This window comes from Callospermophilus lateralis, chromosome 2, assembly GCF_048772815.1.
Source record: "Callospermophilus lateralis isolate mCalLat2 chromosome 2, mCalLat2.hap1, whole genome shotgun sequence".
NCBI classification, from domain to species: Eukaryota; Metazoa; Chordata; class Mammalia; order Rodentia; family Sciuridae; genus Callospermophilus; species Callospermophilus lateralis.
This window is the reverse complement of record NC_135306.1, coordinates 205906321-206190200: the sequence shown is the minus strand read 5'-3', so window position 1 is coordinate 206190200 and position 283880 is coordinate 205906321. Positions and strand designations below refer to the sequence as shown.

Genomic DNA, 283880 nt, shown 5'->3' with positions numbered 1-283880 from the left:
TTCAAGGCCAGCCTCAGCCAGTTAGTGAACATTTAAGCAATTTAGCGAGACCCTGTTTTGAAATAAAAAGGGCTGGGGATGAAGCTCAGAGGTAAAGTGTCCCTGGGTTCCATCACCAGAACCAAAAAAATTACAGTAAAATAGAAAGGGCTGGGATATAGCTCAGTGGTAAAACACCCTTAACTTCAATTCCCAGTACCAGAAAACAAAAGCAACACAAAAACCCCAAATAAAACTATAAACAAACAAACAAACACTTTCTCCTACTTTACTGATTCCTGAACTTCCTTTAACTTGTTTTTTCTTTCTTTCTCTCTCTCTCTCTCTCTTTTTTTTTTTTTTTTTGGTACCGGGAATTGAACCAAGGGCATTTTACCACAGAGCTACATCCCCAATTATTTTTACTTTTTATTTTGAGGGTCTCCTAAGTTGCTTAGGGCCTCACTAAATTTTTTTTTATTTTTATTTTTTAGTTTTCAGCGGACACAACATCTTTGTTTGTATGTGGTGCTGAGGATCGAACCTGGGCCACCCGCAGGCGAGCACGCTACCGCTTGAGCCACATCCCCAGCCCCATGCCTCACTAAATTGATGAGGTTGGCTTTGTATTTGCGATCCTTCTGCCTCCACCTCCCAAGTCACAGGGATTATAGGTGTGCACCATAGCACTTTGTTTCCCTTTAACAATTCTAAGTAAACCCTGAACAGGGTTTCAGTTTAAAGACTGTCACTTCAGTAAGACCTCTGGAGCACGAAGCACTGAGTCCATGTCCCTGCTCTGTTCCTGCCCATCACATGACCTCAAACCAGTTTTCTTTCTCTCTCTCTCTCTCTTTCTTTCTTTCTTTTTTTTTTTTTTTTTTGATACCTACTGCGGATTGATCTCAGGGGCCACTGAGCCATATCCCCAGCCTATTTTGTATTTTATTTGGAGACAGGGTCTCACTGAGTTGCTTAACACTTCACTGCTGCTGAGTCTGGCTTTGAACTTGTGATCCTCCTGTCTCAGCCTCGGGAGCCATTGCATTACAGACATGCGCCACTGTTCCCGCTCAAGACAGTTTTCTTAACCTCTGCTTTCTTATCTGCAAATTGTGTGTGTGTGTGTGTGTGTGTGAGAGAGAGAGAGAGAGAGAGAGAGAGACAGAGAGAGAGAGAGAGAGAGGATGTACATAGTAGGGATAAATGGTAAATATATACTGCTGATTAGCAGTATTACTATTTAAAAAACATTTATTGTTTTTGGATAACTTTAATAGTAGAAAAACTAGACATAATGCAAATCAATGTATAATAGCCAACAGATTAAAAAAGCATTAGTCATGAGATAAAATACTATGCATCCACTAAAGACAATATTCATATAAATGCGGGCATTCTGGATTGGATCTTGGGACAGAAATCAGACATTATTAAAAAAAAACAGTGAAAGCCAAATAAAGTCTGGAGTTTAATAGTATTAATTTCTTAGTTTTGATAAGTAGATGTTAACATTAGGGGAAGTCTGGTGAAAGTAAGCGGAAACTGTTGAGTGTGGATTTTGCAATTCTTATTTAAATTTTTTTTTTTTTTTTTTTTTTTTTTTTTTTTTTTTTGGTGCTGTGGATTAAACTCAGGGCCTGAAGCATACAAGGCAAGGCAAGTACTATACCACGGAGCTACATTCCTGGCCCTTTTCATTTGAGTCAGGGTCTTGCTAAGTTGTCCAACTGGCCTTGACTTTGTGATCCTCTCTTCTCAGTGTCCTGCATGGCTAGGATTACAGGAGTGGCCTCCAGGACCTGCAGGGCTCAGGGGAGGAGGTGGGGTGGGGAAGTGAAGAGAGAGTAAGAGGCCAGGGCTGTGGGGCCTGTCTGGGCTGAGGCACATGGAGGCCCCTGAGAGGTACCATTTCTTGGCAGGGTGCAGGTAGTCTTTGCTATGTCTGGTAGGAGAAGAGCATTCCAAGGAGCTTTTTTCCCTGCGCCCTGCACTCTGCCTGGGTTTGTTCTCCAGGAAGTTCCTCAGGTCATCCAGCCTGTCCTCACCTCCAGCTTCTCCTCCCTCCTCCTGCCAGCCCCCAGTATTGTTCTGGCCAAATGGGGATGGTCCCTGGGGTGCCTGCCCACAGTGCCCCCAGATACCTTGCTTTCTTAGAACTGCCCTTGGGGTTCCTTTGATCAACTCCCCCAAACTGTGTTATAAATTCTTTTCTTTTTTCTTTTTCTTTTTTTTGTACCGGAGATTGTACCGGGGTACTTGGCCACTGAGCCACATCCCCAGCCCTATTTTGTATTTTATTTAGAGGCAGGGTCTCACTGAGTTGCTTAGCGTCTCAATTTTGCTGAGTCTGGCTTTGAATTCCTGATCCTCCTGCCTCAGCCTCCCAAACCGCTGGGATGACAGGTGTGCCCCACTGTGCTGTAAATTCTGGAAAAGGTCAGGAGATAGCTGGGCTGGCATCCCTCAGTCACAACCTGCCTCCCCTAGTGTCGCAGACAATAAATCACAGCAGTGTGGTTACTTGGGCTCGGGGCCTCTTGGCCTGTGGGAAGTGCTTCCACACAGTGTGTTCTTTGATCTCACTCTAGGGTCTGGATTCAAACCCAGATCTCTGCTTTTAGAACCACTGCAGATTTAGGACAGCATGATTCTTATTCTGATTTTGCAGGTCAAGTCACTCCTCCACTCTGGGCCTCAGGTTTTGTTCAGTAAATGGTGGGGTAGACACTTGGAGGGTGGAGGCATGGGAGTGGTGTGAGGTTGAACAGCCCCAGGCAGGAACTGGGAAAGGCCCCTCTTCCTGGGTCCTGCTGCCCTCTGCTGGTTGAGCATTCAGATGAGACCAGGGCCTGGGCTGGGACTCCCTCTCCATGTCCAAGTGCCTGCTCTGCCACTCACTGCTTTTGGTCCCTTTCTTGGTCTCTCTGAACCTTGGTCTCCTCATCTGTAAAGTGAGGGGATAGTGGGTATCAAATTAGGCAGGAAGGCAAGACAGCACCTACATAGCCTGGCTGGACTCAACTGTGATGCTCCTGGGGCAAACAGGCACAAAGGGTTCTGGAGCAACAGTGTTTCAGATGTAGGGTGGGAGTGGATGGCCTTAGTGTCTTTCATTCAATGACAACTGCCCCCAACCCCTCTTTGTAGATCTCACAGGCTCCACCCTGATCTGGAAGAGAGGACCTCTCTTACATGCATGCTCCTGGTTTGCAGACCCTGCAACAATCCTGCCATGTAGGTCATTTATCCTCATGGCATAGGTGAGCACGGACTGCATAAGCACAGTTCACATTTATTCATTTAATTTTCCCAACCAGTCCAGGAGGGCTGTCCTACTCTCACAATCTCATTTTATAGATAAGGAAACTGACAGATAAGAGAGTACTAGTGACTCATAAGATTGCTCAGCTGGTAATTTGCGGAGCCAGGATCTGAACCCAAGAAAATACTCTTCTTCCCATAATTCGATGTATTTAGTTTGGAGATCAAGTCCTCAATGTAGGGCTGGGATGGTGGCTATTTCTCTGTCCTGGATCTCACTGCTCCCCAGCCTGTTCCCTAGCAAGGAGGCTGGAGACAGCAAAGAGGGTGGCCCACCTTCTCCCAGCACCCAGGCGGGGCCTAGGCAGGTGCTTCCCGGACAGAAGGGAGAGGGAAGCTTCATGACTCACAGTGTGGGCTCCACCCTCTCTGTCCTGAGGATGCCAGGGAGTGGCCTGACCTGGAGGAGATGGCTTGGAGTTCCCACCCCTGCCCCCTGACTTCCCAATAGACAAACCCAAGGCTGGGTGGAGGAACTGTGGTTTGTGGCTTTTGGCCCCAGCTGGCCTCTGGGCTGGACCTTCTTGGCTCCCACTTGTCTGGCCCCGCCCACCCAGTGGGTGGAACTGAAAAGGGGGGATTGTTGGGTGGGAAGAGGTGCTTCCACTGCCCCCACCTCTGCCCTCCTCTGACACCAAGGATGGCTGTGTGGGCAGGCTGCACAGGATGGGGGATGGCCAGGGAATGGGAAACAGCCACCTGACTGGATCCTCTTCCACATTTCTCACCCCCTGGGGATAGGCCAAGTTCTTATGTATTTTTTAAAATTGGTGCTGGGGATTTAACTCAGGGGTGCTTTATCACTGACCCATATTCCCAGTCCTTTTTATTTTTATTTTTGAGACAGGGTCTCACTAAGTTGTTTAGGGCCTCACTAAGTTGCTGAGGCTGGCCTAGAAATTGCAATCCTCCTGCCTCAGCCTTCCATTTGTTGGGATCACAGGTGTGTGACACTGTGCCAACTCTAAGTTCTTCCCTCACTTGGGGTGTCCCCACCTTTCCTGCAGTCCCCCTATTTGTTCAAGGCTTCCCAGCCCAGAAGCCACCAAGTCTTGACTTATGGTGTCTTGTTCTTTGGGTTTGAGCATCTGCAGCTGGCTCCTGCCTCCATACCCCGGGACACCCTGCATCTCAGGGAGTCTAGTCAGGCCCAGGCCCTTTCGCCTGGCGGCATGGGTGGCAAAGCCCAGCCTGGTAGAGGATGTCTGCTTTGGTGTGTGAACAAGTGCCTCTGGGCTCAGTGACAAGGAAGCGGCAGGTCCCCTGGCTTCTTGGGGAAGATGGTGCCTGAGCTGGACCCTAAAGGCTCCCTAAAGGAGGGAAGTTTGCACAGGCTGGGACTGGGAGGAAGGGCTCACTGAGGTGGCCTAGACAAAGCCTTGGAAATCAGTGCCCACTGGACGGGATGGGGACAGGCTATGTTGAGATGGCCTGCAGAAAAGACCCGGAGGGAAGTGGGTTGGAGTCAGGCACATGAGAGCCCAAGTCCCCAGCTGGAGACTTAGGACTCTTTCTCAGGTAGAGCTTTTATGCAGGACAGCCTTGTGACTGGATTTGTGCTTTGGCAGATGGCTTTGTGGGTAGTGAGGAGGGTGGAGGAGGCCGAGAGCCTGGAGCCCAGCAGACACAGGTGGTGGTCCTAGCAAGGCAGGGGTGGGCCTAGGTGCCGCCCTGGTCCGCAGCTCTTGTTCATACATTCCTTCGTTGATCACATGTATTTTTTTAATTATTTATTTTTTAGTTGTAGTTGGGCACTGTAATGCCAGATTTGTGGGATCCCAATAGACCTCCAGGAGCCGAATCTGATGCAATCACACAAGAGTCTTTATAGCAAACTCGAGCCTGGACTCACAACCGTTCCCAACACAGTGGTCCCAGGGAGTGAGTCCTAGTCCTTTCTCCAGTGAGATTTTATAAGTTTTGGGGGGATACTCTATGCGTCACAACATCACACAGCAAATCAATACATACCGCGGGAAAATCAAACAACAACTCTTAACATTGATTAGCACATTCACTGGTGGGAACAAGTTGGGTGGGGGTGATTGGTTAGTACAAGAGAGGGGATTCCTTTGATCTGATTGGTTTAGGCCACAAGGGGAGTATGTGCTGAACTACATGATTTCCCAACATGTTATCAACTACCATAAACAACTGGGGGGTCATCTGGCATCCCAGGTATTTTCCCTGTCCCATGCTGATTGGTGGTTGCTAGGGGGTTGCCATGGGTCTTCATCTAGCCTAACTGAGTCAGGGACACCTGGCGCAGCAGATCTCTCCTGTTATTTGCAGACAAACAACTCAGCAGGGTGAGTATGGGCTTAGGAGTGCTCTGTGGGTTTTGCCAAGGACAAGGGTCACTCCCCCTTCCTTGGATAGGCTTTACTCTGAGGTAGAGGCTGGTTTCTCAAAAATGGAGTCACAGCAGTTTCTCAGGCACAATATCTTTATCTTCTGTTGGGAGACAGAAGAACCGTTTCAAATGAAAGGAAGCATTTCAAGTGAAAGGCAGCTCACTTCCCTCCCAGCCTGTGAAGTGGCCCTGCCTCTGCATGCCTTTGGATCCTCTGGCTCTCTGAGGCCTGCCTGCTTCCCCTTTGTCCATGGAGAACTAGAGAGCCACCCCACCCTGAGCTTGACCTCTTGGCATGTGTCCTCAGTGAGGTGCAGCAGAGCCTCAGTAGCGCACAGCCTTATTTCTACCCACAAGACCCTTCATGGGTCACTCTCCCTTGTTCTTGTGGTCTTCTGCTCTGAACTGGGCTAAACAAGGCACCTCATCAGTCACAGGCCTGGCATTTGGTGGGGACCCAATAAATTCCAGTCCCTGTCCCTTCTTCTGGGCTCCTGTGACCCGGCTAGCTGACTTTGCAAACTGGTTAGTATCTGGGGCAGACAACCCAGTCTTCGTAGCTGGTGACCACAGTGTCCAGAGTGGCTGTGGTGGTGACAGAGTTTGGGGGTGGGGGTGAGCCAGGCTGGGCTCTCCCACCCCTGGAGGACAGTCCTGGGCTTTCTTGTCTTCCCAAACTGTGAGCTCCTTGGCATCAGGAAGCATCATCTGTACATGGTGGGATCTAGGGCTGGGGGGGTCCAGGGTAGGAGTACACAGTCTGGATTCCGTGTTGGATAGTCCTTGGCTTAAATCCCAGGGCTGACGTCAGGAGCAGGTTATCATGTTCTCTGAGCTGCTTTGCCCTTGGTATTATATATGATCTAGCTCACTGGGCCCATGGGCATTAAATGAGATCCTCCATGGACAGTGTCCAAGCATAGCACCTGGCACTTGGTTAGGTATTAAGTAAATGTGAACTCATAAAACTGATTCTGAGCTGAGCGCATGCCTGTAATCCCAGCAATTTGGGATTGAGGCAGGAGGACTGCAAATTTGAAGATAGCCTCGGCAGTTTGGTGAGGACGTGTCTCTAAATAAAACATAAAAAGGGCTGGGGCGGTAGCTCGGTGGTAGAGTGCTTCAGGGTTCAATTCCTAACACCACACACACACACACACACACACACACAACCAATTCTGTAAGAAGGTCCAGCCCATGAACTGCTCTCCTGTATAACACTTAGAATCCATAGAGGCTTGTGGGAGGAGTCAGAGTTGAAGAGAAACCCAGGGGTGCTCCGACTGGAATATGATCTGAGCTATCCCCATAATGTCCATTCATCTGCCTGAGCCTCAAGGTGAGTGGCACAGCTTCATTTCTGGCCTGAATGAATGAGTCTCATGCTTGAGGGATTCATCCTAACCACACCAGGAAATAATAGCCAGGGTTACATGAATCCATTCTATCCCCAGGTGCTCTGGATGGAAATATGAATTTTTTAAAACTGTAATGTGAACCTAATCTGATTTTTTTGAACTAGGGATTGAACATAGGGGTGCTTAACCACTGAGCCACATCCCCAGCCCTTTTTATTTTTCATTTTGAGACAGGACCTTGCTAAGTTGCTGAGGCTGGCTTTGAACTTGTGATCCTCCTGCTTTAGTTTCCAAAGTTGCTGGGATTACAGGTGTGAGTCACATGCCTGGCTAATCAGAGCTCGTGGTAAAACCTAGCTGACCAAAACCAAATGTGGATTCTCTAACATTACTGAGCCCTAAGCTGGGGTAAACCTGGAACATCACATTATTCCCCGAACTTGAACTGGACCATTTTATTCCCATCCCCTGCCCCAGTACTAGGAATCAAACCCAAGGTCTCATGCATGTTTAGTGTTCTACTACTGAGCTACATCCCTAGGCCTTTTTATTTTTTTGAGATAGGGTCTTGCTAAATTGCTGAGACTGGTCTTGAACTTGCAATCCTCCTGCTTTGGCCTTCCCAGTGGTTGGGATTACAGGCATGCACCACCAAGTCTGGTTAAACTAGACCATTTTGTTTGAGACAATACACAGGTTACTTAATGACAGGCAGCCACTAACATCCCGCTTCAGATGAAGAACCACTTGCACCACAGCTCAGGTTACTGGGCAGGCTTGCAGCAAATGAATGGCATTGGGGTCTACATGGAAACTCCTCCTGAATGACATAGTCCACTTTGGGTTTTTAGTCTAGGCCATTAAGGAATAGAAAGCAATTATTTCTGGCCTCTATTTTCAACTTCATGCTCTCTCCCATGTATGACTACACCAGAATGTTGTTCTGTGTTCTCTATCAACCTAGGGAACTCAGCCTAGCTCAGGAGGTTCTTTAATTTCCTAAAATGTGGGTTCCTGGAGCCCTTGATCGATATTTTCCTATTATTATTTTTTACTTTTGTGGTGCTAAGGATGGAGCTCAAGGTCTCGTGTAAACAAGGCAAGCTCTCTACCAGCGTGCCTACAGCTCTGGCTATCATGGGTTTTTTTTTTTTTTTTTTGGGTACTGGGGATTGAACTCAGGGGTGCTGAACTACATCCCCAGACCTTTTTTATATTTTTGAGACAGGGTAAAGTTGCTTAGGGCCTCACTAAGTTGCTGAGGCTGGCCTTGAACATGCAATCTTCCTGCCTCAACCTCCTGTATAGCTTGGACTACGGACATATACCACCATACATGGCAATATTTTTTAGATGTGATTTACATTTAAATCAAAGACTTTAACTAAAGCAGATGACCCTCCATAGTGTGAGTGGGCCTTGTCCAAATCATTTGAAGACCTTTAGATAAAAGGTTTCCTGGAAAGAATTCTGCCACAAGTCAGCAACTCAGAAACCCTGCCTAAGTGTCCAGCCTGCTGCTCTGCAGAATTCACAATCAAGACTGTAGCCCTTGGGCTGGGGATGTGGCTCAAGTGGTAGCGCGCTCGCCTGGCATGCGTGCGGCCCGGGTTCGATTCTCAGCACCACGTACAAGCAAAGATGTTGTGTCTGCCGATAACTAAAAAATAAATATTAAAAAAATTAAAAAAAAAAAAAAGACTGTAGCCCCAGTGGGCACAGTGGCACTCGCCTGGAATCAGCAACTTGGAAGGCTGCAGCAGGAGGGTGGCAAGTTCTAGGCCAGCCTCAGCAATTTAGTGAGATGCTGTCTCAAAATAAGATTTGGTGGTATGGCTCAGTGGTAGAGCATCCCTGGGCTCAATCCCCAGTATTGAGGGGGGGAAAAAAAAAAGACTGCAACATCGACTCACCTGAATTTCCAGCCTGCCCTAAAGTTATCAGACTTTCCAGTCCCCACAATCACATCAGCATTAGCCAATTCTTTAAAGTAGATCCCTTTGTGTGTGTGTTCTATTGGTTCTCTCTGGAGGAGTCTGAGACACGAGATAAACAAAGTAAGAATGTGTATGCTTTTTTTTTTTTTTTTTTTTTGATGGTATTGAGGATCGAACCCAGGAATGTTCTACCACTGAACTGCATTCTCAGCCCTTTTTAGTTTTTATTTTTAAACAGGGTCTTGCTAAGTTGTCCCTGTTGGTCTCAAACTTGCGATCCTTCTGCCTTAGTTTCTCGAGTTGCTGGGATTACAGGTGGGCACTATTGCACCCAGTTCCCTTTTTATATATGTTGGTCTCTGATTGTTCCCACTTTAAAGATAGGGAGACTGAGACCCAGAAGAACTTTCCCCAAGGTCCTGAAAGTGATAAAGCCAGGTTTGAATCCAAGAGGTCTAATCATGGTGTCTACATGGGGTGAGCTCTTACCCACCGTGGTCCACGTGTAAAGGTGCTTTGCAACAAGAGGCAGGACACAAATGACAAGTGATGTCATTTTAATTGTTACACTTACCACTGGAACTAGTCGGGGGGAAGGGGAGGGGGTAGGGGCAGGGGCAGAGTGTGGGTTCTGGCTTCATGGGCCTAAGAATGCCAGGTCCTGCAGGTTACAGCCTCAGGAGCAGCCACAAGAGGTGGCACCAGGCCAGGCTGCAGGGGCCACGCCAGATGTCAGGCTAGGATTGGGCCCTTCCTGGGAACCCTGCTTCCTCAGTTCAGTGTCCCCAGGCTCTAGGGTGGTGTCCATCCGTGGAGGTGCAGTTCAGCAGGCCCAGCCTGGGGACGGGTCCAGACCAACCAATTCTGCAGGTTAGCACACAATTCCTTCCCGAGCTGGTGTGACAGTCAGGGGGCAGTGAGAGTCCCATGCTGGTCAGATCACCACGCAAAAACTCTGGGTAATCCGCCGCCAGAAGTTGCGACTTGGGCTGCTGAGAGCCACCTCAGCTGCCTCCTGGAAGACCGCGTGGACGTTGTCATCCAGCCGAGCAGAGCACTCAAGGTACACCACTGCACCCACGGACCTCGCCATCTCCAGGCCCTGAGAGGGAGAGGTGGGCAGGGCTGCCTTAAGCTGGGGGCGCTGGTTGGGCCTTGACTCCCGCCTCCCGCCTCCCTGCAGCCCTCCCAGCCATCCTGGTGGGGTTTTCTAGGGCTCCCTTGGCTCCCGCACCCTGGCTTGACCAAATTCTGTTCTGCACTTCATTGTGCCCCTATCTGGGTCTCTTCCTCTCAGGATGGCAACCAATTAACTTCTGGCTCAGCCAGGCATGCAGCAGAGAGCAGACTTCCTCTGTGGGCCTCTGTGCAGTGGGCGGGAGGGGTAACTCTGGTTTGCTCTTTCCCGCCTTCTTCCTTCTCCTGGAGCCTCTTGGAAGCTGTCTAGGTAGCATTTCCACGTCCTGCAGTTCCTGACTCCTGGCAGCCTGCAAGACCCCTAAGTGTGCTCCACACCAGGCATTGGGGAGAGGTGCCCAGAGGTGTCCTGTCCCAGTCCCCTTAGACCCAGGCTGGGCTTCCTACCCTGTGGTAGGTCACAGGCTCTGACCCCGTTTTCCGCAGCTTATTCACCAGAGCCTTGTCCTTGCGCAGGTCAGTCTTGCAGCCCACCACGATGATAGGCACTCCTTTGCAGAAGTGAGTCACCTCCGGGTACCACTGCAGCAGGGTAGGGGGGAGTTTGAGTCAACAGGAGTTCTGCCCTCTCAGTGGGCCATGCTCTTGCTGCCCTGGCTGAACTCCAACAACCATGAGCAGAATGGTCAGTATGCAGGGAGCAAACTCTCAGGACCAGGCTGATCTAAGAACTTATATGTCTGAATGCATTAACCCCAGGGCCCTAGCAGCATATTCTGTAATAAGCCCATTGCATAGATGTGGTCATGGAGGCAGGGAGGGGCTATGTAACTTGGCCTAGGTCATACAACTGGAAATGGTAGGATTTGAGCCTCAGGGGGTGGGGCCCACAGCCCTGTTTTCCCCTCCCTCAATCCTATCTCTCTGAAAAACAAGGGAGCTCATGACCACCTCCCAAACTGGGCCAAGTATGTATTTGCTTAAAAATAAATCATTTCAGCTGGGCATGGTGGTGCATACCTGTAACACCAGTGCCTCCTGAGGCTGAGGCAGGAGAATTGCAAATTTGAGGCCAGCCTGGGCAATTTAGCAAGACCCTCAGCAACTTGGTGAGACCAAATAAATGTCTCAAATAAAAAGGGCTGGGAGCCAGGTGTGGTGGCACACACCTGCAATCCCAGCGGCTCTAGAGGCTGAAGCAGGAGGATTGGGAGTTCAAAGCCAGCCTCAGCAAAAGTGAGGTGCTAAGCAACTCAGTGAGACCCTGTCTCTAAATAAAAATACAAAATAGGGCTGGGGATGTGGCTCAGTGGTCAGGTGCCCCTGGATTCAATCCCCAGCACCAAAACCCAAAAACAACGAACAAAATTAAATAAGATAAATCAGCTTACAAAATGGTTACAGCACCTGTCTGTCTCAACTGTCACCCCTTGGAGACAGCTCCTATCTCTGTCACTGCTCTGTGGAATGGGAGGCCATGACGACTGAATTATTTTAGCCTGGGCTGCAGCTGGGGCACCGGTGTCACGGGAGGGGCCTTCCATCTCCAGGAGTGCCCAGCAGCTGAGTGTGCCTCTTCAGGAAAAAGTGGCACAAACTGTTCCGCTTCTGGGGTCAAATGGGCCTCAGTAGGGTCCTAGGTAGATGCTGCACAATGCGACACCTCTAAATCCAACAGGGAATTCTCCCAGGTCTGTGCCCAGGTCCTATCTCCTGGTTCCCAGGGGCTCTCCTCCTCCTCCTCCTCCTCCTCCTCCTCCTTGGGAGCTTCTCTGGCTCCCAGGTCCTCCCCGGTCCCTGGCAGCTCCTAAGTGCCCAGCCTGCCCTCCAGAGGAACTGCAGGCTCCCGCCTCTGCAGACCTACGCTGACGCCTGCAGTGGGGGTGCAGGACTCTGGGCACCCCCACCACCCCAGCCTGCTCTTTCTCATGCTGGGAAATGACAGTTGCCACATTCCTGTTGCTCTGGTCCTAACTTCCCCCTCACACCATGACCAGTTCATCAGCCGATTCCATGGTCTGCCTCCAGCAGCTTCAGTCCACCCTCCTCTCTCCTCCCTTTCCCAGACACCCCTGTACCCCTGCCACCAGAGCCCAGAATGGCACCTAGCACAGAGACGTGCTCAATAAATGGCTCTGAATGAATGAAGGTGAAGAGCTGCCTGAGTTCCAATCCTAGAGGTGACACTTTAATAGATGGGTATCTTTGGATAAGTGACTTGCCTGGGAACAATAATAGTAGCTACTCTGAAATATTGTTAGGGGGATTAGATAATAGACACATATGAGCACCCAGGACAGTGCCTGGTATATAGTAAGTTCTAGTAAATGTTGCTGCCCCCATCCTTGTTATCACTCATGCTGTCACTGGCTGTGCCCGAGGAATCTTGGGATAAGCCACTGCACAGAGGCCCTGGCAGTGGTGGGTGAGGGACTGTGCCAAGGCTGGGGTAGAGGATCTCAAGGGACTGCATCCCAGACATCTAAGGGCAGCCTCGGGAATGTTACATGAGTTGGGGCATCCTGGGAGGCCTGGCAGCCAGAGGTCGAGACATTGGGGAGGAGCTGCTGAGACTGGCTGGAATCGGACTTCACGGTTCATGCCACCTTGGGCAGGCACAGCTGGGGAGATAGTTCCTCTGTGTGCCCCAGCATTCTCACGTACAGTCACGGTGGAAAGAGCCAGCTTCTGAGTCTGCAGTGGGGACAGGCAACAAGCGCTGGGCTGGGAGTCAGAGCAGATTCTGCCTCTACATCCCTGGAAGACACTGGGCGAGTTCCTGCCCACTTCTGGGCCTCAGTGTCCTCACATATATACCCAGGGCACCAGACTCAGTATCAACTAGGGTCTGCCAATCCTGCTGGTCAGCTGGGTCAAGGGTGGGGACGCAGTGGCCTGGGCTATGGTTATTATGGAGCCTCCCCACTACCCAGTACCTACCCGGTTAAAGACATTGTCAAAGCTGTTTGGGCTGGTGACATCAAAGCAGAGCAGTAGGACACTGGCATCAGGGTAGAAGAGGGGCCGTAGGCGGTCATAGTCATCTTGTCCTGGACAGAATTGGTGGGGGGTCACTCCTTCCAGGTCTCTTGCCTGCTGTTGACACCTCCTGGATAGGGAGGCCATCCCAGCAGGTAGGGGCTCTGGGGGGCCTAGTTTTGTGCCTTATGTGAGTATCCCCCTGGGGTGGTGCTTACCTGGCCTGCCTTAGGATGTGCCAGCCCTGGCCTGGGAAGAGCATTTGCCAGGTGGCCCTGCAGCAGGGGCAGAGGTTAGATAGAGCCAGCCTGTGGGAGCCTGAGCAGCTGAGGCCCACTACCATTCGGGAGCCTGCTTTGCCTGGGCTTGGGGGCTGAGGAGGAAGGGACAGGTGGGACCCCACAAAGACACCTTAGCTCATCCAAGGCAAGAGGAAAATTCGGATACCTTCAGTTTAGCTTTGAGTTCACCCCTGTATGGGTGAGGCCAGAGGCCAAGATCAGGATCAGGTGGGTCTCAGGGAAGCTAAAGCCAGGGTGGAAAGCCTAGGAGGCCAGGACCAGTCCACACCTTGAGAGCCCAGAGCTCTGGACTCCTATTTGTCTTCTCCAGGACTCAGGGGCTTCCCTGGGATGGAGGTCGCAGACAGGTGCAGAAACCAGGAGGGATCAAGTTCCTGGGGGCCCCCAATCCTAGCCAACACCTGTTCCTTGGAGGCTGGCTGGCTTCCCAGGATTAGAAGAAAGGGACAGGGCTTTGTCCCAGGCATCTGGGCCCACAGAAGTCCCTCTTGCACCCTGCCCCCACCAAGCCCCAAACACCCACCTGCTGTATCCCAGATTTGGAGGCGAACAGGTTTGCCCTTCACTTGCAGACTGACGGAATACCGCTCAAACACTGTGGGGGTGTAGCTCTAAGGAAGGAGGAAGGGGGAAGGGGGAAGGGGAGGTGAGGAATCTTCAAGGAGGGGTGGGGGCCGGCCAGCACCCAGGAATGCAGCACTGTCCCCTCCCCAGACAGTGTTCTTGTTTCTGGGAAGGCTCCCAGGTGGCCTGCCTGGAGGGGAGGCCTAGAGCCCTGTGGGTAAGACCTCCTTCGTCCCCAGCCCTGTTTACCTCCTTTATAAAAGATTCAAATCCCTGCCAAGGAGCATTGCTCTCAGGAGTCAACAAGATACTGGGGGTACAGCCCCTTGCAGCCCCTTGCACAGAATTGGCACCCTGTACATGCCAGTTACTGGCATTTTCTTTGTCCTCATGGACAGGGTCCTCCCATTTCTGAGCCTTCATTCATGCTGTCCCCTCCTCCTGGAATGACATCTACATCTGTTCCTTGTTCCTTCACGGATTCGTTCAGCAAACACGAGGACCTTCTCAAGGCCCAGTTATAGACACAAAGGAGCACGCCACAAACAAGACTCAGTCTGCCCAGGGGTCCCTCCTTTGCCTCTCAAGCTCTTGAAATTCAAACAAGACCCATGTCAAATGCCCCTTCCCGGGGTTGCCTTTCCTGATCCCCTCCCTGGGGCATCTCTAGAGCCTGTCATCCAGGACAGAGGCCCCTCCATGCCCTGCCCTGCGTGAGCTCGCTGCTTCTCCACAGAGGTCACACACACGTGAAAGAGGACAGGTTCTGTCCACAGAATGAAAATGCAGGAGTGAAGAGGGAGGTCTTGCTAGATGGGCCTTGGGGTTGGGGGGGGGTCTGGGCAACGGGGGGGGGGGGGCGGGGGGCTGGGGACTCCACGGTGTCACTATTAGGCCCTCCTGCCCTGGGGGCATTCTACACTATCTGCATCTTGGGCCTCGATGGCTTGCTCAGGTTGGTTGATAGGGCCACAGTGTGTGTTCTCTGTTCTCTTCCCATCCCATTCCAGGTGGGGCCCCCACCTGCCTGTGACTCAGGAGGACTTTTGTGACCCACTTACTGGCTAGCCCACTTGCTGGCCATCTGAGACAGACAGGCCTTGGACCTTTGGGAGGAGCAGCACCATAGTGGCAGGACAGTACTGACCTCCAGGACACCTGGGAGGCCACAGAGGATGGCGGGGGTCACTCAAGACTGGGCAGCTGGGGAAGAAGGCCTTGGATCTGCCAGTCTTGTCATTCTCTCTACCAACTGAGAGTAATAGGGGCCCAGTCATCTGCCCATCCCCCACCTGCCTCACGTCCTTTGCCTGTTGAGAGACAGTGTGATCTGGTAATGTAGGTAGGATCATTGGTGCTGGGATCAGCTAGGCTTGGCTTAGGGTCTGGCTCTGGCACCTACCATTTGTGGCCTTAGGCCAGCTCTGTCAGGGATTAAAGGGGAAGAGTGTCAACTTATGATGTGGTAGGGGGATGGACTGGCAGGAAGAGCCCCAGCATAAAAGCTTACTACTTAGCTGATCGCCAGAGGCAGTGTCTACCCTATCCCCTGTCCATCTCTCCAGGTGACACCACCTCTCTCATTCCTCCTCAGCCTCTATATTGAGGTGTCTTCTGACCCAAAATGCAGGCTGCGTGACACAGAGCTCCTGGGAGACACTCGGTGTCTTGCAGAGATGTGAGTGGTGAAGATCTGGAAGCTCACCTTTCACTGAGGCCCTTGAACACGCGCGGCCTTTCCTGGTACCATCCTTGATCCTCGTGACCTTGGAGAGCAGTACAATCTTTGCTCTCCCATTCTCCAGAGAGGCTCCAGGAGGGTAGTGATTTGGCCCAGGTGATATGCTAGACAGCTCGGCAGTTACAGAGCCAAGTCCCCCTGGCTCTAGAGGCCAGATTCTGTCCCCAGCACCTGCCTCTCCTGAAATCACTAACTCCAACTCCTGATGCTCCGAGTGTGCAGGAAAGTGATCAGGCCGCCCCTATGACTTGAATTGTCATTGCCCTTCCCCTTACTCTGGAATGTGGCCCCTGAGACACTCTATACTTTTTATTGTGTTCTTTGACCCCCAGGGAGGGTCACCCTCTGTCCATGGGACAAATAAGTACCTAATCTTATCTGTTGAGCTATACTCAGTCAGGAAGGCAGGGCTAGGCCTGTATTGGGCCAGGACAGAGATGACTCAGCCCGGGGCCTGCCCTCATGGGGCTCACACACCAACAGTGGATCATTACAGAATCGGGGACACAGCTCAAGAGAGGGTGTCAGAGTCTCCCCAGGAAGGATGCCTATGGGGGCTAGACCAGAAGGGCTCAGTGAACTGAGCAAGCAGAACTGGGTCCTGCTGCCTCTTGTTGACATTTTGGGGCCTTTGGGCATTGGCCCTGTGGAAATGGTTGTGTTCCCAAATTCCAGCCAGAACTGGGCAGAGGCTGTCACCCAGTCCTGGATCCCTCCCTGCCCCAGGAGCTCTGTCCACCTTGCTTTCTTCTGCCCTGTACCTGAGGTTGGGCCCTAGCTGATGAGTCATTGTGGAGTCTTCAAACCCCCAGCCTACTCTCCAGCCTTTGTTTAGGGCAGGAAGCCTGGGAGATGGGACCCCATCCTTCCTAGCTGCTGGCTCCCTAGGCTTCCAGGGTTGCCTGAAAGAGGAGGCCGAGTCTAGTGGGGAGGGCATTGGGGCTGGGTAGCCCGGGCTGGACCAGCACCACCACCACCACAGCAGGGCTGTGGCCTCTAGGCAAGGCTGCCTCTCTGGCCTATTTTCCCATCTATAAAAGACCTTCTGGCTCTTGAATCTTGTGGTTCTTTAAAAGAAGGTGCTTTTAAAGTGCCAGGGAAACCAGACAAAGAGAGTCCATCCCTTGGTGATGAGCATGCCCACCTCTCCCCTGGCTGCCCCAGCATGTCCTCCAAAACGGTCCATGGAATGTAAAGTGTGCATTGTAAAGCTCAGAAATTACCACGATCTCACCATCTAGGATGACTGATCCAGGACATCAGTGGAGAGGGGTCGCCCTTCCACACCCCAGTCTTGTAGACGCTCTCCCCTGGGCCCCCTGTGACATCTCTCCAGCATGCCACCATAATGGTTGGGTTCCCATGGGCATTATCTGGGGGCCTAGAAACCCACCCCCAACCTAAAAAATCTGCAACTAGCCAAAGAAAGTGATGTCACTCAGCTCCGCAAACCACAAAATGAATGGCTGGATGTTACCACAGTGGAAAGAAAGGCCCGATGCTGTTTGCAGGCCCGGCCTCTCCTGCTTCCACCATCAGAGGCCTGCACAACCCAGAAGAAGGCTCACTGGAAGAGAAAGTGGGGAAGCTGGACACCACCCATGGGCTCCTTGGGCTCTCACTCCTTCCTGGGCCCAACCCCTGCCCCTGGCCTGGCCCTTGGTGCCTGGGGAGTCCATCTGGACAGCCAGTCAATAAGAAAGTCAGAAAAGGACTAACAGTCAACAGGCCCAGGGCAGCCAGGATGCGCCAGGTGTCACGTTGAGATGTCCAGGCCTTACCTTCCTCTACCTCAAGACCTACCAGGTCGCTGTGGCCCATGGGGCAAAACTGAGGCTCAGAAAGGCTAAGCAAGTTACTCAGGGGCACTGGGGCTTGTTAGAGGAGAGTCCAGGTGCCAACCCAGCTGTCTGACTCCAGAGTTTGCCTGCTCTTCTCCTCTGAGGTGTAGCCAGGGGATGAGCACTGCATGGACAAGGGCCAGAGTAGAGATGATGTTTCCCAAGAAGGACATTTGCCAGTTTTCAGAGAGTCCTTCTTGTGCACAGGCTCAGAGCTAAGCACTTGACCTCTGGTAACAGGCTCCTCTATTAACTCAGGTGGTCACTTTCATTATTCCTATTATGCAGTTAAGGAATCAGGCACAGAGAAGGGGAAGGGCACACAGCTGTAAGTGGCAAAGACATGATTTGAATCCTGCCAAAGACCTCAGTCTCTCAGCCTAGATGTGCCAAAGGGCTCCCTTGGGAGCTGCCATGTACTCAGGGGGTCCAACTCAGTCTCTGGGTCACGCCTCCCGGGTAGGTGCCATTTGCCCGACGTTATATATGACATCTCTGGGAACCCCACTCCCCAGGGCAGATTGAGAAGAACTCTGCCCTTGACCCCACACCCTGCCCGAGCCGCGTGCACCCCTGCACAGACAGGGCGCGCTGGGTCGCGGAGCGCGGGCACTCACCTCCGGGAAGGCCCCATCGGCAAAGACCATCAGCAGCGACGTCTTTCCGCAGCCGCCGTCGCCCACCAGGACCACCTTGACCGACGGCGCGCCGGGCGGCGGGTCTTCGCCCGCGGCTTGGGCCGCCCTCATCCCCGGGCGGGCGGCGGGCGCGGGCTGCGGCGGCGGGCGCGGGGCAGGCCCGGCGGGGCAGGAATGTGGAAGGGGCGGGGCGGCAGGAGGAAGTGCGGCCGGGCGGCCCGGGGGCGGCGGCCCGAGCGGGCGGCCAGGCCCAGGTGAGACGCCCCCGACGCCCCCGCCAGGATGCGGGGCGGGCTCCGGCGCCCCGGCCCAGTCCCTTTCAACCGCTCGGGAAGCACGGATTGAGCATCTGCTGTGTGCGGGCTCTGGGGCCACAGGAGCCCTGGGTCCTCGGGAGGGCACCCTGGTCTTGAAGGGGAGGAGACGAGTAGCTGGGCCCCATAGAGGGGGCTGGGGTGCGGACAGGGAACGAGGCGCCTGGCTGGCTTCACCTGGGAGGGAAGTGGCTCTGCGCGAGAGCGGTGACCTTTGCCGCATGAACGAATGAATGACACCGAGCACAGCACGGTCCTCCCTCCAGGTGTTTCAGGCCAGGTGGGAAGGGGGTGACCTACCCTGCCCCCTCGTTCAGTACCCGGAAGCCTGCTGTAGGCTGACCACTTGTTTCACCTTGGCTGGCACGTGATCTAGGGAAAGCCATGGAACCTTCCATTCATACGGTGCTTAAAGCATGGTCTGACTTGAGGGGTTCTTAGGGTTTAACCAGCAAAGATAGTCCCAGTTTCCAAGGGCCTGGGACCTGGGAACTGCTCAGGACAAGGTCCCTGCTTTGAGAAGCCCTCAGCCTAGAATGGGAGATAGGCAAGACCTTAGTGTGATAAGACCCACACCAGGGAGGGACAGGCAGTGGGACAGGAGTAGGGGAAAGGGGCTCCTCACCCAGGATGGCTCCTCTTCTTACAGGAGAGGCCAGAGTCTTAAGGAATGATTAAAACACGGTGGAATGAGAGAAAAATAGGGTGTTCCAAATGAGGAGGCGGCATGTGCCATGATATGGAGGCAGAGTAAGGGGAGCTCTGCCCCAATCCTTCCCAGGGAGGGCGGTCAGCACCCTTTGGTTGGGAGCTGGTGCTTGGAACACTTTGGATGCCAGGAATAAATCCAATATCAAACTGGAAACTTACTGTCACCTGACCTCCCCACCCCTGTTAGTGACCAGAGTTTAACCTTTAAAAAATGAACACAAGCTGTCTCCTCAGATCTTGGACTGGATGTTGAAGTGAAGCTTAAGGGAACAGGGCAGAGGCCTGTGCGTGAGGAGGCAGAGCCCCACGCCCCTCATTCCTGTCCCAGCTCACCCTCAAGGCTGGCTCAGCAGGCTGAATGGAGCTTCACCTGGATGGAGGGAGCCTCCCCAGGATGGCTCCACCTTTCAGGTGTCCCTACCTCCCCGAAACTACCACAGGGCTGGGCAGTGACTGGCTGGGCGTGTAGCTACTGAGCAGGGCTCCCTGCCCAAGGAGTGGTGAGGAGGGGCCCAGTCCCCCACGATCACCTGTCAGCCTCGTCATCACCTGTGCTCCAGGCTGCTGTCATCAGGCAAGCTGGAAGGCAGGTGGGGCCAGACTGAGGGTGGAGGGAGCTGAGAGTCAGGCCTCTGTTGCTATAGGAATAATCATCCTAATGACATGCTTGATGGCTGTCATGCTTTACAGTTTCTCTGAACTTTGCCTAATAGTCACAGTGCCCATTAATGGAATGCAAACCATATGCAGGAGGTGGGAGTTTTTAGTCCCATTTTGTAGATGAGGAACCTGAGGCTCAGAGAGGTTAGTCCTTGTCTGAGCTCCGCAGCTAGTAAGAGGCCAAACTAGAATTTGGACCCAGGTGTGACCTCAAAATCAGACCCCCAACATCACCCCTTACGTGTGTTACTGCATTCAGCTCTCAAACTGCAAGGAGGGCAGGGCCAGGGAGCTGCTTTCCCCATTTTATGGATTTGGGAACTGAGTCTTAGAGAGTGGCCACAGATTGTCTTAGGCCAGCAGGACCAGAGGCAAGATTTGATCTCCTGATGTCCAACCCAGCCTCACCCCACCTTATGCTTGTGCTCCTGCAAGAGGCAGATTAGTCATTGGGCCATGGCCATCTGCCCAGTTGGTGAATTTCCCCCCAATCTTCTGGACCACATTGTTTTCCTGGAGTTTACTTTTGGATGGGATGGTGCCCAGGTCACACAGTCAGCCTGGCCAGGGCACTGTTTACTATTTTGCTGTTTACTGTGGCCACTGTTGATTTTCAGCCTGTGGGTGACTCAGCCCCTCCAGGCCCTACCAATCCTGAGCTGGGAGTCCTTTCTGAATCCAGCAGAGTGAATGACTGCCCCAAAGAAAACACGGGAGGAGCAGAGAGGCTGGACCAGCCCTGAGTCTTGCAATGCAAGGGACCAGATAGTATGGTTTAGCCCCAGCCAGGGCATGGCCACTTCAAGGGCGGGGACCATGGTAGATTCATTGCTGTGCTCCAGTGTGTGTCAGGTGGGCACAAGCTGTGGCTCAGGATGTTGTGTCCAAGGGAAGGCCTGGCTCTGAGCAAGGGGTGGGGAGGAAAAGGATGGAGGGAAGAGGAAGAAGGCGGCAGGCAGGTGTGCTGGCGGAAAAGAACCAAAGCTTGCTGGGATGAGTGTGTGACCCCAGGGCACTGTTTACAGACTGCTCCTCAGCCCCTTCCTGCTCCCCAGCTTCTGCCCCATTCCTGACACCCTGTCCGCACCTTCCAGAGTCTGATTCCCAGGAGTCTCTGCCTGTCCCAGTCAATTCTCTGCTGCCCCCGTGTGGTCTCTGCGCTGCCATCACTGCAGTTGCCTGCTGGGCCTGGGGTTTCCCGCTTGGGGTATGGGGTGTTCCTAGTGGCCTGAATGAGGAAGGAAATGCAGGCCAGGGAAGCAGAGCCTCAGAGATGCCTGGGTCCTGCCCCTGGGTTACCTGGAGTGTAGCTTACAAAGCACTGGCTCCATACACCTCCTCTGGACCCCCCCCCCTCATCCCAAACTTCAGATCCTGGTGCTCAGCCTGAACTTCTTCACCCCAAACCTTGACCTCACATTTGCCACATACCTACTGCGTGCCAGGCACTTGGCCTGTGTCATCCTATTCCACCTGATGAAGCATGTACCATTCTTACACTTCTTTGACAAGTGGGGAAACTGAGACCCAAAGAGGGCAGATTATTTGCTCAGAGTCCCATGGCTGGTACATGGAAGAGCTGGGCCTTGAACCCAGGCAGCTGAGTTCCAGAGCCCATCCACACAGAACCCCCCAAAATCAGAGGTGTGGGGGCCTGATTTTTTTAAATATATGTTTTGATTTTTAGTTGTAGTTGGACACGATACCTTTATTTTATTTATTTATTTTTACGTGGTGGTGAGGATCGAACCCAGTGCCTTGCATATGCCAGGCGAGCACTCTATCGCTTAGCCACAACCCCATCCCTTGATGAGCTGTCTTGTTCCATATCCTCATTCTTCAAGTGGAGAGACTGAGGCCCCAAGAGGGGATGAAACTTGTCACACAGAAAGTAAGCAGCAGACCAGACCCAGGCTGATGGCAGACAGAACCTGGAGGGCCTCTTCTTCCAAGCCCCCTTCATCTGGCCTCCTCCAGGCCAGTCCCAACAGCCATCCCTGCCTCCTCTCCCTGCCTTATTGGTGTTGGACTTTCTGGGGGATAGTGGGTCAGTAATGGGGTGGAGAGGCGGGGAGTCCTGTGATCCAGCTCAGTGCCACTTAGCCTTTTAGCTGGTTGTCCCTGTGGACGCATATAGCAAGGGGGTAGAAGAGAAGTGGGAGCCAAGGTCAACCATGGCTGTGACAGTGGCTCAACCCACGCAGGCCTGGCCCAGGCCACACTGCTGGTCAGGTCAGTGACCCCCACACCTGTCTCCTTTTGTCCCAGACAAAAGGGGCCTGGGACCCTGCAGGCCTGTGGCCGGGGGCTGGAGGATTAGGGGAGAGGAAGGGACAGGAGGAGAGGGGAGCCTGGGGAGGGGGTCGGAGAAGAGCTGGAAACCAGTGGAGAAGATCATGAGACAAGATGGGGAGAAGCAGCTTTCCCCAACCTGGGGGGACGCCTCAGTTTGTGTCCTGCTAAATGAACACCAAACCTAAAGGAAGCCCAAAAGCCTCCTGCCTGCCCCTCACTGATCAGGAGCATTGTCACCATTAAAGCTCCTTAGTGACTCCCACTCTCCCTCAGCGCTGCTTCCAATGAGGATGCCTCCCCGGCTCCGCACTGCCAGTATGACAAGGACCTTCTGCCTGCCTAGGAAGCCTCAGTCCCCAGAGTCCATCCCCAGGGGTTCTCGGGCCTCGGTTCTGGCGTGTCCCTAGATGCGTGCAATACCTTGGTTCAGGCAGTTTGGGGCCCCCTCCCTCCTCCATGTACAATGCTGCCCTGTAAGGCCAGGGCTGCTGCTCCCACCTGCTCCAGGAAGCCCTCCCTGGTCTCGGCCCTTTCGTGTCCCTGGAATAGCCTGTCTTCAGTCACCTCTGTCTGCCCAGTTGACATGGGGCTTCCACAGAGCCTCCTGGTGGGACAGGCCTTCTGGGGGGTTCTGGGGATCCTTACCCAGCTCATCCTTTCCCATGCTTGGTCTCCCAGGGAGGGAGGGAAGGGGGAAGCCAGAGCATCCTGGAATCCAGAGGAACATATCTGCTGCCTCTCAGTCCCATCTCTGGGAGGTGAGAGAAAGGGGCAGTGCTGCCTAGTGGTCAAGGGCATGGGTCCTGGGCCAGAGAGCCTGAACTGGAATCCTGGCTCTGGGACTTTCTGACTGTGCCATCTTAGGCTGGCTACCTAGCTTTTCTTGAGTTCTCATCTATGGAAAGGGGATGCCAACAGCACCTCCTGCTAAGCGTTGTGGGCTGTAGGCCAGGCACCAGCCCTCACTGAAGCGCAAGGCTCTCCCCATCTCTGGGCCTCTCCCCATCTCCAGCTCTGCTCTACAAGGGTGGGGAAGTTGGCCCAGGTTGGCCCACTCCTGCCCTAGGCATCTGCTATTCTCTCTGCCGGGAATGCTCCTGCCTGATCCACCTGACATGCTTTTGCCCTGAGGGCTCAGCTGAGTGCCACCACCAAGGAGTCTTCTTAGATTTCCCATCACCACCCTCCCCTGCGAGGGTAGGTTCGGGGGCTCCTCTTCAGAGCTTCCCAAGCAGCTTGATGGCATTGGTCCTATCGGTGACCCCTCAGCCAGGCAGAGGCCTCATGCCCTGCGTACCCAGCAGCAGGGGAAGCAGGGCGTGCTGTGACCCCACGAAGCCTGAGAGCCTGGTTCCTGCAGAAGAGACGAAGGTGATTTGGGGCCAGGCAGGGCTCCCTGGATGCCCTGCTTCCTGCCCCAGCTTTATTTTGGTTTTAGAATCATTCCAGTCAGCATTCTCCATCGCCACCATGGCCACCTGGGTACACAGTCCACATGTCATGCAGTTAGAGGGAGGGAGAGGGGGAAGGAGCAGGTGGGAAGACATGGCCTGCACTGCAAAGCCAGGGGGTGTGTCCCCTGGCCCTGTGGTGCTGGCCAAGGGCGGACAGCCTGGCCTCAGGCTGGGTCCTGGTTGTGTTAAGTGGGTCCTACCTCCAGCCCATGACCCTTCTGGGCACCTGTTCTAGCCACTCCTACCTCCATGTCATCAGCAGTAGCTGGTTGGACCTGGGTCTCCACAGCTCACCAGAGCTGAGGAAGAGGCAGTGCCCCTGTCATCTGTGGGTGGCTTCAGAGATGGCACTGCAGCTGTGTACCCTGACCACCCTGCCCCCAGTCATCCCTTTAAAGCTGCAGAGCTGCCTCCTCATCCTGTGACACCTGGAGGGGCAGGACACCCTCACTGCACCTGGGGATATAGCAGCCCAGTCCCTTTGCTTCTGGACAGGACCCCGGGTTGGGGGTGCCACTCCTCCCTCCAGAGCTTCCCCAGCCAACAGGCTGCAACTGGACGATTCCTGAAGCCACAGGGTTGTGGAGCTTGAGCCGGGATGCCCAGTAGTCTGGGCGTGGGAACCAGGCTACCTAAAGCATCTCTCTTCCCCACAGGGCCCACGCTGAGGGACGCCAGCAAACATCTGGATCCAATGGCTGATTTGCATGGGAGCAGCGCAGGACCTGGGTCCGGGTCTCTGTGGACCTCTGGCTCCTGCAGTGGATGAGGATAAAGGGAAGGAGATTTCACAGAGAATAATCCTGGAGCCTCCATTTGGCCCATAGACTTCGGTTTGGACCTGGTCTCTGGGTCTCTTCTACAGTCCCCAGAGAGGCCCCTGTTGCCCGGTAGGGGGCTGAGAACCAAGTTTGTGATGGGAACTTCATGTCCTTGCCAGTGCCTTGCTGTGCCCCTTGCCTGAGACACTCAGGCTGCTCCCACCCCTAAGTGCAGCTCCTTCCTTGTCTAAGGGGCCCTCCAAGTTCCCCCAGCCCCCGGAACCTCTCCCCAAGAGTCTACTGTCATTTGGCACTGGGCAGATTACCTGGGGCAGGGGGATTTTGACTTCCTGACGGCCCAGGGACCTGTGTCTTATTCGTGTTTCCCCTGCCAGTTCCAAGCACAGTGTCTGGCCCCCAAGACTCGCAGGGGGGACCCAGTGCACGGCTTGTCACTGGCCTCCCAGGAGGTGGGGGTGGGGCTTGCCAGCTCTGAGAGGCCAAGTCCCTGCACACCAAGGACAGGCCTCATGAGGATCTGGAGGTGGTGCATAATTGGCCAGTGTCAGCTGCCCCCTCTGGGCCCCGGCCCAGCCATAGCTGGTCCGCAGCAGAAGACCCTGGGTTCCCAGACAGAGGGTCCAAGTTGGCTGATGGGGACTCCCCCGGGATACCCCAGTGTCTGCAGCTCCAGCTGGTCAATGGAGAGGGCATTGGATAGAGCAAGTGGGCACCAGGCTCTAGAGACTCCGCCTCCCGCCTGGCCTGCCCTGGCTGCTAGTTTCGCCGGACAGGGTGCCACATGGACACAGGCCTGCGCAGTGTGGCCAGCATCTGGTTCCAGTGTGTGGTGCCCATGCCACTGGCTGATGGCCCGATGATAACGTGGCCCACGTTGTCCCCACGGCTGTCACTGCTGCTCTCAGCCACCGTCACACGGAGAGATAGGTCCTAGGGAGGAGATGACATGGGTGCTGGGGATCAGGAGCAGCCAGAGTTCCTCCTTGGCTCTTGGGTCCAGCCAAAGAATGCCAGACCCCATGAGGTGCCAGTGCAGCTCCCCAGTACTCACCCCTGATCTGGGGGCGAGGGGACGTGTCCCAGGTCGCCTGGCAAATACATGAGAGGCAAGGATTTGACCTACATCTACCTAATTTCCACACAGTGGCAGAACCAGACCAGGGGGTTTGAAGGCAGCCCCTGACTTCCCTGCTGTGCGAGCTTGGGCAGTGACTTGAGCTCTTCTACCTGTTCCTCCATCCATACAATGTGACAGTCGTCCCTAGGGCTGTTCCAGGGATGAAATGAGTTATAATGCATGGAAAGGGGCTGCAGCCAGAACCTTGCAGGGGTCTCTTGTTTTCAGGAGAGTAATCATCCCCTTGGTCTGGCCATGGGGGAAGGGCCAGATGCTCCAGGTGAAGGCAGGAAGCCGAACCTGGAACCCAGCTGCCTGGCCCTCCTCCCCCAGGGGCCCTACAAAAGTCTCTTGCCCTTGGAGGCTATGAGTAGTGGCTCTGTGATAGCCAGGGGATAGCAAGGGCAATCTGTCCCAGGAGGGTAGCAGGGCTGTGATGGCCAGGACCGGCTGGAGATGCCACTGGAAAGACCCACAGTGGGGCAGAGTTCTGAGTTTTCAAATTCAGATGGAGCACCCTGGGTAGGGGAGATGAGGTAGCCTCTGCACAGCCCCAGAGCTATGGGGACAGGCTTTGACCCAAGGCACAGAGGACCTTTTCACTATCACAAGTGCCTAAGGATGGAAGGAGAAAGTGAGGGGAGAGGGTGGAGCCCCCATCCTCTGAGGCTTGTAAGCAGAGCCACCCATGGGCGCAGCCTCCCCAACTGTGGTCTGTGACGGCCCTACTGGGAGAGGTCTCCCTACAGCATGTCATTCTCTGGAAGCTATGGGGGTGTGGGGTGCACAGCAGGGCCTCTGCTGTAGAATTCCAAGAGAGCTAGGGCTAGAACTCTGGGCCCTGGGGGACCCCTACCTGTCTCTGGGCCTCCAAAACTGCCTGCACTGGGATCTGTCTTCCCCCAGGCCTGGCTGAGCGATGCTGAAGTCCAGGATGCATTTAATGATTAACGTTGTCTGCGGACTTTCCTGTCTTTTGTGAGCACCAAGAAAACAGTGCCCCTGTCCCCAGAAAGCAGTGCCCATGTCCCCAAACATCCCATGCAGGGCTGGCCCCCAGTGGGAGCTCAACGTGAGCTTCTCAACTAGAAAGACGAAGACTTGAGACTTTTCCACCTCCAGGATCCCTGAGAAGCTGACCCCGAGGGCCATTGTGGCCCCACACCCTCACCTGGAGCACAATGGCTGGCACCGAGAAGATCATGGCTTCGTTGAACACTGGGTTGGGGTCATCCCTCTTCACGGCTGTCTTCTTCTTGCTCATCTTCCTCCCATCCTGCAGCAGGTACACCTTCACAAAGGGGTCTGCAGGCAGGTTGGGTGGAGGGTGAGTGCTGGTGCCACACTCGCTGGCACAGCCCTGCCCACTCTGGCTCAGCCCACTGACCCCAACACCCAACCCTCTGCTGTCAAACTTGTCTCCACCAGCCCTGCCACTGGGGTTCACTTGTTCATTCATTTATAAGAGATAGGGTCTCCTTGTGTTGCCCAGGTTGGTCTCTAGCTCCTGGGCTCAAGGGAGCTCCTGCCTCAGCCCCTACCCCAAGCAGCTGGGACTACAGATGTGCACCATGGCATCTGGCTCTATTATTTTGAAGCACTGATCTTTTTTTTTTTTTTTTTTTTTGTGGGGCAGGTGCTGGGGATTGAACTCAGGGCACTTGGCCACTGAGCCACATCCCCAGCCCTATTTTTTATTTAGAGACAGGGTCTCCCTGAGTTGCTTATTACTTTGCTTTTGCTGATGCTGGCTTTGAACTTGTGATCCTTCTGCCTCTGCCTCGAGCTGCTGGGATTACAGTGTGCACCACCATGCCCGGCTGGCTCTATTATTTTGAATCTCATCTTCCAGGTGACGGCATTGAGGCTCACGTGGCAGGTCAGGAGAGGGCTGGGCCCTGGACTCTGGTGGCTGGCCTCGCAGCCCACATATTCATATAGGAGCCTGACAGACTCACCACTTTCCATTCTATAAATGGCCTGAGAGCAGACGTCAGCCCTGAGTCACCGGGTGCCGGCGCAGCAGAGCCTAACAGTGTGCTGCTCTGAAATACCAAGTCACTGACTGCCATAAACCTCGCCCACCAGGCAGTCTTGCTGCACCTGCCTGGACCTGGGCACCCCCAGGCTGGAAACTCCCAATAGCCAGGAGCCCCCAGCCTTCTGTTCTTTGGCTATTCATTGTAGCTGCCTCCACAGGTTCCTGAGTTGAGAGGGGCTCGAAGCTTCTGTAGAGCTGGGACATTGGGTCCTGCCTGGCAATCACCTGGAGCTTCCATCATGAACTCTGGTTCTGAGAGCAGGAGCAGACCTTGGTCCCAAGTGCTGGCCCCTAGCCGGATTCATCTTCCCACTGTGCCCAGATCCTGGGCTCAGCAGAATCCAGGGTGCTTTGGCCCTGTCCCCACCCCTGCTGATGCTGCCAGGTGCCCACAGCACAGAGGCTGGGCCACGGCTTCCTCTGAGCCCCCAGGAAGCCAGTAGGGACTTACCTGCTGTGGTCTTGTCGTTGGTCCAGATAAGATTCTTGGCCTTTACCACCACCACGGTGAGGCGCTCAGCTGTGGGCAGGTAGCTGAGGGATAGCAGGATCTCTCCCACTGCATCAGCAGCCTGGGGGACAGGGGTGGCTCAGAAGGCTTCTGACCCTAGGACCTGAGGGGCCCAGGGAAAGACAGAAGCTTCCTTCTCCATTGAAAACTTGTTGCTTTTGGGGGCCCTTTATGGCTGGGCATCAGGTTGGCAGGGTCAACTATGGGACAGCCCCGCCCCCCAACACCATGGAGCATGCTCCACTCCTCCTCCCGTGGAAGGAGGTTCAGAAGTTGCCTATCAAAAATGTCCATCAAATGCAGTTTTGTCCCCTCATTCCAGGCCAAGGAAAGCATTCTGTGACAGTAGTGCATAGGGATCCTAGTAGAAAGGAAGTAAATCATTTGCTTTACAACAATAATGTTCCACTGGTAGTCTTACATTTATAAAAGTAAGGTTCAGCTTGGCCTCTGTCCGAAATAATCCACTTTAGGGCCAGAGGTGTGCATCCCTAACGAAGGCTTGCAGGAGGAGAGCCTCTGAAGGCTTGATGGTAAGAGCAGAAAGAGCTGTAAACAGTGGTGAGAGTGTAAACAGGATGCAGAAAGCAGAGTTTCCCCAAATGTAACTCAGGTCTCTTCCTCTGCTCTCCTAATGATGTTGGGGTTCAGGGTGTGAAGAAAAGACAGTAGAATCCTTCATTGGAAGTGTATGTGTGTGCGCTGTCTCCAGGAGGGAACAGGCAGGACGAGGCAAGTGAGAATTACCTTGTTCTGGTCCTGTAAGTAGAGCCAGCCGCTGAAGGGCTGCAGGGGCAGGTCAAGTACGGAGAGCTTCAGCTCTACCACCCCGGTGCTGATGTTCCTCTCATCCTCGTCAATGCCAAACACGGAAAACCGCAGGCTCTTCTCCTCCAGGGCTGTGGGATCCAGCGGGATGGAGAACTTCTCATCGAAGAAGATGGAGTAGGCATTCCTCTGGATCTGCAGAGAGGGAGGCCGTGGCTGAGGAAGAGGGTGGCAGCCAGGGGCCTGAGGGGCCACAGTAGCGAGAGAGCATTGGACAGGGAGGCCAGAGACCTGGGGCTCTCTTGTCCCCACAATCTCAGCATCACTGTTCCTTTGGTGGCTCAGCCCTGAAGGTTTATGAGCCACACATCCTTCCTCAGTGGTGTGGCCTGCCCTGGCATCTGTAGCCTCCACAGTCTGATCCCAAACCATCCCCGTTCTCAGTGTGTGTAGCCCCACAGAGCCCCTCATGATGCTTTGACTGAACTGGTTGCCATCTTTCTTGCATATGCTTGGGCCCAGCCCTGGGCCAGGCATGCAATGGCAGGGTGGTGGGGATGTCTGTGGAGTCGGGAGCCACAGACTCCAGCCCCCTACAGAGACTGGCCCTGCTGCCCGAGCCCCGCAGGATGGATGGAGGATGGATGAGGATGACGGACGGGCAGATGGATGGAGTGACTAAGCAAGGCTAGGCAGGCTCCTAGCTCAGTCCTGTCTAGTGGGTGCTGTTGGCCTTCTCCCAGGAAGCCGCGGGCAGGCCCCCTGGGAAGGTGTTCTCCCTTCTGTGGGGGCTGCCTTAGTCACTGCCTGGCAATATTTAAAAGAAGAGTTCTTATTCCTGGCATCCTCTTGGCAGCCGGGGGCTGCCCAGCCTGGAGGCGGAAACCTCGCGGGATTGGCTGGGCTGCGAGGCTCTGCCTCGCGCCTTCCTAGGAACAAATCCTCCACCGCCTCCAGCACTGTGACCACACTCTCCTGCCGCTGCCTGGTGCTCCCCGGGAGCCCCGTTGCCCACACAATCCCCTACTCAAGCCTCTAAGCATTCAGTCAGCCTCTTAGCTGACCCCTGCCCGTAGGGATTTGGGTTCCCAACTATTCACTCCCAGAGCAGTGTGTGGAGGGCCCCATGGTAGAGGCTAAGAACCCTGGGTTCTAGTCCCCAGTCTCCAGCTTAGTAGCTGGGGTTGGTTGTCCTGGGCAAACACTTTCCAAGCCTGGGCTCCTTCTCTGTATGATGCCCTGATAGTTGGCCCCGTTGGCCCAGAGGGCTCACGAGAGAACCAGGAAGGAGCTGGGCTCTGGAAGCAGGTTCTCAACACCCACCAGTCTGCCTTGGAGACCAGGCACAGGTGGGTCAGAAGGTACTTGGTCCTGAAAGTCCTCAGGCTCCTCTCACTCTGGTGAGAGGCCACTGTGGGTGGCCCTCATCCATCTCCTGGCATTGGTGTCTAAATGGATGTCCTCCAAGGTACTCTTGGAGGGCAGGCTGAGGCCTCCCCTGGCCACTCCCTGTTGACTCTTTTTTTCTTTTAAAATTTTTTTTTTTTAATATTTATTTTCTAGTTTTTGGCAGACACAACATCTTTGTTTGTATGTGGTGCTGAGGATCGAACCCCGGCCGCACGCATGCCAGGCCAGCGCGTTATCGCTTTAGGCACATCCCCAGCCCCACTATTGACTCTTTCTGCTTCTTTAATCTACTCTCAGTCCAGGAGCTGATCTCCATGGATTCCCTTGGCCTTTGGCTTCCTGTCAGGTCAGTGCCTGGGGACAACAGAGGAAGACTGGAGGTCAGAGGAAGGTCAGAGTGCTTGTTCCCTGAAGTCCTTCTCTGTAGTATCCCTAGGCTGACCATGTTGGCCCTCTCCTCTGGTCCCCCCTCTTCCCTTCAGACCTAGGGTACCATACCCTCCCCAAGGCTGCCCCCTCCCTACCCACACCACTGCAAATAGTCTTGTCACTAAGCCTTCCCCAAATTAGCCACGTGAGCATGTCACTCTTCTGCTGCCAGGCCCGTGTTGACGGACAGACTTGGAGGTGCACGGGGCCTGCACACTGTATGGGCCTCACATACTCCCCTTCTGCCTGCAGGACCCCTGCATCTTTGGCCCTGGATCAGCACCAGACCCACTCTCTAGCGCCCTCCAGGGACCCTGCCTGGCCCTGCAGTGTGGCCTCGCCCCCCCCACCCCCCAGCCCCACTTACCCTGGAAATGCCCACGATCTGCTCGTCGGGCAGCAGGCTCACGCGCATGAAGCAGGACTCAAAGCTGGCTTCCTCGCGCTCCAAGAGGTCCTTGCCCTGCAGCACGGCCACGTGGAGGGTGTGGGAGGCTGGGTCGTAGTCCATGCTCACCTCCACCTGGCCCAGCGTGAAGTCCTGCCCAAAGGTGTTGCTCACGGAGGAGATGGAGTTCAGGGAGTCAGCCGACTGGGATTTCCGGAGGGTCCCATAGGGGGCCAGGTCCAGCTCGCGGCCCATCAGCTCCAACGGCCCCAGCTCACTGATGGCCTCAAAGTTGTCCTCGATGCTGAGGCTGCCCTTGCGACTGGGTGGTCCCCGAGTCCTGGCCCGCTGGGTGTTCCAGGCAGGCATTGTCTGGAGGTAAGAAAAAGGGACATAGGAACTTCACAAGGGCCACAGCCGTGGTCTCTAGGAGGCAGCAAAGAGATGTGGTGGGTGAGCACCGTTCAGGGTACTTTCTTTCTTGTTCCCTTTCACAAAACCAGTGCATCCCCAGCCAGGAAGGTCCTTTTTTTAGTGCTATTTATGTCACTTGGAATTTTTTTCTTTTACCATAATATCAGGAGCTTTTCCTTAATATGCTTATTATAGGGACAGAATTCTATATATAAAGATGTTAAAACTGGGAACAGTAGTGCACGCCTGTAATCCCAGCGACTCAGGAGGCTGAAGCAGGAGGATCACAAGTTCTGGCCTGGGCAACTTAGTGAGACCCTGTCTCAAAAAGGAAAAAAAAAGGGACTGAGGATGCAGCTCGGTGGCTGAGTACCCCTGGGTTCAATCCCCAGTATCCCCTAACCGTGTTCAAGATGTCAACTACAATGATTTTGTTTGTTTGGAGTACTGGGGTTGGAACTCAAGGGCACTCGACCACTGAGCCACATCCCCAGCTCTATTTTGTATTTTATTTTGAGACAGGTTCTCACTGAGTTGCTTAGTGCCTTGCTTTTGCTGAGGTTGGCTTTGAACTTGTGATCCTCCTGCCTCATCCTCCCAAGCTGCTGGGATTACAGGCTTGCATGCCATGCCTGGTTTACCATGGTATTTATAAAAGAGAAGGGCAGTCAGTAATCTAACTGTCCAGCAGAGGAGAATGGGTAGGGACAGTAGGGTGTAGCCACTTAACAGATGATTGGATAGCCTCAAAAGGTTACAAAAAGTTCACAGCACCAAGGAGATTTCATGCTGGGTGACACCTAAACATTTGAAATCTTCTTTTCTCTAAATTAACCTCAGGATTTGAGGAAGCAAAAGCCTGTATATCATGTCTTTGTTAACATAATTTTTTATGGCTCCCAAATTTTTCATTGAGCAGATAGGCATAATTTATTTCACTAACCCCCTATTGTTGAAAGTTTTGTTGTTTCTGATTTTCACAAATGCAAATAACATATTATCATACAGCTGTCTTAAAATCCTGGCCCAGAGGACAGTCCTTTTTGAAGGTTTTTTTTTTTTTTTTTTTTTTTGTGTGTGTGTGTGTGTGTGTGTGTGCGCGCGCACGCACACGTGCACATGTGTATATGCTGGGACTAAACCCAAAAGCATCCTACCACTGAGCCATATCCCCAGCCCTTTTTATTTTATATTTTGAGACAGGGTCCACCTAAGTTGCTTAGGGCCTTTCCAAGTTGCTAAGGCTGGCCTGGGACTTTTTTTATTTGTTTTTTAGTTGTAGTTGGACACAATACCTTTATTATTTATTTATATGTGGTGCTGAGGATTGAACCCAGGGCCTTGTACGTGCTAGGTGAGTGCTCTTCCTCTGAGCCACAACCCCAGCTCCTGGCCTGGGACTTTTAACCTCCCGACCTTAGCCTCCCGAGTCACTAGGATTACAGGTATGGGTCACTGGGCCTGGCTGAAGGCTTTTGACATGTTTCAAAATGCTCTTTGGAAAAGTTGTCCCAATTTATAGTCCTCCCAACAGAAAATGAGGTGGTCCTCCTGGGCACCCCAAAGGAGAAACTCCAATCTGGTAATAGATTCATGATATGTTGTCTGGAACTCCACATGACATTTGAACAATTGTCTGCCAAATGTTAAGTGACGAAACATTCAGCAATATGTACTGATAGCCTTAAAAATGTTATACCTCTTCAAAACAGAAATGTAAAAAAAAAAAAAAAATGTTATACCTCTTGATAAAGTAATTTCATATCTGGGCATCTATCCAAAGTCCATTATCCCAAATGAAGATAAAGTTTTACATACAAAACATCCACTGCATTATTTATGAAGGCATTTAGTAAACCATGGCACAAGCACAAAAAGAGGAATCATATGCAGCCATTAAAATGATGCTTACAATGACTGTTCAACCAGGGGGAAAACACTGCAGCTGCAAGTGAGGTGGAAAGAACAGGGCGTAAAAACCCAGGGAGATACGATGTACTTTGTATAGAAAGCTTACATGGAAAATGACTAAGGGAGTCAAACCCAGTGCTGCACACCTATAATCCCAGAAACTCAGGAGGCTGAGGCAGGAGGACTGCAAGTTGGAGACCAGCCTCAGCACCTTAGTAAGACCCTGTCTCAAAAAATAAAAAGGGTTGGAGCATCCCTAGGTTCAAAATAATAGTATAATAAAAAAAAAAAAAAAAAAAAAAAAGGAGAAGAAGAAGGAAGAGGAGAGGGAGAAGGAAAGAGAAAGAAGAGAAGGAGAGAACTAAGGGGGATAGATTAAAAACATTGAAAAAATACATCAAAATGTTAGTTTAAAATAGTTAACAGTAGGGTGTGTCGTTTGAAGAGATGTTTTCCTTATTATTATATTTTTGTATTTTTCTCAGCATGGTTTTTAAAATCAAAAGCATTCATTCATTCAAGCATCTGTTGACTCCCTGGCACTGGGCGGGGAGTTGAAGAGCTTCTCCATCCAGGAGAAGAGTAGACCAAGAGGGGGCAAGAGAGGGGAGGCACTGGAGGCCGGTCCTGAGAGTGGACCTTGGGGGAATGTACCTGCAGGAGCAGAAACCTCACCTTTGGCCTGGCCTCCACGGAGGTCTCGCCATACTTCTGCTGAAGGTACCTGTAGTCATAATTTGGGAATGGGGAGGGGCTGGGGAAGCTGCCCGATGTCCAGAGCTTCCACAGGCTCACAGCTGCGATTCCCAGCAGGGCCAGGGCCCCTGCAGCGTAGACTCCCACCTCCCAGCCAGGGGGGCTCTTGATGACTGTAAGGCAAGGGCAGCCTCTCATTAGTGGGGTGCAGTGGTCTAGACCCCCACCCAGGAAGCAGGTTGCTCAGTATTGATTTATTCATTGAGTGAATTGTTATTGAGGGCCTACTGTGTGCAAGGCTCAGTACTCGGTGCTAGGATACAGTGCTGAACAGGACACACACTTTCTTGAGGTATCTGTTTCTACCTCCTTTGAACACAAAAACATGTGTTTCTACTGCGGAGACACTTGGTCAGAGCAGATGAAGAGCTGTGAACGACGATCACATATTCCTTAGGCTCTAACAACCGTTCTCGGGTCTCACGGCCTTCATAGGACCTCTTGCTTCCAGAGTCAAAGCAGCATTTAGGGGTCTGAGGGAAGAGGAAGGAGATTTGGGGGAGAAAAAGATGATCCTGTTTTTGCCTGAAGCCTCAGCCAGAATAACCCATCAACTGATGATGGAAAAACAAAGTCTAGTGCATCCCGACCACTAGGATGCTGTTTGGCAATACGAAGGGAAGAAGCGTGGATACCACAACATCCTAACGCGAATGAACCTTGAAAACATCATGCGGAGCGAAAGCAGCCAGTTGCAAAGACCACGTGGGGAGTGATTCCGTTCACCGCCAGCCTTCTGGTCTGTGGGTTCCACATCTGTGGACTCAACCGATCCCAGATGGTGTGCTGAGTGGTAGGCCTGCGACGGTACCAAACAGGCACAGACTTTTTTTCTTCTTGTTCCCTAAACCACACATCATAACAACTATTTACACAGCATTGACATTGTAATCTCAAGATAATTTGGAGGATGTGTGCAGGTTATGTGCAAATTCTACGTGGTTCTATACTAGGCACTCAGCATCCGTGGATTTGGTACATGAGTCCTGAAGGAATGCCCTGAGATGGCAGGGCACATGGGTATAAGGAAATATCTACAGGAAGCTGGGCAAAGAGGGGAACTTGGGGGAAATAGAGTTTCTTTTTGAGGCGTTATAAAATATTCTAAAAATTGATCTTGCTGCTGGTGGTACAATATACTAAAAGCCACTGATAGTACACATTGAGATGGGTGAATTAGGCTGTATGTAAATCTTATCTCAATAAATCTCTTGCCCCAAACCAACAAATCAAGAAACCAACTCAGCCAATGTGAAAGGATCCCAGAGCTGTGGAGGGCTTAGAGACAAATCCAGATGTCCAGAAACTTTCCTCCATTGATGAGTTCATAACTTTCCCTGTCTGCACTTCACTGTCTCCAGTGCTCCCTCAACCATTGTGCTGGGTCCTGCCCAGCGCCCTGCATGGCCTCCGATGCCCAAACAGAGGCTGAAAGGTGAGGCCTCACTTGCTTGGCGACCCGGCTTTGCTTTCCAAAGAAAGCAGACCAGATACTGGAATTCACTGGGCAGAAGCTCACACTATTGTCAAACACAATTCTCCAGACTGTTCTCAGTTCTGCCTCCGCACCCAGCTCAAATAGGGAAACTGAGGCATGGGAAGACTAAAGAAGCTGTCCAGGTCACAGAGCCAGGAAGGGGGTGGTGCTGGGATTCCCCCTCTCGTAGACAGATTCCAGGGCAAGCGAGGTAACCACTGCCCCGCCCAGCCTCCACCTATCCTAGCTCTCTAGAAGCAAGCTGAAGAGACGGGGCAGGGCATTTCAGAGGCAGAAATGGATGACTGAACATTCACTGAGCACCTACTGTGTGCCAGCACCCTGTGGACGGGGAGAACCAGGGCTGACGAATCAACCCCAGGCCCTATCCCTGTACTTAAGTGGCTCACAGTTAGGGCATGGGTGGGACAGGGAAATAAGAAAACAAAACGGGGTGCCTGCTGTCATGCCCGCGGCAGCCCAGGAAGGTTTCCTGGAGGAGAAGCAAGAAGGGGCCAAGTCAAAATGCCAGGGCAGGAAAGATGGAGGAGGTATGAAGAACCCAGAGTGAGCAGAGGGCCCAGTGGGAGGAAGGGGGGCCCTGGGGACTGGGGGAAGCCTCTTACCCTTGCTGCCCCAAAGCCAGCTGCACAGGAAGGAATCAGGCAGGGCCACTTCTAGCAGAATCTGCCCTCTCTGGAGAGGGTCAGGGCCCAGCCCAGACCCCACATTCACCAGCACTGAGCACTCTATCAGGTCCTTACCTCCACTTGCAGAGGAGAACTGAGGCACAGAGCCCCCCCCCCCCCGCATGTCTACCCTGCTGCTCAAGGCCACAGACCACCCAGGCCAGTCACCCAGCCTCTCTGGCTTCAGTATCCTCATCTAGAAACTGGAGATGGTGATAAAAACACCCCCTATCTAATGGTCCCACCCTGGCGTGTGAATTCTAAGGGGAAAAAAATCCCCAACAAGTTTTATGTGTGGTGTGAGTCATGAGGCTGTATTTATAACAGCATAAATCTGGAAAGAGCCTGCAGGGCCCACCAAGGAGGCTGGTGGGGGCTGTGGTACTGTCGCGGGAGGTAATGTCACTGGCCTTCGAGAAGGACAAGTGAGGTCATTAGGATGGCCTGTGGCAATGCAGAGAGACATTGGCAGCCTTGTTAAGAGAGAAAAAAAATCAATCCCAGCATGATATAATCATGGGAGATTTTGATGTAAAAACTCAGCTGGTGGGCTGGGGATGTGGCTCAAGCGGTAGCGCGCTCGCCTGGTGTGCGTGTGGCCCGGGTTCGATCCTCAGCACCACATACAGACAAAGATGTTGTATCCGCCAAAAACTAAAAAAAAATATATATTTAAAAAAAAAAAAAACTCAGCTGGTAATGCACAAGGCCGTGCAGTCCGGGGGGAACAGAGAGACCAGGTAGTAAGGTTGAGGGCACAGTGAGCAGACCTGTTTCCTCCTGACTGCTGTTGATACAATCTTTAGTTTTCAAACCACAAGCAAGAGCTCTATGGAGGGTCCCAGGCCCAGCTGTGACCTGTGACAAGGTTCTGGAGTGTTCTTGGAGTCTGGTGAACAGGGGACGGGGCAAGAAAGTGCCTGGGAGACTGGAGAGGGATGTACACCTGTCTCAGCTGGGCCACAGCAGGGCTGAAAGCAGCAGGGGACTGGAACAGAGGTGGGAAGAGAGGCCCAGGGACGTGCAGGCTGTGGGCAGGACCAGGGCAAAGCAGAGTCCGCTTCCCTGATTGGAGGAGCTAGGTGCTGAGGGACTGAAGCCCCAGCCCTGGTTGGCAGAATAGTGGAGCAGGGTGGGGCAGAAAGGAAAAAGTCCAGGAAGGTGACATGGAATGACAATGAATTCTCATTCATTGGTTGATTTCATGGAGTGCCAGCCTCAAGCGCAACATGGGAAGGCTTCCCACAGGAAAGGAGGTCTAAGCTAAGACCAGAAACAGGGAGGGAGAAGAGGAAGAATCACAATAATACCTCCCCATGAAGCTCTTGCTACTTATTATCTGCCAGGCCCCGTTAAAGCCCTTCTCTATATTGACCCATTGAGTCCTCAGTCCTCCTGTGAGGCAGGTTCTATTATTACACCCATTTTATGGATGAGTAAGTGGGGGGCTCAGAGAGGTTTCCTCTCTCACTCAAGGCCACCCAGGGGTGAAGGCCTCTGAGCCTGCAGGTGAACAGCGAGCAGCACTGGTTGGAGGGTGGGAGTGGAGGGCCTGACATGCCCTGAAGCTCATCCCTAGTCTTGTGGGGGTCTATGTAGGGCAGGTGTCTGGGTAATGGGAAGCACTGAGGCTCACATCTCCCACTGGTAGGGGAGCTGAGGGAGAAAAGATGGCAGATCCACCACTGGCATGGGAGAGGAAAGCTGAGTCCTACACACTGGCCAGCCCAGCCAGGCCATCTGAGCCTCATGTTCCCTGAATCTCACGTAGACCTTCCTGGGTCCCCTCTCACTTGGCTACTTGACAGGCTCCAGGAAGAGTCATGGGGTGAATGGGTTCCCTGTCACAGGCCATCCTCAGGGAGCAGCTGGATAAGGGTCACCCAGGGTCCCTCAAGTCAGAGGGAATGGAAGATGAGGAGCCTTCTGGTGGGTCCCAGCACAGTGACCCCAGACTGTTGGCTTGAGCAAGTCACCAACTGCTCTAACCACCTGGGCCTGCTGTGAGGGTCTCATGGGATGGCCTGCAAGGGTTTGCTGAGGACTCACCGCTCAGGTGGTATTCTGCCACGTCTGCCACATCCACGGCCATGATGCCCCTGCAGTGGCTGGGACTGGAAGGGAAGAAAGAGTCAGTGCTGAGGGCTGCAGAAGGTCACCAGCCCTATGTCCTGCCTCGGTGGCACCGGTTGCCGGTCACTCAGAGTTGAGCTTGGCTAAAGGTGTTTTGTTTTGTTTTTTACTGATATTTGAAAAAAAAAAAAAAAAGGTGCTTAGTTCTCTTTGCAAGTGCGCTAAGACCTCATTTCAGAGTTGCCAGATGAAGCACAGGATGCCAGCAGATTTGAATTCAAATGAACTTTTAATATAAGTATGTCCCAAATATCACATGGTCATACTTATGCTAAACAATTACAGTTGTTCATCCTGTATTTCTGTTTGCTAAACCTGGCAGCCCTACCTCATCTTCCTCTTAACACCAGCAGGCTGTTGAGCAGAGACTCCAGGCTGCTCACTTGGGGGGCTCCTCAGAGCGTTCACAAGCCTCACCTCCGATGCTTCTGTCAAATTTCGAAAGAGAAAGTCTGCATTTCCTCCATATTCTGTTCAGTCCTTCCCCTGCATGGGATGGCTTCTTCCCCGCCCCACCCTCCACCTCCAGGTCTTATGAACTACCACTGAGGTCTAAGTCATTCTAGAAAGGCCTGAGAGCTCAGACCAGCCATTACCTGAGCCCGGACCACTGCTCACTCATTTATTAATATTGTTGCTAAGTAGTACATCTGGCTCCCAGATTTAAGTGGGTGGGTGGGGAGAGCTCTGGAAAAGGGACACTAGGATGGGCTGTACTGATCTCAACTCAAGGGCACAGAAGGCCTGAACAACCCACCTCCAAACTCTGGGTTCCCTTGCAGCCCAGAGGTGTCTACACCTCAGGAAGCCTCAGGCAAGTAAGGGGGCATGAGTGAGAACTGCAGAGGGCCTGCCTGGCTCCTGGGCAGCAACCCTCCCAAATAGTGGGACTGCCTCACCATCACGGCTGGGTCTCCTGGCTCTTGAAAGAAAAGCCAGATGTTTGGATTTTTTTTTTTTTTTTTTAGTGTGTGTGTGTGTGTGTGTGTGTGTGTGTGTGTGTGTGTGTATAGTTCCAGGTTTTTATTTTATGTATGTATTTTTAAAAATTATTTATTGATTTTCTGAGACAGGGTCTCACTGTGTTGCCCAGGCTAGTCTGGAACCTCTGGGCTCAAGTGATCCTTCTGCTTCAGGCTCTCAAGTAGCTGTAAAAATGGGTGCTCACCACCGCACCTAGCTTCCTTATTTTGAAATGTTGCAACCCTCTCACAAAAATCATCCAGGCACAGTGTAAAAGGCTCTCGGACCATGGCTCACCAGCTCCCAACCATGCCAAGCATTCTGTAGGCTCCATTTGGAACCAGACAGAGGGTGAAGCTTAGACACTGGGGTTTTTTTATTATTTATTATTATTATTATTATTTTCGATGTTGATGGGCCTTTATTTTATTCATTTATTTTATGTGGTGCTGAGAATCAAACCCAGTGCCTCACACATGCTAGGTAAGCACTCTACCACTGAGCCCTAGCCACGGCCCAAGACACTAGGTATTTTTAGGAATCCTGGGGGCCTCCCTATTCTGTGGCTTTGGAGCCAAGAAGCTGGGGTGCCTTGGTCTAATTGGGGTTCTCCAGCCCGTATGCAGGTGCCACAAGCCCTTAGCAGAGGACCTCACCACGCAGGGCAGATGAGGGCGCACAAAGGACTCCTGGCTCTCCTGCTCTCCTGATGCTGCCCCCTCTCCTGGTGAGATGAGGGTTGTCATGGTGATGGGAGGCAGTGCTTAACCAGGAAGGCTTCACCCACCCTGCCTTGAGACGCAGTGCATCCCTGGGTCCTGGCCTTGAGATAGCGCTCAGAGCTGATCTCAGTAAGCGCTTCTCACAAGCACAGTCCTGAGCATTCTGCATACGCTGACCTCACTTAACCCCACAATAACCCCGAGAGGTAGGCACTGTTGTCACATCTGGTTTGTAGAGGAGATTGTCAGTGGGACTTCAGGCCAATTCATTCTGGCTCCAAGTTCCTAACCACTGTGTCTCTCCACAGGGGGACACATGGTTACAAAAAAGTTGCCTAAAACCTGCAGGTCAAATGGATACATGTGAACAAGCCAAGCCCAAGGCGGCCTGGCTGCTGGTGGAAAGAGGTCTAGACACACTGAAACACAACGAAGCACACACATCCCAGCCTGCCGCTGCCTTGCTGGGAATCCAATAATGCCATGGGCGAGCTTTCCTGCTCATTGGGCACAAGCTGGCTTGGCAAGAGGGCGGCCAGGCTGGTGCCAGTCAACGCCAGCAGCACAGTGGTGAGGTACATGTGGCAAAGATACATCCACGGCACAGTATGAATGGCACAAGGTAGAACCTGAGGCTGTAACTGGCCTCTGGCTGTTGGGGGCTCCCTGCCCAGCCAGACCCTAGAATCCTGAAAGCCCACCTTCCCACTTCCCCTCATCATAACAGCTTGCCTGGGAGCTGTGACTTTGGGGAGGGCATGAATGCTCACTGGGCACAACCCAGATCCCAGCTCCTGTGGTCTGCTGTGGAGGGTTAGAGGCCTGGCCTGCTCCAGGACTCCTACTCAGCTGCTCCCAGCTTACTCCAGATCTGCCCCCTTGCTGGCTCAAGCGGCCTTGGACACTTTTCTTAGACTCCCTCTAAGCCTCAGTTGTCCCATCTGTGAAAAAGATTCATGACTGCCCTGTGTGTGTAACTGGGGGTGGGGAAGTGTGGTAAGGCTTAGCAAGTATTTGCTGCTGGGGTTACTGGCCTGGCTACCGTCCCACAGGCCCCAACCCCCTGTCTGCGCAGTAGAATCACATGGGGGGCACTGTCAGCCTGTGGCTGTTTAATTTGTTGAAATTCAGCTGAGTTGTATTTAAATTGGGAAATTTCTAATTAAAATAAATTTAAAGGGAAGGGGGTGGCCTGGGGGTGCAGCTCAGTGGCAGAGCACCTGCCCAGCATGTGGGAGGCTGTGCTCAGGCCTCTGCACTGCAAACAAATAAACAAAAACAAAAACAGAACAAGGATTTCCAGGCAATGGGTCTGCACCTCACCCCCCACCCCCAACAACAGCAGCATTCCAACAGGGACAATGGAGCTGGCATCTGCTCTTGGACTCAGACCTGGCTCCTCGGCCCCTCCCCCCATTCACTTCCAGATCCTGCTGGGCCCTGGAAGCACCTCTCTTCATGAGCCTGGTAAACTGGATTTAAGATGAGCTTGGAGACTCTGTTCAGTGAGGTCAAGTGACTTGTGTGAAGCCTGTAGGGGTGGGCCCTGCCCCCTGTTTCAGCACCTGTTCCACTAGCAGTGACAGCACCCATGCCAAGGACTTCATATGCATCTTCCCCACCACCAGACCCCTCTTCAGAAAATCCTGTTATCATCCCTACTTTATAGAGGAGGAAAAGGAGGCTCAGAGAAGGACAGTGAATTGGCCCAAGGTCACCCAAGCATTGAGTGGGAAAAAGGAGGCTGGGCCAGGTCTGGCCCTTCTTTTTTATTTACTTAGTTTTAATTTTGCAGTGCTGGGGATGGAACCCAAGGGCCCTCTACCTCTGAGCTACATCACTAGCCCTTTCTATTTTTTATTCTGAGACAGGGTTGCCCTGGCTGGCTTTGAATTCACAACCCTCCTGTCTTATCATCCTGAGTATCTGGACAGGGATACAGTACCAACGCCCCCTCCACGGCAAGTGCCCTTCTTAATGGCTTTACTCACTACCCCTGACACTCCTTGGGTCCATCTGACCTCAGGGAGATCTGGCAGCCTGGAGGTCGGCCAGGGAGAGGGGTGCAGCTTGGGCTAGGACTAGGATGCTGACAAGACATATCAAAGGCCAAGGCAGCCAGGAACCAGCGGTTCTGGTTTCCCCACGTCTGGCACACGGCAATGAGCACAGCAGGGAGCTACTCCAGACCCATGCCTGAACTCCTAAGACTGCAGTCTCCTTCAGCACCTCTCCGCCCCTAACCGACCTTCAATCCCACCATCTACATTGTGGAGTTTGCTCTTTGAAAACAGCTCCAGGTTCAATTTCTAGCTCAATGGCACCTACCAGCAATACCTCCTTATTGCTGTGTTCATGTAGGCATGTGTGCTAAGTGTTTAAGGGATCTGCTGTAGACCTGGGGATTGAATGGACTCTGGATCCCATTTTACAGATGCGGAAGCTGGGGCCCCAGGGCCTTCAGCATGAGTGGCAACACTGGGCTCCATGACAGGGAGCTATGGATCTGGGCCTGGGCTCTGAGCCACCATACTGACTCCTGACCAGGTCTTCTGGGGGTGGGGTGGGTGGGACAAGTGACTACCTGGGCTTTGCTGGAGTTTGACCTTACTGGAGGCCCCCTCCTGGGCTTCTAAGAGAGATGGCTTTCCAGGAATGTTTTGCCTTGGCAGAGGAGGGGAGCCTTGTGTCCCTGCTCCCCACTCCACCCATCTCCTTGCTCAGTAACCTCAAGGTACCTCTCTGGTCAGCAAGGTGTGCCCCTCCCCCAGCCGCAGGAAACGGAGGATGAGGGTGAGGGGTATGGTGTGGGGGGCTCAACCTTCCAGGCTGTGAACTTCTTCAGGATCTTCAGGTTTGAAAACCTTTTCAAGTGCTTTTCAACACTATCTGAGATGACCACATCCTGGTGCTGTCCCTCAAATGGGCCACAAAAACCACAGTACAGATTGGCTGGGGCAGGGTGGGGGTGGATGCTGGCTGACATTGGGCACCTACTATGTGCCGGGCACGCTACCAAACACTTGCCTCCTGTTATCTCAGCAGTTCCTCCCTGAGCCCTCTGAGGAGTAAGAAAACCAAGGTGCAGGAAATCACTTGCCTACAGTCAGGAGGGCTGTTAGGTCCAGGTTTGGACCCCAGGCTAGGAGTCCCACTCTTCCAAGCTGCTTGGGAAAGCTTTCAGGATTCAGAGTGGGAAGGCTGGGCCTTGGATACTTTCTTGATCCTTCTTTGGACTGGCTGCATTAACGTGGGTGTGTCTCCTGTGTTTTTCTGAGCCTCGGTTTCCCCATTTCTAATAGAAAGTACTATTTCTACCACTCTCCAACTCGCCGAAGTGGACAGAGGGGCTGAATTTGAGTGTGCAGGTTTTCCATGTTCTTCCGGATGGAGGTGGGGGCACAGAGTCCCTCTGCAGCACCAGATCACCAGTCTTGGGCTTAGGGGTCTTCCATCCATAGGCCTGGTTCACCGACCCCATGCCTGGCCCAAATTTACAACCTCAAGCAGGCCAAGGGTCCCCTCTGGCTCTTGACGCAGTCTAGGGCCTTTTGGGGACGGGGTGCAACATGCCCCTCAGAATGGGAACAGTTCCTGCAGACCCAGCGTTCTGGCCTGAGGAATCGCCCAGGGAAAACAGGGACAGTACTGTGGGGGGCTGACCTGGAGCCCTGAGGGGTTGTGCAGCCAGGGCAGGGGCAGGGTGTACAGTCAGGGCGCTGAGTGTGAAAGTGAGGGCCGTGGTGCCGCGCGGGCGCAGGGGAGGTGTGTAAATAGCGGGGTGAGCCGCGTGTGTGCACACGCGTGCGGGCGTGCGGGCGCAAGGCGGTGCGCAGTGCACGAAGTGGCTGGGCCGGGTAAGGGCGCCGTCGTGCTCTGTGCCTGGCGTTGGTGTGCAAGTGCTGCGCTGGGGTGCAAGCGCGCGGAGTGTGCGGGGCCCTGGGTCCCGGGCGCGGGGAGAGGGACTGCGTGCGTCCGCGCGCTGGGCGCGGATCCCTGCGGCGCGCTGGGGTCGGCCCGGTGCGTACTCACCCGAGGGGCCGCCGCTCTGCCTGGGGCTGACTCCGGCTCCCGGGTCCCGGCTCGCGGCTCCCGGCCGGCCTCCTGCAGCGCGCACGCACCGGCGCCAAGCCCGGCAGCCCGCGGCAACGCCACCCCTGCAGTGTCTCCTGGCGCCCGCCTCGGAGCAGCGCGGTGCGGGCCGGGGGCTCTGCCGGGCCGGGGCGGCGGACGGGAGCTGCGCCGCAGTCCGGGCACGCTCCCAGGAGCCCGCCGCGCGCTCCCTCGCGCTCACCCGCCCGCCCGCTCCCTCTTTAATTTAAAGTGACAACCCCGAGCGCTCTCTCCACTCCCGAGAGCGGCGCTGCTGGGGTCTGAGCCGGAGATGCCCAAGCGCGGCCGGGGGTCCCGGGTGAGGAGCGCCCAAGCCCAAGCTCAACCTCTCTCTCAGACCCCTGGATGGCGAGGGGTGGGTCTTCACAGGCTCACCAGAGCCTCTGAGAGGGTGGTAGAGCACTGGACGCAGACGCGGCAGGCCTGCGTTCTAGCTCCAGCCTGCCGCGCCCCGGGTTATCCTGCTCCCTTTCTAGACCTCAGTTTCTCCATCTGTAAAACGGACCCGCTGTTGCCAACCTCCCGGAACCCAAAGGAAACAGCCCGACAGGCAGCGCAGCGGGAAGGTTCCCCTTCTTTGAATGGATAAGTGGATAATCCACGCCCCCTCCATGATTGAGCTGTTATCATCGTAGGCCAGATCCGCGCTGGTGGCTCACAACACCATCTCTTAACCCCATGATGACCTAATCAAATCCTAGTCACGCCATTGTCATTAACAGGACTCAAGCGATCAAGGTCACGGTGCCAAAGGTCAGGGACACAGCATGAACCCAGGTTTGTGTGACTTTAATACCCTCCCTCTTAAACTCTTAAGGGTCGTGCTTTCTCTCCCAAAGGAATGAATGAATCATTCAGGAGATACTTAAGACGCCCCCGCTGGCCGCTTGGCATTGTGCCAGGTGTAGGCGATCTTCCATCTTCCGGGAACAGGGGGACAGGTCCCTCTCTGCCCGCGCAGTCTGGCAGGAGACACGGCACGCATCAGGAGGGGCTGGGTGTGCGGGGGAAGGCGCCACGTGTTGTGAGAGGAGAGCAGGCTGGGTGGGCACCTGGAGAAGCCCCTGGGAGGATCTGGGGTCTGGTGGGGAAGGCGGGTGAGGATCCCAGACAGAGCTAGTGTTCGAGGGCGATCGCGCTTCTAAGCTCTGGCCTCTGGATCTGGGAGCAGCCTGTGGGCAGAGCCTTCTCAGTAGAGGCCGAACCTGTGCTGGTTGTGGAGAGTGAGCATCCTGGGTCTGGAAGGCAAGACCTTGGGGATCTAGGACAAAGAAAGGACTGCAGGTTCACCCTCACCGATAGGGGGCGCCCTGGTTTTCATGACATTTCTTGAACCTGGAGGAGAATGGACAGAGTGCTTTAGGTATGTCCTGGAGCTGGGGAGGGGCTGGGTGCCAGACCAAGGGCCTTCACAGTTTCCATTTAATATCCACATCCACCAGCAGCTTCGGTAGACTGTGCCCATTTTCTAGAGGACAGAGGACACCTGAGTCCTGCAGAATGCCTGGGTTTTCTTTTGGGAGGGAGTGGGGTGTTACACATACCATCCGCATAAAAGGGCAGACTTGATAAGGGCTTCTGTAGGGTCAAAAAGTGGTAAAGTTGAGGCCGGTCCAATTCTGATGTGCCCCTGGGGAACTGGAATGAGTGTGAGATGAAATCTTATCCATTTCACGTTTAAAATCCTCCAGTGACCAGAAAAGCAAATGCATGTGCACTTAAGACAGACCTAGAGTGTTCACAGCAGCCTCCAACTGGAGACCACAAACGCCCACCAACAGTTGAAAGTGCAGATGTCCTCTGGTACCTACAGCCACACCCTGGAATACCTTGCAGCAAAGAGGAGAAGCAGAACCGTAGCTGCTGATGAGCGCAGGTGAACCTCACAACCATGACACTGAGTGAGAGAAGGCAGATACCAAAGGACACATGCTGCTCAATTCCATTTTTAGGAGATTCAAAAACAAGCAAAACTACTCTGTTCTGTTAGAAGTCAGGATAATGGTTCTCATGGGATTGGGTCATAAAGGGGCCCGAAGAGGGTGCTAGGGTTGAGTATGGTTCCAGTGGTCCCCTAAGAGTTCGTATGTTGGAGGTATGGTCTTCAGTGTGGTGATGTAAGGGTGGTGGGACTTTTACCAAATGGGACCTGGTGGAAGGTCGTTGCCCTTGGAAGGGATAAAGGGGTTGTATGAGACACTGGTGAGTTTTCTTGAAAAGGTTGTTATGGAGGAGCAAGACTGTGGTCTCCCAGGTCTCTTTAATTTCCTGTCTTGCCATGCAATCTCTCTGTCTCCCACCATGATGCCATCTGCCATGATGTGACATAGTCAAGAAGAGGCCAAATCAGTGGGGCCACCCAATCTTGATCTTTCAGTCTCTAAAACCATGAGCGAAATAAGCCTCTTTCCTTTATGCACTATCCAGCCTCTGGTATTTCATTAGAGCAACAGAAAATGTACTAAGACAGGGGAATTCTGGGGTGCTGCTCATATCCTGGCTGGGATCTCAGTGCAGGTCTCCCAGGAGATTTTTTAAGGAGATTCAGAAACAAGCAAAACTGTGTTTGTCGTGTGAAAATTCATGGCATTGAACACTTCTGACTTGTACACTTCTCTTCATGTGTGATATGATTCAACACAATTTATAAAAATACCTCGTGTGTCTGCAGGCTGCACTGGAAATATAAGCCAAAAGCCCTCTGTGGTCCATGAGGCCTGTGTGATCTGGCCCTCCTGGCCTTGCTCGGCTGTCGCAGCACTGCCCCCCACCCACCAGGCTCCCGCTGCCTGCTCCTTCTGGCACTTCTGACACTTGCCAAGCTATTTTCCACCTCAGGGACTCTCACTTGCTGGTCCCTCTGCCTGGAAAGCATCTTCCTTGCTGTGGCCATGACTGCATCTTCTGTCTTCCATGCTTCACTCTAAAGAGGTCACTTTTCCAGAGAGGCCCTCCTGACTACCCACCTTGAGGAGCCTCTCCAGCCCCACTAACGCTTCCCACCGATCACGGTTTAGTTAAAACACAAGCTCTTCTGGGTGCAGTGGCACGTGCCTACGACCCAGCACTCATGAGACAGGCTGGGGGTCATAAGTATGAGGCCAGCCTGGGCAACTTAGCCATTTGCTGTCCTAAAATAAAACAAAAAGGGCTGGGATATAGCTCAGTGGGAGAGTACTTGCTAGCATGTGCAAGGACTGGTTTCAATTCAAAGCACCTAAAAAACAAAAATAAGAACTTCCAGCTATAGTCTGCAACGATCTTATTATGTCTTTGTTTACAGTTCATTTTCTGTAACACCCACAAGACTAATAATTGAAAACAACATGGCATCCTTACTATTAGATTAGGGCCAATGGCTTTTTAAAACCAATTTAAGGCATTGATTCCTCACCCCAAAACTTTGGGGAAACACTATTCTTAGCTCCATTTTAAAGTTCAGGCACACAGGGCTCAGAGATGTTATGTAACTTGCTCATGGTCACACAGCTGGGAAGCAGTGGAGCCAGGATTTGAACATGCAGCAGCTTGGCTCCAGAGTACCTGCTGTTAAATTTACACTTGGACAGACTTTGTCAATCTTGTCTGTTGTTGTATAGCTGGGGCTGTTTGGGGCATCTGGGACCTGCTGGGATGCAGTTGGAATGCAATGGGAGGACATGTGAATGAGTGAGAATGATGAGAAGTGGGGTGGGGGTAGCTCGAACCCAAGTGAGTGAGAGGAGAAAAGCCGTGGTATCTGGAGTCTCACCAGCAGCTAACAACAGGTGGAAGTCCCGAGACAAGTGGAATTAACCACAAATCCTGGTCAGGGGCAAGGCCTGGCATGGGCCTGACAGCACTTGGCCTCCCCTGCCAGGCACAGAGACTGTTTCCAGAGGGGCCTCTGCCTGGGGTCCCTGCAGTGTGTAAGCTGCTGGTAGGTGATGCTACCCTTCAGGTACCCAGGCTGCAGGGACCCCAGAGAGGTGATATGAATTACCTGCCTCTGGCCAGAGGCTCTCAGACCTTTGGAACCTCCCTAGGATTAGGAAGGTCCCAAGTGACTTAGAATCCAGGCTGTGGCTGTGGGACCAGTCAGCAAAGACCACAGCGCTGGTGAGTCATCCTTCTTGAGCTGCCTTTCTGTCCTCAAGCCCCAGGAGCCGGGGCCAGCTGCATCGCTACTTCCTGGCTGTCCTGGTGGCGATGTCCATGGCTGTCCATTGACCTGGAGTGAACCCATATGTACCGCCTCCCAGTGGGTATCCTCCTCATTCTCCATTGGCCTCCAGGACAACTGAGACAGGTTCCTGAGGACTGAGGACACCCCAGGTGTGGCACTGCACTGAGGTCTGGCCCCCTGGGGGTGCTTTGTGCAGTCAGCCTTAGGTAAAGATAAACAAAGGCATAGAGAAGGGCACGCCAGGCCAGTCATGACCACAGGCTGCAGCGTTCCGAGACAGGACTGCTGGATCGTGGGCCCCAGGGACACGGCTCTGGCAAGCAGCTGGCTATTTTCCAGGGCCTGGCTTAGCTCATGGGGCTCTGGTCACTTGTCTGCCCTGCATCCCCTGCAGGCTGGACTATTTAACTTTTTTTTTTTTTTTTTTTTAATTGGAGATTGAACTCAGGGGCACTCAACCACTGAGCCACATCCTCAGCCCTTTTATATATTTAATTTAGAGACAGGGTCTCACTGAGTTGCTTAGGGCCTTGCTAAATTGCTCAGGCTGGCTTTGAACTCAGGATCCTCATGCATCAGCCTCCTGAGCTGTAGGATGACGGGCCACAGTGCCCAGCTTAATTTTTAGAGAGGCTCAGCCCAGTACTCTGAGGTCAGGCAAATGTGTACTTGAATTCTCACACCAGACAAGTGGCTCTGACTGGGTGCTGTCATCTATAAGGGAGGATAAAGCTGTCCCCACTCCCCAGGTTGGAGAAGTATTACCTCCCCCAACATTCCCTCTGAAGTAATAACAACAGAGGAGTTTACACAGCACTTGACACAGTGGGAGCACTTTCTCTCCCGACTCTTACAACACTTGGTGATAATCCCAGTTTGTGGAAAGGACAATGGAGGCTGGACACAGAGAACTTTCCAGAGCTCGCGGGTGGAGCGGAAGGTTCCTCTGGGGCAGTGTGGGGTACTGGGTGGGGAGTCCTCAGAGCTGTGGGCTCCCTGGGGATGGCTGAATAGGAGTGAGCAGACCCAGGATCCCATGGCTGAGACTCACAGTGCTGGAGCCCAGCCTCCCGTCCTGTCATCAAGCAGGCTCAGGAATAGGGACTGTGGCTCCAAAACAGGCCTGTCCTGCAGACTTTATGTGCCCCTCTCGGTGGATAAAATACACTCCTCTGAGACTCTCCTGATGTTTTTACAGAAACGCCAGGCTAGTATCTATTATTTATGTGTTTATTTATTTTGGTATCAGGGATTGAACCCAAGAACACTTAACCATTTGAGCCGCATCCCCAGACCTTTTGATATTTTATTTAGAAGCAGGTTCTCGGTAAATTGCTTAGGACATTGCTAAGTGGCTGAGGCTGGCTTTGAACCTGCAATCCTCCTGCCTCAGCCTCTGGAGCCACTGGGATTACAGGCATGTGCCATCGCTCCCAAGCTAGGATCTAAAGGACTGAAGTTATTTCTCTTCCAGGAGCCTCTCTGGAAGACTCCAAGTCCTCTCACACGCGGTGGGTGTGGGGTGGGTGGCGGGGAGCCCTTCCCACCTTCCCACACAGCTGCTCCGCCCAGAAGAAGCCGCTCCAGCCCCTCCCAGCTGTCTGCCAGTCCTTCACAGACCCTGTCCTCCTGATAGCCTGTTTCTTTATGATATTTTTCTCTAGCCACGAGTTCTTGGGCTTTCCATGCAAATCCAGCCAGGCCTCTGGCTTCTCTAACCCCCTCTCATCAGTCTCCCGAGGTCCCGAGCCCACTAGGCCCAGTGAGGAAGGACGCACAGGCCATGGGCCCTCCTAAGTCCCAGTGACCCCGGCCACACTCCTGGGGAGCTCCACAGGCAGGGCCGCTGGCCAGGCCCTTGCAGAGCCTCTCTGTGTTCACCATCTCCCCCGGTCCTGGGAGGGGAAGGCCGTTCCTGGTCCAGGAGGAATGGATCACCAGGCCTGGCTGGGTGCAGCCACAAGGCCTGACTCTGGATCCTGAGCCCTTCTGTCCTGAGATGTCCTTTAACTCACAGGGAAATGTGTGGAAATGGTGGCAGGTGTCACCAGCCTGGGCTGGGCAGCCAATGAGCCTGGAGCCGGCACAGGCCTGGTGAGATGGAGGGGCAGGAGCCCGGGATTGGGGGTGGAACCCAGGGAGGGGCTGGGGGATCTGAGGGCCCAGGGGGTTCAGCGCTGCCCCCTCCAGCTACAGCCCAACGCCCACTGTCTGGACCCTCGTGTCCCTCAGGGCCAGAACATCAGCCTTGGAGCCCAGCCTCAGGCAGGGTCCCCAGAGGCCATCCCGCCACCCCCTGCCCACGAGGGAGCTTGGGCTGGAGTGAGCACAGATGTTTCTGGGGCGGAGGAAAAAGTGAGTAAGGTTCCTCTGCTGGGTAAGCCCTAAGGATGTTCTTTCTTCTTCTAGCCTAGGAGGGAGCAAAACATTTTCCCTGGTCTCGGTGAGCCAGAAATCACTGGTGGACCAGTCTCATGGCATTTTCCCACCTGTCACTCAGCCTCTCATCCAGCTGCCACATCCCTCAGGCCATATGCTTGAAGCTTCAGGCATTTCCCTACTCATCATCCCCAGACACAACCCTTCCTTTCTTCCCTTCCTTCTCCCTCTTTTTTGGAACTGGTATTAAACCCAGGGGTGCTTAACCCCGAGCTACCTCAGCCCACCCCCCCACACACTTTTTTTCTTTTTTCTTTTTTTTTTTTTGAGCTAAGTTCTCAGTAAATAGCTTAGAGCCTTGCAAAGTTGCTGAGGCTGGCCTCTAACTTGCAAGCCTCCTGTCTCAGCCTCACGAATTGCTGGGATTACAGGCGTGTGCTGCCCCACCAAGCATGAAATATTTTCTTGTCTCTAACTTTTGCTCAGTGCAGTTCCTTTTGCCTCTGCCTGCTTCTTTCCAAATGATATAAACTCATCTTTATCTTTCAAAACCCCATTCATAACTGCTCCAGCAAGCCAGTCTCAGCCATCTCCCATGTACCTGGCATATTCGCATGGTGTCTTCTCTAGAATTACTCACTCTGTGCCTGCCCCTAGTGGATGCCAGGCATTTGAAGAGCAGATGTCATATCTTTTTTTTTTTTTTTCCCTTTTGGTGTTGGGGATTGAGCCCAGGGACACTCAACCACTGAGCCACATCCCAGCCCTTTTTATATTTCATTTAGAGACAGGTTCTTGCTAAGTTGCTTAGGGCCTCACTAAGTGGCTGAGACTGGCTTTGAACTCAAGATCCTCCTGCCTCAGCCTCCTGAGTCACTGGGATCACAGACGTGCACCACCGTGCTGGGTGGATGTCATTTCTTATTCATCTTTCAATCCTTCAGGACTACCACATAGTAGGTGCTTTGCCAATTAAAAAAAAAAAATCACCAAGCTCGGTGGTGCACACCTGTAATCCCAGTGGCTCAGGAGGCGGAGACAGGAGGATGGTGAGTTCAAAGCCAGCCTCAGCAAAGGCAAGGCACTAAGCAACTCAGTGAGACCCTGTCTCTGAATAAAATATAATATAGGGCTAGGATCTGGCCAAGTGCCCCTGAGTTCAACCCCTGGCACCAAAATAAATAAATAAATAAATAAATAAATAAATAAATAAATCAAGAACCCCCATGTGTCAAGTCCGTGCAGTTCTGTGTATTGACTCTCAATTCTCCCAGTTGCCCCTTTGATGAGGTTTCAATACCAACCCCCAATTCACACATTTGGAATTGGGGGCACCTAGAGGTTACATAATGTGGCCAAGAATAAAGTAAACACTAAGGGGTGGCAGAGGTGGGATTCAAGCCCACAGTGAGGAGTGGTCACAACCCGTTACTACTCGTGGGTGAACAAACAGACCAGGAAGGGAAAGACAGGAGGAGAAAATCAGGTGAAGAGGGACTTCCTCAGACGGGAGGAAGTGCTCCCCCTCAGAATGAGGAGAAAAATCCCTCCACCTAAATCCAGCCTTTTAATAAAGAATCCATTCTCCGCCCCCACGCTCTCATTACTGCCTCCCACTCAGGAGCTGAGAATTCTGTGTAAAAATAGCAAAGCTGAAGGAGTTTGCAGGAAGCGCTTGCACAGCGCCCCACAGGGCTGTGACCTCTGATGCGGGTGGCTCCAGGGTCCTGCAGAAGCTGAGTGGGAGGGCCCTGAGCGAGGGTGGGGGACAGGGCCCCGGCCAGTCCCTGGGAAGGCTCTCGGTGGTTGACCCTTGCAGATGAGGCGCAGTGTCTCCTGGCCGCCTCGCCCAGCCCTGGTCGGCCAGGAGCGCTCACCCTGCTGTGGTCCTCTCTGACCCACGGGCCTTCCTGCTCCTCCATGAGCCAGGTCTGGACCCCAGCCCGCCTCTGGACGCGGTGCTCCCTCGAGATCTTTCCACCACCACGTTGCCCACTTCCTATTTCTAGAACTTCAATCTGTGCCCGGCTCAGGAGAGAGCTCTGATTGGCTGCTTTGGGTCAGCGATCAGCCCTGCTCCAGTCCCCAGTGGCCAGGAGAACAGGGTCATGAGGTTACACGTGGCTGCCCTTGAGAAGTAAGGGTGTTGCCCGCTGAAAATACTTGCAAAGGTTGGTGCAGGGGTGTGTGATCGCCTCACCTTCACTCCCCTGGGCAGTAACGTCCACCTGGGCGCTCTGCCGTTGTTGTGAACCCCACTCAGGCTGTTTGATCTTGTCGCTGGCCATTTGAACTGGTTGTCTCCTGTCCCTGTGCACAGCACACGCTGGGACCCCAGTATGCCCGGCACACCGACGTGACCCCGTCCCTAGTTCAGGGCCTTCACCCTGTACCTCTCTTCAGGGCCATGCACAACCTGAGTTTACACACGTGATTTAATGCACACTTTGCTGTCTTGAAATTCAACAAGACAGTGTCTTCCTTTTGCACTCGGCCCCCCGCAAGCTCTGTCGCTGGCCTTGTTTCTTTCCTTGACCCGCCTTGGGTCTATGTTAGTTGATGGGGTTACTGTAACAAAATTCCCCACACTGCAGCTTACACAGCAGCAGTGGATTTTCTCACAGTTGTGGAGGCTAAAGTCCAGGGTCAAGATGCCACCAGGGTTGGTTTCTGGTGAGGCCTCTTTTCCTGGCTTGTAGACAGCTCCCTGTTGTGTCCTCACATGGCCTTTTTGGATCACTGGTGTCTTTTCCTCTCTAAAGCCCCGCTCTTGAGACCTCACTTAATCTTAATCACCTCCCTAGAAACCCTATTTCCAGGTACAGTTATCCCTCGGTGTTTGTGGGAGATTCCTCCAACACACCCACTCGGGTATCAGAACTTGTTGGTGCTCAAGACCCCTGTACAAAATGGCTTTATATTTGCAATAACTAGCACGCATCCTCCTGAGGTAGCATAAAATAAATAAATGAGTGGAAAGGAGACACAAAGAAAGAACAAGTAGAAAGATTTTAATCTGGAAGTTCTGCATACTTTTCCAGGCCACTCAGCCCTAAAGCAAGTCTCTCTTCCTGGCCCTTTACTCCTAAATTCCTGAAAAATCTGTAATTCAGGAGGCTGGAGGCAGGAGGATCACAAGTTCAAAGCCAGCCTCAGCAATTTAGTAAGGCTTGGTGCAACTTAGTGAGATCCTGTCTCAAAATAAAAAATATAAAGGGCTGGGGATGGGGTCAGTGGTTAAGCGCCCCAGGGCTCAAACAAACAAACAAAAAACTATAAACTTACCCATACTGTTAATTAATCCCCCAATAAATCAATCAAGCAAAGAAAGATGCAAATATTTTGAGGAACTTATAATCTAGTGTTATCATTGATCAGATGATGGAGACCACATCAGCCTGAGGATCCCGAGACTGACCAGATGGTCAGAGCCCATCTTGAGATCACCAGACTGATGCCATTCCTATACACCTTCCCACACCCAACCCTCTCCAAGTTTCCCTTAAAAGAGAAACAAGGAACCCCAAAACCATGTGTCTCCTCTTGAGAAGGCCCCATTCTCCCTTGAATTGTTTATTTCTTGCTTTACCCCCAAAAGGTATCTCTGTCCTGAGGTGGTCCACAGTCTCCCTTAAATATAGATCTACTTCCTGGCTGGGGTTGTAGCTCAGTGGTAGAGCACTTGCCTAGTCCGTGTGAGCCCTGGGTTCGATACTCAGCACCACATAGAGATAAATAAATAAAATAAAGGTATTGTATCCATCTAAAACTACAAAAATATATATATAGAGAGATCTACGTCCCAAAATAAACTTCTTCTGTGCCTCCACTGGAGCTTGCTGAAGTTCTTTTCTGTCACATAAATGCAAGATCCCATTGGTCCTGAGTGGAGTCCCCCTTCTCTCCAGGAACGTCTTGGACCTTTCCCTGAAGACACCTCTTCTCCCGTGACGCTCCTGTGTGTGTGTATATGTGTGTATGTGTGTGTGTGTGTATGTGTGTGTGTGTGTGTTTTGGTACCAAGGATTGAACTCAGGGGCACTCCACCATTGAGCCACATCCCCGCCCTATTCTGTATTTTATCTAGAGACAGAGTCTTTACTGAGTTGCTCAGAGCCTCACTGTTGCTGAGGCTGGCTTTGAACTCACAATTCTCCTGCCTTGGCCTCCCGAGCTGTTGGGATTACAGGCATGCGCCACCACGCCTGGCTTCCTGTGTTCTTTAAATCCTATCCACGTTACTTATACTACCTAATGCAATACGAATGTATGTGAAGAGCTATTTTCCTGTATTCTTGGGGGTAATGGCAGGAAACAGAAGCCCATGCGTGCACGGTACAGCAAACCACCCCCCATATCGTTGATTGAATCCACAGATGAACACACAGAAATGGAGGATGGATTTATGGTCATGTTGAGACACAGTTTGGACATATGAATTTGCTGGTGGAGGAGAGAACACCATTCAGTCCCAACGCTGACCTTGCTCCTTGTGCCCACGCCTTGGATCTGCCAGGTGGCAGTGCCATGGGTCTGACCTCAGGTTGCCTGGCTTTGGCTTCCTCACCCTGTCTTCCCAGGCTGTGGTGGCCCTTGTCTGACAGTCCTCCAGGGCCAGTGCTTTCCACTGGACAGGAGCTCTCATGTCCTCAGGGACTCTGCTTGACTCATACTCAACTCTCAGGACTTGCCCAAGAGCCCTCTCCCTCCCTATGCCCCATGGCTGGGAGAGCTCCCTCCTGTCCCGTTACCACTCCTGCCCACCCTGTCACAGTGGCTAATTTTGTGCCTGTTGGATCCTCTGGTTCCCTTATGATGATAGCAACATTCATTTAAAAATCTTAAGTTACCTTCGCCCCTGGTCATCTGTGGGGAATTATTCTAGAACAAACCTTGGGGGCTCAAATCCCTGCTGCACCATGCTGTAGTACCTGACTGCAGCCCCCGCGTGTCCTCCTGTAAGCCCTAAGCGTCTCTAGATTACTTGTAACATGCAGATGCTATGGAAATAGTTGTCACACTGGAAATAGTTGTTACACAGTATTGTTTAGGGAACAATAACAAGAAGAAAAGAAATCTGTATGTGCTCCATACTGACACGATTTTTTTCCCCAAATATCCTTTTGACCTGTAGTTGGTTGAATCTGCAGACGCAGAAGCTGCAGATATGGAGGGCTGACTGTCTCATTGTGCCCCAAATCAAACAAATGACTTACTACGTTTAAGATTTTTAAGCACAAAAATTGGTGTGAAAAGTATAACTCTTCTAATTTTCTAATAACTGAACGTAGCCTGCTAGCCTGAAATTCTGCCTAATGGAAGCAAAATTTCTAATAACGACCATTTAATGTCACTTTCTTTTTACACTTAGACTAGCATCTTTGAGAAAAACTTTCTTGTATTTTTGACTTGTGCTAATAAATCTACTGCACTTTGAAACCCAGCACAACATCTGATCCATAATTATGTAGCAAAAACTTAAAAAAAAAAATGTGATGCACTTTAACATTTTCCCCTCCCTCCCTTCCTTCTTTCCTTCCTTCCTTCCTTCCGTACTGGAGATTGAGCCTAGGAGGACTTTACCACTGAGCCACATTCTCGGGCCTTTTAATTTGTTATTTTAAGACAGGGTCTCACTAAGTTGCTGAGGGTCTCACTAAGTTGCTGAGGCTGGCCCTGAACTTGTGATCTTCCTGACTCAGCCTCTTGAGAGGCTGGAATTAAAGGCAGTGCCTCGGGCGGAGTCGGAGCAATGCTGCTCTTCTGTCCGGGATGCGGCAACGGGTTGATTGTGGAGGAGGGCCAGCGCTGCCACCGCTTCGCCTGCAACACTTGCCCCTACGTGCATAACGTCACCCGCAAGGTAACCAACAGGAAGTATCCAAAGCTGAAAGAAGTGGATGATGTGCTTGGGGGAGCAGCTGCCTGGGAGAATGTTGACTCTACGGCAGAGCCATGTCCCAAATGAGAACATCCTCGAGCTTACTTCATGCAACTCCAGACCCGCTCTGCAGACGAGCCCATGACCACCTTCTACAAGTGCTGCAATGCTCAGTGCGGACACCGCTGGAGGGACTAGGCCCAGCTATACAGTGGACGCCCAGTGGGATGCGAATCATGTGTTCTGAGGGTCTTCGCTGGTGTAGTGGGAAGTTCGCCCCTTGGGATGGAAGACCAGGGTGTCAGGAAATGGAGCCCGCCTGCCAATCAAGGGAGTTGCTGTGTGTGGGGAGGAGACCCATAGAGAAGTGTGCTGGGTTTAAAGTCCTGCTCATTCGCCTTCTACATTCACTAGGAAGATGACATTTTCTCACCACCAATGAATACTCCACTGTTTGCACAACTTAGTACTTTAAATTTTCCTAAATATTTAACTGTAACCAAAACTTGTTTTGAATGTCTCATAAAAATGAAGTTTAATACAAAATAAATAAATAAATAAAGGCAGTGCCTCGGTGTCTGGCCGCTCAGTTCTATTTCTCATTTCTTTCTTATTCTGTGCTGTTTTGTTGGATTTTATTCTATTCTGTCAACCCACTGAATCGGAAGCCTCTGATGGGTCCTGAACCCAGTTTCTCCCTCTGTCCGTGGCTTATCTCGGGGCAGATGGGAGCAGTGGACTGTGAGTCCGGCATCAGGAAGGGGCACCCGGTTCCCACACCCCTTTCTGTCCTGCCCTGAGGGGTCTTGCGCCTCAACTCTGGGCAGGGGCCTCAATCCCTACTGTGTCCACTCTTGCTGACCAGGGCCTGACCAGGCCTTGTCAGCAGGCCACATTAAGGCGGGCAGCTCCCTCCTTTCCTGGCACCAGGTCCTCTCTTGGCCTGAGGCCCTGTCCTTGGGAGGTTCTTCCATTTTCTTGGGATGCAGAGATGGTGGTGGGGAGCCCCCTGAGGCCCAGGGTCCAGACCTGTCTGGGTTTACCCCATGCCCTGCTAAGTTTCCCCCCTGGAGACTCGCAGGTGCTAATGTTCCTGGGGCACGGACTGGGGAGGGGGGCCTGGGAAATGTGGGGTGGGGACTAGCATCAGGTCACCCAGCAGCTGGATGCAGGGAAAAGTAGCCATCTCCCCAACACCTTCTTGTCTCCTGGGTGGCTGCTGAGTCCTCCATGAGTCCTCCATGGCCCACAGACTTTCATCACTCTCCCTGGGAGAGCCCCATGGTGGAGGCTTCTCCAGCGGGAAGCTTGTTCTCAATGCCAGCGTTTCTGTTCGGGGCTCTAGAAAAGTCTCATTTGAAACCCAAAGTTGAATGAAGACTTCTAATTCTCCTATGTCCACCCTCCTGGGGTCAGTGCTGGGGAAGCTAGGCGGACCAGGAGGAGGGTGCAGGTGTCAGGGGCGGGGCCAGCTGCAGGGAAGAGTTAAATGAAAGGGAAACCAGAACTAGCCAGGGCATCAGAGGCAGCTCTCCTACCAGCTGGGTGAAGCCCCGCCCACTCCCTCACCGCCCTCTGCACACAACCCAGGTCACTGCGCTGTGCAATTATTTGCATTTATGTCCATGCATGCAGATTTGTGTGGCTCCAGCCCTCTGTGCTTGCAGTTCCACATCCAAGGGTCCAGCCAAGCACGGATCAGAACTGTCACCTTGCCACTGACATGCATCTCTTGGGTACAGATTTTTTTCTTGTCATTATTCCCTAAACAGTATAGGAGAACAACTGTTTCCATTGTGTTAAGTATACAGCAATCCAGAGGTGACTTAAAGTACCTGGGAGGAGGTGTGTAAATTGCTGCCATTGCTAAGCCATTTTATATAAGGAACTTCCGTCTGGATGTTGTTATCCGCTGGGGATCCTGAGGCCACTGAACAAGGGAGGACCGTACAGTTGATTTTTGTATATGATATTGTGTCCTGATGAACTCCTTAGTTCTAATAGATGTTGGCATCTTCAGAGGAGCCTAGACGCGATCACCCTTGGATACCAACTGTGTATGCGTGTAGAGATCTCTCTCTGAGAGTTCAAACCCTCACTTGGTCGTTTACTAACTATGCAATCTCAGGAAAGTTACTTAACCTCTCTGTGCCTCAGTTTTTTCAATTGTAAAAACGAGGATAATAGATTAACTCAGAGAGTGGTGAAAGGTCCATTTCAGGAGGCGCTGCTCTTGGCCCTGCAGGCCACCTGGGTATCTTTACTCTAGTCTCCTGTTGATGCACCAAGGTTGCTTCTGATTTCTGTTATTACAAATAACGCTGTAACCAACACCCTGGGCACGTGCAATTTTATCTTGAAAATTATGGCCAAATTTTCACCTCCAAAGTTATGCCCATCGCCACTCCTGCCTACACTCTCCGTTTCCCTAAGCACCTGGACACCAGCAATATGCTCCAATTTTGCCAATCAGATAGGTTAAAAAATGATGCTTTGATGTTGATTGGGTTGTTTCTTTGGTTACAGAGCTTGCCCATCTCTTCAGGGGTGCTTTATGTTCTTCTTCTGTTCATTTTCCTAATGGGCTTTTTTTTTTTTTAATTGAGTTATAGGAGTGCTCATTCTTTTCTTTGTTCTTTTTTTAAATATGTAAATTTCTTTATTGCTCACATGGAAAATATTGGTTAACTGAGTTACCAATATAGTTTTAAAGTTGGAAAATTAGATTATCCCATATATACTAGATCAAGAAACATCAGATTTGTTAATATCATCATCAAATTCATCAGAGAAGTCTTCATGTGTTAGGAGAGTTCAGACACATGATGGGAGACACAAGTTTTCCAAAACTCTCATTTCACTTAAAAGTTGAATTTTTATCATGGGCATGTGTACTGTCAGCTATTTTCTTTTTCTTTTTTAATTGCTTTATTATTTTTTTAAATTTCTTCTGTATTTTTTAAAAAACATTTTCTAGTTATTCATGGATGCAGTGTCTTTTTATGTGGTGCTGAGGATGGAACCCAGTGCCCCCTACATGGGAGGCAAGCACTTTACCACTGAGCCACACCCCAGCCCTCCAGTCCTTTCTTGTGTTTTATTGAGAGACAGGGTCTCACTGAGTTGCTTAGTGTCTGCTAAGTTGCTGAGCCTAGCTTTGAAGTCATAATCCTCCTTCCTCAGCCTCCAGAGCCACTGGGATTACAGGCATGTGCCACTGAGCCTGGCTGTTTTCTTTTTAAATACTCTTTAAGTTAAAATAGCTCGAGATTTACAGAAAAGTTGGGAAGACAGTGCATAGTTCCATACCCTGCCCTGTTCCTGTTAACCCCTCCCACGCGAGGGTGGTGCACTTGTCACAACTAATGAGCAAGCATGGAGATGTGACTGCTGCAGCCCGCACTTTATTCTGATGTCCTCGGTTTTAACCTAAGGTCCTTCTTCTGTCCTAGGACATTACATCACAAAGTTGTCATGTCTCTGAGGCTCCTCTTCATTGTGACAGTTTCTCAGATATCTCTTTTTAAAATTTGTTTATGAACTTGACAGTTTTTAATGTCTTTAAATAGTCAGCTTTTTTTTTTTTTTTTTTTTTTGGTGTGTGTGTGTGGTGGTTGAGGGCACTTAATCACTGAGCCACATCCCCAGCCATTTTTGTATTGTATTTGGAGACAGGGTCTTGCTGAGTTGCTTAGGGCCTCGCTAAGTTGCTGAGGCTGGCTTTAAACTCATGATCCTCCTGCCTCGGCCTCTCAAGAGGTTAGGATTATAGACATGTGCCACCACACCTGGCTAGTCAGCTGTTTTGTAGAATGTCCCTCAGCTGGGGTCTGATGTCTTTCTCATGATTAAGAAAAGGAGTGCCATTAACTGTTGATATTGACCTTGATCACCTGATAGAATTTATCAGGCTTTTCCATTACAAGGGTTTTTTGTTTTTTGGTTTTTTTTGGTACTGCACATTGAACCCAGGGTGCTTCATCACTGAGCTACGTCCCCAGCTCTCTTAATTTTTTATTTTGAGACAGAATCTAAGTTGCCGAGGCTGGTCTCAAACTTGTGATCCTCCTGCCTCAGCCTCCCAAGTTGTGGCTGTGTGTGCCACGTGCCCAGTTCTGTTTTATCTTTTAACTGTGTTATGGTGTCATTGGTACAGCAGTCTGATGTGTTCAGTCTCTTTGGATTTGGATCTCTGTCACCTAAGGAACAGCAAGTGACAGCAGTGGCAGACCCTCTATAGTGAGAGCTCCTAGAACACGGAGCCCTGTGCCGAGAGCCTCCGTGCATCTGCTCCCAGCTCCTCAGGATGACCCCTGACCTTGGTCCTGTTATTGCCTCCATTCATAGATGAGAAAGGAGAGTCTTCCAGCCATTAGACACACCAGACCTGGCAAGAGACAGACTCAGATTCACAGCCCCGTGTGTGGGACCCTGGCCATAACTGCTTATGCACAGAGCTGCAGTCCAGAGACGCTGGCCAAGTCCACTCAGCAAGGCGGTGGCTCTGCTGCGCCCTCCCTCTGGCCAGGCCACTGAGTCTGTGGTTGTTGCTCGCCTACCCTGTCCCCACCTCAAGCTGCCCACGCCTGATCCTCCTCTAGCCAGTGTCCTTTGGCCACCATGGCTTCTAGCACCCACAGGGGAAGTGACCCAGACTTCCCAGTAAATAAACACCACCCACAGACTTCCAAATATACAGGCTCACTGTTTCCTCCCACCACGGCTGGGACTGGCCGGAACCCCAGACATCCCCGCTGGCTCCTGTGGCCATGAGTTCCGGGAACTGAGTTCTTACTGGGACAGCATGTGCTCTCCGTGTACAACGGAGGGGAAATCTGAACTAGGACATGATCATCAACAACAGCAAATTAGTAATCTGCAATCCCTGTTTGGAGACTGGGAGATATTTAATTTTTTCCTGCAGTGCTGGGGATGGAACCCAGGGCCTTGCACGTGCTATACAAGTGCTCTGCCACTGACGCATTTTATAAAATGGTTGTTAGCAAGGTCTTTGTCAGACAGAGCCCTTTGGGAGTTGTCTAACAAGGTTGTTGCCAGCACCCTGTACCCCAAGCCTCGTATCCAGGGAGGCAAATTGGGCAACAGAACTCTCTGTATGTATGGTGGGTGTGGCAGCCATTTCCACATGGTCAGGATCCATGGGGCACTGCCTTTCAAAACTCTCCATTATGGCTGGGTGCGGTGGTGCATACTTGTAATTCCAGTGGCTTGGGAGGCTGAGGCAGGAGGATCATGAGTTCAAAGCCAGCCTCAGCAACTTAGCGAGGCCCAAAGCAATTCAGTGAGACCCTGTTTCTAAATAATATATATATATATATATATATATATATATATATATATATATATATATATATATATATGGCTGGGGATATGGCTCAGTGTTTAAGCACCCCTGGTTCAATTCCTGGTGCCAAAATTAGGCACCTTGGGTCTACCCAGTACTGTCCCCCGGCTTCAGCAGCGTTAGCTCAGGGTTGGTCCTGCTTGTCTATATTCTCATCCATTTCCTTCACCTCCCAAGCAAATCCCAGACACTGTATCATGCCATCCACAAAATGCAAAAGGAACCTAAAAGACAAGGAAAGTTTTATTAATGTAACTATTACAGTCGCCCCTCAGTGTCCTTGGGGGATTTGTTCCAGAACCCCCAGCAGAGAGCTAAGTCTGAGGATGCCCAGTCCCTTATGTAACATGGCCTAGTATCTACGTAGAACCCAAGAACCTCCTCCTGTATCCTTCAGTTCTAGATCATGTACAGTGCCTAATGCAATACAAATGCTAGGGGAATTGCTGTTATACTGCCCTGTTTAGGGAATAGTGATTAGAAAGAAAAGTCTAGATGCAATTTTATGGTGCTGCTGTTGGAACCCAGGGCATCATGCATTCTAGGCGCTCCACCACTGAGCCACACCCACAGTCCTCCCCAATATGTTAACTCCCCAGTTGTTGAATCTATAGGTGCAAAAATCCATGGACACAGGGCTGGATTTTCACCCCTAAGAAAGAATACTCATATGATATCAAATATCTGATAAGTGTTCAAAGTCCCAAGTGTTTCATGATTCAGAAGTATTTTCTCTTTCTTTGTTTCCTTCCTTCCCTCTCATTTTCTTTGATTAGTGTCCAAATAAAGTTAATACATTGTGACTGGTTAATTTTTCACATTTCTTAGAATTTCCCAGTCCATCTTTTTTTTTTTTTTTCTTGGCAATTTATTTGTTGATAAACACTGGGGGGCTCATGCTCTAGGGATGGCCCCCACCACCTGCATCTGGCTGACTGCCACCTCCTGGTGTAGTTGAACATGCTCTCTGTCCCCAGGGTCCTTGTAAATTGGGAGCTGGATCTGAAAGCTTGATAAAATACAGCTGTGAATTTGGGGGACAAGAGTATGTCACGGTGGAGCTGTTTCTCCATTGGGAGGTGCACACTCTCTGCTCGCCTCTCCTTAGTGATGTGATCAGATTGCTTTTACTTTTCTTTTCTTTTCTTTTTTTTAAACTTATTTTGAAGTCAGGTGCAGTGGTGCAGGCTGTAATCCAGGTGGCTCCGGAGGCTGAGGCAGGAGGATCACAAGTTCAAGGCCAGCCTCAGCAATTTAGCAAGGTTCTAAGCAACTCAGTGAGATCCTGTCTCGATATAAAATATAAAATGGGTTGGGGATGTGGCTCAGTGGTTAAGCATCCCTGGGTTCAATCTCTCACACCAAAAAACATAAACAAAAATCCTATTTTGAAAAATGTTCAACCTATAAAAAGTTGTGAGGACAGTACAATGAACTCTGGCATAGTCTTCACCTTGAGTCACTGACTGTTCCCACATGTGCTTTCCAGTGTGCATGCTTTTACATATATATATATATATATATGTGTGTGTGTGTGTGTGTGTGTGTGTGTAATTAAATACATGCCTATGTGCAAAACTTTTTCCTATATCATTTGAGAACAGATTGGAAATACCATAATACCGCATCCTTCCACCCTGAGCTACTTTGTTCACATGCATCCGAGAGGTCTCCTCCATGACCCTCGGGTTCAGGAAGAACTGCAGTGACATACTCCATTATGAATATCTACATCACCTTCCAAGTCTGCCAATCAATCTGTGTTGCTTTAAAAAAAAAAAAAAAAAAAAATATATATATATATATATATATATATATATATATATATATATAAACACACACACACACACATATATATATATATATATTTAGTTGTCAATGGGTCTTTATATATATTTATTTATTCATATGCAGTGCTGAGAATCGAACCCAGTGCCCCACACATGCTAGGCAAGTGCTCTACCACTGAGCTCCAGCCCCATCCCCTGGGTTACTTTTTGAAATGATTTTAGAAGACTTATTTCCAAAACATCTATTCCTAGTAGTCCTGAGGTCATAACCTCATAAGTAATTTATAAATCTATTCCATTTATTTTTCATTTCATTTTTATTTTTATCAAAGCTTAGTTTTAAAAATCAAATGGCCTAAGATCTGTGGCCCTTGGCCTTATCCCACTGCACCCCCCCGGGGAGGCCTTGTACCACCTATTTCCTTGGGATTTACCTCCACAATCCTAGATCACATGCCTGCCTTGTGAGTCCTTGGGTCTGCATATTAGAACTTCACCTGAGACTTCCAACTCTGAGAGGTGAAGATTTAGCTCTCCTGTTTCCACACTGCCCCCAACATATGGATCTTCTGTCTCTGCCCTCTTAATAGTTACGACATGATTTGGGGGATAATAAAGTCATTAATTATATTATTTTGACCTTGCAAATATTGCTTGTAACCAAGTTGCTCAGTGCTCTGATGTCCAAGTCCTTTCTTGGGCATCTTTTCTTTGGTTTGCAACAGTACAGGGCTGAGGCTTGCTTGCTCAGGGCTCCCAGGTCCCTCCAGAGCAGGAGTTGGCACTCATTTGCTGAGCGGATGAATGATGCTTGTTTAGGGTCAGGGTCGGGAGGAAGACACAGGCTGGGAAATTCAAAAGACTGCAGAGGGAAGCCCAGTTCTCAGGTTCTCCCTGCCTAGTGCAGGGCCATGAGCTCTGAGTCTGGATGCATTTGAAGAGGGGTGGACAGGTCAGCTGGCGGGGGGCAGGGGGGTATGTAGTGGGCAAGAAGAGTCTGACACGGAGGTGCCCGGCTCTGCTGGACTGGGACTGGAGTTGCCATAATGAGGTGGGGATCATTGGGCCAGAAGAACAGAGAAGAGCTTGGGACATTTGGGATCCAAAGTTCCTCTTAGACATTCAGGTGGGGTGATGCATAAGAGGAGTGTGGAAGGGTGGGGACTGTGACCTCAGGCCTTTTACTCTATGTCCTGTAACAGCTTCTCCTTTTCTGTGTAGAATCCACTCTGCCGCCAAGGGACTCAACTCGGACCTGACCACTGAGAGCCTCCTGTTGTCTCTGTCAGAAACAGGCACAAGACCTCTTCTGAACTGGTGTCTGTGCTCCAGGAGGTGACAATGTGGAGCAAAGGAGAGGTGGGGTTGGCTCCAGGGGGAGTGAGAACAGAAGTGGGGGGGGCAAGGCGGTGAGGCAAACCCCGTGCTGCCATCGTAGGGGCAGGGGCCCCCGAGGCCCGCAGCCGGCTGCCCTGCCCACCATCACTGACCCGTCCTCCTCCTTCATCAGGCCTCAGTGCTCCTCGGCCCCGGGAGCCCCAGGGGAGGTGGAAACGGGGCAGCAGGAAGGAAGGCGGCGGAGGCACATCGGGGTGTGTGGGTTCCAGGAGGGCTCGGGTACGGGCGCCCAGCCCGGGTCACCTCACTGTGCGTGGCCCAGCCAAGCCCACCTCCCTCTGGGTCTTGAGACCCTGTCTGTAAAACAGTCTGTGGTCCCTCCCACTGGGCCTCTGCCTGTCCTCCTCTTCTGGAGTGGCCCCCATCCTGCCCAGCTCCCTGGAGTTTCCCAGGTGAAGCTCAGGCTCTCCTGATCCCGGAAGTCACACCCCTTGTCTTCCCTGTTATCCCCCAGTGAGAGTTGTGCTACTCCTGTTCTTCCACGGTCCTGCTGTCTCTGGCCGGCTCTGTGCACCTCCTTGGTCACACCCTGCCCAACTCCTCCACTGGGTGAGCCCCACTCCCTCTGCTGCCCCCTCCTCAGGCAGCCTCCTTGGGTTTCCCACCTCCTAATGCCAACTGTGCCCTCCTCAGGCACCTCTGCACCCTGAGCAGCGGCAGGGTGGGCTTCCTTCTCAGGGCTGTCACCTTGCTGGGCTTTGGGGAGAGGATTGTGCCTCATCCTTTCTGAAGCTCTCTGAGTGACACTTGCCCAAAGATGCTTGGATCTACTGCTTGTGCCTGGGATTCAGAGAAGGGAGACTTGGCCAGGCTGGGAGGGGCCTGGAGGGCCAGCGGCAGCCGCAGGGGGAAGGAGGCAAGGTGAGGAATCGGTGGGTGACTTCCTCCTGCTCCCGTTCCCACTTGGGCACTGAGTGAGACCACCTCCTGGGAGGCCCCAGGGCCACCATCTGGTCTGAGGCTGAGCCCACTTTCCTGGATCCCGATGGCCCCTCCCTGCCGCCCACAGCCCTGCCAAGGCCAGGCGCAGCCAAGGTGAGCTGAGGACACGCGGGGCTCCCGGTGCCAGGCCTCCCCAGGCTCTCATTGAGCCTGCTCTTGCCTGAGCTAGCTCCGAGCTCAGCACGGTGTGTGCCTTGGCCTGTCTCATCCCCCAGACTCCTCGAGCCAGGGGCTGTTATTAACACCCCCATTTTCCAGAGGAGGCCACTGAGGTTCAGAGAGCAGACCTGCTCAAGATCACATGGGGAAAACTCCCTAGAACTGGCTACTGAGAGCGAAAGGCTGACTAACTACCCTAATATTTTACATGTGTTAACTTGGGGAATACAAAACCCTGTGAAGAGGGATTGCTACTTTTATTGAACGAGGAAATCAAATCACAGAGAGGTTAAGCAGTTTGCCTGATGTCACCCAGCTAGTAATCCATAGAACCAGGATTTGAACTCAGGCAATTTGGCCTCAGTCTGCAGTTTTCCCTCCAGCTTGTTGATGAGGGAGGAGATGAGGTATTCTCTCAGGATAAGGCTTTAGCACATTTGGCATCTATCTAACCTTCAGCCCAAAGGAGAGCACCATCCCGCTTTGCAGAGAGAGAATTAAGACCAGAGAAGGGCGGAGGTTCACACAAGGTCACTCAGAGAGTCAGCTGGACTCAGGTTGGACACCCAGGCCTGAGCCCCCCTGGCTTCCCTCACAGGCTGCACACCCAGCTGGACTCCTGAGTCCCTCAGGGGAAGCCCTGGGGGAGCTGCAGCTCTGCCTCTGTCCTGCTGTGGGAGCCTCCATTTCCTCATCTGTGAAGTAAATGGACTGAATCTGCTGGGCTCCAGGGGCCTCTCCAGCCCGAGTCCGCAGCCCTGGCTCTGGAGAGGCAGGACGCGGTGTTTTCGGCCTGCCTCGTTGCTTCCCCGTTAGCGCAGCCGAGTGGCCCCATTTACCCTCCTGCTCATGGCTTCTCCCCCGCAGAAGCTCTCAGGAACCTGGGGAAGATGTGCAGCTGAGCCAGGCGGTCACGCCAGTTCAGGAGACAGGGCCTACGCTGCCCAGCGAGCATCCACTTCATTCTGCTTCGGAGCAGGGCAGTGGCCATCTGTCCGTCTGTCTGCCCTGCAGCCAGGCTGGGAGCTCCTGGAGGTCAGAGGTCACATGTGAAGAGGGTGCTTGATCAGGAGCGAGCTCCCCAGTCCTGGAAACTCGTGAGCCTTAGTGTGTCAGATCGGAAGGGCACTTCTTCTCCGTTCAGGACGGTTCTAGGCAACGTGCGTTCATGGGCTCCTCACAATGACCTTAGGAGCCAACTGCTGCTATTAGCTGCATTTTACAAATGAGGAAACTGAGGCAGAGATAGTAAGTGGCTTGCCCAGGATCACAAACCACCAACTGGTAGAGTCAGGATTCAAACCCTGGCAGTCTGGCTCCATGGCGGTGGCTAACCACTGAACCACACTGTCTGCCCCCACCCACCGCAGCCCTGGCAGAGGGCCTGTTGTAAAGGTCACACCCTGCGGTGGCAGCCAGGCTGTTGGTTAGTTGCTGTGCACCTCCAACTACCCCCCCCAAGTTGAACTTGTCCCTCTCAAAGTTCATGCCCACCTAGAATCTTGAGTGTGACCTTTTTGGATACAGGGTGTCTGTAAAGGGAATCAAGTTAGGATGGGGTCAGACAGGATGAGGGTGGACCCTAAATCCCGTAGGACTGGTGTCCTTAAAAGAAGAGGGAAACATGGACATAGACACACTGGGAAAATGCCCTGAGAGGTGGAGCCTGGAACATCAGGGATTGGGGGAAGCCACTAGGAGCTGAAGGGCAGGAAGAATTCTGCCTTCCTAGAACCTTCAGGGAGAGCACAGCCCGACCACGCCTTCATTTGGGACGTGGCCTCCAGAACTGTGAGGGAATACAGTTCTGTTGCTTTAATAACAGCTTGTGGTCATTTGTCATAGGGGCCCTAGGACTCTAATATGACCCCAGACTTAGAGATGCAAAGCCAGAAGGGTTTCTTACATCTCGACACTGAAGGTTGGCAGCGCCCGGCTGACGATTCGTCTGTTCTATGGTCAGCGGGAACAACTCAGGCTGTCGTCAGTTGGGATCGGGCTGGGGTCTCACAGGACTGGTGTTGGTGCTGGTTGTGGGGCTGCCTTAGGCCTGCTCCCTGTGGCCCCTGACCTCCACATGGTCTCTCTAGCAGGACAGCCTGCCCTTCTCAACAGGCACCTGGCTTCCCAAGGAAGGAAGAGCAGGAGGTAGTATCAGGATCAGGAGGTAGGACCTGCAAAACCTATCAAGGCCTAGAGTTTGAAGCCCTGGACATTTTCACCACAGTGTGTTGGTTCAGGTAGGTCACACAGCTCATCCAGATTCAAGGAGAGGGAAAATAGACTGTGCTCTTGATGGGAAATGTGTTTGTCAGCTTTTCTGTTACTATCACAAAACACCTGAGATAATAACCTCATAGAGAGACTGTTTTTTGCCTCGCAGTTTTGGAAGTTCTAGTCCATGATGGATTGGCCCTGTTGCTTTGGTTGTGTGGTGAGGCAGTGCATCATGATAGGACACGGCAAACTGTGGCCAGCAAGCAAAGAGAAAGTGAAAGAGAGTGGAGTCCACAGTCCACTTCAGGGGCACAACCTCAATGACCTAAGAATGTCCGGTGAGGCCCCACCTCTCAAAGTTCTTATCATCTCCCAAGAATGCCACCCTGGGGACCAAATCTTTCACACATAGGCCTTTGAGAGTCTCTAAACGTGTGACAGACAAGGCCAAAAGGCAGTGGAGATGGGAGGGATGATTGGGGCCACCTTAAGCTACAACCCACCTGTGTGCAGATGGGTGGGTGGGGCTATCCCAAGGGCCCCAGAAATGAGCTTCCTCTGGATGGCTTGCTGGTGAGACTGAGGAAGGGAGTACTCTGCCTGAGAGGGAGAGTCCAGACCCCAGAGCCAGAGGTCCAGCTCAGCCATCCGCTCACCAGTGACCTTGAGCCACTCCTTCATTCACTCGACAATCATTTACTGAGCATTACTAAGTGCCAGGCCTAAGCTAGGCACTGCGCCATGAACAGGCCCACCACCGTGGAAACTGAACTGGACAGGAGGTCGCAGGACATGCTGAGCAGGAGAACGTCGGGGCTTGTCTCTGAGGAACGTGAGGCCGAGACGGGCCTCCAGGGCAGAGACCAGAGGTCGAGAAGTCCTGCTCCATTCTGGCCTGCTCCTCCTCCAGGCACTGACCGGGCTGCTCAGAGCTGTGGACTCAGCTGCCTCCTGGAGTCTTGGGGTTTCCCGGAGGCACCCCCAGTGCTCCTGAGGAAGGCCCCAAGCAGGGGCACCTGGAGTTTACTACAGCTGTGCTCAGTGGCTCCACAGTCTGGCTTCGGAGCCAGGCTCCCACTGGCTGTCTGGGACAACATTTTCCTGGAACCTCTCTTCTTCCTGAATGACCCTGCCAGGGTTCAGGGCTCTGAGGAGCCCACTTCTCTGGGGGACCTCATCAACCCCTAAATGGGCCCTGGGCCAGGATGCCTGGTTGCTCCCTTACCTTTGACTCTAGACCTGCTCGGTCCTGGAGAGCCCCAGGGGCCCCACAGGGAATGCAGTCTCAAAGAACTCAGGCTCTTGGAGTCACAGTGTCCCCCTCTGTGTGGTCCTGGCAGGGCTCCTCACCTCTCTGAGCCTCTGTGAGCCGTGCCTAGGCTCTGGGCCCGGCCTGCTTCATGAGGCTGGGAGAGGCTCTGAACTTGTGTGAGTCAGCTGGCCAAACCTTCACTTCAGCTCAGCATCTTTATTACAACCCCAAAGTTGGGCACCGGGTGGGGGTGCAGTGTGGGGCTAGGTACCCCCAAACAGTGAATCCCCCTGCCTCAGTTTCCCTCTGTCCCACGGGAAGGAAGGCCTCCCTGCTTCCTTCATCAGGATACCGTGAGGCCGGAATGTGGCAACACGTGGTCACAGGCCTCTCTGTCACAGAGTGCCCAACAATGAGGATCCTCCAGACACGGTCCTTGCGCTCCAGGGCCCGACATCTGTGAGGGACACCAGTGCCCTGGCCCAGCACCACTGACCGGAAGGGCAGGTGGAGCTCGTCCCTGAGACTGGGTGGTGTCCAAGAGCCTCTCAGCCATGGGTCTGGCTTCACCAAGCTCTGTCTTGAAGTGGGCACAGGTCTTGTGTGGGGCTGGGGCCCGACGCCCCCAACTCCCAGCAGGTTCCCCAACCTTCACAGCTTCCTCCTCCAAGGGCAGAGCCCAGCCTTCTCCTTAGCCCCACCGGGTCTCTGCTGGGATTGGGGTGGGAGGGACAGAGCCAAGGTGGACAGCAACACGGGGGCTCCCCAGAGCCGGTGACAGAGGCCGACAGTCCAGAGAGCCATGAAGAGCAAGTCCTGTGGAGCGCAGCAAGGTCCACCCTATTTCCAGCACCTCTAGCTGCTGTCCAGTGGAAGCTTTGGGGAAGCTGGCCGACTCAAGGTCACGTTGGGGATGCTGGTGACAAAGCTGTCCCACTTCCTCCTCACCTGCTGGAACACCAAGGTAGGGGAGATGAGCGGCCAGGGCCCACGGCCAAGCTGGGGGCTTCTGGTGCTGTTCCAGCCACAGCCGCGAGGTGGCGGTAGACCCCAGAGAGAGAAGCGCCGCCGCCGGCGACCCTTCCGCAGCAGGAGGAGGCGCCCCCCGCCCCAGGGTCCGGTTCTCTCCTTCTTCAAGGGGCAGGAGGCGGCCGATCTCCTGCTCCACTCACCCACCCACGACAGTGTCGCGCTGATCATCTTAAAACAGCTCTGACCATGACCCCACCCCGCCCCATCCTAAAACTTTCAGCGACTGCCCAGTGCCCAGGGGACTAAGCCAGGACCCTCTGAACCTCCATTCCCGGGGAGCTCGCTCCCGCCTCACTCCTGGGCAGCTGTGCGTCTTCCCGGTCCGCTGCCTGCTGTGCGCCCACCTGGGAGCCTGGGCCGCCCCCGCTGCCCGCTCCATGACCGGTCCTTCAGCCCTGGCCCGTACCTGTTGGCATCGCCTCAGCCACCACCGGCAGCCTCTTGGCGGAGTTTGGATCAGCTGCTCGGTGAGCTGCTCCGAGAGCTGCTCTGTGTCCTCCACGCTCCCCGCAGGCTGGCTCTTCTGAGCAGGGACTTTCAGCACGTCTGTCCCTCCACCAAGGCCTTGAGACCTGGATTTCTCACGCCCTTGTCTGAGGCTCACTGCCCGGCGGAGCTGGCCCTTGAGGGGTCTTCCCCAGGGCTCCTGGAGCTTCCCATAGGAGTGCCGAGGTCCTCGCAAGGACTGGCTGCGCAGCCCTGTTCCCATGGTTCTGGACACTTCAGCCTCTCGGCAAGCCACTGGCCCTCTAGGATGGCCTGGTGCCTCCACCCATCTGACAGGAGCTCACCTAGGGGCAAAGGTTGTTGCTGCTGAGGTGGCTGTCATAAACCAAAGGGCAGGTCACAGGGGCCGAGCATCCCTGAGTCACACTCCCCACCACCTCCTCATCTTCTTAAACAAGAAGTGTAAACCCGAGGCCTGGATCTTCCTGCTCTTTCTCCTCCTCCTCCTCCAGGCAACCCTCCCTGACCACCCATCCTGGAAAAGCTTGGCCTCCTCTAAGCTGGGCTCTGGCTGTCCAGGTCCCTGCATCTCAGAGACACTGATTCTAGATGACTCAAGAGCAAAGCAGAGACAGGCTTTTATGAATTAGGGCAGCTCCAACCTAGAAGAGCCATATTCATAGAGACACATAGTAGAATGGCAGCGGCCTGCAACCAGAGGCAGAGGGAATGGAGAGTTCATTGTTTAGTGGTTATACATTTTCAGTTTTAGGAGATGAGAAGGGTCCTGGAGGTTGGTTGCACAACATTGTGGATGAATGCAATACTACTTAGCCATCCACTTCAAATACAGCCGGCCGAGATGGAGCCGGGCATGGAGGCGCATGGAGGCGCACACCTGTAATCTCAGCAACTCGGGACAATGAGGCAGGAGGATCACAAGTTTGAGGCCAGCCTCAGCAATTTGGGGAGACCCTTACAAAGAATGAAAAGGGCTGGAGATGTGACTCAGTAGTAAAGCAACCCTAAGCTCAATCCCCAGAACTGAAAAAAATAAAGAATAAAAAGGCTGAGATGGTAAATCTTTTAACATGGGTATTTTACCACATTAGGGAAAAAAAAAAAAAAAAAAAGATAAAGAATAAGAGAAAGTGAAACAGCTCTAGGCCAGGCATCAGGAGGCCTGGTTTTCTTCCAAGCCTAACTCTGCCCCAATATTCCAGCACAGTGTAGAGGTTAAGAGCTGGGCTGCCAGGACGGAGGACCAAGTGCCTGTGGGTCAACTGCAGCTTCAGCGCTTAAAGCTCTGTGACCCATGAGCCCCCACTTCAGTAACAGAGCTACTCGGGCAATTGTTCTGTGGCTTAAATATGTCCCACAGGGTCTGGTGCACAGCAAGTGCTCAATAAAAATGAGTTGGCGGTATTGATCATTGGGGGCAATTCCCCTTCTGGACTGTCTCCCCTCTGTAAAATGGGTTCTTTGAAAAACTGAGACGAAATCATGAATGTGGACATCTCTGCAAGTGAGACTACCAGTAGCAGCTCTTTCTCACGAGACAGGGGAGAGAGAGAGTGGTCCCAAGTTAGGCCAGCAGGTTCCCGAGAATTATAGAATTTGAGGGCTGGAGGGACCTCCCACGTCGGGCCATGCTCCTTTTAGTTTTGTCCACTGTTTTGAGTATTTTGAGCATTTACACTGGTTCAAGAGCTCCATGGATTTCATTTAAACACCATGCTAGCCCTATGAGGTGGGCATTATTATCCTTTGCTGTTGTTAGTTTGAGACAGGGTCTTCCTTAAACTCCTACACCCAAGTGATCCTCCTGCCTCGGTCTCCCCAGTAGCTGGAACTACAGGAGTATGCCAGCATGCTTAGCTTATCATCCCATTTTACAGACCAGGAAATTGCGACTCACAGAGATCAAGCACTGTCCAGAGAGCATGCCCAGTAAATGGTAGAGCTGGACTCCCAGTGGATCAGCCTGGCTTTAAAGCACAAGCTTCTATGGTCTGTCCCTACCCTGGCCCTGCCATGCCCCTGCCTCCTCCATGCTTAGGCTGCTGTAAGAGCTGCCCGATTTGGGTCAGGGAAGTGCTGGTTGTGACCCTTGGCTCTGCTCTACAGTCCCCCCCCCCGCCCAGGGCCTGGCCTGGCCTTCTTTCCTCCCTCTGAGTTTCTGGGCCATCCTTGGGAAAAGCCTGTCTTAGTCTGACAGACTCAACTCTGACCGAGGAGCTAAGACAAGGAACTTATAAAGAGAATGGACCCTGTGCCCCAGTCTGTCCTAAATGCTGATTCTGACAGGATCCCAGGCATCTTTATCCTAGCCCCGCCCATACTCCTAGTGTTTAACCCACAGGCCACCCTGACCCTGGTCCCAAGGCAACAAAGCCATCACAGAATCTCTGTGGCCCTGGCCTCGGCGGTGCTGTTCTTGCACGTCCTGCTCTCTCTGAAGCCTGAGCCAGGAAGAGCTTGCTGACCCACAGGCTGGGAGAAGCATAGGGCTGGATGGCTCCCATCAAGCCCTCTTGCTAAATGCGTAGTCTTAAAATAATCTCCCCCATCCCCTGAGGACAAGGAGAAAATAGGTGTTCCTGTGCTTCTCTTCCCATCCTCCGGCCTTCTTCACCTGGCCAGCTCTCGCTCACCTTTCAACACCTGGTTCTGTGAGTGACACCTGCCAGAAGGCTTTGCTGACTCCTCTGGGCTGTGTCAGGTAGGTGGTCCTCTCTGCAACCCACCAGAGCCCAATCACACCCACGCCTTGTCCCACCGGACTGGGCATCCTTCAAAGGTAAAATCTTTTCCCTCTCTAGTGGCCCTGGTACCCAACACAGTGAATATTTGTTGTTAAATATCGGAATTGATCAATTGTCCATGACTATGTGACAAACGACTCCTGGGGCAAAGAGTGCAGGCCAAGGGACTAAAATGTATTGCTTCCTTCTCCTCTTCCTTTGGTTTTATTTATTTATTTTTATGTGGTGCTGCGGATCGAACCCAGGGCCTCGCATGTACTAGGCAAGTGCTCTATCACTAAGCCACAACCCCAACCCCTCTTTTTTTTTTTTAAATATTTATTTATTTTAGTTGTACACAGTACCTTTGTTTTATTTATATATATATATATATATATATATATATATATATATATATATATATATATTTTTTTTTTTTTTTTTTTTTTTTTGTGGTGCTGAGGATCCAACCCAGGGTCTCACACGTGCTAGGCAAGCGCTCTACGCTGAGCCACAACCCCAGCCCCTCCTTGGGTTTTAAGCACTACGTTTTGAGTATTTTTGCTAGTTCTGGAGCTAATCCCTCCATGGATTTAATTTAAACCTGATAGCTTAAATGACATTTAGAGGCTTACAACACACTGAGTGACTTCAGGCAGGACACATTATGTCACAGTTTCTGTGGGTCAGGAACTGGCCGTGGCTCAGTGGGACTACTCTCAGGGGTTCCACAGGATGGATGACCTTATGGGCTCACTCCTGCCATGACACAGAATTCTATCTTCACAGGTCATTGTTGGCTGTTGGCTGCCTACCCCTGGGTCTCCAAAACCAGTTCACAATGTGACAGCTGGCTTCAATCAAAGCAAGCAAGGGACAGCCAGAGATGGGGAGCAAGACTGGAGCCAGAGTCTCCCTGGGCTGTCTCAGAGGGGACGTCCATCACTTCTGTTCCGCAGGAGCAAGTCATCATGGCTTCGGGGGAGGGGGTCACACAAGGATGTGAACACCAGCAGGCTGGAGTGGCCGGGCTCTTGGAGAGCATGCCTACCCCGCAGAACAAGGATTCATTCCCAGCCCATGACGTGCCCGAGTCTAGAGCCTTGCCCTGTCAGGAACTAGCTACAGGCCTGGGCAAGTGGCTTACCTTCATGTCCCTACAATTTCTCAGCTGTCAAATGGGGATTAGATGGCACCAACGGAAAGGCGGCGTTGTTTTACACCCATTAAGAAAGAATACCTGTCGCCCACTCATGGGAACACGCAGACCTACTTCAGAGAGAGTTAAATGTGGAGAGAAGTGTGACATTAATGACACATGCTAGTATCAACTTCCTGAATGTTGGATGCCATTTAAGGTTGTGGTGATGGGAGAAGGCTGCAGACAGGGGCAGGCTCCCCAGACAGTTCTCATAAGGCAGCACCAGAGGTGTTAATCTGTGTCTGTGTGTAAGACCTTGGGTGAGGCCCAAGAGTGAGGTGGGTAGAATCTCTGCCCTGGAAAAGGAGGGATTCTCAGACACATAAGGAAATGCCTTGGGAGATGCTAAGTATAGGAGGATGCATCCTTGAGGAGAATCTGAAAAACCAGCCTCTAACTCAGAGCAAAGCCTTTCCAAGGAAGGGGGCATGACCCTTGTCCTTGGAAAGACCCACAGAGCACTCCTAGGCACATATCCACCCTGCTGAGTTCTTTATCTGCAAATAACTGGAGAGATCTGCTGCGCCGATGTCCCTGACTCAATCAGGCTAGGTGGGGACCCATAGCAACCCCTAGCAGCCACCAATCAGCATGGGACAGGGAAAATACCTGGGATGCCAGATGACCCTCCCAGTAGTTTATGGTGGTTGATAACATGTTGGGAAACCATGTATTTCAGCAAGTACTCCCCTCGTGGCTTAAACCAATCAGTTCAACGAATCCCCCTCTTGTACTAACCAAACACCCCTACCCAACTTGTTCCCGCCATTGAATGTGCTAATCATGTTTTAGAGTTGTTGTTTGATTTTCCCGCGGTGGGTGATGATTTGCTAAGAGATGCTATGATGTATGTGAAGACCCTGCCTTCCCCAAAGAGTGTATAAAACTGCTGTAAACCCTGGGCTCCGGGCCTCTCAGTGTCACCAGTTGCTGTGTGCACGCGCAGAGGACCGAGCTAGCTTGCAATAAGCATCTCTTTGTCTCTGGTGGTCTCTAGTGGTCTTTTGGGGGTCCCGAATTGAATTCAAGCATAACAAATCCAGGTGGGCTTCTTCAAGGAGCTGGTGGTGGTGGTGGTTCAGCCTCACAGGCACGAAGGAGGTGGAGGTGAGAGTGGAGCAGATGGCCAGAGCCTGGGGACATGCCAGGTTCGCCCTGGGGAAGTCAGACATGAAGCTCATCTCCAGGCCTTTGAGAATCTGACCTGGGAATCTGATAGGCCTTGGTGGGCAGCAGGAAAGCAGCATGCCCTCTACTCAGAAGCCTTACCCCATTGTTCAGATGAAGTAACAGAGGCACAGTTGGGATGGACTTGGGGTGCAGCCCTATTGAGTCTGGCCAGCACTGGGAGTCTTCAGCAAATGAACTGTACTCCACCCTCTGGGGGTGAAGTCTGGGTATTCACAGAACTATGTGTTGGTAAAGATGGCGCCCAGACTGCTTCTCTTCCGGGAGCTCAGGTCCATGACGCACTGAATTGCCCGCGAACCGAACAGTCACCTCCAATCCTTGTGAATGGCGCGAACTTTGAATGGCACACCTCCCATCCCTGAAGTGGCTGGAACTCTCAGCCAACGAAGAAGTAACAGCCCACTCCTTGCTCCTCCTCATCCTGTGTTAAGCCCATAAATATCAATACCCTGTTCGTGTTCACTCTCTTACCCTTACTCTCTCTCCTCTCTCCCCCCTCCCCTCTCTCTATCCCCCTCTCTTACTCTACCTCTCTTACTCTCTCCCTCCCCCTCTCCCCCTCTCTTTCCCCCTCTCCCCTTCTCTCTCTCTCTCTCTCTCTCCTCCCTTCTCCTCTGCGACTGGTCACTATGGTCCTGCTAATAAATGGTTGTTCTGGCTTGTTGAGTTTACGGAGCTTCTCCATGGATCTTTACACTATGAGCCCAGTGGTTAATGCCACTAGATTTTCTCCTTGAAAATATGACCAGTGCTTGCAGACATACATGTTTAATTTAAAATTGTTTGTGTATGTTCAAGCAATAATGAATCTTTGCTCTTTGCCTGAGCGACTCCTACTATGCTGTAATTTGGTGCCCTCTTTCTTTTAGTTCAGAACAATGGTACCAAACGTGTCCAGTTTTTCAGTTTTCATGTCTCCACAGGAAGCTGGAATACCAGGCTGTTAATTTCAATGCCAGAACCTGGCCACCTTATCACTTGGAGAAATCAAAGTGAATGGTAAATAACACTATTACTTAAACACTGTTATAAAAGCTCCCAGGTGCTGGGCACTTGTCCGTGCCAGGCACTGCACCGAGGGCCTCCTGAATGTGGCTGTGCTTAATTGCGACAGCATTCCAAAGAATTAGGGAAGGATTATTTTGAGTGGCAGAGAACCTGAGCTCAATAGGTGCAGGGAGGCAGAGCCAGTAACTCAGGTGCTCTTGAACTTTTCCAAATAGCTTGATTCCTCATCTGTAGAATGGAGCTGGGCAGGTCTCCTGGGAGCCCCAGACTTGCCTTGCTAAGAAGCACCAACCACCAGGCCCCATGGCAAGTCCACCGCAAAGTCAGGTCTGAGCAGGGTCCAGAGAAGCTGGCTGTACAATCAGGTTCCAGTGTTCCCGCTGTGTACCGGTGACGAGTCCTTGCTTCCCGGAGGCAGAAGTATAACGCCAGAGAGGCACGCAGAGGCAAGGGTAGAGTGGAAAGTTGACTATTAAAAGACAGCAAAAGACCTCCCGGGAGAAGGGGACCCAAGAGGTGGAATCCATGGAAGGGCGATGTCTTCCCTCTTTTATAGCTAAGGTCTAATTTCAGCTTTCCCGATTCCTGTCTTTTGTTCTGTTATCTTGCAGTGATAGAATGCAGGTGGGAAGGCCCAAAGGGTGGGGCACAGGTGGGCCAAAGGAGTAATCTGGGCAGGGATTGCTTTTGGATTAGCATCCCCTTGTTTGCTGGGGGCTGTTTCATTAACATTTCCTAGGGATGGGCTCTATCTTCATGAGACCCCATTTACCCAACCTACACTAACCACCTTTCTGTAAATCTGGCTTCACCAGGTACTATCTTCACAGAGATCTCAGAAACACAACGTCAAAAACAAAGCTCTTTCTTTGATTCCACACTTTCTGTTTTCTCTTTTCCTGGGTGGTCTAAGGTGGCGAGTGGAGCAGAAAATGTGCTGCTTGGGGGTCCCTGACTGGGTCCCTGGCTTTGCAATCAGGAAAGAGGCTGTATCTGTTCTTGGAGCCTCAACATCCCTCCCTACTTTAGAGCATTGCTGGGAGAATCCAAAGAGTTACCGCTCAGACTGTAAGGAGGTTCGTCCCCTTCCTCTGTCCCATCCTGGGGACCAGTGACTTTGAATGGACCTGGCACCCTGGTAAAGGGCTGGACCCATGGTGGGGAGTCTCCCACGGGCTTTGAGGACTTGGGATTCGGGCTCGTGGGCAAAGCAGGAGAGATGTCATAAATGGCAATGTTAACTGCAGCTGAGAGTCTGGGCAGGGGGCAAGTGACAGGGACTGTTTTGGCTGGCGTTGCCCCAATAAAACTTGGGACGGGGTTTGGGAGGAGCTAACCCATTCCTTTGCTTCTTGGGGCTGGCACGTTCAGAGGGGTGGAAACAGAAGAGCGATCTCAGAACTGGCAGAGACTTCTGGCAGCCCAAGAGCACAGGGGAGATGAAGGCTGTGCTCCACCTTGGCCGGCGACGGTCTGAGTATCTTGTGGGGATCCCTTGATGGGCTCCGTGGGCTAGTGGGACTGTCCAGACTGAAAGGACAGGTCCCTATGGGTGGGAGGCAACAAGGTTAAAGGAACAGAGACCACAGGGACAAAGTGTGGGGAGTTAGGCTCAGTACCCCAAAACTGCACCTGGGCAAGGGCACAGGACCACCTTTCATCGCTGTGTAGTTCCCACACTGCCCATGTGCTCCATGCTGATGGGTGAATGGGACTGTGACCCAAGCCATGCTTTGCCTGCCCGGTCATGTGCTGGTAGAGAGAGGCCTTATCACCAAAGTGCCACCTTTTCCTTATCATCAACCAGGCACCCCATGGTTTAGTGTAGCTGTGCATGGGAATCAGGCTAAGAGACCCAGTGGAGCAGCCTGGTCCCCCCAAGGACCTGAGGCAGGAAAACTTATGAAAAATAAATAAATAAAAGGCAGATCAAACTACCCTTGGGCTGCCTCTGCCCTGTCACCTGGAGGCTTCTGTGCTGCAGAATAGAAGACACAGTTCCAGCCTGTGCAGGGTGTTTGTCCATCCCAGGAGAAGCAGTGGGTCTTCCTGAGGGCCTGGTGGCCTTGCCCTGTCTTTTCACTGAGGGTTAACCCAGCAGCCAGGCCCTCTGAGGCTCCAGCCGCCAGAAATTGGACAGCCCTCATTCATCATCTGAGGAGGGAAGATCCCCCTCATCTGGGTTGTCCTGGTCAGAGTGAAGGCCGGCTTCTGAGCTGGAAATGGAAACTCAGAGGGTGGTCTGCACTGGGGGGGCTCATGGTGTCTGCTATGTTCTGAGGGGTCCATGGCTTTGTCTGGGAGCTCCCTTTCCACCTGGATGCTTCCATTTTCTTTGTTCCTAACTGTTCCTGGCCTCCCCCACTGTGCTTCCTGAACTTGCTGGGGAGCTGTCCTCCCCGGGCCCCAGCAGTATGCAGTGCACCATCCCCCTCCCCCACCTCATCTTCCTGTCTTAGTTTGGGCCTCTTCTCAGCATGGGGCCTTGTTTATCAATATCTTCACCTGATAAACTCTCTTTTTTTCAGGACTTGGCCCAGTCATCACCTCCTCCAGGAAGCCCTCTAAGGCCCCTCTTTTAGGGTCAGGGGCCCCTCCTTGGAGTTCCATAACCCCCGGCCATCTTCTCCAGCACAGAGCCACACCGCTTTGAAGTCAAGTATTTCAGGCTCTGTTCCTGCTGGTCGGGGAGCAGGGTGGGGCTGGGGAAACTGCTCATTATTCATGACATCTTTCCTGAGAAAGCTGTGGAGTGAAGGAATCTTCTTTCCCTCCTTTCTGGCCCAGGGACACTCTTGAAGTCTCCCTCCTCCCAATTTGCCCCTTGGCAATCACACTCCCCGACCCCACCTGGCCTGTTCCAGGTCGTTGTCTCTTTAACTTTCCCTCCTCTGGACTCCTCAACCTCCTGCTGGACTCTTGGCCTCTGGGGCTGGTCTCTGGGGCAGTCCCCTTTACTCCAGTCCTTTTAACTGTGGGCTGATGTCTCCCCTGCTTTCATTACCCACTATTTATTAAGCACCTATTCTGTGGCTAAACTCAACTGTTGGAGAGGTAATGTTCAAATGTGAGGAGGGGAACAGAAGACCGACCAACCAATCAACCAAGAACCTTCCAGAAAGTGGAAGACACTAAGAAGCAGAAGGCAGAGCTGCACTTCCAGCCTCACAGGAGCCTCTGAGCTGCTGGATGTCATACTTCTTTCCTGAGAGATCCTGCTGCCTGTGCCTGAGCACCACAGCTGAACTTCTGGCCAGCCCTCCTCTGCCACCCCCTCTTAGGAATTTAGCCAAGTCCCCAAGCTTCCCAGATCTCCAGAATTAGTGGGGGTTAAAAAAAAAATCAATAAAAGATTCCTGGGCCCCACCCCAGCTCCATGGGTGTGGGTCCAGGAATCTGTTTGTTTAAAAAAAAAACAAGGAGATTCTTATCATTGGGAAGTCTGGCTAATACTTCTCTAGGCCTCTCTGCGGGTCTCAACACTGATTCACTTCAGAACCATTTGGAAAGTTCCTAAAACTAGCAATGCAAAGGGGGAGGGGGGTCTCATTTCCCAACGTTGGGTCTCAGTGACCTAGGTGACTCTGTTAGTCCCTCTGGTTAATTTGAATAAGACCATGGGGGTGGGGCTCAGGAATTTGGGTCTCCAGTCAGCATTCTGTAACAAAGAGATTCTGCCGGTAGAGATCTGAAGCTCACCCTGAGAAATGCTCTCTCCAGCCATGGCAGACTCCTCACCCAGGCTGTTGGCTCGAAAGTTTTCTTGGCTTGGAATGGAATAGTTTCCCAACCCTGTCCTCCTGGGGAATTCATCTTGGGGAAGGAGAAAGCCTGGATGGCAAGGTGTCTTGTTTCTCAATCTAACTAGATAATGTATATACTGTGGCTAACTGTTCAGACCCCATACTGCTTTGTTCACAGCAGTTTATCTGGTTCCACTCAGTTAGGTCCTTTGTTCAGATCTGCCTCAGTTGGTGTTGATGTAGGAGTCACCTGAACCTGGGTGGAGGAAGCCACCTGCTTTATGTTCCAGATCCATTCACAGACCCTGTTGATTGGCCAGCCCTAGAACAAGGTCTTGCCTTTTCTGAAAGACACAGGGATTCAAGTCTTACATCTGTGCAGAAGGGTAGATAAAATAGACAGGAAGTAATGAGGTCACAAAGTATGCATGTGCTAGAAATGTAACACACAAGAAAGGACAGACTCAAGTGTCTATGAAGTCCAGCCCCTTTTATGTGGAAATCCAGTCCAGAGAGGGATGGGACCTCACAAGGTTACAAGGCTTTAACTCTTTTCCTGTATTAAAAAAAAAAAAAAAAAAAAAAAAAAAAAAATTATGCCGAGTCTTTGGGCTTGGACATGCGATAGAAGGTGAGCTCCATGAAATGATGGGCCTGGGTTTTGCCCACGAATCCCCCGCATAGCACCAGGCACATAGTAAGTAGCTGCTTAAGAGATGCGTATTGATTGAGTGAAAGCATGAATTTGGAAGATTGGACTTTAAATTCTTATTCTGCTTCTAAAATAGCTGTGGTGGATGGACCCAGGGTTGGAGTCCTGCGGGACAGGTGGAAGGAAGGACAAGGAAGTTGTAGTGATAAACTTTTTATGCAATGAAGTTCGAGAAGGGGATCTTAATCCCTCTCCTTGTTCAATAAACACTTTCTAGTCATCGGTGTTCTCAGAGTCCTTGATCCTCTTGTCTGGAAGCAGGTTATTTTTTCTCCTTGCCCTAATTACATCTGATGTACTATATATTTTATGTTTATTTGTCTAGTTTCCCCTCACCGGAAGGCAGGAATTTTGGGTTGTTTGGGTCACTTCCCTACCCTCTGGTTGGCACAGAGCCCAATTAAGCAGCTTTCCTTTCATATCTCAACCAAGCTTTATAAACCCCTAGGTCCTGAGCGACCCGGCTTTGCAAATTAGGAAAACTGAAGCTCAGAGAGGTGAAGTGGAAATGTCCAAGGTCACACAGAGACTGACTTCTAACCCCCATGACCACCCACACAGACGCCACAGGACGCAGTCACATAAACCCTGGAGGCACCAGCATCTTCTCCTTCCTCCTACCCTCCGCTAACGCTCTGAGACCTCTTCTCCGACCGCTAATGCGTATCTGCGTCGGGCCGGGGTGCCTGAACCGGGGCGCATCTGTTATGCTTGCGGTTTGGGGAGACACGTGCTACCCGGGTGAATGAATTGCACGTCCCCACCCCCGCCGGTAGCCAATCACGACGTGTCGGAGCCAGGCCACTTCCGCCTATTGCGGGCGGGGGCGGGGCCGAGCTGCCCACGTGAGGTTCCGGAGACAAGAGAGTAGGCGGTGGTGCGCCTGGGGCGGGCTCTCCTGGCCTTGCCACCAATCCGGGGACCCTCCGGAGACGCGAAGGGCGGGGCTGACGTGGCGCGCCAAGGCTTAAACGTGCCGGTAGGTGGGCGTAGGGAGGAGTCCTAAGCGGAGGAGTGGTGAGTGACGGAGAATATTACCCAATTCCAGGAGGGGTTGGGCTGCCGGGACCAATAGGAAGTCCGTGAGGCGGGGCCTGGGACTGCAGCAAGTTCGGTTGCACGGAGACCGCAGCTGTTCCCTGTCAGCGGAGGCAGCGGCCGTAGAGGCGGCGGCGACGACTTGCAGCGCCTGGGAGGAGGTGAGTGTCCGCGGCGTTCTGCACCTTCCTCTTCCTGCGGCAGGTCGGAGCTGGTGGGCGTGCGCCGACGCCAGGGACGCTTATGTAAGGGTCGCGCGCGCAAAGGAGGCGCGGGCTTTGCGAGTGACGGCTGGAGGGGACGACTGCGGGCGGCGTGCAGCGCGACGCGACACAACACGACACGACACGACGTGCGCCGTCTCTCCTCCTCCAGCCGGGACCGGGCCGGCGCGGACCCGCCCCCTCCCTTATACACACCCGGACCCCGCAGCGAGGCGTCCAGGGCTAGATGCCGCGTGAGCATCCCTCCCGGGCGGGTGCCACCTCATCCCGCCCCTCTGGCTGCCACCTCATCCCGCCCCTCTGGCTGCCACAGGCGCCCTTAGTCCTGCTCTCGGGCCCATTTTGCAGATGGAGAAACTGACGCACTGGGCCCTAAAATGCCTCGCGCCAGGTCCCTGAGGGTTCAAACCAAGCCCAAGCTGACCCCATCTTACTGACTGTATGGAAGCTGTGGCAATGTAAGGCTGGCATTTTCCTTGTTCCAAGTGGCTGCGCTCCGTCTCCCATAGGATGCGTTTGGTTCAGATGTAGAAGTGAACTTGAGGTGCTTAGACACAATGATTCAAGACCCTTCAGTTAGGAGGTGCGGCTGGGTTCAGCCCATGATTTCTACAGCTTTTAGTGGTTTACAAAGTGCGTTTGGAAAGTGCCCTCCTGCGTCCGATTGGAAGCCTGAACCTTGAGGCCCTGCCTTGCGGGTTCCTCCCAGGGTGACTTGCCCTGTGTACTTTTAGCGAGTTGTTTTACCTTTGGAGAACTCTTTCCTCATCTCACAGATGATGGAACTAGGCCAAGTCCCAAGGTCCCTGGCAGCTTTGAAATTCTTAAAAATCCGATTGCCTTTTTATTTTGTGAAAGGAGGAGCCCAGGGCTCATTATCCTCATTCTGCAGCTGAGAAAACTGAGGCTCTGATAAGTGCCAACACTTGCTAGATCGCAACTAGAGCCCTCAGACTCTGCCATGAGCCTTCCCCATGCTCCCTTACCCACTACCACCAGCAGCTCTGGCTGGCCTCCCGCCTGTCAATCTTTCCTTGTATGTGATGCAAATAATTATGTAGGGGGTGGATGTGCTCAGCCTTCCTATTTACTTGCAGCTACAGCTTTCTGATTTTCTTTTTATCTTAATGCTTCAACTTTTAAACTCATCACGTGCAGAGCCCTAGGCTAGGTGTTGAGGGGTTACGTAGGTGATGAGGTTAATCCTTGTTTTAGAACTGCTGACAAACTGGTTGGAGGAGAGAAAAATTAAACCCAAGAAGAAGTCAGCATGCTACCGATGTTTGTAGAGAGCAGGTGAGAACAAGGTATGGCCCAGAAGAGGAAGTGTGGTAGAGGCCTGCAAACCAGGGCAGACCTCATGCTAAAGCGGGAGAGAAAGGGACTGGCCCCTGGGCTAAAAGGGCAGCCTTTGTGGGAGAGGTGAGTGGTGAACCTACTTTTGTGCCGCTGGCAGTGTAGCAGCAGTGATTGGATTTGAGCAACAAAGGTCTTATGGAAGAGGAGCAAGTTTTAAGCAATGAGAGCCTGCAAGTGGAAGGCTGAGGAAAAAGAATGGGGAAAATAGTACTTCTCAGGGGGTATGAGAAACTTGGTCATGGGAAGCTGCTGCTACAGGTGAGGGCACTAGGATTTACTAATGTGCAGGTAAATCGGGGAGGATTGGATCCAGGGGCAGCTGGGCGTTTGTTTGGGAACCAGCAGACCTGAGCCCCGGTTGTGTTAATTTGTGTTCTGCTAAGTTCTTTGAGAGCAGCAGTCCTTTTTTTGTCTTTCTTTCTTTCTTTTTTTTGCATGCTGGGGATTGAACCCAGGGTCCTGAGCATGGTAAACACTATACTCTGCCATTGAGTTACACCCTAAGCCAGCTCATCCTTCCATCCCCCACCCCTTTGTTTTTTGTGGAACTGGGAATTGAACCCAGGGTCCTGTCACTGAGCTCTTTTCCCAGCCCTTCAATCTCTCTCTCTACCTATATATCTATCTATACTTTATTTTATTTTGAGGCAGGGTCTCATTAAGTTGCTGAGGCAGGCCTGCAGTCCCCCGGCCTCAGCTTCAGAGTAGCTGGAATTACAGGTGTGTGCCACCATGCCCTACTTACTCTTTCTTTCTTTTATTTTTTTATTTTTTGGGTATCAGAGATTGAACTCAGTGGCACTCAACCACTGAGCCACATCCTCAGTCCTTTTTTGTATTTTATTTAGAGACAGGGTCTCACTGAGTTGTTTAGAGCCTCACCTTGCTGAGGCTGGCTTTGAACACATGATCCCCTGCCTTAGTCTCCTGAGTCACTGGGATTATAGGCGCATGCCATCCTGCCTATGACATACTGCCGGCTCACCCTTTGTTTCTTTTTAATTTTTTTTTTTTAGTTGTAGATAGATAGCATGCCTTTTTTTATTTGTTAATTTTTATGTGGTGCTAAGGATTGAATCCAGTGCCTCACACATGCCAGGCAAGCGCTCTTGTCACTCAGCTATGGCCCCAGCCCAACCCTTTGTTTCTTAGTGGCTGCTCTGTCCCCTGCCCTTGGGGACAGCCACTAAGAAACAAAGGGTTTCACTGTGGTTGGTCAATGTCTGTTGACACCTGCCATCCAGGTGTCTCCAGTTTACCCCAGCGCCCCCTTCTGCACCTTCCGTCCTCTTCTGTCCCTGTTGAAGCCTGCTGCATCTTGGCTCACCCGTCTCTGTGCCACTGCTCCCCTCCAGGGTCTCACTCCAGGAGGGTTCCCCTGTAGCCCTCAGTGGGTCCTCTGCCTCTGACAACCTCCATGTCCTATTCCTCCATTTCTCCGTATCACTCCCAGTACCCCATGTGCCGTGCTGCCTGGCTGTCCTCCCAACCCTGTGCATGGAGGCTCTGGGACCAATGGCAGGGCTGGATCTCAGGTTCATGTCTCATTCTGTGTCACAGCTGTCTGTGTCTTCTTTGTATCCTCACAGTCTCTAACACAGGGCTGGGAACAATAGGGGTGCTTAGTAAAAGTTTTGGATAAATTAGTAGAAAATGTCTTAAGCTGATCATGAGTGAGGAGAGCAAGGTAGAAATTGGGGCACCTAGAAAGTAGTCATTAGGGATGACTACAATGACTACACTACAATGACCAGCACCACGTGCAGAGACCAGTGAATCTGGGAGGGAGTCCCCTCCCTGGCCCTTTCCGGGTCCTCACCCTGGACTGTGTTTTTGTTGGAGGTGAGTGTGGACTTCTCTGGCTGCCTCCCAGTGGCAGCGTACTCTTTTTGGATGGGGTCCTGTTCTGCACATCCCAGGCCTGCTCTGGGGCTAGTTTCTCCTCCAGATGCGTCCTTTGAGAAGGGGGGGCATTTTGCCTGCTCCCTTGCTGAAACCACCTCTGGGCCTGACTGATTGGATTCTCTCACTTAATTGCCTTCTGGTATTTGCTGTGGACGCTTTGCCAGAGAACAAGGGCTTGATAGTAAAAGATGGAAAATAACCAAAGGAACAAGCCCCTTCCTCTTACTTACTGAATGGGGAGCTTGCCTCATCTTGGCGTTCAGGACTAACCAATGTGGTCCTTCTGTTGGGCTTTTTTATCCATTGACCCCATTGGTAACCTCTTCTGCCTTGGCCCCACCGTCAGACTATTCACTGAGCCTCCAAATTCACTTCTTGGTGTCCCTCTTGTTCCCAGTGACTTGATTTTCTTCAGGGCCTTTTACTCAGTACTCAGGGCTTTCCTATATTAAGCTTGGCTAGATCTGTTCAGCTGGATGTGGATTCTCTCTTTTAATAACAAATCATTATTTGTAATCATAAGTAATGATTTATTATCATAGAGGCAAACTGTACGTGCTCTCACTATGTAGTGACAGGGGCCTTACTAAGCCCCACATGTACAGAGGTTAACTATCTTGCTCCAAGTCTCATGGCTGGGAAATGGCATGGCTGGGGTTGGCCTTGGACTTGGGGACCTGAGTCTTCTGCTTTTGCCTTCTAAAGTTAGCCCCTAATAATGTGCGTTTGGGCACTTTTTGGCAGAGCTGGTATCTTCTGGCATAATTCCTTGTGAATGCATGCACTCCATAAATATTTTATTGAATTGAATGCCCCAAACATTAAATTTCAGCTTTGACATAATCTACCAAGGCAGCTGGTTTTCTGTGAACATATTCGATTCCTTGCTGGTGTGTGTCTCCAATTTGCTATTTATTGACCAGTGGCTTGAGCTGTCTGATGGATGTGGCCTTTGGAAAATAAGCAGTCTGTAAGCTCCAGAAAGTGGCCATGCACCACCTCTGGGCTCCCACTGCGTGAATGCATGGTGTACTCTTCTTATGCAGGGCAGGGAGGGGCCTCTGCAGGAAAGGCTCTGAGGGAACAGTCTGGAAATAGGAGACACATCTCAGATCACGTAAGACAGTTCTTCATTAGTGTCAAGTTGCATCGTGAGATAGGAACCAGAGCCCAAGAGTCAGGAGACAGGTAGCTCCTGAGGTTAGAGGCAGCTGCACAGAGAATGTGGTTGGGGGACTGAGCGGAGGTGGGTGGGAAGAGGAAGCCCCTCAGATGAAACAGTAACAGTTTCTGGAACTTCTTATTCTTGTGTAGTGGGGACCACACAAGGGTTTTTCTTAAATCCTGCTAGCGGTCCAGCCAGCATCTGAGCGTGGCCACCGTGTGTATTACCGCATTGGGTACTCCTGTGAGCCCGTGAGGTAGGTATTGTTATTGTCCCTATTTTACGGAGGAGGAATCAGGCTCCTGGGTCACTGGAGTGGGTGGCAAGAAGCAAAGGGTGGGGACAGCTGGTCAATACCTGGTGTGCCCTCAGCCCTGTGCTGCTCTGGTGGCACCCATGGAGCCCCCAAGAGGAAGCAAGCTAGCAGATCTTCTCTCGGTTCTGAGTCACTATGTCCTGGCCACTCCTAGGTTCTCCCAGGCGTGCCTGAAGAAGTGACAATAATACTTTTTCTTTTTCTTTAGAAAGTGCCTGCCTCCTCGAGGGCTGACGGAACGCCGAGGGTAAGTCCTGTGCCTGAACCCAGGCCTGTGGGACATGGCGGTGACTTCATTGGGAGCAGCTGGGGATGAGTCTTGTCATGTCACGTCTCAAGTTCAGTCAAGAAAAAAGACCACACTTTGATTTTTGAAAATCTCTGTTTAAGCTTGGTCTTTCTGGGTTTCATTGGTTTTCATAGGAAAGTGACATCTGTTTCCCTGCTGGCCCCAGTTGGCAGCTGGCCAGCCACAGCAGGAGGCCCCATTGCTGGAAGGGTGTGGTTTGGGAAGCTGGCAGGGGGAGGATGATGAGGCGCCTGATGACCCACAGGAAGCATCCCCAGGCAGGGCTGCCTCTGAGAAGAGCCGTTCTTCAGGGGTCACAGAGGGTGGGCAGCTGGGCACCGAGGGGCTCTGAGAAGCATGCAGCTGAGGCTTGAGAAGTGGCTCTGCCAGCTAGTTATAAAGATACTTGACACGTGTTCCCCAGCCTCTGCCAACTACAGTGGCAAGGAGATGAAGTTGGACTTGTCCCTCTACTTAGTGCCAAGGCAGCCACTGCCCTCTGTCACCTGCCCTTTTAGGGTTTCCCCTAATGCTGATTTCCCTCTGATTGCAGGTGGCTGGGAGATCCAGTTGCATGTCCTCAGCCTAAATGCTAAGGCTGCCTGGCAGGGCTCCACTGAAACTCCAGACCTGTCTCCTGCTGGTCTGCAACAACAGTCCAGCTGGGCAGCCTGCTGGGCATTCTCCCTATGATCAGGACACTATGGTCAGGCAGCCTTCCCTTCCTCCCAAGGCAGGCTAGCTGCTCTTCCTGTGTTACAGCTAGGTGCCCTGGAGACTCTGTGGCTCTTCTTCCCCAGAGCTCATGCTCAGTGTGGAGTGGGGATTCCTTTGTACAGGAACTGGTCTTGGTTTCCACCCTTTGTATTTTAGGGATTTTTCTCTGGGGGCCCTTCATGACCTAGGAGTCTGTCTCCTTTGAGATTTTCCACAGTCCTCTTGCCTTAGGCTTTGGGCTCGCACCAGCTGTTTTCCTCCCTACTATTGAGTTTGCTTAGAAAGTTGATGGAGAAAAGGCTGATGGGAATGCGATGGAAACCCTCCACCAGGTACCCACCACCTGTTCTCTCTGCTTGCTCTGTCCACTCGTTCTCAGTTGGTAGAGTTGGGTGTCATCTTCCTTGCTTGCATCCCGCAAGGAGAGGTGGGGGCGCTGAGTGAAGTACCTCTAAACCACCTATCTTAAGGAGCTGAAGAAACTGAAGTCCAGAGAAGGCTGATGAGCAGAATCCAAGATGCTAACACTTTTGTTTTTAAGATTGTCATTTTTTATTGATGTTTCTTTCAAATCCATCAGTTGGAAGGGAAAATTAGTCACCAAGAAGGGCCTTCTTCTCCCAGGTCATCTGATTTGTCAAAGCTCTTTGGGCTCATCAGTCCCCCAGGCCCAGCTGATTCCCTGGAGCTTTTCTTAGTTACTGTAACCAAGGCTCTGTCATCTCAGCTGGGGCCTCCCCGTCGCAACTTTCTCCCTGGTGATCCTGGGGGGAGGTGGGTGCCTGCTGTTGCTGCTGCTGCTGTTGTTGAATACCATGTTGGGAGACCTCCCCAGGTCCTCCCAGCACCACCGCAGCCTGCAGTGCTTCTGATACTTGCTTGTCCTGATTCTCTGCTGCCCAAGGAGGGGCGGGCCTGGGGCATCACTAGTAGGCTGCTCCTTCTGGGGCAGCTTCTCTCCTGACCAACTTGAGACGATGTGACATCCACACCAGCTGAGGCTGCGGAAAATTCTGTGACCTGGCTGTGCTGAGTCATGCTCAGTCTCTGAGGATATGTGTGTCACCTTTCTCCTGTCTGCCATTGGTCAGCCAGGATCTGGCCGGGCTGCAGTTACTAGCCATGGTATTGTGCTACTCATTTCTTTATGCCAATGTGTTGGCCAGTGTGCTATTTATCAGTATAAAATTTATTAATAAATCATTAATAGCAAATATATTGTTTATTCTGGGAAACATTTCTCTCTTACAGATGAGAAAACTGAGATTCAGAAACTAAATGACTGGGTGAGGTTTTTTAATTTTATTTTTAAAAAATTTTTTAGTTTTAGGTGGACACAGTATCTTTATTTTATTTTTATGAGGTCTGAGAATTGAACCCAGTGCCTCACGCATGCTAGGCGAGTGCGCTACCACTTGAGCCACATCCCCAGCCCCGACTGGGTGAGTTTTGGGTGACCGTGAGTGGCATGTTTGGGTGAGATTCTGGATGCCATACCTCATCTCTACCCCTAGATGTTTGAGTACTGCAAAGTTTTTTTTTTTTTTTTTTTTTTTTTGAAGTTACTCAGATAGGAAAAAAAATGTATTTTCAATTTGTTAAAGTTACAATTCAGAAATCTATCCAGCTTAGTGGTGGAGCACCTGCTGGGGGCCTGGGTTCCATCCCCAGCAAGGCAAAGAAATAAAACCTCAAAATTGAATTCTTTCTTTTAAGGTCTACACTTTTTAAAGTTTAGCTCTTAAATACAACAAAGTACAAATCTTTCTATTCTGTTTACAATTCTAGAAAGTTTTAACAATCACTCTGAAAGTGATTGATTAATGCTGGTCCCATTTGAAGACTTAATTAGATTCATTTGAAAATTTTAAATTGAATTTATAAATTATTCGTCTTATTTTAATTATTTTAATACTTCTTTCAATTATAGTTATAAATTATAGCTGGCCGTGAGGGATGCATGATTAAAAAATTCCCCAATATTTAAATAGCACTTGTAAATCTAATACATTAAGCCGATTCTTAAAGTTTTCATAAACGTACCTATTCCATTTTTAAAAATATTCTTTTTAGTTGTAGATGGACACAACATGTTTATTTTGTTTACTTATTTTTATATGTTGCTGAGGATTGAACCAAGTGTCTCACATGTGCGAGGCAAGTGCTCAGCCACTGAGTACAACCTCAGCCCCCATTTTATATTTTATTTTTAAAATAGCTTTACTGAGGTTTTATTGACATATAACTAGTAGCTCATATTTAAATCTTATGATTTCACAAGTTTTGACAAATTGTCCCTGTGAAACCATCAATACAGTCCAGACAAGCTGACACACCTGTCGTCTTTGGAATCTACCCCCCCACCTCCCTCAGGTAACCACTAATTACTTTCTGTTACTAAAGATGAGTTTGCATTTTCTGAGATTTTCCATAAAACCACTCCTACAGTTTGTGTTCTATTTTGTCTGCCTTCTTTCACTCCACATAATTATTTAAATTATGTCTAGTTGTTGCACATATCAAGAGTTCATTCTTTATATATTGCTGAGTAATTATTCTATGACATGGATATTATATAGTTTATCCATTCACTTGACATTGGTCATTTCACTGGCTTCCAGTTTTTTGACAATTGCAAATAAAACTGTTGTGAAGGTTTTTGCATTTCATTTTGTCTTGGGCAAATGCCTAGGAGGGGCGTGGTTGGACACACAGTAGTTGCGTGTGTAACTTTCCATGTTGAACCCTTCCTAGGTGGTTGTACTATTTAATATTCCCACCAGCAGTGAATGAGAGTTCTAATCCCTCCCATCCTCCCCAGCACTGGGGGTAGTCAGACTTTATAATTTTAGCCATTTAAAAAGGCATAGGTCTTGGCATGGTGGCACATGCCTATAATCCCAGTGATTTGAGAGGCTAAAGCAAGAGGATCACAAGTTCAAAGTCAGCTTCTGTACCAGAGCGAGTTAAGGTTGCTTTGAGCAATCTGGTGAGATCCTGTCTCAATTAAAAAATTAGAAAAGACTGGGAATGTTGTTCAGTGGTTAGATGCCCCTGAGTTCAGTCCCTGGTACCAAAAATAAAAAATAAAAAGGTCTATAGTGGTATCTCATTGTGGTTTGAATTCCCCTAATGACGCTGAGCATCTTTTCATGTGCTTGTCCTCTGCCAATACTGATTTTAAACCTAGTAAATTCCTACCTAAAATCATAAGGTCTAAACAAATTACTTCGTTTATTTTAATTGGAGCCTTGAGACTGACTTGTTACTTGAAACAGACCAAATTAAATGTTAACGTACATAAAGTAATGGATAGCACAGATTCTCTCTTTCCAGTACTTGGGATTGAACTCAGGGCCTCAGGCTGAGCATGTGCCCTGTCACTGAGCTGCACCCCTAGCCTAACTCCCAGATTTCTTAACACAAAATTTATAAATAATTATAAATACATGTTTTTTAAAAATTTTGTTTAGCATATCTACAGTTAATCTTACATCTTCCTGGAATTAAAGAAGCTTACTTAATAAGGAAATTATTGCATGATTTCGAACTGTAGTACACTACTTTCCTAAGATTTTTGGGATTTCTTTCTCAACTGGATGACATTTGCATTATAATCCAAGAGAACCATTGGCCTTGGAATCTGCCTGCCAGGCAGAGCCCTGATTCATTGCCATTTAACCTCTAAATGGGCTTGGCTCACAGCGCAGGAGCCCTACATAGAGGAGTCCACATTGCCCAATCTCTTCTCATGTAGCTGCAGTTCTCTGCCTGGGGAGCTACGCCAGGAGACTGGATTCAGACAAACTGTTTAAGGCTTCATTTCTTATGCACTATGATCACAAAATAGGTAGAGTTTGAATACATTATAAGAAGAACTTGGATTCTGAACATTGTGATTGGTCTGACCAGGGACTTGTGACCCTGCAGCACTAGAATTCAAGTTTCAGTTTTCAGGGTTAGTTCTGGCATTTCCCCCTGTTCAAGTCAAGAGAAAGGGAGTCTGGAAATGAAGATTTCTTGTTATTTGGTTAGGCTTGGTTACCAGGAAATCCTGGCAGCTGGACCCAGCGCCTTCTTTTTCCTGTTCTCCCTGTCATCCTTCTGCAAATGGTGAGGCCTCTGGCCTGTCCCGGACTTCCCCGTGGAGAGCCACCAGTCTCCCTCGCAGAGGCTAGTGCCACTAAGTTGTTTTTGGAGATTGGGTCTGGATGATAAAGAGATGTGGAATTGCATTCCTGTCCTGGCCACTGGCTTGGCCCCAGGAAGCGGTGGGCGATGAGTGCATCATGACGTCTCATCTCTCCCTTGATGTCTGATGCCTACGTGGCCCCATGTGAGTGGGAGAGGAGGCCTGTGCAGCTTCAGGAAAAGGACATTGGAGTGGAGGAGGCATTGAAAGGATGCTGTGTGAAATTCTTACTCTGCAGGAGTCTCCCCCTTCAGATTTTTAAAAAATTGTGATCATATACACTGTCCATTTTGGTGGTATAAGAAAAATTCTTAGGCTAGGGAATTTATAGACAGAAATTTATTTCTCACGTTTCTAGAGGCCGGGAAGGTGAAGGCATCACTAGACTGGGTGTCTTGTGAGGACCATTCTTTCTAGATGGTGACTTCTTGCAGCTCTTCACATGGTGGAAGGGACAAGGCAGATCCCTTCAACCTTCTTTTGTTATCAATGCCATTCTCTGTGGGTGGGCCCATGACTTAATCTCCTCCTCAGGACTTGGCCTCTTAATACTGCTGCACTGGGAGTAGGTTTCAGTGGGAATTTTGGGAGGTCGCCAGCATTCAGACCATACCATACACACAGCATAAAATTTACTGTCTTATCCATTTTAAGGGCAGTTTTCAGTGGTATTAAACACATTCTTCTGTACAACCGTCTCCACCCTTCCTCTCTCCAGAACTCTCTTGGTCTTGTGAAACTGAAACTCTCCAGCCACTAAACAGCAAGTCCCCCTTCCCCACCCACCTTATCTGCAGGCAACCATGGTTCTGCCTCTAGATTTTGACTCCTCTAGGTACCACCTCATATAAGTGAGACATACAGTGTTGTTTTAGTTAGCTTTTTTGTTAGTGTAACCAAATCACCTGATGAGAACCACTCAAAAGGGGGAAAGCTTATTTGGGGCTCAGGGTTTCAGAAGTCTCTGTCCGTCCCTAGTTGACTGACTCCATCGCTCTGAGCCAAGGTGAGGCAGCACCTCATGGGGGAAGGGCTTGGCAGAGGGAAGCTGCTCCCCTCCTGGCAGCCAAGAAGCAGAGAGTGGGGGTGTGCAGGGAAGATGCACCCTTCCAGGGCACGCCCTCAGTGACCACCCAGTCAATCCATTCAAACTAGGGTGGACCGATTAGGTTATCGCTCTCATGATCATTTCACCTCTGAGTTCCTGAATTAACAGGAGCTTTTGGGAAATATCTCATATCTAAACTGTAACAAGTATTTCTCTTTTTATGATTGGCTTATTTCACTTAGAATAATGTGCTCAGAGTCCATTCATGCTGAAGCCTGTATCAGCATCTCCTTCCTTTTAAAGGCTGAGTAATATTCCAATTGTATGAATTGGACATATCTGCTCATCTATTGATGGACACTTGGGGTCCTTCCACATTTAGTGATTACAAATAATGCCACTATGAACATGATTGCTCAAATATCTCTTTGAATCCTGTTTTCCTTTCCTTTGGGTCTAGATACCCAGAGGTGGAATTGCTATCATGTGACAATTTTATTTTTAATATTTTTGAGGAACCCCCATGCTGTTTTCCGTGGTCGCTTTATCATGGCATTCCCACCAGCGGTGCACAAGGGCCCGTTTCTCCTCATGCTCACTGACATTTGTTATTGTCTGCTTTTTTTTGACAGCAGCCATCCCCATGGGAGTGAGGTGTTGTCAGTATACTTTTGGTTTGCTTTTCCTTAATGATTAGTGATTGGGAGAATGGCAAGTCCGGTGGTCCATTTTCAGAATACCAAATTTAGCCTTAAATGTAAAATTACTGGGGATGAAAGCATAGCATCTAGAGGGGAAATAGAGCAGAGTAGAAAGTTTACAAGCAGTTAACTCACAATAGCACTATAGTCTGTGGATGTGGCAGATCCTGTCTGGGCACCTGAGCTGCCCTTGACACACAGGAAGTGGGGGAGGGGCCTCCTGACCCACAGGTAAACTACGAATATGCCAAGATGCTCTCACCCCAAGAAGGCCTTCTGCCACAAGAGAACAAAGGGAGTGAGGACAACTGAAGGTGCTTTCCTTCAAATTCCCAACAGGAGACAGCAAAGCTCCCATAGTACTCATCCAGTAGAAACCAGGGGTTACCTTGCACACCAGGGACAGAATGCTGCTTGCTCCCTCAGGCACCCGATTCTTGCAAGACCATCATTAAAATCCTCATTTTCTATGTACCTGGTCTTTGTCTCTCATGTCCATTCTTTGAGTTTGGGCAGGTGAGCATGTTTCTCACAGTGATTTTAAGCATCTTTTTATGTGTTTATTGGCTATTTATATGGAAAAATATTCATTCAGATCTTTTGCCCATTTGGAATCGGGTATTTGTGTTGTCTGAGTTTTAGCAGTCATCCATATATTCTGCATGGTGATCGCTTGTCTGATGGATGATTTATGAAGTTTTTTCCTATTCTGTGGATTGCCTTTTTACCCACTTAATGGAGCTGCCCGCCCGCTGGTCTTCCAGGGCTGGGGTGGAATCTGATTTGTCTGTCTTTGCTCTGGTTGCCTCTTTGCCTTTGGTGTCATGTCTGTGAAATCATTATCAAATCCAATGTCATATAGCTTTTCACCTGTACAGTCATTCCCCTTATCCAAGGTTTTGTTGCTCCTTCATAATAATGGGAAAACTGGCAACATCATCAAAACCAGATTTTTCAGAGCTCTGGAAATTAACCAAAGGCTGACAACAATCCAAGACACATTTCACAGGAAAAGGGACTGAAAAAATTCTCATGTTTTAAGCCAAAAATTATGAAGCACACAAAGAAACAAGAAAAGTATGAATCACATGTAGGAAAAGAAGCCATAAAACTGTCCCTGAGGAAGCCCAGATGTTGGACTTTATAGGCAGAGACTTACATCATCTATTTCAGATATGTCTACAGAACTAAAAGAAAATGTGACCACAAAGCCTGACCAAATAGTGATTATCAATAAGTAATAGATGTGGCAAAGGATGAAGCAGATATCCTGGAGCTGAAAAGTGTAATAACTAAAGTGAAAAATTCAATAGAGGTGGTAAGTAGCAGAAAGATGAATCAACAAAGTCGAAGATAGGCAGATTGAGATGATTCAATCAGAGGATCAGAAAGAAAAAAGAATGAAGGAAAATGAACAGAGTCTCAGAGACCTGTGGAGTACTATCAAGTGAATCAGCACCTGCGAGATGGGAATTGTAGAAGGAGATGAGAGAAAGGGCCAGAAAGAATACTTGAAGAAATAATAGCCAGAAACTTCTCAAACTTTTTTTTTTTTATATTTTAATATTTATTTTTTAGTTTTTGGCGGACACAACATCTTTGTTTGTATGTGGTGCTGAGGATCGAACCCGGGCCTCACACATGCAAGGCGAGCGCGCTACCGCTTGAGCCACATCCCCAGCCCCAAAACTTCTCAAACTTGTTGCAAAATAAGAATTGGTACATCCACGAAGCTCAATGAACTCCATCTGGGATAAATTAAAAGAGATCCATAGTTAGATCCATCACTGTTAGACTGGAAAGGCAGAGAACTTTGAAACAATAAGAGATAAGCAACTCATTGTGTACAGGGATCTTCAATAAATTTAATAGCTCATTTCTTCTCAAAGCATGGGGGCCTGAGGGCAGGGGAGGAGCACAAATGCCAGGTGAGGCAAACCTTTGACTGGAGTTATTTAACCTTGAGTCTTGGATGAACCTGATCTCTTCCATCTTCAGGGATAATTTATCAGTTTTATCTCTCTCTCTCTCTCTCTCTCTTTTGTTTGTTTTGTTTTGCAATACTAGGGATTGAACTCAGGGCACATTACTGCTGAGCTACATCTGAAGTTCTTTTTTATTTTTATTTTGAGACAGGATCTTGCTAAGTTGCTGAGGGTCTCACTAAGTTGCAGAGGCTGGTCTTGGACTTGTGATCCTCTTGTCTCAGCCTCCTGCCTCCTGAGTTGCTAGGATTATTATAGGAATGAGCCAACTGTGCCCAGCAGTTTAATCTCTAAAAAACAATTAGTCAAATTCCTTTTATTCTTGACCTGTAGAAAGTCTGCCTTTTACCAAGTTCCCCTCCAGGTATCTCAGAAATACCCAATGGATGTTTATGTGTTCCACCAAACATGGAACACAGTAAGAAGTGTCTCTATATTTGTGTGTATAGGCATCTATACATACACATAAATTGAACCCAGGGCCTCACACATTCTGGGCAAGCACTCTACCATTAAGTGCTGTTATCCTGCCCCCATATCCCAACATCTTTGTTAAGTGAATGAAATCTATCTGTGGCTTGTTTCCTTAGCCACGTGTCTAATCTCTGTGACAGACCTGAGATTCAGAGAGATCAGTAACTCACTCTGCTTCACTAGGAAGAGACTCTCAAAACAAAATTACAAAAGTTAGTTTAAAAATCTTAATTGGTTATATTTTCGATTAATAAACTGGGCAACACTGTGAGTGAGGCACAGGAGGTTGGTTTTATAGACAGAAAAGGGCTGAAGAAAATAGAATCAAAAACCAAAAAGCAGCTTGTTCGGGGCTGGAGCAGCAGCTCAGAGTGCTTGCCTTGCACGTATGAGGCACTGGGTTTGATCCTTAGCACCGTATAAAAAAATAAAATGAAAGCATGATGTCCATCTACAACTACAAATTTTTTTTTTTTTTTCAAAAAGCAGTGTGGGGGCTGGGGTTGTGGCTCAGCAGTACAGTGCTCGCCTAGCATGTGTGAGGCTCTGGGTTCCATCCGCAGCACCACATATAAATAAATAAATAAAATAAAGTTTTATATATATATGTGGAATACAGCATTCATTAAAAAAAAAAAAAGCAGCGTGGTAATTTCAGTTTCCCTTGTAAGGTGGGGACAGGAGACAGAACAATAGAAAAATAACTGGTTAACATCAGGTTACTAAAGATGAGGCAAAGGGAGCTTCATTTTCATACCTGTTGAAAGTGTCCTGTTGGGAAATTTGGCTTTTGTGCTTCTAATTCTGACTTTTCATTGGATCAGATAAGCGGCTGAGTTTCAGGTTGATGAAACTTCAATGTGATTGATTCCATTTTGATTTTAGTCTGGTCTGTTGGGCCCAGTTCAGAAACTTAGTCCAGAACAATGTCCTGTAAGTTTTACTAACAAGTCAGAGCCAAGGTTGGAGAGAAGCAATCCTGATTTCTGTCCTGGGGTTCTTAGAATACGCTTCTGTTCCACAGGGTGTTAGACCGTGTCACAGAATATCCTGGTCCCCAGGGCTGCAAAGCCAGCCTGAAACTCCTTTCCTTCTTGATTGACTGATGGGTGTTGGCCTCTTCTGGGAGCCTCCGCAGTCACTTGGGAGTTGCCTCCTCTCAGCCGCGCAGCTCTCCCTGCTGTTACCCAGGCTGTTTCCTTGAAGATTTAGGTTTTCTTTGGCCTCCCTGGTTTCTCACTGCCCTGGTCAGCTGGTTGCACAATAGCTATTTGTATTTCTGCTAACCTGAGCTGTCTTTCCATCCGTTCATTTGTGATCTTTTTCTTTTTTGTTTCTGCAGGGCTGGGGAGGAACCAAGGGCCTTGCCCTACATCCCTATCCCTTTTGAAATTTAATTTGAGACAGGGCCTTGATAAATTGCTGAGGCTGGCTTCGAACTTGCCATCCTCCTGCCTTAGCCTACTGAATAGCTGGGATTATAGGATTGCACCACTGAGGCTGGCCCCATTTGGATATTCTCAAATGCCAATTACAATATCTGGCAGAATAAATTCCCCATGATCCAATCTGAGTCTTGTCAGTGAGCTGAGTGGTTTTCAAGGAGGGCAGCAGGCATTTCTGTCTAGTATTCCAGGAAATTGTTCTTTCCTCAAGTATCTGCTGTGCCCTTGTGGTGAACCCAGCTCTCCACTGGATGCTGTAAGGCCACTAGGACCTGGTACCAGCTTTTGCCCTTGGTCACTTTCCTGTGACTGGGGCAAAATACAAGCTTGTTCAAGTAGCGACTAGTTAATATGCCACAGTAGTCCTAACTGTCAATTGAGTGCAGTGTCTGGGCAGGTGAGATGCTAAGTGCACAAACACTGGATTAGCAGGGAAGGGCATAGTGGTAGTTGAGGTCAGGGGCACTGGAGCCAGGTGGACAGGATGGAGTTCAGGTTTAGCCATTACTAGCCTGTCACCTCTGACAGGTTCCTTAGTCTCTTTGATCCTTTTTTTTTTTTTTTTCATCTTTAAAAGAGGGACAATGAGATATTCTCTATGGGGCTGTTGGGGAGATCAAATGAGATAACTCACAGGAGTGGCAGAATGTCATGCTGGCACCTCGTGGGCATATCCTGCTGGTGGTCTTGTTCACAGCACTACTGGAGGACAGTCACGGAGGAACTCTTGTGAGAGTAAAATAGCAATCCAAAGACCTGCAGGATGAGGGGCTGTATCTTCATCAGGATGATTCAGGAGAGACCTCTTGGAAGCACCTGCCCTTGAATGGTCTCCTCTGGGCCAGTGGGAGGAGGGGCAGATGCTTTGTACACTGGGCAGAGTCATGTGATGAGAAAAGCCAGGCATGGGAAGTGTGGTGCCCAGCATTGCTGGCCTGGGAGGGTGTTGGAGCCCCCAGTGGGAGGAGATCTGCCCCTGCTTTGCCCGCTGATGCACACAGGGACTGGCCCTCTGGAGGCCCTGGTAGGTGTGAATGCTGCTGGGGATCGGGTACCTGGTCAGAGCTGTGTGGGGACTAGAGATGATAAGAAGCCCCTGAAGGGCTGGAGCTGGGGACCACCCAGAAGCGAATGGGGTTTTGGAAACCTTCTGGCAGCAGCGTGCAGGCTGACCAGGGGTGGGGGGAGTCAGGAGGTAGGGCGGGGACCAGCGCATTGTGGAGTGACCACACTGGTGTGGAGTGGCAAGTGGTTGCAGCAGAAGGGAGAAGCAAAGACAAATGTCACAGAGGAAAGTTGTCGTGTGGGAGTGGAGGAGGAATTGAGAAGCTCTGTTTGATCGTCTTCATCTTGAAGTGCAGTGCTGGAAAAGGGGCCCCTGTGAGGCTAAAGGAAGCTGACCCCAGGGCTGTGGTCTGGGGGAAGATGGAGGGGCAAGTAAAAAGAGGAAATGAGGACGGGTGGAAGATGGGCTACTAAAGCACATTCTGTCAGAAAACCGAGTCCGCAATCAGCCCTGAGCACCGACTTGGGGGGAAAAAAAATATTACCCCGAGAGAGAACCCCTGGCAGAATGCACAGACTCTGGGGCTGAGTGCCTTCAGTTCTTGCCTTGTTTCTGGTGAGACAACGTGGTCAGTGTGAGCCTCCCGCTGCCCAGGGAGGCTGGGCTGGCAGGGCTGATCATGGGGAAATGCCTTTCTTCTGGTTGCATGGAGCCCTTGCTGTGCGTGCCTTGGCAAATGGACTGAGCAAAAGAGCAAGCGTGTGGTGTGGACTTGAGAGGGGCAGGGGTCCTGTGCGGTTTTTCCATGTGTGGTGGGGGAGCCTCCTCCTAGCATAAACGTGAACTCAACAACCCTCACTTCTACTTTTCTCCCAAATGCTTCTTGATTTTCATGGCTCCTGTGCTGGAACTTCAGAATGGGGTTTGAACACCACACCAGTGTGGTCACTTCAGCAGAAAAGACAGGTAGGGCATCTGCTGCCAAGGGAAGCACTTTGAGACTAAAGTCATAAGACAGGGATGGTATGCTTTGTCCTCAGGAAAAGCTGTGTCAGCGGGGTGCAGTGGTGCTTATAATTCCAGTAACTGGGGAGGCTGAGGCAGGAGGATGGCAAGTTCGAAGCCAGCCTTAGCAACTTAGCTAGATCTTGTTTCAAAATTGGAAAAAAGAAAAAGTGGGGAGGGGGTGTAGGAGTGTAGCCCAGTGGTAAAGCCCCCTGGGTTCGATCCCCAGTAAGGGGCATGTGTGCATGTGCGTGGGGTTGGTGGGCTTGTGTTCTATATCTGCTTTTGTTCAGCTTGGAGCCATTTTTCCTTTCCTGTCTCCCTTCTCCAGCTTAAGGAGGCTTTGTCCCCTCCAGGGAACCAGACTAAGGGCATTTTTGGGGAAAGGGCAAATGTAACCATTCCTAGCAGATTTATGGCCCTGAAGGAACATTTCAGCTGACTCAGATTTTTGTTCCAGATCAGCCAGCCTAGCAGAGCCTAAATCCGGTCATTGTTGAAGTCCATCCTCAGGGCCTTTGAGGGACCCCGGGCTTGGGTGGGCTGGAGTGCTGCCTGCCAATGCTGTCGCCTGGCACACTGAACACAGGCCTGGGGAGGCAAAGGGACCTCGGGGAGACCCAGGCCACTGCTTCAGAGGTGCTACCTTTGAACCTAGGAGAGTCTGGTAGTGGGTTATTAAGTGGCAACCCAAAGGGTTAGTGTTTAACTTTCCTTTTTTTAAAAAAAAGTTACTTGTGTTGCCCAGTAACACTTGCTAGTATCTGGTACAGACATGGAAATGGATGAGGCCCCTTTCCTCCCCTCACTGCAGGGGGCCAGCTCCCTTCCCCAGGTGCTGCCTCTGGTTAAATGAGCTTGAGCTTGTTTATCCTTCTGGAGACAGTGGGTCCCTTTAAATAGAAATAGAGGGGTGTCCTCTTTCCTTCCTGCACCCTCTTTGTCTTCCTGTCCTCTCTGGACTGCCCTTTGCACCTGGAACTTGGTGAGTTCAGTCCTGCTGCAATTTTTAGCAGCTATGTGGCATTCCACAGGGTTGTTTTTTTTTTCCCTTTTTCCTATTTTGCAAAATACATCTCACAGAAAACATTGAAAACATGAATACATTAGAACCATCTAACAAAGAGGAAATTTATGTTCCCCATGTCCCCTCCCCAGTGGAAGATCACTCACTCCACAGCTATTCTGACTTGATTAATTGATTTCTCCTGATGTGCTTCATGGTTTTCCATCTATGATCCATCTCAAATAATTTATTAGTTATTTTTGCTCCTTTTTTTAATATTTATTTTTTAGTTTTCGGTGGACACAACATCTTTGTTTGTATGTGGTGCTGAGGATTGAACCCAGCACCCAGGCATGTCAGGCGAGCGTGCTACTGCTTGAGCCACATCCCCAGCCCTTAATTTTGCACTTTTTGCATTTCCTAGACATGGGACCACCTGCTGACTTCTGTGACTTCACATTCCAGTGGAGACTCGAGGGCACCCGTAGCCCCGTTCGTTTTCACTGCCGTGGAGCACACCTGCGTGCCCGGTGTGTTTAGCCTTCCTCTTGCTGAGAAGCCTGCGGGCTTTCATCTTGACTCTTGGGAAGGAATGACTGGGAACATTCTTGTCCATGGCTCCTGGCGCACATGAGCATGCGTTTCTCCAAGGTGTGAGCCGAGTGTGGAATCGCTGGCACTTCTGGCTCCTCCAGGTTCTGCCAGACTCTCTTCCCGCGTGGCCGTACTCTTCTTGCACTGGCAATACAAGCACTGAGTGTTTTCGGGTCACTCGGGTGGGAATTTGGACTGAAAGTCTGTAGTAGGGCAGTCTTGTGATCACGACTTCTTGGGGTGAGTTTTTTCTTTGTTTACCCATCTGCTCAGTGATAAAGATCAATTCAGTTGATTTTTCTTACAGGTAGTTTTCTGGGATGGGAGGAGACAGATCAGGTTTCTTCCTGGTTCACTTACCAGAGGTCTCAGATTCCACTGGTGTAAGATCTCCTTAGATTTTTACCTTGGGCTATGGACTGGGCCCCTGTGCCCTTTAAGGCTTTATTTATTTATTTATTTATTTATTTTTAAAGAGAGAGTGAGAGAGGAGAGAGAGAGAGAGAGAGAGAGAGAGAGAGAGAGAGAGAGAGAGAGAGAATTTTAATATTTATTTTTTAGTTATCGGCGGACACAACATCTTTGTTTGTACGCGGTGCTGAGAATCGAACCCGGGCCGCACGCATGCCTGGCGAGCACGCTACCACTTGAGCCACATCCCCAGCCCCCCCTTTATGGCTTTGAAAGCTGATTCAGTCTTGCCTGGTTCTGTAAATTCCCTCAGAATAAAAAATTATTTTTTTATGCTTCCTTACCTCTCTGGGGGTGTTGGTTAGCTTTTCAACACTGATAAAATACCAGAGAAAAACAGAGGAGGAGAGATTTCTTTTGTCTCACTGTTTCAGAGGCTTCAGTCCATGTTGGGCTGGATCCCTGGCTTCTGGGCCTATGGTGGGGCTGCACATCATGGTGCACATCATGGTGGAAGGGTCTGGGAAGCAGAGGTTGTGGTGGGGAGCCAGGGAGCAGGGCCTCTAAGGTTCCCGCCAGCTTCCGATTGTCCATTGCACCATGAATCCTTCAGTGGATTCATCCACCTGTCAAAGCCCTTGTCTTCCCAGCAGCCCTGCCTTCGAACACTGCTGCGAGGGCACCAGGCCTTCAGCACGTGAGCCTCTGGGGGACATCCCAGGTCCAAACTATAATATTGGGTTTCTGCTTCCTCTTAGGTTTTGGCCTGAGTGTTCCTTAAGTTTTGCCAACTCGTGTGTGTGTGTGTGTGTGTGTGTGTGTGTGTGTACACATTGTTTATTTATTTATGCATACACATGGTTTATCCAGTATTTTTAGATATTTTCAGTGGGAGGGATGGGTGGTCATGTGTATTTTGCCCAGTTGGAAAACTCACTTCCCTTCCACATAGTGCTCTGAGGTATCCCTAGGTTTGGTTCCCATTCTCGGGTGGTCTTTGGTTTCACAGTGGTGCCTGGCCCACTGCAGTGATGGATGCACTTTTGCCCCCTCCCCCACTCCTGCCAACTGAACTGCTGTAACGTGGGGCCTGGAGGTCTGGTCACTCTTTCAAACTCAGGTGACACTGGTTTGTCCCAGAAGACCACTTCAGAGTCCCTGGGCCTTGTCCCTGGTTTTGAAGAGCTGAGGTCAACTCTAAGTCGAGCATGTGGGTTTGCCTGGGGGCCTGTGGGGAGGGGGTGCTTAGGTAGCAGGAATGGCGTGCGGAGACGCTGAGCCCGTGTCTTGAGTGTTTTCAGGTCCTGCTCCTCTTCGGCCCTGGTTGCAGATTCCTACTAGTGCTTTTTCCAAATACTTTGCTGTTTTAGCCTTTTGATTTCTGAAATTCCATAATGATGCTCGTGTTTTTCATCCTGGGTAGACTGTGTGAAACCTAATGTTACTCTGCCGTGCCACCTCCATCTTGGTAGTGCTCATCTCAGGCTGGCCTGATTCTTGGTTTTGAAAAGCCTTTGTGCTTTACTTCTTCTGTGAGGACGCTGCGAAGGCTGCCTTTTTTTTTTTTTTTTTTCCTTAACCTACTTCCAGATTGTCTTTTTGTCGTGCTTTTTACTGCCTCAGGTCTTGAGTGTGAGGTCTCTTTTGGGCACAGTGGCCACAGTTCAGAGGACCCGCCCATGGCACAGGTGCAGCCCCCAAGGTGCCTGAGCTCCCCTTGGCCACAAGCTCAGTTCCAGGAGTGGCTGGCCGTTGCTTCCCCAGGCTCCCCTGAGGAGGGAGGCCAGGTGACCGCAGGCAAGAATTCTTCCCGTCAACGTGCACGTCTTGTAGAGCTCCACCTTGTCCACGATTACTTTAAAAAGGTTTCTTCCAAAAAGCTGTTTCTTTTTCCTGTAATCCTTTTCTCTACCCTCTACTTTCTCCATATGGATTTGGGGAAACTTTTTATTTATGTTTTGCAGTGCCCGGATGGAACCCTGAGCCGCCCAGGCACGATGCAAGAGCCCGACTGCGGAGCTCGTCCCCAGCCCAGATTTTAAATTTTTAATCGCTTGTTCTGAGAGTTGCCTTCTAGCTCAGCAGCTGCAGCCGTCCCTTTCTGGCCTGTCCTGTCTGCTGGGGCGCTTGGCCTCGCGCAGGCTTCCTCCGTTGCTCAGCGCCCGTTGGTCTGCAGGGGCTCCTCTCCCTCTCCCCATTTTCACTCTGTCCAGGGGCACCCCGAGGCCTTCCTGGGTCTCCAGAGGCCCCGCCCTCTGCTCTAAGGGGGTCTTTGTTCTCTTCTGTGCCTTTCATGTGGGTCCCCCGTGCTGTGCTTGTCGTGTAACACTGGGCCATTTTAGACAGATTCATTTTTACAATTATTTTTTTTCCCTTAATAAAAAAAAAAAAAGGACCTTTATTCCTTTATTGCCAACTGACTGTTGGGATCCTGAAGCTGAACTGGACGCCCTGCAGCCCTGGGTCTAGACAGAGGTCCTTCCTGCACCCGCCCAAGTCGCAGTGTGCGGGTTTTAGGGGCCTCACTGAGGCTCCGGGGTGCGCAGTCAGCCTGGCCCTCTGCTATGCGCCTCGCTTTCTCTTGCACTTGGGGGTGGCCACATTGGCCGCAGGTCACCTTCTGAAGCTGGTGGGCCTTAGGCTGTAAGAGCAGCACAGCAGAGGCCGCCGACTGACCCTTTCCAGAGGCCGCGGCTCCCGTCATCTCGCTTCTGCGGGGAGATGGAGGGGCAGCTGCGCTCCCTCAGGTTTGCTTTCTTGCGGTCTTGGCTGTTTCCCTTTTGTCTTCAGAACACGCGCCTCTTCTTTCTCTTCGTCCTTCTTTCTTGCTTTCCTGGGTCCGGTCTCCTCCTTCCCGCCACCCTCTGTCCTTGTGTTTTTTGCGGGAACAGGGAGCCTTCACTGGAGGCCCTCTGGGGGTGAGCAGGTGTCCTCCCTGACTTTGCCGTCTGGAGCCTCGCAGCGGCCGGGCCTCACTCAGTACTGCTGCTAACTGAAGGACCACCCGGGCAGCCTGTGCGCTTCCTGGATATCAGCCTCAGGGACCTGAGAGAGTACAAACGGTCAGGTCGTTTTCTGTCCCTGCAGCTGGTGCTTCATTCGTGGGGATTTTTAACCATGACCCTGCCATTCAGCATTGCTGGCTGCTGTGCACCTTCCAGGCCACAGGAAGACAAAGTGTGTGTGTTAGGTCGCTTTCCCTTACTGAAACAAATACCGGAGGCAAATCAACTTATACAGAGAAAAGATTTATTTTGCTCACAGTGTTAGAGCTTTCCATTCACTACTGGTTGGCCCGAATGCTTTTGGCCTGTGGCAAGGCAGCACATCCTACCTGGAGGGCGTGGTGAAGGAAGTCTACTCACCTCCTGGCCTGGGGCAAGAGAGACAGGAGGAAAAAGGGCTGGGGTTGTACAGTGCCCTTCAGGGGCATGCCCCCCGGGACCTAAAACCTTTCATCAGGCCTTACTCCCTAAAAGTTCCACCACCTCTCATTGTTCCTTGGCACTGGGGACCAGTCCTAATACATAGGCCTTTGGGGGTCATCTAGATCTAAATGACAGCAGCATGAATGGGAGTTACGCCATAGAGTCAATCTGTTGGATTTGAATCCTTGACTCTTCAAACTTAACTCGTAAATTAATCTGGATGGTCAAGCATCATGCACAAGGGGGCATGCACAAGGCCTGGGTTCAATTCCCAAAACTTCCCTAAAGGAATAAAATATAATATATTCATAAATGTTCATGGCAGTGTTATTCGTAATAGCCCAAAAATGGAAATAGCACAATGTTCATCAACAGATGAATGGGCCAGCCTGGTGTGCAGGCCTGTAATCCCAGCATTTGGGAGGCTGAGGCAGGAGGATTGCAAGTTTGAGGCCAGCCTCTGTAATTTAGCGAGGCCCTAAGCAACTTAGTGAGAACCTGTCTCAAAATAAAAGATAAAAAGGGATGAAGCTCAGTGGTAAAGTACCCCAGGTTCAAACCTAGTATAAAAAAACAAAAACAAACAAATAAAATATTATTCAGCTATAAAAAGGAATGAAGCCTTTGTTGTAGGGACAAACGAGGCAAAACAGTTTTATTTGGCTGCAGCCAGGTTCAGAGGGTACAGCCTTTGCTATAATCAATCAATCCCCTGAACTCCGAGTTCAGGGAGTTTCAGAGTTTTATACCAAGCGTGTAAGAGGAGGGGCTCAGAAGTTCACAGTCTGCAGAAGTTCACATAAAAGCAGCTTTTTCTGTCACTGTTCTGGGCAAGTTAACCCTTCAAGGACAACACCTGAGAAGGGGAGAGGTTCTTCTCCCCTTTCTTTCCTCCCCCTGCCAGCTGTTACCATGGAGCCCATTTGTAACTTATCTTAAAAAATGTAGACATCTCTGTGAAGCCCAGCTCAAGGCCAGAGGCCTTGTTTGCACATTTCTTCAAAGTACTATACTGGATACTTTTGTGAAAAACTAGTAAGGGGGTGTCCAGCACCTGGAGTGCTGGTATCTTCTCCGTCAGTGGCCAAGTAAACGAGGTGACACAAAAATAGGAAGTTTATCTACATTAGACTCTTTTTCTGACAGAAAAATCAGCCATGGTGAAAAGGGCTTTTCTGTGGAGAAAGGGGGTGCCACTTCACCTTGTCAGGTGATAGACATAGATGAACGGTGAAAGCGTGCTGAGAGAAGCCAGGCACAGAAGACACGTGCTGTTATGAGGTCCTGCGAACTGTCCAGAATAGGTGGATCCAGAGAGGTGGAGAGCAGATCAGTGGTCACAGTAGACCACCAGGGGCCACTGACGTGGTGAGTTTGTTGTGGGTGTGAAAATGTCCTGGAATCAGTAGTGATGGTTGCACAAAGTCACAAATAGACCAACACTCACTGAACTGTCTGTGTTAAAATGGTTACAATGGCAAAAAAAGAAAAAAAAGAAAAAGAAATAAAACATTTAATAAAAGTAACCAGGATTGACCTCAGCTTGCTGTGCCTTCCTGCTCTTTGTATGTGGACCTGTGCGTTTTGGAACTAGAATATGAACATTTTCAGACTCATGTGCCAAACGGCTTTCATTGTCCCCTGCCCCTGGTCATACTGACTGACTGAGGTTGTTTGAGTGCTTGGTTATGTTACTGTTTGAGCCTGGAATGTACCCAGAGCCTCTTGTGTTGAAGTCCTCTTTGTCCCCAGCTGGTGGTGCTACTGGTGGGAGCTAGGAGTTGGGGTCATTGGAGGCATGCCTTGGAAGGGTGTGCTTCATGCCTGGACACCTTCCCGCCCACTGCTCCTGGCCATGATGTGAGCAGCTCTGGTCTGCCTTACTGCCTCCCCCATGATGCTCTGCCTCACCATAGCCTGTGGTAACAGAGACAAAGAACCATGGAATGAAACATCTGAAACTGTGAGCCAAAAGAAACCTTTCGTCCTTTAAGTTGATTTTCTCAGGTATTTTGTCACGGTGATAGAAAACTGACTAGCACCCTTACAAATGTAAAATGGACGGCTCTTACCAAAAAGCAGATAATTCAAGGAATATTATCTTTTGAAACAATCTGAAACAATACATAATTATAGTTAACCTGCAATTTGTTCACATTAATGGAATTCCAGGATTTTGTATCATCATAATGGGAAGCCTTTGTGTCAGATTTCTGTTGCTGTGACAAATTCCTGACAAAGTCAGATTGAAGGAGGAAAGGTGTATTTTGGCTCTTGTGTCAGAGGTTTCAGTTAATGGTTGCTTGGGGCCTGAGGCAGCACAGAACATCCTGGCAGGGAGGAGAGAGAGAGAGAGATAGAGATAGATAGATATGGAGGGCTGGGGCTGGAGACTCAATATCCCCTCCCAGGACATATCCCCAAAGGTTCCTTCACCCCCAGCAAGGCCTAAGGGTGACAACCAAGTCGTCAGCACATGAGCCTTTGGGGAATGTTCAAGATCCAGGCCACAGCAACCTTGCTTTCCAAGTTTAACACAGTTTTAAAGAAATTCTGCTTCCTACGCTATGCCAGGCATTTCAGAAGTTCTCTTTAAATGTATTTATTGAATTATCTATGCTTGCTGTTCCCATTTTATTAATGTGGACAAACTGCAGGTTAACTATAATTACGTATTGTTCCAGATTGTTTCAAAAGATAATATTCCTTAAATTATCTGCTTTTTAGTAAGAGCTGTCCATTTTACATTTGTAAGCTGTTGTACAGTTTTTCTAGTTAGAAAATAGCTGGCTTATCTTTTATGATCACAAAGGCAATATCTGCTAACTGGGAAAAGATTCAGATACTAGGCTGCTAGATGGGGGTCTTTATTTTTCAGAGGTCTCCCAGTAATTCTAGGTCTGCAAAGGGAGAAACCTGCTTCCTATTTATCTGCTGCATCATTTATCTTCTCTGTGCCTTGAGTTTGCTTAACTTTCATCATTTCTGCCAAATGGCTTCCTAGATGCTTTCTCCAAGATAGGAGCCCAGGATGCCATTGTCCTTCTGTTCAAAGATTGTGTCTATCCTGTTTGCAAATAAAGAGGAGGAATAGAGTGCTTGTTATTTGTTCTGCCAAGTCCACTCTAATTCCCTTTTTTTTTTTTTTCCTCAAATTTTTGTCTCAAGATTTTCTGACATCGCGGAGCTCTGTGCTTTTCCGTGACCCATTTAAAACTCTCGCTTATTACGTAGCTCTTTTGCAGAAAGGAAGGGGTCGACTCCGGGGACTCTTCCTCCACCTGGTTGTGCACCACAGCTCCCTTTCCCTGCAGAGTCACTGCCCAGTGCACCTCCAGGTGGGACGTGGGGGCAAAGGTGGGCCACTCTCTTCAAATGAAGATGACGTTACTCCTGCCTCCCTTTCCTCTCTGGAGTGGTTTTTTCCAGGAGTAAAGGTGGTCTCAGACCCTCTGTGTCCTTATCAGAAAGCCCCTTGGTAGCTAAGAGCAAACTGGGCCGAGACAGTTCTTTGGAGTCAGGGTTAAAGCCAGGTATGACGTTTTCTTCATGACGGCCTCCTGGGGATGGCGAAGCTCCTGGAGGGCTGGGCCTCCTCCTGGGTGATGAACCACTCGTGTCCGTGTCTACAGCGGCCGAGAGGCAGGAAGTGAAAGGACCGAGCTGGGAAAGACCAGGCGCTTGCTTCATGCTGAAGTTGGGCTTGCGCTTCTGTGAGGCCGGGCTCGCTGCTCTTCCTGCCCTGCTGACACTGGGTGGCTCCGTCGTCATGGGCGGTCATCTGTGGAACGGAAGTACGTCTGTCTGCAGCTTTGTCTCCATTCTTGTCATGATTCTGTTGGTTTAGATTTCAAGTTCCAAACCTCTTTCCCACTTCTCCCTCTGATTGAGACTGAGACTGTTCAGAAGCCCTCGACTTCTTCAGAAAGTCTGTTCTGAAGTAGGAGATGCTTGGTGGGCTTCATGCAGAGGGATCCGAGCTCACTCACAGAACAGGGAATTGCTTTTAGGAAGTTGATGGCCTTGTTTTCCCTGTTTCACAAGCAAAGGGCTGGGGAAGGAGCCCCTTGTGAACGAGTAGGGCAGCTGTGTTGGCTTGCCATCACTGTGACAAAATGAGATAACCGGCTTGTTTTGGCTGATGATCTTGGGGTCTCTCTCCAGGGGTGGTGCACCGCACTGCTTTTGGCCCTGTGGTGGCACGGAACATCATGGCGGGAGCACTCGACAGTGGAGCTGCTCACCTTGTGGTAGCTGGGCAGCTGGGAGTAGAGGAGGGCTGATTCCTATGTCGCCTTCAAGGGCATGCCCCAGTGTCCTGACTTCCCTCCACTACCCCAACTCCTTACGGTCCCACCACCTCCCAATAGCTTTCTCTGTCCACCCTTGTCACTCTGAAATTCTGGAATAGTCCCAGAGTGTGGGGGGAATGAGATCAGAGTTCTTGGGTAGGTTTCTACCCGCTGGTCGGTTTTTCCACATTTAGAACTAAATATATGTAAAAGAATACAACAGAAAAATAATTATGACAGCGAGAAATACTGACAGCAGCTAAGTTTGTTCTGGTCCCCTGGGGTCTCTTTACATGTCATCTCTATTTTGTTATAATCATCCTGAAAGTAAAAGGTGTCACCTCGAGGAAACTGAGACTTCAAGCAGGGAGCTACTTGCCCGAGGTCGCCTAGACTCTGCCCCTGCGCCCACACCCAGGTCCTCCGCCTTCCCGCCACTGCCCCAGAAGAACACCTCCCAGCTCGCCTGCTGGAGTTCTCTTTTCTCTGAGTGGTGCCAGGTTTTCTTGCTGTCATCTCTGAGCTTGTGTCCTTTGCGAATCCTGCAGCTCCCTTTCATTTTTCCCGCCACAGTAGCGTCTGGTGCGATGCCTGGGGTCCAGGGGCAGGTTCTTTGCTCAGACATCTTGGTTCTCATCTATTTTACAAATGATCCTTGGCCTCTGTCCTCCCTTTGCTGTTATTCCCTCTCTGGATGCTGCTTCTTAAGGCTCTAGTGAAGATCAAGATAGTCCTGCTCGAGGGTTTGTAGAAACCTAAGGAGAAGGTTGTTTTCGGCAGGCAGCTGGGTTTTGAGGGTTGTTTGCACACTCCTCGCTGCTTGAGTGGGAGCGGACTGCCTTCCTCAGTGCAGAGGAGACGAGTGTGTGCACAGGGCCAGTCCTGGGCAGCCGACTGGGGACAGGGAGGCTTCTTGTCCTTGGCCACATGTGCACTGCACTCACCTGTGTTTCTATGCATTGAACAAATTAAAATTGGATCCAGTCCCAGCTCTGTTCCCGGAGGAGGTCGGGGCTCTGACCCCATGGAAGGAGGGAGGCGAAGGGGTGAGGCTGCCCAGGGGAGGATGCGAGTCTTGGGTTGATGGGAGCCGTGGTCAGGGTGGGTCCTTTGCCTCCTCTGGGAAGCTCCACATAGGTCCCCAGGAGGCGGGCCGTCCGCGGGCAGCCCCTCTATCTGGGTTTAGGCTCAGGCTGAAAATTCTCCTGCCCCCTGTGCTTTCCCCAGTCCCCTATTGTGAGATCTGGGCTTCCTTCCAAAATTGAGTCTGTGCTTGAGGCCTCCTTCCTCTCCAGCTGTTAGGCAGGGGCTAGTGGCAGAAAAAAGAAGATGGACACTTCTGTTGCCCGGGGGAGGCTGCCGGCGCTGTGGGAACTCTCCTGGTTCTGAGGAGGGGCGGAGGCCCGGGCCCCCTTGCAGGCTCCCCTAGGCCAGCCAGGCTTTGGATTGTTGGGGCGTGGGGTCTGAGAACACACTCTCCCTCCTCCTCTCCCTCCTCCTCCCGTCCCCTTCCTCTGTATCCAGCAAGAGGCGTGGGACATTCTGGGTCACCCTCGTCCCTTACTCACAGTCTTCTGTTGCTGCTGATTTGATTACTTCAGCCGGAGCCAGCCTCACTGAGTGGTTCCTTCTGGTGTTCGGTCAGCGGGCACTTTGTGCCGGGACTGTGCAAACCTACATTGTCAAGCTTCTGTCATCTGTGACCGAGATCTGTCATTTGCCACGGATGTGCCTCTGACTGGGTGCCATTTCAGAGCCCTGGTCGCCCTCATAGGCCTACGGCGTCTCTTCCCAAAGAGCTAAGGCCTGATGAAGTTCTGAATTGTGCAGACTTTTGTCAGCGTTGTCCCCTCCCTTGCTGTGCATTTGGTATTCCTGGCAATACACTTGGTCCATTTGCTGCCTCTGGCTTGGGGCCCACTCCACTGTTGTCATTACTCTGTCCCCACCAGCCAAGGCTTCCCATTCTTGCTTGGCTTGTGGTGCCCGGAGGTCAGCACACAGTGCCACCCTGGGCCCCACAGAGCCCTCTTTAGGATGCAAGTGAAGGGACAGTTTGCAAATAGGAAACATTTTCTCTATTTGTTTCACCTTCTGAGACCAACCCAGACAGCCCGCTGTCCACTTTGTGGTCCACTTTGGCCCAAGGTGCCACAATGGTGCAAGACTCTTTTCAGAGACCTCCTGGCACCCTGCTGTTTATTGGGTGAAGGGAGGCTCAAGGGCTTGGTCTAACAGAAGTGTCCATCTTCTTTTTTCTGCCACTTGGTCTCTTTTTGAGCAGAAGGGCGCTTCCTCCCAGGAAGAGGCTCTGGGTGCCACTGACCACTCCCGGGGTGCCACTGCTCTGAGGCCAGTTTGATGAGGACATCTGGAGGTCGTGTGGGTTAGGGACTGGGGAAGTCTCTTGTTTATTCTTCTGCCCTCACCTCCACAGCCACACCCCAAAAAGAGAACATTAGAAGCAGAGTTGGTCTGAGGTGTGGTTTACCTTCCTCCCTGGGAGCCGCAGGTGGAGGGAAGAATGCCGCTTGCTGTCTCATTAACAGACTTCTCAGAGAGGACAAAGGGGGATTCCACTTGTGGTTTTGTCCCTCCTGTCCCCTATCCTGGAGAGCCCACAGCCTGCTGTGAGTGAACGGACTTGGGCATGCGACTCGTGCTTACCTAGTGGAGAACTGACCACCTGCAGTTTGTCCCCTTCAAGGACCAACCCAGACTTGAGGCAGCCCTGGGAGGACCCTCTGCTCAGCACCGCCTGGGCTGTGAGTGCTGCTATCCTGGAAGGCCGAGGCTGGGCAGAGTTTTGTCTCTTGCTCCAGGTCACCCGAGAGCAGGCCAATCAAAGCTCTCCCTTAGTGTACAGAGTGCCAACACTGTTTCTAGACTGTTCCCTCTTGTCATAACTCTCGTGTCCTGCAGGCCAGTAGCCATGTGTTGATTTGCGTGTTTGACGTTCTGAAGCTGAAATCTAGCTTGGCAAGGCCCCAGACAAACCTGAGGGCAACGTACAAGCCACTGACACATGGGCTTCGGGAACAGGGTCAGTCCGCCTGGGCCTGCTTCCAGTTTCTCTTGGAACTTAGTCCTGGAATTGCAGGCTTGACCTCTTTTCTTGGCCTATCAACTCTATACCCTTGAACTCCTTTGTCCCACGTAGCAAAAGGTAAGGATCGACTCTGGAGACGTATACCAGTCTGTGGGGGACCTCTGGGTAAGCAGAGACTGCCTGCGTGCACGCCTGAGGGAGGATGGGGTCTTGTGTTATAGATGATTTGCCAGAGGTCACAAAGGACCAGGGAGGGAATCCAGGTATTTTGCCTGTGCGTTGCCCGTGATGCCATATTTTTCCCCCTTTAGGCTTTATTGGTTCCATAACTATTTACCCAGTTGGAATTGACAGAAGAGCAGGGAGGAGATCAGTCTCTGCACAAAGGTCATTTGCTCTTGCCAAGCCCCGCCAGTGGTAGGGTGAGTTCCAGCAAAATCAGTGGCTCAGAGAAATGCAGATTGGTGTGCTTATTTTGGGGGCCGAGGAAGAGGAAGGTCAAAGCCAAGGGGGTGGAGGGTATGGAGAGCATCGAGGGAGACAATGGTGCCAGGAGCACTTAGCTTGAAATGCTGAAAGATGTGAGCACAGACGGCACCTGGAAGGGTTGAGAAAGAGGAAGGGAGACACCAAGTCTGGACGCTCAGAGGCCTGGAACCAGGCTGTCCCTGCCATTGTGTGCTTGTTGGGCTAGAACTTCTGTCCTGTTACCCCCTCTATTCCTTAGCACAAGACTTTAGGTTTGCAGTGGGAGCCTTCAAGCCTGGCCTGCTGCCTCCGAGGAGGACTTGTCCCTGCCAGGCCTGCTGAGGCCCATGGCCCCTCTCCCTGTTGTTTCCCCTGAGAGTGGGCATTGGCTCATCCCTCCACGGTCAGAGCCCTTAGTCTCAGTGTGGTCACTGTGTACGGAATGGTTGCAGTTGGCCCTCAGCTTCAGGCCTTTGCTCTAGGCCAGTTCCAGGCCCCCGGCTACCTGCTGGCGACACAGCAAGGAAGTGATGGCCCAGTGATCTCTGTCATCAGAGGAGACAGTGGAGGCCAGGTCCTGGTCAGCTACGGCTGTGATCAGTGCTGGGGAGGAGGCGGCCGGTCATGAGAGGGCCTTGGCCCAGCAGGAGACTGATGAGCCTCCCCCCACTGCAGTTATCTGCGTGGCGCAGTGGCAGCGGCTGGGTGTGGATCTTGGCAGGACACAGCAACCTTAGGCACATTTCAGAGACTCACAAGCTCACCCTCTGTGGGGGGAGTGGGGGTGGGAGGAGCCCAAGGCAGCCTCCTGCCCTCCAGATGGGGTTTGTTGCTGGCACTCTTTACCTGCTGAGCCCCATCCCAGTGGTGCCACCCAGAACCCTGGATGGCACCTCCTTTAGCCTTGGTAGTGTCATTGGAGCTAATGGCAGAATGTCCCCCGGGGACAGGGCCTGTTTAAAGTTGAGTTAAAGGCTTTTGCTGCCTGCGGCTTGCTTTTGCCTCCTGTTTGCTGAGTGCTTTCTGCAGGCCTGGTCCCTTCCGTCCTCCTGGTCAAGCCTGTGTGCTTTCCCCCGGCTTCTCTTCGAGACATTGGCTGGAATCAGGTGTGAAACTCCAACCTCCCTAAGATCCAGTGGGAGCCCAGCAGGCAGAGGCCATAGGGGAAGAGCCATAAAGACCTGGGGCTCCCTGAGATTTTGGGTTACCCAGGTGGCTTGAAAACTCCAAGGTGCGGGCCTTGAGTTCCTAGCTTCCATTCTTGAGGGCAGTCCTCTAACCCTTCAATCCCATGATGGTGGCTGTGTTCGCAGGGCCAGGGACACCTTTAGGCCCAGGCGCGAGTAGCCCCTCCCCAGGCTGTACTTTGGGAGCAAAAGTCCCCCACCAGTGCGTCTTTGGGTGCTCTCATCCCTGTATCCTGTGTAGGGATGACAGATGTCGTGGAGTTACCTGGGGCTCCAAGTGCCGGGCCCGTTCCCAGCGACACTGTGGTTTCTTAAGTGGGACCCAGTGAGATGGGCTGCCAGAATCGGTGCTGGGGAGCTAATTTTGAGTGACTCAAGTTTTTTGTATAAATGGATCCCCTCAAAAAGTTTGCCTGGGGTCCCACAGACTCTAGGGGCAGCCCTGCCTGGGGGCTACCCGTGGAGCCCTCCATTGCTGGCAGCTTTGCGCCTGGATCAGAAAGGAGGATAAGGGCCTATTGTCTGTCCCTGGGGCCTGAATAGCACTTTGTTCTCCTCTCTGGTTTCGCCGGCCAAGCAGCTTCACTGCGCTGCAATTGTAGCAGTCTATGAGAAATCCGTTCCCACCAGACCTCGAATTGTTTATTGGATATTCTGGGGGGACAGGATTCTGAGCCAACCAGGGGCCTTGTGCTGGTGGCTTCTCGGTGGGGCTCCTAACTGCAGCACAGGGAGAAGGGGTCTTCCTGACCAAGAGGCCTTAACTGTGAGGGAGGTCGGGGAGACCCTTTGTTAACGTTGAACTCGGGGGCTGGATGGCAGGAATGCGGGCCAAATCTGAATCTGCAGGCAGGGCATGTGGTGGGCCCAGTGAGTGGACTGAGGCTGGGGGCAGGTGGGCCAGGGCAGGAGATGCTGGGCTCTGCCACCCTCTCCCTGCCTGCTGCCTTTAGGCTGCTTACAGTCTCCCGGCCTTCTCCAGTGTGGGAGCAGAAAGCCCACCGGAGAGCTGGGAGTCCGCTGGGAGTCCGCTGGGGGCCGAGGTCAGCGGAATGGGAGGTGGTGTGGACAGAGAGCACTGTTAGGCTTGGAAACTGCCTGGCCCTTTGAGGCCATCAGCCCTGCCCCACTCAGAGGTGGGTGGGGCACCTGAGAGCACCAGGTCACACCACTCAGCGCACCCCCAGCTCACAGGGTCAGCTCTGTAGACCCCAGGCTAGCCGGGTCTTAACGCAGACGCCCCAGGGCCCTGCTGGCCCTCAGGCCAGTTTGGGGGGGTGGGGTGGGGGTCTGTGAGTCACGGACTTTCCTGACAGTGCTGACTGCTCCCTTCCTTTCCGCTGTGCTGGCATTCCCAGCATGGGACAAAGGCCGTGGTGGCAGACCTGTTGATGCCTTTACCGGGATCGGGGCAGTGGCACCGACTGCCTGGTGGCCTTAACGAAGCAGTAAAACTAATTTATTGTATTAATTCACCTGCTTAGTTCTTGATTGAGCCTCTGTGTGATGAAACAGGAAGTGAGTGTCCAGTTTAGCCAGATACTGGCCCGGAGAAGCACCTGTGGGTCATGTGAGTTGCGCACTGAACTGGCTGGGTTTTCAGGGACCACAGTTTCTACTTGAAAGAGCAACTGACAAGAATCTGCTTTTACTCAGCCTTGGGTATCTGACCAGATTTTTCTTGAAAATGAGTCTTCTGAGCCTGTTTTTTCAAAGAAAACAGCTAGTGATACTGTAGCCAATGGCAAAAGCAGAGCTTCTGGGCACAGCTTAGAATTTGGGAAACGTGATCTATTGTCCTGAGCTGGGCAGCTTCCTGGCACTTCAGGCTCTTCTGATGACATGGGTGGCCATAGCCCAGGTGATATTTTGCTACAGTGTTACCTAACGCGCCAGCATCTTCAAGATCAGCTGGGTCAGGGAGCCCTTGTGATCCGGAGGACCAGCACAGGAGGTTACGAAATCATGCAGGAAATAAGGCCCATTAACAGCTCGAGAAAGGCCATTGGGTTTTAATGTCACGTAGCAGGAAAAGTTTGAGGCTTCCAGGTTCCACAGTACCATGAATTCCTTGCTATTTGTTGAGTTTGGGGGCGCATTGAAGAGCAGTGGCCGAGGTTGTCTGAAGAGGTTATTGAAATGTCTTTCCCTTTCTCAAGTACATGTCTGGGCAGGTCCAGGTTTTATTCATAAACAATGTAACATCATGGTAGAGCACAGAGCCAAAGCAGAAATGCAAACAGGAGTGGATTTTTTCCCCCCCATGACACTGGGGTTGGCGCCCAGGGCCTCACGTATGCACAGCAAATGCTCTGCCACTGATCACGACCCAGCTTTGTTGCTATTTTTAAATAAATACATATGAAGGAGGGCACTGCATCCCAGAATACCCAGCCCTGTGCTTCTCTGTCTGCAGAGACCTCCCTCTCTACCAGAATGCCCCCTGAGGTCATGGGGCAAAGAGGCTGCTTGGATGGTTAAAAAGCAAAACTAAAACCCTTTTTTTTTTTCTCAAGTATTCCAACTTTTCAATAAGCTCTGGCATGTATTACTTTAAAAATTTTTTTTTATAACTTCATTGAGATACAATTCATATACGATAAATTGAAATTCACGTACTGTAATTGAAATGCAGTCTCACTGTGTTGCCCAGTCTGGTCTCCAGCTCCTGGGGTCAAGTGGTGCTCCTGCCTCAGCCTCCTGAGTAGCTGGCAGCTCAGGCAGGTGCCATCACACCTGGCTAAAATTCACTCTTTTTCAAAGTGTATAATTCAGCCAGGCACAGTGATCCACATGTATCCTCCCAGTAACCTAGACGGCTGAGGCAGGAGGATGGCAAGTTCTAGGCAGGCCTCAGCAACTATGAACCTTGTCTCAAAATAAAAAGGATTGTAGCTCAGTGGTAAAGTGCCCCTTTGTTCAATCCCCAGCACCCCCACCCTTAAAAAACAAACAAACATACAATTCAGTGGTTTTTAGCATATTCACAATGTTGTATAACCATCTTCTCTAATTCCAGAATATTTTTTTCACCCACAAAGGAAACTCTGCCCATCAGCAACCACTCCTTATTTCCCCTTTCCCCAGCCTTTGGCAACCACTAATCAATTGTCTCTGAATCTGCCCGTTCTGGACATTTCATAGAAATGAAATCATACAAACTCATGGCCTTTTGTGTCCATCCTCTTTCACAGAGGATGTTTTCAAGGTTCAGCCACTTCGTAGCAAGTAACAGCACTTAGTTTTTAACAACTGAATAATATTCCATTGAATGGATATACCCCATTCTGTTAATCCATTCATCAGTTGATGGGCATTTAGTTTGTCTCCACTTTTGTCTATTATGAGAAATATTGCTTTGAACATTTGTGTACAAGTTTTTGGGTGACAGGTATGTTCAGTTACCTTGTGTATATACATCTTGGAATAAGACTGTGGGTTGTTTGGTAACTTTGTTTGGGGACCTGAAGGACTATCTCCGAAGTGGCTGCCTTTTGTGTTCCCATCAGCAGTGCTTGAGGCTGCAGTCTCCATGTGCTCACAGCACTTCCTGACCTTGTGGTTGTAAGGTGGGATCTCACTGGGGCTTGATTCATGTTTCCCTTGGCTAATGGTGTCGAGCATCTTTTCCTGTGCTTATCGCCATTGGCACATCTTCTCAAAGAAATTTCTATTAAGATTTTTTGCCTATTTTTAAATTGGGTTGTCTTTTCATTGAGCTGTAAGTGTTCTTAATATAGTCTGGGTACTAGACCTTTATCAGACTGAAATATTTAGAACTTTTTTCTCATATAAGGATTGTCTTTCACCTTTTTTTTGGATTGAACCCAGGAGTGCTCTAGTCCCCATCCCTAGTCCTTTTCATTTTTATTTCTTAAAAGGGGTTCAACTTCTTTTGCTTGTGGAAATCTGGTTGGTCTAGCACTGTTTGTTGAGTTGTCGTGGCCCCTTGTTGAGGACAGTGGACTGTAAATGGGAAGGTTATGCCAATCGGTGTGTCACCTGTATGCCAGTTCCTCCTCATCTTGGTTCCCGGGGCTTTGTAGTGAATTTTAAAATTGGGAAGTACTAGTCTTGCAACTTTGTTCTTTTTCAATATTCTTTTTTTTTTTTTTTTTTTTGAGAGAGAGAGAATTTTTTAATGTTTATTTTTTTTTTTTAGTTTTCGGCGGATACAACATCTTTGTTTGTATGTGGTGCTGAGGATCGAACCTGGGCCGCACGCATGCCAGGCGAGTGTGCTACCACTTGAGCCACATCCCCAGCCCTTCAAGATTCTTTTGGCTCTTCTGGTTCCCTTGTATTTTCCATGTGAATTTTCGGATCATCTTGTTGATTTCCCCTGATAATGGGGATTGAACCCAGGGATGCTCTACTCCTGAGTTACATCCCTGGCCCTTTTAAAATTTTTTATTTTGGGACAGGGTCTCTCCAAGTTGCTAAGGCTGGCCTTGTGATCCTCCTGCCTCAGCCTCCTGAGTTGCTGGAATTACAAACCCACACCCAGTGGGAACTGTGATTTTTTTTTTTTTTTTTTGGTACTAGAAATTGAACTCAGGGGCACTCAACCACTGAGCCACATACCCAGCCCTATTTTGTATTTTTTAATTAGAGACAGGGTCTCACTGAGTTGCTTAGTGGCTTGCCATTGCTGAGACTGGCTTTGAACTCGAGATCCCCCTTCAGCTTCCCGAGCTGCTGGGATTGCAGGCGTGCGCCACTGTGCCCGGCTCTCAAGCTGTGATTTTTGAATCCACTGAATCTGTGGATCCATTTAGGTATTGCCATCTTAACGGTATTAAGGCTCCAATCCATGAACATAGAGTGTCTTTCTTTTCTTCAGGTCTTTAATTTCTTCCAGTGATGTTGTGTAGCTTTCAGAGGCTCCATTTCTGTTGATGGCTGATCCTCAGTGTCGTGCTCTGGTTGGTGTTCGAGTTACTCTCTGTTGGTCTGGCTTTCCGCTCTTTTACGGCCTGCTCTGCTCCTTCCTTCCCAGCTAGACCGAGGGCCTGGTGTCTTGTGGTACTTGCATCGTAGTTAACATTTTATGGCAAATTTTTTGTCTACAGTGTTTGCATGAAGAAGGCACAGCAGTTGTTATCCCTTGTCTGATGGGGACAGAAGCTGCAGCCCAGGTGGGGAAGTGACTTGCCTCAGGGCACAGCTCTGGTTAGTGGCAGCAGAGGCAGGGCCAGGATATTCTGATTCTCAGCCCCTGCTCCTGCTCAGGATCGTGTGTGGGGCAGACTCTGCTTTGAACCTTCCAGGACTGTGTCTTGGTCTCTGCCTTTCGATGTTGTATCCCCAGGGTGTGACAAAAGAGAGAAGGATTAAGGCTGATGCCACAAAGCTGGCCATTGGTCGCCGTGCCAGCCATCTCTAATGGGCCACTGTCCTAGGAACTGTAAAGTGCAGCCCTTCCTGAGTTCTCATCGCGACTCCTCAAGATGATTTGGCTCAATCTGCTTTTGTAGATCAGGAAGCAGATTCAGAAGTCGATAGAAATCTCCAGTTGGACACCGTAAGCCTTGCAGCTGCAGCTCATAGTTCCACAGCTCAGGTGGCAGTGCTGGGGAGGGACCTGTGGAGACAGGAACCATGTGGAGAGGCAGGGACTGTGAATCGAGAGCTCCGTCCACACTAGTGTCTGGTTGGATTGGTTCTGAAGTGCGTGTTCACTGGTATTTCACTGTGGGTGGCCTGTGGCACCTTTCTGGGGGTGTGGAAGACAGCAGAGGCCTGGGAGCCTCAGCCCAGTGCCCGTGGTATGGCATTACCCTGTGGTTGACAGGGTGGCATCCAGCGTGCCACACACAAGTCGTGCCTCCGCCAATCCATATGGTCCCCAAGTGTGGGGACTCTCCCCTGAGTCCCCCCTGGAGTCTCCCCTGGAGTCTCCCCGTGACAGCTGCAGTAGTAACTCGAAGGTCCCCAAGTGTGGTCCCTCTGCCGATCCATATGGTCCCCAAGTGTGGGGACCGTCACCCTCTGCCTTTGTTTCCCATGCCACCTGCATCGTTTCCTTCACACGCTGGGCCTCCCTTACAAGGCGTGAACAAGTGACAGGAGTTCTCTTGCCTCCTTCCTCCACTGCCATCACCCAGCCTCCGTGCCTCCAGCTGGCTTCAAGGCGATGAAGAAGGGGAGACCAAGGCCAGTAGGGGGTCCAGCCCTGGTGGCATGAGCAGCTTGTTCAGGATGGACTGTGAGCCCAGAGAAGAGGGCTAGGACAGGCACAAGAGCTGCCTCTTGTCAGTGTGTCCCCACCCCCAGAGCTGAGCCCGATGGCCTCCTTCTCCACTTGGAATCATCTGCTGGCTGGTTGTGCCTGTCACACCAGGGTTACCAGTGCCATTTAACATCTGAGCACCCGTCACCAGCTATGTGGATAATGTCGCCACCCGCCTACCTGAGCCAGACACTTCTTCCCTGCATCTTCTGTTTGTCTGAGGTGAAGAAAACAACTATGAAAACAGACTTTGCTCTGTACCCAGGGCTTTCACACCCACAGATTCAGCCAACTGTGGACCAGAACTCCTCAGACAGCCGGGTGCGATGGCGCACACCTGCTATCCCAGCAGCTCAGGAGGCTGAGGCAGGAGGATGGCAAGTTCAGGACCAACTTGAGCAATTTAGCAAAGTAAAACATAAAAAGAGCTGGGCCATAGGCGGGTGGCCCAGAGTGCTCACGTTCAGTCTCCAGCCCTGTAAGACACTGGACAGTGAAAAACAGGTATTCTGGAAAAAAATGTTGTGTGGCTGCTGATGGTGGTGCGGACTGGGGCCAGTACTGATGGTCACTGTGCTGAGCAAGCACGGGCTTTTCTGTCATTTCCTAGACACTACTGCACAGCAGCTCCGCCTTGACGACAGAGGGAGACATGCGTTCTAGGTTATATGCAAATGCTGTGCCATTTTACAGGGTCTTGGGCCTCTGTGATGTCGGTGTCTGCAGCGGTCCTGGAGTCTCCCCTGAGTCCCCCCTGGAGTCTCCCCGTGACGGCTGCAGTAGTAACTGGAAGGTATTTCAACCTGCACAGAGGGCTGGTGTTGCATGTTTCTGGCGTGTGTTAGATTTTCTGTTGAAACTGAGCAGCAGCAGGACGCACCCTGTTCCTCTAGTGAGTGGGACCTGGGCCGTTGCCCTCCTTCCCAGCCTGCTGCTCGCAAACGCTGCTCCAGCCACACAAACTTGATGTGGCTTGTGACCCCCTCAGTGGCTCGACATTGCCCTGCCATGCTGCTCCCTCCCTGCCTGCAGTTCCCTGCCGGTCACCTCCTCACCCCTGAGTCTCCTCTCTGCCCACCCCATTTCCCCCCAGCCTCCCGTTGCTGTTTGCCTCCGGCCCTCGCCCTCTCTGTTCTATCTCTGTATAGTAGCTCCCCCGGGCTTGACTCGCCTCTTTGTTTACAACTGTGGTCCTTTCCCTGACCACAAGCTCCTAGAGGGCAGCCACCAAACATGCCTTGGGCAGCTGTGGGCCCCATGCTGAGAGCCAGGCAGCTGGGCTGGACTGGACAGAATGTGTGGCCATGGTGATCTTTTTGGTCTGATCCAGTAAAAGCCCAGCAATGCCCACTTCATTATGATCGTGATTATGGTTATGAGCCGCCCATTTCTACTTCCTGTGGAAACAGTGCCTCCTGGTCTTTGCTTCAGAGGGGACCTTCCTCATGCGGTGTGGGCAGAGCCGAGCAAGCCCTGGGCCAGCGCTCCAGCAACTTCTAGTCAGGGCAGGTGGGCACCCATTCCAAAGGTTCTTCTGCATGGTCTACGTGTACCAGGAATAAGGTGTGACCTGTGCCACTGGCCATTGTCCCCCGGTCTCCTCTGTCAGTAGGCAGGCCCAAGCAAAGACCTGAGTCCCTCTAGGACCTCTCTCAGGCTTTGCTGCACTCCCAGCACTGCATCAGGATTCTCTGCTGGGCGCCACAGGGACACCACAGCACCCTGGGCTGCTAGGGTTCCCAGGAGAAGGTTGGGGAGGGGTGGTCATGGCCAGCAAGCCCTCAACCCTGACTGACTGCCAGGCTCTCCCCTTACCTGGCCCTCCTTCACTAAGGTCTTCAGTGTCTGGAGATTCTCCAAAGTTGTTAGGAACACAATGTTAGGAGGTGTTTTTCCTTCCCTTCCATCCATTCCTCTCAGAAAGAAGGTCCTTTTTTTTTTTTTGTACTGGGCATTGAACTCAGGGTTGCTTTAAAACTGAGCTGCAACCACAACCCTTTCAGTTTTTGAGACAGGGTCTTGCTAAGTTGCTGAGGGCTTCCCTAAATTGTTGAGACTGGCCTCAAATTTGAGGTCTTCCTGCCTCAGCCTCCTGATAGTTGGGATTACAGGCATGCACCACCTGTGCCTGGAAGGAAGGTTTTTTTGTGAAAAAACGGAGGTAGAGGGCTGGGGATGTGGCTCAAGCGGTAGTGCGCTTGCGTGAAATGCGTGCGGCCCAGGTTTGATCCTCAGCACCACATACAAAAAAAGATGTTGTGTCTGCCAAAAACTAAAAAATAAATAAATATTAAAAATAAAAAAAAAAAAAAAACGGAGGTAGAAACTGACTGGGATCATATCTGTTGGCTGCTAATGAGCAGCCCCGAGAGGAATGTGCTGTTAGCCCCCAGTTTAAAAATGGGGAAATTGAGAAATGGGGGTGCAGTGATGTCTCAGACCACACACAGCAGCAGAGTTAAGGTCCCAGCCCAGGAGCTGGGGTTTTAGTTCAGTGGTAGAGCACTTGCCTAGCATGTGTGAGGCACTGGGTTCGATTCTCAGCACCACATATAAACAAACAAAAAAAACAAAGGTCCATCGACAACTGAAAAAGAAAAGATCCCACCCCAGGTCTGTGTGACTCTTCTCTGTGCCGGCTTCTCTTCCATGAGAACCCATCCTGGTCTGGAACCCAGGGTGGCCAGCACAGCCCTTTCTGGCCCCTGGAAAGGGATCCTCCTTCCTTCCTAAGTTTGGTTCTTAACCCGGGAGAGTCACCCCAGAACGGTACTTTTTCCCAAGTAGATTCAAACCCTCTGTAGACCTGGACTTCAGGTTCTGCAAAGCTCTTGTCTGAGGGTCTCACCGCTCTCTTTTAGAGTAGGGGTAAATGTCCCCACCCTGCCTTCTGCCTGGTGGCATAGGGAGATTCAAGTAACGCACAGGAATAAATCTCACTGAAGAAGTGTCTACTTGGCCTTGCTCCTCGTCTGGCCTTGCTGCTGGGCGGCCTGCAGGCCCAAAGTGGCCATTTCCCTCCAGCTCTGCACCCACTCAGCTGCTCACAACCGGATGGCAAGTGGCAAGGTGGGTGTGAAGCCGCTGGCACCCCTTTGCCTCCAGCAGGGAAAGAACACTCACTCCTCCCTCCTGCCCGGGAGGCCAAGCCCCGTCAAGGCCAAGCCTCGTCACGGCCAGCGGCTGGGAGCGAGGGATTACTGCGGCGTCTCCCCCCCACATGCCGCCTGGTCCTCTCTCCTCGTGGTATTCCTGGGCAGAGCTCTGGCCTGAGTGTCCAGGGCTTACTTCCCAGCATCTCCGCCTGCCAGTTTCTGCCAGGGCTTCTTAAAGGGTAGCTTCCCTCGGCGGGGGCTGGCAGGGAAGCAGAAACCTGTTGTCAGCTTTGAGAAAGATGGAGAGAGCTTAGTGCTGTCTGGGATCCCGGACTGAAGGGCTGCACCAGTCCCCTCGCTGAGCTCTCCAGGAGATGCGCGTCTGCTCTGCCGACCTAGGCCTGGTCTGGCTCAGGCGCACCTGCATCTCATTAGCCTCTCTGGACGTGGGCCACTGTGCAGTGTGTGCCCTGACCCCGCAAGGCCTCCTTTTAGTAATTACCTCGAGTTCAGGAGACCACACAAGATAGGACAGTGAGCCATTGACTGTGCTTCCTCCAGGGATCTGGTCAGAGCTCAGCCTGGGGTTTTGTTTCTGTGATGGCGGGTCATGCTGGCGGGGGACGACTCTCTTCTTGTTCTTGCTGGGTGGTCTTTGGGCTAGGACCACATCAAGTGCAGCGATCAAGGTATGCTTAATAGTATGTTCAAGCATTAAAAAATCTAATTGCTGGGGCTGGGGTTGTGGCTCAGAGGAAAAGTGCTCACCTAGCACACGAGAGGCACTGAGTTCGATCCCCAATACCACATAAAAATTAAATTAAGGTATTGTGTCTATCTACGACTAAAGAACAAATATTTTTAGAAAATCTAATTGCTAATGAATCATACTGCACCACCAGCTCACACTGACTGCTGGGTAACACATGCCTGTGTGAGGGTCCTGTCTCCCAGCCACATGGGAAGAAAGGCCGGTCACCAGTTCCCAGGTGGCCAGGCTAGGCATAGTGAGGTCTCTGCAGGAAAGAGGAAGATGTTAAGACTCTGCTCACTTCCTCTTCTCCCCACAAATCCTCTGCTGTTTCCCTTAGGCCATATGCCCACCTCTATCCTAGCCAGCTTTCCTGGCCCAGGTCCTGGCTCTGGCCCTGACCCACCCTCCCTCAGTAAAATTCAAATACCACCACCCTTTAATCCCTCCACTAGAGCCCACGGGCAGTGGCTTCATACCGCCCCTCTTTCAGCTTGTTTTTCCTTTGAACAGTTGGCCTGAGGCCCCTGAGTCTGGGACTGGATCCCCCTTTCCCTCTCCCTCTGTGCAGTAGGGGAGGAGAGGTTGGGAAGGTCACTGCAAGGGCTTAACCTAAACCATCAATTATGAACAGGCAGCAGGCACTGGGCCCAGACTCGGGTGTTGCAGCATCAGGAACAGCCTGGCCTCCCTGAGGCTCTGCAGACCAGCTGCCATGGCAGGAAGATCAACCTTCAGAGACCTCTGGGCACACTGTTTTGGTGGGGGAACACACACCTTGTAGCCGTTGTCACTCTAACGTCTGGAACCTGGCAGCCTTCTAATAGGAAAAGGAGAGGGCAGGGGATTCTGGGACTAGGTCCCTAAAGGACAGGAATCCCTGGAGGGTCAGAGTAGATCATTGCTCAAGGGCCTGTGGGGACATCTGGGATCAGGGATGGGCAAATTACCTGACAGTGAACACAGATTTTTCCTGAGACCTTGGACAGCTCTGGGCCAGAATGGCTTTATGTGGTCGTGACCATTGGGGAAAAAGTCACAGAGTCCCTGTAGAAGTGGTGCAGCTGCCAGTGTTTGGGGCGAGACTGTTCTTCGTCCTGCAGCCGGGGCTCAGGTGTGCTGTGCTCAGCTCCCCCACCCCTAGGCCTCGACGCTGTGCCCTGGAGCTGTGCAACAGAGGCCTGGCCTCCTTAGGGGAATGTGACCCCGAAAGGCCAGGGTCAGCTCCAGACGTGATGTGTTCTGGACAGCAGTGAGGGGGAAACGCGTCCCCGTCTATTTGCTGGCGGCTCAATAGGAGTCACCGCTCAGATCTCAGGGCAGGGAACAAGTCTCAGTTGCTCAGGAGAGAACCTTTCCCTCAGTTCAGGAGGCGGGAACTGATAAGGGCCCAGTGGCTTCTGGCTCTTTATCTGTAACTACAAACAGGCCAGACTCCCTGCCAGGTCATGGGATATCAGTTCAAGGAGAAGGGGAGCCTGGGGGCATGTGTGTTTGGGGACAGGGAAGGTGAGGTGGAATGCTATGGATGTCCTCGCTTCAGCTGTATTTCTCTCTGCTTTGTCCTCAGTTCCCCAAGATCAGCACTCGATAAGGCTGTGCCTCTACTCTGCCCTGTGTAGACCAGGGGTGGAGGGAGTTAGCCTAAGACTCTTGCTCTATCTGGTGTCTTTCCCCCACGACGCTGAGGAAACCTGTCATCATGAGGGGCCTGAGGCCCGGACAGTCGGGACTAACTGGTCTGGATGAACGTGGAATGGCCTCTTGTGCATTGGCCTCCTTCCGACTGGAGTGAAGGCCAGCTTTATGCCGGCAGGGACCTTTCCATTTGTCCCCAGTGCCCAGTCACCGGCATGTTGTAAGGATTCAGCTGGGTGAGCAAACGCCCTCTTCCCTGCCTTTTTCTCTCTGGGCATTAACTCCCTTAAATCTCTGTGTCTTCTCTTGGTGCCATAGCAGACTCCTCACTGGCCACCTCTTGTCATTCTGGGACCCTCCTGTTCCCTGCCTGAACTCTTGGCTTTGGGCTCCTGCCCAGTAATACCAGCAGCCCCCTCCTTATACTGTCCCTTCAGATTCACTCCTGTCTTGGTTGCCCCTCCAGTTTCTTTGTCCCCACCCCCTCTGCTCTTGTGGGGGTGTTTTAGAAACATGCCAGGCTCAGCTTTCAGGGCAAGCCCCCCTGGGCAGCAAACCTGGTGGCAGCTGCTCTGGGTGTTTGGCACATGGCTCCTCTCCTCCTTGCCAAGGCCAGCCTCTTTCTCTTGGTTTTGCTTGTCACCTCTGTGCTGATCGCCCCAAATCATTGTGTCTGCCTTTCCTGCTGGGGCTTATGGCCTTGCAAAAAACCAAAACAGAACAACAACACCAAAGCAAAGTCTGGCCTGGCAACTGAGCCTATGTGATGTTGGTGCACACACCCTGCTGTGGACTGGCTCGCACACGTTCTGGTATTTAACCCTCCCAAAGGATATTCAAAGTTGAATTATTGTTCTTATTTTTCAGAGTCTCAGACCTGTTAGTTTCCCCCAAGGATTTCACCCAGCCCTGCTGGACTCTGACCCTGAACAGCCAGTCTGACCACACTTGTGGGAAAGGGGGTCATCACCCTCTTGTCCTTGTGCCTCCCTGAGCCAGCTCTGCTTGCTAGCCCGGCCTCTGCAGAGGCTGCTTTTTCAGAGCCCAGGTCCAGCTCCTCCTCCATGGCTGCTGTGGTTGGACCTGGAACGTCCTCCAGAGGCTCATGTGTTGAAGGCTTGGTCCCGACTGCCCCAGTGCCCAGAGGTGGGGCTCTCAGGAGCAACTGGGTCTGACCTCATCAGTGGATTAATCCATTGATGGCTGAACTGACTCCTGGGAGGCTGTGAGGGTAGGACCTAGTTGGAGGAAGAAGGTCACTGGGGTGTGCCCTGGAAGGGTAGATCTTGTCCCCACATGCTCTCTCTCTGCTTTCCCGCTGCCATAGGTGAGCAGATTTCTCCCACCGCGTCCTTCCACCTTGACATTCTGCCTCGTCTCAGGGCCAAAGCAGGGGAGCCAGTCGACCATGGACTGGAACCTCTGAAACCGAGAGCCAGACATTTCCTCCTCCAGGTTGTTTATGTCAGAGATTTGAGTCACAGCCATGAAAGCTAGCGCAGGGACCCCCAGCTCCCTCTTCCCCAGGCAGTACCTTTGAGGTGTCAGATGCCCTGTGTTTTGAGATGGTGAGTTTTTTGAAGGCAGAAGCCATGTTTTACCCTCGGTCTTTCAAGTGTGTTATCGCAGATAGAGCTCAGTACGCACACGATGGCTCTGAGTGCATGAGGTCCCATCGTGACCCTGGAGAGTGGTCTGTGGTTGACTGTTGATGACACTGAGGGACAGTCTGAAGTTTCACATGCAACAGGTCCAGAGAGGTGGTAAGTGAATTCCCAAGGTCATGTGACTGAGTGGTAGCAAAGCTAGAATTTGGCTAAGTGTTTTTCTTTAAGTTTTTTCCCTTTCTTGAATCCATGGAGTGGGTGCTCACCCTGTGCTTCATCCAGCTTCTCTTGTCCTCCTGCAGGGGGTTCCTGTCCCAGCTCAACCCCCTGCTGCCCACCAGCCCCTTCCCTCTTGCTCGTCCTCTCTCACCTGGTCATGTCTTTTCCCCATTTTGTCTGTCTTTTTTCTTTCATTAGAATTTCTTCTTCTGGGCTGGGATGAGACTCAGTGGTAGAATACTTGCCTGGAGTGGGTAAGACCCTGGGTTCCATTCCTAACACCTCAAAAGAAAGAATTTCTGTTTCTTGAGGACAGGAGCCCTACTACTCTGCCCATTTTCCTTCTGAATCTCCAGCCCCTGGGCCATAAGCTTAAAACCATTCCCTCAAGGAAATTGACATGGTGAGTTACTACTATGTGAGTGAGTCACCAGAGTGGGCAGGGGACCAGAGTAAGGGAACAGTGAAGGTCAGAGAGCAGGAGTCAGGAAGTTGTGTGAGGTGGGGGAGGCTAGGATGGTACAGCCCCAGGCTCCTTATCTATAAAATGAAGGTCACCTGCCCTGCCCACTGGGTGAGGGTGCTATTGGTATCAAGTGAGAGTGACTAATACAGTGCCTTCTATACTGCAGAGCATGCTGGAAATATTGCTGCGCACTATAATTACAGCATGTAAGTTATCGCTCAGTGAAACTGTCAAATGGAATAATACTGGTCTTGCAAGTGTGGGAGGATGACCTAATGGTGCCTTGTCCAGGTTCTGACACTCAGAGCTATTATGGATTGTGAGAGTTAAGTCACAGCTGACACTGTCAGCTTTCCAACACTGTAACAAAATATCTTAGAAAAATCAATTTAGAGAAGAAAAGATTTATTTTGGCTCATGGTTGCAGAGGTTTAAGTCCATGGTCAGCTGACTCCATTGTGTCTAGTCCTGTAATAGATATTATTGTTTTTACAATTATTGTAAGACACAACCTTTTCCTTCAGATTAGGGAGGGGAGTGAGGATGCTGAGAAAGTCCCCATCCCCTTCTTGGTGGGGACTGAGAAGATGGGGATGTAGCCCTTCTAGGGCTTTTCCAGATTCACTCACTACCTAAGGCCCATTTCCTCTCTAAGATCCAAGTTCTGAGCTGGTACACACATGCAGAAGAATGAAACTGGAGTCCTATTTCATCATTTACAGAAATCAACTCAGTGGTTTGAAGACTTAAATACAAGACCCCAAACAATGAAATGCGTAGAAGAAAACAGGGGAAACTCCTCATGACAAGGGACTAGGCAAGGATTTTTTTTTTTTAAATAAGACCCTAAAAGTTAAGGAATCAAAAGCAAAAATAGATAAACATCAAATTACATCAAACTAAAAAGCCTCTGCATAGCAAATGAAACCATCATCAGAGTGGGAAGACAACCTACAGAATGGGAGAAAATATTTGCAAACTATGCATCTGACAAAGGGTTATGATCCAGGATATGTAAGGAACTGTAAAAACTCCCTAGTGAAAAAAACAAATAGCTTGAATAAAAAGCAGGCAATAGATCTAAATAGACATTTCCCTTGCCCATGAAAAAATGCTCAGCATCACTAGTCATCAGAGAAATGCACATCAAAACTGTAACAGCAAAATGTTCAGTTCTCTGCTGCCTGATGGAGTTGGTGATGGAGAGGCAGTGTGACGGAGAAAGAAAGTCTCATTAACAGCGAGCCAGCTTGGCATGCTGGAAGATGGTTGGATTTCACCCCTTGCCTGAGGGAGAACCTTTTATATGATTTTTCAGGGGAAGGTTGTGATCCCAGACAGGTGGACGCCTCAGTGTGCAGGGTTTAGGAAAGCAGCCCCTACTGGAATGTGGGCTTTGTCTCTCGTCTCCTTCAGGTAAGTTGGTGAGAGCTGCAGTCCAGCGGGCCTGCAGAAGATAGCAGCAACCAGAGTCCTGTTTTGATTAGAGCGACTGGTGTCTGGGTTTTGTCGTGGTCAGCATTTCTGGCAAGCACACTTCCAGATGTGACCTTTTCCCACAACTTGTGATCAGGGAGTGCTCAGGAAGGAGGGTTTGGGCATTTCTGGCTTCCTTTAGAGTATAATTAATCTATGTAAGACAGGCTTCAGTGGGCAGCTATTCTGAGAGAGAGAGAGAGAGCAGCAGCAAAAGAAGCTTCTGAGAACTGGGTCTTGATGGGGGGAGGTGCTTTTGTGCACTTTCAGTCCCCACTGTCAGTTTACTTCATCATGTCTTCTTATGGGGACAGGCGCTTCATTGTCATCTGGCTGCTGCCTGCTGGTCAGGAACGTCATGGGGTAGAAAGGAGTCCATAGCATGGAAAACTGGCATGGTTATTAAAGAAGCCTCTTGAGTTTCTTTTCTTGGCAGAGCCAGGGTGACTTATTTTGACATTTGTAATATCATGGCCTCTCCACCTCCCATGGCAGTACAGGTCTTGTAATTGAGACATTATTCCACAGCAACAATAAATCCCACAGTGTGAGAGTAACCCTGTGCATGTAAGACCTAGTAGAAACATCAGTAACTTTTGCTACCAAGTATTTCTCCTAGCAAGGTAACCTTGCATTTAGGCTGAGCACTGAATTGTCAATCATGGCTTCTACCTGGGCATGGAGGTCCTGCAGTGCCAAGAGACATTTCCTAAATCATCATGGCTAGATGCACAGCATTCAGTTCTTATGACAGCATGGGTCCCCCGTGGACTGCAGTTAGAACACCAGCGCCGTTTGAGTTTGGAGAACTGCCTTTCTTATTAAGGCCACTTCAGCTACAGCAAGGAAGTTCCCCTGGTACTGTCATTTAAAGCTCTTCATGTAAAACTAGAGCTACCATAGGCCACATCACTTCCTCTAGGCTAATCTGGGACATAAAGATTGAGGCCAGGCAATCAAACCATCGATGACAGCTCCAAACTTCCTGTGGTGGAGATTTGGGGGATCAGCTGTCTTAGTAACTTTATCCAGCGTTGCTGGATGGGAGGTCACCCCACAGTACATCTCCCTAACTGGAGAAAGCTACGGCCATGGGCTGGTCCCACATGACCACTGAGTTCTGTTTGGTGCTGATCATCTCAACCCCGATCTCCAAACCCAGTCTGTTGCAAACTAATCATTTTCTTTCTTTTTTTCTTTCTTTCTTTCTTTCTTTCTTTCTTTCTTTCTTTCTTTCTTTCTTTCTTTCTTTCTTTCTTTCTTTTTAAAGAGAGAGTGAGAGAGAGAGGGAGAGAGAGAGAGAATTTTTTTTTAATATTTATTTTTTAGTATTTGGCGGACACAACATCTTTGTATGTGTTGCTGAGGATTGAACCCGGGCCGCACGCATGCCAGGCGAGCACGCTACCGCTTGAGCCACATTTTCATGTAAAATTATTCTGTGGTGGAAATTTTGTTCTGGACTCCATCCGGGCAGTCCTGTGAGGCTTTTACTCCTTATTGTTCCCAACAGAAAGGGGCCTTTGGCTCAGTTGGTGTACAGATCAGACAAACCATATGTATTTATCCCAAATTTGGAATTATCCATCGATGTATCTATGACTGTTAGGTGGCACCTTCAGATATTTTATCTCGGTTCCTTTAATTGGGATTCAGCTAGAGACAGCATTTGGGATAAGCTCTTGTCTAAGGAGAAGTTTTCCTGTGGCCTGGTTGCTGAAGAGTGTTGTTCATAGGCCAGTTGGTTACATTTGATCTGGAGGCAAGGGGTGTCAACATTTCATCCACATGTAACAGTAAGAGTTCTTGGGTTAATTTCATATGATTTAAATTTCTTGCTATAGCTTCCTTAAATAAAGTAGAACTTTTAAACCCCTGGAGAAGTGCCACCCAGCTGTCTCGCTAGTTTGCCGTTGTATGGGGTTCCTGCCACTCAAAGGCAAATAAGAGTTGAGTCTGTTCTTCTAGGAGCATTTGGGAAAAGGCATCTTTTAAATCCAGTACTGAGAGCCTCACTCACAGGATCCTGGGACATTCGTTAATAAAGTGGAGGGGCTAGGTGCCCCTGAGTGAACGGCCTAGACAGTATCATTTATAGCCCGCAAACCCTTTACAAATGTGTTCTCATCTGAATGAGATTTTTTTTTTTTTTTTTAACTAGAAGGATTGTAATATTGTAGGGTGACTGATAGGATTGACTTAAATTGCACTTTAAAATTTTTTAAAACACTGGCAGGATGTCCCTTTGAACTTCCTATTTTAGTAAGTGCTGTTTTAAATTTGAGGTCCTATGTTTCACCTTTAGTGCGGTCGCTGTAGGCTGTATGTTCTTAGCCCTTCCAGTGTGTTTATTGCCCAGATTTTGGGTTTTACCTTTTTATAGACTCCTGTAGGAAGTTGTTCTTGAAGTTGCTGTTCCTTTCCCAAAGGTCTGTTCATGCACAGAGTGCTCTGAGCAGAACTTATATCTTTAGTTTTCTGGGGCAGTTACTTGGGCATTTAATTTGCATAAAAGGTTATGGCCAAAGAGGGGTCTTGGGCATGCTGGCATGTACAGGCAACTGTTTTAAAGTCACATCTTCTAGCCAACCACCTGACAGCTGGAGGAAGGACCTATCATGAGCTTTAACTAATCCCTGAATGGTCACACTACTATGATACAGACTTAGCAGCCCTTCTGCTTTAGTATTTAATACTGAACAGGTGGCACCTGTGTCTGTGAGAAAGTTGATCATTTGGCTTCCATTGGCCATTTTTCAGAATGCTTCTGTGGGGAACTCACGATTGGCTGGGTCAAATCTGTAGGCCCCTGTGGCCTCCTCAGTCCTCCTCTGCACCTTCTTGCCTCTCCAACACCTGGGGAGCGGGCCTCTTGCCAGGCTTTCCCCAGTGACCTTGAGTAATTGTTCTTCCAGGGCCTTTTCCTTACAGTAAGTTGGTTTTTATCTAGGACACGCTTTCCTTGTTTTAGAAGCCTTCTTCCCCTTTCAGGTCTTCTTTTTCTCCCAAAGCCAGGGCCAGTACAATCACTTGGCTTCTTGCTTTAGGCATTGCTCCCTGTTTTTGAAACCTATAGGCGGTATCTCTTAGTTGAGAGGGACTCATTCCCAGGGCACCATCTGTTTTTTTGGGTAGCGGGAATTGAACTCAGGGTGCTCTACCACTGAACCCGTGGTGCCACCCTCCCCAGACCTATTTTGTATGTGATTTAGAGACAGGGTCTCACTGAGTTGTTTAGTGCCTCATTTTTGCTGAGGCTGGCTTTGAACTTGCAATCCTCCTCCTCCACCCTGCCGAGCTGCAGGGATTACAGGCGGGTGCCACCATGCCCCACCCATCTATCTCTTGTAAATTTTTTGCAGATATCTAGAGCACTATGAAAGTCATATTTATCGTATTTGTTTTGGGCTCCCTGAACCTACATCTGTAAGTGGAGGATCCCGTCACTGCCTTGGCGGCACACGAGCAGTTCCATAGCTGAACCAGCGTGGGTCCCAATAAAGCAGGTGACAGGGCCCCGTTAGTCATTGCCATCCTTACATTCGGGCAGGATTGAGACTGGGGGTCCTGAAACATAAAAAATTTCCATGAAATATGAGAGATTTTACAAAAAACAGGATGAGATTCCTTCTGAATTTAGGGAGAGGATTTATCCCCAACACCAAGGTATGCTGTGGCCAACCTGCCCTGCAGTAAAATACCATTTTTTTCCCCATCAGACCACTTTACTAGGATTAGACCCAGAGGGCTCCTATTTGGGAACTCACAGGTTCTCCCAATTTTGACAAGATTGAAAAGAAATGCATGCACCCAGGTTGCTTGTACTCACAGAAGTACAGAGTAGGAGCATCACACACACACACACACACACACACACACACACACACACACACTGACAACCAGAATCAGGGGTATGGACCACAGATAGATTTCAGGGTAAAACACTCACCCCACTTCTTCCCTCCCCTAGAGCACTCTGTCTTTTGAAGTGAGTCCCCAGGTGGAGGGGGAGGGAGTTGCTTGAGACTGACCTCCAAGTGACATACTTTTGGATGAGATACAGTGCTTTTTAATCTGCCATGGAGAGGGCATGAGAGTGACTGTTGTCAAGGGAACAGGGGTTGTCCCCAGAGCTAAAGTGGCCCCACAGCCCTAGGAATCTTATTTGTTTGCCTGCCCCCCCCCCATTCAAGGCTAGTTCACCACAGCAGAACACAGCCCCTCGTTGGGTGCCAGTTGTGACCACACAAGGTTCAGATCCGTGCTGCCCAATGCAATGAACTGAGAGGTAGAGTGACAGAAAGAGCTTTATTAGTGACCAGCAAATGCTGGAAGATGGCAGGCTCCTGCCTTTCCATGGTCATCTTTTCCCTTGCTCTAAGCAAAAATCTCGTACATGATGTTTCAAGGGAAGGATGGGATCCCAGGCAGGGGGTGCCTCAGTGTCCCGGGTTTGGGAAAGCAGCCTCTTCTGGAACGTGGTTGGTGAGAGCTGTGGTCTATTGGGCCTGCAGAAGACAGCAGCAACCAGAGTCCTGTTTTGATCAGAATGACTTGTGCCTGGATTTTGTCATGGTGGGTGTTTCTGGCGAGCACCTAGTACCTTGGGATCAGGGATTGCTTGGGAAGGGAGGGTTTTTGCATTTCTAGCTATCTTTAGTGTGCAGTTCATCTATGAAAGTCAGGCCTCAGTGGGCAGCCAGTCCTGGAGAGAGCAGGCAGCAGCAAAGAAAACTCCTGAAACTGCATCTTGCTGGGGGAGAGGGGCTACATGCACTTTAAAAATGACAATGACATGTCTGTTATCAAAAAGACCAAAGGCAGCAGTGCTGGTGAGGATAGTGCAGACGGGAACCCTTGTGCACTGTTGGTGGGAACATACATCTTAGCGTAGCCACCAAGGAAACAGTGTGGCACTTCCTCAAACTATCACAAAGAGAGCTGTTACACATCGTGGTTTCCCTCCTGGGTATCTGTCCAAAGGAACCGAGATCAGTTTATTGCAGGGACATCTGCCCTCCTGTGTTTATTTCAGCCCCATTCACAATGGCCAAGAAGTGGAATCAGCCTAAGTGTCCATCAGCTGATAAATGGATTAAAAATGTAGTGGGAATGTGCAACACAGTGCTATTCAGCTGTAAAAAAGTCATGAAACCCTGTCACTTGTGACCACATGGATGGAACTGGGGACATTATGTTATGGACATTATGTTATGTGAAATAATCCGGGCAGAAAGATAAGTCTGCACCCTCTCGTACACATGCGGAATACAAAACAAGTTGATGTCACAGGAGTTCAGAGCAGAAGCTGAGAGTGCTGGGGGTTGGGGAGCCGAGTTGGGGGGCACGGGTGGCTCGGTGGGTCTGAGGCTGCAGCTAGAAGTTTTGGTGCTCGGTCCTGCAGTAGGACGGCTGCAGATCGTAGTTTTCTACTGTATATCTCAAAAGCCAGAAGGAAGTATTTTCGATGTTTCCATTATAAAGAGCTGATTCAGGGGCTGGGGATGTGGCTCAAGCGGTAGCGTGCTCGCCTGGCATGCGTGCGGCCCAGGTTCGATCCTCAGCACCACATACAAACAAAGATGTTGTGTCCGCTGAAAACTGAAAAATGAACATTAAAAAAATTCTCTCTCTCTCTCTTAAAAAAAAAAAGATTTTTTTAAAAAAAGAGCTGATTCATGTTTGAGGAAATGGATATGTTTAACTTGATTTAACCATTATTCAGGGGTTGGGAATGTAGCTCAGTTTTAGAGCATCTGCCTCATATGTTGGAGGCCCTGAGTTCAATTCCCAGCACTGTAAAATGAAAACGAAAAAGAAAAAAAAAATCATACAAAGAATATATGTGCTGAGGGGCTCGGGTTGTGGCTCAGTGGTAGAGCACTTGCCCAGCATGTGTGAGGCACTGGGATTGATTCTCAGCACTGCATAGAGATAAATGAGTAAAATAAAGGTCCATCAACAACTAAAAAATATTTTTTTAAAATGGGTTTTTATTTCCTTTCCTAAAATAATGCCCAACAGCCAAGGCTTCTGGTGATTAAATGAGATCATATGCAGTGTTTAACACAGCAGTTGGCCCTCAGTAGCAAGCTCCCGCAAACAGGCTTGGAGATTCTGACCCTTTTCCCAAGTCGCTCTTAGGGCAAAAGCAGCAACAGCGGCTTTCTAGAACCTGCCTCTGGGAGGAGGCCTCTGGCCCCTTTTTTGTTCTCAAATGTGAGCAACAGGATGAAAAGTCAGAACAGAGGCTGCAGAGGTCCGTTCTGCCCCAGGCAAAGGAGGGGGACAGCTGCAGCCGCAGGCCAGGTCACAAGCCGCCTCTGGGTTGCCCTTGACTCTCTGCCTTCCAGGTCTGAGGCTTTCTCCCTTTCTCCTAGGCTCATGGGTGGGACACTCGGGGACTAATTTTACTCAGAAAACCAGGTTTCAGCCAAGCAGAGTCCCACTGTGCCGTCCTCCCTGGTGCCGTTTGGGGGGTGGGGTCTTGTAGAGGAGCAGTAAAAACTGGCCGTGAGTGGCCAAGGGTCACACATTATTTCTAAGAAAGTGAATTAACCAGCCAAGATGAGTCAGGCACCCAACAAGGAGGCTGAGGTACCCAGGGACCAGCAGCGGTGGAAAGCCATTACTACCACTGGGCTTGAAGGGGTCAGGGAGGAAATAGTGTGTCCTCCACCACCAGTGGGGGCCAGTGTGGGCTGGGGTGCCCAGCAGGAACTGCCATAGTGGCCAGCTGCAGCCCCCACCAGGATGTGGCTCGAAAGCCAGCTGGGAGTGGGGAGATACCCACACCCGCTCTTCTGCCCGTGCTTCCCATTGACTGAACCTGTGTCCCACAGCCAGCCAGCAAGGGAGCCCAGGAGCCTCCCTGGACAGAGAGCAGAGAAGGGGATGCAGCCGGGTGAGCAGGTGTCGTCCAGCAGGAAGCCCCTAGGGGCTAACCCTGGTGGAACCTCACGCAGCCCGTGGGCCACACATGGGATGACAGGTCTGGCTGCTGCCTTCTGGGAAGGTCTGACTGCTCAAATCAGGACGAGCTGCCTGCCCACAATTTGGCCATCAAGGGCAGTCGGGAATGATGATGCATCCACAGTGAAAGAAGAACTAGAAGTACCTTTATCGGTAGCTGACGTGGTCTTATAGAGAAACCTGGGGAGCCTGCTACAAAGTCATCAGAACCAATAAGTTCAGCAGGACACAACTGATGAAAATCAGGGGTTGGCTGCAGAGGCCCACAGATGTCAAGAGCCAGGGTGCCCAAGTTCCTCACATAAAAGGGTGTAGTATTTGCATATGACCTATGTACATCTCTGGGTTACTTAGGATACTTGGTAGAGTGTAAATACTTGTTATACTGAGTGTTTATGGAATAAGGACTTCTTCCATGCAGACAGAACCAGCACCATCAGCAACAACATCATGTGTTAAAAAATTTTTTTGTAGTTGTAGAAAGACAGAATGCCTTTATTTATTTTTATGTGGTGCTAAGGATTGAACCCAGTGCCTCACACATGCTAGGCAAGTATTTTTTTTTTAATTTTTTTAAATTAAAAATGATGCACACAGTATTTTTATTTTATTTATTTTTATGTGGCGCTGAGGATTGAACCTAGTGTCTCACGCATGTGAGGCAAACGCTCTATCACTGAGCCACAACCCCAGCCCCCAACATCATGTATTTTTAAAATTATTTTTACCTAAGGTTGGTTGCATCCTCATATTTCTATATAGTATAAGTAAGAAAACTGAAATTGAAAAGTCTATTTAATAGCATCAAAAAGAATAAAATACTTAGGAATAAATAAAAGAAGTTCAAAGCTTGTGCCCTGAAAACTATAAAACATTTTGAAAGAAATTAAAGACCTAAAGAAACAGGAGAAGACCCAAAGCTCCTGGGTCAGAGACTAATGGATTCAGTACCTTCCTGTCACAGCCCATGTGCCTGTATTTGCAGAAGCTGACGAGATGATCCTGCAGTTCACATGGAAATGCAGGACACACAGAATGGCTAGAAGAATCTTGGGGAAAAAAAGAACAAGGCTGGAGGACTCATTTCCCGATTTAAGAACTTACTACAAAGGTACAGTAATCAAGAGAGAGTGACACTGGCCTGTGGCAACACATAGATCTCTGGAATAGAATTCAAAGTCCAGAAATAAACTCACATTGGTCAGTTGACTTTCAGTGAGAATGCTGGCAATTTAACCCACATCACATGCTAACGCTAGTTCAGAATGGATCAAAGTCTTACATGTATGAGCTAAAACCATAAAACTAGTAGAAGAAAAATAGGTATAATTCTTTGTCTCCTTGTGTTAGGCAATTTTTTAGTTGTAGATGGATACAATACCTTTATTTAATTTGTTTATTTTTCTGTGGTGCTGAGGATCAAACCCAGGGCCTTACACGTGCTGGGCGAGCACCCTGCCACTGAACTACAACCCTAGCACACAGGCAGTGTTTTTTAGATATGATGTCAAAGCAAAAGCAATGAAAGAATGATTGTGAATCATTAGAATTAAAAATTTTTGTGCTTCAAAGGACATCATGAAGAAGGTGAGAAAGTAACCCAGAGAATTTTGGATATCACCCATCTGACAAGAAATTTGTATCTAGAATATGTAAAGAACTCTTACAACTCAACAATAAAAAGGCAAATAATTCCATTTACAAATGGGCAAAGGATTCAAATAGATATTTCTCCAAAGAGGATATACAGACAACCAGTAAACCCAGGAAGAGATGCTTGAAATCATTGTCCTGAGGGGAATGAAGATGAAAGCCGCAGTGAGATACCACTTCACCTCCACTAGGGTGTTTAATCAAAAAGGCAGATAATTGGGCTGGGGTTGTGGCTCAGAGGTAGAGTGCTCGCCTACCATGTGTGAGACACTGGGTTCCATCCCCAGCACCACATAGAAATACTTTAAAATAAAGATAGAGCGTTCACCTATAACTAAAAAATATTTTAAAAAGGCAGATAATAACAAGTGTCAGCGAGGATGTGGAGAATTTGGACCCTTCTTACACTCCTAGTTGAACACAAAACAGTTTAATGGCTTAGGAAAAGCCTGGCAGTTCCTTGGTGTTAAACAGCTACATTGTGATCCCCCAGTTCTACTCGAGGGTACACACATGAGAAAGGAAGGCGTGTGTCCACCCAAACATTTATACACTAATGTCATAGCAGCATCGTTCGTGATTAGAACAACCCCAGATCCGTCTGCTGTAAATCAATAAATACAATGTGATATACCCGCCTAATGGGATGTTACTCAGGTATAAAAAGTGACAATACACTGACACATGAACCTTGAGAAAGCACTCCAGGTGAAAAAAATCGCACACACAGAGCCAGATCATTTTAAAATTTTATTTATATGAAATGTTCTAGAACAGGCAAATCCATAGGCAGAGTTGTTAGTGGTCACCTGGGGCTGAGGCAGCCAACGGAGTGGGGGATGGCCATGGGAGAGGAATGTGTTCTGAAGTCCATTCTGGTGACCTGTGCACCTGTCTGTGACTACACTACATGCGGTTGAATTGTTCTTCAAATGTACGAACCATGTGGTATGTGAGTTATATCTCAATAAAGCTGTTAGAGACAAACTCAGAGCCCTCAAGGGTAGTGCTGTAGGATACCCAGAAGCTCCCCCAGTTGGATGGGGAGCTTCCTACTATCAGTAGCCACTGGCCCTGGCCCACCTTGGCTGGGTGGAGGCACTGCCCACCCTTGAGTACTTGTGGCCTCTTTTTCAAGATTTAGAGTACGGGAAGACCCCGGCTCCAGCAGGACCTTTGAATTCTAATTCAGTTTTTAAATTTTGCTTCAGTTAAACATTTTTGGAACCATACTGTGAACCAGGCACGGGACTAGGTTACTCTGGTGAAAAACAGGGGCCCTGAAATTGGACAGGCCTCATTCCTGAATCTGCCACTTCCTATGAGTCCTTCTAAGCCTCACTTTTCTTATCAGTAAAATGAGGATTGATGATACCCCAAGAGATTGAGCTTGGAGGTGCGCGGCATACATAGTAGGCAGGAAACGGAAGTGCCCTTCCAGCGCTCCTGGAGCAAGTCACACGCACAAGTTTACATGATAGAGATGAGTCGGTTATGCACTAGACCCCCTTATCCTTGAGGGTCCTCCCAAGACCCCCAGTAGAGGCCTGAAACCTCAGTATCAAACTCTTATGTATATCATTTTATCATTTGTGTTCCTGTACATACAAGCCTGTGATGAAGTTTAATTTATAAATCAGGCATAGTAAGAGATTAACAACCATCACTAATAATCAAGTGAAACAATTTTAACGACATACTATAATGAAAGGAAGTGAATGTGGCCTTTCTCTCAAAATATCCTCCTGTACCGCTCCGCCACGGGGCCCATGTGGAGAGCTGGAGGGGGGTGAATGACTAAGCACTTTTTATGCACAGTAGACTCAGTTTTTTCAATGACCCTAAGTTTTGAGGAATGACAGCAAAACTAGCATGAATTTCTTCTCCTTTTTCACAAGTAGAAGATTCTTACAATCTGGGGTCTTAGCAACCCCAGCATGATTTTTCTGTCTTATCAAGTCAAGAGCTTTTACCTTTTCATTTACAGGAAACCCTTAGGCATATCTGAGGCAGCTTCACTGAACTTGTGCTTTGGGGCCATTAGTAGATGGAATAAGTGTGACTTGAGCACGAGCCTGTGGTGCTGTACTGGTTGGCCTGTGACCAAGGTGGCTAAGTGACTGACGGGAGGGTAGTATATACAACGTCTCAGGCAGGACAGAGTGGGACCGAGAGAGATTTCATCATGCCACTTATGATGGCACACGGTTTAAAACTTAGGAATTGTTTGGTTTTAGAATTTTTTATTTAATATTTTTCAGATCACAATTGGCTACAGGTCACTGAAACTGCGGAAAGCCAAACAACAGATAGAGGGGAACTGTATCAGCCCCCAAAGAGCTCTAGGCAGGACAGACGACCTGTGCCCACTGACCAGTGCCCAGAGAGGAGCAGGTCACGAGGAGGACACCCAGCTTGTTCTGGGCCAAGATGGAGACCAGGAACAGCTTCTCGAGGGAACGGCCAGTGAAATGGGGCCTCAGAGGGTGGGAGGATATGCTTTGCATATATTGTATTTCATCCACTTTTTTTTTTTTTTTAGAGAGAGAATTTTAATATTTATTTTTTAGTTTTCGGCGGGCACAACAACGCATGCCGGGCGAGCACGATACCGCTTGAGCCACATCCCCAGCCCCTCCACTTTTTGAATAAGCAAGTATATGGTTCAAATTCAGGATGTCGACAGTGGATGATCAACCTTCCCCCCACATCTCTTCCCCAGAGGCCACCACCATTATCGGCTCCTGGAGTCTCATTCTAGAAACAGTCCACAGGTGTGGGGTGTGCACGTGACTGGGCAAGTTTTGCCATCTTCCCTGCTGGGGCCATGGCATCTGAAGGCTCCTGCTAAGATGTGGGTTAGGAGCGCGTCCTGGGCTCCATGTCGTTCTGCAGCGACTTTCCCATCTTGTGGTTTGTGCCATCACAGGCCATGGCCTGCGAGTGAGTCTTGTCAGTGAGAATGATGACTCTGTTGCCCTCAGTGCCCCTGAGGAGGGTCCCCTGAAGTGGAGGCCAGTACCCCCACCCACACACCACTGCTGCCCTGGCTGGTTCTTCCAGAGCTCTGTCTTTGTCCTGGGGGAGCTCCTGCCCCCCACCCCCACCCCTCCCCCGCCTCAAGGTCCCTTGCTGGGTGGAACTTACCCACGCGGCTTCCTGGCGAGTGTGGTTGCTCTCTGTCTTTATTTTGCCTGCTTACGTGGTCAATGATTTGGCTGGAGAGGAAATTTCAGGTTGGAAATCATTTTTCCTTGACAAGTTTGAAGACTTGCTTTGTACTTTTCTAGCTTTGCAAGTTGCCAAGAAATCCAAAACCTTTCTGATTTTTGTCCCCTCCCCGATGTCTGTCGGCTTCCAGAATCTGAAACCTACAAGACCTTGGTGGGCTCCAGCGGGGCCCTCCACGCTCTGTCCTGGGAGTTTCCTGGATTATTTCATTTCTTCCTCTTTCTGTTTCTTCTTCCTAAAGCTTCTATCATTTCGTTTGTAGATCTCTTGGACTGACTCTCCAGTTTTTCTCCTTTCTTTCCTATGTTCCATTTCATTTGCCTTTTTGTTCTGTCTCTAGATTTCCTGTCATTTAACTTCCAACCCTTCTATTGGTTTCTTTTGGCCAGTTTCTCCTATCATTTTTAGTTTCCTTGAGGCCCTGTTTTTCTCCCTGAGTGATTCTTCCAGGACAGGCGTCAGAGTCCTGCAGTGTGGGGCTATGGTCTTCCACTCCCAGTCTCTTGATGCATGTAGGTTTCTGTAGGTTTCTTCTCCCTGGATGGTTGGCTTCCTCCAGGGTTTTTTTTCTGAGACTTTTCTTTGGTTTGTTTTCTTTATGAATCTGCCAGGTGATCTTGGGGGCTCACAGGAGGCCTGAGTGTCCAGAACATACTGGGGTCCATCTCACAGTAGGTGACCTGGGTGGGCTGTTCTCTGGGAACCTCAGGGTTCACATCCGGAGTCTTTCCTCCTTGATTGCTGGTGTTCTGGGAGTGAGGGAAGGGGACGGGATGTGCGATCACTTGGCCTCCCTTCTCCATTTTGGCAAGATCCCAAGGTTCTCTGCTGTGCCTCGCACCCCAATCCACAGCTCCTGGTTTTCCCTTCTCCAGAGGACCCCTGCAGGTGGTCTCCTGGGCATGGGAGGGGGATGTGGCTTCTCAAGAGCTTTCATCCACCCTGGTGGGCACACTCAGCCCTGTTCTGGGGGAACCTGGCCCTTTGTGGATCCTACAGTAGATGTAGTGGGTGGTGGAGTCGTTGGACCATCAGCCTCCCCCTGGCCAGTGTGGGGCTGCAAGGTCAGTGACCCTTAACTGTGTCCAGCTTCCTGGGTTACATTGCTGCCATTTCTTCTCCTGTCTGCTTTGTCCTTGGATATTTTTTATCTACCGAATTTAAGTAGGGAGAAAAATGAGATGCGTAAGTCAGACTTGCATCCAGTGAGGAGGGGGGAGGGCTCGCGGGGTGGGACTCGCTGGGTGGAGGGGGTGCTTTGACAGAGGTCAGACCATGCCGGACCTTCTGGGAACAAAGAGGAGGCAGTGGGCAAGCCGTGGGCAGGGTCCAGGAGGCTGTGGAGTGGTGGGAGACAAGGCTGGGAAGCACACCAGAGAGACCCTGGGAGAGGAGGCCAGGGAGACCAGATCTCACACGTGTGCGGCAGGGCTCGGAGGTTTTAAGAAGACTGAACTCTTGGCTGGGGATATAGCTCAGTTAGTAGAGTGCTTCCCTTGTAAGCCCTGGGTTCAATCCCTAGCACCCAAATCAATTAATCAATCAATAATAACCAGGTGCCTTGGTAGCTCAAGCTGTGGTGATGGCTTAGGAGGATTTTACCAGAATTCAGGCAGTCAGAAGGGAGTGATTCAGGGTGGCTTAGTAATGGAAGGAGGGGAGGGCGTGAGGGTTAGGGGGTGGAAGCAAGGACTTCTGGGTGGATGACAGGCACGGGAGGGAAGAGCTGTCTCAGCTTGGTTTCTGGGGAGCCGGGAGGTGTCTTGGCTTTGTGTGTGTGTGTGTTGTGGGGGGGAGGCGTATCAAAAAGCTGTGCTTTTAAATTCTCACACTTGGTTGAGAGAGAGAGTCAGACAGAGGTGTGGAGGGTGGGAACAAAGAAATTAGTCCCTTAGAAGACAGAGGAATAATTTTCAAGTTGTTAAGTGCGATTATCAAAAGAATTTTCATTTTGATATGCTCATAGCTTAATTAGTGCTGCCACATGGCTTCGAGCTACTTGAATATTGACAGGGCCCATTTCCTTTCTCCCTCACCTCTTTGACCAACTTAAACCTTCTGTACACTAGTCCTTTAAAAAAGAAAAAGAGGCCTCTTATTTGAGTTCTGTGGCTACAGGAAAAGTAGAGCAGGGGCACCGTGCACCCAGCCCTGTCCCCGGCCACCCAGCCCCTCTGGGGTGCGCGTGCCTGTGCCCCATCCGGGTTTTCTGTCAGGGCTGGAGGTGAGGAAAGGACCCCATTACAGCATTTGCCAGGTTCTGTGGCATAAGCACGCCCACTGGGGCCAACCTCAGGTCACCAACCTGCTGCCACTGAGCACAGAACTAGAGAGAGATGGGTCGTCCATCTCTAGTCAGTGGAGTGAGCCAGGACCATGCACGGCCTCTGGCGCGCCCCTGGACAGCGTGCCGGGCAGCCGGACATCCTCCTTTCAAGGCCTGACTTGTTCTGAGCAAGCAGGTGTCCGGGTGGACTTTGTACAGAGCATCATCCCAACAAGTGAGGATTGCGCTACAGCAGCCCCAGCCCTCCACCAGGGCTCTGCTGTCTTCCCTTGTCCCTTCCAGCCCCAGTGCTCATCGGCCACAGGTCAGCACTAATACTAAGTGGCGCTGCCAACACCAAAAGCCGCCATTTAGGATAGAGACTGATTATGTGCCAGGAATTGCTTTTTCTTTTTCTTGTTTATTTTGAGACTGGCCTTGCTGGGTTGCTCAGGCTGGTTTTGGATTTGGGATCCTCCTGCCTTAGTCTCCCGAGTTGCTGGAATTGCTGGTGGCACCGCTCTGCTGGGCTTCAGGTAATTTAAACTGTCTCATGCCTCAACTCAACTGATCTTTGTAACAACCCTCTGAGCTCTTTGGTATTTTTTTAATTTCTGAATATACAAGTGAAGAAATTGAGGCCCAGAGGTAAAAGCGCCCTCCAGAGTCTGCTCTGAACCCGGGCAGTCAGCTCATGCTGTCCTGGCTGTGTCTTTGCCGCTGGCTCCCCCGCTCCCTGCCCCCCGCCCCCCCAACCCTGGGCTTCTGCACCCATTTCTTTGCTTAAGATCCCATCAGGGACTCAACTCTGCTGGCCCATCAGGGTTGCCAGATAAAATACAGGATGCCCAGTTAAATTTAAATTTAAGTAAACAACAAATAATGTTATAGTGTAAGTATACCCCAATAGAGCATGGGATATACTTTTTTTTTTTTTTTTTTTTTTTTTATTCTGTTTGTCTGAAATTCAGATTTTAACGGAGTGGTTTGCATTTTAATTTTCTGACTGTGGCAGCCATTGGCCTGGTAACTTCTTGCTTGGGAAGAATTAGGAGAGGAAGGAGAGACAAAAGCCTGTCAGGTTGTCCCGAGGGTCACAGAACTCTGGTTCCTGGTAGACTTTAACTAGAACTTATTTGATGTCTAAACCCCAAATGTTCCTAACTTTTGCCTTATTCCCTCTAAAGAAAGAATATCAAACCAGCATTTTGTAAGAATGTACCAGAATACAGACTGAAAACTGCTTGTGTCTCTTCTCCAAGGTTAATCACCACAAAAACTTAAGAAATCACTTACATAATCAGTCTAACATTTTGCTATTCTAGAAGAACCACTTGACCTAAACCCACTCATTCAGAAAACTAAGTTCTTCTAAACTCCGTCAGAGGGAAATGCCGCTGCTTTTTCTAATATGTCTTCTGCTGGTCCAGCTGCCAGACATTTTCTTAAAGTTTAGTGGCAGTCATCCCTGGTGCCTCATTGACCTCATTACTCTGGGTTCTTGGGCAGCTGTGGGACGGGCCGCCTAATGTCAGTGGGAAGTGGTGCTGCTGCATGTGGACCTGCCGTGGGCTGCTGCTCTGCTCTTTGGGTTGTGCCTCCTGGGATGGGACATCCATACCTCACAGTCTGGACCAGAGTGGGAAACGTGGGGTGTGGCCTGTGGCCAGACACTGGGATGCTCTGCAGCTGGGCCTGTCCCGGAAGCCCAGGCCTTTGGTCCCAGAGGAGGAGGTCGTCTTCATCCAGCTCAAGGCGTCTTTCACCGAGCCCGGAGCCTCCTTCCTGGATTTGCTCCAGCTCTCGTCCCACCCGCTCTCCCTCAGCCTCTCGCTGGGCTTCTTGCCCCTTCCCCTTCCAGCACCTGCTAATCCTCCTTCATGCAGGAGGGGGTTCCCCACACAACAGAGGATGTGGCCCGATGGTCCCGTCTAGAACATGTAAAGATGTGTTACAACTCCGCAAGAGAAAGATAGCCAGATCTGCAGAAAAATGGCAAGTGACATGAACAGGCAGTTAAGAGAAAAACCCAGAAATATGCCCACAATCATAAGAAAATGTCTGACCTCACTAGTAATCAAGGAACTGGAATGTAAAGCAAGGTGCAACTTTATACCCACAAGATTGACAAAAGCAAAGTCTGACATTATAGAGTCAGTGACTACATGAGGACATAGAAGCTCAGCTGCACTCTAGTGTCTGAACAGATTGTTAGGACAATGTCACTTTGGAGAGAGATTTGACAATGTTAACATTAAGAATGTGCCTAGCCAGGCGCCCTGGTGCATGCCTGTAATCCCAGCAGCTCTGGAGGCTGAGGCAGGAAGATTGTGAGTTCAAAGCCAGCCTTAGCAACTCAGTGAGGCTCTAAGCAACTCAGCAAGACCTTGTCTCTAAATAAAATACAAAAAAGGGCTGTGATGTTGCTCAGTGGTTGAGTGCCCCTGGGCCAATTTAAGGTCTATGTCCTAGAGAAATTCTTACATATCTTTTATATGAGGTCAAAGTTACTCACTTTTAACTGAGTTTTATTTTGAAGGTTCAATCATATGCAGCAGTGGAACAAACAGTGTAATGGACCCCATGGACCTCTTGTCCCACTGAAGCAATTATAATTTTGTCAGTCTATATGATACGGTTCTTAATAGCCAAAGATTGGAAAGCACCTACTATCACTGTCTTTGTGTGGGCTGCCAAACACGATCCATGACAGAGTCATCTATAAGCAATAGGGATTTACTTCTCACCTTTCTGGAGGCTGGGAGATTTGAGATCAAGGTGTCCTATAAGGACTCACTTCCTGGTTCATAAGTCACTGTGTCCTTACTGGACAGAGGGGCGTGAGGGAGCTCTCTGGAATCTCTTTATAAGGACTGAGGTCCTGATCAGGAGAGCTCCACCCCCATAACCTCACTGCCTCCCAGAGAACCCCACCTACCTGCAGCATCCTTGCCTAGGAGGTCTGTCTGCACTTAGGAAAGGAGGGGCCAAAACCTTCAGTCACTGGGTCCCTCTTTGGGGCACAAATAAACTGTGGCCTATGTAACACAACAACCTATAGCCAAAACAATTAGTGAACTCAAAAATGCAAAAGGATTGGGGAAATAGCCCCGGGGTGGAATGCCTGAGGCCTGGGCTTGCTCCCCAGCACCCAGAAAGAAAACAAAGCAAAACATAAAAAGGAACAAATTAAAAACAACAACAGTAAATAATTTAAAACAACAGACTCTATATGTATGCCAATGTGAATAGATTTCAAATATTACATTGAGTTGAAAAAAGCTAAAAAATGGCTATCATTCACAAAAAAAATCAAAACACAAATCCAGGTAATGGGGCCTCACATCTCTAGGAGTGTGGAGCCTGGGAAGGGGAGGGAGCCCAGCAGGGCGGGGCCTGCGGGGGCTGGTCTGGGAGTGTGCTGGGGGAGAGCCTCAGGAGATTGCTGCTGTTTGTAGAGGGTGGTTTCCTAGTTGGTTAAGTTTAACTTTTACTTTATCGAAAAAGCAATACTGTGGATTCTGCTGAGAGTTACACTTGTAAAGCTGCCTCACCTTCCTGTGGCTGCCTCCTTTTTCCCCCAGCTCCCAGCATGGTTGTGTAGGTCTGTGTCTAAGCACATTTTCAGATTTTTACTTTATTTAAATCAAGTAAATAATCACCTTTGAAAATGCAGAATGTGGAGGATGGTGGCGTTTTCTTGTCCACTTTTCATCAGCTGCCTCCTTCCTTCATCCCCAGCTAAACAAATAAATCCTGTGTTGCTCTCACACTTCCAGAGACAGGGGCCCATCTGCCATCCTGTCTAACTCCAGCCACCTTGGAACCTCTAAGGGAGCTGCCTTCTGCAGGGGGCCGTCTGGGCCTGCTGGGTGCACTGTGGCCTGGGATTTCCTGCACCCTGGGAGTCCCTTTGCCTCCTCTAGTTGGCAGCCTGGGACCTGGACCTGGACCCTGTGTCTGTTTGAAATGCTGAGGAGCAAACCTGGGCCTTGCACCTGCGAGGCCCCTCTGTGCCCCTGAGTCCTGGCCAGCCCCCTCCTTGTCTTGTTAGAGCCCATCTCAGGGCTTCCCAGGGATAGGCATGTCTGGGATTGTGTATTTTGCAGTCTTTGATGGATTGTCTAACTGGGTAGAGAATTCCAGGTTGGAGAGTGTTTTCCCTCGGAAATTTAAAGACATTGCACCAGCAGCATCTGGCTCCTGTCACTGTTGACAGTCGAGTGAGACTTCCTTTTCCTGGTCAGAAGTATAGAGGGCTGGAAGATGTCCCCAGGGATATCCAGGTCCTTATTTTAAGAAAAAAGTCCTCTAGTCACACGTGGTGGAACATACTTGTGGTCCCAACAACTTGGAGGCTTAGGCAGGTTCAAGGTCAAGTTCAAGGCCATCCCTGGGCAACTAAGTGAGACCCTGTCTCAAAATCAAAAGTAAAAAGGGGTGGGGTTGTAGCTCAGTGATAAAGTGCCCCTGGGTTCAATCCCTAGAAACAGAAAAAGAAAAAAGACCTGCAGATGTGATCAAGGATCTTGACAGGGAAGATGACAAGGGTGGGCCCTAAGTGCCATCATGAGTGTCCTGGGAAGGCAGAGGCACATGCTGAGGAGGCAGGCAGGCATTGAAGTGATGTGGCCACAAGCCAAGGAGCCCCATGGTCTCCAGAAGTAGAGGGCATGCTGCCCATCCCCACCTGTCCTGCAGGGTGTGGACGCTGGTGTTGGACTTCTGCCCTCGAAACTGAAGCACAGTGGTTTCTGTTGTCTTAAGCCACCAAGCCTGTGGCAGTTGTCACTTTGCAGGAAGCTAAGGGCCTCCTGATCCTTTTCCGGGGCATGTGGACCTGAGGTTAGGCCAAACCCCGGGAATCCTTCAGTCCCCAGGGCCTCGGCGGCCAGCCCCTCCCTCTGGCTTCCTCTTCTCCCTTCTGGGACTCCGGGCAGTGGCTACAGGAGGGCCCACCTGAGCCTCTTATTTTCCTACCTTTTCCCCTTTCTTTCTGCAGGTTCGTCTTTCTGTGTGATGTCCTGAGCTGCCTTGTAATTCTTCTATTTGTTATGTTTAAAATTTTCTGCAACTCTATTTTTACTTTCCTAGAGTCTTTCTTGTTGCCTTTTTAAAATAACTGCCGCCTCTTACTTAATGGATGCAATTGCTTTTCTCATTTCTCTGAGGAGATTAATTATAGTTTTTCTAAGTGTCTGCTCTCTGTATTGCTTTTCTCTTGAGTTCCCTTTAAAAAAAAAAACACCAATTTGTTTTGGTGAATTTTTGGTGATTTCCTCAAATATCTGGTGGTGTTTGGCTGACATTTCTACTGAAAAACGCGACACCAAAGCCCATTGGGAAACCTGGGCAGCTGAGCCTGTTGGCGGTGGTCCCCACCCGGCCCCGTGGGGAGGGGGGACTGCAGGCGGGCTTTTTCTTGGAGAGCCCAAATGTAAGCAGCTTCAGGCATCCTGGGCTGGGTTGGTTGGTTTCTGTGTTACTCAGCTGTCTGTCCCTATAACAAATATCTGAGGTAATCTACTTCTGAAGAGGAGAGGTTTATTTTGGCTCCCAGTTTTGGAGGTTCCAGTCCACGGTCGATGGCTTGGTTGTTTGGGGCCTCTGAGGGGACAGCACATCACAGTGAGCACACGTGGCCGAGCAGAACCTGCTCACCCGTGGCCGGGAAGCAAACAGAAAGGAAGAGATCAGAGTCCACAGTCCTCTCTCAGGGCATGCCCCAGTGACCTGAAGCCCTCCCAGAAGGCCCCACCTTCTAAAGCCTACCCCCTCCTTGTAGTCGCACCCTGAGGATCAAACTTTTTTTTTTTTTTTTTTAAACTGGGAATTGAACCCAGAGGTTCTCTAGCAGTGGCCACATTCCCAGCCATTTTTATTTTATTTTGAAACAGGGTCTCACTAAGTTGCCCAGGCTGGCCTTGAACTTGTGATCCTCCTGCCTCAGCCTCCTAAACAGCTGGGGCTACAGATGGGCACCGCCCTGTCTGGCGGGATCAAACCTTTAACATGTGGGCCTTTGGAGGACATCCAGGGTCCAGCTACAGTGGTCACCTGAGAGGAGTCCTGAGGTGTGTCCCCTGGAGGAGGGCCTGTGAAGCGCTGTGGAACTGAGGGGTTTCCAGCTGCAGATGGGCAGGTGCCCCCATCCCCGGCTGCAGTCTGGGGCCTTGCTGCCTGGGCTGGGCCTGGTGGCCGGGCCTGGTGGCTGGGCTGCAGCCGCTCCAGGAACCAAGCCTCCTGTCTTCTGAAAGAGCCATCGTGTGGTGGTCAGGAGCAGGGTGCAGGATTCCGATGACGGGGGCGTGCCCCGAGCATGCCACTGACCTGTCCTGCCAGCGTCGGTTCCTCAGCTGCAGACCTGGGAGCAGCAGGGTGCTGTGGCATAGGGGCTGCAGTGCAGAGTCAGTGGATGCAGAGGGCTCTGGGGACCACAATTGGGGCCGCCGTCACTGTTGCCCACTGGGGACAGGAGAGTCCTGGCTGTGTGATGGGGAGGAGCATCTGGGGTTCTGATCCCAACCAACCTGGCTTCTGTTGGCGGCCCTGTCCCTCATCCCACCATCTGGGCACCTGCCATGAGGCTCTGGACTCCCCAGGCGGCCATGGCTTGGGTCCACTTGATGGTGGGACTCCCAACCCTGACCCCCCGGGATTTCCTCCTCCTCAGGCTGCACCGCTAGTCCACTCGCCAAGCAGTTTTCTCATCTCATTTCTCGCCTCCATCATCTGCTGCTGTCAGCTCTCCTGCTCTTTGTGTTTGTGGTTTTGCTCTTTAAAAGGGAAACCCGTACTGATGTTTTAGTGGGATTTCAGAAGGGAATAGAAATAAACCCGTGTGTTTGATCCATTACTTTTCACTGGATCCATTTAGTGTTTCATTAAAAAAGAAGAAGAGTCCATTGATCCTAGTGTCCTCCAGCTCCCCCTGCATTTCTCTGCTTTTCAGACTTTCTGGAAGTGTTCGTCCAAACTGGGGCATTAGACCAGGCAGAGCCTGCCTTAGCTGCCAGCTCACTGATGCCCTCACCTTTCCCTGCACCCTCCTCTCAGCTCTGCTCAGGCCCCCAGGGAGCCCTGCGTGCAGGACCTGTGCTGTTTTCCTGTTCCTTTTCAGAGGTCTGCTGTGCCCTGCTTATGGGCTCTCACCCCCAGGCAGCACTTGCTGTCATCTCTCACTGGGGGACTGGGGACAGCTCTCCTGGGCATAAGGCCTGTGGTCCTCCAGCTCAAAGCTGTCAGTCCTAGTAGAGATGCTGGTTCTGCATTTCCGCTGGGTTCTGTCTCAGTGGTCTTTAATTTGGGAGCCCGGAGTCACCCCGCCCCGCCCCTGCTTTGCCCTCATCCGATTGGTTTTGATGATTTTACTGCCTAAGTATTTTTTGCCAGGTCCCCTCCAACCCTCCCACTGTGACCCTGGCTTGAGTCCCTGTTATTCCTCGCCGGCATTGGAACATCTTCCTGTCCCCCACCTCTAGTCTCTCCTCCCTGAATCCAGCTTCCTCAGGGTCCCTGTCAATTGCAAATCTGTCTCTGTTCTGCCAGGTTTGGCCACTGCACCCTGCTGTTGAGGGCACACCCAAGCTCCTTGCTCTTGACCTGGAGCCCAGGTGTCTCCAGGGGGGTCCTTCCCAGCGCCTTCCGCGCCTTGCTGGAACACTTGCTGGGCTATTTGCTCTGCCACCCCCACACCTGAGCCGCCTCCTCCACCTGCCCCCCTTCTTTGGACACCCCTTCTGCCTCCTTTAAGATCCTTCCCTGGCGGGCGCCTTTGCCTCCAGAGGCCTTCCTGTGGCTCAGCCCTGCTGGGAGCCGGCCTGCTGGGCACGCTGGCCTTGTTCACTTCTCCCTGCCTCCCCCTCGCCTTTGTCGCCTTTGCCTCTGATCCTAAGTAGCCACTTGCTCTGAAACCAGTGCTGTGGCCTGCAGCGGATGAGCAGAGAGAGACACTTGTGCCACTGAGGTTTTCCCGGCTGAGTGGCAGTGGCCGGGGAACTGGGTGCAGTGGGTTTCTAAGGCCACACCGCAGCAGGGCAAAGGCCCGACACTGGATGTCTTCAGCAACAGGGATTTCCGCCTCCCACTCTGGAACCTTGCAGTTCACGTCCCAGGCGTCCGCAGGCCATGCTCTGAAGCCTCTAGGGGAGACCTTCCTAGGCTCAGCCTCCCTGCGCTTCTCTCCATGGTTTCCCCACACCTTCACGTTGTCACTGTGTCTGAATGTCCCCCTTTGATCAGGACACCAAGCATGTTGGATTAGGGCTCACCCTAGTAATCCCCCTTTCACTTGACTACCTTGGCTTCACCTTTTCCAAATAAGGTCACATCCTGAGGTTCTGGGACCAGAACTTCAGCGTTTCTTTTGAGAGTACACAGTTCAACAACACTGGGTGACAACACCCTCTTGCCCCCAGCTCAACACCCCCAAAGCCCCTGGGCTTCTGAGCGCCCATTCTAGCCAGGCCCCTTGGTCCTGGTCTTGGATTGAGGGGCGAGAAGCGAGCAAGTGGGCAGAGGCCCTGGGACCCTAGGCAACTTGGGTGACAAAGCATCCCTGACCGCCTGCAGGCACTCCCTGCAAAGCACAGCCCAGGGGTGTACACACCTGGCACATGAGTGCCCCAGCTTTGTCACCCCACTCAGCCCTGAGCCTCGGTCGTCCTGGTGCCCACCCTCCCGGCTGCTTTGACAGGATACCATATGAGCTGTGTATTTCCCACAGTCTGGACGCTGGGAAACCCAAGATCAAGGTTTCTACATGTAAATTTGGGGAAAGACAAACATTCTTTGCTGATTCTGCCCTCTTGACCCTCCTTGTGTGCTGTCACCAGCACTTTGGGTTCTAATCTTGTATGTAGGGGACACTCACATGTCTGTTAACTCATTGTGCTGACTGAAGGGGGTTTTGGAACCCGCTGGGGAGGCTGGGTGTCCAGGAAGGCGTTCCTGAGCTGAGTCTTAAAGGGTGTGGGCCAGGTAGGGCAAGTGACCCCTTCCCTGAGAGCCTCCCCGAGTGGTCAAGTGCCAGCACTAAGAGAAATACTGTCCTCCCTCTGTCCCTGAGGCCACACCTGTGTCCTGGCTGGAAGTTGTCAGTGACAGCTCCTTGCACCAGGGGGCAGTGTTGGCCCTAGATCCTCACTGCCTCCAGTGAGGCTGGGAGCAGCCACCTCCAACTGGCTGGCCCTGTCCTTCCTGCCACTCCCTTGGGACCTCACGAGGCCCCTTTGTCCCTCAGTGCACAGACCCACACAGTGCCAGCTGCCCAGGCTACCTTCCCCTGGGTCACAGCCTTTGAGTGGAGGGTCGCTGGGTGCTGTGGCACTGCAGGGAGCCTGGTGATCACAGTGGCCTGGAGGCTGGGGACAGACCGCTGCGAAGCCTCAGCTGGCGCTTGCATGCTGTGTCCCGTCGCCTTTGGTTTTCTCTGCTGTCTCTGTCACCTGCATTGTTCTGCGTGCCCTCCCTGAGGTTCCTACTACCCAGAAATCTCAGCCTCAGTCCTTCCCCCCTCAGGCTCTTTGATATCAGTCTGTGCAGCCTGAAAGCCAGGCGCATCCTCCTTTCATCTGTCCCTGCTGGCTGCCAGCCCCTGGGCCCCCGGAGGACATGTTTAGGACAGTGTGGAGCAACCTGGAGAGAGCAGCCCATCCATCAGAGGCCACTGCCAGACTTTCTGGTTCTGCATAGGCTGGCGGCAGCCCAGGCTGGGCTGGAGGGCTGGGGTGCTGGGGCTGGCGGGAGGGAGCTGGGGAGGGGCTTGTTGATTAATTAGGATATTGTGGGGCCTGTCTCGGAGCCACCCCTCCTCTCACCCTGCTGCTGTGCACTTCTGAGACGGTCTGCCGCGGCAGCAGGGACTCCTGGTCTTTCAGAACCCCCACGCCACCAGCTATCCCTGGCAGGACCTCACCTTTGCCATCCGTGACCTCCTGTCCCCTGCTGCCCTCTGAGGCTGCAGGAGATGCTACATGACAGTGGGTATTAAGGGCCAAAGTGATGTGGGTCCTAGGAGGACATGATAGGGCCTGCCCCTTGGCTACAGCAGCTGTTGGGGGCCGTCAGTGTTCTGCTCCACACAGTAGCCATGTTGTCTGGACCAAAATGGCCCCGACTGTGGGATTTCATGCTGCTTCTGGTTGCAAGAGGCAGCCTGGGAGATGTAGTGTAGGTCTGCAGTAGCAGAGTTTCTGGGGACATTGGAGATTTATTGGGCAAGTTGTAACTGCCCTGGCTTATCTGGGATACGCGGCTGCCAGCACTGCCTGGCGGGTCTCAGGTAGCAGCACAGCCACTGGTGGCCTGCAGGAGTTCAAGCGGTTTTTATCAGAAGAAGGATTTTGGTTTTGCTTTTTTTGGTGTCCGTGTGCTGCCACACTGTGCTTCTGCTGCAAGCCATAGCCTGGTCCTGTAGTCGGTGAAGACTCTAGTCCTTAACAGCGCCCCTGCTCGGGAGGGGGCAGGAGCTGGGCTCAAACCTGACTCTGCTGATGACCTTGGCCACATTGCTCAGTCTCAGTGCTTGTTCTGTATCTGTAATGGGGATGCTGGAGTCTCGAGGGTCACATGAATCACTACACACGAACACCTTTGCACGGCCCAAGGCCCAGCAGGAATGGCGGCTCCCCTGGCTCCCTGTCCACTGTCTGTGTCCACCTGCTTGCACGGGGCCAGCACTGTGGGCAGAGCTTCACAATGTTCCTGTGTGGTGGCAGCCACGTGGACAGCTCATTGGGACTGGGCAGTCGATGTCAAGGTCCTTGTCCTGCCTCCCCCTGTGTGTTGTGGCAGGCCCTCCTGCTGAGTGCCATTCCCTGTGGGAAGGGAAAACTCAGGGACCCAGCATCCAAGGAGACAGAAGCTGGAGGAGAGGCGGAAGCCGGGAGCCACCCTTAGGGGCGGCAGGAGATGCACCGGATGCTCCTTGCTTTGCTGTGGCTCGTTCTTGCTTACAAGAAGCTCGTTCTTGCTTATGCGTCCCAGTGACCTCATGATTGTCCTGTCTCTGATGCACACTCTGAGGCCCAGGGACAGGCCCAGGGACAGCTGACAGGCCTCCCTGGCTGTCGGTGCTCTGGAGAGGAGCCGGCAGCGGAATCTTTGGATCTTACTGCCCCCTCATCGCTGTAGCCAGGAAAGGGAGGTTTTTCCTTTTGGGTTTCACCAGTAGCAAGCAAGACAGTGTGGTGTCCCCCAAGGCAAGTGACCTGAGCCAATTGCTCTGCTAGTGGGACCCAAAAGTGTCTGTCCTGCCACGCTGCTAACAACAGGTTGCAGGCCAGTGCAAGGAGGCTGGTCACACAAGTGGGCAGGGGAAATTCTGGGTCAGCTGCTGCTCCTGAGGACGAGGGCTGACTGAGATGCCCGCTTGGTTCCGTAAATGAGGCTTCCACGTCCTCAGGCAGATTCTCAGCCAGACCTGTCAACCTGAGGGCCTCTTCCCAACCTTCCACCAACCGCATACTCCAAGTGCAGGGCACAGGGGGGGCTGTTGCTCCCTGTGTCCACATGTCCCTGTTGTGTGCCTTCATGGGGGCGGTGACAGGATGCACCTGGCACAGTGACAACCTGAAAAGGCCATGTCTGCAAGTGCCTTCTGGGAAGTGCCATCATGAGGAAGGAGGCTGGCCACACAGGATTCTGGGGCTTGGTCTCAGACAGGCTGAGGGTGGGGTCTCTCTTAATACCAGAGGCAGGTGTCTGGGAGCAGGAGGGCTTTTGGTTGCCCGCGGCCCTCTCACTGTCCTCTGCTTCCGCCTCAGCACTCTGCTCTCCCTTGGGCTCACAGAGCCTCCAACCTGTGGCTCCTGTGTCCACCCCAGCCCTGTGCAGCAGCCTCTTCCCGTGTCAGCTCTGGGAGGTGGGGTGAGATTTGGGGGCAGTGGGACTCTGCCCACTGGGCTCCTCCTGCAGACTGTCCCAGTCCCCGTGCCTCAGATGAGCCTCTGGTGACAGCTGCCAGGAGCCTGTATCCGGATGGGCGCTGCAGTGTGGTCCCCAGCTGCCCCGGGCAGGCTTTCTCCAGTGGACATGGATGCTGGAACGGCCTCGGGGTCAGGCCAGGTCTGCAGAGCAGTGGTATTCAGCCAAGGAGAAGCAGGTTAACCATTTTATAGAAAGGGTGGGGATGTTCTGGGAATGAGGTAGATTTTCATTTATCTTTGTGTCTCTGATGCCTCTTCCTGTGCTTGGTCCTGCGTGAGGTGGAGGGACAGGGTGGTGATAGACCCTGCAACTTGGCAGCGAACTTAACTCTGGCCGTGTCTAGGTTCAGGGGGTCCCGCAACCCTTGCTCTTTACCACCCCGTCCTGAGCTGCTCTGCGAGGCCCGCTCTGCCTGTAGGTTGACATTTCTGTGCCTTTAACCTTCTGTGGCAGCATGTCCTAAATCCACCACGGGGCTCTGCTCTGCCTTTTGGCCTTGGACTCCCTCCCTTAGAATCCTGCCCATCCCGGGGGATGGCGGGGGCAGGCTTTGGGCTGTCTTGTGTGGGACCCACCTCCCTGTCTCCCCTTCTCTCCCAGAGGCCAGTGGCTCATCCGGCCTCTGGGCCTCAGGAGGTGGTACCCCTTCTCCTGATTTCTGCTTTGGCCACAGCCCAGGGCTCCTGCAGCCCAGTGCCAAAGAACTTTGTATCCTGGGGCCAGTGACCCCAGGCAGAGCAGCAGCTGGCTGTGACTTCTCTGCCACGTCCTCTGTGCTGAAAGCCAGGTGCTTGACTGGTGCAGGGTGAGTGCTCCAGGACGGGTGTGGCCCTATACACCTGACTCCAGCTTCGGGGGAAGTTTCTGCATGTGGCAGAGTGCAGTATGTACCAGACTTGCGGGAGAGCTCCACGGCCGGCAGGCAGGCTCCTGCTGCCTTCAGGGTGGGGGCGCTTTTGTGGTGGGGGAAAGCAGGACAGCTGTGCAAGGGGGGTGGTCAGGTGAGCCTTGCAGAGCTGGGTGGAGGTGAATGGGATTCCTCTCCATCTCTGCATTCTTCTGGGAGGAGGGGGAAAGAGAGTGACAGGCTGGCGTTTGTCCCCTGAGGCCTGGCCCTTCAGGTGTACTGTCTCAGTTGACCCCCAGGGTGACCTGCTCTGGTTGGAGTGGCAGTACCAAGTTTACTGATAAGGAAACTGGGCCTCAGGTACTAAACCTCAGAGCTGGGGAGGAAAGCTGGGCCCCTGCCCACAGGGAGGGGCTGTCCCTGGGCCACTGCTCCTGCCTGGACTTCAGTGGACAGCCCCTGCTTCCATTTTGTCTTTGCCCAGCGTGCCGCAGGCGGAGCTCCCTCACTCAGAGGCTGGTAGCTCAGGTCTTGAGTCCAGGCCTGCTTTGGATGCCCTCTGCAGGGACGTGAGGACCCAAAGGGGTGTTCTTACTCCCCACTGTCCACGGCCCCGGGTGCCTCATGGATTGGGACTACCGTGGCACTCCTGGCCTGCCGAGAGCCTTCACCAGGCTCATGAGCCAAACCGTGTGTGAGAGGGCCTGCGGGGTGCGGGGAGGGACAGTGCAGCCTCTGTCCTGACTGTCAGATTAGTGATCACTCGGTGACACTGTGGGGGCAGGGGTGGGCCTTCCGGAGCTGCGAGGGTACTGGCCTTTGGTGGAATATCTACTGAACCGCTTTCTGTATCTGGAAAAGCAAGTGGGGAGCGTGTGTGGTGGGGAGCCACACGACCTACTAACCCCCAAGACAACCGGAGTCAGGGAGCCAGCTTGCCTGCAGACGGGGAGGCTCAGCCGGGGCAGCCCGGGGAAAGGGGAAGTGTGCCTGCTGCCATGTCCTCTCACCAGGAACTAAGGTCTCCCCTTGGCCTTTTTCTGCAAAGGTCCTCCTGTCCCCGGGAATGTTTTCACACCATAAATACTGCATCTCCAGTGGAGAAGAATATGGGAATTCTCCACGTGGCCATGTGGGAAAGCACCCAGAGGGGCACACCAGCTCTGCTCTAGCGGAGCCCGTGGGAGCCAGCGGGGCTTCGGCGTGGGCTGCGTGGAGGGCGCCTCTGGGTCATGGCACTCGGTTGTTCTCTCGGCTTCTTATTGCATCACAAGCATCTCCCACGTCATCAGAATGGAGCCCACACATCACTGTCATTGATGCTTACTGTCCGAGCAGCGTCCTGGTGTTGGAGCTCTGTGAATTCTGCTCTCTTGAGCATCTTTGTGCACACTTCTTGGTTCCCATTTTAGACTGATTCCTTGATTCGGATTCCTAGGATGGCTAAGACTGGGCCGGGGAGCATAAACATCTCAAAGGCTCCCGATCACCTTGCATAGGGCTCCGGTGAAGCTACCCTGATGACCACGGAGCTGCGGGTCTGCTCTGTGCCTTACCCGAGCTGAATGACACTGTTTATGCTCTGTCGCTAACACCACAGCAAGGGTGGGCCCTCAGTGTTTTATTTGAATGGCTTGATGTCTGGTGAGGGGGAGCCCTGCAGTTACTGTTTTGTAGTCCTGCTTGGCTCCCAGCTAGCCCGAGGCCCACTCCTCCCATGGGATCAGCTCCAAAGGTTTCACTTGTTACTTTGAAATGATTTCAGAATCAGCATCAAGTAGTCCAAAGAATCCTCTCCAACCTCTCACCCCAGTCCCCAGTGCTGCTGCTTCCTTTGTTGTCCCCCTGTGTCCCCTGACCCATTGGAGTGTAAATTGCAGACGTGGCGCCACTGGCCCTGAGGACTTCAGCGCTCTCGCGTGCAGATGGGTGTCCTCTCCCTGAGCACAGTCAGACCCGGGGGTGAGATCAGGCGGCGAACATTGACCGGTGCTGTTTGATCTGCAGACCTGTTTAAACTTCGTCAGTGTCCCCGACAGCGTCAGTGGTCAGGGTCCAGCTCACACGTGCATTTACTCGTCCTTTTGGCCTCCTGTCATCTGAAACCATTCTCGACTCTTTCGTGCCCCTTGACATGTTTGAAGAGCGTGAGCCAGTTATCTCACGGGGTTCTCCTAGTCTGGGTTTGCCTGTCTTCCACGAGATTCGGGCTGTGCCCGGGAGGCAGGAACCCAGGGGACGCCGTGTCTGTGGCGGGCACCTCAGGAGGTGCGTGGTACTAACTTGGTGCGGGTGACGTGGACCTTTGTCTCGCGTTGACGAGGCGCCTGCTGGGCTTCTCCACTGCACATGGCTGTCCTCCCTCCCCGCGGTTCAGTGACGTGTGGTCAGTTGTGTTCCAAAAATATTAAATGGAAAACTACCAAAATAAACAAGCCCAAGTTTTGGATGGTGGCTGTTTGGGGCAGTGAGACAAAATCCCACGCCATCCTGCTTCCTCCTGAGCTGCCAGTCAGCCTTGGTCAGCAGACTGGCCTGTCACTCGGCAGCACAGCCGTCATCAGGTGGACTGCTCTGGTGGCAGTGCGTGGGGCCTGTGTTCAAGTCACCCTCGCTTTACCTGTGTTCAAGTCACGGCCCCAAATGCGAGGGTAGCGGTGCCAGCAGTTCAGACGTGCCAGAGAAGCCGTTTCACTTCCTCTGAGTGAAAAGGCAGAAATTCTTAAGGTATTAAGGAAAGAAAACCATGGTGACGTGGTTGAGGCCTGCCGTGAGATGCGCAGAGACCGTGATCACACAACTTACTGAGCATGTGATGGTTGCTCTGCAAGATCATCAGGGGCCTGTTGTACCCATTAAGCTTCCTCATAGGTTAGCACGGAAGGAGAGGCGTGGGGAGTCCGCAGTGTCAGATAGGCTCGGGGTCTTGCACCAGCCCCTCAGTTAAAGGGGACTTCTTTAATAAGGACAAGGTGTAGAAATTACTGTTGTCCTCTATTTTTGAAATACGAGGAGCCTGGAGCCCAGCAAGGGACCTTATCCGTGTTAGTGCGGCTGGGTCTGATGCGGAGGCCCTTCCAAAGCCAGCGCCCGCCCTCCCCTGCTGCTCGGAGCCATGGCCCCCCCACGTCTCGTCTCGGGTGACCCCTCTGTCTTCTTGTCGGAGTCTCCTCCTGGTCGGGACTCAACCTTGGTGTGCTGGAGGGAGCATGCAGGCCTGGAAAAACCCCGTGACGCTGTTGGAACAACGTGCGCTCCCAGGCTTCCACACCACCCCGTCCATGGTGCCAGGCTTTCCTCCCTGGCTCCTCCCTCTGTGTCCCCTGCCCCACCTGCCCGTCTCTAGTCGTCCTGTGGTGGGAGCGGTCTCCTCGCCTGCACAGGCCAGGTCTCTTCCTTTCCTGGATGCCGGTGGACCTCAGTGAAATGACCTGCTGTACCCCAGACATCTCCCTGACCCCACGGCAGCCCCCGCGGCTCCTCCCCCGTCAGAGGCTCTGTGTCTCTAGCCTCGGCCTCTGCAAAGTCAGCCCTGTGCTGCCTGTCCCGAGAGACCAGCCAGCTCCCCTCCCTGCCGCCCAAGAGAGGCCTGGATGTCTGGCCCTGGGCCCCGGCCTCTCCTCGCTCCCAACCTCCAGCTCCTGCCCTCCAGTTCCCACCCTCCGCCCTCCATCTCTCTGGAATGCATCAGACTTGTCCCCTCATGGTCTTGGCAAATTGCAGTCTCCACAGACCTGTGCGTGGCTGCCTCCTGCACTGTCCTGAGGCCTTGCACTGGGCCTGGCGGTCAGTGGCTGTCCTTCCGGTCCTGTCTGTAGGTCTCTTCCTCCCTCCCTCCCTCCCTCCCTCCCCCTGGACACAGTGTCTTTATTTTATCTTTATGTGGTGCTGAGGATGGAACCTCACTGCTAGGCGAGCCCCCCACTGGGCCCCAGCCTCGCCCCCACAGACTTCTTTCTTAATGTCCTACTTTCCTTTCCATTCTGTCTGTATTTTTCTTCCTCTCTGTGTTGGTGGCCATCCTATGACACTAGGGTTTTTACAATATTTGTTTTACTTATTGAATTTGTGTTTAAGTTCCTTACTTAAAATGAAATGGCTGAGTCAAGCGTTTCCAACTTTTTCAAAGAAATGACTCACACAGGTAGATAAGGGCCATCAGGGTGGGGCTGTGCAGGTGGCCCCTGCTGTCCTTTCAGACTTGCGTGGAGCTGGGTTTCCCTCCTTTATAAAATTGAGGAGTCAACCTCTGAGCTTCACATGTTGGGATGTCAGCTTTCCTCACCTGATGAAAAAAGTTTTTATTGTTCTGGACACAGTGGCGCACGCCTGTGATCTCAGCAGCCTGGGAGGCTGAGGCAGGAGCATTTCGAATTCAAAGCCAGCCTCAGCAACTTAGTGAGGCCTTAAGTAACTCAGTGAGACCCTGTCTCTAAATAAAATGCAAAATAGGGCTGGGGGTTGGCTCAGTGATTGAGTGCCCCCGAGTTTAATCCCCATACTCCCCCCAACCCCCCCAAAAAGAAAATAACAGGTCTGATGTGGTATAACATGTATCACATGACTTTTATCATCTGAACCTTTTCTAAGTGCACTGTTCGGTGGCATCAGGTATATGCATGTTGTTATGTGACTGTCACCACCATCTACCCACAGAACATTTTTCATTTTGCAAATCTGAAACTGTGTCCCCATAGAACACCAAGTCCCCTGTCCACCCCAACCCCAGAAGCCACCATTCTACTTTGTCTCCACGGGTGTGACCACTTGAGGGACGGCCTGTAGTAGAGTCCTGTGGCATTTGTCTTTCTGTGATTGGTGTATTTCACCTGCCCTCGGTGATTTTTTTCTTTTAAATATTTTTATTCATGTATTTTTAAAAATCGTTATATTTAGCCAGGCAGTGGTGGATGTCTGTAATCCCAGGGACTTGGGAGGGCGAAGCAGGAAGATTGCAAGTTGGAGGCCAGCTTGAGCAATTTAGCATGTCTCAAAATATAAAATAAAAAGGGCCGGGGATGGAGCTCTGTGATGGAGCACCCCTGGGTTCAATCCCTAGTATTACACACAAAAAATTAATTATCATATTTATTTATTTATTTATTTTTCTATTTATGTATTTATTTTTGTGTCTTCATACATGTACTTTGGATAATAATGATCATCACATTCCACCATCATTAATAACCCCACGTCCCCTCCCTTCCCCACCTCTCTGCCCTATCTAGAGTTCGTCTATTTCTCCCATGCTCCCCCTCCCTATCCCACTATGGATCAGCCTCCTTTCATCAAAGAAAACATTTGGTATTTGGTTTTTTGGGATTGGCTAATTTCATTTAGCATTATCTTCTCTAACTCCATCCATTTACCTGCAAATGCCATGATTTTATTCTTTTTTATTGCTAAGTAATATTCCATTGTGTATATATGCCACATTTTTTTTTTATCCATTCATCCACCGAAGAGCATCTAGGTTGGTTCCGCAGTTTAGCTATTGTGAATTGTGCTGCTATAAACATTGATGTGGCTGTGTCCCTGGAGTATGTTGTTTTTAAGTCCTTTGGGTATAGAGGGATAGCTGGGTCAAATGGTGTGGTTCCATTCCCAATCTTCCAAGGAATCTCCATACTGCTTTCCATATTCGCTGCATCAATTTGCAGTCCCACCAGCAATGTATGAGTGTACCTTTTTCCCCACATCCTCACCAACACTTATTGTTGTTTATCTTCATAATAGCTGCCTTTCTGACTGGAGTGAGATGAAATCTTAGAGTGGTTTTGATTTGTATTTCTCTAATTGCTAGTGATAAACATTTTTTCATATATTTGTTGATTGATTGTTTCCTCTTCTGAGAAGTGTCTGTTCAGGTCCTTGGCCCATTTATTGATTGGGTTATTTGTTTTTTTTGCTGTTTAGCTTTTTGAGTTCCTTATATAATCTAAAGATTAGTGCTCTATCTGATGTGTGAGGAGTGAAGATTTGCTCCCAAGATGTAGGCTCTCTGTTCACCTCACAGATTGTTTCTTTTGCTGAGAAGAAACTTTTTAGTTTGAGTCCATCCCATTTATTGAGTCTTGATTTTTAAATCTTATGCCACAGGAGTCTTATTAAGGAAGTTGGGGCCTAATCCCACATGATGGAGATTAGGGCCTACTTTTTCTTCTATTAGACGCAGGGTCTCTGGTTTTATTCCTAAGTCCTTGATTCATTTTGAGTTGAATTTTGTGCATAGTGAGAGATAAGGGTTTAATTTCATTTTGTTGCATATGGGTTTCCAGTTTTCCCAGCACCATTTGTTGAAGAGGCTCTTTTCTGCAATGCATGTTTTTAAGACCTTTGTCTAATATAAGATAACTGTAATTTTGTGGGTTAGTCTCTGTGTCCTCTGTTCTGTACCATTGGTCTACCAGTCTGTTTGGTGCCAATACCATGCTGTTTTTGTTACTACTGCTCTGTAGTATAGTTTTAGGTCAGGTATAGTGATGCCACCTGCTTCACTCTTCCTGCTAAAATTGCTTTAGCTATTCTGGGTCTCTTGTTTTTCCAGATGAATTTCATGGTTGCTTTTTCTATTTCTGTGAGGAATGTCATTGGGGTTTTGATTGGAATTGCATTAAATCTGTATAGTGCTTTTGGTAGTATGGTCATTTGGGATAATATTAATTCTTCCTATCCAAGAGCAAGATAGATCTTTCTGACTTCTAAGGTCTTCTTTGACTTCTTTCTTTAGGGTTCTGTAATTTTCATTATATAGATCTTTCACCTCTTTCTTTAAGTTGATTCCCAAGTTTTTTTCTTTCTTTTTTTTGAGGCTATTGTAAATGGGGTGGTTTTCCTCATTTCCCTTTCTGAGGATTTGTCACTGATATGCACAAATGCCTTTGATTTGTGGGTGTTGATTTTATATCCTGCTACTTTGCTGAATTCATTTACTAGTTCTCAAAGTTTTCTGGTGGAACTTTTAGAGTCTTTTAGGCATAGAATCATATTGTCAGCAAATAGTGCCAAGTTGAGTTCTTCTTTTCCTATGTGTATCCCTTTAATTTATTTCGTCTGTCTAAATGCTCTGGCCAGTGTTTCAAGAACTTTGTTAAATAGAAGAGGTGAAAGAGGGCATCCCTGCCTTGTTCCAGTTTTTAGAATTTCAATTCAACTTCAATTTCTCTCCATTTAGAATGATGTTGACTGGGGCTTAGCATAGATAGCCTTTACGATGTTGAGATATGTTCCTATTATCCCTAGTTTGTCTAGTGTTTTGAACATAAAGGGGTGCTGCATTTTGTCAAATGCTTTTATTGATATGATCATATGATTCTTTAAGTCTTTTGATGTGAGGAATTACATTTATTGATTTCTGTTTGTTGAACCAATCTTCTAATCAGAGGAGAAACCAATCCTCCCTGGGATGAATCCCACTTGATCTTTGATCTTTTTGATAAGTTTTTGTATTCAATTTGCCAGAATTTTATTGAGAATTTTTACATCTATGTTCATTAGAGATATTGGTCTGAAATTTATTTTTTTGATGTGTCTTTGCCTGGTTTTGGAATCAGAGTGATATTGACCTCATAGAATGAGTTTGGAAGTGCTGCCTCTTTTTCTATTTCCTGAAATAAATTGAAGAATATTGGTGTTAGTTCTTCTTTAAAAGTCTGTAGAACTCAGCTGTGTACCCGCCCGGTCCTGGGCTTTTCTTGGTTGGTAGGCTTCTGATGGCGTCTTCTATTTCATGCTTGAAATTGATCTGTGTAAATTGTGTGAATCATCTTGATTCAATTTGGGCAAATTATATAACTCTAGATATTTGTCAATGTCTCCGGTATTTTCTATTTTATTGGAGTACAAGTTTTCAAAATAATTTCTAGTTATCTTCTGTATTTCTGTAGTGTCTGTTGTGATATTTCCTTTTTCATCAAATATGTTAGTGATTTGGGTTTTCTCTCTCCTTCTCTTCATCAGCATGACTAAGGGTCTGTCAATTTTATTTATTTTTTCAAAGAACTGACTTTTTGTTCTGTCAGTTTTTTCAATTGTTTCTTTTGTTTCAATTTCATTGATTTCAGCTCTGATTTTAATTATTTTCTGTCTTCTGCTGCTTTTGGTGTTGATTTTTTCTTCTTTTTCTAGGACTTTGAGATGTAATGTTAAGTCATTTATTTGTTGACTTTTTCTTCTTTTAAGGAATGAACTCTTGGGCTGGGAATGTGGCTCAAGCGGTAGCACGCTCACGTGGCATGCGTGCGGCCCGGGTTCAATCCTCAGCACCACATACAAACAAAGATGTTGTGTCCGCCGAGAACTAAAAAATAAATATTAAAAAAATTCTCTCTCTCTCTTAAAAAAAAAAAAAAATAAAGTGGCAAGTTTAAAAAAAAAAAAAAAAAGAATGAACTCTGCAATGAACTTTCCTCTTAGTCCTGCTTTCATAGTGTCCCAGAGATTTCCATATGATGTATCTGTGTTTTCATTCACCTCTAAAATTTTTTTAATCTCCTCCTTGATGTCTTCTGTAACCCATTGTTCATTCAGTAGCATATTATTTAGTCTAGGTGTTGGAGCAGATTTTATTTCTTATTTTATCATTGATTTATAATTTCATTCCATTATGATCTGATAGAATGAAGGGTAGTATCTCTACTTTTTTATATTTGCCAAGAGTTGCTTTGTGGCATATTCATGTGCTGCTGAGAAGAAAGTGTATTCTCTCATTGGAGGACAAAGTATTCTATATATGTCAGATAAGGCTAAGATATTGATTGTATAATTAAGTTCTATAGTTTCTTTGTTCAGTTTTTGTTTGGAAGATCAATCTAGTGATGAAAGAGGTGTGTTAAAGTCACCCAAAATTATTATGTTGTGGTCTATTTGACTTTTGAACTTGAGAAGAGTTTGTTTGATGAACATAGATGTTTGGGGGCATATATATTTATAATTGTTAAGTCTTGGTGTATGGTTCCCTTGAGCACTATGTAGTGTCCTTCTTTATCCCTTTTGATTGACTTTGGTTTGAAGTCTACTTCATTTGATATGAGGATGGAAACCCCTGCTTGTTTCCGCAGTCCATGTGAATGGTATGATTTCTCCCGACCCTTCACCTTCAGTCTGTGGATATCTTTTTCTATGAGATGATTCTCTTGGAGGCAGCATATTGTTGGGTCTTTTTTTTTTTTTTTTTTTTTTTGATCCAATCTGCTAGTCTTTGTCTTTTGATTGGTGAGTTCAGGCCACTAACATTTCAGGGTTATTATTGAGACATAATTTGTATTCCCAGCCATTTTTGTTTATTTTTGGTGTTTAATGTGACTTGGTTTCTCCACTGATTAGATTTTCCTTTAGTGTAATCCCTCCCTCTACTGATTTTTATCATTGTTTTTCATTTCTTTTTCTTGGAATACTTTACTGAGGATGTTCTGTAGTGCAGACTTTCTAGTTGTAAATTCTTTTAACTTTTGTTTGTTATTGAAGGTTTTTATTTCATCAAATCTAAAGCTTAGTTTTGCTGGAAATAAGATTCTTGGTTGGCATCCATTTTCTTTCAGAGCTTGGTATATGTTGTTCCATGATCTCCCGGCTTTGAGGGTCTGGGTTGAAAAAGCTACAAGATAGATTTGAGATACGAATTGGTCTCCCCTTGATCTGATTCCTCTTTCTTGAGGCTTTTAAGATTCTATCCTTATTCCGTATGCTAGGTATTTTCATTATAATGTGCCTTGGTGTAAATCTGTTGTGATTTTGTACATTTGGTGTCCTGGAAGCCTCTTCTTTTTGGTTTTCCAATTTGTTCTTCATGCTTGGGAAATTTCCTGATATTTTCTCATTGAAGAGATTGTGCATTCCTTTGGATTGAAACTCTGTGCCTTCCTCTATCCCAATAACTTTTAGATTTGGTCTTTTGATGTTGTCCCATAATTCTTGGATGTTCTATTCACAGTTTCTAACTATCTTCACTGGGTGATCAACTTTATTTTCCAAATTGTATACTTTGTCTTCATTATCTGACTTTCTTTCTTCCAAGTGATCTAGTCTGTTGATTATGCTTTCTATTGAGTTTTTTATTTGATTTATTGTATCCTTCATTTCAACGATTTCTGACTGGTTTTTTGTTTCAGAGTCTCTCTCTCTTTCTCTCCCTTGAAGTAATCTTTTGCTACCTGTATTTGCTCTCTCATCTCATTGTTGGAGTGATCAGTTTTTGCCTGTATTTGCTCATTTAGGTCATTCTTTAATTCACAGGTCATTTTAATTATGAACCTCTGAACTTCCTCTCTGACATTCCATCAACTTCGCTGTCCATGGGTTCTGTTCTTGTAGTGTCCTGGTTTGTTTGGGGCACTTTCCTCCCTTGTTTTTTCATGTTGTCTATGTGTCTTCCTTTCTTGCAGAGTGGATCTGAGATGTTACAGTTTCTTCCCTATATTCTTGTAGTACTGTGCAGATTGTCTGTACCTCACCTTGATGGTGGGCTTCCAGACCCTGCTGATGTCCCTCAGTGAATGCTACTGCATCCTGGATCTGGGTCCTGTGCAAGTTGGAGTGGGTGGATCTGGGCAGCTGGGCTTGACCTCCCTCAGTAGTCTCTTGGTCAGAAGGGGCAGTCCTGCGCCAGAGGCTAGGCTCTGATGGGTGTCTGTCCCCGGGACCGGGGGGTGGACTACTGAGAACCTGGATCCCCAGTGGGCTGGTGTGGGTGGTCTGGGCAGGAACTCAGCTCCCGCAGTAGTCTGCTGGTTGGAAGGGGTGGTCCTGCGCCAGAGGCTAGCTCTGGTGGGTGTCTGCCCCTCTGGTGGGGTGGGGTGGGGGGTGGATCAGCCTGCTGTGCGCCTGGGACCCGCACAGGCCAGTGTGGGTGGATCTGGACCGCAGGGCTTGACCTCTCATGGTAGTGTGCCTGCCCTTGGTGATTTTTATTGATGATGTATTTAGTTGCCCTTTGTAAAAAGGAAAATTTCTGCCACTATTGAGAGAAACCTGCTTTAACCAAGCTCAGGCTCTCTCCTGAGAATCCGCGCACAGGACAAGTCTGTTGCTGCCCTCCTTCCTGGCTTCCAGGACCCTGGGAAAGGGCCACAGCCAGGGCTTGCCTGGGCGGTGTGCCTGGACAGACACCAGCAAGCCACAAATTGCTTTCAGAGCTTGAGGTCCTCTGGTTTTGAGCCTGGCAATGGGAACTGGGGTTCCAGTGGGTTCCATCTGCTCCTTGTCTATGGCTCGTCACAAGTGGAGGTGATGGATGGCACAGGCCCCTGTGTGGGGTTGCCATGGCTCGGGAAGCCTCAGTGCTGCAGCCTCTCTAACTGGACTCTGTCCTCCCCAGATGCTGAAGTTCCGGACGGTTCGAGGGGGCCTGAGGCTCCTGGGTATCCGCCGAACCTCCACTGCCCCTGCTGCCTCCCCAAATGTGCGGCGGCTGGAGTACAAGCCCATTAAGAAAGTCATGGTGGCCAACAGAGGTGAGCCCGGAGCTGCCAGCCTCAGCCTCCTCCTCACCCCGCCCCACCCTGGCCCCTCTGCTTGTCCCCGGACCCAGGAGTGTGATCTCCCTTTTTTGTCTCCAGGCGAGATCGCCATCCGCGTGTTCCGGGCCTGCACGGAGCTGGGCATCCGCACAGTGGCCGTCTACTCCGAGCAGGACACCGGCCAGATGCATCGGCAGAAGGCTGACGAAGCCTACCTCATTGGCCGCGGCCTGGCCCCCGTGCAGGCCTACCTACACATCCCCGACATCATCAAGGTGGCCAAGGTGAGAGCCGGCAGGCTGCCGGTGGGGACCGAGTGGGGGAGGCAGAGGTGGGAGGTCGGCCAAGGCTGTGCAGGACGGGAGACCTGCCTTCGTGACCCACCTGCAGGAGAACAACGTGGACGCGGTGCACCCGGGTTACGGCTTCCTCTCTGAGCGGGCGGACTTCGCCCAAGCCTGTCAGGATGCTGGGGTCCGGTTCATTGGGCCCAGCCCAGAGGTGGTCCGCAAGATGGGAGATAAGGTGGAGGCCCGGGCCATTGCCATCGCCGCAGGTGACAGTCAGCTCCTCACAAGGGGCTGGCGGGGAGGGTGGCAGGAGCATGTGTTTCCCTGATGATGGGGCTGGGATTCCAGCTCTTCACAGAGACCACTCACTCCTGTCCCCCAACAGGTGTCCCTGTGGTCCCAGGCACTGACGCCCCCATCACGTCCCTGCATGAGGCCCATGAGTTCTCCAACACCTACGGCTTCCCCATCATCTTCAAGGCCGCCTATGGGGGCGGAGGCCGTGGCATGAGGGTCGTGCACAGCTACGAGGTGAGTGAGGCTGGAGGCAGGGAGCGGGCAGCAGGTGGCCTCACCTCTGGGACTGGGCGGAAGGTGACATGTTGTGGGCGGAGCTCGATGCAGGTGACACGGAGGGGGCCTGGGGAAAGCCAACGCCTGCTGGCCCGCCCGCCCTCCCAGGAGCTGGAGGAGAATTACACCCGGGCCTACTCGGAGGCCCTGGCAGCCTTTGGGAACGGAGCGCTTTTTGTGGAGAAGTTCATCGAGAAGCCACGCCACATTGAGGTGCAGATCTTGGGTGAGTGGAGAGGGCCCGGGCCTCCACCCAGCGGCCTCACCAGGCGGGAGCCCAGAAGCCGTCTTCCTGGTTGGCGGTGGCCAGCTTTTTGAACAGGTCCCTGTCTGTGGTTCGCTCCGGGAGGCCTGCAGGGACCCAGCTCAGCAGAGGGACTCTTGGGGCTGGGCTCCCCGCCTGGCTGCCTCCCCACCGCAGTGGGCCCTCGCCAGCCACAGCCCTGCAGGGCACTGGGAGAGCCAGGAGGTGTCTGGTTTCAGAAAGGCTGAGCCGGTGTCCTGCCCCCAGGGGACCAGTATGGGAACGTCCTGCACCTGTATGAGCGAGACTGCTCCATCCAACGGCGGCACCAGAAGGTGGTGGAGATCGCCCCCGCTGCCCACCTGGACCCCCAGCTCCGGTCCCGGCTCACCAGCGACTCCGTCAAACTTGCCAAGCAGGTGAGGCCTCGGGGCGAAGGAGGTCCCCTATGGGCAGCCTGCAGGGGTGCAGGGAGGCCAGCCACCTGCTGAGGGAGGGGGAGTCTGCTGGCCCGAGAAGGGGAGGAGCCAGTGCTGCCCCTGTCCTCAGTCCCCTGGACACCCCCTCTCTGGCACCTGCTGACCCCCGGAGCAGGTCCACGGGTTCTGTGCACTCCTCCTCACTGCCCTCACTGTCTCTGTTCCACAGCTGTCATAGTCATTTCCTCACGGAGGTCCCTCTGCCCACCCGGAGCTCTGGGGAGTGGGTCCTGGGGGAGACAGGAGGCGGCCAGCTGTCTGTACTGGCCCTTAGCCTGGGCCTGTAGCTGTGTGGCAGGGGTCCTGTCCTCCCGTGTTCCTGGGCCTCCGCCCCAGGTGTGTTCACTGTCCCAGGTTCCAGCCACCTCAAACTCCTAGGCAGCCCGGGCCCAGACAGCGTCGCTGTCACCTTCCCCAGAATGGAGGCAGAGCCTCACTGTGCTGCGAGGCTCCAGCCACAGCAATCAGGAGGCCACGGCTAGGTCAGCTGGGCAGAGTGCTGGGATCAGTGGCCTTGGGGGGGGTCACCTCAACTGTGCCTTGGTTGATGGGTTTATGCTACTGACCCCAGCAGGCTGGGGCCTGTGGAGTCTGCTGTGGTCCTAGCAGGACCAGAAGAAGGACGAGCAGGCTCAGTCTGAGGCAGGAGCATCATCTGGGGTGCCTCTCGACTGACATCTCTTGAGATGGTGACCAGGCTGGTGACACTGGGAAGTGGGTTCTGGGAAGCCCAGGTCTCCAGGTGTGAAGGGACAGGAGTGGAGCCACCAGCCGAGGTGGCAGCCAGTGAGAGCAAGGGCGCCCTGTCTGGGGCAGGCAGGGCTCTGCTGACCTGTACCATGCCAGCTCTGGAGCCCGGCGGAGTCCTCAGGGGACTATCTTGGAGCCTGGATGGCCATCTGTCTCTCAGACAGGGTCCCTGCAGGTTGTTGTGTTCTTGGGCGAGCCAGAGGGCGGGCCCCAGCCCCACGCCACTCCAGGGTGCACCCTTCCCCTGCCTGTCCACCCAGCCACCCACCTGCCACCCCCACAGGTGGGCTACGAGAACGCGGGCACCGTGGAATTCCTCGTGGACAGACACGGCAAGCACTACTTCATCGAGGTCAACTCCCGCCTGCAGGTGGAGCACACGGTCACCGAGGAGATCACGGAGTGAGCTGGGGACAGGGCGCGGAGCAGGGAGGGACTCTCGCTTTCCACTTTGGTGGTCAGCAGCGGGGGACCCAGGGGCTTGAGTTCTTATAAAAGGATTAGGCTGTGGGCTGGGCTCGGCACAGTGGAAGTGCGCCTGCCTGGCGTGTGTGAGGACTGGGTTCCATTCGCAGAGCCACACAGGAATAAATAAAATAAAGGTCCATCAACAACTAAAAAATACTTTAAAAAAGCATTACATTGTAATTGCAAAAATTAATACAAAGGAGCAAATACAAGTGAGTCAGAGGCCCTCCCCTCAAAATCAGGATGCTGACGGCCAGGGGCTGTGCTGGACACCTCATGGAACCCTCGTGGCTGCCTTGTGAGGAGGGAGCCCAAGGCCCCGTCTTTCAGCCGAGGAAGCCGAGGCTCAAGGAGGTTGAGATTCTGGCCTGTGGTCGCTGAGTCCTGCTGTCCTAGGTGGTGAGGGTGTGTTTGGCTCCTGTGGTCAGGGTGTGCCTGTAGCATTTTGCCCAGATCTGTGTTGTGTCCCTGGGGAGGTGAGATCTGTGTTTATCAGGATCAGCTGATCAGGAAATGCCGCCTGGTGCCTCCTGGCTCTTTGGGTAGTCTGGCTCTGCTGTCCCACAGCTTGGATTGTATGCTATTCTATAAACAACAGTTAAAATGGCTGTTTCGAGATGTTTCGTTGTTGCATGTGATGAGCCACCAAGTCCTAAACCTTGGCTTTGGGCCAGTCCGCCTCACCTTAGAACATTTCTGACTTCAGTTCTTTCCCCAGCCCCTGCTGCACCTGAGAAAGGGGTACCTTAGCCCAGAGAGGCCCCCAGATTCCTGGGAGGCCAGAGTTAGAGGCAAGGTCGGTGCTCCAGCTGTGTCCTGGCCCCGGGTCTTCCTCATCCTGCTGCCTAGAGCTGTCATCCTGAGCCAGCCTGGAGCTCTGGCAAGGATGAAAGGCTTTGTTTACTATGTAGCAAGGGTTCTGTGCCAGAGAGACTGGAGCTGAGGCTCCCCTGGTCCTGTGTGGAGCTTGGGTTAGCGGCAGCCTCTCTGACCCTTGATCTCCTCCTCCAATGGGAATGTGGCTCCAGCATGGGATGAGCACGGGGCTGCTCCCCCTCGGCTGTTGAAGCTCATGGTGATCTCTGTCACTGCTCCGAAGTGGTGCAGCAGGCAACTCCCCACACAGGCAAAGTCGGCCAGCGTAGTTTCCAGGCTGTCCTTACCACAAGCCTCAGTGACAATAAATTTAAAACCTTGAGAGTTTTTAAACGGCTGTTCCACTTGGATTTGCTACTGTCCTTAGGAGCATGTACTCAGTCAGCTTCAGCTCCTAAAGCCGTGCAATGCAGAGAGCTTTGCACCCCAAAATCTTCTGGAGGGGCCTTGGGCACAAGCCCAGTGGGGTGCAGGCCTGGGAACACAGTGTCCACCCATCAGGCCTCAACTGCCCTGGTTCCCATTTTGCAGACTGTCCCCCACTCACCCACCCAAAGTAGCACCTATGGCTCCAGAAATGGGGCCTCCTGAGGCGATGAGGGGCCGAGCCAGGCTTCTGATCTGAGCGTCAAGGGCAGGAGGCGGGAGATGGTGACTGGGGAAGAGGAAGGTAGAGCACAGGACGGGTGGAGTGGGGAGAGGGGGACCCTGTGTTCCCGAGGCCCCTCTGGCTGCCACTCTCTAGCTGAGACTGTAGTCATGGCGCCAAGCTGTGAGGCCAGGGGCTGGAGCAGCTGCCCGCTCATGCGGGAAGAGTGTGTGGACCTCGCCTCTTGCTTCGGTGCCCCGACCCGCCCTGCCTCATGCTCCCCTTCTCTCTTGGCACTCCCCACCTGCAGTGTGGACCTGGTCCACGCCCAGATCCACGTGGCCGAGGGCAGGAGCCTGCCTGACCTGGGCCTGCGGCAGGAGAACATCCGCATCAATGGCTGTGCCATCCAGTGCCGGGTCACAACTGAGGACCCTGCGCGCAGCTTCCAACCCGACACTGGCCGCATCGAGGTAGGCGACATTTCCTGAGGGGGTGCCAGTTTCAGCCTATTGAAGATTCTCACTGCCTCTCAGGTGCCCGGGGCCTGGCAGTTCAGGAGAATCCCCCCTCGGCTGGCCTGACCCCGGCCTAGAGCACGTGGGAGCCAGCGCTGTCCGGGAGGAAGGGGGCATGCTGGGAAGGAACCCCCTGTGCACGGGCCAGGAGAAGGCTGGGCACCTAATGTCCGAGCCAGAGTCCAAAGTTCCATGTGACAGAGCCACTGGCCTCTGTCCTGCCTTCATGCTGGGGCCGGGCAGTGGCTGGCAGGGCAGAGCCCCAGGTGGGAATGGGAACAAATGACTGGGAACCCCGTCGGGGGTGAGCCAAGCTAGGGGGCCTCCCAGAGGGGTCGAGGGAAGTCAGCAGATGGAGGTGGCAGTGAGGGCCGGGAGGCAGAGTCTGGGGTCGAGGTTCCTGGATCTTCTCCTCACAGAGCTGGAGCCCAGCCAATGGGTCCCTGAGAGCCATCTCCCTCCCTCCCGCCGAGGGTCTGGCCTGACCTGCTCCTGGCTCACTGTGTCCTGTGCACTGGCCCTGCTGGTCAGCTCCTGCCCATTTTTTGGCCTGGCCCTGGGGACAGCATCTGCTCTGGAGTCTGGCCTGTGGCCTGGGCTGGGTGGGGCTGGCAGGGACGAGCCAGATGCTGGGCTTTAGGACAGGTGGTGGCGGAGGCTGGGAGAGGCTGTTGCAGTGGGGTCCTGAGAGCACAGATCCGTGGCCTCCCAGGAACTGCCTGCCTGCTCCCGGGGAGCCCCAGGCCTTCTTTGCCCTCAGCTGCAGAGGGGCAGCCCAGGGACCCACCTCTAACCACCTCCCTCTACCTTACCGCTGGGCCAGCTGCTCCACTCCCTCACCGCAGGGTATTTTTAGCTGGTGGTTCCTGCGCTCGGCTGTGTCCACCCTGAATATTTTATTAAGTTCCTTTCCATGGAGCACAGGCCGGTGCTCCTCAGGAGCAGAAGGGTGGTGCTGTGGTGTCCCCAGCCCGCCCCCAGCCTCCCGGCCTTCTCTCACATGAACCCAGGGCCCTGTCCTCCTGTGTGCACATGTCAGCCAGCCCCAGCCCCCTAGCCTGTCCCTGGCCCCTCGCCCTCCACCGTGTCCTTCCTCTTCCTGGCCCATCCTGCTCTCTTCTGCCGGGGCTGGGCCACGGGGGCTGGCTGTGCCTGTCTTGCCCTGTTGGGCGTGTTTCCTTGGTGTCTCTGTCCCCTCGTCTGCTTCCTCGCTGCCGCTCTTCCTCCTGTCCTCCCCTCCAGGAAGGAAGGGACTGTGTGGTGGTCTCCCTGACACCCTGCGGGCCCAAACACATCTGAGCCCCGCCTCTCCTCTCATTGCCCCACAGTGGCCTTGTCACTGGTCCGGGCCTTTCCCTTTCTGTCTGGGTGCCCACGTAGGCAGGGACTTGCTGCTCTTGCTGGTGTGGACGCTCCATACCTGTTCCTGGCATGAACGTGGACACATGAGTGGATCCAGAAGGCGGGAGGGTTGGTCAGGCAGGCCCTGGGAGGTGGGTGGGATCTGGCCCCTCTGGCAGGCTGTGCACACAGTCCTGCGGTACGTCCTTCGTCCCCTCCCAGCTCCTCTGAGGCAGCAGTGACTGTGGGACTCGGAGAAGGGGTGAGTCCCAGGTTTGCAAAACTGAGAGGTCAGAGCCGTGGTTTCCCTGCAGCACCCTCGGCCTCAGCTCTGGGTGCCCCGCATGCAGGGAGCCACCGACTGCAGCTTCTGCCCCCGCCGCTGACCTCTGCTCCCCTGCCACAGGTGTTCCGCAGTGGAGAGGGCATGGGCATCCGCCTGGACAATGCCTCTGCCTTCCAAGGGGCTGTCATCTCACCCCACTATGATTCCCTGCTGGTCAAAGTCATCGCCCACGGCAAAGACCACCCCACGGCTGCCACTAAGATGAGCAGAGCCTTGGCCGAGTTCCGCGTTCGAGGTGTGAAGGTGAGAGCCTATAGCTCCTTCCTGTCTTGTGCCTGTCCCTCCAAGGGTCCCATGGTCACTTGTGTCCTTGCTTGGGGTGGGCACAGCACTGCCTGCCTTTCCCTGGCCTTTGCTTTGTGGAGGCCTATGGCTCCCCTCAGCCTGGTGACAGGGTGACTCTCCTGGCTGTGCTCAGACCCTCAGGCCCCTTTGGTGCAGGCGTGAGGGCCCTCATCAGGTGGCTCCTTCTGGCTGCTCCACACCACCTCTTGCTCTCAGGCCAGAGCCACCTGCAGTGCGTGCTCAATGCTCCCGGCCCCCTGTGGAAATCCCCACCCCACAGGTTTGGGTGGAGGCCCCCAAGCCTGTGTTTTGAACAAGCTTCCCCCCTGGGAAATTCTTAATTTCAAGGAAACGAGCTCCTGGGCGAGGGCCCAGCCCTGTGTGGAGGAGGGGAGGCCTCCGCCATCCCCCAGCCCTCTGCATTTCAGCCGAGTCTGCAGAATGGTGGGTGCTTCAGGGACAGCCAAGGAGTATGGCTGCAGCGGGGCTGGTGGCCAGGCAGGGGCACGTGACCTGCCTCTGACCAGGGTGGTTGTCTGCCAGCGAGGATCCAAAATGCCTTCCCTCCTTGTTGGGCTGTTTGTTACTAGTGTCTAGAGCTAGGGATGAATTTACAGCCAAGAAGCAGTCCTCTCCTTGAAGCCAGCACCTACCCACGTGTCTGTGGGTGCTGCCATCAGCATGGGGACAGGGCTGGGCATTCAGCCCCTGTGGGAATCCCTTTCTTCTCTTTGGGGGTTCCCAAGGATGGTCTGTAGCCACACACCGTGGCTGAGCTGGCTCCTGAGGGCTCCTGCGGGGCCAGCTCCTGTCCCCTCGGTCACTCCTCCGACCTCTCCGCAGGACCCATGGCATGTCCTGGTGGTAGCCCCAGGGGGCAGAGACTTTTGGAAAATGGCAGGGGCCTGCCGGCTGGGCTGGCCACCTTGGCCACTTGAGAGGGAAGTGTTGGCAGACGCCGGGGGTCGCTCCCTTCCACGGGGGCTGCATCAGGGCTCCGCGTCCCACACCCAGGGCAGCGTGTCCTGACGCCTGGGCTTTCCCTGCTGACCCTGTTGGGAGGGGCCGTGAGGCCCTGCCTCCTGTGACCCCGGTGGGAGTGAGGGCCGGGCTCTCCCTGTGCTGCTGCTGCTGTCGTGGCTGGCCGTGGTTGGTCCCCATTCTTCTGACCCCTCGTCCTCAGCCCCCAGGTCCCCTGGGCCAAGGACTCTACTCTGTCCTATACCCCTAAGTACCAGGAACCTCCTCCCCTCACTGGAGGAGGGTGGAGAAAGGGACTCTGGGGACTTTGGCTGTGGGGTGGCAGCAAGGTAAGGGGTTCTGGTTCCTGGGGTGCCTGGGTCTTCCCCAGATACGCACTAGCCCAGGCCATTGGTCCCTGCCACATTCTGGGCCTTCTGAAGGAGCCTGGCTTTCTGGCCTTATGCTTTTGTCCCCCCTGCCCTCCCTCCTGGCCCAGTGCTCCTCCTCCCTCCTTGCCCCCCACTTTGCTGAGGACCTCATTTCCATTTAACCCATCATGTTCTAGTGCCCCATATATAGAACACCTCGAAACATTTAAATTGAGCAAGAAAGTTATTATAAACGGCACGTATAATGTTTGGATAGGTACACGGCAAACGGCATGCTGGGGCGTAATGGGTTAAATCATCTCTTGGCCACCTCAGGCCACCAGCTTGGCCTGGAATGCCGGTCTCCTTGGCTGTCATCAGGAGCACCGGTGTGCCCGTGCAGCCCCTGTGCTGTGCCTGGCACCAGCCAGGCCCTGCCATGGCCCTGGGGCCGCCTGCTGCATCCTCCTGGAGCACCAACAGGCTCTTGCACGCTAGGAAGGGCTCACGCCCAGGATGCAGAGGCCAGTCAGTGCTGCCAGAGCTGTGCTGAGCAGCAGCCACCAGGGCCGTGGGACCCGCAGCAAAGGGAGCAGAAAGGGGTTCTGGGGTGTGAGCCCCATCCAGCACATCCCCACCTCCACCCCCACAGGCAGGCAGCTCGGGGCCATCTTTCCAGGAACGTTGAGGGTACAGCCATAGGGACCTCAGAGGAGGGGCTGGGGGTGCCATCTCATTGGGGCCTGGGGAATGACAGGACCTTTTGGAGGTCTCTGGGTGACGGCTGCCAGTGGGACTCCCAGCCCTTGAGGGTAGCACTTCATAATTCCAGAAGGTGCCCAGGAGAAGGCAGGCATGGCCGTCCCCAACAGGACTATGGGGGTCTTTTACTGAGTTGTGCTCAGGAGAATGTTACCATTCTTTTGATTCTTTTGCCCAGAAGGGCTGTGCCCTCCACCCACCCTCGGGCTGCTACCCACAGTCCCGCTGCCACTCCCAGGCATGCTAGCACTGCTGGGACAGTGCCAGTGCCCGGGCTTCACGCACCAGGGATTGTCCTACACACGCCTGCTGGGAAGGGTACCCTCCGTACTGACAGACAAGCTCAGGCTGCTCGCCCGAGCCCCTGTAGGCCAGGCCCGTCCCGGTCAGAAGAAACCAGAGCCCAGCACTGGACTGCCCCAGAGGACGAGTTGGGCAGTGGAGGCTCAGGCTGCAGGGTCATCTCCGCCTGGTCTGTGCCTCTACCAGCCCCTCATCCCCTCCCTTCCGCCTTTCCTCTCAGGATGGGACCAGAGACCAGCACTGAGGTGTCCCCAACAATTTTATTATAAATAGAAACAAGACGCCCACTTGGTGGCTGCAACCCCTGCCTTGGTGGCTCTGAGCACCTGTCAGAGGGACCTGTCCCTTTACCCCAGTCTGGAGGTCAGAACCAAGGGAAGGGCTCCCTGTCCCTCCAAGTACATGGGAAGCCTGAGGTACCAAGGATAAAAACCAGGGAGAGTCCCCTGGCAGTGCTGCTCACTGGGCCAGGTGGCCACTGCCCTGGGCCCCTGGCCTTGCTGCTCATTCCTCAGGGCACAAGCCGCCCTCCTGTCACACCACACTCTCCTCCAGCCGCTCTGCACTGCCTCCCGCACCCCGGCACCCAGCCCCAAGCAGCCCCCCATGTACAGAGTGGCTCCTCCGGGCCCAGGCCCCTCCCAGGCGCCTGGCATACCCGTAGCACCCGCCTGTATCTCCCAGGTCCAGGGAGCAGCTGCGCTGGGGGCGGGGTGGGGGGCTCCTCGGTGGGTGGCTCTTGGGTGTAGGGCTGGGACCTCCATTGGTCTGGGACTGGACGTGGCTGAGCTTGAGGGGGAGGCGGCCGTTCCCAGCTCCCCGGCCCCGAACCAGCAAGGCCACAGTGAAGACCAGTAAGGCAGCCACCAGAACACCCCCCACAGCCACAGTCAGGGTCCCGCCCAGCACATGGGCCTGCAGGGCATGGCACAAGGGCGTGGCTGGCAGTGTGGAGAAGTGGGCACAGCCCAGTAGCCTGGTGGCCGTGAGGTCAGAGGGTCCAGTGGCAGGTGACAGGGCCAGCAGGCAGAGGTCGTAGTCAGCACCTGGCACCAGGTGCTTTAGCAGGAAGTGCTGGCTGGAGGCTGGGACGATCCTGCAAGAAAGACAGGTGGTCAGAGCCCCAGGGTCAGGCGCAGCCCAGCTCCCACCTCGCACAGCCAGGACCTCACGGCTCCTAAAGCCCTCACTCCCTGCCCAGCTCCGGAGAGCTCCCCGGGACCTGAGCCACATGGGCCTTCTGTGTTCCCTCAAGATGGCAAAGAAACAAGGACGGGCACGTGCAGGACAGGAGGCGGTGCCAAGGGACAGACTGGTGTGTGACTGGACTGACTTAGGTCGCAGGCAAGCAGAGGAGGATGGGTCGGGGGGATACTAGCAGGAGCAAAAATAATGTGCATGTGTGGCACAGGCCACGCACCCAGCCATGGCCAAGCCACAAACCAGGCCACCAGCAGCATACAGCTGTCACGTAAGCAGCCATACCTGAGCCCCACACCCTCAGATGCTGGGCTCCTCGGGGCTCAGAAGCCAAGGGCACAGGGTCAGCGGGAAGGCCGGGTGGGGGCCAAGCAAGGGCTGAGGACACGGGAAGGGTGCGTCCTCACCGATAGATGAGGGTCTCGTCTTCGCTGCTGTTGTACTGGATTTGGAACATCCACACAGGGTCAGCTGGCCGCCCAGGGCCCCAGCTCACCAGCCCTGAGGTGGCAGTCACTTCTGTCACTTGCACAGCTGGCTCAGACTCCAGAGTCCCCTCGTTCTCAGCAGCAGTTCGAGCAGAGGCAGCAATGTCTGAGGGCCCTGGGCGGCCCCCCTCAGCACTGGCGTTCCCGCCATGGGGCAAGGCCAGCACCCGGAGCTCTACTCGGGCAGTGGCCTCACCAGCAGGGTTGGTGGCAATACAAGTGTAGCCTCCTGCGTCCCCAGCACCTGTCACCCCAATCTCCAGGGTTCCGTTGGGAAAGGCCCAGGCTCGGGAGGAGTTGCCAACCAGCCGGTCGTCCGGGCCAACCCAGTGCATGGTGGGTGCAGGGTCACCAAGGGCCCGGCACCGCAGCGTGGCCCGCTGTCCCTCCAGCACCCAGAGGCGCTGTGTGTGGCGGGCAATGAGGGGCGGCTCACAGGAGAACTCGCCCTCAGGCACTGCCCAGAAGTATCTACCAGCCAGGCCCGGTGGGGAGGCACAGGTCTCCAGGTCATCCGGCCGGGCCAGCCGCCGCAGCCACAGCAGCTCGCAGTTGCAGTGCAGCGGGTTCCCGCTGAAGCTCAGCACCAGCGGAGCGGGCGAGGCCTCCGCGTCGCGCCCCCTGGAGAAGAGCGGGTCGGGCGCCAGCGTGGCCAGGCGGTTGGAGGTGAGGTCGAGGCGGGAGAGCTGACCAAGCTGCGCAAAGGCGCCCGGGGGCAGCGCGTCGATGAGGTTGTGGTCCAGGTTGAGAGTGTGCAGGGCAGGCATGGCGCCGATGCCGGCCCAGGGCACCTGTCGGAGGTTGTTGTAGGACAGGTCCAGGTCCTCCAGGCTGTCCAGGAAGTCATCGAAGGCCCCTGGCGCGATGCGGCCCAGCTGGTTGCCACTGAGGATGAGGTGCTGCAGGTTGACAGGGCCCCGCAGGCTGCCGCTGCCCAACTCCACCAGCCTGTTGCCGTCCAGGTGAAGGGATCGCAGGCTCTCCAGGTCCCCAAAGGCGCGGGCTCCAATGCGGGTGATGGCATTCCGAGACAGCGTCAGGTCCACCAGCCCAGTCATGTTGCGAAAGTCAGGTGGTCCCAGGGCCTGGATGAAGTTGTCAGCTAGCCGCAGCTCCACTGTGCGCCGGTCCACGTTGGGTGGCACAAAGAGCAGGCCTCGATGGGCACAAAGGGTACTGAGGGACTCGGACAGGTTCTGGCAGACGCAGGGTAGCGGACAGGCAGCCGCTCCACTGGCCAGCAGCAGCAGCAGTAGTGGTGGGGCCATGGTGAGCGCCCTGTAGGGAAGGGCCGCAGCCCAGGCACAGGTGGGGCTGGTGCAAGTGCCCACTTGTGCCCAGGGCACAGTCCCAAGAGCCAGCTTCCAGAGTCTGGCCTGGGAAGATTGGGTTAGAAGCTCAAGGGGGTCCCCAGGGAAGAAGGAAGACTGGGGCTGCAGGGCCAGGCCCCCCGGAGTAAAGGTCACATTTCCCAAGCAGTTAGGGGGAGTCCTGGCGCTGGGGACAAGGTGAGGCATGAGGCAGGAAGCGGCGGTGGGCCGAGAGCAGGGAGGGTCCCGGAACTTCCTTTTCCTGGCGTCCCCTGGAATCGCCAGCCCCTTCCTCCCTCCGCGCCATCCCTTTCCGCGCCAGGAAAGGCTCCCGATTGATCCCTGGCGTGGCCCGTGGTCCCTCCCCGGCCCGGCCCAGCGCTGCGTCCCGCGGCCCCCTCACCTGGTGTCAGTCGCTCAGGGGGCGCGGGCCGGCACCCCCAAGGGCCCAGCTGGCCCTGGCCGTCTCCAGGCCGCTCTCCCTCGGGGGCGAGGCCTGGGCCGCCTGCCGCGCGCCCTACGGCCCATGGCGCTCGGGCCCACGGCCCCGGCTTACTCGGTTCCCGGCACCTTTTCCCGGCGCGGTCCGCGGCGACAGGCAGGCGGGTGCGCGCCAGCGGACGCGCGCGCCGTGGACACGCACGTGGAGGGAGGACGAGGAGGGGTGCACGGGGATCCACCCGGCCCCGGGCCGGCTCCGGAGGTCACCGGGACACGCAGCCACTGCAGCACCCACGGGTGGTGCCCAGTCACGCCCGAGGCCCAGGCCAGCGCGGGCCTGCCGCGCTGCCCCTAGGCGCCGCCGCAGCGCACTCACCCCGGCACTGGTGCGCGCGCCCCCGGCCCCCCTTGCGCCCCGGCATCCTGCACTGCTCGGGCGACCGCCGCCGCGGTGAAAACCTCACTCTGCAGCCAGCCAGACAAAGCGCCAGCTCGCGGGCCCCTTCACCGTCTCCCAGAAACGGGTCTTTGTCACATGTCGCTGGGCACCCTCCCCAACACGCCCACATATGCCCACACACCCACACTTCCCCGCACCCACGGGCAGGGCCGGGCGCAAACCCGCGCTGTTGCTGAGACCCTCGCGTTCACAGACACACGCTGAAGGTCATAACCGTTCTGCATCACCGAGTCACGTGGAGGGTCCCCAACAGGCACGGGGCCCTGGGGGGGCTAGGGAGGCGCCCCCGGCAGGGTTGCTGCGGGGTGGGGCCGCGAGGGCTCGGCCTCGGGCAGACGCCGCGCCCCGCCCCGCCGCCTGCCCCTCCCTCTCGTTGCCCCGCCCGCCCGTCCCGCTTTGCCCGGCGCTCGGAGCCAACCGGCCTCCGCCTCCGGCCGGATTGGTCTGCGCGGCGCCGTTTCCCAGCAGGCCGGCGGTGGCACGCTGTTTGAAGCTGTGCGTCAATGGTCCTTTCCGCGCCGCAGCCCCGCCCTCTTCCTCTGCTCTCGCCGGGCTGTGTCCCTGGGAGGGCGGTCCTGGGACGAGCTCAGGTGCTAGGTGCCCGCAGGAAGCTGGGGTTTGGATGGACTGGCTGAGGTCTTGGAACCAGGTCAAACACCCTGGTCCTAGTTTGTGCCCGCCGCACGACTGGTGTGACCAATTGGGGAGCATGGGGAGTCATCCCCTCCCACAGGCTTCAAGGCGTCCTCAGACTGCCGAGGTGCCCCCTTCTTTTCCTACAGACCCGATCCCCGCCCTCCATGGTGGGGAGGGGAGGCTGGTAGCGGGAACTCTGGGAAACCGGAGACTGGAATTCCAGCCCTGCGCGGCACAGCTGTGTGGCCTTGGGCAATTACTTAACCACGGAAACAGTTTCCTCTCGTAGACTGAGGGTATTAATTGAAGGTACTTAAGCGCTTAGTAGGGGTGAGAGGAAGGAAAACCTGCAGCTTGAGGAGCTTAACTATCAGAAGCCAGGGTGCACTGTGGCCACTGCCTGGGCCTCAGCTGTTGGATTTGTAAATGAAGGTTTGGATTCTAGCCATGTCAGCTCTGATGTGTGGTGGCATCCGATAGTCCTTTGTTTTTCTTCTCCCCATCAAAAGTGTTTTCATTTACTCTGAGCATGCGTGTTTACGAGCATCTGCCATTTGCCACCCTGTGCTGGGAGCCAGATGTGCCTGGTTCCTGTCCCCATGGAGCTTCCAGTACAGAGGGAATGACCACCGTCCAATAAATACAAAGTGGAGCGATTCACTTCAAGAGAAATGCAGGGGCTGGAGGACAGGGGAGGCCTCTGAGCGTCCTTACCCTTATTTGGCTCTAAGTCCTTTGAATGGTTTAAAGGATGTTTCCTCTCACAAGTGCCCTTGGAGCACTTGAACTGTCCCTGTTTCGGGAAGGGGCTACTACGCTGGGGGCAGACAGGTGGACCCATCGGACCAGACAGGGATGAGGCACTGATGGCTGGCCCCACCCTGCGATGATCAGTGATGCCCAGTGATGCTGGTAGAGGAGGGAGCCTTTCCTGTCCAGGCCTCTAGGTGCTAGGAGCCCTTGGGTAACAAGTTCTCTCTCAGAAGGGTTCAAGCTGGGCCTCAAGCTCCTGTTGAGGATTGCAATAGAAATCCTGAAAGGGTAAGACATGGAGATGCCTCCTTCATGTAGCCATGTGGCTACCGGACAAGCTCTCGGAGACCCGCCTCACCGTCATGGGGTCTCCTGGGGTCCCCATGTGACTCACCCTGCCCCAGCTGTTTAGAGAAGCACCTGGCACAGAGATCGAAGCAGCTCAGATAGCCTCCTTGTCTCCGAAGAGGAGACAAGGGAGTGAGGGATGCAGACCAGCAAAAAATGATAAGGCCAAAGGATGGGCTTCCCAACAGCTGATCCCAGAACTTACTAAAAGGAGATCACTCTGCTCTGCTGAGAGGTGGGAGGGAAGGACAAAGTGGCTTTTCCAGTATAGACATCCAGGAAAAGCTTTCTAGGCAGGTTCGAAGATGTGGAGTGTGAGAGCAGGAGGCTTGGTTGTGTGGCAAAGGTGGCCATGATGAGGAGACCCATTGGAAGGTGTGGCCTGAGCTGGACATGAGGTCATGGAGTTCAGAGATGGCCACAGGACAGTCATCAAGCTTGATCAGTGACATGCAAGAGGGGGTTGATCGAGCAGGTAGCTGGCAAGGCACCCAGCAGGAGGGAACCTGTTTGGACTTCTGAGTCCCGTGAGGGATGTATAAGTAGATGCCAGGAGACAGTTCCACCTTTGGGTGTAGGCCCTGGAGACAAAGACTAACTAGATCCTGAGGCCCAGGACAAGGCCACACAGAGTAGGTAGGCCTGGGCAGGAAGAGGAGACCGGAAGAACAGGACATCCCTGCAGGCCAGGGAGAGAGCATCAAGGTGGGAGTCGTTAGCAGGAGGAGGGTGGGAGGCTGCCCACTAGATTTAGCCAGGAAGGCTAAAGAGTGTCAAGAGCGTGGGTGTGTCAGAGGTAGGAACCTCTTTCAAGAAGAGTGGCTGGTGGGGGTGAGAGGGTGGTGCTCCTTCCGTGCTGCTGTAGAAAAGGCTGAGCCAGTTCTCGGTCATGGGAAGGGAGGAAATGCAGGTTGCCAGACCCCAGAAGCAGCAGGAGGGGGTGGCATTCAGCACATGCTCTGGGTGAATAGGATGGAGGGAGTGGGTTCAGCCACTGGCAGTTTAGGCAGTCTTCCAGAATGTGTGTGTGTGTGTGGGGGGGGGGTCGCTGAAGCTGTGCTGCTCCAGGATGGCACCTGCAGCCTCTTCTTTTCTTTCTGTCCTGTCCATGCTGCATGGTGACACCCTCCTACCCACCTCTGTCCCACAGACCAACATCCCCTTCCTGCAGAATGTGCTCAACAACCAGCAGTTCCTGGCAGGCACCGTGGACACACAGTTCATCGATGAGAATCCTGAGTTATTCCAGCTGCGGCCTGTGCAGAACCGGGCCCAGAAGCTGCTGCACTACCTCGGTCCGCCCCACTGCCCTCTCCCCTCCCCATGCCTGCCTCTGGCCCTCTGCCCCTCAGCCCTGCCCTTGTTCTGATCCTGCATCTTCCTTGCTCCTTGTCTTAGGGATCCTCTTTTCCATCCATGTGGTCCTCAATAGGTCTCCACTGCCTGGACCCAGGAGTCCGTGGCTTTGGAGAGGACAGGGGCAGCTGGAGAACCGGGTGTCCTGGAGGAATGCCCCCATCCCTGAGCCCACCTACTCACATGGCCCAAATCAACCTCTTCCCAGCCTTCCCTGACCTACTGCCTGCTCTTTCCCCCAGGACACGTCATGGTGAATGGCCCCACCACCCCAATCCCTGTCAAAGCCAGCCCCAGTCCCACGGACCCTGTTGTCCCTGCAGTGCCCATAGGTAAGAGATCCATTCTGCCAACTCATGGGGAATATGAGAGATTGTCATCTGCAGGATGGGCATTACTGTCTTTGTATGCCCTAGGCCCACCCCCAGCTGGTTTCAGAGACATCCTTCTGCGGGAAGGGCCAGAGGGCTTTGCTCGAGCTGTGCGGAACCACCAGGGGCTGCTGCTGATGGACACGACATTCAGGGATGCCCACCAGTCACTGCTGGCCACTCGTGTGCGCACTCATGATCTAAAAAAGATCGCACCCTATGTTGCCCACAGCTTCAACAAGCTCTTCAGCATGGAGAACTGGGGAGGTAGGCTAAAGGAGGACTTGGGTGTTGGGCAGTGCTGGCAAAAATCGGGCCCCTTGAGTGGCCGGCCCTAAAGGTGCAAGCCTCTGGGGATACTGAGGAAGACCAAAGATGCCAGCTGCATAAGTGCACGCCTGTGATCCCGGCTTTCAGGAGGCTGAGGCAGGAGGGTTGCAAGTTCTAGGCCAGCCTGGGCAACTTAGCCAGGCCTGTTTCAAATTTTTTTAAAAAACATTCTTATATATGTTTTGAGTTGTTGATAGACCTTTATTTTATTCATTTATTTATATGCTGTGCTGATCTTAGGGATCCTCTTTTCTATCCATGTGGTCCTCAATAGGTCTCCGTTGCCTGGACCCAGTGCCTCACTTGCTAGGCAGGTGCTCTACACTGAGCCTCAACCCCAGCTCTGAAGCACCCTTGGGTTCAATACCCAGTACAGAGAGAGCAGAGGGGGAGGGGGAGAGAGGGAGAGAAAGAAAACCAAAGACTGAAGAAGGCACTGTGCTCCCTTGTTCCACAAACGCTGACCAAAACCAGCTTCAGCCAGGCCTCTTGCTGGGCTTAGGGCTTCAGAGCCAAGATCCAGGAGCTGGGCTGAGCATGCTGCAGGCACAGTCACGGCACAGAGGAGCAGGGGAGGAGGACCTGAGAGATGAGGAGGCAGGCACCAAGGGAAGGGACAATTGAGCCTGAGCACCAGCTGGGAGCATGAGGGACCAAGGGCTGGAGGCTCAGGCCACAGAGCTGCAGCGTGTGGAGCTGACCTAGACCTCTCTAAATCCTTTTCAGGGGCCACATTTGATGTCGCCATGCGCTTCCTATATGAGTGCCCCTGGCGCCGGCTGCAGGAGCTCCGGGAGCTCATCCCCAACATCCCATTCCAGATGCTGCTGCGGGGGGCCAATGCTGTGGGCTACACCAATTATCCCGACAACGTAGTCTTCAAGTGAGCCTGGGACAGGGTGGGCAGACGCTGCTGGTGGGGCTTTTGGGGCGCCAAGCCACAGGGCAATGGCCTATGCTCCCCGCAGCGGGCTAAAAACCAAGTGTGTGTGGCCATACCCTGTGGGGCTGCTGTTTGGAAGTGTCATGAAGTACAGAATTGTTATGGCAGAACCCAAAGGGCTTCTAGATCACTCAGGAGCCAGTGGTTACCTTGTGAGGGCCACCCAGTACAGAGCTGGGGTTCAAACTCAGGCCTCGGGACTCCTTGTCCTGGGCGCTCTCCCACGGCCCTACTTGCAAAACAGAGAATCCCCGCTGATCCTCCAGCCCTGGGCATGCCAGTGACTGCATGGCACTTGACTACCACAGGATGCAGCTCTGCCAGTACAGATGCATCGGTGGCAATTCTGCCTGCCCAGGCTGCCCTGGAAAAGGCCCTGTCCACACTCCTATTCCTCTGTCAGGCCAGACTTCAATCCCTAGGGGCTGTAGTGTAGCCAGGAACTAGAGAAGGAAATGCAGGGAGTAGGTGGGGCTCACTCCTTGTTTCTCACCCACTCAGGTTCTGTGAGGTGGCCAAAGAGAACGGCATGGACGTCTTCCGGATCTTTGACTCCCTCAACTATTTGCCCAACATGCTGCTGGGCATGGAGGCGGCAGGCAGTGCTGGGGGTGTGGTGGAGGCTGCCATTTCCTACACAGGCGATGTGGCTGACCCCAGCCGTACTAAATACTCACTGCAGTACTACATGGGCTTGGCTGAAGAACTGGTGCGAGCTGGCACCCACATCCTGTGCATCAAGGTGCCAGACCACTTGCCCATCTCTTGCTCTCTGTACCACCCATAATGTCCCCCACATCAGGCCTCTCCTTACCATGTCTCTCCTCCCCACTTTCTCCAGGACATGGCAGGGCTGCTGAAGCCAGCAGCCTGTACCATGCTGGTCAGCTCTCTCCGGGACCGCTTCCCTGACCTCCCACTGCACATCCACACCCATGACACGTCAGGGGCAGGTGTGGCAGCTATGCTGGCCTGTGCCCAGGCTGGGGCTGATGTGGTGGATGTGGCAGCTGACTCCATGTCTGGGATGACCTCACAGCCCAGCATGGGTGCCTTGGTTGCCTGTACCAGAGGGACTCCCCTGGACACAGGTAGGAAGAGGGCAGCCCATGGCCATGCCCCTCACAATTACAGCCACTACCAGCCCAGTATAGTCTGGCACACCTAGAACCTAAGTACCCTATGGTCCTGGGAGGAACCCTGGGGGCCTAGTACCTTGCCAAGCCTTCCTGATTTTGGCCTCCCTGCAGAGGTGCCTTTGGAGCGCGTGTTCGACTACAGCGAGTACTGGGAGGGGGCTCGGGGACTGTACGCAGCCTTTGACTGCACGGCTACCATGAAGTCTGGCAACTCGGACGTGTATGAAAATGAGATCCCGGGGGGCCAGTATACCAACCTGCACTTCCAGGCCCACAGCATGGGACTCGGATCCAAGTTTAAGGAGGTCAAGAAGGCCTATGTGGAGGCCAACCAGATGCTGGGTGACCTTATCAAGGTGAGCCGGGCCCAGTGCTCTAACCTGACACACAATCCTGTATATTCCTCCCTGGGCCTCTAATAAGATGCCTGCTGTCCTAACTTAGAGACCCTTCTCAGGTGACGCCCTCTTCCAAGATTGTGGGGGACCTGGCCCAGTTCATGGTACAGAATGGATTGAGCCGAGCAGAGGTTGAAGCACAGGCAGAAGAGCTGTCCTTCCCCCGCTCTGTGGTGGAGTTCCTGCAGGGCTACATTGGTGTCCCCCATGGGGGGTTCCCTGAGCCCTTTCGCTCTAAGGTAGGGAAGGCCCAGCATGCTGTGAGGGTGGGAGCTGGACCTGCAGGAAATCAGGTCTGACCCTCTGCTTTACTCCCCAGGTGCTGAAGGACCTGCCAAGGGTAGAGGGGCGGCCTGGGGCTTCCCTCCCTCCCCTGAACCTGCAGGCACTGGAGAAGGAGTTGGTAGAGCGGCATGGAGAGGAGATTACCCCAGAGGATGTGCTTTCAGCGGCCATGTATCCTGATGTCTTTGCCCAATTCAAGGATTTCACTGCTACCTTTGGCCCCCTGGACAGCCTCAATACCCGCCTCTTCCTGCAGGGCCCCAGAATTGCAGAAGAGTTTGAGGTCAGTGGCTCTGGTGCTTATCCACACTGTCCCAGCACCCCTGCCCTAGAGCTTCAGATTTGGTTGGGTTCTCTCCCAGTCTCAGGAGCTTTGGGAGCAGAAAGGACCCTTAAGAGAACAGGAGCTAGGCCTTTACATGTAAGCAGCCAAAACCCAGGGCAAAAGACTTCCCTGTGGTGGGGTCAGGGGCCTGCCCTCCTTATTGCCCTCTGCCCCAGCTCTGGGCCCCCACACCCTCCCTGCAGGTAGAGCTGGAGCGAGGCAAGACACTGCACATCAAAGCCTTGGCTGTGAGTGACCTGAACCGGGCTGGCCAGAGGCAGGTCTTCTTTGAGCTCAACGGGCAGCTGCGGTCCATCCTGGTCAAGGATACACAGGCCATGAAGGTGCGGTTTCCCCCAGGACCAGCCAGATGGTGGGTGGGCTGGGCCCGGCCCAGTATCTCATGCCCCTTTTGCCCTGTCTGTAGGAGATGCACTTCCACCCCAAGGCTCTGAAGGATGTGAAGGGCCAGATCGGAGCGCCCATGCCTGGGAAGGTGATAGACATCAAGGTGGCAGCAGGAGCCAAGGTAGTCAAGGGTCAACCCCTGTGTGTGCTCAGTGCCATGAAGATGGAGACTGTGGTTACTTCGCCCATGGAGGGTACTGTCTGCAAGGTCCATGTGACTAAGGACATGACACTGGAAGGCGATGACCTCATCCTGGAGATTGACTGATCTTACCCAAGACTGGCAGCCTGGCCATCCTCACCCCATACCTTCGAAATAAGCTGTGTTGCCAGAGCAGGCCCAGGCCAGCCAGTGCCTGAGGGCAGGAAGGCCTGGCTCTGGAGGTCCTGTCTCCAGTGGGATAGCAGAGCCATCACCTACAGAGGCCCATCCCCTGTTCTCCACTGGTGGATAGTTGCTCACATATTCATCTCTTGCCAAATAAGGTCTTCTCCTTGTGGGGGACTACAGGTGGGGAAGCAGGTGGTCTTATGACCCGGGGGTAAAAGCTTAGGGGGTCCTAATTCCTGGCAGGGGAGACTTAAGCCCCATGTCTTGGGAAATTTCCTCAATAAAACTGGCTTTTCCCTGCCCTCCACACTGGGTTCTGTGCAGCAGCCCCAGCCCAGAGGCAGAGTGGGTACGGCTCTCTCTAAAACTCCCCATGGGCACCAGGGGCAGACCAGTTTTTATCCTCCTTGGAGGGTAGCATGGATGACAACTGTGGCCATTTTCTGCCACTACTGAGTGCCTATTATACACATACCCCCAAAAGGATCAGCTGTTACTAAACTTGTTTAGGGTTTGTTCTAAGCACTGGGTAACTATTAACTGCCCACCTTGACACAAATCTAGTCACACATTAGATAGCTTTTCCAGGGCTCCACAATTACAAAGAGACAAAAAAAGACCAAATCCAGACTCTGGCAGACCTGCTTCCCAGACACTGTGGCCAACCTCCTACCTCCAGTCACTGCAGAGCCAAGTACAAACAGGCAGCACCTTCTGGGGAAACCCTAGGGAACGGGACCACCACAGAGATGTTTGTGATGTGTTCAGTGTGAGGCTGTTGGTGGGAGGTCAGCAGCATCCCTGGATCAAGAGTCATAGGTCCTCCCCTGCCCATCCAAACTGGCCATAGAGAATCCTGAGCCTCAGTCCCTCACCTGCCATGGGGACAGTAACCCTGGCTGTATCAATGCCCTCCCGTTCCTCCACCATGAGTGAGAATTACAGGCAGAGCTAAGCAGTTCCTGAGCAGGAGAGGAGAGGGCTGATGGAGGAAATGCTGGACTTTGAAGAAGGGGAGAGAGTCCAGATCTGCTAGCTCCCAGAGGGAACCAGGCAGGAAACAGCACCCTGCAGGCCTGTCTTCTGGGTGTTCTTGTGGGTTCTGGTCATAGACCTCTGTATTGAGCAGGGCAGTGGACCCAGGTTCCCAAATGTACCTTCTAAAACAGGCCCCTGCTCACTCCTCTGTCTCCAACAGCTGCCACATAGGCTGGGGAAGAGGAAAGCTCCTTAGGGAAGAAGGTGTGTGACGGTGATGTTGCCCTTTATTTCACTTTTCTGGTCCTAGGGATTGAATGCAGAGCACTTTACCACTGCGCTACATCTCCTGTCCACTTTCTATTTTTTGAGAAAGGGTCTTGCTAAGTTGCTTAGGGTCTTAGCAACTGTCTCAGCCTCCTGAGTCACTGGGATTACAAGCGTGCAGCACCTGGCTCTGAAACTGCCCTTTGGATCTAGGTGAATATGATCTTCTCACAGCCAACCTTAGAGTGTCAAAGGGAAGTGACTATACATCCATTTCCTTTAACTACCAACTTCAAGAAAGGGGACTTTGGGACAAATTCCTTGAATACAGAATGGGACCTAAGAGGATATTCTTTTACGAATAAAACGGGAAAAGATTCCAGGTAGGGCAATAAGAACCATTCTAAAAGCAAGGTGAGGGACAGACAGAACACTAGCAAGTTCTAAGAAAGAACCTCTAGTTACCAGATGGCTTGGTAGAGTCCCTGCTGTTCTTGGGTCTGTAGCCTTTGTTCTGAGTTTCTTCAGTGGCTAGGTGAGGCACTGTGGCAGTGGTCAGGCAGAGAATCAGAAGCCTTCACTTTGAGAAATTTGGAGAGAGTTCCTCTTCCATTCTGGACTGATTTCTTGAAGGCCTTGGTTAAGCCTACACCCGAACAAAGGCTAAAGGTTCTTTATCACTAGGGTTAGGACCATGGGTCCCACTCCTTGACCCTGATAGTCAAGATACAGGCCTAGGATGAACAGGGCCCATACCTGCAGTCTCAAACCCATTTATGCTAGGACTCTGGATGTTGTTCAGGAAGGCAGAAGTCATGGCCTCAGCAGCCGAAGGTCCCTATCCTGTCCTCTATTCACAGGAAATGCCTATTAGGGTGAAGTGCCCAAAGGGTAGTGTTCAAGATAGTGGGGGGAAGGGTGGATACACTCCCATAAGCAGCCTGAAGTGTTTCCCCAAGACCCCAAATAGATGAATTCCCAAAGGTTCAAGGCCATGTTACCCAAGTTAAATCTCTTTAATACCCCAATACAAAGTTCTGATGCAAAAAGACAATGAGAAAACCCTGGGAAGTTTGGGGGAGGGGTTTTATAAATAAAAACCCCTGAGCAGCTTTTCAGAGGCAGAGGGGGGCAGAGGAGCTAGGAGAAGCAATAGTCCAAAGTGAGGAAGGGAGTGCACGGCTCCTAGGACCTGTCCCTTCGTCCCCTCACTCCCAGTTGCTCCTCGCCCCCTTTCAAGAGGGGCTGCATCCTTTGGATATCTGCTCCTTTCTCTTGGTCCCTGGGATTCAACTAGCTCTGGCTTCAATCCCCTATAAAAATTCCTGAGATCTCGGGGACCCTGGCCAGCCCCTCCCTGCAGTACCCCTTGATGGGGAGGGGCCACGGAGCCCATGAGAGTTCACTGGAGTGTACACAGGAGTGAAGGTCAGGAGCACAGGAGAGCCTCTGAGTCCCCTGCCCGCTCCAAAAGCACACAAAGGGGAAGGCTGCCGTAGAGCTTGGGGTTGGTGAGGGGTTGGAGTAGAAGCAAGAAGAGTCCCACACCCAGGGCATAGCCTGCCAGAAGGGGCCGCCTCTGCGGATGTTCCAGGGCAGCACACACAGCTGGGAAGCCCATGTAATTGCAGAAGGAGTGGCAGAGAACAGGCCCAATCAGGTGTCCTGAGGAGAGGAGACAGTACAACTTATAAAGCAGCCCTATCATCTCTTCTGGCCCTTCCAGGGCTAGTGACCCTCATCCCTTGAAATAGGAGCTCATTGGGGGTGGGGGGAAAAACCCATCCACCCACATACCATGGCCTCTGCTTCCTTCCACCTCTCAGACCTCACCAAGCTGAGGGCCCTGGCTCAGCTTGTCTCAACGACTGTGGTAGAAGAAATTTTGTTGCTCCTAGAACAACACAGTATTCCCATTCTCCCACCCACTCCTGTGGGCCCCCAAGCCCCTGGAGACCCATGAGATACTAAGGACCAACCTGTGCGGATGAAGAGGAAAGCAGTGTAGGCACCGAAGACAGCTGTATAGGAGAACTGGAACGCTGGAGACGGGAGGCTTCGAGTGACCACACCTGCACACCCATCCTGCCCCAACACTGCCCACCCATCAACCAGAGATCACCCCCTTCCCCCAAGGCAGAGGCCACCTGTCCTACCATCTACATCTGTCCTCTGCACCCCAACTCTCAGTGGTCTCTCCAATACTATATAGCCCTCTGTTTCCAATCCTTTCTTTAGAGTGGCTATTGGGGCACCCCAACCCAGGACTACCCCCAGGCAAGCTCTCTAGGACTCACCTGCAGACAAGAAGATGCTCCCCACACTGCTCTGGCGGAAACGCAGCTGCTCAATAATGTGGTGAAAATGGGCTGCGAGGAAGGCAAGAACCAAATTTTATCCCTCTGACCTTCCCTCCAGGCCCACCCCTCACTCCCAGCCCCATTCTCAGGTCTTACACTGGGAACATCTTAGCAGGATCAGGTTAAACAGACTCACCAACTCCAAAGAAGAGTGGGCAGGTGAACACAGCAGGGCCCAGGCCCATGCATGGTGCTAACATGGGCAGCATACAGGCCCGGAATACCAGCTCCTCTGTCAGGGGCGCAATCACTTGGTTCCGCAGCCAACGCATGTCTGTGAGGCAGCGGGCCCAGGAGCGAGGGGCTGGGAAGCAGATTCAGAACACACAATGAATGACTAGCTATTGAACAGTGAGACCCCAGAGGCCCTTCCCCCAGAACTGTATTCCAGCCAAGTGCAGATCAGGCATCAATATTTCTGAGAACAGGAGTGAAGAAGGAGGCAATCAAACATTACCAGACCCAATGCAAAACAATATCTTGAGATGATTAAAAGGGAAGGCATTAGTAGCTGAGGCAGGAGAGCCTGGTAGTAAACTCTGGAGACATCAAAATTTAACCAAAACCAGTTCTGCTTTCCGGAAGTCAAGGTTGGAAAAGAGGCAGATAATACTCTCCAACCCACAGCAAATACTGCTGGGATCCAGAAGGGCCTCCTTGGCCTCTAGGAACCAACTCTTAGAAGACGCCCAGCAATACAATACAATTTTACTGATGAGGAAACACATCTCATGTCTCCTATTCAGATATAAGGAAGAGCCCACAGACTCCTGGTTTGAACTGCCTATGCCTTTTTTTTTTTTTTTTTTCCTGTCTTAAAGACTCACCAAGGACCACCTTCAGTCCATCTGCCAGATCACAAGGGCAATCCAGAGAGAGTTGCATCAGTGGACCCAGGAAAAGGATCTGGGAGCAGAAAAACAGCAGAGATAAAAGGAAATACTTCCACCATATTTACTGACCTTACCCAGACCTTTGCCCTTGACCAGCTCAGGAGACTTCGGGCTTCCTGAATTCTCTAATTTCCCATCTGTGCATACCCAGGACCCTAGGGCCATATCACAAATTGTCTCCCATCAGCCAAAAAGACAGACACAACCAAGATAACAAAATGGCTACAAAGGACACACCGTGCTAGTGACAAAGAACAGAAAAGAGATAAAGCTGTAGAACTCACCATGGTCAGCAGCAGGGGCAGCAGTGCTGCTGGGAAAATGCCCTCCAGCCTGAAGCCCATCAGGGTGAGCAGGGATGTGCCTGGCTGAGCCACAGGAAAGGGGGCATCAGTCTTGCTCTCTCCCACAAAGACCCCTGAGTTCATTCCCCCTTTGCACTTTGTCCCGCCTCCTTCGCACCTGGATGCCCGTTAGTTCCCTCCAAAGCAGCACGCAGAGGGGTGAGAGACTGGAAACCACCAGGACACTGGTGAAACGCCGCTTGATGACGGCAGGGTGGTCCCTACGAGGGTGACAGTAAGTTCAGGGACCCCCCCCTCGCCCGACCGCAGCCACCACCTGTGAGCGCGGCCCGCCCCCGGCTCGCCAAAACTCCGCCCGCAGCCCCGCCTCTCGGGGGCGCGGGTTCCGGAGGCGCGCGCAGCCCCCGCACCTGGGCAGCTCGCTCTTCCAGACGTACAGGCTGCCCACGTAAGAGCAGGCAAGGCTGAGGCAGGAGAACACCGACACCCAGCAGCACAGCCCGGGACCCGGGCTGCCCAGCGCTGCTGACTCCGGCTGCCGCTCGGGCCGTGAGACCGAGAGCAGGCGCAGCCCATCCCCGCCCAGCGCCGCCATCGCGCCCGCACCCGCGGCGCGCACCAGTGACGCGAGCCCGCGGCAGCGCGGATGACGTCAGGCGGCGGCGCAGGCCCCTGACCCCGCCCCAGCGCCCGGCTCCGCCCCAGCGCCCGGCCCCAGCACTGAGACAGACAAGGTGCGCGGTGCAGGTTTATTGAAGCAACAACTTCGCGGCCAACTGCCCCTTCCCGTCCCCGAGGACTCTTAGTAGCGGTCCAGCTCAGGATCCATGCCGGGACTCAGCCACTCGGACAGATTGGAGACTTCCTGCAGCCACAGTGCATCCTGCGGGAGCAAAGGGAGACCGGGACGAGGAAGACTCCGTAACGTCCAGGTGCCCGTACCTCCCGCCGCGCCCTTCCGCGCAGTGCTCGCCGGGTTACCTCCAGAACTCTCCCCGGGCTCGCCCTGTCTGGCACGGGAGCCTGGATGTGGACCGTGCGGCGCTCCGCCCTGCTCACGGTGAGGGAGGCCGCGGTGGGTTCCAGGTGGCGTGGGCCGATCTCTGGCGTGCCCGGGGCGCTGGCAGAATGGGGAGCTTCCATTTCCCCCACGCTCTGATGAAGGCTGCCCCTCTTAAGCCTCTTGTTTTCTGCTTGCCCGCTGATCTCTAGGAGAAAACAGGCCCGCTTCATCTTATAAAGATTGCTCTCACCCCATCTCTATCATTTGGTCCTGTCCAGAGCAAAAACTTCAGCTGTGGGGTCTTCAGGAGCAGGCAGACGCTGTATGAACGATTTCTGGCCTACCTATCCCCCTTGAGCTGGTCCTTAGAAGGGGCCGCTGGGATACTACCAAGCCCTTACTTGAGGGCTCAGGTGTCCTCAGCGACTTTGCACTCATAGATTGTCCATGGAGTCTGCACTATCAAGGCCTTTCCTCCCGGCCAAGCTCTGGTTCCCCTGGCCCAGGGGGAACAGGCCTCACCTTTCTCCTGCAGTGCCCATAGGCAGCTTTCCTATTCTTAACTGATTTCGCTTATGCAAACTTAAAGCAATGTAGGTCAATACATGATTCCTGAGCCTGTCCTGGGAATGTAAATCAAGGAGCTTTTCCCTGGGAATAGCTCACACGTGCTGGAGGGATGCAAAGATGTGTACACAGCCCAGAGGCAGAAAAGAGAAGGAAACTTAATCATGGGAGGGTGAAGAAAGGCTTCCCTGAGGAGATGCCAGAGCTGGGTTGGGGAGGATGAAGAGAGATATACCAGACAGACAAGGGAAGGAAAAGGAATTCCACACTGAAAGTCATGCAAATAAACTTTATATAAAAGCATAAAACATCCTACATATAAGGTATGGGATCCTAGCAAATAAGTTTGATGGGTTCACAGGAATCAGAGGAGGCTAAGAAATGAGTTTTTTAGCCATAGGAAACAAACAGGAAGACAGTGAAGAGTTTTAAGGACTAGAAAAATATATGGTTGATTATATAGCTTAGAAGGATCACTTTGTCATAAGTTTGCTTATATCAAACTAAATGCAGGAAGACATCAAATGAATCCAATTTATCTGTAAAAAACTAGATATATAGTGGTGCCATTAATGGCAGCCTAAAGTAAGAAGAGCTGATCTCAGTGGGGTGGGGTTTGCAGAAGGAAGGTATCAGGAGAGAAGAAACTGAGGTACCAATGGGATCTCTCTGTGGAGCTACCTAGAGCAGATAAGATAAGGCTCCTTTCTGGCATTTAGGAGAGAACAGGCAGGTCATACCAATTTGAGAGTCTTGAACCCAGAATCACAGTGGTTAACAGCTGGAATGGAAGATAAAGATGGAGTGTAGGATGATCACTGTTGAATAATGACCAGAGGAAGGTAGTGGAAGAAAAAAGCTCAAAAAGAGAGAACCAGGTAAGTCACTCTTATAGTGCCAAATTCTGTAAATAGTTCAGAAATGATAAAGGTAAATGCACAATTTGGTGATTAAAAGGACTTCCTAATGAGAGAACTTGCAAGTACAGAAGTCACAGAGAAATACTCTTAAGTTTGGGAAAGTGTAAGGAAAGGAAAGGTGGAGAGTATACATGCAGCTTGTTTTGAGAATGTTGGTTGAGATGGGCTAGAGAGAGATTGAGAATAGGTGGAGGAGACAAAAAAGTCATGGGAGATGTCCTTTTGAAAAAATGAAGGATTGACCTACTAAAGAAAAAGAACTCAGAAGAGAGGGAAAGGTACAGAAGTGATAACTGACACAAACAGGTCCTTAGAAAACTGAAAGGATGATTCCACCCCAAGCCTGAAGGGGAAAGGTTCCCTTACTAATAAGGCTTTACAGTAGGAGGAATACAAGTTGGGCAAGTTTACTGAGGGAAAAAAAGTAAGTGTAAAGCAAGAGGCTATGTTGGGGGTAGAGGCTGGGTGGAATTTTAAAAGAATGGAGTAGCCACTGAAGAAAGAGGGCCAAAAAAAAAAGGGAAAGTACTGATAAGCCAAAGGCTCCTGAGTAAATGGACCATGGATGTCCAGGGACATCAATACACAGTTGTTCAGCAATTTTCTTCTTTGAAGCTCTCCACATGAAACACAGAATGCATGCTGCTGACAGTTGCAGGTTTTTTAGGGAAGAACAACTCAAATGATCTTCTAGGAGGTCCCACCTGGTTGTAAGCAACCAGATTTTAAAGCTCATGTTGCACAATAGAGAAAGCATGGGCTTTGGAGGCATCTTGCTGAAATTAAGTCCTCTACCTGACCTCTGAGCCTGAGTTGTCTAATTTGTGGGAGGAGCGATGCAGCCCACAAGATCACCATAAGGACTAAATAAGTTTTGTGAAAGAGCCCAGCATCTCCCCAGGGCCCACAGAAGGTGTTGAACTAAATGTTAACAGTCTTCCTTCTGAGAGAAGATACCTATTCTTTTGCCTTTTCTCACTGCATACATACTACAATGTTTTTTAAGTCTCCAAATCTGAATTTATAACACTAGATTATTTGCTTTATACAAACCTTCTCTGTAGCATTCTTTTCAGTAACAAACAACCCCAACAACATTCAAAACATGGTTCAATGGAAAGAATGATTCAGGAATACATCTTGGGCATAAGCATAGACAGCATGCACTGTGTTATAGCTGTACCCTAAAAAAAGGGATTTACCAACTGAGCACAAGGACTGAGGTCACAGTCCCCAAATTTTCTCAAGCCCAGATACTGTTTTGTCTGGAGGACTCAAGATCTATAGGAAAGCATCTATGCTAATATGGCTTGTCTAGAGATAGATCAGAGGTAGGCTGCCTGGATTTGAATTCTGGATCTGTCATTTACCAGCTGTGTGACCTTGTGTAAGTTTATTGGCATTGTTCTCTCAGCCTCAATTTCTTCACCTATAAAATGAGAATAATAGTGCCTATACTGCATAGGATTGTTTTGAGAACTAAGAGCATTAGTAAACTTTAAAGGATCCAGAATAGTGCTCAGCAATTGTCAGTAACTATTCATGAGAATTGCTATTACCTCTGTGGCTGCTGGCCCTGAAGGCTGAGAGTTGGGTGGAGGCAGGTATGAAGAAAAGGCTTCAGTATAAATACCATCACATCACACACTGACACCTCCCTCAAAACACACATCAAAACTGAGGTGGGATCTGTAACCAGGAACAGCTTCCAGAGCTCAAAAGAGCAGCAACTAATATGTGGGAGAGCTACATTATCAATACTGATGATCAAGAAAAGATACAAAGCCAGGTGTGGTGTCACACGCCTGTAATCCCAGAGGCTGAGGAGGAGGATTACAAATTCAGAGCCAGCCTCAGCAATTTAGTGAGGCCCTAAGCAACTTAGCAAGACCCTGTCTCAAGATAAATAATAATAAAAAGAAAGGCTGGGGATATAGCTCAGTGGTTGAGCACCGCTGGGTTCAATCCCTGGGACAAAAAAAAAAAAAAAAAAAAAGGAAAGATAAGGGAATTAATCAGACTGAGAGCCCTGAAATCTGCCTGTTACCTTCCCCCTCCCCATCAAGTGCACCTATCTGTAACTATACAACCCATATTAGAAATTTCTAGTCCTATCTCAGAAGACCACAATGGCAGGGGGAGCCAACCCCCCAAATCCCAGAAGCATGTTGATGAAGGTGCAGAGGACAGCTTGAAACCATATGTCCTACTACCCCAGTTTCAATCCAGGGCTTACCTGAAAAGCTACAGCCTTACCTGCAAGGAGCTCTGGGCTGTTCTCATGTGCATCCTCAGTGTTCTGGGCTAAATCTTTTTTCTCTGGGGTCAGCTGCTTTAAAAATAAAAAATTCCAAGTGAGTTATTCAGACACATGAATGAACCCCAGTGAAATAGGAGTGTGCCTGAGAGCTTAGCCAATCCAAAAGGGCTGTTCTCCACCTGGAACTCCCTCTTAACTTCCTCCTAGCTCATGGATCCCCCTACCTGGCCTCCAGCCTTCAAGGCTTCCTTCTGCAGCTCACTCTAGTACTGCTGACATATCCTTACTTCCTCTGAACTCCACACACTTGCCTACTGTTTGCCCCACTCCTCAGGCTCTGAAGCACACTCTATGCCCATTCATCTTTTTTTTTTTTTTTTTTTTTAACCACTGAGTTTCATCCTTTTAATTTTGGTTCTAAGTTGCTCGGGCTGACCTTAAACTTGCAATTTTCTTGCCTCAGCCTCCCATGTAGCCAGAATTACCAGTGTGCAACACTGGATCCAGCCCCCTATTCACCATTTTTATGTGCATGTGTCCATTTTCTAAACTTTAAATCACTTGGAAGGTCTGTCTCTTTATAGCTAGCAGAGTGTCATACACAGGGTAAGTGCTCAATAAAGAAATGACTGGAACAGTCAAACCTGGGAAGCCAAAGGGAACGTTCTGTAGTCATGGGTAGCCCTTCAGAGCTCTGCCACACCAGTTGGTCCAATCTGGACAGAAAAACAGAGATACTTACTAAGACCAGAACCCAATTCTCCCAGCTCCTCATACAAAGTTATAAAATATGTATCTTCTTCATGAAAATTAAAAGCTTGTGCTTCAAAGGACACTTGAAAAGTAAACCCAACAAGAATGGAATACAATATATGCAAATCATATCTGATAAGGTACTTTTAAAATCCAGAATAAAGAATTAATAGTTCAATATAAAGTAACAACCCAATCTAAAAATGGGCAAAGAATATGAATAGATGTTTCTCCAAAGAAGGTATATAAACTGCCAATAAGACACGAAAAGATGCTCAATATCCTTACTCATTAGGGAAATGTGAATCAAAATCACTGAGATACTACTTCCCCCCCACTAGGATTGCAATAAGAAGGAGGAAAGAAACAACTGTAGATTAGGATGTGAAGAAATTGGAACCACTGCAGAGCTAGCAGTAATATAAAATGGTATAGCCACCTTTGGAAAATGGTTTGGAAATTCTTCAAAAATATAAACAAACAGGGCCAGGTGTGATGGTACATGCCTATAATACCAGCATCTAAGGCAGGAGGATCACAAGTTCAAGTGATCCTCAGCAACTTAGTGACAACTTGTCTCAAAATACAGCTCTGGGAACATAACTCAGTGGTAAATCACCCCTAGATTCAATTCCCAATACCACACAAAAAAATGTTAAATATGTGGGAGGGTAGCTCAGTGGTTCAACATGTGCTTATTAGCATGCACATTTGTAGCCCCGAGTTCAATTCCTACATAAAAAAAAAAAAAGTTAAACAGTTAAACATGGTGTTACCACATGAACTAGAAATTACATTTCTAGATATACCCAAAAGAGTTTCAAACATGTCTACACAAAAATCTTCACAGTAGCACTACCCATAAGAGGGTCACCAATTCTACCTTTTCTTTATTAATGGAAATTGAGGGACTAGCTCCACATTAAAAGAATTTTATGTATTATCCTTCATCTTGTAGTGTGTAACTGAAGCCACTGGGTGCCACTCTTATGCCACTAAAAGTTATTTATCACTAAATGGACTTTATCAGAGGGAAACAGTGATGATCATGTGTGCAACTGGCTTAAGATCACTCTTATTCCATGGGCTTGCTACCCAGTCCTACATAGTCACAATGTTACTGGGCTTTGGAGCCAGGGCATGTCAGTACAAATTGTGGACTTGCCATTTACTAGCTGTGATTCTAGGTAGACTGCAAAAGTTTTGTAACCAGTTTCCTTTTCTGTAAAACAGTACAACTTTTTTGTTTTTTCATAACATCTTTGTGGAGATAAAGTGAAAATCTTGGCACAGATTGGAAATCCAGTAAATGCTCCTTTATTCTAAGACTTAGGGCTACTGGTAAGGTCTCTAATTTACTAGCTGTCTGCCAAGTTAATTGGGTTATGAATGGCCCAAGGCTCTGACCCATCACTACAGCCAAAGAACAGGGTAAAGAGGTCATATAGTTTTTTTTTTTTTTCTTTTTCTTTTTTGGCTCTTGCTAGGATATCAGAGATCTGAGTAGTACGGCTTCAAAAGCTGAAATATTCCTAGATCCTGAGGAGTCTGTCTCTTCCCATAGGTCCCAGATCCTGTGACAATGGCACATGCCTTATCCTGAAGATACAGATGGCTAAAGTGAATTGAATTATGCTCCCCTGCCAAAGACAAATCCAACTCCTAAATCCACAGATTCTGTGAATATGATCTTAATTTGAAAAAAGGGTCTTTGCAGATATAATTAAAGATTTGGAGATTTAAGCCTGAATTAGGGTGGGCCCTAATCCAATGATAAGTATCCCTATAAGACAAAGGTAGAGTGATATTTGAGTGACAGAGGGAGAAAGACTAGGTGAGGATAGAGGTAGAGATTGGAGTTATGCCAGATGCAAGCCAAGGAAGCCAATATGCTCCTCCCATAAGCTGGAAGCAGCAGGAAGGATTCTACTCTACAACTGGTGAAGGGAGTGTAGCCCTGCCCATACCTTGACTTCAGACTTCTGGCCTCCAGAACTGTGAGAGAATAAATGCTGTTGTTTAAGCTATTGAGTTTATGATACTGTCTTCTAGTATCCCTAGGAAATGAACACAGTGGACATTAGTTTAAAATGCTCAAGGTATGGGCAGCAACTCTCCAAATTGGAGGGAGACCAATGAGAGTATTTGCATTGAGCTAACACATTCCTGGAAAGTGCTTCCTAGAGGGTGCATAGGGCCATGATGGGAAAGTTGTGGTGAAGGGAGCATTAACAGCAACTCATTTCTACTGGGTCTTTCCAGTCACACTGAAGAGGAACATGGGCAAATCCATGAAACGTCATGATCCTTTGTGCCCAGGTACCTAAACTTCCCCATTAAATCAGAGAGGCAGAGGGAGGAGGAAGAAAATCCAGAGGACGTGCTAAAGGCCCTGCTACTTTCTTAGAAACTGTATGTAACTAACAAAAAGTAAACTGCATGCATATAAAATATACAATTTGGTAAGTTTTGACATATACATATCCTATAAAACTATCATCACAATCAAGGTTAATGAATATATCTATCACCCACAAGTTTCTTGCTGCCCTTTGTAATGATTCCTTTCAACTTTCCTATCTCCCATCTTCAAGCAACCATTGACACAAAAAGTACAGATTACTTGGCATTTTATAGAATTTTGTAGAAATGCAAGCAAAGAATACACCTCTTTTTTTAACTGCATATCCATTTTTCTTTCCAAATAGCCCAAAATAACCACATCAAGCAACATAATCTGTTAAAAGAGTAAGTAAACAACCATATCAAACATTAGCTTTTGAAAACTTTGACTTTTCTTCTGTATTTACTGTTCAATTTCAAATGTTATATTTATTATAATATTAATTATAATCTTTTATTTTCCTGCTTTATTAATAAAATTAATAAAATACTGTATTCTAAAAGTTTGGTCACTCTGAACATTCATATATATATATATATATATATATATATATATATATATATATATGTAAAATTACTTTTTAAACCACTTATATATTTTAAAACAATTTGACATTTAGGAACAAATATAAAATATTGTTATTGAAAAGGAACTCTCTTTTTATGAGATGCAGAAGTAATCTCTGCAATTTAGATAGAAATTATGTCATTTCTCCTTTATTTGGTATTTTTAATTCTTGCTACAATGCCTGATAGACTGTACATCAGATTATCTCTGTAATCACATTCAGAATTTTGGTTGGTCTGTCTAGAACAATCTAGATTTTACTTTTCCTTAGTTTATGATACAAAAAAGAACAGTAATTGAAATGCCATATATTTTTAGAGTTAATACTGAGGTATGAAAAAAACCATAAAAGGATTAGTGATATGGAAAAGGTTTTAGCTAAATGTAATGAATTTCTGTGCCACCATTATTAGTTTTATAAAATTAATTTTATACATTTAAGCAAAAAACTGAACATATTAGTGGGGTACTATGTGATGTTTCAATAAATGTATATATAAAATATGCAAATCAGGTTAATTTCCTCAAACACCATTTCTTTTTTTAATTATTTATTTATTCTAATTTGTTATACATGATGGCAGAATATAATTTGTTTCATATTACACACAAGAACACAATTTTTCAAGTCACTGATTGTACACAAAGTATTTTCACACCATTTGTGTCTTCATAAATGTACTTAGGGTAATGATGTCTAACTCATTCCACCATTATTCCTACCCCTCCCCCCCCACCCTCCCCTTTGCCCTATCTAAAGTTCCCCCATTACGCCCATGCTCCCCCATCCCATCATCATTATGAGCCATCATCCTCATATCAAAGAAAATATTCGGCCTTTATTTTTTTGGGATTGGCTTGCTTCATTTAGCATTATATTCTCCAACTCCATCCATTTACCTGCAAATGCCATGATTTTATTCTCTTTTAAAGCTGAGTAATGTTCCATTGTGTATATATCAAACTTTCCCTATCTATTCATCTACTGAAGGCATCTGGGTTGGTTCTACAATTTAGCTATTGTGAATTGTGTTGCTATAAATATTGATATGGCTGTATCCCTGTAGTATGCTGTTTTTAAGTCCCTCAAACACCATTTCTGATGGAGAAAATAATCAAAATCCTTTATTGTAGTAAAAAAAATCTCCCATTAGACAACAAAAAAACAATAAAGTTTACTCAACTCTGATTCCATTTCAACATATACATATGTATCTACATCAGAAAATATCTGGACCAATGTTTTAATTTTAGAACTGATTTAATTCTGGCACTTCACTAGTCTTAAAATTAATTTATCTTGGGATTTGATTTTAATTCCATACAGGGAAAAAACTGATATTGAAAGTTACACTATACTTTGGATAAGCAGTGAGGGAATGCCATTCTTAATAATAATTTTTTAAATATTTATTTTTTAGTTGTAGTTGGACACAATATCTTTATTTTATTTATTTATTTTTATGTGGTGCTGAGGATCAAACCCAGGGCCTCGCACATGCTAGGTGAGCGCTCTATTGCTGAGCCACAATCCCAGCCCCTCAATAACAATTTTAATATTTTTGGGGGGGTACTGGGGATTGAACTCAGGGGCACTTGACTACTGAACTACGTCATCAACCCTAGTTTGTATTTTATTTAGAGATAGGGTCTCACTGAGTTGCTTAGTGACTTGCAGTTGTTGAGGCTGGCGTTGAACTCGTGATCTTCCAGTCTCAGCCTCCTGAGCTGCTAGGATTACAGGAGTGCATGACTGTGCCTGCAATAAGAACTTTAATTTTAAGAGTGACTTTTGAGTGTTAGTTTGATACAGAAGTTAAATTTTGGTCTTTCCATATAAAAATATAATTGTACTTCCCATGACATTCCAAGGTAAGGTGACATGCTTCCTGGAGCTTTTGCTGACACATTTTTTTTTTTTAACTTTTTTTAGTTGTCAATGGACCTTTATTTATTTATATGTGGTGCTGAGAATTGAATCCAGTGCCTCACACATGTTAGGCAAGCATTCTTCCACTGAGCCACAACCACAGCCCCTTTTGAGCTTAAGCAGATGATGTTGTGAGGTCATTTTTATTTATCTTTCAGATCAGAATTTTCATGACCCATTTATCTAACTATGGGAATGACCATCTGGAGTTATTATACTTTTGTGAACTTGGCCAACTCCATGCACAGCTGGACCAACCTGAAGCTGCAAACTCTGCCTCCAGCGCAACTGGCCCACAAGTACTTTGAGCTCTTTCATGAGCAAAAAGACCCTCTCTGGCAAGTAATATTTAACATTCTCTCCTGGGGTAGAGGGAAAGAAATTGGCAATTTGTGAATGTATATTTGTTTGTATAAGGAACTCTGCTGGACTGACATTTAAACACAAGCTGTTCTCCTATCCAGTGGTCTCATTCTCTTCTTCAACAATATTTTTTATTTGTATTACAGATTAAATGTTTATAAGTTTTTATTTATTTTCCTGGGCTATTTGTTTATTTGATTGGCTTGGAAAAGTTTTTAAATTTTTTATTGGTTCTTTTTAGATATACATGACAGTAGAGTGTATTTTGACATACTATACATAGATGGAGCATATCTTCTGATTCTTGTTGTTGAACATGATGTTGAGTTACACTGGTCATGTATTCATGTATGAACATAGGAAAGTTATGTCCAATTCATTCTACTATCTTTCCTATTCCCCTTGCCTCTCTCTTCCCTTTGTCTAATCCAACGAACTTCTATTCCTCTGTCTCCTTATTGTGTGTTAGCATCTACATATCAGAGAAAACATTTGGCCCTTGGTTTTGGGGGATTGGCTTATTCACTTAGTATAATAGTCTCCAGTTCCATCCATTTACTGGCAAAAGTCATAAAGTCATTCTTCTTTATGGTTGAGTAAGACTCCATTGTGTATATATATTTTTTCTTTATCCATTGATCTGTTGAAGGGCATCTAGATTGGTTCCATAGCTTAGCTGTTGTGAATTGTGCTTCTGTGAACATTGATTTGGCCTCATGACTATAATATGCTGATTTAAGTCCTTGGGTATATGCCGAGGAGTGGGATAACTGAGCCAAATAGTGGTTCTATTCTAGGTTTTCTAAGGAATCTCCATACTGCTTTCCAGAGTAGCTGCACCAATTTTCAGTCCCACCAGCAATGTATGAGCGAGGCTATGCACTTTAACTATTTCTGGATTTTTCACTCAGCATGGCTTTTAGATATTCTGTGTATCAACAGTTTATTCCTTTTATTACTGAGTATTGTATAATTGTATAGATAAACTAAAATTTGCTTATCTATTTACCTGCTGACATTGGGTTTGTTCCCTGTTTTGGACTTGTAAAAGATGCTATAAACATTAGTGTTAATGTGTACATATATGTGCATAGTTTTTATGTGTATATAGGTTTTATTTATCTTGGGTAAATACGCAGGCGTGGGATAGCTAGGTCATATGGTAGGTACATATTTAACATTTATTAAACATTTTTTTAAAACTGGGGATTTGAACCCAGGGGTATTTAACCACTGAGATACATCCCCAGCCCTTAAATTTTTATATTTTGAGACAGGGTCTTGCTAAATTGCTTAGGGCCTCAATAAGTTGCTGAGACTGGCCTTGAACTTGCAATCCTCTTGCCTCAGCCTCCTGAGTTGCTGGAATTACTGGTGTGCACCACCACACCTGGCCACATTTAACTTTAAAGAAACTGTTAAATTGTTTTCTGAAGTGATTGTACCATCTTTCATTCCCACAAACAGGGTATAAAAGTTCTAGTTCTTCCACGTCTTGCCAACACTTGGTTTAGTCTGTTTTCTTTTTCTTTCTTTCTCTTTTTGAGACATGGTCTTGCTATGTTGCCCAGACCATCCTCCAACTCTTGGGCTCAAGTGATCCTCTTGCCTCAGTCTCCTGAGCAGGGAAAACAGTACAATAGGTGCATGCCACTTCACCCAGTGATACAGTATTTTTATTCCAAATGGGTATAAAATGATATCTAATTGTGGCTTTTGCTTGAATTTTTGTAAAGACTAATGATGTTGGCTTCATGTGTTTGATGTTTGTTTACCTAAATCTTTTTTGGTGAAGTGTATATTCAAATTTTTGGCCCATTTAAAAAACTGGCATTTTTCTTATTAATGATTTTTGAGAGTTCTTTATATATTCTAGAGACTATGGAAAGGCTATTAACTAAAAATTCAATTTCCTTAATAGATAAAAAACTATACGTATACATGGGTGTTTCTTCCTAGTGAACTTTGGTAATTCCTATCTTTTAAGAAATTTGTCTATTTCATTTAAGTGGTCAAATGTACTGCTGTAGAGTTGCTCATACTGATGAGCAATTGATACCACCTTTCTAGTTTCTGGCAGCTGGTGCCTTCTATATTTATTCTGATTAATCTGTCTACATATTTATCAATTTTATTAATGTTCTCAATGAACTACCTTTTTGTTTCATTTTTCTCTATTATTCTTTTTTTAAAAATTTCTACTCCGATCTTTATTATTTCATTTCTTTTGTTTACCTTGTGTTTAATTTGCTCTGCTTGTTCTGGTTTAACCTGAAGGTAAGGTAACTGATTTGATAATATTTTCTTTTATCACACAGACATTTTCTACATTAGCAATACCCTATAAATTTTGGTAAATTGCACTTCTATTCAATTATTTGTAATTTTCCTTCTGATTTTGTGTTCATAACTAATTTATTTTCCAAATACTTTTGAAATTTTGTGTTATTGATTTTACTTTAATAATTCTATTGTGATAAAAAATGTACTTCTTATGACTTTAAATAAACTTAAATTTATTGAGACCTACCTAATGACTCAGAATATGTTCTCCCTTTATAAATGTCCCATATACTTGAAAATAATGCATGTTTTTCTTTGGTTGGGCAGAGTGATTTATAAACATCTATTAGGTCAAATTGATTGATAGTGTTACTGATGACTTCTATAGACTTTCTGATTTTCCCTCTACCCATTCTATCAATTATTTTTAAAAAATATTTATTTGTTAATAGTTTTAGATGGACACAATATTTTATTTTTATGTGGTGCCGAGGATAGAACCCAGTGCCTCACGCATGCTAGGCGAGCGCTCTACCACTGAGCCCCAGCCCCAGCCCCCTATTCTATCAATTATTAAGAAAATTTTAGGGCTGGGGATGTGGCTCAAGCAGTAGTGTGCTTGCCTGGCATGCGTGTGGCCTGGGTTCGATCCTCAGCACCATATACAAACAAAGATGTTGTGTCCGCCGAAAACTAAAAACTAAAAACTAAATAAATAAACATTTAAAAATTTTTTTGTTGAGATATCTAAGTATCTATGTATCTATTTCTTCTTAGTTCTATTAGTTTCGTTTCATGTATTTTAAAGTTCTCATAAAAGGTACTTGAATCTTTAGGACTACAGATGGTCCTTGACCAAACATTCTGTTTTCACTTTCAGTATAATTCTCAGTGCTATTACATGAGAGATTCAACATTTTATACAGTAGATTTATGGTAGATAATTCTGTACCACTATAAGCTAATACAAGCATTCTGAACTTAAAGGTAGGTGAGGCTAATTTATGATGTTCGGTAGGTTAGGTTATTAAATGCATTTTGACTGACAACATTTTCAACTTGTGATAGAACATCTATACTGTCCTCATGATGCCTGATGCTTTCATGATGAAGTGACCTCTTTACCCCTTGTTTTGAAATCTACTTTGTCTAATATTAACACAGTGCCCAGCTCTCTCTCTTTTTTTTTTTTAAAGACAAAGTGAGAGTGAGAGAGAGAGTTTTTAAATATTTATTTTTTAGGGCTGGGGATGTGGCTCAAGCGGTAGCATTTTGGCAGACACAACATCTTTGTTTGTATGTGGTGCTGAGGATTGAACCCGGGCCGCACGCATGCCAGGCGAGCGCGCTACCGCTTGAGCCACATCCCCAGCCCCCCAGCTCTCTTTTCATTAGTGTAGCATATCTTTTTCCATCCTTTTATTTTTAATCTTTTTGTGTCTTTAAAGTGGGATTCTTTTAGAATGCATATAGTTGACTCTTGCTCCTTTATCCATTCTATTTTTTTGAGATGAGAGAGAGAGAAAGAGAGAGAAAGAGAGAGAGAATTTTAATATTTATTTATTTTTTAGTTCTCGGCGGACACAACATCTTTGTTTTGTGTGTGGTGCTGAGGATCGAACCCGGGCCTCACGCATGCCAGGCGAGCGCGCTACTGCTTGAGCCACATCCCCAGCCCCCCATTTATCCATTCTAACAATCTATCTTTTAACTGGGTTTAGATCAACTTATGGGATAAATGATGTGGGTTAAATAAACCTCCTTCATAACTCTTTTCCACTTGTGTCATTGTGCTCACTTTCATTTTTCTTGTTTTCTGCCTTTTTTGGATTATTTTTATAATTCCATTTTATTATTAATATTTTTTAATATCTTTTTTTATTTTTATGTGGTGCTGAGGATCAAACCCAGTGCCTCATGCATGATAGGCAAGCACTCTACCTCTGAGCCACAACCCCAGCCCCAATAATTCCATTTTAACTCCTTCCCTAGCTTATTAGTTATAAGTCCTTCTTGTGTTATCTAATGGTTCCTTTTAGCTCAGTCTGCCTTTAATATTATATCATTCCACAAATAATATAAGGCCTTATAAATGTATTTCCATTTCTCTCCTCCTGGTCTGTGTGCTACTGTTGTCATACACTTTATTTGCATATAGGTTACAAATTGTTACTGTTTTTGCTTTTAAAAAGTCAGTTATGGGCTGGGGTTGTAACTCAGTGGTAGAGTGCTTGCGAGGCCCTGGGTTCGATCCTCAGCACCACATTAATAAATAAATAAATAATGTGTTCGTCTACAACAACAACAACAAAAAAATTTTTTAAAAAGTCAGTGATTCATTGAATCCATTTCTCTGCTTCCAGGTTTCTGTGCTACACTGGAGCTGAAAAAAAATACAAGAACACTAAGCATCCTGAAATCCAGAAAATGAGACACAGTCTCACTCAGTTGCTGAGGGCTTGGCTAACTTGATGAGGCTGGTTTTTAACTTGTGATCTTCCCTCCTCAACTTCTCAATTCACTGGTATTCAAGAAACTGGCAGTGGTGACATCAGCTCTCCAAGATGGTGCCCGCTGGCTTCCTTGGTGGACTTTCCATTGTGGGGGATTGAACTGGACCGCTTCCTTCCCCGTCTCAAACCCTGAACTCAGCCTGGAGCTCAGTGAGGGCACAGCCGGCAGGACTCCACAGAATCCCTAGCAACCTTTCTCTTTGCTTGCTGGTCGCTTCTCGGGGGCGCCCTGCAGTCTGTAGCTGCGTGGCGGGCCGCATGGCGGGCAGCATGGCAAACGGCGGATCAGTCAGCCTGGATCTCCGGTCGCACAGTTGGCTCGCATTTGAGACTCAATAACCGGTCCTCGGTGATGGAAATCCTTCCTCTAGGTTTTGGTTCACCCCAATTTTGCTGTAAATTCCTGACAAGATAGCTTTTTGTCGTTCTAACTGGTTATTCACCTGCGCAGTGACACTTCGCGGCCATCTTGGAATCCCTCCATCACTGATTCTTGACTAGATCTTTGAAGGGTTTCTGACTAATAAACTGTCCTAATTCACTACTGTCCCATAAATAGTTACACTATGAAATCTCACCTCATATGTAAGATGCAACAAGTGTAACTATTGTGGATCTACATCTAATGTTGATTACTATTGTAATGTAAATACTTACACAGTGTTAGCACTAGCAATGGCATAAGACAAAGCAATCTCTCCACAATTATCTGAAGCAGACACATTAACACCACATTGAAGAAGCAGCTCAACTCTTTGTGTTAATCTATGTTTCACAGTAAATATGAGGGCTGTTCTAAAATAAGAGAGATAACTTCAAACTGAGGTATTTTAATAAATTTAGTTAAAAAGCCATTGTATTACATTTTACCAGTTTGATATCTAGCTTTACATACACTACAAGACATATACATCTTGGAAGATCAAATCTTTATCTTTGTAAATTATTTGTAAGTCTAAAAGAAAAAAAAACACATAAAAAAAGAAATCACTTGTCACAAAAGGGGAGAGTTACAAACTTAATATCCTTCAATGAACAATAACTATGATGAGGTCATTTATCTGGAGTTGGCAAAGATTTCAGTGAATAAAGCTCCACTTTCTTCCTACAGTGACATAATATATTGTAACCCACAGTCAGCTAAAGGTCAAGAAGTAAAAAAAGATATTTGCAGCTATAACATAATAACAGTAGCACTGGTGATAATAATAATCATTGTTGCTTCAGTCATTCACTCTGAGTAGCATTTGCCAGGCACTGAAATCAATGCTACATGTATAATCTTGCAACCAGCCTTCAAGCATCTGTTATTCTATTTTTTATTAGAAATGTACAATATTTGTCAAGAACAATTAACCCTCACTTATGAAAAATCTGAAATTAATATTCTACAAATTAAGTAATTTAAAGCAAATAGTAATGCAAAGGAAAAATTATTTTCAATGTCTATTTATGCTCAGCACAGAATTTATAAAAGAAAACTATTTCATGAGAAAATAAAATATTACAGAAAGTTTAAAAAGTTCAATACTGAATTTAAAAAAGATAAAAACCCATATTTTACAAAACTAATGTGAAAGCTTTAGCTAACAAAAGATCATGTGATAAACAAAATCAAATAATAATCATCAGCCAATAATTATAAGGGAATGTGAATCATATTATATACTCTTATTTTTGTCACTCAGTTTCAATAACTGCTTTTCTCACTAGTTGTAGTTCATACATTTCACTCTATTTCAATGATTAATATTTTTCACTTTAGTGATTTTACTACAATATTAAACTTTTTCAAAAAAATAAAAAATAAAGTACTATACCTTCCTTTATAAAAAAAAAAAAAAAAAAAGTCAGTTATGGGACTCAGTGGTAAGACACATATCCAGTATGTGAGTCCTAGGTTCAATCCGCAGCATTGAAAAAAAAAAGTCAATTATGTTTTAAAGAGATTAAAATAGTAAGAAAAAGTCCTTATATTTAATCGTATAGTAAATATAAAGATTTCCAGTGTTCTTCATTCCTTTGTGTAGACCTAGGTTTTATTTGGTATCACTTTTCTTCTGCTTGAAGGATTTACTTTACATTTCTTATCTGCTGATAATCAATTATTTCATATTTTATGTTAGAAAAAAATCTTTATTTCATCTTTGCTTTTAAAGATATTTTGCTGAGTAAAGAATTTTAGGTCAGGAGGTTTCCCTAATACTGTAAAGATGCTGCACCATCTCTTCTAACTTACAGTTTCCAAAGAGAAGTCTGCTGTAATCTTTATACTGTTTCCTTGTACATGTATAACATGGGGTTTCCCCCCTCTGCTTTTAAGATTTCCTCTTTACCACTGATTTTTAAAAATATCTTTTAGATGTTGATGAACCTTTATTTTATTTATTTATTTATATGTGGTGCTGAGAATCAAATGCAGTGCCTCACACATGCTAGGCAAGTGTTCTACCACTGAGCCACAACCCCAGTTCATTACCACTGATTTTAACTGATTTAATTATTATATGCCTTGGCGTTGCTTTCTTTATGCTTCTTGGGCTTAGAGTTCATTGAAGTTCTTAGATCAGTGGGTTTACAGATTTCATCATATTTGAAAAAATTTCAGCCATCATTTCTTCAAGTATATTTTCTGGTGTTCTGGCACAAGTCTGTACTCCCAGTGACTAAGGAGGCTGAGGCAGGAAGATTGAAAAAAAAAAAAAGAAGAAGAAGCCAGCCTCAGCCTAAGCAACTCAGCAAGGCCCCAAGCAAAGTAGCAAAACTGTCTCAAAAAAAAAAAAAAAAAAGTGAATAAAAAGGGCCAGGGATGTGGCTCAGTGGTTAAGTGCCCATGGGTTCAATCCCTGGTACCAAACCCCTTCTTCTTTATCTTTCTCAATAATACATATTAGGCTACTTGAAATTGTACTACAGCTCACAGATATGCTAGTATTTCTTTATTTATAGTCTTTTTTTTTTATTTATAGTCTTTTTTTAAAACCCCAGTGTTTTGTTTCAGTAGTTTCTATTGCTGTGTTTTTCCTTAAGTGTCTTATGTGCCAATTAATACTATTCAGTGTAATTTTCCTCTCAGACATTGTAGTTTTCATCTTTAAAAGTTTGCTTTGGGTCTTTTTTGTAACTTCCATATCTTTACTTAACATGTCAATCTAGCTTCTGCAATACATGGAATACAATTATAATTATAACTGTTTTATGAGAGGCAATGTAGTAGTTTTACCTAAAGGAAAATCCTCATAAAATGACTGTAAAATGCATCTAGATCTTAAGGAGCTCCCATTTCTCCAGCTAAGTCAATTGGAATAGTGCTAAAGTTTGTTTTCTTTTCACAGGGCTGTTCCAACACAATGAACAAAGTAGACATCACTCTTTAAGCAGCCTGTCCGTGATTGCCACAAATTATGTGGAACCCAAAGAATGGCTTCTCATCATATTTAGTCAAAACAACTGGTTCTATGTCTCCCTTGTAGCAAATACTACATGAATGTGATTATCAATGTAAACAGCTTAAATACTACAGAAAGTAAGCTAATTGAATGCCTTGAAAGCATTATCCACTGATCAGATGGTAAATTTTGATACTATTATTTATGGTTTCACTTGACTGCAGTTCTGTGAGGCCTGAAGCCTTACCTGCCTTGGCAAGCCTCTTGTGACATGGCCACGGAGATATAATACTATGCATTAAAATGACTTTTTTTTTTTTTTTTTTGGATAAGGAATTTAATCTCTCACTCCCAAAAGGAATGCCAATTAAATTGTGCTGTGTCATCAACTTATCCTATTAGCTGCAGATCTTAAAAGAAATAACTGCTACTAATGACTTTTTTCTTTCCACTGAATATACATATACTATTTGAATAAGTGTAGCAGTTTTTTGTTTACCATGTGAGTCTTGAAACACTAAAGATATTTTGATAATTAGTCATGATATTCTCTGTAAAAGAAAAATATCATTTTCTAAATCAAACTCCACCCCTCAAATTGGCCACACTGAAAAAACTTACAAAATATTAAAAATAATAACTTTTAGTGATCTCTTTATCTACTAATTCTAACTGCTATGTCAGTTCTGGATCAGTTTTGATTAAGTTTTGTCATTGTGGGATGTTTCTTCCTGATTCTTAGCAAAGCAGTAAGTTTTCTATGGCTTCTAAGACGCTACAAATATTACCTGGGTAGGTTATGGGTATTTTTTTTCTCAGTACTGGGCAATGAACCCAGATACTTGTTCATGGTACACAAGTACTCTACCACTGGGGCTACATTCCCAGTTATTTTTGATTTTGATTTTATTGAGACAGGATCTCACTAAGTTGCTGAGGTTGGTCTCAAATTTTTTGTCTTCCTGCCTAGGCATCCCAAGTAGTTGGGATCACAGGTGTGTGTACCTGGCTATTCCTATAAACATTCTTGAACTTTGTTTTTTAATGCCATTGAATTATCTGAAAACATTTTGATCCTTTTGGGTCTTGCTTCTGCTTTCAAATGCTGTTAGATGATAACAGAGGACTGTTTATTGTAAGTTTAGTTTTTCTCCACTCCTAAGATAAGACTCTTCTTAGTATTCTTAGTATATTCTACTTGATGCTCCACAGATTATAAGGTTTTCCTCTCTGCACAGCAGGAACAGTCTATTTGTAGCCCTGTGTAAGCTCTGCATATTGTTCCCTCTAATCCTTCTGATTGTTTCTTCACCTGGACAAGTTTCTTCACAGAAATGAGCTGATTAGTATTCAACTAAATATAAATGGCAATTCTACTGCAGATATCCAGAATTTTCTTTCTGTGCACAGCTCTCTTCTTTCTGGTACTCTTCCCTGAAAACTTAGCTGCCTTGGCATCTGCTATGGTTTGATAAGGTTTCTTCCCTAAAGATTTACATGCTAGAGGCTAGGTCCCCAATGTGATAGTCCTGAAATGTGATGTAACCTTTAGGAGGGGGGCCTAGTGGGAGGAAATTGGATCATGACTGTCTCAGGACACCAGCCATTAACGCTGATCTCAGGAAGTGAACTGAGTTTGGCAGGATATATTAGAGCTTCATCTTCTCCCTTACCAGATATTAGTGTCATGCCATTTTGACTCCCCCCCACACACTTCTTTCTTCTTTTCTTCATGTGTGTGGTGGTGGGGGGACTGGAGAATTGAGTTTAGGGGCAACACTGAGCAACATCCCTATATCCCCAGCCTCCCTGCCTTTTTTTTTTTTTTTTTTTTTTTTTTGACATAGGATCTCACTAAATTACCAAGGCTGGCCTCAAATTTGCTATCCTCCTGCCTTAGCCTCCAAAGTCACTGGGATTACAGGTGTGTACTACTGTGCCTAGTGCCATTTGGACTTTCTAGCCATCAGAATCATAAGCTAAACAAAACCTCTTTCATTTATAAAGTACATAGCCACAGGATATTTTGTTATAACCACATAAAACAGACTGAGACAGTATCCCTGGATTCCCAACTTCACCTATTCAACTTAGGGAGACCACCAAGCTTTGTCTAGATTCCCCCTCCTTGTTCTCTGTCCTCCAAATTCTCTAAGCAGTGTTCTGGGGGCAATCATTTTGCTTGATGAAACAAAATCAATTTTTTCCATCTTTTGCAAATGACTATTCTTCTTATTTCCTGATATCTAATGTCTTAAGAGCCATTGCATATATTATGTCCAGAATTTTTTTTAATTTGGGGAGGAGACAAATCTAGTCCCTATTATTCCATCTTGGCCAAAACCACCATGTAATAATTTTGTCTTTAATCTCTTTTATTTATTATCTTATGCTTTAGCTCCAGAAGAGTCAATCCTACAGGTTACAGCTAAGAAAGTCAGAAAAGTGGAACTTCAACTGGATCACTACTATCAGCTATACCTAAAATTGGGAGATATTCAGAATTTCCTAGTTATGATCTCCCTTAAAGGAATCTAATACAAAACAAGTGGAAGATACTTGACTTTGCATGCCTAGAAATCTTTTTTTTTTTTAAGAAGAGAATTTTTTTAATATTTATTTATTTATTTATTTTTAGTTTTCGGTGGACACAACATCTTTGTTTTTTGTATGTGGTGCTGAGGATCAAACCCGGGCCGCATGCATGCCAGGCAAGCGCACTACCGCTTGAGCCACATTCCCAGCCCTAGAAATCTTAATTGATGCAACTTTAGATCTCCAACATTGAGAAGGGTGAACAGATGAAAGTGTATATTTTTATTAGTCAAAAGTAAATACAGGGCTGGGGTTGTAGCTCAGTGGTAGAGTGCTTGCCTAGCACACATGAGGTTCTGGGTTCAATCCTCAGCACCACATAAAACTGAAATAAAGATATTGTGTCTACCTACAACTAAAAAATAGATATTAAAAAAAAAAAGTAAATACAAGGGCTGGGGTTGTGGCTCAGTGGTAGAGCACTCGCCTAGCATGTGTGAGGCCCTGGGTTCAATCCTCAGCATCACATAAAAATAAATAAATAAAAGTATTGTGTCCAACTACAACTAAAAAATAAGTATTAAAAAAAATTAAATGCAAGAATCAAACCATATCATTACCATTGTAATAGTAGCTATGTGCACACCACTTTACATACATTATCTTATTCAAATTTCACAACAATAATTTTGGACATGCATCATTCCTGTTTTACTGATAGAGAAGCTGAGGCTTGGCTGCCTGCAGTGACACATGCCTATTATCCCAACGATTCAGGAGGCTGAGATAGGATGACCACAAGTTTGAGGCCAGCTAGGGCAACATAGTAAGACCTGTCTTAAAATAATAAAAATTTTAAAAAGGGCTAGAGATATGGCTCAGCAGTAGAATGTTTGAGGCCCTGGGTTCAATTCCCAATATAAAAAAATTTGTAAAAGCTGAGGCTTAAGAAAAGTAAAATAACTTCCATAATAATGACAGTAGCATAAATGGAATTTAAGCAATGTCTAACCATGCTCTCAACCTCTATGTAATACTTTATTCTAGAAAGTTTTTCTAGACCTCAGGCTTCCTTGATGAAAGACTAGCCTCAGACTGTGAAATCTAAAGTACTTGTACTTTCCCACCCTGAATTCAGGTTCCCCACACATTAAAATGGAAGCTGTCCACCAAAGTACTGATTATTACTTTGCACTTACTTGCTTCATGTCACATGAGCAGTGGTGAAGAAATTGGTGCTGAGTGACATCATGAAATATTTTATGCAGTTTGGTCCCAAACTCCTGTGTGTCAGCTGCCTAAAATAGGCCAGAGATAGAAAGTGCTGAGTTCCAGTACTGGAAACCAAAGCAGAAGTACTCACAGGACATTTAAATGGGGAGAGGATGATGCATGCACACAACAATGATATTCTTCACATTGTGTTCAGAGTTTCCTTAGTCTCTATGGGAGTAGGAGAGGCAGGAAAAACGCCTGGGGGTACTTGACATGAGACAGGTAGCTATGGCTCCCATAAGTCTTCCCATTTCTGTAGCCTAAAGCAAGATTCTTTAGCCAAGGTCTTGGTTCTCCTATGTCTACAGGAAATAAGAGATCCAGCTATTCATGAAGGGGTTATAAAACTACTTTTATGCAGAATAAGTTCCAAGAGAGCAGAGGCTCCAATGACCACTTAGGCCAATATAAGAACTCTTACTCAAATCCTTTTAGGGAGGAAAGGAATCAAAGAATATAGTCTGTACCCACTGGAATGAGCAATAATCTTTGACACTTTATAATATAGAATTAATTGCAAGACATTAAAGGGGGCCAGGGTAATCACCCAATACAAAAAGCTAGAAAATTGAAATTCAAAAAGAAGTGATCCACCCCAAAATCTCACAGGTAGAATAAAAGTTAAGCTTCTTCTAACTATCCTGGTGTTATCCACATGATCCAGAAAGGTGAAGCTATGATAAAATGTACTACTTATACCCTCTGACTCACTAACTCTACTTGTAGAAATACATTCTTGGAAATAATTCAAAATAACCAAGCTATCACCATACACAACACACACACTACACATATTTTTTTTTTGTATCAGGGATTGAACCCAGGAGTAACTACAAGCCACATCCCTAGAGCCATTTTCATTTTTTATTTTGAGACACAGTTTCACTAAATTGCTTAGGGCCTTCTAAATTGCTGAGGCTGGCTTTAAACTTGTGATCCTCCTGCCTCAGCCTCCCAAGCTGTTAGCATATGCCATCATGCCCGGCTATCACAATAAATATTAAGTGAAATACTATTTATATCAACAGAAAGAATGTTATCAACTTAAATATCTAACATTAGAGAAATGATTTATTAAATTAAAACAACACAGTGGAATATCAGTTAATCAAAATTCTAGGACTGTTAGAATGGGAAAATGTCAAATTACATATGAGTATACAATATTTTGGTGACAACTATATGTGATAAAATATGCAAAAATTAATATTGTTGTGATAAATGTATTAGTTATTATTTAAAATTTTCTATAATACTACCTTTTTAAGAAAAAAATTAAAAATGAAGCAACAAACATGGAATGAATGTTACCCACTGATAATTCCAATTGTTTGGCACATATTCCTAAAAGGATAGAAAGAAACTAACATTTATCAAGATCCTAGCAAGTGCTATGTGGTTTCTCACTGTCTCAGCCTGTTCTGGCTGCTCTAACAAACTACCTCAGACCAGTGAGATTATAAACAATAGAAATGTATTTCTCACAGTTCTGGAGGCTAGAAGTCAAGGTCGGGTTCTAGTAAGGGGCCGGCCCCTTTACGTTTGCAGACTGCCTACTTCTCCCTTCATCCTCACTTGCAGAAGGGCCCGAGGATCTCTATGGAACATCTTTCATTATTGGCACTAATTTTATTCATGACAGAACCTAACCTAATTATCCCCCAAAGCTCCATACCTCCTCAGATCACTATTTTGGCAGTTAGGATTTTAATGTAAGAATTTTGGGGAGATATAAAAATTTAGATGATAACACACATTCAGTCCTCACCCTGTGAGGGTTTATTATTTTTTCCAATTTAGAAAAGGCTCAGAGAAGTTAAATGTAGGCTGAAGTCCACAAAGCAAAATCACAAATGAGTGAGGATTTGAAGCCAAACCTCTCATTCCAATACTCTCTACACCACTGTATACTGTCATATACATAAAATGCATGGTTGCTCAGTTATTTCCAATGCATTCTGTAGCAAAGCATTCTTCAACAAAGGATTGAGAATCACAAATCTAATCATAGTTTTCTCTTAACTAGCTATGTGACCTAAAGGAAGCTCAGATCTTAAATAATTTTTCTTGTTTATAAAATAGTAAACATACTACTATTTACTCAACTAACACTTCTTAAAACACGTACACCTGGTACTATGTAGAATCACAGTGGAAGCAAATGAAAATATATTCTGAAAGCACTGTATACATTACAAAGATAGGTAATAGGATGTCGTTAAAACCCTGGCACTTTTTTTTTTTTTTTTTTTTTTTGGTACTGTGGATTGAACCCAGGATTACTCAACAATTGAGCCACACCCCCAGCCCTTTTTTTGTATTTTATTTAGAGACAGGGTCTCACTGAGCTGCTTAGGGCCTCACTAAGTTGCTGAGGCTGGCTTTGAATTCATGATCCTCCTGCCTCATCCTCCCAAGCTGCTTGGATTACAGGCATGTGCCACAGCACCCAGAAAAACCCTGGCACTTATAAGTATCCCCCAATCTCCTACCAACCTGAAGAGCCTGGAGACATGTCTTTCGGAAGCTGCTGTTGGTGCTTCCACTCACCACACTCAGAACAGAATTCACAGCCACTGAGAGTGAGGCCTGTAGTTTCTGATGAGTCTAGAGAAAACAGAGGAGGAGACTACATTAATTTCAGACTGGTTTAGAGAATCCCTGTCCCCTAACAATAAGGGATCAAAATAAATTTTTAAAATATCCTCTCCTCCCATAGATATGACTTACTGACACATGCACATTCAGAAAAAGACAAGCTGTAAGACACTGGGCAACACAGCAGGTGCATTTACTGTTTTTTCGTGTTTTTTTTTTTTTTTTTTTTTAAGTTTTGCTCTCTTAAGATGGCTGTTTCTTCCCTGAAAAGGGAGCTATATGAAGTAGGAAATGTGTTACCAAGTGTGCAGGATGGAGAAATTCAGAAAGGTAAGAGGAGAATGTGGTATTATAAAGAATTAGGAAAACAGGGGGAAAAGACAAGGTTTAGGGAAGCAGCAGCTCCACAAGATGTATGGGATGGGGTGACATACAGATTAAGAAGAGACACAGTTATCAGTCATTTTTCTATATTATTTTGGTCCCAATTTACTCAAACCTACCTAGAAGAAGATAAACTAAGCAAGCTGGCTATAGTGACTCTATGAAAGCCTGAGTTCCTAGGCTGGATGCACTGTTACACTAACACCTAGGTGGCAGAGGAGGAGAGAATGGGCATAAGGGGCTGGGGGTCTGAGGCACTGTTGCTCTACATTCTCTTTTAGAAAGAAGTCATGAATTTCTTATTACCTTGGCAGCTTGGTGATGCTGCTCCAAGACATGGTCCACCATGGCCTGGATGGAATCTCGTACTGCACTGTGGCTCTCCATGAGGATGGCGCTGAGTTGGGCTATGAGCAAAGTGTGGACTCCTAAGAGGGCAGAATGTTGGTAACCATGAGTGAGGATGACTACTCTTCATGTGCTGGGAGTCAGGGCTGGGATGAGGGAAGACGCCTCAGGAAACAGCAGCCACTTCTGCCTATCCACTTTTGTTTAGATGAATTCCTCCCAGCAACTCATCAATCTACCCAATTCCTACTTACAAGTAAAAGAAATTTCAGGAAAATTAAAGTGAAGAACTACATTATTTTTGAAGAAATAAATGAAGGATCCTGTTTAATGCATGCTATAAAATAATGATACTGGTAACTCTCAAAGGGAAAGAGAAAGAGGAAGAAGAAAATCTCCTGGAGAATGTGTCTAACCCTCCTCTTCTCCTACTTGAGCATCAGTGTTGAGGCAAGCTACTGTAAAGCAGTATGTCATTTCTTTCAGATGTATTGCAGAAAAGGAAATGTTAACACAAAGATGAGCCTGTGAACTGTTGGTATGAGGTCCTTTTAAATGGGGGATGACCTCTCAGTAAGTAACCACAGGTACCTCTAAACACCATCACTCAGAAAAGCTGATTTGTAAGAACAATGGGCAAAAATATGTCACCAAACAATGGGCTATTATTTAATGATCCTGGTGCAGCAGATAGAAAGACAAATTCACTTTACCAGGAACCTAGAGAAAATGCTTCTTAATGAATATTTCTATTTTTAGGTTTCTCTACTTTTCTTTGGCTAGTCTGTTCAAAGTCATCCCAGTGAAGCAGCCTGAGGCTGGTTGGCTTTTCTTAGGACTGTATTAAAAATGAAAGTCAGGGGGCTGGGTTGTGCTCAATGGTAGAGCGCTTGCCTAGCATGCATGAGGCACTCAGTTCAATCCTCAGCACCACGTAAAAATAAAATAAAGATATTGTATCCACCTAAAACTAAAAAAATAAACATTAAAAAAAATGAAAGTCAGAAGAACGTTTCCTACCACAAGACACCATGATGCTTTTCTGGTAGAGAAGGTAAAATATGGAAAAAGGAGTTGGAACTAGAATTAGAAGAACAAAGATTTTTGGATCACTTCTGCCATCAATAGTGGTGACTGGGTCACTTCACTTTTCTCACTTCAAATATGTTCTTTCAGATACATTGTGTAGATAAACTGGGGTAGTGGAAATGATGTATTTTGAAATGTACATGCAGTATTCAAAGGGGAAATAATGCTGTTGCTATGATGACTTAGCATGTTCTACAGTCTGATCCTAAGAAAAGCCTCAAGAAATCAGATTCTGCTGAAAGCAGACATTTACTTAAAAAAGCCAAAGTTCATTCCTAAAACTGCTGATACCACCAGATGCTTCTGATGTTGTATAAAATCATGAGTTAATCACAGAAAAGTTACCATGACAAGGTGGGAAAAAGGCCAAGGAAGTGCTTTTTAAAAGATGCATGGAAACAGGCTGTAATTCTGAACAATCTGTTTCCTAAAAGGAGGAGCTCCGGAGAAAGCTTTCAAGGATTACAAGAGGGGGAAAGACAAGGTAAAATTAGTGTATCTGCATCAACCTCCTCTCACTATCTCCTTCAGAGGCTAGTCCTAAATTACCAGATTATAAGATTTTAAAAGACACTTGCTATGTTCGCTAATGTAGTGTTGAATTTCTTTTTTGGTACTGGATATTGAACCCAAGAATGCTTTATCACTGAGCTACATCCCCAACCCTTTTACATTTTTTTTTTTAATTTTGAGACAGAGCCTCACTAAGTTGTTGAGGCTACCCTCAAACTTGTGATCCTTCTGCCTCGGCCTCCCAAATGCTAGGGTTATAGGTGTACACCACTGCCCGACAGCAGCGATGAATTTCTTTTAAATTCAATACTCATTACAACTATTCAGACACTGTAGACCATCAGAGTCAAGCTAAACAGAGGTGTATAAATCACAAGAATGACAGCACTGTTTCTGAGATCTTTAGATAAAATCCTAAGGTTATCCTCTGGCAGATGTTCTTAAAAATGCCAGAAGGTAGCAGATCTTAAGTCTTAAGATGATTTTCAGCCTTGGAAGGGCTTTGATATTACCTAGCCTGACAAGCTCATGCTACATATATGAAAAGGGAGGCTCAGATGATTTATTTGACTTTCTTCTCAAATATCACTGAGGAAACTTTATCAGAGTTAAAAGTAAACCCAGCTCTCTTGGTTCTAACCTAAAGTCCTCTCCACAATATTAAGCTGCCTCTCTTATCAGCCTCTTTATGTGCACAGGCCAGATAACTGCCCCAGATATCCTCACCTAAAGCTCCTTGTCAGAGTCTCATAAGTCTGGGTCTCTTCTATTTCCCATTCCCCTGGCCTTAATCAATAGAAAAAGGCACCAAAGAACACCAGCTTCTCAAGAGTTGTAAACCGAGCCCAGGAAAACTATGCAAGTTTGAGGGCAGCATCATCAACAAGTGAGGTCCTATCACTTACAACTCCAGATCAGAAACACTCACATTGACTGGGGCCGGTTATTTGCTATGATTGGCTGTGATATTCTCCCTGTAGTCTGCCTTCCAAGCCCTTTCACTTTTTCACAGTCATGCCTAGAAAGGCAGTATGGTGATGAAGAGTTCTCAAGTTCAGCTGACACCAGAAACCTAAGAAGCTTTAAAAACTTGTTAATGATTATTGGTTGTTTCCTTTGCTGCGAAGAAGCTTTTCAGTTTGATTCCATCCCATTTTTGATTCTTGATTTTATTTCTTGCACTTTATGAGTCTTGTTAAGGAAGTCAGGTCCTAAGCCAACATGATGAAGATCTGGGCTTCCTTTTTCTTCTATTAGTCGCAGAGTCGCTGGTCTAATTCCTAGGTCCTTGATCTACTTTAAGTTGAGTTTTGTGCAGGGTGAGAGATAAAGGTTCAATTTCATTTGCTGCATATCGATTTTCAATTTTCACAGCACCATTTGTTGAAGAAGCTATCTTTTCTCCAATGTATGTTTTTGGCGCCTTTGTCTAGTATGAGATAGCTGTATTTATGTGGGTTTGTCTCTGGGTCTTCTATTCTATACCATTGGTCTACATGTCTATTTTGGTGTCAGTACCATGCCATTTTTGTTACTATAGCTCTGTAGTATAGTTTTAGGTCTAGTATTGTGATGCCTCCTGCTTCACTCTTCTTGCTAATGATTGCTTTGGCTATTCCAAGTCTCTTATTTTTCCAAATGAATTTCATGATTGCTTTTTCTATTTCTACAACAATCATTAACGTGAAGAGAGAGCCAATAGAATGGGAGAAAATCTTTACTACATGCCCATCAGATAGAACACTAATCTCCAGGATATATTAAGAACTCAAAAAACTCAACACTGAAAGAAACAAATAACCCAATCAATAAATGGGCTAAGGAAATGAGCGGACACTTCACTGAAGAAGATATACAATCAATCAACAAATATATGAAAAAAATGTTCAATACATCTAGCAATTAGAGAAAAGCAAATCAAAACTACTCTAAGATTTTATCTCACTCCTGTCAGAATGGCAATTATCAACAATTCAAGCAACAATAAGTGCTAGCAAGTGCAGCTTTTGTCCCAGGGCCTTAAGCACTTAGACCTTTTTGCCCACCCAGGGAACCAATTTGCCAGGTTGCTCCCGACTAAAACACTCAGGTGTCACTCCAGGGGAACTGGGCTAACTGGGCTGTGTGAAATAACCACACAAGAGACAGAAATACCTTTTTCTTTGGGATTGCTGTGATAGCTCCATAGGAAGAGAGAGGGCGGGGGGAGGGAGGGAGAGCGCCCCCGCATGTGCTGACCCCTTTTATTGAGGAGAAGCTATTCAAATGAGGCAAGGGGTCAGTTTCAAGGGGCTGAGTCTAGCTTCATGATGTCTGTTGTCAGCAGGTTGACTGACATCTAGGTAGGCCACACCCAAGGGTACAGTAAGATAAGGGGATACACAAAAGGCATTTCCATGGAACATTCTATCCCAAACAGGGAAAGGGGTAATATTACAAAGGAACAGGAGAAGATAGCTCCACCCCTGGGGCTGTAAGAAGGCACACCCATGCACAAAGAAAGGTCCCTCAAACCCAAGAAGGGCGGGGCATCTAGCAGCATCTGCCACCTGAAGTCACATGCAAGGTTGGTCTCCCATAGGCGATGATATGGGGAAAAAGGTGCATTGATTCATTGCTGGTGGGATTGCAAATTGGTACAACCACTTTGGAAAGCAGTTATGGAGATTCCTTAGAAAACTTGGAATGGAACCACCATTTGACTGAGCTATCCCACTCCTCAGTCTATACCCAAAAGACTTAAAATCAGCATACTACAGTGATGCAGCCACTTCAATGTCATATCAGCTCAATTCATACCAGCTAAACTGTGGAATCAACCTAGATGCCCTTCAATAGATGAATGGATAAAGAAACTGGTATATATACACAATGGAACTCAGCATTAAAAGAGAATAAAATTATGGCATTTGCTGGTAGATGAATGGAATTGGAGAATATTATGCTAAGTAAAGTAAATCAATCCTAAAAAAATCAAAGACCAAATGTTTTCTCTGTAATGGATGCTGATCCATAATGGGGAGAGGCAAGGAAAGAATGAAGGAAGTCTGGATTGTGCAGGAGGGGATGGGAATGGAGGGTGTGGGCGGGGAACATGGTAGAATGAGGCAGACATTACTGCCCCAGGTACAGGTACAATTGCACAAATTGATGTGACTCTACATCATGTACAACCAGATAATTGAAATGTTGTGTTCCACTTGTGTACGATGAATTGAAATGCATTCTGCTGTCATGTACAACTAAGTATAACAAATAAAAAAGAGAAAATAAATAAATAAATAATTTTATTAAATAAACTGTGGTATATATACATAATGGAATATTACTCAGCCTTAAAGAAGAATGAAATTATGGCATTTGCAGGTAAATGAATGGAGTTGGAGAATGTCAAGCTAAGCCAAGTAAGCCAATCCCAAAAAACCAAAGACTGACTTTTTTTCTCTGTAAGTGGATGCTGATCCATGTTGAGGGGGTGCCCAAGGGAAGAATGGAGGAACTTTGGATTGTGCAGTGGGGAGGGCAGGGGAAGGTGTGTGTGTGTGTAAACATGGTAGAATGAGACAGACATTATTGCCCTATGTATGGGTATGAATGCACAAATGGTGTGACTCTACATCATGTACAACCAGAGAAATGAAAAGTTGTGCTCCATTTGTGTAAAAAAAATTAATAAAAACATGTTAAGAGGGAACAGGGGTATGGCTCAGTGGAAGTGCTTAGCATAAATGAGGCCCTAGGCCAACAAAACAAAACAACCCTGACACCTGCACCCCACCTCTGGGGTAAGGATTAGGCTTTTTGTGTGTGTGTGTGTACTGGGGATTGAACCTAGTACAAAAAAAAAAAGCTAGTACACTGAGCTATACCCCAGCCATTTTTATTTTTTATTTTGACACAGTCTTACCAAGTTGTGAAGGCTAGCCTTGAATTTATGATCTTCCTGCCTTAACCTCCGGAGTTGCTTGGATTACAGATGTGTACCATTGCGCTGTACAATACTTAGACATTTTGTAGAAGCTCTCCAAGTAATACATTGTGAAATTAAAGTTGAAAGCTACTAACCTAAGTTAATATACCTGTCAGGGAAAATTTTAGAAAGTGTCTGCTGACCTCTAGCCAACCAAAATCCCAGAATGTTGGTATTTAAGTACTGCATCTGAGAAACTGATGTGACTCCATTTCTGAAAACAGCTTCTACCTCAAAGCCTGTCCAAGGAAGGGGACCTTTGTCCTTGGAAAAACCCACAAAGCACTCCTAGGCACATACCCATCCTGCTGATTTTTTTTTTTTTTTTTGTCTGCAAATAACAGGAGAGATGGCCCAGATGTCCCTGACTCCGTTAGGCTAGGTGAAGACCCATTGCAACCCTCCAGCAACCATTAATCAGCATGAGACAGGGAAAATACCTGGGATGCCAGATGACCCCCCAGTAGTTTATGGTAGTTGATAACATGTTGAGACACCATGTAGTTTAGCAGTACACCCCTTGTGGCTTAAACCAATCAGTTCAAAGGAATCCCCCTCTTGTACTAACCAATCACCCCTACCCAACTTGTTCCTGCCAGTGAATGTGCTAATCAATGTTAAGAGTTGTTGTTTGATTTTCCCACGGTGTGAAATGATTTGCTGAGTGATATTGTGACGCATAGAGTATCCCCAAAAACCTATAAAATCTCACTGAACAAAGGACCAGGACTCACTCCCTGGGACTGCTGCGTCTGGAACGGGTGTGAGTCCAGGCTCAAGCTTGCAAAAAAGACTCTTGTGTGATTGCATCAGATTTGGCTCCTGGAGGTCTACTGGGGTCCCATGAATCTGGCATTACACATCAACTTATAGATCTTTTCTACAGAGCATATAATTTATTAATTTATTAAGCAAAACTTTTCACTGGAATTCTTTATTCTACAAAAAAATATATAATTCAGATAGATGCATTAAATGTTTCCCTTTCTTTATCCTTTTAGCATTTGGCACAACCGAGCTGGCTGCCCCATTCTGTACCTACCCCATATTTCCATTTGCTTGATTAGAAATCCACTGTGGAAATCCACAAAGAGGAAAAGCAGCAGAGTTTGTCTCTGAGGGTCCATATTCTGAGACTGAGCACCCTCACTGGACTCTACCTGATAACTCACATCTGGAAGTACAAAATCTAGAAGACAAGATATTACACAGTTTCTAAGGTAAGTAAAGACCCCAAAATGCTAATTTTTAAAGAACTTATATCCCAAACAAAAAGGACCTTAGAATAAGAATCTACATTTGAACACTCCATTCCATTCCTGAACTTTTTTTTCTGTCCACATGATAGAATAATAGTGACTCACAGGAAGACCATCAGAATAACAACTGGATATATAAATTTAAACCAAACGACACTCCTCTGCATTTACTGAGAAGTATTCCAACAATAAACTGATTTATTCCTCATACAAATTTCTAATGCAGGTTGTGCTAGTAAGAGGCAGAGATCTGATTCAAACTTGAGTAATGATAATGAAAGCAGCTAACTTGTGATAAACTGCTAACTTGTGCTATATGCCAGGTATCATATTAAATTTTCTCATGAACTATCACAACGTTTAGATCTCACAACACTTTGGAGTAGGACCTATTCATATGCCTTTTTACAGATGAGAAAAGAGGCACAGAAAGATTGAATATCTTTCTCAACATGAGCCAATTAAGTGGTAGAACTGAGTTGAAAGCCTTTCCAGATTGACTTCAAAATTGGTGCTCTTAACCCCAATACCATATATTTGTATTCCCAAGTAATCCAATGCTCTATGGTCACTTTCTAGCAGCTGGATCCTATAGAATGTATCAGGATAGTTCTATATTATAGTTCCATACAGAAAAGTACCTCCACATGGATCCTTGTTCTGACCTTTAGATAAATAAAGGAAGGACATGGAGGAATGTATTCTACATTACTCATTTCAGAGTTAACTGAGCAAGTTCAGGCATCACGTAAAAATATAATAAAGGAAATCAATAGTGTCTAAAAATAAAAATGAAAGAGATAAAAGATAACAAGATTCCTAGAAGTTCACTTAGGTCATCCTTCTATTCAAAATTCTGAAGGCAGGGTATCCCATCTGTTAAGACTAAACAGTTTTCCTCATCAAACTACTTATATCCAAATATCCTTTCCAAGGACACTTCCTCTCAAAGCTATTCTCTGGAATTACTACCCACTCAAGAAAAAGAACCTTATCTGGAGGTTTACTTGCTAAGCGCAGATTTTGTCATTCCCTGGAGACCACTGCCTCATTCTAGGACACTTCTATCTTTTTGTGCTAATCACAATGCTAGAAATACCTCTTCCCTACTGGATATTTTTCCCAGGGTCCAAATGACCAGACTACCTTCCAAATTTCAAAGGATTCAAGCCAGCAACAGAATGATAAACCTCCTAGGCATCAGTTCACATTTGCACAGTCCTATTTCCCAGTTTTATTTATTGGCCCATTTATTAACCATCCAACTTTTAGCATAACTCACCCAAAGCTAATGTGTTCAGCCCTACATGAATAATACAGCTGTCAGATCAGGCAGGGCAGGCAGCAGCCAAAGGAGGCAGATTTAAAAGGGCTGCTGAACAGGCTTTATTGAGATATCACTCCCAGGCGGAACTCAATCAGACCCACAGAGGGGACAGGGGAAGGGTCTGAGAAGAAACCACATGGAAGCTCGACTGGACTGGACTTTTATGGGGCTTACAGCAGGAAGGGAAGGGCTCAGGCCAGGAAAAGGTGTTCTTAGAGTCCCTTGCCCCCTTGGAGTTGGTCAGGGGAGTTGGCTGAACTCCAGGATTGGCCAGGGGAGTCCTGTTGATTGACAGGCGTTAGTCAGGATATCTGGCTGATTGACAGGCATTTCCGCTAGCATCTGATTGATGTTCTTTTCCGCGCGGGCTGCTTTGTTCTAAGTTGCCACTAAGTCACCACCAAGTCGCCACCACCGCCCTAACAACAGCCAGCTTGATAGATTTAATACTATTATGTCTGGCATTTAGGTTGTGTTTTAATTTCTTCTAATTATTTTATATGGGTTTTCTACTTTCATTGGCAAGTGTATTTCTCTTCCATAAGAGTTCAAGGAAGGCGTTGGTTCCTTGCTCACCTTTCTAAAGCCCTTACATCAACAGATTAAGGAAAATAGAAATCCTCTGAACAAGTCCCTAGAAGAAGGACCAGGAATAGACGAAGGAGCAGAAGTGAGCGAGAACCAACATCAAGTTGCAGTGCTAAACAGGCTCTGATTGGGCTTTGCCTATCTGATACATTGCCTCACTCCAACAACCCTCAAAGGAGGCCAGAATCCCACTGTGACACCCCAGAATAAGCCATCAGATCATTGGGTCCTGTCTTTATATACACCTGCTATTCATATTTCCTTAATTTTTCTAATGTTCTTTAGGTTCTGAATTTCTGTGCAAAAAAAGGGATATATATACCTCCATCCAAATTGAGATCCAAATTAGGCACCATACACAATTGATATTTCTTCCAGTCAATGAAATAACATATATCTTTCAAGACAGTAGTACTGGGCTGCTCCTGATTTGACAATACCAGAGGCAGACCAAAAGGTCCATATAGAAATACGTATAGATGCTAAAGAAAATTGCCAAATTTTAGGTTTTTTTATGACTATTTATTCACTTGTATAAAACAAAGAAAACACTGATTAGTCAACTCCAACCACTCTTCTAGCCTAATTTTTCTTTCTTGCACCATCCAGTCCATGCTTCTGTCATGTTGGTTTATAGGAAAATGCATGGCATTTATATCACAGCTTATAGTTTCTCAGTTCTCTGGCAAATTAACTTGTCTTTTATGTTGGATTATATGTTTTTATACAAATCAGAACACTTCTAGATAATATACAAAGGCTTTCTTTAAAATTGGGATGTAAAAACCCATCTTCAAAGGCAATTGCCTTGAACTTTTTTTCAAAAGGATATGGAAACTGAAGAAATCCTGTTCAGCTGGCTGGAAAAGACTCTTGGGCTGGGGCACAGAGCAGCGGCTGGGGTCAGTATCAGTTCACCCAACAAGCCCATGCCAGCCATGTCATCAGGGATGAAAAGTGTTACTGGATGTCCTAGCACAGGGTGGATTCTGCTACAGTGTGATTCAGTTGTAATGAATTTTGGTCCACTGTCAGAAAACAGACAAGACAAATTTAACTTTTTTCCCCTCTTTAGAAATTATTTTAAAAGGCATTAAAAATTCCTTTTATAACCTCTAAGATATGCATAATCACATACACTATCATATCAGTTTTGCTGGTGTAAGTAACTTCTTTTCTCACTTAAGGAATCACAGCAATGGAAAGGGAAGAAAATTTGGCAATTCAGAGATATCATGGCTCCTGCTTTTTCTGTTTTTACTGGCAGTTTCTTATTCTCCATAGTGTATTTCACTCACTAAGATGACTCTGTTCCAAGCAGAAGTTTCTAAGGTCATTCAAAGATCGGCACTATGTGACGGGATTGTGAAGGACAAATAGCTAAAACTGGCCCCATGATACTCAGATGTCTGCTCTCACACATGCTACACTTTCCCCTGTTCATCTAGGTTTGAGACTAGGGTTTAATAGGACCAGTGAGAAAGAAATAAGACTTTCTCTCTTAGAAAAAAATCTAATGAAATTTTGTGCTTGTTTACTTTCCAACAGCTGTTTTCTAAACAGAGAAGAAATACTAGTAGTAACCTTTCCTTTCCCTCCAAACCAATCAATTATCCCAAAACATTGGCTCAGTAAACTCTTGTCAGTAAAGCTATGATAATTAGATGTTACCTGTAGACTTGATGATTCTACAAGATCATTAAATATATCAGATGTAGTTTTGGATTAAAGAATAAAAAATATTCTCATTTGAGGTGTAATTTGTGCAAGAGTAAGAAAACAGAAATCATGGGCAGTTTCAAGGCTTAACCCATTAAGTCCTAAGATTTCAATTATATGAATACTTCAACAAAGTTGACACAGGTTTATTAAATATGTTGGCAATCATAATCTAGAGCTTATATATCCTTTTCAAAAATATTCTGTTTTAGTTGAGGTTGGAAACAATACTTTTATTTCATTTTTATGTGGTGCTGGGGATTGAACATAGTGCCCTGCATGTGCTAGGCGAGCACCTCAGCCCCTTATATATCCTTTATTTTTATTTTCATATATACATGGAAATATTTCTTCCAAATACTCTACTCATTCATCTAAAATATACCTCTAAAACACACACACACACACACACACACACACACACACACATATATGTTTATTTATTTCTGGTACAGGGTATTGAACCCAGGATGTTTAACCACTGAGACACATCCCCAACCCTTTTTATTTTTTGAGACAGGGTTCAGCTCAATTGCTTAGGTCCTCACTAAGTTGCTGAGGCTGACTTTGATCCTCCTGCCTCAGTCTCCTTAGCCACTGGGATTACAGGTATTTGCCACCACACCCAGTAATAAAGTTTATTTAAAAGTTACCGTTAAGTGGTATGTTGCATGATTTAAGTATAGGACTTAACAGGTTAAGATCTATGACTCTGGGGCTGGGGTTGTGGCTCAGTGGTAGAGTGCTCGCCTAGCATATGCGAGAGGCTGGGTTTGGTCCTCAGTACCACATAAAAAAAAATAAATAAAATAAAGATATTGTGTCCAACTACAACTAAAAAAATATATATTTAAAAAATGAAAAAAAGGGCTACTGCTGGGGCTTAGCAGTAGCGTACTTGCCTGGCACGTGTGAGGCACTGGGTTCGTTTCAGCACCACATATAAATAAATAAAATAAAGGTCTATCAACAACTAAAAATATGTTTTAAAAAAGATCTATGACTCCTTGGGGCATATAAACAGGCAGAAACATTGCATTTATGCAACTAATGTATTAGTTGGACTTAAGCACACTTAGATCTTTCTTTGTATATTTCATGTTCACCTTGGACTCTGTGGTAGCTGGATAACGAAGGAACCCATGACAGAGGGTTCTGTATGTCCAGATTATTTACCATTTCCTCCACAGATGTATATTTTTGGTCTGAAGGAGAGAGAGCTAGCGAGAGAGAGATTTCCAAACCCATGCAAAAGGTTGATGCCCCAAAAACTAACACAACAAATTCCCTTGTATTCATACTATCTCTCTAGCCAAGAGTTAAGTAAACTTTTAAATCCAGTCTTTTCATGTCTAAATGGGATTGGAATTAGTAGAGCTTGTCTCATTCCATTTATAAAAGAAAAGAAGAGCTGAGTGTGGTGGCATATGCCTGCAATCCTAGTAGCTTGAGAGGCTGAGGCAGGAGAATCACAAATTCAAAGCCCACCTCAATAATTTAGAGAGGCCCTAACCAAGTCAATGAGACCCTGTCTCATAATAAAATATAAAAAGGGCTGGGGATGTGGCTCAGTGGTTAAGCACCCCTGAGTTCAATCCCCAGTACCAAAAAAAAAAAAAAAAGAATGCTTGGAAAGGAGAAAGACTATGTCCACAGGTTAATTAGAACATTCAAGGATCTGGAAATAATAATCAGTTTTCAATATAAAAACTTAAAAGCTTTATTTCTATTTTTTAATAGAAAAATTGAAACCTGAAACGTAGAAATTACGGGTAGCTGGGTGTGGAGGTACACACCTGTAGTCCCAGCTCCGTAGGAAGCTGAGGCAAGAGGACTGCTTGAGCCCAGGAGTTTGAGGCTTGCATGGGCAACCTACTGAGACCTTGTTTCTAAAAAAAAAAAAAAGTCAGGAGCAGTGGTGCACACTTGTAATCCCAACTACTTGGAAGCCTGAAGCAGGTCAAACAAGAGAAGTCAAAGTTCAAGGCCAGCCTAGTCAATTTAGTAAGACCCTCTTTCAAAATGAAAAATTAGAAAAAGGACTGAGGATGTGGCCCAGTGGTAAAAGGCCTTTGAACTCAATCACAGGAAAAAAAATAATAATGAAATAAAATAAATGACAAGGGGAGACCATTTCCAACTCTATGCACATTCATAACAGGAGTAAAACATGGACAGGGACAAGGCTTTTGCTTTCACCTCACATAACGCTGATAGCTCACAACAAGAGCAATTCCATTCCACAGGTTCAAAATGGGTTCATTCTCTACCCTGTAAAGCAAAGAAAAGCTAAGCCATCTTAAACCAACCTCTAATTAATATAAATATTGGCCCATGACTACTACCACCCAAGAGATTACTGAAATTCAGTAACCAAATAATCAAAGGAAAAATGGCAATTTTAAAGTTCACCTTCTCTAGTGAAAAGGAAAAACATGAAAGGTTCAGATGAATCTACTTACTCATTAGAAGCTAATAGAGAATAGGAAAATGTGAAGGGTCTCACAAGATTAATTTCAAATCAAAAAACTATGGGGAATAAAAAAAAAAAAAAAAAACTACGGAGGCTGGGGTTGTGGCTCAGTGCCAGAGCGCTTGCCTCGTACATGTGAGGCACTGGGTTCGATCATCAGCACCACATAAAAATAAATAAACAAAATAAAGATATTAAAAACAAAATAAAGATATAATTTAAAAAATTAAAAAAAAATTAAACTGTGGGGCTGGGGTTGTAGCTCAGTAGTAGAGAGTTTGCCTCAAATGCATGAGGTCCTGGGTTTGATCCTCAGCACCACATAAAAATAAATAAATAAATAAAAATAAAGATATTGTGTCCATCTATAAAAAATAAAATCAAACTGTGAACCTATTAGAAATAGAAACATAATGGCAGAGAAAAATTGTAAAGCCATAGCACTATCTTAAGTTAAGGACTTACCCAAAGATCTCTGTGGAGAGGATTCCATTTACCTTTACACTGAAATTAAATCTGATCTGCAACACAACAAATGAGGCATGAGATTTCATATGAACCAAAAATAGAAATTAAAAACTTTTGTACTAGCCGCATGCTGTGATGCATGCTTGGGAGGATGAGGCAGGATGATTGCAAGTTCAAAGCCAGCCTCAGCAAAAGTGAGGTGCTGAGCAACTCAGTGAGACTCTTGTCTCTAAATAAAATAACAAAATTGAGCAGGAAACGTAGCTCAGGGGTCGAGTGCCCTTGAATTCAATCCCCAGTACCCACGCCCCCCCCAAAAAAAAAAAACCTTCTATAGGGCTGGGGATGTGGTTCAAGCGGTAACGCACTTGCCTGGCATGCGCGGGGCGCTGGGTTCGATCCTCAGCACCACATAAAAATAAAATAAAAATGTTGTGTCCACCAAAAACTGAAAAATAAATATTAAAAAAAAATTCTCTCTCTCTCTCTCTTAAAAAAAAAAAAAAAACCTCTATACCTAATCATTGGAGGAAAAGGATATTCTTTAACTTTTAAAATTAACATTATTTTAATTGATAAATCATAATTATATACCTTAATGGGATACAATGTGATATTTTGGCTATTTTGAAATACATTACTATTATTACTTATAGTTACCCTACTATGTAATTATACAAGATTCAGCTTGATGACTGCAGCCATCTGGAGTCATAACTGCCAGGATTGTCCCAAAGTAACCCGGATTGGTTTTTCCTTCATAGTTCCCTAGCAATCTATAATAAATAAAACCTGTAGAATCATCTGTTGAGCTTTATGACTGGACCCTGACTCTTTGATGTGATCTTAAGAAAACCAGGTACATTCCAGCCACAATGAAGTCACTTTTGTTCTAACCCCCAAATATGTCCCTCTTTCTGTCCCAAATTTGGGGATCCAAATGGTTTTGCTGCTGCCCAGAACTACACTTCTGTCAGGGAGTCCCCAAATAAATTTGTACTCTATGCAATCTTAGATTTCCTGGCCTCTCTTTCTTCAGTCTTATGGCACCTTGGAGCCAATCCTAGTACAACAGAATTGGATTATTCTGGAACAGGAATGGATCCCCAAAACTTGTTCCTCCTAACTGAAATTTTGGACCCTCTGACCCTATTCCCTCCTCCAACCTTCCCCTAACCTCTGGTAATCACCATTATATTCTCTACTTCTATGAATTCAATTGTTTTTGATTCCCACATAAGTGAGATCATGTGGTATTTGTTTTTCTGTGCCTGGCTTATTTGAATGGATAAAGAAAATATTTCATGCTAACACAAAGGGATATTATTCAGTCTTAAAAAAAAAGAAGGAAGTTCTATTATTTCTGACAACATGGATGAACCTGGAAGAAAAGTATACTCTTTATCACTTTTTTTCCACTTGATCTTTATTACCTTTTTCAATTGTACTCTCACTAAGCTTACTTAAAACTTGCCTGTTCTATACAAATTCTCAGTCTCAAATATAATTTAAGTCCTACACTACAATTCTAGGTGGTCTCAAATTATAAGGAAATCCTGCTCCTTTGCCATTCTTCCAAATTATCCCTTCTCTTTTTAAAGGGAACTATCTTTTTTTCCTTTCTTGGTACTGGGGATTGAACACAGGGGTGCTTATCCATTGAGCCACATCCCTAGCCCATCTTATTTTTTATTTGGAGACAGGACCTTGTTAAGTTACTTAGGGCCTCACTAAGCAGTTGAGGCTGGCTTTGAGCTTGCAATCTTCCTGCCTCAGCCTCCTAAATCACTGGGATTACAGGCATGTGCCATTGAACCTGGCAGAACTATCAATCTTATTTCTATTATTATCCAAAATATAATAAATGAATAATTCTTTATATTTTCCTTTGCTTTTTCTTCCCTATATCCATTTGATTTTATGTCCTCTCTCCAATTTACATTACTGTTCTAATTATTTCATTTCAATCTACGTTTTTCTATATAACAAGGTAACAGGGTACTCTAAAGCCAGATTGCCTGAGTTCAAATCCTGACTCTGCAAGTTCCTTAACCTTTGTACCATAATTTTCTTAGCTATAAAGTAAGGTTGATGATAACAAAATCTACTTCATGTAGGGAGTTGTGAGGCTTAAATGCATAAGTGTATGAAGATACTTGGAACAGTGAATCCTGCTAAAGACAGAAGAAAAGGGGAGATTAAATGACATGCTTAATGATATTCCTCTTATAAATATCTAACTACAGATAATAATAAAAATTTTAGCTTTTCAATATTCAAGATATTATTCAAATTTGGAAATAATATCCAAATTTCCTTATTTGCTCTTATAATAACTTTAGAAAAGAAGGCAATCACCTGTAAGGTTTATTACCTAAATTGGAAAAAAAATGAAGCACGGAGGAGGGAAAACAGGTATCTAAAGTGATACAATAAAGTAGTAAGAAGATGCTAATAAGCTGGGTGCAGTGGAATTACAGCACATGCCTGTAATTCCAGTGGCTCAGGAGGCTAAAACAGGAGGATTGCAAGTTCAAAGCCACCCTCAGCAAAAGTGAGGTGCTAAGCAACTCAGTGATTCCCTGTCTCTAAATAAAATACAAAATCGGGCTGAGGATGTGGCTCAGTGGTCAAGTGCCCCCGAGTTCAATACCTGGTACCACCACTACCCCCAAAAGAGAAAGCAAGAAGATGCTAATAAGAATCCAAAAGAAAGCTCTTTATTCACAGGGCCTTTTTAAGTGTATGACATAACCAACATTAAAACTGTCCTGGCTGGGAACATAGTTCAGAGTATGTGTTTTGCATGTGCAAAGCCCTGTGTCCTTAGTACAAAGGGAAGGGAAAAGGGATAGGAGAAGGGAAAAGGGAGAGGAGAAGGGAAAAGGGAGAGGAGAAGGGAAGGGAAAGGAAGGGAATGGAGGGGAAGGGAGGGGAGGGGAGGGGAAGGGAGGGAAAAGAGAGGAAGGGGAAAGGAAGGGAAGGGAAGGGAAAAGAGAGGAAGGGAAAGGAAGGGAAGAGCAGGTAAGGGACAGGATTACTTGAAGAGCATAGAAACCAAATCAATCCAATATTATAAATTCACTGTATTCATCTTTATTAACATGTCTAACTATAGATTTCTACCCTATCTACCTCACAGAATGGTTTTAAGGATCCTCATACCTTTCAGGGTAGAAGTTTCTTGAGAACATAAGACATAAACAAGAGAAGAAATATTGTGCAAAAGAATAGCTTACCTTGTGGTGTATGATGATGATTTTGCGTAAAAAATGCTTTATGATCAGACAATCTGTCATCAAAGTTCTGGGCTTTTCATCAACCTGTAACAATGCAATAAAAACATCCACCACAAATATACAAACCCAAGAACACAAATGAATTCAATATGGTGTTTCTTTTCTTTTAAAGAGAGAGAGAGAGAGAGAGAGAGAGAGAGAGAGAGAATTTTTTTTAATATTTATTTTTTAGTTTTTGGCCGACACAACATCTTTGTTTGTATGTGGTGCTAAGGATCGAACCCGGGCCGCACGCATGCCAGGCGAGAGCGCTACCGCTTGAGCCACATCCCCAGCCCTGGTGTTTCTTCCTATAAAAATAACTATATCTCAGAAAGCTTTTTGTTTATCCAAGGAGAAACATCTTTGAGAATGAAAATTATACACAAAAGGGAATTTAAATAGCCATCATTTTTTGGGTTAGAGTGCCGCAGTCTGGCTGGGCACAATTCAGGAGCCACTTGTCAAAAGAAACTAACTTTATTTTTAGAACCACACAAGCCAAAGAAAACAGCTCCTCAGGAAAAAACCCTCAGAGCCCAGCTGCCACCACTGGCTTCCCCCAAGCCACACACACCAACCCAGCCACTTCCTCCCACAATCCTCCTGCTCTTGAGGCCGATTGGCTGGGTCACATGGGCGGAGCCAAAAAAGTCCCCCAATGAGCAGCTCCGTGGTCTGAAAGGGCAGGGAAACAGCCCAATGAGCATCACCGCAGAGGGGCCAATCAGCTAGATGTTGCTGGGGCAGCTGTGAGCCAATCATCAGCTGGCAGTCTGAAAGTTTGCTGGGGCCCCTTCGGCTGTGGCTCTCAACATTAGAGTGCCTATTTCATGGAATTTGAGGAGATATATGAGTAAAACCTACAATGTCAAAACCACCTTTTGAAACAAGTTCAAAATTAATTTGGATTAGAGCTGAGAAAAGTAACTATCTTAATTCTACTATTTTAATGTCTTTATGACACTCTGTATTAAGATTCTGAGTGGAGTCAAAGAAGCAGACACTTAAATTCATTCATTTATTAAATTAATTTATTCTAACATTTATCTATAAGGAAAAGCTACAGAGTAACCTCAAAAGTCAGAAGACCTGTGTTCTAGTATTGGCTCTGTAAAAATATTTTAAATTACCATGAAAAAAAAATAACTTCCCGGCTCTGGACCTCATTTTCTGGTCAGCAAAACAAAGATAATACCTACATGGAGACACTTATAATGACTGGCAAACAAAAAACACTGAACCCTGTCTTTCTACTTAAAAAATGTAGAAAGACACCATAAGAAAAGAGAGGAATTATATGGCATGCTTCACTGTATTCATCTTTATTAACATGTTTAACTATAGATTTCTACCCTATCTACCTCACAGAATGGTTTTAAGGATCTTCATACCTGAAAGCAAATGTTGTATATGGTAGCAGTAATGGACAACACTTGTCATTGCCTACAATGTGACCAGCATTGTGCAGGTGCTACATGTGCATTACCTCACAACAACCCTGTAATGTAAGTACTATGATCCCCATTGGAGGAAAAAAAAAAAAAAAGGATCAGAGAATTTAGGCAACTTATCGGTAGTCACTTAGCTCTTCAGTGATAGAGATGGAATTTGACCCTAAGTCTTTCCAATCCTAATTGCCCATGCTTTTCCAATATACTATGATACTTCCCTACATATATAAGATATACCTTTTTAATTTTTCAACAATGGCTTTCTCTATTCTAGGAATGGTGCAAAAAAATTTTTGCACCAAGTAATACAATCTTACTTGTATTACTTTATTTAACCATCACAAAAGATTTATACATAACCCATATTTTTTTATAGGTGAAAAAATTTTCAGAGGTTAAACAACTTGCTCAAAGTTAGCCAGGTCAATTTGGCTCCAAATCTTTAGTATTAACCACTTTCCTATAATGATTCACTACATTTAATACAGTGTCCCTAAAATCAGAGTTAGAAACAGTCTCCTAGAAAATGAAGATGTCCAGGAAAATGAAAGTATAGTCAGAAATCAGCAAGTTCTTGTTAATGGCTTAGGAAATACAGAGAGCCATGTACTAGATGTATTTTTAGTGGAATAAACATTATCCCTGAGCTCAGAATCCCAAAATACAATAAAGAATGTAGCCAAACACAGTAGTGCAAGCCTGTAATCCCAGCAGCTCTAGAAGCTGGGTCAGGAGAATTGCGGGTTCCAAGTCAGTCTAAGCAACTTAGCAGGATCTGAGCAACTTAGTGAGACCCTGTCTCAAAATAAATAAATAGGCTGGTAATGTGGCTCAGTGGTTAAGTACCCATGGGTTCAATTGAAAGGAGGAAGGAAGGAAGGAAGGAAGGAAGGAAGGGAGGAAGGGAGGGAGGGAGGGAGGGAGGAAGCAAGGAGAGAGAAAGGAAAGAAGGAAGAATGGGAAAAGGGAAGGAAATATAAATTCTTTATTAGATATTAGATAATAATTATAAATCGGCTGAAAAAGGTCAAGAACTATGTAATAGGTAAAGATCAATGAAAACATTTGAAAAATTATTAGAAAATGCATATTAGACAATTCTATAAAAAAGTCTAGGATTATCTATGCTTGTTAATGGTACATATCATAATCACATCCTTTAAGAATTTTTAGTATAATATTTAAACAGGAGAAAAGCAATGGTCTCTTTTAAGCATTTTCTGTATTTAATACTTTCAAAAAAACTTCTTGGAACAGTTTTAAATCTCTATAACCTTGGTGATTACAGGGTATATCATAGAGAGGGCAAATTATAGCTAACAACAAGGCAACCAAATAAGTGAGAGCTCATTGAACAGCTCTCAGAGAGGGGCTACAATTAATAATAATGACAGCTGCTGTCTACTGAACACTTGGTACATGCAACAAGTTTATGTATGGCAGAAATTATGTCCATTTTATAAAGGAGGATCATAAGACTCAAAAAGTTAATTAATTTGTCCAAGCTAGTTAGGTGGCAGCACTGGGATTCGAACACACAAATGATCTTTTCTGAAGTCTACACACTACGATGCAATGCTGTCTTTCCAAGAATGTTTATTTTCTGTCTGAATAGGGTAAGATAGAGCTGGGGGATATAGCTGAGTGGTAGAGTGCTTGCCTAGCATGTATGAGACCCTGGGTTCCATCCCCAGTACCACAAAAAGAAAAAAAAATGCTTCTTGTGAATGTGGTAATATATAATCGTTTTTTTTTCCCCCCAGTGCTGGGGATCAAATCCAGAGCTTTGTATATGTTAGGCAAACACTCTACCACTCAGCTACATCACCAGCCCCCATCATTATATGTTATGGAGCTTGACAGGAAATGCTTATATATAACTACTCAATATATGCATTTACTTATTCTTAAAACATGTTGGGCTGGGGTTGTGGCTCAGTGGTAGAACACTAGCCTAACATGCGTGAGGCCCTGGGTTCAATCCCCAGTACCACAAAAAATAAATAAAATAAAGGCATTGTGTCCAACTATAACTAAAAAATAAATATTTTAAAAAACCCACTAATGTATATTATTATGTATACCTAGGCCTATAGAGATACATAATACAATCTCTGAATTAGAAGAATTCACATAGTTCAGAAGGAAGAGACATGAATATGACATTTCATATGGCAAAGTGCAAAGTTCTATAATTTAGGTATATGAGGTGCTAAAGGAACATACAAGATAATTGGCATCTAACTCAGACTGAAAGGATAAAGTGATCTAATGACAGGTTAGCAGAAGACAGTTAACCCTTTTAAGTTGTATTCATATATAAAGAGAGACACACACACAGAGACAGACAAAGAACACAAAGTCTATAGTTGAATATCAAAAACCCAGTACCCCAGCATGGCACATCTACAGAAGCAGTGAACTTACTTAAGTGCTATTATGAAAAAATCAATGCTGACAGTTCTGGACACCAGAAACCACTAGAGAACCATGTGGTTTTAGTCTTAACCTCTAAAGGCAAGTCTGATATAATAGAAGTTCATGTTCAAACATCAACTGATACAATCATGGGCCCTCTGCTGCTCTCCTGAAGAATGTCTCATTTTTTCCATTCCATCTTTGATTGATAGGTAGGCAGGTAAGTAGGCAGACAGACAGATAAATGAATACAGAGATACAAATATGGAGATATATGCATGGTTATATGCATGTTATCTCCATCCATTTTATCTTTTAATATTGTTAGAAAAATAATATAAAACTGGGTAAGGTTGTTCAGAAGACCTTGTGAAATCAGACTGCTTTGGAGAAACACGTTACCCAGCCTTATGAGCCTCAAGATGTAGGACTCACACTGAGCATGAACACAAAACCCAACATCTCTCCTAAATGAGCTTCCTCAGTCTCCCTTGAGATTAATTTTCCCCACAGGCCCAAATCAGTGGATCATTTATATTAGTTTTTCATAGATGTCACCATTAAGTAGTCTTTGCTCTCAAGTTTTCTAATCAACCCTTCTCCCCAACTGATGTATTTATAATGAAATCTTTTGCAAACTCCCCCTTTTCTCTTTTCACTTTCTTCATTCCAGTGTGTTTTAAATAGCTACACACCATTATAAACAATGTGATGTAGTGGGGAAAAATGCTTTGAGGAAACTCTTGTTCCCTGAGGCTAATGCTGTCTGGCTATACTTCTCTTTACCCTGTAATCTCCAGCACCAACTTGCTCCTGGTCACTAAGCTCACAGGTTTTGTCTGTACTCCAAGCCTGACTTTCACATCCAAACAGATGACCAAAGGGCTGGGGGTATGGCTCAGTGGTACAGTGCTTGTCTACCATGCATGAGGCCTTGGGTTCAATTCCCAGCACCACAAAATAAGACAGTGTTTTGCTCCTACTAAGTAGATGACCAGTCTTAGCAACAACTCTGTCTCGGTTTCCTGACCTTCTCAAAGACAATGACCCTGACTTCCACTCATTTTCAGCTAACTATTTCCATGGCCATAGTTTGGAACTGGTCCATTCTGGAAACCTTAAATTGAAATGTCCAACCCTGTTATGAAAAGATGTATACCAAGATGTTAACACTGGTTTCTTTGACAGGCCAAATTATATGTGCTCTGAATGTTTGCTTTGGTCATACTTCAATTCTTCTGAGGGAAACACTGCTTTTACAATAAGAAGGAAAATAAGAGAAACTTTATCACTCTAATAACAACTTCCTAATAAGTGTTTGAGTTTACTTGTATTCATAAATCTGATTTTCCATCTATCAAGACTTTAGACATGGACCCTTTCTTTTGGGTAAGGTGCTCTTTCTCTTGGCTGCCACAACTGTCAGTGCTTACCTCTGTCATGATTATACATCAATCTTTTCCTTTACACCCCAAGTTCCTTGGGATCAGGTAACATGGCTTGGAACTCTGTACTTACAGTTCCTGGCTCAATGTAACTAACTTGAATAGACAAAAGTTTCTCAATGAATGAATGAATGAATATTGAAATAGTACTGACCTACATGAATCATATGACCTATAGATTCAAGTTCTAATTCTGCCACTTGACTCTCATATGACTCTGGAAAAGTCAGTCAAATTCTCTGAATCTCAGTTCTCTTATCTATAAAATGGAGGGATTATACTTGTATATATATATCCACCTTATCAAATTGTCAGGAGGCTTAATTATCATTGCTTGTTCAGACTGGCTAAAAAAACATAACCTCATTTTCTAAAATTGCTTTTCATGGTTCACTGGAATCACCTTTTTATTGTTACTTGACATTAGTAGTTTCAGAGCTGACTAACCATTAATTGCTCTACATGATTTACCTTTCCTTCTCCTAAAGAAGATAAGGCATAGCCAGGGGTTTCTATGGTTCTGATGTTTTACCCATTCCTTTCACAAGGGGCCAAATAATTATTCAAATGTGGAAAAAGGCTTCTCAAATGTTTCCTTGGAGAATGTTTGAACAATTTTAATTCTTTACATCTCTACCAAATCCAAGAAAAGAGAGACATAGAGCCAGAAAATTATTAAAGAGAATGAAGAACTTAATTGTCACTTTCATAAATCTGGAATACAAATAAATCAATAAAGAGATATCTAAACCAACTGAATAAAAAGATATACAAATAGGATATGCACTGGAAATTCATTTTTATTTTCTTTATCAGGAGATTCAAATTCAAATAAGAGTTTATTTCAATGGTTCCCAAACTGCATCTGAGATTTTAAAAAATAATTCAAAAATCTAGGCCACACCTCTATGAACCAAATTGTGTCCCTCAAAATTCATATGTTGAAGCCCTAACTCCCAGAATCACTATAATTGTAGGTGGGGGACTTAAGAAAATAATATAAGGTATTAAAGTGTTTCTTCTTATAGGGACACCAGAGATCTCTCTCTTTCTCCATGCAGATGCTGAGGAAAGGCCATGTAAAGATATATAGCAACAAGGCAGCAATTTGTTTTCTGGTGAGAGGTCTCACCAGAAAGTAACACTAATGGCACCATTTATTTTTAGACATAGTCTTTTTGTGTTGTCATATTGTCTAGACTGGTCTTGTACTCTTGCGTTTAATCCTCCTGCCTCAGCTTCCAGAGTGCTGGGATCACAGGCAAAAACTACTCTTCCCAGCCCTGATGGCACCTTGATCGGTTCTTCTAGGCTCCAGAACTGTGAGAAATTAAATCTCTATTGTTTAAGCAACCTAGTCTGTGGCATTTTGTTATAGCAGCCCAGGCAGACTAATGCAACTCTCCAGATCAATTAAATCACAACCTTCTCGAGTAGGACACAGACATTAGTAATTGGAAGTGCCCAGATAATTTAATATCTGCACAGGAAAGTTTGAGAACCAATATCTCTTATTTTACTCTAAACCTGGACCTCTGATGGACCTAAGCTTTTTTCTATTATTAGATTTGTAGAAAAATAAGAATCAGCCAGGTGCAGTGACACACATCTATAGTCCAGAGACTTGGGAGGCTGAGATAAGAGGATTCTAAGCAATTTAGTGAGACCTTATCTCAAAAATAAAAAATAAAAAAGACTGAGAACATAGCTCAGTGGTAAACTAGGTTAAATCCCCAGTACCAGAAAAATAAGAAGGAAAAAAATTAAACCACCAGTAGTTTATAAAACCAGGACATAGCTTGCCTCAAAAATCATCTGGAAGGATGTTGCCCCTGATGTGTCCAGAGAATAGCTACCTTCCCCTGAAGTCGAAGTCAGCTTTGCAGAGAATCCAGGCAGTATAGATTGTAGTTCTGTGTGAGAAGAAATGGCAACAGAGTAGATCAATCAGTTTGGATAAGGACCAGAGCCTCTGGAATTGTTTATTAAATCATCGAGCCAAGAAGGCTTTTCCTTGATGAAAAGATTACCTGAGAAATTTAAAATATGATTGAAATGGCTATGCATCATCAAAATTGTTTGAACATTTAGAATTACTTTCTGGGGTTAAGACATTTAATATCATGTTTTCAACTTTTCACATTTGCTAAATCAATTTGATTCTTCAGTTAATTTCTACTAAGTCATGTTCATAGCCAGCAATCTTCAGAACTGATAGTTCTAGTTGATATTATTGTTTTTTCATAGATCAATTCATTATCTAATTAACACAAATCCAGATAAGTGAACTAATTTAGAACTGAAAGCAGAAAAAATTCAAGAATGTCTCAGGCATGCTTTTTTTTTTTTTGGTATCGAGGATTAAACTCAGGGGCACTCAACCACTGAGTCACATCCCCAGCCTATTTTGTATTTTATTTAGAGGCAGGGTCTCACTGAGTTGCTTAGCACTTGCTATTGCTGAGGTTGGCTTTGAACCAGTGATTCTCCTGCCTCAGCCTCCCAAACTGCTGGGATTACAGGCGTGCACCACCATGCCCAGCTCAGGAATGCATCTAATATAGTATGTTTATAAAGGAGGTCATCTTTAACAAACTCAAACTCTTGCCCATTTTTAAATAACTTTATTTATTTATTTTTATGTGATGCTAAGGATCAATCCCCCTGCCTCATACGTGATAGGCAAGTGCTCTACCATTGAGCTACAACCCAGCCCCAAACTCTTGCCCCCATTTAATTTGTAAATTAACCACTTGGCACATTCATATATGCTGATTCAGAACTTTGTATAAAGTATTGGTGAGCTGTGGGTCATCCACACAAACATCAAAGTATACACCACACATTCCCTGGCACTCATATTACAAGGAAACAATCAAACCTGCATTTTGTAAAATGTCATCCTTTATTTACCCTCCATATTAATACAATATGGAGAACGAAAGAAGTATAAAGATAAAATCTCAGTGTTGCAAATTTTACCTTGTAAATGAGGTTGACGATGTTGACATACCAAAACATCAACTTTAAAAACCAAGTAAAAATAAAATATATTCTAAAATAATAGAACAAGTATCTCCTAAGGCATTCATTCATACTTATATCTAATAGTGTTTTAACCTTTTCAAAGAAGTATGGACATTCCCAAGATCAAGTTTTAGCTATCAGTTTTAATGATAGTATTTTTCTTGCCATTAGCTTGGTTTTCAAACCTAATTTAGTCACAAAGCCCTAGATGATAATATGGTAGCAAGGTTATGCTACACTGAAGTTTAATAAGCTTGGAGAAGAACCAGGATGCTTTACCACTGATTGACTTCCTGACCTCAGGCAACCTCTTTATTCTGATTCAATTACATTTCTGAGAAATAAAGAAAAAATGTTCCTGAATCTTCCTTCTCTTTGAATAAGACCATACAGAAATGTGGGGAATGTGGGTACAGGTGAAAAGGCTTATAAATGACTTTTTTAGAAATATTTTTTTTAATTTTTAAATTTTTAATATATTTTAAGTTGTTGACCTTTATTTATTTATATGTGGTGCTGAGAATCAAACCCAGTGCCTCACACATGCTAGACAAGCGCTCTACCACTGAGCCATGACCCCAGCTAGAAATCTTAATAACAATTGTGTGTGTATGTGTGTATGTGTGTGTGTGTGTGTAGTGCTAGGGCTTGAACCCAGGGTCCTGTGCATGCTAGGCAAGCATTCATGCAACTGAGCTATATCCCCAAGCCCCTCTTAATAACAATTTAAAATAAATTATATAGTTATTTTGGAGAAGAGCAATTTCAACTGTCTGACTCCACACACCAAAAAGCAAGCAAGCAAGCAAGAAAACAAACAAAAGAGATGAATTGGCTAGAGTTAAATATAAAAAGGTAAATACTAGCTAATGAAACACTTCTGTTTTAAGATAAATTGAGCACATGTTGAAATCTTATCTTCCCAAACATATAAAATGATGGGGAAAATGGTGGGGGGAGGTAACGTGGATTTAACCCAGGGCCTTATGCATGCTAGGCAACCTTTGAGCTATACCCCAGGCCTAGAACACATATTTTTAAATTAATAAAAACAGTTATGGGAAGGAAAGAAAAAAGAAAAAAAGGGAAATCTTATAGTCAAGAAATGACGAGGTATTTTTCTTCCCCTGTCTTCAAAATGAACAACAAAAAGTGAGCAAGTGAGAGAATCCATTATGGTAAACAAAGTCTAAAGATATACCATATTTGGGGCCTGCACTGGGGGATAAATGGAGCTAATATTGCAATACTCAAAATTTTAAGACTAAGAGCCACACAGAAAACATAGGAAGTCTAAGCAAGGGACCAAAATGTGAATGAAAGCCAAAGATATACTGCCTGCCAAGGGACACTGGCAGCAGCATCACTGATTCAGGAAAAGGGTCTTAGAACTATGATGTATAAGCGCCTACAGGATTCAGAACTATACTGGCAACCGAGACGCAGGAGCTTTGTATCTTGCCACCCAAATACAGTTTAATCCAAGATATATACAATGCAAAGCTAGGCTCAGCAACCCTGAGAACCTCCCACTGCAGCTATAAATACAGAATGTGCTCAAGTTAAATAGATCATAGCCCTTTATCCCTAAACTAAAAATCACCAAGCTATGGAGATCAATACCACGAAAACTATAACATATACCAAATAGCATTTATACCCAAGGAAACTGAGTTAATAGAATAATCTAGGACTTTAAGTATCTATATTCTAATCCTTTGAAGAGAAAATAAGTCATGAAACAAAACTAAAAGCCATGGGAAAAATCTTATTAGAAATCTTGGAAATTGAAGATAATGGCTTAAAATTAAAACCTAATGAATAGTTAAACTGGATAAGAGTAAATTTAAAGAAAAATTAGTACATGGATGTTCATTACAGCATTATTCATAATTGCCAAAAGTGGAAATAACTCAAATGTCCACCAAATGACAAATGGTTTAACAAAATGTAGACTATTTCAGCCATAAAAATAAATGAAGTATAGGGCTGGGGTTGTAGCTCAGTAGTAGAGCGCTCACCTGGTACATGCGGGGCACTGGGTTTGATCCTCAGCACCACATAAAAATAAATAAAGGTATTGTGTCCACCTACAACTAAAAATATATATATTTTAAAAATAAACGAAGTATTCACTATAAGATCAGTGAAACTTAGTTAAAGCAGTCAGACACAAAGGCCACTTGATTCCATAATGTTCAAAATAAGTCAATCGATGTATATAAAAAGTAGATCATATTTGCCAAAGAATAGGGGATGAGGGTAAGTGGAATGATTGCTACTGGGCATAGGGTTTCTTTTTAAGTGATGCAATTACACTGGAATTAGATGGCAATGATAATTACACAGTCTTATGAATACATAAAAACCTGTGAACACATTAAAATGGCGTGTTATGATGTATTATATCAATTAAAAGGAAAAAAGGTGAAAGACATGAAAAATAGGTCAGAAGAAATAATTATGACTGATAATTTTCATAAAACAAAGACAGATGTAAGTATTAGTTGAAAAAATTAACCAGGTATGCCAGGCACGGTGGCACATGTCTATAATCCCAGTGGCTCAGGAGGCTGAGGCAGGAGGATTTTGAGTTCACAGCCAGCCTCAGCAACTTAAGAGACCCTGAGCAACTTAGCAAGACCCTATCTCTAGATAAAATATAAAAAGAGCTGGGGATGGGCTGGGGATGTGGCTCAAGCGGTAGCGCGCTTGCCTGGCATGCATGTGGCCCGGATTCCATCCTCAGCACCACATACAAACAAAGATGTTATGTCCGCTGAAAACTAAAAAAATAAATAAACATTAAAATTCTCTTTCTCTCTCTCTCTCTCTCTCTGTCTCTCTCTCTCTCTCATAGAGCTGGGGATGTGGGTCAGTGGTTAAATGCCCCTGGGTTCAATCCTTGGTACCAATAAATAATAATTTCTGTGATGGTGGTAATGTTGAAATCTAGTTATATTTTGTTTTGTTTTGTTTCAAGAGACTCAGCAAATCAATTAACTAGTTGGTTTTTAACATAGCCTTATTTAATAATGTTTGTAAATAATATGATAGTAAATAAAGCAGTAATACTAATGTATTTCTAAGAATGAGGATAATTAAGACAAAAGATGAAAAGCCCTTTGGTTGGCTCTGTGGCTTGATGTCATTAGTTATACTGGCTAATTATTTCTATATTATAAAACAGCTGACATCCTTTTAAAAAGGAAACAGAAAGCAGGACATTTTAATGAGGATCAGCAATCTTTCAGAAAAGCTTCATTCAGGGCCTTAAAAAGCAGAGGGATTAGTGGCCCTGGCTGCATATTCATAGAGCTCACCGGTCCAGAAGCCAATCAGCAAAGGCATGGTTACTCAGGTCTCCAACAAAGGAAGTACCTGAGCTTCACACTACATGGATTCCCACACAAAAAGGACATAGATTGAGAATGGATGGAGAAAAACTTAATCATCTGCAGACTGCAGACACTACTACCCAGCCCAGAGGTCCCTCCTCTACGGAGGGCCTGTTACCTCCTAAGTGAATCCAACAGCCACCTCTATGGTTGCTGCTGCTGAACCAGAAGTCTCCTGTCAATCAACCGCCGCCATCGATGCCTCGGTTTCTGATGCTGCCAGCTTGCGGTTGCCTGGAAGTCTTCTTTCTAGGTGTTGCTGCCACAGAAAAAACCAATACCCTAGATGTAACCGAAGCTGACAATAGTGCTGACCTCTGGAGATCGCCTGGTGACCTATCCCCCCAGATGCAGTTGCAGCTGCCATTGCAGCCTCTGCTACTGCTGACCCACTGCCTGTTGCCAACAACCACTGCCACTACCACTGCTACTACAGCCTAGAGGATTGCTTTGGGGAAAACTCCAGGTTTGGCTACTGTGGCTGCACCCTTTTGGGGACACCAGCCAGGGCCTGGGGCCTGGGTGCCAGCAGGTTTACCACCACAAGAGCCTCTGTCTGGGGACTCCAGTTGGGACCTACAGGTCCAGTGGGAGGAGGGGTGCCTGAGGGTTTGGAAGAGCCTGAGGTCTTCCTGCTGAGAGTGCTGATGGCCCTTGTCTTACTGCTGCATCTCGGGGTTGCTCCTTTGCATGAGTGCATCCCTGGTGGTCTCTACAAATAGGAGATCTTGGGACTGCAGCGTAGACCATCCTGAGGTATCTGAAGCCCAGATTGGTGGGATACAAATTGATTTTGCGAGGTCTGATCTGGGTTTGGTGATCCCAAGAGACATCAGAGACAGGGGCTGAGAAACTGTTGAACACTGACAGTTCGACTTTCCAGCAAGATTTATTTTATTTTTTGATTCACTAATCTCTCTACCATATTTGGAACAGGAAGTTTTTTATGCATCAGTGTGTGGAAGACAATGATATATGAATGCTGTTTTGCATTTTTGTTGTATTCTTATGTCTTTAATTTTTTTCTCTTTGTTCATGTTCTTCCTCTCTCTTGTGTATTTACTCGGATTTTTTTCCCAAGTTTTCTCCAATAGTCAGTCTCTGTTGGCTCCTCTTCCACTCTTCCTGTGAATTTTTACTTCTAGCTTCCATCTTTCTCCCTTGCAAATATTGCATACTACACTACCTCTGTTCTCTCTTGCACTATCTGAAATTATAAATCGTTTTAACAAATGTTCTGTTTGTACTGTAGACAGTTATTGAACTCATCATTTTGGTTTAATGCAAGAAAGCAATAGATGCCTTAGTGGGAGCTATTAGGTTTAAGGCTATATATTGTGTACATTGGGTGCTGTTGATATTGGTCTCACCAATAAAGGTGAAGCACTGGAAACCTTCAAGGACACTACAGGTCTACAGGTAGAATTTATCCTACTTTAGATCCATACTTTTAGATGGGAAAACAAACTAACAACATAAAAAAACAAAGGAATAAAACACCCCAAACAAACCAAGATGCTTCAACAACAGAAGTCTCTGATAACCAAATTTAAGAGTTATTGTAATAGATGAAGGAGCAGAGACACAAACCAAAGGAATGCACAATCTTTTCAATGATATAATAGAAAATTTCCCAAACCTAAAGAATGCAATGGAAAATCAAATACAAGAAGCTTACAGGACCCCAAATGTACAAAATTACAGCAGACCCACACCAAGAAACATTATAATGAGAATGACTAACAGAGAATAAAGATAAAATCTTAAAGGCTGTGAGAGAAAAAAAATCAAATTATGTATAGGGGGAAACCAATTTGGATATCAACTGATTTCTCAGCCCAGACTCTCAAAGCTAGGAGGTCCTGGAATAATATATTTGAAGCTCTGAAAGAAAACAGATGCCAACCAAGAATTTTATATCCAGAAAAATTAAGTTTCAGATTTGAAGATGAAATTAAAACATTCCATGATAAACAAAAATTAAAAGAATTCACAACTAGAAAGCCTACAAAACAGAGCATTTTCAACAAAATATTCCATGAGGATGAAGTGAAAACCAGCAAAGGGAGGATATACACTAAAGGAACATTCAACCAAATGAGAAACTAAGACAAATCAAAAACCAGAAATAAATCAAAATGGCAGGGAATACAAATCATATCTCAACAATAACCTTGAATGTTAACAGCCTAAACTCATCAATCAAAAGACATTCCCTGGAAGATTGGATTAAAAAGCAAGAACCAACAGTACGCTGTCTTCCAGAGAATCACCTCATGGGCAAAGACATCCACAGGCTGAAGGTGAAAGGATGGGAAAAAACATCACTCATATGGATTGTGTAAATAAGCAGGGGTCCATTCTCATTTCAGATAAAGTAGACTTCAAACCAAAGTTAATCAGAAGAGACAAAGAGGACATTTCATACTTCTTAAGGAAAGTATATATAAGCAGGACATAACAATTATAAATACTTATGTGAGCTGGGGTTGTGGCTCAGAAGTAGAGCGCTTGCCTCGCAAGTGCAAGACCCTGGGTTCGATCCTCAGCACCACATTAAAAAAAAAAAAAAAGTGGAAAAAAAAGGTGTAGTGTCCATAAAATATTACTCAGCACTAAAAAATAACAAGATCATGGCATTTGCAGGCAAATGGATGGCATTAGAGCAGATTATGCTAAGTGAAGTTAGCCAATCCCTTAAAAACAAATGCCGAATGTCTTCTCTGATATAAGGGGGGGTGACTCAAAATGGGATAGGGAAGAAGAGCATAAGAAGAAGACTACCACTAAATAGGAAAGAGAGGTGGGAGGGAAAAAGAGGGAGAAGGGGAGTTGCACGGAAGATGGAAGGAGAACGTCATTGTTATACGGAATACATATATGATGTTGTAATGAGAAAAAGAAAAAAAAAGTGTGTCACATTAGATTGGATAGAGAGAAAGGATGGGAGAGGAGGGGAGGAGTAAGGAGGATAGGAAGGGCAGCAGAACAGAATTGACAATATGATTGATGTATGTACATTCCATGTATGTATTATATGTCAAAATTCATTCTGCTGTCATGTATGACTAAAAAATAAAGAAAGAATGAAAAAAAAAAGGTGTTGTGTCCAATTACAACTAAAAATTAAATATTAAAAAAAATTTTTTTAAATAAATACTTATGCCCCAAACAATGGAGCATCTAGGTACATCAAACAAACCCTTCTCAATTTTAAGAGTCAAATAGACTACAATACAATAATACTGGGTGACTTTAACACACCTCTCTCACTACTGAACAGATCTTCCAAACAGAAACTAAATAAGGAAACTATAGAATTAAATAATACAATCAGGCTCCCACTCCTGCTATATCAATCTACACAAGTTGCTTGTCACCCCCCAGTTAGTTTGCTGCAGCCAAACTGCGGCAGATGGTGGCCCGTTACGGGGAGCCCTGGGACACTCGGGGGTAAGTGACAAAAAAAAAGCTGCCTGTCCCTAGATAGGACGGGAGCAAATCTGCTCGTCCCTAGGCAGATAGGGCAAGAGGAAAAATGGCCGTTTTGAGAAAATGGAGAAGATTGATACAGTATGTTTGTGTCTTGTTTTGTCTTGAAATGTTGTATTGTCTTTGTGACAAAAATATGGAAGGGCGGGCTGGGGATGTGGCTCAAGCGGTAGCCCGCTCGCCTGGCATGCGTGCGGCCCGGGTTCGATCCTCAGCACCACATACAAACAAAGATGTTGTGTCCGCCGATAACTAAAAAAAAAAAAAAAAAATGAATAAAAAAAAAAAATATGGAAGGGGTGAGAAGTAAATTACTAAGGGAAGGAGGCACCCCAATGAAACCAAGAATAGGACTTTCAAAGCGGCGGGAGCCGGCTCTTCCCGGCAATTCCCCCCTACCCGCCCGGGGAGCGGGACGCCACTGCTAGAGCCCAAATTCAAACCTGGAGGCACAGTCTTGCAGGCTCTTGCTCCCTGTGCCCAGTGGCAGTTTGAGTCCCGGACACTCCCCAGACTCTCTCCGGGGCCATTTGGGGCTGCCCTGGATGCTGCAGGCGGAAGACAGCCCGCGTCCCTGAAGTTTGATCATTTCCAAGGCCAGTAACTACAATGGTTCTCCAACACCTGGAAGATAGTTTCTGCCTTCGTCCCAGTGCCAGTGAGGATGAGGATGGAAGAATTTCCAGTGTTGCTGAAAACCGGACAAGACATAGGCTGAGAACCGGAGGAGACTTTGATCAAGCTAGCTGCCTGCAGAACTTACCTGTTCTGTGATTTACCTGGACTGTGAGTTAATCTATTGAGACACTGCTTTAACTGGACTGAGACAACAAACTGTAATCTGCAACAAATTGTAACTTGGTATCTTTGCTAATGGTGTCATTGCTGGTATAATTTTTCCAAGGGCTTCTTGCATGGAGCCATCAATTGGCTTGGTATTGTGGCATTTTGTATCCTCCCCTTCTGCTTGTAGTAGATTGTTCATGATGTTTGTGTAAAACCACTATGGTTGTTATTTAAATTAAACAAAAGGGGGGAATGTTAGGGTCTGTAAACAAGTCTGTAAAAATGTTAGGGTCTGTAAACAAGGATGGCGCCTGGCATTTTGCTAGGGGGAGTGGTTTGTGAGGTGACGCCAGCGAGCCATTAAGTGTGGAAATTCCTTATTGGTTGACTGCTGTATCTTGTTTATGTTAATTAAGATAAGCTGTGTGGAATGTATATATACCCCTCCTGTCCTATAACAAAGGGCTCCCACTCCTGCTGTAAAAAATAATAATAATACAATCAATAATTTAGACTTAACAGACATAGAATATTTCATTCATCAATGAGCAAATATACTTTCTTCTCAGCAGCACACGGCTCCTTCTCTAAAATAGACCATATCTTATGCCACAAAGCAACTTTTAATAAAAATATAACAAAAAAACAGAGATAATATCCTGCATTCTATCAGACCACAATGGAATAAAATTAGAAATCAACGATAAAATTAAAAAAGCTACTGTAACAAATGGAGATTAAATAATTCACAATTGATTGATGAATGGACAGTAGAAAAAATCAAGGATGAAGTAAAAAAATTTCTTAGAGGTAAATAAGAACACTGATACAACATATCAAAATCTCTGGGACACTATGAAGGCAATACTAATAGGAAAGTTTATTGCATGGAGTGAATAAAGAGTCAACAAATAAATGACCTAACACTATATCTATACAACCCTAGAAAAAGAAATCAACACCAAAAGCAGTTGAAGTCAGGAAATAATTAAATCAGAGCTGAAATTAATGAAATCGAAACAAAAGAAACAATTGAAAAAACTGACAAAACAAAACGTTGGTTCTTTGAAAAAATAAATAAAATAGATAAACCCCTGGCCATGCTAACAAAGAGAAAAAGAGAGAAAACTCAAATTACTAAAACACAAAATGAAGAAGGAAATATCACAATGAACACGTCTGAAATACAGAAAAATAATTAAAACTATTTTGAAAATTTAAACTCTAATAAAATAGAAAACATCAAAGACATCGACAAATTTCTGGAGACATATGACCTAACAAAACTGAATGAGGAGATCAGACATGCTTTAAACAGATCAATTTCAAGTAATGAAATAGAAAACACCATCAAAAGCCTACCAATCAAGAAAAGCCCAGGACCAGATGGATTCTCAGCCAAGTTCTACAAGACTTTCAAAGAAGAATTAACACCAATACTCCTCAAAGTATTTCATGAAATAGAAAAGGCAGGAACCCTTCCAAACTAATTCAATGAGGCTTATATCACCAAAACCAGACAAAGACACATCAAGGAAAGAAAAACTTTAGACCAATATCTCTGATGAACATAGATGTAAAAATTCTCAATAAAATACTGGCAAATTGGGCTGGGGTTGTGGCTTAGCGATGGAGTACTGGCCTAGCACGTGCGAGGTCCTGGGTTCAATCCTCAGCACCACATAAAAATAAATAAATAAAGGTATTGTGTCCAATGACAACTAAAAAAAATTTTTTTTAAATTCTGGCAAATTTTATCAAAAACATATTCAGTAGATAGTACATCACGAACATGTGGGACTCATCCCAGGGATGCAGGGTTGGTTCAACATATGAAATCAATAAACATAATTCATCATATTAATAGACTTAAAAACAAGAATCAGGGGCTGGGGTTACAGCTCAGCAGCAGTGTGCTTGCCTCGCACATGTGAGGCACTGGGTTCAAATCCTCAGCACCACATAAAAGTAAATAAAGATATCGTGTCCATATTTTAAAAATCTTTAAAAAACAAAAATCATATGATCATCTCAAAAGATGGAGAAAAAGCATTTGACAAAATACAGCACACCTTCATGTTCAAAACACTAGAAAAACTAGGGATTATAGGAACATACTTCAACATTGTAAAAGCCTATGCTAAACCCAACGTCAGCATCATTCTTGTTGGGAGTCACCCAGGCTCCAAAGAATAACTTCCCCATCCCCCGAGAACAGCTGTCCAATGGTGAGCCCTGCTGGCTCACATGATCCTTACCCACAAATCAGACTAGCTCTGCTGACTCACATGATCCTTACCCACCAATCAGACTAGCCCTGCTGACTCACATGATCCTTACCCACCAATCAGAAAGCACCCCATGCCAACTGTCAAACTCTTCAACCATTAAACTGTCATAGCTGTCAAACCACTCCCGGTTCTATAAATATGCAGAGCTGTTCCTCAATAAACGGGCATTTTCTCCAACGAAGAGCCTTGTTCGTTCTTTCATTGGTGCTGAAACCCGGGATGGGGAATGCCACGCTGCTTGAGGGCCCCCTCTATCAAGGCTTGCCACTCTTTCGAGCTCTGCTACTACTCACACAACACTGGCTCTTCAGTAGGTGAGTTCCCCTATCAGGTATCCAACTTCAGATGGGCTACGCAGGGTCTTTGACCGTGATCGTCCAGCAAACCTCTGACACCCAATCTGGAGGAGAGAACGCACCATGCTATGACCTTCACAGTCACGGTGGACTCTCTGGAAACTGGTTCATGAATGGGAGGTACTGAGGAGTAGAAGAACAGGCACTCTCCTCTCTCTCTCTCTCTCTCTCTCTCTCAACGACCCTTGTCCCTCTCCTGACCTATGGGGGCCTCTTCTTCCCTCCCTGCAGACTCACCCTTATTAAATTCTACACACAAGATTGGCCTTACTATCAATTAGACAATCAAAATCAATGGTCCCCAGGAGGATCCCTAGATCCCGTAATTCTCAAGATCTAACTTCTACGAGCACTTGAAAAAGTGGAAGGAGATCCCCTATGTTGAGGCTTTTTCTCTTCTTCGTTCTCACCCTAACCTATCCAGCAGATGAACCCCCCCCACCGACCTCCCCCATCGGCTCCATCCAGTCCCTCAGGTGCTCCCCCAACTCGGCCGACACCTTCAGTCTCCCCAAACTAGGTCCTGAGAGTTTCAATGGGTCCTCCAGGCTTATAGCCTCACTTATATGTTATTAGCTAATACTCTCCTTCCTGAGAACTTGCCAGAGCCCATGCGAATGAAACTCATCAAGTTAATCCCAATCAACCTCTGGGGCCACTTGCTGCCCCAGATCAAACTCCCAACTGGGATTATACACAAGCTGGCATACAGAGTAGGGACCGATTCTCCGCATGTATTATTGCTGGGCTCAAAAAAGCGAAATGTAAGGCTGTCAATTTCCAATGACAAGAGATTAACCTAGATCCCAAAATCTCAGATGGCCGTCATGTCCTTATGACATATTTCTTCTTGCAGAGCTATCCTGACATCCGGGCCAAACTAAAACAGTTCGAACAAGGCCCTGCCACCCCACAGACTGAGAAATTTCAGATGCTCTCCCAGGCCCTGCAGGGTGATTCCTCCGGTTGCCGCCCATCACCGCAGGTCAACACCCCCACCCCATCCCACCCCCACGCGCGCCTGCTTCAAGTGTGGCAAGGAGGGACATTGGGCCAGGGCATGCCCCGCACCACGCACTCCGTGTACCTCATGCCCTAAATGTCAACAACAAGGTCATTGGGGTTCTGACTGTCCTAGATCCCATAGGAGGCCTATGGCCAGGAAACCCTCTGACCTTCTGGGCATGGCAATCAATTGACGGAGGCTTGGGTCCTTGTCCCCGGCTGTAACAATCAATAGACAGGAACCCAGGGTGCGGATTCTGGTGGATGGGCGCAAGGTTGACTTTCTCCTTGACACCGGGGCTACTTTCTCCGTCCTGACAGAATTCTGGGGGCAAACAGTGCCGTCCACCACTCCTATTGTCAGGGTAGGAGGAAAGACCATCTATCCAAAAAAGACTCCCCTATTACTCTGTTCCATAGACAACTTCCCATTCTCTCAGACGTTCCTAGTTATGCCCCAATGTCCAGTTCCTTTGCCCGACCAAGATATTCGCTCTAAATTCAATACAACAATCAACATCTGGGCTCCTGGCATCAATCCAGGCCCCAGAATTGGCTTGTTCATCTTTTCTGGCCCTTTTGGTAGAAGACTGGCCATTCTGCTCCACTTGTGAGGCTGACATGAAACACCATACTAAAAAGGACCCCTTATGTACGAACCTAGTTGACCCGATTGTATGGGACACCCACACCCCCTCCACCATTTCCTGCCCACCGGTTAACATTCATCTCAAAGATCCCAACACCTTCCCCAATCAGGTTCAATACTCCCTGTCCACAAAAGCTCTTCTGGGCCTACAACCTATTATTCAGGACTTCTTAGCAAGGGTTACCTCCGTTCTGCTCATTCGCCTTACAATACTCCCATATGAGCGGTAAAAAAGCCCAACGGGTCCCATCATTTAGTTCAGGACCTACAACTCATCAACACCTCCATTAGGCCCATACATCCTTTGGTTCCCAACCCATACACCCTGCTGTCTCAGATCCCCCACACTGCCACCCACTTCTCAGTCATAGATTTAAAGGATATCTTTTTGCCTTTAACCTGGACTGTCCTTCCTCTGGGATCTCGAGATAGTCCACACCTCCTTGGACAAACCTTGGCCTCTGACCTCCAATCTTTTCACCCCCAGTGCCCCAAATCCACCCTCTTGCAATACGTTGATTCTCTTTGCCTACCTGCAGGGAGGAAAGCACCCCACCACAGCCTTTAAAGCTACAGTGGCCCTCAGGGACTTCTCCCTTGGGCAGATTCCTAGTCCTAGTCCTCTCACCTTTAAGACTCGGCCGCTAGAGAGACACTTACCCTCCCCTTCCTCTCTCTTGCCTTGCCTCTCTCCTCTTTCCAGGCCTGGGAGTATCCAGCCTCTCCAGGAGGGGTCCTGAAAAGCCTTGGCCAAGGTCTTCCACGGCTCCGGCTCCGTTCTGGATAAGAGCTTCGACTATCAGGATTCAGTGATAACCAATCTCTGCAGCGCGAACCTGCCACTTAGGCACCCTTGATTTTTTGGCTCTAGCGGGGATGCCCCTTTTGCCAATAAATCAATTTCCTCCTTCTCTCTTCTCCTTCCCTCTCCCTTATACTATATTTGCATCCTCTTCCCTCCTCCTTACAAGGGTAATGTGTCCTCTCTGCCGGTTGACTCTCCCCTACAATGCCTCTTGGATCAAATATAGCACCCAGGCCTGGCCTACTTATCCCTTAGACAACCAAAGCAGATGGCCCCTTTTTGGGTTCCTGGATCCCTCCATTCTAAGGGATCTCTACAATTACTGTGAGCATTCAAAAAATGGGTAGAGATTGCTTATGTCCAGGCTTTCCTCTTGCTCCAATTCAATCCTGCTCTCTGCACTTCTTGCAAACCTCTACAAATTCTTCTAGCCCGTCCAAAGGGCTCTCAACAGATGACACAGTTCTCCTACTTTCTTGGCCTTAAAGGGATATCAGACCTCTCCACAAAAGGCCCAAATAGCATCTAGGGTTCTCTATCTCTCAAGGGAAAAAGGCCATTACAGTAGACAGAAAACAGCTTATTGTGTCTATACCTACACCAAAGACCAAAGATGACATACTCTCCTTCTTCGGTTTGGCTGGGTACTTCAGGGCCTGGATTCCTAATTTCTCCCTCCTCATCAGGCCGCTATATACTCTGGCCAAGGGCCCCCAAGATGAACCCCTACTCTCAGCAGTAGGGAAGCCCTTAAAAAGGCCCTCCTCTGGGTACCCACCCTGCATCTCCCTGACCTCTCCTGACCCTTAACCCTCTATGTGAAAACAGGGACAAAGTCTGGGTGTTCTGGGTCAGGATGGCCCCACATTTGCACCAGTGGCCTACCTATCCAAACAGCTCGACCCCACCATCAGGGACTGGCCCCCATGCCTCAGAGCCCTAGCAGCAGCCCATGACCTCCAGAAAGAATCACACAAGCTTACCTTTGGCTCCCCACTAACCATCTCATCTCCTCACCATCTAAAGGATTTCCTCACTTACAAGGGGCTATAGTCACTTCCTCTTTCCAGGGTTTTAAACCCTGCCTCCCTCCTCCCATCTTCTCCCTCATAAGATCCCGTCCACAAATGCCTGGAGGTATTAGAGACGATTTTACCCTGCCCTACCACCATTTCTGCAGGACCCTTTCCCTCTTCAGACATCGTCTGGTTCTCAGATGGTAGCTCCTTTATACATGAAGGGATTAAAGTGGCAGGGTATGCTGTCATTTCCCTCTCATCCATCATAGAGGCAAAACCTCTCCCACCCAATACCACCAACCAACAAGCTGAACTCATAGCTGCCTCAAGGGCATGCGAGCTAGCGGAGGGAAAAACCCTTTCCCTATACACAGATTCCAAATACGTCTTCCATATCCTGATACCCCAAGCAGCCATTTGGAAAGAAAAGGGGCTATTGACCACTAGAGGGATGACAGTCATTAATTTCACACTTATTTTTGGCCTACTACGAGCCTCCAGGCTGCCTTCCCAACTGGGAATAATCATTGCAAGGCCCACCAAACTGACTCCTCCCTTACTACTATGAGGAATTCCAAGGCCGATCAAACGGCTCCATCAGCTGCCCTACAGAGCTTTACCTTCTCTCTGCTACTCTTCCTTACCACCAGGGATTGGCCCGAAGATCCCCAACAACTCTTACAGTTTCTTCACTCTCTATTCCATTCTAGTCCACAGAGTTTCACTACTTTGCTTCACTCCTTTTTCACCCTTTCCCCACACAATAAGACCCTCCTACAACAGATCATTTCCGCTTGTCAGATCTGCCAGAGAACCAATACCAATACTCCATTAAAACCTAAACCTTTCCCTTCTTATCAGGCCCATGGTCATACCCCGGCTGCAGACTGGCAGACTGATTGCACCAACATGCCACGAGTAAAAAACAAGCCTTTCCCACTTCTAACAAGCAGGCCTCTACGGTAGTTGATCTGTTGCTTACTCACACAATCCTCCATTTCGGGATGCCCACTTCTATCCAATCAGACAATGGCCCAGAATTCACCTCGCAGATAACTCCCTTGGCATTTCCATTGCCCTTACCGCCCCCAGGCTTCCGGAAAGGTTGAAAGGACCAATTGGCCCCTTAAAGGGACCCTCATCAAGTTAACCATGGAATTAAGCCTGGACCTAGTAAAGATGCTCGCATTGGCTTTATTGTGCATTAGGGCCTTGCCAAAGAAGCCTTCTAATCTCTCACCTTTCGAAGTCATGTATGGCTGTCCCCTCATTCCTCCCAGATTGCCTACAGAACCCCTACCCATCTCCGAAACCTATGCCCTGTACCTCCTCTTCCATCTACGCTCTAAACTCTGGCGCTATCAAGACTGGCTCCTTCCTGACCCCAGTCTCTTTCAAAACCCTACCTCCTTAACACCTGGTCAACTTGTTTACTAGCCCACCGGGGGAAAAAGCCCCCTCTAAAACCAAAATGGGAGGTTCCTGCTCAGGTGATGTGCACTCCCTCGGCGGCCAAACTCAAGCTGTCTAATAACCCATGGATTCATATTTCCAGGCTTAAGCCCAGCGCTCCTACACCTTCATCAGAAGAGCCAATGATCGTCACCTGTCATTACTCTTGTCATCCCTCCCCACAAGATTCCCCTCAAGCCTCTCCCATGTCTCCATTCTTAGCCCAACACCTAATGCTCCCCCTCATTTCTGGCCCCTCTTGGGTCCTCTCTTCGCCCTATGTCTGGAGACTCAAACAAGTGACCCTAAGGGCCCCCTCCAGCCAGACCCCCTTCTCCTCCTTACAAACCTCCTACTTGCTTGGATCTGGCCGGTAGTGGGACCGTTGTGTGTTGTCCTTCTGACAAACCACTTAGGTGTCCGGAGCATGGTGACCCCTGATTAAGTGTGAACTACATTTATCATAAGATAGCACTTTACCAGTTGCCTTCTGGGCCCAAGGAGGAACATGTGTGTTTTGTTCACCCTCCCAGTTTCAAAAGAATTTCAAGTATCAGTATTTAAGGTTGAGGTGTTTCACATAAAACCTGGAGAGATCTGACTGCTCTCAAAGGGAAATCTGGTGACAATGGGCCACCGTCCTCCCTTGGCCGCCTTTGTTCAGAGCGTGGGAGAAGCTGCCTTCTTTATTACAAAGCCTGTGCTTTCTTGGTGTGAAGAGAGACAAGACTAGGGAAAGATGGGAACAGTGATATTTCAGGATCCAAGAGTCAGAGAAAGGTAAAGAGAAAAGCAAGAGAATCAGTTCTGGTTTCAGAGACACCGAGGTAGGAGAGAGTTTGAATAGAGAGGGGAGGGAGCTAGATTGGACTCCACGAGGAATGAAGAGTGAGTGTTAGGTGCAGGACAGGCTTGTCTGCAGGGCATGCCAAACAAAGTTAGCTGCAGGATGATCTGGCTTCTCAAACCCTCTGTCTGGTTCTTTATCACCTGTTTGCTTCAAACCCAAACACCCAAGCCTCCACTCAAGGCTGAACACTTAACACCCCCCTTGGGCCAACAAGGCAGCTTGCAGACCCAGAGACCCCATTAGATTTGGGCTATATAAACTCCCTGTGCCTGTTCCTTCCCTTTATCATAAAGTTCATTCAGACTCAGGTGGTTAAAAAATTTCTAATCAAGCTTTTAACCAGCTTCTCCTCAGGAATTACCAACTCCTGGCTACTGATGATACCTCCAATCAAGACCTATGCCGAATGGACTGACATCATCATGGATCTGTGGTGGCAAGGAACCTTCATTGATCTGGTTCCTGAAGTTATACCGGTCCTCTCTGCCCTCCTGTGGGGGCTCCCTATTTCCCTCCCCTCTGATTCTCCCACACCGCCCCATCTCAGCAGGAAGCAGCCAGAATGAGTCGACACCCACTCTCATTTAATAACAAAGAGGGGGGAATGTTGGGAGTTGCCCTGGCTCTAAAGACTAACTTCTCCATCCCCCCGAAAAGAGGCGTCCAATTGTGAGCCCTGCTGGCTCACATGATCCTTACCCACCAATCAGACTAGCCCTGCTGACTCACATGATCCTTATCCACCAATCAGACCAGCCCTGCTGACTCACATGATCCTTACCTACCAATCAGAAAGCACCCCATGCCAATTGTCCAACCCTTCAACCATTAAACTGTCATAACTATCAAACCGCCCCCCGCCGCTCTATAAATGTGCAGAGCTGTTCCTCAATAAACGGGCATTTTTCTCTGACTACGAGCCTTGTTCGTTCTTTTAATTCTAAATGGAGAAAAATTGAAAGCATTCCCTGTAAAAACTGGAACAAGACAAGGATGTCCTCTTTCACCACTTCTATTCAACATCATCCTTGAAACTCTAGCCAGATCAATTAGACAAAAGAAAGAAACTAAAGGGACACAAATTGGTAAAGAAGAACTCAAATTATCACTATTTGCTGATGACATGATTCTGTATCTAAAAGATCCAAAAACTTCTAGAACCAATAAATGAATTCAGCAAAGCAGCAGGATATAAAATCAACACCCATAAATCAAATGCATTCCTATACATTTAAATCCACTGAAAAGAGAAATTAGGAAAATTACTCCATTCACAATAGCCTCAAAAAAAAAAAAACAGCAACACAAAAACAAAAACAATAACAACAAAAAAACCCTGGGAATCAATCTAACAAAAGAGGTGAAAGACCTCTACAATGAAAGCTACAGAACACTAAAGAAAGGAATTGAAGAAAACCTCTTATGCTCCTGGATAGGCAGAATTAATTTGTCAAAATGGCCATACTACCAAAAGCATTATACAGATTTAATACAATTCCTATTAAAATCCCAATGACACTCTTCATAGAAATAGAAAAAAATCATGAAATTTATTTGGAAATATAAGAGACCCAGAATAGCTAAAGCAATCCTTAGCTAGAAAAATAAAGCAGGAAGTATCACAATACCAGACCTTAAACTATGCTACATAGCTATAATAACAAAAAACAGCATGGTATTGGCACCAAATAGACTTGTAGACCAATGGCACAGAATAGAGAATACAGAGACAAACCCACATAAGTACAGTTATCTCATACTAGGCAAGGGTGCCAAAAATATTCACTGGAGAAAAGATAGCCTATTCAACAAATGGTGTGGGCAAAACTGGAAATCTATATGTAGCAAAATGAAATTAAACCTCTATCTCTCACCCTACACAAAAATCAACTGAAAGTGGATCAAAGACTTAGGCACTAGAACAGAGACCCTGTGCCTAACAGAAGAAAAAATAGGTCCCCAAATTCACCATGTCAGCCTAGGATCTTACTTCCTTACTAAGACTCCTAAAGTGAAATAAGCCAATCCCTCAAAACTAAAGGCCAAATGTTTTCTCTAATATGCAGATGCTATTTCAAAAGAAGTAAAATCAAGAATCAATAAATGGGATGGATTTAAATTAAAAAGCTTCTTCTAAGCAAAGAAAACAATTAATAACATGAGGAGAGAGCCTACAGATTGGGAGAAAACCTTACCACGTGCATCTCCATAAAGCATTCATCTCTAGGATATATAAAGAACTCAAAAAAATTAACACCAAAAAAACAAATAACCGAATCAATAAATGGGCTAAGGAAGTGAACAGACACTTCACAGAAAAAGAAATACAATTGATCAACAAATATATGAAAAAGTGTTCAACATCTCTAGCAATTAGAGAAGTGCAAGTCAAAACTACTCTTAAGATTTCATCTCACTCCTGTCAGAATGGCAATCATCAAGGCGGGCTGGGGTTGTGGCTCAGTGGTAGAGCGCTCGCCTGGCACACACAGGCCCTGGGTTCAATCCTCAGCACCACATAAAAATAAATAAACAAAATAAAGGTATTGTGCCCAACTACAACTAAAAAAATAAATATATAAAAAAAAAGAATACAGGTGGGCTGAGGTTGTAGTTCCGTGGTAAAGCACCTTCCTTGCATGCCTGAGGCTCTGGGTTCAATCCTCAGCATCACATAAAAATAAATAAATAAAAATAAATATATTGTGTCCATCTACAACTTATATATATATATACATATATATATATATAACACACACACACACACACACACACACACACACACACACATATATATATATATATATATATATATATATATGAATAGGTAACAATAAATGTTGGTAGGGATGTGAAAAAGGTACACTCACACATCGCTGGTGGGACTGCAAATTGGTGCGATCACTATGGAAAGTAGTAAGGAGATTCCTCAGAAAATTGGGAATGGAACCATCATTTAACCCAGCTATCCCACTCCTTGATTTATATCCAAAGGATTTAAAATCAGCATACTATAGTGACACAGCCACATCAATGTTTATAGGAGCTCAATTCACAATAGCTAGACTATGGAACCAACCTAGGTGTCCCTCAATAGATGAATGGACAAAGAAAATGTGGAATATTACTCATCTTTAAAGAAGAGTAAAATTATGGCATTTGCCAGTAAATGGTTGGAGTTTGGGGAGAATATCATGCTAAACGAAATAAGCCAATCCCACAAAACCAAAGGCCAAATGTTTTCTCTAATATGCAGATGCTAATTCACAATAAGGGGGGACACTAGGGAAGACTAGTGTTACCTTAGATTAGGTAGAGGGAAGTGAAGGGAGGGGGAGGGAAGAGGATGTGGGGATAGGAAAGATAGTAGAATGAAACAGACATTATTACTGTATGTATATATGTGATTACATGATCAATATGATCCTGCAATATGTACACTCAGAAAAATAAGAAATTATATGTATATATAATATATATAACTTATTATATAATATATAAAATTATATATCCCAGCTATATATAATATATCAAAGTGCATAAATGCATTCTACTTTCATATATAACTAATTAAATAAAAATTTTTTTTTAAAATTAGATGAGCCTTCTGTCTTCAGAAAACATGCTGGGGAAAGATGCTTTGGTATTAATCACAAAAGAGAGAAAGCAGAACTAAGTAACTATATTTTTATTTGTTTTCATTAAGATACAGAGATGGACTTTAGAACTGGAAAGGGAAATGAAGGGAAAAAGATTGGAAAAAAAAAACTTGTGGATCATCTCGTTAAGCATTATCTGCCCCTACACAACTTCCACAATTCAACCACCAAATGTGGTATGGGCTAACAAGTACCAATTCTGTAGGTTTTTTCAACTTGTGATGTGACCATAAGGAATTATTGAGGTAAGAAAGAAATATATATATGTACATTCACTGAGCATAAATGGAAGCTAAATAGGCAAACCTCCAACAAAACAGGGGACTTTGAAATACACTGTTTAAGATAGCTTTTGGAACAAGTCTGTCTATGTTCATGTATCATGCTCAAGCACTTATTGAATTTTTTTACTTTGAACAAGTTAGTTGACCTTGTATTGAAATAAAATTTCTGTGGCCTGAGGATGTAGCTTAGTGATAGAGCACTTGCCCAGCATACTCAGGGGCCCTTAACCACTGAGCCATATCCCCAATCACTTTTTGTATTTTATTTAGAGACAGGGTCTCACTGAGTGGCTTAGCACCTTGCTTTTGCTGAGGCTGGCTTTGAACATGCAATCCTCCTGCCTCGGCCTCGTAGGCCACTGGAATTATAGGAGTGTGCCATGGCACCCAGCTCAGACTTTCTTTCTTTTTTTCTCTTTTCAAATTTTTAAACTGGTGAATTACAGTTGTATACATCCCTAGTACCAGAAAAAAAAAATGGAAAGTCTATCATATCAAAGATTTTGCAAAAAAACATATAATCCCAAAACATGTTAAAAAAAAGTATTTTGGGAAATACAGCACTCATTCCAAACAAACAATACTGGTAAATAGGGAAGAATTTCCTAGACCTAATAAGGAGTAGGTACCAGAAACTATTATAAATATCATATTTAATGGTAGACTTTTAAGTAATCCCATTTAAGGAAGGTGAGACACAAATGCCTAATATCACTTCTGCTATTCTACACAATACTAATTCTATTCTATCCAATACATTATAACAAGGAAAAGAGGACAACCATATAAGGACTAAAAAGGAAAGGAGAAAGTTTTCACAATTTAGAGACACACTGACTATCCAAATAGAGAATCCAAGAGAATCTACAGATGAAGTGTCAAAATTAATAAGATGGGGATAGGAAAGATAGTAGAATGAAACAGACATTATTACTTTATGTATATGTGTGACTACATGACTAATATGATTCTGCAACATGTACACTCAGAAAAATGAGAAATTATATCTCATCTATGTATGATATATCATGTGCATAAATGCATTCTACTGTCATGCATAACTAATTAAAACAAATAAAAAATTAATAAAAAAATTAAGAAGGATTCCATTAAGTTGAAAACAATAGCAACAAAAACTATTAAGATTCTAGGAATGAATATAATAAAATATTTTTAAGTCCATTATTTATTTGTAGAATTACGAAGTGTTAAAAGAGGATCTAGGGGCTGGGGATACAGTCAGCTGGTAGAGTGCTTGCCTTGTATGTACAAGGTTCTGGGTTCAATCCCCAGCACTGCAAAAAAAGAAAAAAGAGGATCTAAATATGGATGACATCAGCAATAGAGTAGAATAGTAAGCCTTACTCCTTTCTCCCGCAGAGACATTGACTTAATACAATATCAAGGGGCTGGGGATGTGGCTCAAGCGGTAGCGCGCTCGCCTGGCATGCATGCGGCCCGGGTTCAATCCTCAGCACCACATACAAACAAAGATGTTGTGTCCGCCAAAAACTAAAAAATAAATATTAAAATTCTCTCTCTCTCTCTCTTTAAAAAAAAAAAATATATCAAATTACCTTTGTAAAAACTCCAAAGCTGGTTAAGAGGTTGCAGAACTCTAGGTGAGCACAAAGCCAGAAAGAACTACATCAAAACTGGATCCAGGCTAAAGGATCTGAGACATCCTAACTTTATAGCAAGCAAGAAAGAATCCACTAAAATATACACTGGCTCTTAAAGCTTCTTCTGGAAGGTGGCACACATTGCTTCCACTCACATTTCATTGGCCCAAGCAGGTTATATAGTCCAGCCTAACACTGATAGGGGAAGAAGTATAATTTCTCATAGGAAAAGCAGAAAATTTTTGGGAACAAATAATAAATAGGGCTGGGGTCATGGCTCAGTAATACAGTGCTTGCCTAGCATGTGTGAGGCACTGGGTTCAATCCTCAGTACCACATAAAAAATAAATTAAGTTATTTCTTAAATAATAATAATAATAATAATAAAATGTAGCAAAATGTTCTCTGGAATCAGGCCAACTTTTAACTTTACTTAGGAGCCACTGACTCTTGAGCAAGCTCCTTATTCTCCTAGAGAATTTATATAATGGAAATGATAGTATCTCCCTCTCTCTCTCTTTAAAAAAAAAGGGGGGGGGGGCCTTTATTTGTCAGCTCTGACAAACTCAAAAAAAAAAAAAAAAAGAATAAAAAGGGGGCTGGGTTTGTGGCTCAGTGGTAGAACACTTGCCTAGTATGCGTGAGGCACTGGGTTCGATCCTCAATGCCACATTAAAATAAATAAATAAATAAACAAAATAAAGGTATTGTGTCCATCTACAAATAAAAAAATGTCACAAAGAATAAAAAGGGGTAGGAGTACAGTTCAGTACAAGAGTGCTTGCCTATCGTGCATGAAACCCTGGATTCAATGCCCATTAATACTAAAGAAATAAATACCTATGAATATGAATTTCCCACCATTTCATCCATATTCCCTTATTTTATCTCTCCTCTTTTTATCTTCACTTCAGTAAGGGTATAATAAAAAGTAGTCTCCAGATTTGAGCAAGAGGGACAAACAGGACCAATTATGTTTCACTAAGTAGATATTTATGAGACAAGTAGTTCTACACAGTGAATAATATATGCATAAGTGGAATTATAAATAAGTGGACAAGTATACAATGTATAATGGTATTACATATATTTAAATGTAATGAGATATTTTAAACACACAAGAATTTATCTCTCTTAATAGGCATCATTCTACAAAGGGATTATTCTCATTGACAGAAGGCACCAAATATGGTCTGAGGTTTTTTTTATTCTAATAAGCAAATCAGACATCATTATAGAAGGAACATGAAGCTATTTTAAAATTAATAAGTAATAATCCTGTATTACAAAAGGCAAAATTAACAAAAAATGCAATTAGATAATATAGGAAAGGGGCTCAGGATGTGGCTCAAGTGATAGTGTGCTCGCCTGGCATGCGTGAGGCACTGGGTTTGATCCTCAGCACCACATAAAAATAAATAAAGATATTGTGTCCATCTAAAACTAAAAAATAAATATTAAAAAAGATAACACAGGAAAGAAGAGAAAACCCTGCCCCTCAAAAAGCCAAGATTTCTAATCCTAAAGAATATAAGAATGTTATATTACTAGAAGGAGTGGAACAAGCAACACAAGTCAGTTTCCAGAATATGAACCCCATTTTAGTCACACATGATATTACAGAGGAACTCATAAATAGAATAGTATTACTGACAAAGCCATTCCACTGAGGTTTAGGAGATACATTTGTAATAGAGAAGGAAAAATAAGTCTCATCAGCATAGAAATGATAAAGTTTAAAAGCAGAAAAACTATCTGAACTTAAAAATAAAGAATGATTCAGAACAAAGGAAGAATAACATTACTGGTGACTGAACTTTGGGGACTACCCTCCAAAAGAAGGACCAAAAGAAGCACCTTGAACATATCTCTATTAGAGTCCCTACCATGCTACATTTCATTTGCAGAGCTGCCTCTCCTTCCCATGACCTCTGTGGCAAAGCAGATGTTAAGTTTACTGAATCAATGTATGAATAGTTAGGGATCAGAAAAGAAAGGGGAAAAAAACCACAAATCATTAGAAAGGCTAGGAAACTAGAGAGAATACTGGGTTATTGCTTATTAATTCAGCATTAAAATGTCCCAAAACATGACAGTTTTGAATAGGAGATGATCTGAAGTATTCCTGATCTAGAGAAAAAGTACCCTGCTACTATACTGATAGAACAGATTTAAGAACAAAGAAAACTGAAGCTGGATGGCTCTAGTCTAGTTCCCCCAAAGAGAGGTGACCTTACTTTAGGCACTGAGATAAATCAATAAAGATGACAATATACACTGAATTCAGAGGCATACTATTAATTTTGTATAGATAAATAATTCTTTTTTTAATATTTATTTTTTAGGTATAGATGGACACAACACAATACCTTTATTTTTATGTGGTGCTGAGGATCGAACTTGGGCCCTGCCCATGCTAGGCGAGCACTCTACCACTGAGCCACAATCCCAGCCCAATAAGTAATTCTTTAGCTTCTGGAAATTTGATGATTAATGAATGAGATGCCAGATGAAGCTGAATAAACTGTGATGGACCAATTTAAAGCAGTCTGATAACAGTATTAGAGGAATGCTAAATAAATAATAATAGTAATAAGGGCATAATTAATGGTGCATAAGAGAGAGTTAAGGGATTCTTGGCCAATTTCCTTTGTGAGCTTCACTGAGTAATTCATGTCACTAATTGGTATGAATAAACAGCTTTATGGAGTGGAAGTTAGTATTATGAGCCCTAACAGCTAAAGAGAAGACTTAGGTTGCAGTTGGCTATTAGAAGTGATTGGCCATGAACAAAAGACTCAATTTTTACTATGTACTTTATGTGCAATACATTTTTGTACAGAGTCACCTATTCTTTATCACAGGGATATAAAAATAGACTAAACAAAATTGCTTTGAGCTTTTAAAATAATAGTTAAATTAAAACGAAGTCACCATGACACGTTTAAAATTTGTATTAGCATAATAAACAGGTGGTTATCCCATAAATGATACTCAATACTTCCTCCCTAGTAATAACAATAATAAAAACCATTCCCTTGTTCTTATGAGCTTTTCATTTTTTCAAAGCACTTTCACAAATATTAATTGAAGAAGCAGTCTTATGTATAATCTGACCACTCCTTGTACAAGCATATTAAGTATGGGTTTATGTTATAGGAAATACTCCTATCTCCTCCCTAGTAGTAATAATATACTCCCTTTTATTTTCATTTCTTTCAAAGCACTTTTATACATATTAACTAGAACAGTGAAATTAGGAATGATCCTTCCCTTTTTTGCATCATCCCAAGGGTGTAATCCAAAAAAAAAAGAAGAGAATCTAAAAATCAATAAGTAAACTAGATGATTTTGAGGCAGTTAACCCCTAATTCCTGAATATGAATTTGGGTCACCCAACAGTCTCTGAACAGAGCAACTCTCCAGAACATTAAGTGAATTCTCCCTTTCTTTTAGGCATAAACTTAGGAGGCAGTTAAAAAGAGTGATTAAGATATTGTAAGTATCCTGGGTGCGATGGCCCATGCCTGTAATTCCAGCACCTTGGGAGGCTGAGGCAGGAAGATCAGGAGTTCAAAACAAGCCTCAGCAACTTAGCCAGGCACTAAGCAACTCAGTAAAACCCTGTCTCTAAATAAAATACAAAATAGGGCTGGGATGTGGCTCAGTGGTTGAGTGCTCCTGAGTTCAATTCCTAGTACCAAAAAAAAAAAAAAGATAAGTATGAACACAAGATAGAAAATTAAAACTAGCTACAACTCCTCTGTATGAACACCAGTCCTAAAGTATATTGAATACTCAATAAATCATTGCAATTATTGCTAAAAGAAGAGCATTCTACTCAAACTCAAGATTATCTGTTCAAAAGATGAAAATAAAAATCTCATATTTTTTATTACTTTTCCGCCACAATTACTATTTTTATGTGCATGTACAAGAAACCAGAACCTAAACAAAATTGGAATCACAGGGCAAAGGCTGAGATCTATTAAAAATTTAAAGATACAAACAGTTGGAAGCTAGATTCCAAGGGCCAACGCAAGGCAAGGCAAGGCAATAGGGGCCTGATGGCCCTTAATTCAGCAAGCAAGCATTTTTCAAGTCCTCATTCTTAAGCTAAAATTTACTCCAAAGAAGCAGTTTCAAAAGGTAGAATTATTACCTACATATTTGTGTCTTTAGAGTATTCATCTTGTAACTGAATTATAAAAATAGTTTCTTCCTTTTGTCTGGTATGACCAAGATGAAGGGAGATACTTTGAGATAAACAACAACTTGAGTTGCTGGAAATCTGGATATAAATTAAAATTTTAAATTGATTTGCATTTTACAAAGTTTGCAATTACACTAAGAAAACCTGAAACTTAAAACAATCCAATAGGGGCTGGGGTTGTAGCTCAGCAGTAGAGCGTTTGCCTAGCATGATCGATCCTCAGCACCACATAAAAATAAATAAAATAAAGGTAATGTGTCCAACTACAACTAAAAAATAAATATTTTAAAAAATAAAACAACCCAATGGTGATAAACTTCATAAACATTTATTATATTACATATACCTTTCTAGTATAGTTTTTTGGTTGTTTCCAGTTTAATACACAACATATTTTCTTAAAACTAGGACTAATGGTCACTAAAACCCCGAAACCACTTCAGTTTTGGCATATATTGTGAAATACAATATTAATACTAGTCAAAATCATTTTCAGTAAAAGCATTCTCTATGTATTCTTTTGTTTAACTAGATGGTAACAAATACTTCACTAAATTTTTTACCTGAGGCTGTATACAGAGTAGTCAGGTAAAATATTCTTGTATCTATATGGTTTTATAGATAATCTTTCAATGGAGTTGCCAGATAAAATACTGCAGGCTAAAATTTTACATGAGACATAATTGTTCTAAAAAAAGGTATTATCATCAGAAATTCAAATTTAAATGGGCATCCTGCATTTTTACTTACTAAATCTGGCAGCTCTTTCAGTATAAGTCTGTTTCAGAAAATACCAAATTCATCGCCAGTAAGAGATTTAATCTTGTAATTCTTTACCTTTTTGTAACTTCTTGAGGACCAAGCTACCACAAATGCTTCTTGCAGAAGCAACTGTAACAGAATACAAAGAAATATCATAAATAAAACCATTAAATGGATCTTATTTTTTAAAATAAGGGCTAGAGATATAGCTCAGTGGTAGGCTGTTTGCCTAGAATGGGAAAGGCCCAAGATCAATCTCAGCACTTCCCCCAACCCCCACCCTAACACATCAACTGCCAAGTCTGAAAACACTATTTATAGATGCATAACATCAAAAAGAGACCCTATTAATGAGTTCAATTAAAAAAAAGAAAAAGAAAGAACGAACGAACCAACCAACCATGAGGCTGCAATGACTGTTTGGGAGGCAGAATAATTTCTTTGCAATGATAACCAAATGGCAAGTCTTTTTACCTATAGTCAACAACTACTTATATTTAACACTAGGACATCCCCTTTGGATGCTATAACACCTTACAGAAAAGGAGTATGAGAAGACTGCAAATTGTAGCTAGTAATCTGAGTATATATAACTCATATTCCAGTGTAAATTAAAAATTTGGCCCTACTTTTAACCAATTTTACTCTCAAATATATTTTACTACACTATCAGGTAAGAATTCTTTATACCTACAATTCTAAATCTAAACATTAGAACATTTAGAGCAATAACTCTTCAGGACACATGGTGAAGGAGGAGGCAGGCACTTAAGAAGGGTTTTGATCAGACCACCTGGAGGTTTTTTCTTTAAGACTCTAAGAACACTGTCACAGGAGCCAATAGAAATGTCTCTATCCCTTAGAAAATGTGTATTCTGCATGCAGGGAATAATGATTCAGAATCACTGAACTAGAGTGAGAAATACCATCATTCTTCAAACGTATATTGTCCAATGCGATAGTTAGAAGCTATAAGTAGCTATTTAAAATTTGACTAGATTAAATTAAAATTTCAGTTCCTCAGCCACAGTAGTCATATTTCAAGTGGTCAACAGTACAGATAAAAAACAAATCTGACATCACAAAAAGGTTATATTAGAGAGCAAGGCTCTACATCTCCAGATTTTATATGATTCTGGATGAGATAGGTACAGTGGTGCACACCTATAATCCTGGTAACCTAGAAGGTTAAGGCAGGAGAACTGAAAATTGGAGGCCATCTTAGAAAACTTAATGAGACCCTGTTTCAAAATAAAAATAAAAAAAGCTGAGGGTGTAGCTCAGTGGTACAACACACCTGGATTCAAATCCCAGTACCCTCCCAAAATGATTCTGAACAAAAGACATACTTTAAAAGGCCAGAGCCCAAGTATCACTGAATATTTGGCAAAAGACTGTCTTCTTTTTTTCTGAATGTTCCTCATAGGCACATACTGGTTCTAACATAAGGGAAAATGGGTCATTGAGACAGAGATGGCAGATATAAGTAGATATAATCAAGTTAAGATTAAGTCACATTGGATTAGGGTGGCAGGTCTACACTACTCACTAATAAAGAGCAAAGGACAATCACAAGAAAAAAAGCCACAACCTAATTATCTTGCTGTATGCGTAAGATATTTCTAAAATACATACCACACCATGTCTTTAATGTACCTTCTTAGTTTTAATGAGTATCATATCAACAACTGTTGAAAATAAGCCACTTTTGGTGAACATTCTCAAAGAGAACAATCATTTCACCCACTCCACAGCCCATCTAGTCACCAGTTTTCAGCTAGACTTGTGGTGTACCTACTAAAGTAATAACATGCTATCCTTCAGAGGCAAAGAATGACAGTAGGGTCTTTCTGTAAAATACACATTTTTAAGCATGTATTCTCCAAAATTCCCTGTACTGAAGAGTATCTTTAAAGTGAGCAAAGGGCGCTATAATATATAGCATTTCCCAAACATTCTGTTGCACAGTTTACATTGGCAAATAAAGGTTGTAAGAAGATCCACAATAAAGAAACTTGTGTCATTTATTTATTTTTGATACTGGGGATTGAACTCAGGGGCATTCAACCACTGAGCCACATCCCCAGCCCTATTTTGTATTTTATTTAGAGTATATTTTATATATTTATTTAGGGTCTCACTAGTTGCTTAGAGCCTTGCCATTGCTGAGACTGACCTTGAACTTGTGATCCTCCTGCCTCAGCCTCCCAAGCCACTGAGATTATAGATGTGAACCACTGCGCCTGGTGAAACCCATGTTATTTTAACCAGCATTAGCAATTTAGATGACTACATAACTCCTTTCCCATAACTCTAATATAATTAAACATCTTAATCCACACATTTTTGGAAAAATTGTGATAAGTAATCATATTGGTTAAAATCTTCAACCGTTACCTGAAAGAAAAAACTAGTCATCTCTCTGCTTTTCATAAATGGATCCTTTCAGATATAAAATCTGCTAGTTTAGGAGCTGGGCATGGTGGCACACACTGGTAGTCCCAGCTAGTTGAGAGGCTGAGGCAGGAGGACTGCTTGAGTCCCAGAGTCAGGCCAACCTGAGCGAACAAAGTGAGAGCCCAAATCAAAAAAAAGAAAAGAAAATTTGCTAGTTTTGTGGGCTAAATTACATATCCCTAAAAGATACTTTGAAGTACTAAGTAGATATAATCAAGTTAAGATTAAGTCACATTGGATTAGGGTGGTCCTAAATCCAGTGATTGCTAATGATATGAGAAGGCCACATGAAGACACAAACACAAAGGAAAACATCATATGAAGATGAAATGACACATCTACAAGCCAAGAAACAGAAAGGATTGTTGGCAACCCCCAGAAGCAAGGAAAGGCAGAGAACAGATTTCTCCCACAGAGTCTCCAGAAGGAAGCAACCACTTACACTTTTATATTGGACTTCTTTTCTTTTTTTTTTTTGAAAGAGAGAGTGAGTGAGTGAGAGAGAGAGAATTTTAATATTTATTTTTTAGTTTTCAGCGGACACAACATCATTGTTTGTATGTGGTGCTGAGGATCGAACCCGGGCCGAACGCATGCTAGGCGAGCACGCTACCGCTTGAGCCACATCCCCAGCCCCTATATTGGACTTCTAGTCTCCAAAATTGTGAGGATACATTTAATTTTTTAGAAGCCACCCAGTTAGTGATACTTCGTTACAGCAGCCCTGGATAACTAATACATATTCTTCCTCATCAAACCAAATTTAAAAGATGCTACTTTGCAGTTCCAGATAAAGAAGGCAGACTTAACATATGCATCTATTAAACTTTCATAAAATAGAACAGAGATTTTTTTTAAAAGACAAAAAGCTCACAAGGCTAAAAGAGAAAAGAAAAGCCAGGTATGGTGGCCCACACCTGTAATCCTAGCAGCTTGGGAGGCTGAGGCAGGAGGATTGGGAGTTCAAAGCCAGTCTCAGCAAAAGCAATGGTGCTAATAAACAACTCAATGAGACCCTGCCTCCAAATAAAATCCAAAATACAGCTGGGGATGTGGCTCAGTGGTCGAGTGCCCTTGAGTTCAATCCCTGGTACCCCCCAACACCCAAAAAAAGAAAAGAATAATATAATAAAATTCTAGAAATTAAAAAACAGAAGGGCAATAGGAAAGGATTTTGAAGACATGAGAAATTTAATTATAAGGAGAAAGGAGAAAAGCCATAAAACCACCTGAATTATACAACAAAATCCCCAAAGACTCAGAAATGGCAGTATCAGGATCTCTGGAAATAGCGTTAAGATGAGTTGAAATACTCAACTGAAAAAAATGAATTTCAGTAAAGCTTTACTTTCTCTCCTAGACTCATTCTAGGGACTGGTCCTCCCAAATTTGGTATAGATAGGGGAGAAGCTGTTCTTCCAACATGAAAAACAGAAATCAGATCAAGTAGAAAAAGTAATAGCAACAGGAATTACAGAAAGCTTTTTGTTAAAAAAATTTCTGTATACTCAGAAAGATGAGATGTAGCCCTCAAACAAATGCAAGATGCTAAATAATAAAGAACATAAAGAAAGTGGGGGCCAGGCAGTGGTACATGCCTATAATCCCAACAACTCTGGAGACTGAGAAAGGAGGTCACAAATTCAAGACCAGCTTCAGCAACTTAGTAAGGCCCTAAGCAATTTAGGAAGACCATCTCAAATAAAAAATAAAGGGTGGGGGCTGGGGTTGTGGCTCAGTGGCACAGCACTTGCCTAGCATGTGTGAGGCACCAGGTTTGATCTTCAGCACTACATATAAATAAATAAAAAATAAAGGTACATCAACTAAAAAATATTTTTAAAAATAAAATAAATAAAGGGAATGGAGGTATAGCTCAGTAGTAAAGCATCTCTGGGTTCAATCCCCAGTAACACTGACCCCCACAAAAAAAAAAAAAAAAAAAGAAAGAAAGAAAGAAAGAAAAAAGAAAAGGGAAATGCTCTTGGAAATAAAAACTGTGATAGCAGAAATGAGAACATCCATCAAATGTTGGAAAAGAAATGTGAGAAAGTTGCCTAGAAAGTAGAAAAGATGAAAAATAGGACAAAAAGATTTTTAAAAAACAATTTAGAAAATTCAATATCTAAATGATAAAAGTTGAAAAAGAAAAAAAATGCAAGGGAAATTTTTATAGAAATTTTAAAGGACATGAGTTTATAAATTGAAAAGGATCATTAAGCACTGAGCATAATGGAGGAAAATAGACCTACAACAAGGCACATCACTGTGAATTTTGAAGAACAGGGACTGTAGTAGACTGCTGGTACTCACAAATATCCTGTTCTCTTCTTCCTGAGCATTCAACTTCACCATCTCCCTTGCAAATGCAGAGCACTGTGGCAATAAGACTAATGGAAAGGGAGCAGGAATAATACACATGATTTCCAAGTCTACCCTGTGAAAATCTTTGACTTCCAAAAAGCCTTGGTCTCTTTCCCCATCCTTAGCTGAATTGGAGAGACCTTAAAGAGCCTAGGGGAGGAATCAGTAAGACAAATAGCTTGAATCTTGCATGAAACAAAATACATCTCTATACACACACTCATCAGACAATAGAATAAAGGAAAAAATAAACGTTTTCTGTATTAAGCCACTAAGATTTCAGGGTTTGTTATAGCACCTAGCATTATTTACCGTAATTAACACAAAGATAAAGATCATTTACACTCGTAAGAACAACAGATCACACACAAAGTAATCAGAAAAAATATAGTTTTCAATAGCAACTCCTGAGGTTAGAAAACAATATGGAAATGTCAATAAAATTCTGAGAAATCAATTCTGACCTAGAATCCTACGCTGAAGCTGTCAGTCAGTTGTAGAGAGTAAACACTTTCAGAGATGTGATAGCTCAAGAAATTTACCTCCTCAACACTTTCTCAGAAGCTACTAGTGTCTGAGAGCCATCAGAGCAAGTAAAGAAGAAAAGAAAAATGAAGATAATAGGATTCAGGAACCACAAAATCCAACACAAGAGAAAAACTGAAGAAACATCCTGAATAATAATGAATGGAAGATCCTAAGACATTATTTGCCAGAATCAGCAGGTATCAAGTCAAGATTAGAACAGGTCAGAAAATTCTAGTACAGAGTTTTTCATAAGGAAGAAATTGACAGGCTACCTGATGTGTTGGAACATAGTTGATAGTAGATTTAGATAAAAGCTGGAAGTTTGGGGGTTGCCTACATGATAAAAGTACAGAAAACTAAACAATTAATGAAAGATAGAATTTAAAGAAAAGAATCACTTTTCTAGATGACTGTGAATGGCATTTTATGGTCATAATAATGAGAAAATATTGATGTTCATTTATGGTGGGAAAATTAATAAGAAAAAACACACATGGTAGAACTGGAGATATGAAAGAGAGCTACCATATTCTATAGTGGGAAGACAATAAATCATACCTCAAAAAAGGAAAATCCATATACAGCTACACAAACATGTTTATAAATCTGTAAATATTGAAATAATCAGCTAAGAGTCGAAACTATTAGTCTCTAGGAGAAGAAAAGTATAAGCATGCAGGGAATTACAGGTCTTGTAAAAAGTTTCATTGAATCTTTTAACTTTTTTTAATATTTATTTATTTTTTAGTTGTAGTTGCACACAGTACCTTTATTTATATGTGGTGCAGAGGATTGAACCCAGGGCCTTGCACATACCAGGAGAGCGCTCTAGCGCTGAGCCACAACCCCAGCCCGGAATCTTTTAACTTTTAAAACCATGCACATATATAACTTTGACAAAACCTAAAACTACATAGCATATATATCTTTCTCAAAAAAAAACAATGATGTGGATTAAAAAAAAAAACAATGATGTGGAACTCTGCTTGAAAAGTATTGTTGCTGAAAAGCACATGGCACAGTCCTTTTAAAAAAAAACTGGTAACTATGAATATATGTACAGAAAAATATGGAATATATACTGAATGTTAATTAATAATTATTTTGAGTAATTCAATAAGAAGTCTCACTGTCCACAATATGCTTCTGTATTGTAACGTTTTACATCAAGTTCCAACTTTTTTCTGCCAAAAAAATTATAGACATAATTGCATAAAGATCAAAGACAATAAAGAAAAAAGTCCTTTATGTTAGACAGCCTTATGAAGTCCATAAGGCTCAAAATGCCTATGGAATTCAGTTTCTTAACAATTATTGTGGCTCAAGTCCTATTTTGAGTGAAATCAACCCTGCACAAACTAATTCAACCATTTACAGACCAATCATCACCCTAACCACTTAGTTAAGCATTTCTCTCATGAATAGGGGAAACTACCCAATCCTAGTGAGTTCATTCAGAGTAACAGCAAACCAATTCATCACACTCTTAAGGATGTTTAACACTAAGTACACAAGGAGAAGAGAGGTTGTTCCTGTTTAGGTATGCAAATATCTTAGAGTCCAGTGTACTATCCAATCTGAACTGATCTCCAAGTGACACTCTAAGGTTGATGGGACAACTTCATTACAAAGTATCCTTCAATAAACGCCCCCCCAACACACACACACACAGGCAAAAAAGCTGGCACTTCATAGATTCAAGAAAATTTATTTCAGAGCCGATCAAAATGTATCAGCTTTCTCTCTCTCTCAAATTTAAAAACAAAAGGCAAAAATGATGAAAGAAAAAGACCAAGTGGAAAGAATATTTTCTTTTTTTTAATATTTATTTTTTAGAGAGAGAGAGAGAGAGAGAATTTTTTAATATTTATTTTTTAGTTTTCGGCGGACACAGCATCTTTTTTTTTTTTTAAAGAGAGAGAGATAATTTTAATATTTATTTTTTGCAGACACAACATCTTTGTTTGTGGTGCTGAGGATCGAACCCGGGCCGCACGCATGCCAGGTGAGTGCGCTACCGCTTGAGCCACATCCCCAGCCCAAGAAAGAATATTTTCAAACTAAACTACAGTTCAGGATTATGCTATCCATTATTTCCTTTCCCTTTCCTTTATTGTTTTACTTCTTTTGCAACTGTCTTGGAAAGAAAAAGTAGGTAAAATTCAATATTGCTGTGAACGAGCAGGTTAAAATCAAAAGCAACTAAAAAGGACCAAAAGCAATGTAAAAGACGACAACTGACTGAGAAGAAGGGGAGAAGGGAGGGCAAGACAGTGTATTGGAGGATATATTTGAACATACATGCATGTATGGAAATATCACAGAGAAACCCATGAATATGTAAAATGAATGTTATAATAAAAAAGAAAAAAAGGCAAAGTAAAATTATTTCTTAGCAATTTTACTTTAAGCCAGTAAAATAAATAATCTTGTGCTATGAGTCATTCTGTTCACCTTTCCTATACCACACACTTGAGACTCTATCACCAGATACTATTACATAATCATTTGGAGTTTGTTTATGGTACTGGGGATTGAACAGAAGGGTGTTCTACCATTGAGGTACACCCCAGACCCTTTTATTTTTTGAGACAGGTTCCACTAAATTGCCCACACAGGCCTGAAACTTGCCATTCTCCTACAGCAACCACTGGAGTAGCAGAGATTATAAGCAGGCACCACTGCACCCAGCCTTATTTTGGTTATTTTAACTACATGATAAAAGATTATGACTACCTGAACTTTTTACATAAACTATGACATAAATCATGATCAAACAAAAATATAGAAAATCATTAATTTTTCTTCTTTTACTTACTACTTGTTACACAATGAAGAGCATTTGGCTGGTGCTTGGAATTAATTGCTTCTATGGAAATCATTAGCTGCCCTTCTAGCAACGCTTCCTTTGATTGTCCTGTTTCACATTTCCAGTAAATTATTAAGTATCTCAAAATCTGAAGAATATAATGCAAAGAAAACAAAATATTCTCTTAAAATTATGGTAATAATAAATTTGTATGACAAATTAATAACTAATTTCCCCCTAAATATTGCATTCCTTCTTGTGTTAGATTTGTATTTTTCAGAGCAGAGCCACTTAAGAATGAAAACAGTGAAATTCAATGCAGTGCCCAACAAGATAGGAAACTGAAGAAATAAACTGCAGTATTTAGATAAGTACATCTGGAAAGAAAAATTAGGTGGGAATTTTCTTTTTTCCTCCCCAAATAAGCCAACATAAAGACTATGAAAAGAGTGACATCTGATTATGAATCATCTTTATTTTTCATTAAATTAACATTTTTGGGAGTTAAAATATTATTTAAGAGTGTTAGAGGCAAAAATGTCTGGGTTTGAATCTCTGATGTGCCAAATTCCAGAATGTAGCCCTAGGAAAGTTACTTAACCTCTCTGAACTCAATTCCTCATCTATAAAAATGAGGACAAGGGCTGGGGTTGTAGCTCAGTGGTAGTGCTTAACTGGCTTGTGCAAGGCTGTGGATTGCTCCACTGGCACTGTAGTAAACAACAAAACACAACACTGCACACAATATTTTAAGTTAAATGGAACTCCAATATGTCTGAATAAAACATTTAATCTCGATGACACAGTAAAATAAAATATATTTAATTCCATTATTATTCATGAAAAGTAGACTCTCGTTTCAACACTAAGGCAGCACAAGAATTATTACCCTTTCCCCCTTTTTTAAAGGCAGGGAGATCTGAGTAAGAGAACTTGGGAACTAAGATGCTAATTTGTGCCAGAGTTAGCGAAAAGGGTTTCCAAGCATTTCCCACACCTTCACCTTCCTCGCACACCCTCTGACTTCCTGTGCTCCCTCTGTTCAGATTTCTTGAATCTTCATCCACAAGGCAAGCAGCTGGGAAATTGCACAGCCTAGGTTCTACCAGGTTCTACCATCTGTGAATGTGAAAGCTCTGGGTTCCGCTAACGGGAACAAGGCAGGTGGGCCGGGCCCCTCTCAGCAGCGCTCGGAGGCTGCCAGGCTATTTCACCTGCCCCCAGACGCCTAACAGGCCACCCGCTAAGCCTCGCCTTGGGCGATGGCTGTCCCAATCCGTGGAGCTGGCCACGTGGAGGGCGCTGCACTAGCTCCTTCAGAGCGCCCCGAGAGGCCTCCGGAGCTGTCACTCAGCGGCTCCTGCTCCCTCGCCCCGCCTCAGCCCCTCCCAGCGCGCGGGCGCTGAACCCGGTGTACTCGGTGTCCCGGGAGCTCCAGGGTCCTGTTCCTCACGTGCAGCCAGACCCCCCCCAACCAGAGCAGCCCGGGTGCGACCCCTGTGCTCCCTGCCCCGCTGTCTCCGCCCTGCGCCGACTTTCACCCATTCCTAGCATTCCTGAATCTTCCTCCTCCACCTCGGGCAACGCCGGCCCTCCTGCCCAAACTTCGCAGCGTCTTCACAAAGAACCTCTCCTCAGAAAGTGGCTTTCTGTGTTTTATCTCCCTCCCCGGCATCACCTCGCAGACGGCCGAGGCCGTCCCCTCCATTCCGGAAGGGGAACAACGGCGAAGCTCAGCCGCGAGATGCCCAGATGCGGCCCCGGCCTCGGGCTCTGCGGGAGCTTCGACCTCCCAGGTGCCCACGCCCAGCCGCGCGAGCCCGTCTCTTGCCGCCCGCGCGCTCGCAAGTCCCACCCCTGCCTGGCGCGCTTGCGCACTCCGCGCCGCCCGACCCCGGCCTGGAGGAGCCTCGCGGAGCCGCAGCGGCTGGTGGGCGGATAGTGGCCCCGGCCCGGGGCGGGCAGGAGACAGGCCATGCCGCGACTCCTCCCGTAAAGATTTTCCCACGGTGCCTTGGAGACGCAGCCCTCAGCCTTTTTCACGGCGATTGGAAGCTTTCCTCTACAGGGAGAAGCCGCGGGCGCCTGGGCCGGGACCCTAGCTGACTCCGGACCCCCAGATGGCCTCGCCTGCTGCTCCCGGACTAGTCTTCTCCGGTTCCCAGATCTAGCGAAGGAAAACCGAACGGCCAGTTAGGCTTAGCTTCGGATGAACAATTATTTTTTTTAAATCCGTTTACTAGTCTCGTGCAATATTTAGGACAAAGACTAAAAAATTATTCATTAATCTGAAATTCAAAACTGAATTTCAGGGCGCCCTATATTTTATCTGGCACCTATCCAAGCCTCTCCCCAGCCAATTCCAGGGGACCCGGCCTGCCCGGCCCCACCAGGCTCTTCCCCTACGTTAACTGCACTAAATGTAGGGCTGACCACAGCTCAGCAAAGGGTTTTCTGCGGGTGTTCCCAGCTGGAAAGAAGGAAGGTGGTCCTAGAGGCTCCAGCTGCTGGACTCGGGACTCAGGCGGGAAGGGGCATAGCTAAGGCGCTAAAGCCCGTAACTGCCAGTGATCTCGCAGCTTGTTCCGTGGGCAGCCAAAAGAAAACGCTGATGAGATTTCTGCCTGGCAAAGAGTTGCCCAAGGAGAAGGGTGGGACGGGGTGTTGGCTGCTTTCCTTAGGGGAAAATTCTTCCACTCCAGCTCTAAGAAGCTAGGATCGGACAGAACCGGCTAAGGAGCTGGCAAAATGCCTCCCCAGTACACAACCTGGGTGCTACTGCAGAGAACATGTCTATTGACACCTGAATCATGCCCTTCTCCAGTCTGCCCAGCACTGTTGCCCCTCCTCCCCATCTCAGGTACTCAAGAGTTAGACCTATTGAAGGAAGGTGGCTTTTATTTCTGGACAATTCCTCATGATCATCAGATTCAATAAGAGCTTGGCACTTGCGGATCACTGGAGTCCTCTCCCTTTCACTCTTTTCTCCCTTGTCCCCTTTTGGAAAAGGAGTTGCCAAGGGGAAGGGAATTAGCTTGCTGGCCACCACTGGTTCCTCACATGGATTGTTTCAGTCCCACAACCATTTTGTAAGATGTTAGCTTCACTTTTTGATGGGTTGAGAAACCAAGGTAACTGAGAATGGCTTTTTAAAATAGTTCCCATAGTGTCAGCTCAGCAAAAATGCTCCACCTTGAGACTGGCATTGGGAGGGAAGGGTGGAGGAAGGGTGCCAGTGGCAAAGCACTTCAGGTGAGCTGGCCTCCTGGCTTCCAGCCCTGGTCCTTGGAATGAGCCTCAGGGATGAAGATACAAGGGAAACACCCAATACCATCCTAGAGACCGAGAAGGCCTAACAAATGTAGCCAGGGACACAGCGCCCTCCCCACTGCATAAAGGCAGAAGGGGTGAAGGAAGCTTTTAATATTAGGGCCTATCATCAGGACATCTATAGATTTACTGTTAGGTGGGTGGCAGCCACTTGGTGGCGACTTAGTGGCA

At 47.9% G+C, this 283880-nt stretch overlaps 7 protein-coding genes and 1 pseudogene across 17 annotated transcripts; 2 read left to right on the top strand and 6 right to left on the bottom strand.

The window, feature by feature from the left end:
* Positions 1-9491: 9491 nt before the first annotated feature.
* On the bottom strand, positions 9492-18309 carry Rhod (ras homolog family member D). The gene is made up of 5 exons (XM_076844813.2): positions 18133-18309; positions 13893-13980; positions 13029-13138; positions 10536-10670; positions 9492-10053 (listed from the first exon to the last, which is right to left on the bottom strand). Exons 1-5 carry the CDS (start codon positions 18262-18264, stop codon positions 9886-9888), a joined length of 633 nt encoding a protein of 210 aa, XP_076700928.1. The 5' UTR covers positions 18265-18309; the 3' UTR covers positions 9492-9885.
* A 5195-nt stretch (positions 18310-23504) lies between these two features.
* Syt12 (synaptotagmin 12) lies at positions 23505-44784 on the bottom strand. The gene is made up of 8 exons (XM_076847662.2): positions 44131-44784; positions 38330-38394; positions 34034-34227; positions 31013-31405; positions 28786-29001; positions 27979-28099; positions 26658-26791; positions 23505-25299 (listed from the first exon to the last, which is right to left on the bottom strand). Exons 2-8 carry the CDS (start codon positions 38370-38372, stop codon positions 25126-25128), a joined length of 1275 nt encoding a protein of 424 aa, XP_076703777.1. The 5' UTR covers positions 38373-38394; positions 44131-44784; the 3' UTR covers positions 23505-25125.
* Positions 44785-56497: 11713 nt separating this feature from the next.
* Positions 56498-56847, top strand: LOC143391981 (DNA-directed RNA polymerase III subunit RPC10 pseudogene; annotated as a pseudogene).
* A 13767-nt stretch (positions 56848-70614) lies between these two features.
* On the bottom strand, positions 70615-71500 carry C2H11orf86 (chromosome 2 C11orf86 homolog). 2 transcript variants are annotated; one of them, XM_076844810.2, is made up of 2 exons: positions 71198-71500; positions 70615-70710 (listed from the first exon to the last, which is right to left on the bottom strand). In XM_076844810.2, the coding sequence occupies exons 1-2, from the start codon at positions 71498-71500 to the stop codon at positions 70615-70617; spliced, it is 399 nt and encodes a 132-aa protein (XP_076700925.2). The 2 variants fall into 2 exon arrangements, with proteins under 2 accessions (XP_076700925.2, XP_076700926.2); XM_076844811.2 differs by having other exon boundaries at positions 70615-70707.
* Positions 71501-82941: 11441 nt separating this feature from the next.
* On the top strand, positions 82942-189962 carry Pc (pyruvate carboxylase). 7 transcript variants are annotated; one of them, XM_076847658.2, is made up of 23 exons: positions 82942-83036; positions 88053-88091; positions 138583-138708; positions 168837-168972; positions 169078-169262; positions 169369-169534; positions 169654-169799; positions 169950-170067; positions 170353-170504; positions 171598-171716; positions 173558-173720; positions 175513-175695; positions 184920-185064; positions 185368-185457; positions 185542-185763; positions 186553-186709; positions 187271-187511; positions 187611-187860; positions 188020-188264; positions 188366-188545; positions 188626-188874; positions 189120-189260; positions 189344-189962. In XM_076847658.2, exons 4-23 carry the CDS (start codon positions 168837-168839, stop codon positions 189590-189592), a joined length of 3537 nt encoding a protein of 1178 aa, XP_076703773.1. In that variant the 5' UTR covers positions 82942-83036; positions 88053-88091; positions 138583-138708; the 3' UTR covers positions 189593-189962. The 7 variants fall into 7 exon arrangements, with proteins under 7 accessions (XP_076703773.1, XP_076703771.1, XP_076703770.1 ...); XM_076847656.2 differs by lacking the exon at positions 138583-138708 and adding an exon at positions 122067-122166; XM_076847655.2 differs by lacking the exon at positions 138583-138708.
* On the bottom strand, positions 178375-182373 carry Lrfn4 (leucine rich repeat and fibronectin type III domain containing 4). Of its 2 annotated transcripts, XM_076844809.2 has the most exons (3): positions 181535-182373; positions 179741-181099; positions 178375-179229 (listed from the first exon to the last, which is right to left on the bottom strand). In XM_076844809.2, exons 2-3 carry the CDS (start codon positions 181087-181089, stop codon positions 178668-178670), a joined length of 1911 nt encoding a protein of 636 aa, XP_076700924.1. In that variant the 5' UTR covers positions 181090-181099; positions 181535-182373; the 3' UTR covers positions 178375-178667. The 2 variants fall into 2 exon arrangements, with proteins under 2 accessions (XP_076700924.1, XP_076700923.1); XM_076844808.2 differs by having other exon boundaries at positions 179741-182373.
* Positions 189963-192239: 2277 nt separating the features above from the next.
* Rce1 (Ras converting CAAX endopeptidase 1) lies at positions 192240-195066 on the bottom strand. 3 transcript variants are annotated; one of them, XM_076847653.2, is made up of 9 exons: positions 194869-195066; positions 194616-194718; positions 194438-194521; positions 194088-194166; positions 193397-193564; positions 193198-193269; positions 192880-192942; positions 192698-192794; positions 192493-192565 (listed from the first exon to the last, which is right to left on the bottom strand). In XM_076847653.2, exons 1-8 carry the CDS (start codon positions 195051-195053, stop codon positions 192730-192732), a joined length of 819 nt encoding a protein of 272 aa, XP_076703768.1. In that variant the 5' UTR covers positions 195054-195066; the 3' UTR covers positions 192493-192565; positions 192698-192729. The 3 variants fall into 3 exon arrangements, with proteins under 3 accessions (XP_076703766.1, XP_076703769.1, XP_076703768.1); XM_076847651.2 differs by lacking the exon at positions 192698-192794 and having other exon boundaries at positions 192240-192565; XM_076847654.1 differs by lacking the exons at positions 192698-192794; positions 194869-195066 and having other exon boundaries at positions 192240-192565; positions 194438-194517; positions 194616-194698.
* A 194-nt stretch (positions 195067-195260) lies between these two features.
* Top6bl (TOP6B like initiator of meiotic double strand breaks) lies at positions 195261-282087 on the bottom strand. Its single transcript, XM_076842948.2, has 16 exons — positions 282058-282087; positions 280389-280527; positions 272297-272350; positions 244355-244464; positions 237196-237279; positions 233954-234009; positions 233215-233286; positions 230129-230324; positions 229619-229769; positions 227165-227311; positions 220509-220630; positions 219717-219827; positions 217145-217243; positions 199205-199280; positions 195401-195666; positions 195261-195341 (listed from the first exon to the last, which is right to left on the bottom strand). The coding sequence occupies exons 1-16, from the start codon at positions 282085-282087 to the stop codon at positions 195261-195263; spliced, it is 1794 nt and encodes a 597-aa protein (XP_076699063.2).
* Between the last annotated feature and the right edge of the window lie 1793 nt (positions 282088-283880).

What these genes read in the sequence shown, in the direction of transcription:
- Rhod (XM_076844813.2), bottom strand. Translation starts at nt 18,264, where the DNA reads ATGAGGGCGGCCCAAGCCGCGGGCGAAGACCCGCCGCCCGGCGCGCCG. An exon ending in CCAAATCTGGGATACAGCAG is followed by an intron (nt 13,139 to 13,892) that starts GTGGGTGTTTGG and finishes AATTCTGTCCAG; the next exon opens with GACAAGATGACTATGACCGC. An exon ending in TTGACAATGTCTTTAACCGG is followed by an intron (nt 10,671 to 13,028) that starts GTAGGTACTGGG and finishes ACCCTGCTGCAG; the next exon opens with TGGTACCCGGAGGTGACTCA.
- Syt12 (XM_076847662.2), bottom strand. Translation starts at nt 38,372, where the DNA reads ATGGCCGTGGATGTGGCAGACGTGGCAGAATACCACCTGAGCG. An exon ending in GGCAGAATACCACCTGAGCG is followed by an intron (nt 34,228 to 38,329) that starts GTGAGTCCTCAG and finishes CTTGCCTTACAG; the next exon opens with TCATCAAGAGCCCCCCTGGC. An exon ending in TGCCAGCCATTGTGCTCCAG is followed by an intron (nt 25,300 to 26,657) that starts GTGAGGGTGTGG and finishes TCTCCTCCCTAG; the next exon opens with GACCTATCTCTCCGTGTGAC.
- C2H11orf86 (XM_076844810.2), bottom strand. Translation starts at nt 71,500, where the DNA reads ATGGGAACAGGGCTGCGCAGCCAGTCCTTGCGAGGACCTCGGCACTCC. An exon ending in GGCTGAGGCGATGCCAACAG is followed by an intron (nt 70,711 to 71,197) that starts GTACGGGCCAGG and finishes TTGGTGTTCCAG; the next exon opens with CAGGTGAGGAGGAAGTGGGA.
- Pc (XM_076847655.2), top strand. Translation starts at nt 168,837, where the DNA reads ATGCTGAAGTTCCGGACGGTTCGAGGGGGCCTGAGGCTCCTGGGTATC. An exon ending in AGTCATGGTGGCCAACAGAG is followed by an intron (nt 168,973 to 169,077) that starts GTGAGCCCGGAG and finishes TTTTGTCTCCAG; the next exon opens with GCGAGATCGCCATCCGCGTG. An exon ending in CCCGACAACGTAGTCTTCAA is followed by an intron (nt 186,710 to 187,270) that starts GTGAGCCTGGGA and finishes TCACCCACTCAG; the next exon opens with GTTCTGTGAGGTGGCCAAAG.
- Lrfn4 (XM_076844808.2), bottom strand. Translation starts at nt 181,338, where the DNA reads ATGCCTCACCTTGTCCCCAGCGCCAGGACTCCCCCTAACTGCTTGGGA. An exon ending in GACGAGACCCTCATCTATCG is followed by an intron (nt 179,230 to 179,740) that starts GTGAGGACGCAC and finishes TCTTTCTTGCAG; the next exon opens with GATCGTCCCAGCCTCCAGCC.
- Rce1 (XM_076847651.2), bottom strand. Translation starts at nt 195,053, where the DNA reads ATGGCGGCGCTGGGCGGGGATGGGCTGCGCCTGCTCTCGGTCTCACGG. An exon ending in GGGAACTAACGGGCATCCAG is followed by an intron (nt 194,522 to 194,615) that starts GTGCGAAGGAGG and finishes CCTGTGGCTCAG; the next exon opens with CCAGGCACATCCCTGCTCAC. An exon ending in TTTCCTCTTCATCCGCACAG is followed by an intron (nt 192,566 to 192,879) that starts GTTGGTCCTTAG and finishes TCCTCTCCTCAG; the next exon opens with GACACCTGATTGGGCCTGTT.
- Top6bl (XM_076842948.2), bottom strand. Translation starts at nt 282,087, where the DNA reads ATGGAGGGGACGGCCTCGGCCGTCTGCGAG. An exon ending in ACAGGATTTCTTCAGTTTCC is followed by an intron (nt 229,770 to 230,128) that starts ATATCCTTTTGA and finishes TAGCATCTATAC; the next exon opens with GTATTTCTATATGGACCTTT. An exon ending in CATGTCTCCAGGCTCTTCAG is followed by an intron (nt 217,244 to 219,716) that starts GTTGGTAGGAGA and finishes GGCCTATTTTAG; the next exon opens with GCAGCTGACACACAGGAGTT.